Source organism: Leucopleurus acutus (assembly GCF_964270905.1).
Source record: "Leucopleurus acutus genome assembly, chromosome: 2".
Lineage (NCBI taxonomy): Eukaryota > Metazoa > Chordata > Mammalia > Artiodactyla > Delphinidae > Leucopleurus > Leucopleurus acutus.
The window spans coordinates 22,486,828-22,775,185 of NC_139143.1; the positions used below are offsets into that span (position 1 = coordinate 22,486,828).

The 288,358-nt window shown below is 44.6% G+C and overlaps 1 protein-coding gene and 1 pseudogene across 4 annotated transcripts; one reads left to right on the forward strand and one right to left on the reverse strand.

Annotated features, from left to right (window-relative positions):
* Positions 1-52,798: 52,798 nt before the first annotated feature.
* CNIH3 (cornichon family AMPA receptor auxiliary protein 3) lies at positions 52,799-172,406 on the forward strand (the record flags this gene model as incomplete). Of its 3 annotated transcripts, XM_082833783.1 has the most annotated exons (6): positions 52,799-52,879; positions 101,123-101,191; positions 106,920-106,967; positions 163,568-163,680; positions 167,832-167,975; positions 172,102-172,406. In XM_082833783.1, 6 exons carry the CDS (start codon positions 52,799-52,801, stop codon positions 172,127-172,129), a joined length of 483 nt encoding a protein of 160 aa, XP_082689909.1. The 3 variants fall into 3 exon arrangements, with proteins under 3 accessions (XP_082689909.1, XP_082689910.1, XP_082689911.1); XM_082833784.1 differs by lacking the exon at positions 106,920-106,967; XM_082833785.1 differs by lacking the exon at positions 167,832-167,975 and having other exon boundaries at positions 172,102-172,129.
* A 64,377-nt stretch (positions 172,407-236,783) lies between these two features.
* LOC309973607 (enhancer of rudimentary homolog) lies at positions 236,784-237,160 on the reverse strand (annotated as a pseudogene). Its single transcript has one exon. The product of its transcript is annotated as an enhancer of rudimentary homolog (transcript).
* Between the last annotated feature and the right edge of the window lie 51,198 nt (positions 237,161-288,358).

Here is a 288,358-nt window from a genome sequence, read left to right on the forward strand (position 1 = left end):
CCACCCTAGGCTCCATGTCCTGTCTTGTCTCTTACAGGACAATATAGCAGCTGCAATGATCTTTCTAAAATTTAACTCAGATTATGACACTCTCCTGCTGTTGTATAATGAAGCATTTCTTTGTTCTTTGTCCCAGGTTCCTGGCATGGAGCTTCTAAAAACCCTTAAAATTTCCCAAGTGATAGAAATGCTGTTGTTATTCATGGTGGGTCTTGATCATTTATCCTAATGAGTTGGCTTCAGGTTGGGAGTCATTTGGACCGTGAAGCTCTGGACACCAAGGCTTAGACGAGCATCTCTGGTTGGTAAACACATCCAAGTGCTGGGAGGGTGACACATCCTGATTCCCTGGGGACACTCCCAGACCACACTCTGTGTGTCTCTTCATTTGGCTGGTCCTGATTTGTGTCTTTTATAATAAAACTTCAGGTGTAAGTCTAGTGCTTTCCTGATATCTGTCCGTTGTTCTAGTGAATTATTGAACCTGAGGGAGTCATAGAAGCCCCTGAATTTTTAGCCGGCTATTCAGAAGTGTGGGTGGCCTCGGGACCCTTGAACTTGCGGCTGGCATCTGAAGTAATGCCAGTCTTCTTGGGGGCTATGGTGTCTCTGCTGACCCTGGGGGTTGGTGTCAGAATTGTATTGCTGTATTCTACCTGCTTAGCACTTCCACATGACTTTTACTGAAGCAGAATGAAATAAATCTTCACTGTGGCCTTGCCAGCCTTGACCCCTGCTGCCTCTCCAGCCCCGTCTCCTGCTACTTTCCTCCACATTCACTGCACTTCAGCCACAATGGCCTTTTTTCTGTCCCTCATACACCCCAAGCCGGCTCCATTTCAGGGCCTTGCACTTGCTGTTCCCTCTGCCTAGAATGCCTTTCCTCCAGATCTTTGCCTGGACTTCTCTGAGGGTGAAAGTGCTGTTGGTCTTGTTCACCTCTGCACCCAAGACCTAGAACAGTGACTTGATTGGTTGATTGACTGTAGACTCATAAATCACATAAGAGACCCGGTGAATCTGTTCATTGTGATTTTGCTACCTACGGGATCAAATCTGAGGTCTAATGTTTTAGCTAGATTGGCTCTGTGGCTATAAGACAAGAGGTTCTCTTTTGCTGTTATAGAAACTTTATGGTTCTCTAACCTTGACATTAGCTGAGATAGTAAAGCCCTGAGCTTGTCATTTTTTTTTTTTTTTCTTCTGCAAACTCACCAGTGTGTTCAGAAGCAGCCAGCCCGTCCAGAGCCTTTACGTTCATCATTCCCACCCAAATGGTCAATTATAGCCATGGGTCTCCTCAAGCCTAGCCTCCTATAAGCACTTCATCCCAAGCAGCCAGTGGTGATAATTTAAGTAACCGTTTGCCACTGTATACCATGGAGACCAGTAGTCCATTTCCCACTGGCGTTGAGGTAATCACTGCATTCAAGCCAACTCAGCTCAGATAACCAATCCAGGTTCCTATCTTTGAGTCAGTTTCCTGGGGCTATTTTAGGCGCTGAGCATGAGTTTAGCTGGGGAGGCAAAAACGACTCTTTGTTTTTTCAGTGGAGGGAATTTCACCCAGGGAAATTGGTAACAAAGGCCTTGGAGCAGTGACAGAGCGCAAAGCGGGAGGCTGAGTTGCTCATTTGAGGAGGGCACGCCACCTCTAGGGCTGGGTGCACAAAGAGAACACGCTGTTACCCAAGCCCACGCCTGCGTGCTGCTGCGGCTGCCAGAGCAGGAGCCCAAGAGCCCTCCCTCGCTCCTGCCGCTGCGGCTGCCGCTACCACTGTTGCTTTTGTCACTGCTGTCACTGTTTCTGTTGCTCTTGCTGCCGCTGCCACCAGACCTTTCATCTACTTTCCGGTCTCCTCCCAGGGATTCCCACTGGCAGAACCAGCTGCCCAGGGAGTCTGGAAAATGTAGCCTCAGGCTTCTGGGCCTGGAGGTGGAGAGGAAGTGGAACAGGGTGAGTGTTCGCTGAGAGGCCACAGCTTCTACGTGGCACAGGCTCAAGGCTCACTCCCAGGAGAGCCTTCCTTGCCCACCCAGACCGGAGCAGACCAAGCTGTGCTCACTTTCAAAACTTTCTGGACGTAACCCTCACAGAATTTCCTATAGTTTGTTATTGTATATTATATTGCCTATGTACATAGACGTGTATGTATATTTCATATTTGTATGAATTTATATCAGTTTCTGTTTTCCCTGATAGATGATTCTGGAAGGCAGGCCCTATGTAAGTTTTGCTCTCCAGTGTCTGCCACGCCTACATATAATAGACACTCATAAACGTTTATGGAATAAATGAAGAGCTCCAAACACCCACACTTTACTGCTCATACTTCATCATTCTCTCTCCTCTAGTCTTAATTCAGTTCCATCTATCATAATATTTCAAACCCCACAGTGAACTGTGAGACGATTAGTAAGAAAGTTTGCTGTTTAGAAGGGTTCTTATCACCTTTTTTTTTAAAAAAAATGCACATTTCACAACAATGTGACACTCCAGAGCATTTCGGTCCCTCCAGACTCCCTGCCACTCAGAGTCAACTTTCAAGTCTGTGTGTCCTTCCTCTTAGTCCAGCATCAGGCCTTGAAGATCTCAGGTGGCATTAAGTTTAGGGGCCAGGTTGGGAAACTAGGTGCTATCAGGGAGGGCATAACAGCAATAGATGTAAGAACAGACATCAGAAAGTCCCAGGCTGGGGGGAGAGGGGAACAGAGGAGGGTAAGGGCCCTGTGGCATTGGATGAAGGTGTGAAGCAGGGAGCACCTTCCCCTGAACCAGCTTGAACGATGGGCCTCTGTAAGGCTAATATTTGGCTTCTACAACGTGCATTAGTCTGCTAAGGCTGCCATAACCAAGTACCGTAGACTGAGTGGCTTAAACAATAGAAACTTATTTTCCTACAATTCTGGAGGCTGAAGTCCAAGACCAGGGTGCCAGCAGGGTTGGTTTCTTCTGAGGCCTCTCTTCTTGGCTTGCAGGTGGCCCCCTTCTCACTGTGTCCCCACATGGTCACCCCTTGGTCCATGTGTGCATATATCTGTGTCCAGATTTCCTCTTCTTATAAGGATACCAGCCATATTGAGTTAGGGCTCACCCATACGACCTGTTTTTAACTTAATTACCTCTTTAAAGTCCTCACTCTAGATACAGTCACATTCTGAGGTACTAGAGGTTAGGATTTCAACACATGAATTTTGGGGGAACACAATTCAGCCTATGACATCACACCACCAAGCTTTCCTTCCTTCTTGCATATTTGCGTATCTCTTTTATGGAAGTTTTCTCAAACTGAAATCTCAATATATTCTCGTATTTGGTATTCATTGAGTTTCTTGGATCTGTGGGGTTTATGAAGTTTTCAACAAATTTGGAAAACATTTTAAAAATACTTTTTCTGTCCCTCCCTCTCCTCTATTTTTGGATTCTAGTTATTTGGCTGCTTGAAGTTGTAATACAGGTACTTCATGTTCATGAATCTTTTCTTCTGCAATTTCTAATTTACTGTAAATCCCATCCAGGGTATTTTTCTTCTTCCAGTTTTATTAAGATATAATTGACATACAGTGCTTAAGTATAAGGTGTCAACATAATGATATGATTTACACACATCATGAAGTGATTACCACAATAAGTTTAGTGAACATCCATCAACTCAAATAGAAACAAAATTAAAGCAATAGAAAAAAATATTTTTCTTGTGATGAGGACTCCTAGGATTTACACTCTTAACAACTTTCATATATAATATACCACAGTGTTAATTATATTTATCATGTTGTATGTTAACTCCCTAGTACTTATTTATCTTATAACTGTAAGTGTGTCCCTTTTGACTGCATTCACCTAATTCTTTCTCCCCCCAACCCCTACCTCCGGTAACCATAAATCTGATCACTTTTTCTGTGAGTTTGTTTGTTTGTTTTTTAAAGTATAATTGACCTACAACACTATGTTAGTTCCTGTTACACAACATAGTGATTTGATATTTCTATATATTTCAAACTGATCACCACAATAAGTCTGGTTATAATATGTCGCCATACAAAGATATTACATAGGGGCTTCCCTAGTGGCGCAGTGGTTAAGAATCCGCCTGCCAATGCAGGGGACAAGGGATCGATCCCTGGTCCGGGAAGATCCCACATGCCGCGGAGCAACCAAGCCTGTGCACCACAACTACTGAGCCCATGAGCCACAACTACTGAGCCTGCCTGCCACAACTACTGAAGCCCGCATGCCTAGAGCCTGCGCTCCGCAACAAGAGAAGCCACTGCAATGAGAAGTCCACGTGCCGCGACGAAGAGTAGCCCCTGCTCGCCGCAACTAGAGAAAGCCCACGCACAGCAGTGAAGACCTAACCCAGCCATAAAAAAAAAAAGAACCTGCTTATGCTTTAAAATATATATATATACATTACATAGCTATTGACTGTATTCCCCACAGTGTATATTTCATACTCATGACTCATTTATTTTGTCATCTAGGGTATTTTTAATCTTAGACATTGTAATTTTCATTTATAGACATTCACTTATGATCTTTCATGTCTTCCGTGTCTATATTTAACAAGCTTAAAATTCCCTTTAATTTTTTGATCATATAAAATACACTTATAGCAAGTGTTTTGATATCCATGTTCACTAATTCTATCATCTTTGTCATTTCTGCATCAGTTTCAGTTGATTTTTCTCCTTGTTATGGATTGTATTTTCCTGCTCCTTTGCATGCCTGGTAATTTTTGATTGGATACCAGACACTGAATTTTGCCTTGTTGGGTCCTGGATACTTTCGTGTTTCCGTTAAATATTATTGAACTTTGTTTTGAGATGTGCTTTTAATATTTGTTAGGTGGGACCAGAGCAGCATTTAATCTAGGGATAATTTCCCCCTAGTACTGACACAAAACCCTTCTGTGTACTGAGGCACTCTGAATCATGAGGGTTTTCACTCTGGCTGGTAAGAGCAGGAACTCTTCCTGTCACTGTCTAGGGTTTGTTCTTTCTAAGCCTTTTCTGTGATTCTTTTCCCAGTCTTAGTTTTTTCTCACACATGAGCTTATCATCAGTGCTCAGCTGAAGGTTGGAAGAGGACCCTCTGCAGGTCTCTTAAGCTCTCTTTTCTGTGCAGCTCTTTCATCTTTGGGACTTTGTCCTGTGGACACTAGCTACCTTGGCCTTCCTGTACGGCCATATTTGTGTCCTCAACTCAAGGAGACCATGGGGCTCTGCCTGGTTTTCCCTTTCTCCTTTCTGAGCCACAGCCTGGATACTCTCTTAAGACAATAAGGTGGGCCAGTGTAGGACTCACGTTTGTTTTCTGTCTCTCAGGGATCACTGTCCTTAGTTGCCGGATGTCCAGTTTCTTGAAAACCATTTTATAAAATATATTTTGTGTGCTTTTTCTGGTTGGTTCAAGCAGAAAAAAAAAAATAAATCTGGTCTCTTTTACTCCATCTTAGCTGGAACTGGAAGTCAAATTATCTACAGTTACCTTTTTATCTTTAAGTAATATATTTAAACTTACATGTCCTAGTCTATCAACTCCAAAAGTGAATCAGCATCTTAACTCTCCCAATGAAATGTGAAAACATTTGCACTCGCATAGCACCTCCCCCTTGTATCTCCTGTTTTTGGCACATTTGGAAATTTTTTCCCCTAATATATTATCATCAAATGATTATTATTTTAAAATTGTGTAGCTCTTCTTCCAAGATTTATAACGATTTCATCATGTTTTGTAACTGTATTTACCAGTTAAGATTCATTTCTATGTTTAACTGAATTCAGGTCATCACTATTTTTTTTAATACTTTGGCTTCTCCCTGCATAAGTTCATTATTTTGACTGCGAAGTCCATGTCGAAGGCAGAGTACTTGTGCCATTTACCTTGGTGAATTTGCACTTGCTTATATTTTTAGCTTTTAGGCTAAGCACACCTAGAATGGATCAGTCTCTCCAAGTGGACTCATATTGACCAATTTCATGAGAGATTCATAAGAAATCTAGTATGCTATTTTGTTCATTTATAGTGAAAATTTTAACTCCTTTCAAGACCAAGATACTTACATTCTCTGGTCAGCGTATTGTGTCTCAACAGGGAAGTTTACCCAGCAGGTCAAATTTTTTCCAAAGCTTCTAAGTTCTTGTGTAATCACAGCAAGATAGTTGTGGGTGTGAGTTGCGCTTTTAAAATATTTAGAGACATCGGGTTCAGAGCACCTATCTCCGCTGTAAATTTGTCCTCGTGGTGTGTACACAGGATCTGTGGCCCAAGGCATCTCCTTTCCTGGATATCTTGGGTGAGTGCCCACAGTTACCTCTGACTTTTGTTTAGTCTGTTTCATTGCTAATTTGATGCCTTCCGTATTTATACCATTTTATCTGCTTCAACTTTGGATCTGTAACAATACCACAAGAATTTGCTTGTTTATACAGTGTTTGGTCCTAGCAATGCTTTATCTTTAAGATATTTTTTGGGTACATGTCAAACCTCATCCATTAAGTGCTGAGTGTTAGTTTTACTCTTTCAGTTTTGGAGGAACTTAGCAGTTGAGTCTCTGACAACGATCTTGTCTTTCTCGGAATGCCTGCCTGTTATTTGTTACTTGTTCCTGCCTTGTTCTGCTTGTTTCCTTTTGTAATAATGGTCTTATTGTTCCCAACTGTCCCTATCTTGAGAGATGTCCTATATGTATTTGAATTCTACTCGGTATTTAGCACAACATCTTATACAGAGAAGGTGTTCAATCGATACTTATCAATTGGAATAAAAAGATAGGTTCCCTGATCTCCTTCTGTTCTTTGTCATCTGAATGCCCAGATCTAGACTGATGCCCCATGTGTTCTTAAAAAAAGGGGATTTGGAAACCTATTTGAGTCCACTTAATATTACAAGGCATGGGCAACCCAAGCCACAGGGGAAGATAGACGTGAGCGAGTGGGAAGGAAAGGGAGCTAGTGGTTCAAGAAGGAAAATACACATGAAAATGCCAAGACATGTAAATTGAGCATAAACATCCAAGTTTTGTGAGTAGATTAATTATGATGCCTGTTCAGAGTATATCTGAGCAGCATTACTTAGTTATTGCCCATCCTAAATGCAGCCTAGAACCCAATTATTTCAGCTATAGTTTCTTGGTGGAGTGGAGTAACAGGCTTCTATAAGGGACTAATCAGTTCTGTCCACGTTCCTATATGAAACAGTGTTCAGATGAAACTCAAAGGGTTCCGATGCCAAAGAACAGTGAGATAATGCCCACTGTGTATGGCAAAGAGACTGTAATCTCACCGGCCGTCGGTGAGGTCTGGCCTCAGGGATGCTGGCAGAGGGGGATGTGGGAGCATGGACATGCATCCTCATTCATCCATATCAGCTCTGGCCCTTCCCCTTGTTCACCCCTTTTCAAGGCTCTGTGCAGGGGTGATCACCTTCTGACTTACCTCTTCCACTCCAGGTGTGCTGGGTCAGGTGTGCTTGTCACGCATTCCGACACTACCCTGTGCTTCCTGATATTGTAGCCCTAAAACCACTGAACCATAATTGCCCCTTTTAGTGCTTTGTCCCTCTCAAGGGTGGGACTGTGTCTTATTCATCTCTGAATATAGTGCTGTTGGGCTGCGCCCCACAGACCTGCAAGCCTTGTAATTGCCCAGCTGCAAGACCAAAGGAAGAGCCTAGAGACAGCAACAGAGACATCAGTGTTTTATTGCATAGGGAATCTTTCGATGTCTGAAGCAAGGTCCTGGAGCAACCGTGTATGGCAGACAGCAGGCAGGACCTGGTAGCAGTCTTGGCTACTTGGGGGTGGGGGTGTGTGGTGGAGAAGGAGGCTACCAGTTATAGTGGGAACTGATGTCAGGTTGGCTCATCAGTTACCAGGGAAACCAGCAGAGGGGCACATCCCTCACTGCCCCTCGGGTTGATGACCTGGGCAGATGTTTTCCCTTTGATAAACTATTGTAGTGGAGCTGTTCTGATCTAAAGGTTAGAACAATCACTAGCTGGGCTGGGGGGTGGGCAGGCATGTGGGCAGTTACAGATTAAGCTTTAGGATTAGGAGGGAAGGTCAGTCATGTGAGTAGCGTGTAGGTGAAGCAGGGACTGGTCGGGCAGGGGATGTACAGAGAACAAGAGAACAGTCTCGAGTGGCCTGACCGTACAAATGCTTAGCACATAGTGATGTTGAATGAGTTGTTCAAGGTGTACCTGTAGGAAGACCATTAGGGTTAGAGGATGAGCGGGTGACTCTGAGACACTAGCTCACCCAGCTGTTACAGGACAGACACATCCTTGATGACAGATGCTGAGGCTTTTCCAGCCCACAAATATGACATGTCTGGAATGCACCGGTAAGTGGAGTACAGACTGTCCTGGGATTTGGACCATCTTAGATACTCAGTTGGAGAGAGATGTGAAAGGTGTGCTTGCTTTCTGGGGACTCTCGTGAGCTTATTTGGCCCTTCTAGCCAGGTGGGCCTCTAGCCAGTTGGCTTGTTTCCAGCCACCTTTGCCTGGTGATGCTTCTTAGCCTGTACCGTGCAGATTGGGTTTCTTCTCCCCTGGCAAGAATTCCTTGCTGTTCACTCCCACAGCCAAATAGGGTTGGGAGACCTCCAGTGCAGGATGGCCACATTGTGAGTTAGTTAGAGGTTTGGGGGACCCACCGCATTCGCCAGGGTTTGCTCTCTTTAGATGGCGGGCATCTCTCCAGGCTGTTAGTACCCTCTGCTCCCATTGTCCTCCCACCAAAACCCTGCCAAAACTCTGCTCCCCTCTCAGAGGTAGCATTGCCAATGATTGGATGTGCGTTCTTTCAGTCCTTTTTCTATGCATTTACACATGTAACATGCAAAAATGGGGTTTGGATTTCTTTTCTTTCTTTTTACAAATGAGTTCATACTACAAATCCTTTGGTTCTAGGTTTTTTTTCCTTCCTTCCTTCCTCTCTTCATCCCCCCCTCCCTTTCTTCTTTCCTTCCTTCCATCTTTTTCTTCTTTTCTTCTTCCACTTCTTTCCCTCCTTCCCTCCCCCCCCTCCTTCCTTGCTTCCTCTCTCTCTCTCTTCCTTTCCCTCCTAATAAAATGGATGTTTATAAAGAATTATCTTGATCTTCTAAGGTCTATAAAATACTTAATTTGCATTCAAATAATTGAAACCTCTGTAGGAAGCATCCATTTGCCACAGGTCAACTACGCAGTTTGTTGAGGATTAATTAATCATGTAGTTTTGCAAAATTTCTCTTTTTTCTCTCGTAAGCATGAATAATCCGCAAGGGGGCCAGAAAACCATTTCAGAGACAACAGGGCAAGAGACTCCATTGTGAAAGTCCTGTTTGTGACCTGGATTTCTAGCTCTCTGCTCAATTCCTATGTGTCCCCTGGCCCTGAACACCCACTAGTGTTCTGCTTGGAAACATGCCCTGACCTTGTCTGGGAGAAACGTGGTTGAAGAAGTGTCTCTGCCTGCTTTTGTGCACATTCACCTTGGAACAACATGAACATGGTTAAACACTGGGATGGGGTTCTCATGGCAGATCCACATTTCTGTGAATAAATAACATTTAGTCAGCATTTACTATATGCCAGGCACAGTTATAAGTGCTCTACACGTATTAACACAGTTAATTCTCCTAATCTTTTAAAGTGGGTTCTATCATGCTCCTTGTTTTACAGATGAGGAAAATGAGGCTCAGAGAGGTTGAGCCACTTCCCTCAGGACACGCAGTGAAGTATGAAGCAAAGATTTGAACCGGAGCAGTCTGACTCCAGATCCTGTGCTCATAATCATGGAAAGTGTTGCCTCCAAATGTAATTATGGTTTAATGAAGACTGACAACATTTCAGTCATTGTGTGAAGAACTTGGATTCGGTGATGCCTTTAATGGTCCTTTGCAGATTCAGGACAACACTGGCCAGGGCTGTTTAAAGATCCTAGGAACTCTTTCCTTTGGAGGCTCTATCCTATATCATTTAAAAAAATAAAATGCTACATGAAATGTAATTTTTTTTGGCTGTAAATACTTGGAAGACCTTTAAGAAATAATTTTGCCTTTGAAGTAATCAGGCTATGAACAATTTACTTAATTCACAATTGGCTATGATTTCTCATTCATACTTGGAATTCTCGTGAAGAAAGAAAGCCTAACCTATAGATCATTTTTTTTTTTGCGGTACACGGGCCTCTCACTGTTGTGGCCTCTCCCATTGCGGAGCACAGCCTCCGGACGCGCAGGCTCTGAGGCCATGGCTCACGGGCCCAGCTGCTCTGCGGCATGTGGGGTCTTCCCGGACCAGGGCACGAACCCGTGTCCCCTGCATCGGCAGGCGGACTCTCAACCACTGCGCCACCAGGGAAGCCCTTAAGTGTAATGAAATTTTTATGAATATTAATTTAATAAATGAGGTTGACATATTACATTTTTTAGGCATTTAATTAAATATTTATTGATTGTGGTCTTCCAGTGTTCTTTTCATAGTTTTGAGTGAGATATGTGTGTGTGTGTGTGTATATATATATATATATATATATGTTTTTTTTGGTTTTTTTTTTTACAGTCCTAAACCTTTCCCTTGCCCTTGAATGGACTTGTAGACCCAGCACTGTGGCTATGGGGCCTAATGAACATTTTCATTCATTCGTGCTCCTGGCCATACTCCACGTCTGCTTGTTCCCTACAGCTGACCATAAGTAGGCAGAATAACTGACCCCCAACTCCAGGTGGCTGGCTCTAAGGCCCCTCCTGCCCCAGATGTGTTACTCACTGGCCACTGGTGGTGTTTTACAGGGACTCAGCTGAGATTGATGAGGAAGAGTGGATGTACCTTACAGCAGGCACAGTATGTTGATGTTGTCACAAAGTGCTCCTTCATTCAGTTCTTCCAGTTCGTTGCCTGCAGTCATGGGGCATTCACTTTCTTTTCTGGAATCATGAAGGGAGAAACTGCCATACCTATAGCTAGGTTTTTCTGTCTTTTTGTATCACTTGCTCTTAGCTTTGTAATGGTGCCTCTCTGCTTTACTATGTATTCTATCTGATAATCTGGAATAGCACAGTAGCTACGAACTGGCTTTGGGAATCAGACATCCTAATCATTATGGCCCACTTTGTAAATGGTCACAAGGGTGAGATGTCGGGGGGAGACTGTGAAAGGAGCTGAGGAAGGCCCAAGAACAACTTTTCTTACTTCACATTTTCGTTTCAACCCAATGCTGCAATTTCTGAAAAATGGAAGTATCATTTTCAGCTTTTAAAGTCAGTTAATTACACTGCTGTGAACTGGTAAAGTAATTAATAAATGTTAACATTTGCATGTCATTTTAATTAAGAAATAAATGTGTTTGAATGAAAAAGTGCCTGCTAGCTTATCCATTAATTATCAGAGTACTGAAAGTACCCTTTGCAAGGTGGTTCCAAAAGTACCTGGGGAAAATGAGCCATCAATCACTTTTTTGCTTGTACGAGTCATGGCGTTGTCCTTCCTTGCAGTTCAAACTGCCAGCCAGGTGAAGAGAGGGATCCCTTACCTGATAGGAGAGGCAGAGTCACCTCGACTCTCTCTATGTAGTTGGGGTGCTAGGCAGACAGTTGGTGTTCTACGCAGTTTTGCTTCCAAGGATGTTTCTGTTAATAACACCTTCTGTTTTCTACTTCTTTTATTAAAAAAGGGCAGGGGGAACAATGCTTTGTCATCTCATGAAATTAACTTTGTAAGGTCGGATCTTAACAAACGGCACCGCGAAACCGAGGAAAGCTTCAAGTGAGCTTTATTAGGGAGCGCTCCCGGGCGAGGTTCACTGGTCCGAGAGAAAGGGGCCAGAGAAGTCGCGCCCAGTCCTGGGCATGGGAGATTTTTATCGGGGTGTAAGGGAAGGGTGGTTTGCAGGGGCGGGGGGGTTGGTATACAGGGTAATTCCTTATTTGGTGAGAATACAGCAGGGCCAGGTGTTGGTTGGTCTGTTGTGGGGCGTAAGCCCACTTTCCCTTCCCGTCAGCCCCATTGTTTTCCGGGTAGGAAGTTAGAGTCTCTTGTTGATTCCCAGAACAGGTGAGGTCGTTATGTCCCAATGCCTCTCCTACCTCATACTGGTCGATGTTTTCCCTTACCCTCCGGGCCTCCTTTCACCCGGGCCAACGGACCTTACAAACTCCTTTGTGATTGGTCTTCTATTTCTTATGCTTCGTTAGGGTTTTCACACAGTCCCTGCCAGATCATTGGGTGTACGCCTTCAGGGCCAGGAGCTAGGCCTATCTATATTACTCCTCTTTTGTAAAGTTTTCTTATTTTTTATTGTAAAAGAAACATGTTTTAAAGTTATGAAGTATAACACAATTAAGAAAAATGCATGAAAGATAATAAGGTTTGAAAAATTATCATACAGCCAATACTCAGGTCAAAAGTAGAGCATTGCTAGCATCTCAAAACCTCATGCGTACCTCTTCCTATTACCCCCACCCCCAACCTCCCTGAAGGTAACCACCGTCTTGACTTTGATGGTTATCGTGTCTTTGCTTTTTTTTTTTTCAGTAGTTTCACCACATAAGTATGAATCCCTAAACGCCAAATTTTAGTTTTGCTTGTTTTTGAATTTGTATAATCCTAGAGTAGGTTTCACTCTGCCTTGTATTTGTCAACTTCATCCATATTGTCAGGTGTAGCTTTGATCTATTAATTTTCACTATGTTATGCCGTGGAATGAATAGACAATTTATTTATGCATTTTACTCATGGTGGACATTTGCCTCATGATAATGACGCTGCCATGAACATTCTTGTACATTGTCTTTTGGTGTGCATTTTATGCATATGTAATGCCGCTTCTAGGTACTTCCAGACCTACAAGTGGAATTTTTGGGTCACAGGGTGAGCTTAGTAGTCTATATTGCAAACAGTTTTCCAAAGTGACTGAACCATTTTATACACCCTTCAGTAACATCTGGGAACTTCTGTTGTTCCACATTCTCTCCAGCACTTGGCGTTATTAGTCTTTTTAGTTTTAAGCATTCAGGTGAGTGTTTAGTGATATCTCATTGTGGTTTTAAGGTATATTCCCCTCGTGATTAATGATATTAGGAACCTTTTCATAAGTTTATTGGCTACTGGGATATCCTCTTTTGTGTAAGACCTGTTCAACTCTTTGGCCATTTTTTTCTACTGGGTTCTCTGTTGCTTTTTAAAAATTTTAATTGACTTTAGTAGTTTTATTTATAGTCTGGTTATGAGCCCCTTATCAGTTACACGTGTTAAAGCTACCTTCTCCTGCTTTGGTTTGTCTTTTCATTCTCTTCTGCCTTCCAAAACAGAAGTTCTTAATTTTGATAAATAAAGGTTCTTAATTTTAATGTATTCAAATTAATCCTTCTTTTCCTATATAGTTTGTAGGTTTCCTTTCTTGGTCATAAATGCATTCTCTTGTAGTATTTTTTAAAAGCTTAAATTTTTTTTGTCTTTCACATTTTTGGTCTTTTTTTTCATTCATATTTAGCTCTAAAATCCACCCAGAACTAATTTTTGTGAATGGTGTCAGAGGAACTTTCAATTTTTTTCCTTATGTATATCCAACTGACCCAGTACCTTTATTGAGAAGACTCTCTTTCCCCCTCTGCTGTTTATACCAAGGTCATGCTTCTCTTGAGCTGACTTCTGTCAGTGACTGAGCACAGAGAGGGTACTAAAGCCTCATTTCTGTCCCATGTGGGGTTCCGCTAATGGGGACCTTTGCTTGGAGGCTACCCATTGGTCAACTGAGATTTTTTCAGGGCTGCACTGTGGTCAGAGGTTCTGGCTACCCCGTCTTCCTTCCACCTCTCACAGGTGTCAGACCTGCACGGTGGTCCAAAGGCTCTCCCTCCTCCGCCGCTCCCTCCCTCTTTATCCTTCACATGCAACTCCCCACTGGTCCTCTCTCCAGTCTATATCTTGCCTGTCTAATCTGTTTCTTGGAGGACCTGAAATGACACAGAGTGGGCAGATCCTAGGGTAAAAGGGAGTCATACTGTTGTGTCAAGATGACAAAAAGCTGGACTGAGTTCAGGGCAACAGAGAGCAGATGAAGAGACTGGGTTGAAGGATTTTCTGAAAAAAGAGTGAATGGAAACTGTGCCGACAATGTGGAGGGCAAGGGAGGGGGTGGAGCTGAAGATGACTAAGACTGAGACTAAAGAAAGCATTGTGTCGTGGAGGTGGAGCTTATTTGAGGGAACCATCCATGACATTAGCTCCATGCTAATGAAGGGATTTTTTTTGTGATGAAAAAATTAATAGCAATGTTAAATTACATTTGTATTGAGTTTAACTGTGTTTACTGAGTGCATTTGCACTTTATCTCATTTACTTACCCTTTAACAATAGGGGAGAAGAGGGAAACAAGTAAGGGAGGTCCTATTTGTCTCCTGTTTCCTGTGGTCTTTACTGTCAGTCCTCCCGATCCAGACTCTTTCTTCACTTCTTTTTCCAAGGGCTGAAGATTCAACTGAAGAAATTGATCAGGTTAGGCCATTTCTAGTCCAGGTGAAAGGTCAAGGTAGTGTTAGCTCATGGCTAACATGTATGGTGGGAGAGATCTTAAGGCCATGTGGTGGTGGGAGATGGGGGTGGAGGGTCTGAGATATACATTGATTTGGCCGGGAGACCCCATATTTCATAATACTCAGGGATGGTGACTTCACACAGGAAGGTGAAATGTTGGCTTTTAGGGGTCATTGTCAAGAGGGAGTGAGAGACATGATGGAAAGTGGAAAGTGTCAGTGAGAAGGAAAGACCATTATGAGTGGACTGGCAGAAGGACAATAATGTATTAAAACATTTAGATAGGGTTGCACAGAGTGTGTGTGTGTGTGTGTGTGTTCTAGCCTCAGGTAGGATAATGAAAAAAAGGATTAGGTGGAGAGAAGAGAAGCATGAAAGACGTGTGGAATCAGAAAGATTCCAAAGAACTTTAAGATCCTTAAGACTGGCAGTCACAGATGTAGGCTCAGTCAGCTACTCCATCTTAAGGAGCTCCTGGGGCTGCTAGGCACTACTGGTAGTACAGAGGCCGTCTCTGGGAAGAAAGCTAGACTTTGGGTTTCCTTTCCATGCTAGGATTGGACAGACAGGTATTTATTTAAAAGTGCCAGATGGTTCAAGGGAGTTTCTAACTTTATACTGTTGGGTACCAGGTTTCAATCTAAATTTGAGCTCTGGTTCTCTGCTTTCCTGTTGGCCCTGGATTGAGAATAGCCTCTCATTTACCAGCCATCTGGTCCCTCCAAGTCTCTCCTGCTGAGTGGTGTCTCCAAATATCTTCCCAGAGAGAGGACAGAATCTCCAACAAAATCTATGAGGTAAATACATGTTTTTTCCACAAGGGGATCCTGGGGAGGAATAGGTCCCCACGTTGAAAGGGTCCTTGTGACGTGAATCATGTTGCTGTTTGATTCGATAGGGTGGGCTCCTTTGAGCAGTCACGTGTTGAGGTGTGCCCTGTGTGGGTTCGTCCATTTCTGTGCTTCTAGATCTTCGGTTTCCTGAAAGTTCCTTTTCCAAACCAGCAGGCTCTGGTGCTAATTATCCATCATATAGCCTCAATAAACATTTTTTATAAATGCCTGCTACATGCAAGGCACTGGTGGCAAAAAGGGGTAGAAGAAACAGTCACACGGGTGTTTGGAACATATCATTTGTTTCCTAAGATGACAAAAATAGAGAGCAATTTAGCTTTAACCATAACAATAATTATTTTTAGGAAAATAATCCATTATTATCTCCATCAGGACCATGCCTGGATAGAAGAGGTAAGGCTGTCACCAGGGCATGTAGAGACCTTGAGACAAATTACACAATTAATTTTCTCTGCTTTCCACTCTCAACCCCTGGCCCTAACACCCCAGCATTTTTATCCTGGTGAGATCAGGTCAAAATGAATGTCAAGGGCTAATTGGAAGAGGATGAGAAGTCAAAAAATGGACCCATGGGACTGGAGGGGCCGAATAGAATTGAATGGAGGCGTTAGCACTTGGTTTGCTCTGGGAAGTCTGGACTTTAGAGGCTGTGGGTGGAGGTGTGAGCCTCAGGCCCTTTCTTCTATGCACCAGATGGCAGAGCCACCTCACTGCACTCTGCCTGCTGCCTGGTCCATGCACCTGGGTGGCGCTGGCCTGCTCTGTCTCACACCTCTGTCTGCCAGGAGGAGTAATTATAGTTGAAACAAATGTATTGCAATACCTGGATGGATACGGCTCAATTGACTCCTGACAGGTCTCTGGCTAAGAGAGCCTGCAGCAGCTGCGGTACTAGAAGAGCTGGTGGGGAGCGGGGTTGGGGGGTGGGAAAGTTTAGGACTAAACATGTGATGGGCAGACATCGCCCCACTTTCTAGTCCTCTTCAGTCTCACCTTACAAATGCCCCTAAGGCTGTGTGTGAGCAGATTTCGAAATGAAAAAAGTCCAGTTTCTTCAATTCAGCAGAAGTTTTCTCAATACTAACAGGCAGGCTGTCAAACTCTTACCCATTTCCCAACATAGACTTTGAGTGCTGGGAGGCTTCTTTTGAAATACAGCAGGGGAGTTTCCAGGAGTCGTAGACCTGAGGGTGTGGATGGGAAGGTCCACACTGCAAATGTTTTTCTCTTGCAAAAATTTTAAACCAGTCTTGTAATTGTGGTTTCAGTGTGTATCGTCCAACTGCAACCTGAGGGTGTGGATGAGAAGGTCCACACTGCAAATGTTTTTCTCTTGCAAAAATTTTAAACCAGTCTTGTAATTGTGGTTTCAGTGTGTATCGTCCAACTGCACTCCCTGAGTCACTGTCATGTCCCAGCCAGACCTCCCGACCTGCATCTTCTCTGCAGCCAAGTGTGTCATTGTTGCCAGAGTGCCGTAGAACTGAGGTGTATAGATCATGCCATCTGCTCTTAAGGGCTAAGGCTGTACATTTCCTGGGCTTGTCCAGTGGGCCTTACCCCAGGGAGAGCGTGACCCTAGCTCTGCCCTTCTTGTGTTCTTTGCTCCAGGCCCTCTCATCTATTCAGGGAGCCTTCTGCGTACTCTGCTTGCTTCCGAAGTCTCCACACCCGCAGCCCCCCAGCTTGGGGCTTTCTCCCCTTTCTTCTCACCTGGCCCCCACCCCACTGTGTCAGGCTAACTCGTGCCCCTGTTTAGAGCCCAAGGTTAATGTTGATCCCCCTGGGAAGGCCGAGCCTGCAAGCCTGGGACCGTGTGCTCCCATGGCAGCCCCCGCTTCTCCTCTTACGCCGTGTATCACTCGCTTCGTCTCTCTTCCTCCTGCTAAGCTGTGTTCTCCACGAGGCAGGGGCTGTGCTGATGTTCCCGAGCACAAAGCCTGGCGTGCGCTAGGCCCTCAGGGATGAAGCGAAGGGACGAACCGTCTTGGTTGTCATCTGCTCCCCTCACCCAGCTGACGTCTGGCCAGCTCCGCTTCCTTTCTTCCTCTCGCTGGTTCACTCACCCCCTCTTCCAGACCACCAGTGAAAACACAGTCCTGGCCTGGCTTGGTTTTTTGTGTTCCTCCTGATTCTCATTAACTTAGAAATCCTCTTGCTTGTCTCTGTGTCATACCCGGATGCCCTTTGTCTGAAGTCTGTTTGGATGAAATAATGAAACCTTGTTTCTGTTGTTTGTTTGTTTTTCCAAGCGGCTTCAAGGTTACAGAGGAGAAAAGCAAAACTGTGGGGAGAAGACCAATGTCAGAGGCTTTATTACTAAAATGTTGCTGTTACCTGCAGCCCTCTTTGGTTTGGGGCTCTTTTGCGTGACAGATATTTTCAAAATGATTTAGGGATTTAAAACATGTGAGCCGCAGTATAATCCAAGAGCAGGCATGGGGCAAGCCTTTAGCTTTTCTCCTTTCCTGCCTGTTATACACCGTGTAGCGATGGGGATGACCAGGTGAGACAGTCTCACTGATGTGAGACGGTGTGCTGGCTTGCAGGCATCCACTGTGCCTCGATTTTCATTTATTCCACCATTGGGCTGTGGCTTCTCTCATCATGATTTCACAAAAGGACTATTTTCTAGTCAGAAAGAGATCTAAAGAGATGGGAGAAAGGATGAAACACTTTTAGATGCTTATTTTTAGTAACATTGGAATAAATAACTAGATTGTAAGATGGGGAACCGGGAGTGGGAGGACTTGTTTGTTCCTGTCTTTGAATAGATCTGGAATCCGAGCTTGTAGTCTTCTTCAATCTACCAACAAGTACTGGAGTTGCGAGAAAGCCGCTATTTAGTTTTGTTCAAATTTGTTCTCAAATATTTACAGTGAAACAAGAATTAGAAGAATGGGCACCTAGCATGTGCCAGCCACTGTGCTGTGTATGTTACCGAGTCATCATCTCATTTAATTGTTCTGCTTAAATACTGAGTAGCTTCAAAGAGTATTCATAAAATCCATGTTATGTGTAAAGAACTATAGTAGAGCGAACACCTGTGTTCAGCTTGACCTCTGAAATCCCCTGTGTGCTTCCTCCTCCCTCCTCAGATGTAGCCATTCTCCTTTGAACTTTTGCCAGTCTGGCAGGTGTGAAATGGTATCTCGTGGTTTTAATTTTATTTTTCCCTGATTACGAATGAGGTTGAGCACATTTTCATTTGACTGTGGCTATTTATATTTCTTCTTCTGCAAAGAGCTAGTTCAGATCTTTTGCCAACCCTTTTCTATTGGGATCTGTATCTTTTTATTATAGATTTGTAGGAATTCTTTGCATATTTTAGGTACTACCTGCTATAGACTGAATGTTTGCGTCCCTTCAAAATTCAGTTGTTGAAACCTAATCACCAGTATGATGATGATCGGAGGTGGGGCCTTTGGGAGGTGATTAGGTCATGAGGCTGGAACCCTCATGAACGGGATTAAAAAGAGGTCAGAGAGAGAGCCCCTGTCCTTTTCATAATGTGAGGGTACAGGGAGACAATGGCTGGCTAGGACTAGGAAGTGGACTCCTAACAGACACTGAGTCTACAGGGACCTGAGTCTCGCACTTTTCAGCCTCAAGAACTGTGAGAAATAAATTTCTTTTTTTTGTTGTTGGGGCCTCTCCCGTTGCGGAGCACAGGCTCCAGACGTGCAGGCCTAGCGGCCATGGCTCACGAGCCCAGCCGCTCCGCGGCATGTGAGATCTTCCCAGACTGGGGCACGAACCTGCGTTCCTTGCCTCGGCAGGCGGACTCTCAACCACTGCGCCACCAGGGAAGCTCGCCCTTTGTACTTTTAATTTGCTGTCTCTACTCTCAGCTGTGCCTAGTGTCCTGCCTTTTTGACCCTCCTGGAGAGTAAGCCTCTCATCTTCAGCCAAGGCAGGGCTGAGGGGGTGGGGGTCTAACTGTATCTTAAATAGACTTTCAGTCAAACCCCTTGTGTTTAGCTTCTCCATTCCCAGAGGTACATGGAGATGATTTAGGATTCAGCTTTCTTAGGTCTTTAACATCAGTCACTGCTCATCCATCTGCTTTCCAGTTTCCAGTATTGTGCTACTATCATCTTTATCCCATTATCTTTGTTCCAGGATATTAACCTTCCTACAAGTCTCCTTTCCATTCTTTGTGGGGTTTTTGTTTTGTTTTGTTTTGTTTTTTGCGGTACGTGGGCCTCTCACTGTTGTGGCCTCTCCCGTTGCGGAGTACAGGCTCCGGACGCGCAGGCTCAGTGGCCATGGCTCACGGGCCTAGCCGCTCCGCGGCACGTGGGATCTACCCAGACCGGGGCACGAACCCGTGCCCCCTGCATCGGCAGGCGGACTCTCAACCACTGCGCCACCAGGGAAGCCCCATTTTGTGGGGTTTTTGATGGAGCAGAGCCTAATGAGTGTGTATAGTCTGCTGTCTTAACCAGAGTCCCAAAATTTCTTGAAATAAAAAAGGCATCATCATAGGGAAAAGATTGGAAATCATTGCTCCAGCTCTTACTCCTTTCTACCCCTCATTTAAAGACCTTTTACTTTTGTGTCCCACTGTCACAAGTCTCCACTATCTGCTAGTTAATTTGACAATACATTTTGACTAACTGGTGCAAATAATAATCAGACATGTAAATTACTCCTTGCTCTTGAGACTATAATATGAGGAACACAAAACATGTTGATTATCTCCTAATGGGAAGATGGAAGAGAAGTAAATTGTACTTCTCTTTTGAAACAGTCTACTGTATATGGTTTGCATCATGGGAAAAATAATTATCATTCTTATGAGCCCATTATGTTGTTATTGAATGGCTGGCTTTTTAAAGGTGACATGCATCATTTTTCTTTTCTTAAAAGATTAGTTAAGGTCACATTTAGCTCATCTACTTTGCCAAGGCTCTTTAGGGATAAAATTTGAGTCATGCTAAGCCTGGAATTTGAGAGACGGACTGTTCATATCCAAATTACAATGAGATAAGGAGAACTCTGGGAAGCCTGGTGAGGAGGTAGCTGAAGCTGCATGTCCTGGATGCCTTTTCACATTCCTGGATTCAGATGGGATATGCCAAGATGTAACATTAAACATTTGACCATACAGAGGATTGGTTCAAGATGGCGGAGTAGAAGGCTTTGCATTCACTCCTTGCGAGAGCACTGAAATCACAACTAACTGCTGAACAGTCATTGACAGGAAGACACTGGAATTCACCAAAACAGTACCCCACATCCAAAGACAAAGGAGAAGATGCAATGAGATGGTAGGAGGGGCACAATCACAATATAATCAAATCCCATAACTGCTGGGTGGGTGACTCACAAACTGGAGAACAATTATACCACAGAAGTCCATCCACTGGAGTGAAGTTTCTGAGTCCCACATCAGGCTTCCCAACCTGGGGGTCCAGCAGTGGGAGGAGGAATTCCCAGAGAATCAGACTTTGAAGGCTAGCGGGATTTGATTGCAGGACTTCAACAGGACTTGGGGAAACAGAGACTCCACTCTTGGAGGGCACACACAAAGTAGTGTGTGTATCAGGACCCAGGGGGAAGGAGCAGTGACCCCATAGGAGACTGAACCAGACCTACCTGCTAGTGTTGGAGGGTCTCCTTCAGAGGCGGGGGGTGGCTGTAGCTCACCATGGGGACAAGGACACTGGTAGCAGAAGTTTTGGGAAGTACTCCTTGGCATGAGCCCTGCTGGAGTCCGCCATTAGCCACACCAAAGAGCTGTAGCCTCCAGTGCTGGGTTGCCTCAGGCCAAACAACCAACAGGGAGGGAACTCAGCCCCACCCATCAGCAGACAAGAGGATTAAAGTTTTATTGAGCCTTGCCCACCAGAGCAACACTCAGCTCTACCCACCACCAGTCCCTCCCATCAGGAAGCTTGTACAAGCCTTTTCGATAGCCTCATCCACCAAAGGACAGACAGCAGAGGCAAGAAGAACTACAGTCCTGAAGCCTGTGAAATGAAAACCACATTCACAGAATGATACACAAAATGAAAAGGCAGAGGACTGTGTACCAGGTGAAGGAACAGGATAAAACCCCAGAAAAAAAACTAAATGAAGTGGAGATAGGCAACCTTCCAGAAAAAGAATTCAGAATAATGATAGTGAAGATGATCCAGGACCTCAGAAAAAGAATGGAGGCAAAGATCGAGAAGATGCAAGAAATGTTTACCAAAGACCTAGAAGAATTAAAGAACCAGTAAATAGAGGTGAACAATGCAATAACTGAAATGAAAAATACACTAGAAGGAATCAATAGCAGAAGAAGGGATAAGTGACCTGGAAGACAGAATAGTGGAAGTCACTGCTGCAGAACAGAATAAAGAAAAGAGAATGATAAGAAATGAAGACAACCTAAGAGACCTCTGGAACAACATTAAACGCAACAACATTCGAATTATAGGGGTCCCAGAAAGAGAAGAAAGAGAAAAAGGACCCAAGAAACTATTTGAAGAGATTATAGTTGAAAACTTCCCTAACATGGGAAAGGAAATAGCCACCGAAGTCTAGGGAATGCAGAGTCCCAGGCAGGATACACCCGAGGAGAAACACACCAAGACACATAGTAATCAAATTGACAAGAATTAAAGACAAAGAAAAATTATTAAAAGCAACAAGTGAAAAATGACAAATAACATACAAGGGAACTACCATAAGGTTAACACCTGATTTCTCAGCAGAAATTCTACAAGCCAGAAGGGAGTGGCACAATATATTTAAAGTGATGAAAGGGAAGAACCTACAACCAAGATTACTCTAACCAGCAAGGATCTCATTCAGATTTGATGGAGAAATCAAAAGCTTTACAGACAAGCAAAAGCTAAAAGAATTCAGCACCACCAAACCAGCTCTACAACAAATGCTAAAGGAACTTCTCTAAGTGGGAAACACAAGAAAAGAAAAAGAACTACAAAAACAAACCCAAAACAATTAAGAATATGGTAATAGGAATATACATATTGATAATTACCTTAAATGTAAATGGATTAAATGCTCCAACCAAAAAACACAGGCTCGCTGAATAGATACAAAAACAAGACCCATATATATGCTGTCTACAAGAGACCCACTTCAGGCCTAGGGACACACACAGACTGAAAGTGAGGGGATGGAAAAAGATATTCCATGCAAATGGAAATCAAAAGAAAGCTGGAGTAACGATACTCATAACAGATAAAATAGACTTTAAAATAAAGAATGTTACAAGAGACAAGGAAGGATACTACATAATGATCAAGGGATCAATCCAAGAAGAAGATATAATAATTTTAAATATATATGCACCCAACATAGGAGCACCTTAATACATAAGAGAAATGCTAACAGCTATAAAAGAGGAAATTGACAGTAACACAGTAATAGTGGGGGAGGTTAACACCTCACTCACACCTATAGACAGATGATCCAGACAGAAAATTAATATGCAAACACAAGCTTTAAATGACACAATAGATCAAATAGATTTGATATTTATCGGACATTCCATCTGAAAACAGCAGATTACACTTTCTTCTCAAGTGCACACAGAACATTCTACAGGATAGATCACATCTTGGGTCACAAATCAAGGCTCGGTAAATTTAAGAAAATTGAAATCATATCAAGAATCTTTTCTGACCACAACACTATGAGATTAGAAATAAATTACAGGAAAAAAAAAGTAAAAAACACAAACACATGGAGCCTAAACAATACGTTACTAAGTAACCAAGAGATCACTGAAGAAATCAAAGAGGAAATCCGAAAATACCTAGAGACAAATGACAATGAAAACATGGTAATCCAAAACCTATGGGATGCAGCAAAAGCAGTTCTAAGAGGGAAGTTTATAGCAATACAAGGCTACCTCAAGAAACAAGAAAAATCTCAAATAAACAATCTAACGTTACACCTAAAGGAACTAGAGAAAGAACAAACAAAATTCAATGTTAGTAGAAGGAAAGAAATCATAAAGATCAGAGCAGAAAGAAATGAAATAGAAACAAAGAAAACAATAGCAAAGATCAGTAAAACTAAAAGCTGTTTCTTTGAGAAGATAAACAAAATTGATAAACCTTTAGCCAGACTCATCAAGAAAAAGAGGGAGAGGACTCAAATCAATAAAATTAGAAAGGGAAAAGGAGAAGTTACAACAGACACCGCAGAAATACAAAGCATCCTAAGAGATTATTCAAGCAACTCTATGCCAATAAAATGGACAACCTGGAGGAAATGGACAAATTATTAGAAAAGTATAACCTTCCAAGACTGAACCAGGAAGAAATAGAAAATATGAACAGACCAATCACAAGTAATGAAATTGAAACTGTGATTAAAAATCTTCCAGCAAACAGAAGTCCAGGACGAGATGGCTCATAGGTGAATTCTGTCAAACATTTAGAGAAGAGCTAACACCCATGCTTTTCAAATTCTTCCAAAAAATTGCAGAAGGAAGACTCCCAAACTCATTCTACAAGGCTACCATCACCTTGATACCAAAACCAGACAAAGATACTACAAAAAAAGAAAATTGGAGAACAATATCACTGATGAATATAGATGCAAAAATCCTCAACGAAATACTAGCAAACAGAATCCAACAGCACATTAAAAGGATCATACACCATGATCAAGTGGGATTTATTCCAGGGATGCAAGGATTTTTCAGTATACACAAACCAATCAATGTGCTACACCATATTAACAAACTGAAGAATTAAAACCATATGATCACCTCAATAGATGCAGAAAAAGCTTTTTTTTTTTTTTTTTTTTTTTTGTGGTACGCAGGCCTCACTGTTGTGGCCTCTCCCATTGCGGAGCACAGGCTCCGGACGCACAGGCTCAGCGGCCATGGCTCATGGGCCCAGCCGCTCCGCGGCATATGGGATCCTCCTGGACCGGCACCGAACCCATGTCCCCTGCATCGGCAGGCGGACTCTCAACCACTGCGCCGCCAGGGAAGCCCCAGAAAAAGCTTTTGACAAAATTCAACACCCATTTATGATAAAACTCTCCAGAACGTGGTCATAGAGGGGACCTACCTCAACATAATAAAGGCCATATGTGACAAACCCATGGCAAACATCATTCTCAATGGTGAAAAACTGAAAGCATTTCCTCTAAGATCCGGAAGAAGACAAGGATGTCCACTCTCGCCACTACCGTTCAACATAGTTTTCAAAGTCCTACCCACAGCAATCAGAGAAGAAATAGAAATAAAAGAAATACAAATTGGCAAAGAAGAAGTAAAGCTGTCACTTTTTGCAGATGACATGATACTATACATAGATAATCCTAAAGATGCCACCAGGAAACTACTAGAGCTAATCAATGAATTTGGTAAAGTTGCAGGGTACAAAATTAATGCACAGAAATCTCTTGCATTCCTGTACACTAACAGCGAAAGATCAGAAAGAGAAATTAAGGAAACAATCCCATTCACCATTGCAACAACAACAAAAAAATAAATAGGAATAAACCTACCTAAGGAGGTAAAAGACCTGTACTCGGGAAAATATAAGACACTGATGAAAGAAATTAAAGATGACACAAACAGATGGAGAGATATACCATGTTCTTGAATTGGAAGAATCAGTATTGTGAAAATGACTATACTACCCAAAGCAATCTGCAGATTCAGTGCAATCCCTGTCAAATTACCAATGGCATTTTTTACAGAACTAGAACAAAAAAACTCTTAAAATTTGTACTGAGGCACAAAAGACCCCAAATAACCAAAGCATTCTTCAGGGAAAAAATCAGAGCTGGAAGAATCAGACTCCTTGACTTCAGACTATACTACAAAGCTACAGTAATCAAGACAACATGGTGCTGGCACAAAAACAGAAATATAGATCAATGGAACAGGATAGAAAGCCCACAGATAAACCCACGCACCTATGACCAACTAATCTATGACAAAGGTAGCAAGAATATACAATGGAAAAAAGACAGTCTCTTCAATAAGTGGTGCTGGGAAAACTGGACAGCTACATGTAAAAGAATGAAATTAGAACACTCCCTGACACCATACACAAAAATAAACTCAAAATGGATTAAGACCTAAATGTAAGATGGGACACTATAAAACTCTTAGAGGAAAACATAGGAAGAACACTGTTTGACATAAATCACAGCAAGATCTTTTTTGACCCACCTCCTAGAGTGATGGAAATAAAAACAAAAATAAACAAATGGGACCTAATGAAACTTAAAAGCTTTTGCACAGCAAAGGAAACTATAAACAAGATGAAAAGATAACCCTCAGAATGGGAGAAAATATTTGGAAACTAATCAACGGACAAAGGATTTATCTCCAAAATACATAAACAGCTCATGCAGCTCAGTATTAAAAAAACAACCCAATCCAAAAATGGGCTGAAGACCTAAATAGACATTTCTCCAAAGAAGACATACAGCGTGACCAAATGGCACATGAAAAGATGCTCAACATCACTAATCATTAGAGAAATGCAGATCAAAACTACAATGAGGTATCACCTCACACTGGTTAGAATGGGCAACATCAGAAAATCTACAAACAACAAATGCTGGAGAGGGTGTGGAGAAAAGAGAACCCTCTTGCACTGTTGGTGGGAATGTAAGTTGGTACAGCCACTGTGGAGAACAGTGTGGAGGTTCCCTAAAAAATTAAAGATAGAACTACCATATGACCCAGCAGTCCCACTACTGGGCATATACCCACAGAAAACCATATTTCAAAAAGACACATGCACCCCCATTTTCATTGCAGCACTATTTACAATAGCCAGGTCATGGAAGCAACCTAAATGCCCTTCAACAGATAAATGGATAAAGAAGATGTGGTACATATATACAATGGCATATTACTCCGCCATAAAAAGGAACGAAACTGGGTCATTTGCAGAGACGAGGACGAATGTAGAGACTGTCATACAGAGTTAAGTAAATCAGAAAGAGAAAAACAAATATCGTATATTAATGCACATATGTGGAATCTAGAAAAATGGTACAGATGAATAGGTTTGCAGGGCAGAAATAGAGACAGAGATGTAGAGAACAAATGCTTGGACACCAAGGGGGGAAAGCAGGAGAGGGGTGGGTGTGGTGGGATGAACTGGGAGATTGAGATTGACATATATACAGTAATATGTATAAAATAGATAACTAATAAGAACCTGCTGTATAAAAAAAAATAAAATAAAATTCAAAAAAATACAATAAAAAAACCCATTTATCCATACAGATGATGGGGTGGCGTGCACAAAAAATGGTTGAAGACTGTTGACAAAAATTGGGCAAAGCGGATGTGGGAGGATTGCCGGAGCTGGTTCTTGTCCAAATGATCTTTGCATTTTCATTTGTAAAGTTAACATACTATTTGGCTTTGATATGCTGAGGGCCTGGGGTTTTTTTGCCCTCTGTCTGTGCCTCCTCCAGCTGTGACTGAGTTTATTTCTTTTAACTGCTATTTATAGTTGATAGATAGCCATAGATAGCCAGGTCTAAAATGTGTTAGTGTATTAACATAAAGTTTTAGAGGCAAGTGTTTTCTTATTATGATAGTGACAGATGTAGCTGGGCTTTTCTTTCATAGGTTTGGCTGTGATAAGTATGTTACATAAAGATAGAAAAAAACAAAACATATATAGTTTTTCTCCCTAATGTAGCTACTGACTAGTTTTAATCTAAAATAGTGGTGGAGGATATTGAAATATCTGGGGTGGTGACGTATGTGCAACATACCTGGATGAATCACCACAGAATTTTCTTCTTACATATATATATAATGAAATGGAAGAAACTTTATTCACCCGAATTCCTCTTGGAGACAAGGAGTATGTGTTTAGAAGAAATATTTTGTGAAGCCTGTTGAGGTCAGGGTAGGGGACACCAAATGGCGTGCTCAGAAATCAGGAGGTATTCCGAATGCCTTCTAAGGGGGCTGAGTCTTGCTAACCAGAAACTTTGTTTTTTCTCATTACTGAGATGGTCAAGTCTGCAAGCTTAGACATTAGGAGCAGCTCTTAACAATAGAAGGGATAAGAATTGGACTTTGCTTTTCATTTATCTATTTATTATTTCAAACCTCTTTATTAAATCTTTCTCCCTTTGTCACTCAGCCATGTGACTTCAGCTGATGTATTGCTGGGGTACACGGCATGTGCCCAGGGTAACAGAAGCTTCAGAATAAACATAGCACATCTGCCTGAGGGATTAGTGGTCTCCATAAATTGTGGAGAATTCAAAACTCACATACATTTTAAATTTTTTAATATATTTATTTATCTATTTGGCTGTGCTGGGTCTTAGTTTCTGCTTGCGAGATCTTCTTTGTGGCATGTGGGATCTTTTTTTTTTTTTTTTTTTTAGTTGCGGCATGCAGGATCTTTAGTTGTGGCATGTGGGATCTAATTCCCTGACCAGGGATTGAACCCCGGGCCCCCTGCATTGGGAGCACAGAGTCTTAACCACTGGACCACCAGGGAAGTCCCAAAACTCACATACATTTTAAAAACATTAAATTTTAAAGAAATTGCTCTGGGTTCCTTGAGTCTGTGCACCTAGACACACCCCGCTCCATCACATCATGTACTTACCTTCCCCAGGCCCACACAAAGTGCTATAAGAATTCAGAGGACAGAGAGAACATTTCTGGCAGTGGACAGAGTCCTGAGTGAGCACAGAAGGCTTTATGGAATCTGGACATGAGGTGAGTCTCAAAGGACTGGGAATATTTGTTAGGGAGCAATTGATGGATGTGTGTTGGGGTGGGTGTCCTCACCGGGGGACATGCCAGATGAGGGGGTGGCAGGAGTCCCAGCTCAAGGGTTGAAATGCCAGACAGAGAGTAGACCTATTTGGCTAAACTGTGAGAGAGTGAGAGGTAAGATCAGAAATGCATATGGGATCAGTGAGTGGGAGCCAAGTATCAACGGTCCTGTTCATTATTGGGAATTTCTGATGATTTTGGACATTATCAAAGAGATGCTCTAGGGCGGTTAACAGAGAGATGGTATGCAATGGTGGAGGCTGAGTTAAGAGGCCAGGTTGTTTGGTTAGTGATTCCTAATCAGAGATTCCTAATTCAGAATCTGCTGTGGGACATTTCTAACTATCTATGCGGGGTCACCCACCATTGGAGTTTCTGATTCAGGAGGTCTGGTGTGAAACCCAAGAAAGCTGTATTTGTAAAAAGCTTTCCAATGAATTTTGTTGCATTCCCCAGTTAAAAAACCCTGGAATGGGAGGTGATTATATCGGGGAGGAAGAAATTTTCCTCTACCCTCTAGGTTCTTCTGGCTACTCTAAGAATTAAATTGACATGACACATGTATTAACAGAAGAAAATCAAACAAAGTTTAATAACATGTATACATGGGAGAGACCCAGGAGAACTGGATAACTGCCAGAATGGCTGAAGCCCTCACCTTAAACACTGTCTTCAGCTAAAGACAAAAGAGGGTGTTGAGCGTGGGGAGAGTCAGTTATTGGAAAGTCAGTTACCAGGAAAAGCACAATAAACAAGGAGAGAATATTCTGCAGATTTAAGTCTTCTCTACTGATAAGTTTCTAGAAATTTGGTCATTCTCCTCTTCCTGGTACAGTGGTGGGTGATACCCTTACATATGGAGTTTTCCCTTGCAAATGGAAATGTTTCTTACAAAAGAGTCATTCCTACTTGGTTTTCAGAGTTTTTCCCAAGTCTGCTGTTTCTTAGAAAATAACCAGCTTAAAATAATATTCCAAAGAAACACATTTTGGGGTGGCAAATTCTGCTCCCCTACGATTGCCATGCCCTACTTTTAAAAAAAATTTTTATTGGAGTACAGTTGATTTACAAAGCTGTGTTAGTTTCAGGTGTACAGCAAAGTGAATCAGTTACACATATACATATAGCCACTCTTTTAGATTCTTTTCCCATATAGGCCATTACAGAGTATTGAGAAGAGTTCCCTGTGCTAGACAGTAGGTCCCTACTAGTTATCTATTTTATATATAGCAGCGAGTCTATGTCAATCCCAATCTCCCAGCAATACCCTACTTCTAATGTAATGGAACTTGGATATAGGGTGGTAGCAATGGCAATGGAAAAAGGTTCAATTTGAAAGACTTAGTAAAAGAATAAGGAGGACGTGAATTGGTATTAGACCACTCCCTGCTCCAATGTATGTGATGTCCTGAGCCATACCCCACTATGTAATAAAATTCATAGTTTATGGCAAGACAAAAAAATTTAAAGATAAAAATATTTTTTTTGCCCTTTGGCCTCCTCTCTCCCCTCCACTGTACATTGTGTATCTGCATTACGCATCAACCAAGCCTACCCATTGGCCCAAATACCTGCTCAACCATAAAGAGCAACATTCTCCTAGCACCAAGAAGACAACTCCTTAAAAGGTAACATTTCTTCTTGATCTTGTAATGAACCGTGGTGACCCATGACCCACTACTTGCTTTGTACATTTAGATCTGGATGGTGTAAACTGTCAATAATACGTACGTCATTGAATACACAGCCCTCTGTCTCAAAAAACTTATGTAACTGTGCTCTGACCTCTGACAGGCAGAAAAGTTCTCAGAGCTTTCTGAGAGGCTGTGCCCATGTTCTAATCCTCAATGTCTTGAATAAAATTTTCCATTTCTTTTTTGTTGTTGGTACTTAGCTCATTTATTTTGTTTTTTGTTTTTGTTTGAATAGGTAATCACAACAATTTAGTAATAAAAGTACTATAATAATTCTAAACACAGCCTAACATTTACCAGGGTTTTTTTTTTTTTAATTTTTATCGGAGTACAGTTGATTTACAATGTTGTGTTAGCTCCTGCTATACAGCAAAGTGAATCAGTTGTGCATATACACGTATCCACTCTTTCTTAGATTCTTTTCCCATATAGGTCATTACAGAGTATTGAGAAGAGTTCCCTGTGCTATACAGTAGGTCCTTATTAGTAATCTATTTTATATATAGTAGTGTATATATGTCTATCCCAATCTCCCAGTTTATTCCTGCCCCCACATTCCCCCCCTGGAAACTATAAGTTTGTTTTCAAATTTTCCATTTCTTTCTTAGATCAACTGATGAATTTTTTCATCGACATCACTATCTATGTATCTTTCAGATTAGAACACACTAGTTTTTCCAAATCACTTGTGGCTGCATTAGCCTCACTTACAACTCTTTCCTTGGAAATAATTCCACAGAATACATATTTCTTTGAGATCTTTGTGGGCAACTTTTAAAAAGGATATTTTTGCACACTGATATTGCTTACCTCATTCTTAATGTTTCAAAAGCATTTTCTTATAATTTCCAGCTTCTTTTTTGTCCCATTCTCTCCTTTATTTATTTCCTTGTTGGTTATCTATTTTATTTTATATTTTTAAAACTTTTTAATATGGGAATTTTCAAATACGTATACAAAAGTAGAGAGAATGATGAACCCACATACCCATCACCCAAATTTAACAGTTATCAACATTTTGCCATTCATCTTCATCTGTCCCTCACCTCAATTCTTTCCCTCTCCTGGAATTTTTGTTGTTGTTGTTGTTAGTTTCTGCTTTATAACAAATGAATCAGCTATGCATATACATGTATCCCCATATCTCCTCCCTCCTGCGTCTCCCTCCCACCCTCCCTATCCCACCCCTCTAGGTGGTCACAAAGCACCGAGCTGATCTCCCTGTGCTATGCGGCTGCTTCCCACTAGCTATCTATTTTACACTTGGTAGTGTATATATGTCCATGCCACTCTCTCACTTTCTCCCAGCCCTAGGAAATGAATACTGTGTGCAGCAGCGGGGTAGTGCCGGCATGTGGGCTTGTGCTCTGGCTGCCTGTGCCAAGGCGTGCGCCCTATGGGATTTGGCATTTACACGGGCCTGCGTGGGAATATAGACAGGCTGAAGGAGTCAGAAATAAAGAAGAGTCAGGGATTGGGACAAGGGAGGCTGTGGAGGAGGGCCAGAGACCCAGGACGCCAGCCCTCGCGGGGAGCGTAGCACCCCAGAACACTGCGAGCCCTCAGCCACGGCAGTGGACACTGGGGTAGGAAATCGGTGTCCAGAGGAGACCAGAAACACCTCAGTAGAGGACACGGGACAGCATGTGGGCTGGATGCCAACAGGATAGGAAGTTTCCCCCTGCACCCTGGGGCCATCTTGAGAAGGAAGTGGGTGCGCAGCCAGACTTCCTTTGGAAAGGGGAAGAGAGCTGATAGGGAATTTGAACTTGGAAAGTGAGTGAATCTTTACGTGAAAGAAATGTTTCTAATCTAGAAGAGCCTGAGTTATTTTTTATTGGAAAATTTAAGATTTGTGTATGTGTGTTGTCATTGGGGATTGAGCACAAGGTAAGACTATAAGAAATATTTAGAGAAAATGTTTCTGGTTTCTGCATATTTGAGTTTTATGTAAATGTCAACTTCAATCCCAATCCACCCCTAAACACATATTCTATTGTGTTTTTCTCCCAGTGTTTCTTTCCTCCACTGAACTGTAAACTCCTCCTAGGTAGAGATGATGTGATATATCTTTGGATATCTGTGTCTCCAAGACCTAATGGTACAATTATGACACAAAGTATGTCCTCATTACTATTTGTTGAATGAATGGAAAACTTCAAAGTGATTAAGTAAAATTTTCTTTTATTTTTCCTCAATATATTTTTGTCAAGTTTTAGTTTTTCATTATTTTTCCAGTTTTATGGAGATACAACTGATATATGACATTGTATTAGTTTTTTTAAAAATTTATTTACTTATTTTTGGCTGCATTGGGTCTTCATTGCTGCGCGCAGGCTTCTTCTAGTAGTGGTGAGCAGGGGCTACTCTTCATTGTGGCACGTGGGCTTCTCATTGTTGTGGCTTCTTGTTGCAGAGCACGGGCTCTAGGCGTGTGGGCTTCAGTAGTTGTGGCACACGGGCTCAGTAGTTGTGGCTCGCAGGCTCTAGAGTGCAGGCTCAGTAGTTGTGGCGCACGGGCTTAGTTGCTCTGCGGCATGTGGGATCTTCCCGGACCAGGGCTCAAACCCGTGTCCCCTGCATTGGCAGGTGGATTCTTAACCACTGCTCCACCAGGGAAGTCCCTGACATAATACAAAAAGTATTGGTTTTAGATGTGCACCATAATGATTTGCTATCTGTATATATTGTGAAATGATCACCACAATAAGTCTAGTTAACATCAATCAACCTCACATAGTTACAAATTTTTTTTATTGTGATGAGAACTTTTAAGATCTATTCTCTTAACAAATTTCATACATAAAATACAGTATTGTTAACTACATATAATCACCATGCTGTACATTACATCCCCAGAACTGATTTGTCTTATAACTGTAAGTTTTAACCTCTTGACCACCTTCACCCATTTTTTTCAGGTTTTAATGAATGTCCAGATTTTCTTAGAGCCCTTGCCTTGGAACTGCCCACTGCAAGAGTATGAAGTCTGGGGAGCAGGCTCAGGGTCCAGGCGGAGCCAGGAGGATGGCAGTGGCTCTAGATATGATGTGAGTGTGAATTCCCATTTAGGATTTCTCTAAGCACAAGAGTCATGGCTCTGTGGCAGGGTGTCCTACACCTGTGAATAAATCAGGGATGGAAAAGAGGAAGTTTTCCAAAACAGCCAAGTTTCTGGTAAGAGCTTTGCTGCTACTTAAGAAATATTTAAAACTTCCACAAGTGTAAATTAATGCAGATGTAAATAACCATTCAGACAACCAGGAATTTGACAAGCAGAGGTGTCTGCCAACATGTCCTGGGTAATTAACTAGATTTTTGCACTTTCTTTCTTTTGCTGGCAGCACTAGGCAACACTTACTTATTTCTTAGCTCTGACTGGATGCTGCCGATTCTAGGAGTTAAAAAAAGATCTTGGATTTTATTGTCCAACTTCTCAGACTATGGAACCTACTGTGAGAGTAAGGGCTGACCCTGGAAACTTCTGTTCTCGATTCTGAAGCCGGTTTAGCGTTAAGCCTTGGGCCAAGCCACTAGCTTCTCCCTGACCCTTTTTTTTTTTTTTTGGAGCCATTTCACACGGGATCATTCTATCTATCAGTTTTCCAGATCTCCGTGGGAACTGATTAAAGAGGGTGAGCTCTGGTGATGAAAGCGGCTGAGCGAGCACAATCATTGCTGTTCAGGAAACTTGAAAATGCCGCAACTTCCTTTTCTAAGTTTGGATCTGCCTTTGCCTCGCCTTTGCCTGGACATTAGAACATCTAAATAATTCTCAGGGGCAGCAGTTCAGTGCGTTGCTATTCACAGGCTCTGCCACAGAAGGTCACTGAATTCCCAGCATCTCTGTGCTCATTTCTTGTTCAAGGGCACTTTGAAGGTATAACTGGTCATTGTTTAGTCTCCTCAGATGATGGACTATCTGGGGTTAAAGGAAAAATAAGTTACATCCCTTCTGTGTGCGGGCAAAGCTGATTTTTGTCCTGTGAACTGCAGGCTGCAGCTTCTTTTTGAAGCTGACTCTTGGAGGGTTTGGCCAAGGGCTGTGTTTTTGGATTTTTTTTTTCCCAACAGTTGGGCACTTATCTCTGATGGCTGTTCTGTAGCTTAAAGTGATATTTCTGCCCCAAACTCAAGTTTCAGGGATGAGAAAAGATTTTTAACCCAGAATACACACACAGCTGGCCAGCTCCAGGGAAGGACTCCTTGGTCAGAGCGAGAGAGCTCCTTTGGGTGTTCTTTGAGTCTCTTCGGCCCTCACCTCCACACGTCAGTGTGGCACTGAGAGAGGAGAGTGAGGGCCCTGAGGGCGGGGCTGGGGCTTTCCAGCAACACCCAAATGGGGGCTTGGTGGGGACCAAGTGGGACCTTATTGTTTTGCTTGGAGTTTTGCGAATTACCAGTATATCAGCATATTTGCTTTTTTTTTTTTGGCGGTACGCGGGCCTCTCACGGCTGTGGCCTCTCCCGTTGCGGAGCACAGGCTCCGGACGCGCAGGCTCAGCGGCCATAGCTCACGGGCCCAGCCGCTCCGCGGCATGTGGGATCTTCCCGGACCGGGGCACGAACCCGTATCCCTTGCATCGGCAGGGGGACTCTCAACCACTGCACCACCAGGGAAGCCCAGCATATTTGCTTTTAAATGTGAACACAGTACTTGGCATGGGGTCGACCATGAATAAATGTTTGTTAAACAAATGGAAAAATAATTGATGCCCCAATTCCACCGCTGATCATATGAAAGATTTTTGGGTTATCGGTTCCTTGGGGTGGTTTTACCACTAACTTCCTCTCTTCTCGCGGTAACTGCTCTCCGTCTTAATCTTGAACCTGAGGCTGTACCTATGCCACAGAGTCTTCCTTTCCATGACTTTGGCTCTTTCCCACCGTCTCCCCTCCCAGGTGATGGGTCCTGGCTGAATTTGTGACAGCAGTGTCTGGAGGCTGGTGGGACTCCTAGGGCTATTACGCATTACATTTTGCTGTAAGCTTTATAGGGGTCTTGGCCGCAGAAACAGCTCCTTCCCTAGAGTTGCATGTACAGAAACACGATGTGGAAGTCAATTGGAAAGGCAGACTCTAACTGCTCTTCAACCTGTTTTTATTTAATCCAGGTCAGTGTTCAAGGCAGCAAACCTACTTTTCTAATTAAGCTTCCCTTCTCACTTTTATTAATAAACTCACAGCCAAGCTAATCTGTTCAGTGGGGTCCTGCACCCCATCACCTCCATATATCCCGCCCACCTGTTCCTCCAAGTGTCGCTAAAGGGTCAACTCCTCCATCAGGTTTCCCCTCTCTCCCAGCCACCACCCCCTCTGAACTGTGAAGTCATTTATGACCTGCATTACCCCGGTACAGTTAGTCCAGGCCCTTTGTGAAGTATGGGATTTGGGAAATCTGTGGTCAGATTGCCTGGCTTTGAATCCCGACCCGTCCATCTCCTAGCTGTGTGTTGTTGGCAAAGTTACCTAACTTCTCTGTACCTCTGGAACTTACAGATGGCATCTGGGGGGAGCTTGGTCTCACTGGGGGAAATGGGCTCCTTGGAGGCCTGGTCCTGAGGATCAGGAGAGAACACACACTAATCAGGTCCAACTGTTTTGGTACCTGCTTCCTGCCCTGCACACCAGGACATAAAGGTTGGCACAGTCCCAGCTGCAGATCTTCCATTTTTATAGACCCCTGGCACTATAAAATGTAAAGCAGGGGCTTCCCTGGTGGCACAGTGGTTGAGAGTCCACCTGCCGATGCGGGGGACATGGGTTAGTGCCCCGGTTGTGGAGGATCCCACATGCCGCGGAGCGGCTGGGCCCGCGCGCTGGGTCTGCGCGTCCGGAGCCTGTGCTCTGCAATGGGAGAGGCCACAACAGTGAGAGGCCCGCGTACCGCAAAAAAAAAAAAGAAAAAAATGTAAAGCAGCCCATTTTTACTCCCAGACGCGTAGCTGCCAGGTTTCCGCAGTCTCTCTCCAGGAAGCCAGCATCCCTCGGCTTCCACCTTTCACGAACAGTGAGGGGGCTTTAGAGTCAGAGCTGGACGTGGACCCTAGCAGGCTCTGCTACTTACTGTGTGACCTTAGGCAAGGGCCTTACCTCTCTGAGTCTCAGTTTTCTCATTGGTAAAATAGAGATGATAATACTCCACAGTGCAGAGTGTGGGAATGAGAGGAGAGAGTGAATGTCAAGTGCTTGCCCAGGATCTGGCCCCCAGTAAGCACCCAGCATTCGGATTCATTTTTTTCCTATTTATTTATTTATTTTTAATATCTTTATTGGAGTATAATTGCTTTACAGTGGTGTCATATTTTCTGCTGTATAACACAGTGAATCAGCTATACATATACATATATCCCCATTTCTCCTCCCTCTAGCGTCTCCCTCCACCCTCCCTATCCCACCCCTCTAGGTGGTCACAAAGCACCGAGCTGATCTCCCTGTGCTATGTGGCTGCTTCCCACTAGCTATCTATTTTACGTTTGGTAGTGTATATATGTCCATGCCACTCTCTCACTTCGTCCCAGCTTACCCTTCCCCCTCCCTGTGTCCTCAAGTCCATTCTCTATTTCTGCGTCTTTATTCCTGTCCTGCCCCTAGGTTCTTCAGAACCTTTTTTGTTTTTTTAGATTCCATATATATGTGTTTTAGCATACGGTATTTGTTTTTCTTTTGCTGACTTACTTCACTCTGTATGACAGTCTCTAAGTCCATCCACTTCATGACAAATAACTCAATTTCGTTTCTTTTTATGACTGAGTAATATTCCATTGTATATATGTGTCACATCTTCTTAATCCATTCATCTGTCGATGGACACTTAGGTTGCTTCCATGTCCTGGCTATAGTAAATAGTGCTGCAATGAACATTGTGGTACATGAGTCTTTTTGAATTATGGTTTTCTCAGGGTATATGCCCAGTAGTGGGATTGCTGGGTTGTATGGTAGTTCTATTTTTAGTTTTCTAAGGAACCTCCATACTGTTCTCCATAGTGGCTGTATCAACTTACATTCCCACCAACAGTGCAAGAGGGTTCCCTTTTCTCCATACCCTTTTCAGCATTTATTGTCTATAGATTTTTTGATGATGGCCATTCTGACGGGTGTGAGGTGATACCTCATTGTAGTTTTGATTTGCATATCTCTATTGATTAGTGATGTTGAGCATCCTTTCATGTGTTTGTTGGCAATCTGTACATCTTCTCTGGAGAAATGTCTATTGAGGTCTTTTGCCCATTTTTGGATTGCGTTGTTTGCTTTTTAAAATTGAGCTGCATGAGCTGCTTGTAAATCTTGGAGATTAATCCTTTGTCAGTTGCTTCGTTTGCAAATATTTTATCCCATTCTGAGGGTTGTCTTTTTGTCTTCTTTATGGCTTCCTTTGCTGTGCAAAAGCTTTTAAGTTTCATTAGGTCCCATTTGTTTATTTTTGTTTTTATTTCCATTACTCTAGGAGGTGGGTCAAAATGGATCTTGCTGTGATTTATGTCATAGAGTGTTCTGCCTATGTTTTCCTCTAAGGGTTTGACAGTGTCTGGCCTTACATTTAGATCTCTAATCCATCTTGAGTTTATTTTTGTATATGGTGTTAGGGAGTGTTCTAATTTCATTCTTTTACATGTAGCTGTCCAGTTTTCCCAGCAGCACTTATTGAAGAGGTTGTCTTTTCTCCATTGTATATTCTTGCCTCCTGTATCAAAGATAAGGTGACCATATGTGCATGGGTTTATCTCTGGGTTTCTATCCTGTTCCAGTGATCCATAGTTCTGTTTTTGTGCCAGTACCATACTGTCTTGATTACTGTAGCTTTGTAGTATAGTCTGAAGTTTGGGAGCCTGATTCCTCCAGCTCCGTTTTTCTTGCTCAAGATTGCTTTGGCTATTTGGAGTCTTTTGTGTTTCCATACAAATTGTGAATTTTTTTGTTCTAGTTCTGTGAAAAATGTCATTGGTAGTTAGATAGGGGTTGCATTGAATCTGCAGATTGCTTTGGGTAGTACAGTCATTTTCACAATGCTGATTCTTCCAGTCCAAGAACATGGTATATCTCTCCATCTGTTTGTATCATCTTTAATTTCTTTCATCAGGGTCTTATAGTTTTCTGCATGCAGGTCTTTTGTCTCCTTAGGTAGGTTGATTCCTAGGTATTTTATTCTTTTTGTTGCAAAGGTATATGTGAATGTTTCCTTAATTTCTTTGTCAGATTTTTTCATCATTGGTGTATAGGAATGCAAGCGGTTTCTGTGCATTAATTTTGTATTCTGCTACTTTACCAAATTCATTGATTAACTCTAGTAGTTTTCTGGTAGTATCTTTAGGATTCTCTATGTATAGTATCATGTCATCTGCAAACAGTGACAGCTTTACTTCTTCTTTTCCGATTTGGACTCCTTTTATTTCTTTTTCTTCTCTGCTTGCTGCGGCTAAAACTTCCAAAGCTATGTTGAATAAGAGTGGTGAGAGTGGGCAACCTTGTCTTTTTCCTGATCTTAGTGGAAGTGGTTTGAGTTATTCACATTTAAGAACGATGTTGGCTGTGGGTTTGTCATGTATGGCATTTATTATGTTGAGGTAAGTTCCCTCTATGTCCACTTTCTGGAAGGTTTTTATCATAAATAGTTATTGAATTTTGTCGAAAGCTTTTCTGCATCTATGGAGATGATCATATGGTTTTTATCCTTCAGTTTGTTAATATGGCATATCACATTGATTGGTTTGCATATATTGAAGAATCCTTGCATTCCTGATATAAACCCCGCTTGATCATGGTGTATGATCCTTTTAATGTGCTGTTGGATTCTGTTTGCTAGTATTTTGTTGAGGATTTTTGCATCTATGTTCATCGGTGATATTGGCCTGTAGTTTTATTTTTTTGTGGCATCTTTTTCTGGTTTTGGTATCAGGGTGATGGTGGCCTCGTAGAATGAGTTGGGGAGTGTTCCTCCCTCTGCTATATTTTGGAAGTGTTTGAGAAGGATGGATGTTAGCTCTTCTCTAAATGTTTGCTAGAATTCACCTGTGAAGCCATCTGGTCCTGGGCTTTTGTTTGTTGGAAGACTTTTTAATCACAGTTTCAATTTCAGTGCTTGTGATTGGTCTGTTTATATTTTCTATTTCTTCCTGGTTCAGTCTCGGAAGGTTTGCTTCTCTAAGAATTTGTCCATTTCTTCCAGGTTGTCCATTTTATTGGCATAGAGTTGCTTGTAGTAATCTCTCATGATCCTTTGTATTTCTGCAGTGTCAGTTGTTACTTCTCCTCTTTCATTTCTAATTCTATTGATTTGTGTCTTCTCCCTTTTTTTCTTGAAGAGTCTGGCTGATGTTTTATCAAGTTTGTTTATCTTCTCAAAGAACCAGCTTTTAGTTTTATTGATCTTTGCTATGGTTTCCTTCATTTCTTTTTCATTTATTTCTGATCTGATCTTTATGATTTCTTTCCGTTTGTGAACTTCGGGGTTTTTTGGTTCTTCTTTCTCTAATTGCTTTAGGTGTAAGGTTATGTTGTTTATTTGAGATGTTTGTTGTTTCTTGAGGTAGGATTGTATTGCTATAAACTTCCCTCTTAGAACTGCTTTTGCTTCATCCCATATATTTTGGGTCATCGTGTTTTCACTCTTTTGTTTCTATGTATTGTTTGATTTCCTCTTTGATTTCTTCAGTGGTCTCTTGGTTATTTAGTTTAGCCTCCATGTGTTTGTATTTTATTTGTTTAGCCTCCATGTGTTTGTATTTTTTACAGATTTTTTTCCTGTAATTGATATCTAGTCTCATAGCATTGTGGTCAGAAAAGATACTTGATATGATATCAATTTTCTTAAATTTACCAAGGCTTGATTTGTGACCCAAGGTATGATCTATCCTGGAGAATGTTCCATGAGAACTTGAGAAGAAAGTGTATTCTGTTGTTTTTGGACAGAATGTCCTATAAATATCAATTAAGTCCATCTTGTTTAATGTATCATTTAAAGCTTGTGTGTCCTTATTTAATTTCATTTTGGATGATTTGTCCATTGGTTAAAGGGTGTGTTAAAGTCCTCTACTATTATTGTGTTACTGTCGATTACCCCTTTTAGGGCTGTTAGCATTTGCCTTGTGTATTGAGGTGCTACTATGTTGGGTGCATAAATATTTACAATTGTTATATCTTCTTCTTGGATTGATCCCTCAATCATTATGTAGTGTCCTCCTTGGTCTCTTGTAATAGTCTTTATTTTAAAGTCTATTTTGTCTGATATGAGAATTACTCATCATAATTGCTACTCATCAAAATTTCTTTTGATTTCCATTTGCATGGAATATCTTTTTCCATCCCTTCACTTTCAGTCTGTATGTGTCCCTAGATCTGAAGTGGGTCTCTCATAGACAGCATATATACAGGTCTTGTTTTTGTATCCATTCACCAGTCTATGACTTTTGGTGGGAGCATTTAATCCATTTACATTTAAGGTTGTTATCGATATGTATGTTCCTATTACCATTTTCTTAATTGTTGTGGGTTTGTTATTGTAGGTCTTTTCCTTCTCTTGTGTTTCCTGCCTAGAGAATTTCCTTTAGCATTTGTTGTAAAGCTGGTTTGGTGGTGCTGAATTCTCTTAGCTTTTACTTGTTTGTAAAGGTTTTAATTTCTCCGTCGATTCTGAATGAGATCCTTGCTGGGTAGAGTAATCTTGGTTGTAGATTTTTCCCTTTCATCACTTTCAATATGTCCTGCCGCTCCCTTCCGGCTTGTAGAGTTTCCACTGAAAGATCAGCTGTTGACCTTATGGGGATTCCCTTGTATGTTATTTGTTGTTTTTCCCTTGCTGCTTTTAATATTTTTCCTTTGTAGTTAATTTTTTATAGTTTGATTAATATGTGTCTTGGCGTATTTCTCCTTGGATTTATCCTGTATGGGACTCTCTGTGCTTCCTGGACTTGATTGACTATTTCCTTTCCCATATTAGGGAAGTTTTCAATTATAATCTCTTCAAATATTTTCTCAGTCTCTTTTTTTTTTCTTTTGTTCTTCTGGGACCCCTATAATTCTAATGTTGGTGCATTTAATGTCCCCAGAGGTCTCTGAGAGTATCCTCAGTACTTTTCATTCTTTTTTCTTTATTCTGCTGTGCAGTAGTTACTTCCACTATTTTATCTTCCAGGTTACTTGTCTGTTCTTCTGCCTCAGTTATTCTGCTATTGATTCCTTCTAGAGAATTTTAAATTTCATTTATTGTGTTGTTCATCATTGTTTGTTTTCTGTTTAGTTCTTCTAGGTCCTTGTTGAATGTTTCTTGTTATCTATTTCCAAGATTTTGGATCATCTTTACTATCATTATTCTGAATTCTTTTTCAGGTAGAATGCCTATTTCCTCTTCATTTGTTCGGTCTGAGGGGTTTTTATCTTGCTCCGTCATCTGCTGTGTGTTTTTCTGTCTTCTCATTTTGCCTATCTTACTGTGTTTGGGGTCTCCTTTTTGCAGGCTGCAGGTTTCGTAGTTCCCATTGTTTTTGGTGTCTGTCCCCAGTGGCTAAGGTTGGTTCAGTGGGTTGTGTAGGCTTCCTGGTGGAGGGGACTAGTGCCTGTGTTCTGGTGGTTGAGGCTGGATCTTGTGTTTCTGGTGGGCAGGACCACGTCTGGTGGTGTGTTTTGTGGTGTCTGTGAACTTATTATGATTTTACGCAGCCTCTCTGCTAATGGGTGCAGTTGAGTTCCTGTCTTGCTTGTTGTTTGGCATAACGTGTCCAGCACTGTTGCTCGCTTGTCGTTGAATGAAGCTGGGTCTTAGCGTTGAGATGGAGACCTCTGGGAGAGCTTTTGCCATTTGATATTACATGGGGCTGGGAGGTCTCTGGTGGACCAATGTCCTGAACTCAGCTCTCCCACCTCAGAGACTCAGGCCTCACACCCAGCCAGAGCACCAAGACTTTGTCAGTCAGTCGTCTCAGAAGAAAAGGGAGAAAAAGCAAGAAAGACAGAAAAAAATAATAATAAAATTATTAAAATAAAAAATATTATTAAAAATAAAAATGTAATTTAAAGAAAACAAAGAGAAGAGCAACCAAACTAAAAAACAAATCCATCAATGATAATAAGTGCTAAAAACTGTACAAAAGAAAACAAAACAGGGCTTCCCTGGTGGCGCAGTGGTTGAGAGTCCGCCTGCCGATGCAGGGAACACGGGTTCGTGCCCCAGTCTGGGAAGATCCCACATGCCACGGAGTGGCTGGGCCCGTGAGCCATGGCCGCTGAGCCTGCGCGTCCAGAGCCTGTGCTCCGCAACGGGAGAGGCCACAACAGTGAGAGGCCCGCGTACCGCAGGAAAAAAAAAAAAAAAAAAAGAAAACAAAACAATAAAACGGACAGACAGAACCCTAGGACAAATGGTAAAAGCAATGGTATACAGACAAAGTCACACAAAGAAGCATGCACAGAGACACTCACAAAAAGAGAAAAAGGAAAAAATACATATATATTAAAAGAAAGGAAGAGAGCAAGCAAATCAATAAACAAATCTACCAATGATAATGAGCTCTAAATACTAAACTAAGATAAACATAGAACCAGAAACAAATTAGACACAGGAAGCAAACCCCAAGTCTATAGTTGCTCCCAAAGTCCATTGCCTCAATTATGGGATGATTCGTTGTCTATTCAGGTATTCCACAGATGCAGGTACATCAAGTTGACTGTGGAGATTTAATCCGCTGTTCCTGAGGCTGCTGGGAGAGGTTTCCCTTTCTCTTCTGTGTTCGCACAGCTCCTGGGGTTCAGCTTTGGATTTGGCCCCGCCTCTGCGTGTAGGTCGCCTGAGGGTGTCTGTTCTTTGCTCAGACAAGATGGGGTCATAGGAGCAGCTGATTAGGGGGCTCTGGCTCACTTAGGCAGGGGGGAAGGAGGAGTACGGATGCCGGGCGAGTCTGCGGCGGCAGAGGCCAGTGTGACATTTCAACAGCCTGAGGCGCACCATGTGTTCTCCCAGGGAAGTTGTTCCTGGATCATGGGACCCTGGCAGTGGTGGGCTGCACAGCCTCCCGGGAGGGGAGGTGTGGATAGTGACCTGTGCTCGCACACAGGCTTCTTTGTGGCTGCAGCAGCAGCCTTAGCGTCTCATGCTTGTGTCTCGTGTCTGCGCTGATAGCCGTGCTGCCGCAGCTTGCACCCATCTCTGGGGCTCATTTAGGTGGTGCTCTGAATCCCCTCTCCTCACGCACCCCAAAACAACAGTCTCTTGCCTCTTAGGCAGTTCCAGAGCTCTCCCCGAGCTCCTTCCTAGCTAGCTGTGGTGCACTAGCCCCCTTCAGGCTGTGTTCATGCAGCCAACCCCAGTCTTCTCCCTGGGATCTAACCCCCAAAGCCTGAGCCTCAGCTCCCAGGCCCCTGCCCACCACGGCAGGTGAGCAGACAAGCCTCTTGGGCTGGTGAGTGCTGGTCGGCACCGATCCGCTATGTGGGAATCTCTCCGCTTTGCCCTTCGCACCCCTGTTGCTGCGCTTTCCTCTGTGGCGCTGAAGCCCCCCCCCGCCCCCCCTCCACCCCGTCTCCACCAGTGAAGGAGCTTCCTAGTGTGTGGAAACTTTTCCTCCTTCACAACTCTCTCCCTGAGGTGCAGGTCCCATCCCTATTCTTTTGTCTCTGTTTTTCTTTTTTCTTTTGCTCTACCCAGATATGTGGGGAGTTTCTTACATTTTGGGAAGTCTGAGGTCTTCTGCTAGCATTCAGTAAGTGTTCTGTAGGAGTTGTTCCACATGTAGATGTATTTTTGATGTATTTGTGGGGAGGAAGGTGATCTCCACGTCTTACTCCTCCACCGTCTTGAAGGTCCCTTTCCAGGATTCTTAATAACCACTATTTATCCATACTTTTGCAGAACACATAAACGGTTGCTGTTGTTAAATGGTGGGGTCATCGTGACATCTGGTGCTCATGCAGATGACGCTTCAAGGACTTGTTTTGTCCAAATGTGACAGAACTTCCTTCATTCCAAATGCGTGTGTGTGTGTGTGTGTGTGTGTGCGCGCGCATGCGCGCGCATGTATGTATACAGACACTCTGATCTTTATAATGATTTCAGATAATCTTTATAAGAACTGAGAAAATGGAATAATTGACTCACAGCGTTTTTGTTCCCAATGAAATTATTTTATTTATTTGTGTGTGTGTGTGTTTTATTTTAGTTTTTTAAACTTTTTATTTAATATTGGAGTATAGCTGATTTACAATGTTGTGATAGTTTCAGATGCACAGCAAAGCGACTCAGCCATACATATACGTGTATCCATTCTCCCCCAAAATTCCCTCCCATCCAGGCTGCCACATAACATTGAGCAGAGTTTCCTGTGCTATACAGTAGGTCCTTGTTGGTTATCAATTTTATTTTATTTTTATTAAAAAAAATTTTTGGCTTCATTGGGTCTTCGTTGCTGCACGTGGGGTTTCTCTAGCTGCAGTGAGTGGGGGCTACTCTTTGTTGCGGTGTGCGCTCTTCTCACTGTGGTGGCTTCTCTTGTTGCAGAGCACGGGCTCTAGGCATGCGGGCTTCAGTAGTTGCAGCACGTGGGCTCAGTAGTTGTGGCTCGTGGGCTCTATGGCACGTGGGCTTCCATAGTTTTGGCACATGGGCTTAGCTGCTCCACAGCATGTGGGATCTTCCCAGACCAGGGATCTAACCTGTGTCCCCTGCGTTGGCAGGCAGACTCGTAACCACTGGCACCACCAGGGAAGTCCCTATCCATTTTAAATATAGCAGTGCGTACATGTCAATCCCAAACTCCCTAACTATCCCTTCCCCCCACCCTTTCCCCCTGCTAACCATAAGTTTGTTCTCTAAGTCTGTGGTGACTCACAGCTTTTAAAAACAGAAATGCTGGTAGAGCACAGAGGTGTGGAAAAGCTCAAGGAGAAGAGATGGGACTCTCAGAGCACGTTAAAGAAAGGAAAGGAAATCATGGCAGTAATATTTAGACTCCATAAAATTAGATTCAACATTAATCTTGTGAGTTACAGACTCATAAGCTGTGGGGCTAAACTTAGTAGCCTCAGATTTTCTGCAGGACTCCTGAAATTGTTATTAAGGGTGGCATGCCTGCTCACAGCACGTGGGAAGCATGGGAATATATTTCACAACTGACAGAAATGCTCAGACCCTCCAGTCTCCTCTCTGAATTAGCAAACAGAAAAAAAGTAACGGCAGCACAGACTTATCATGTTAATAATAACGCCTGCCCTGTATGTGAAGGCATCCACTTCTGTGCTTTAAGAGGATAAAGGGCCAGACTCCAGCATGTACCACGAACCTCTTCCTGAAAGCTCTACAGTTTCTATGTAAGACAATTTCCCCTGACACAACAGCTGCCTCTTAAGTGGTATTGTTAAAATAGACGTTATATATCCAGGTGTGGAAGGAGCCAGGGCCCAGAACTAAATGGGGTGTTTCTAACAAAGGCTCATTGTTTGCCATCTGTTTACAGTGCCTGTTTAACATTGCTAATAACAGCAAAATCACAATTTCCACAGAAGGCAGCGTTGGCAGGAAGATGACACTTAGACGAGTTCAGAACATAAGCAGGGAGCTGCCTCCCATTCCTCTGCTTCCCTAACCCCCGGACCCTCTGAAATGGTCAGTTTTGGGGTTCAAGTCCCTCCCTGGTCCCCCTCTGTCCCTCTCCCCACCATTCTTTTGTGAAAATGTGGCTTCTGTGAAAGGCTGGGTCCTGTCTGCACAGGCCAAGCTGGCTTACACCTGGTGTTCATGTCAGAACTGAAACACATCTGCAGGGCGTGGAGAGATGAAGTAAGTAATTTGACTAAAGTCACACAGCTTGCAAGTGGAAATTTAAGCTCGAAGCTTCCCGACTAGTTTGTCATCTGATTCAATTCAGTGAAAAATACTCCTTTTGAACACATTCTATGTCCAAAGCCTTGTCCTAGGAGCCTCTACAAGTATTTGCACTCCTCTGTTGAGGTTCTTACCATAGATGGCTCTGTGCATCTGTTAGATTCTGAGTTCCTTACAGGCACGGATTGTGCCATGTTTATTGGGCCTGCAGAGTAGTAAGTGCTCTTAGGTAAATAAGTAAGGGGTAGATATGGTCCATCTGCAGGTTGCTCATCATCAGTGGGGCAGACTTGTTTAAGTCAACTACCATACCACTCAGACCGATAACTGCATCCATCCATCCATCCATCTGTACACATCCATTTCTTGAACACTTACTGGATTAAGTGATACAAACTTCCAGTTATAAAATAACAAGTCAGGGGCTTCCCTGGTGGCGCAGTGGTTGGGAGTCCGCCTGCCGATGCGGGGTCGCGGGTTCGTGCCCCGGTCCGGGAGGATCCCACATGCCGCGGAGCGGCTGGGCCTGTGAGCCATGGCCGTTGGGCCTTCGCATCTGGAGCCTGTGCTCCGCAACGGGAGAGGCCGCAGCGGTGAGAGGCCCGCATACCACAAAAAAAAAAAAAAAAAAGATATAAAATAACAAGTCAGGGTGATATATATATAGCACAGGGAATGTAGTCAATAATATCAAAATAACTTTGGTGACAGACGGTTACTAGACATCACGGTGATCAATTCACAGTGTATATAATTGTTGAATCAGCGTGTTGTACACCTGAAAATAATATCATATTGTATGTCAACTATACTTCAATAAAAATTTTTTCTAAATTCTTTTTGCATTACAGCATTACAAACTGTTCATTGATATCAAAAATTCTTTCAGTTTTAGCCTCAGTTCCCAGATCATCAGAGATATTATTTAATTCTCTTTGTTTATTTGATGTATGGTATTGTTGTGGACTGAACTGTGTCCCCCACTAATTCATATGTTGAAGCCGTAACCCCCAATGCTTGGAGATCGGGACTATAAGGAGGTAATGAAAATTAAGTGAGGTCATAATGGTGGGTCCTTAATCCGAAAGGAGTGATGTCCTTATAAGAAGAGGAAGAGACACAGATTCCTTTCCCTCTTTCTCTCCCTCCCCATCCGTGTGTGCACAGAAGAAAGGTCATGTAAAGACATGGTGAGAGGGCGATCACCTGCAAGCCAGAGAGAGAGCTCTCACCAGAAACTAAACTTTCTGGTACTTTGATCTTGAACCTCTAGCTTCCAGAACTGTGAGAAAACAAATTTCTGTTGTTTAAGCCACCCAGTCTGTGATATTTTGTTATGGCAGCTGGAGTAGACTAATACAATAATAAATACAAAGCTTCAAGAAAAAAAATTTACAGTGAATTATTGACTTTACGTCTTTCATTGCATCATCCAGGGGTAATTGAATACAGTGACTTAGTGCCAAATTAAAAACATTTAAAAACATTTCTAAAATTTTGGCTGAAATACCAGACTTTCTCCCTAACATACAGGCACTAGCACCATCTGAACAAAAAGTTTCCATGAAAATATATCTCATTGACACCATTTTTCTTAAACATTGACAATAAAGTTTGGTCATTATTTCAAGTATTATTCCTTCCAACTCCACAAGATCAACAAAATTTAAAATTTCTCATTTTAAAATAAATTTTTAATACGCTTTTATATGAAACAGTTGAAGGTTCATAGAAAGTGAATATTTTACTCTTTTGATTTATAACTTTTAAAATAAGTTGTTTTCTCATTTCAGTAGATATATGTTTTCCAACAAGTGGGAACATAAATCTAGAATGTAATGTATTCTTATATAGGTACTATCCTTTTTAAAATGGCTGTTGAATATTTCATGTTTGGAAATGCCTGATTGTGTTTAAGCACATGCTGGCTAGTGTTAGTTAACCTTTTAAAAGGTACTTTCTTAATATGTTTAATCATTTAATCAACATTTTGTTAAACTTAGAAGATTTTGTTCTTTCAAATACATTATTGTGTGAAACTGATCTTTTGATTGTTTTTCTCAGTGATAATTACAATTTTCTTTTGTTGAACCATGAGCTTTGGCAAAATGTGATTGCCACTCTGATGAATATCTAAATCTTTTAACAGTCAACTCAGAGCACCATTTGCATCCCATACTTATATCCCTAGCACTGATGAGACACTTATATTTTTGTTAAAATAATCTAATTATTTTACATTAAAGAAATAAAAAGTATTGTGTGCATTTGCACTGATTCTTGCACAGTGTAAAAATGTTCAGGTCGTTTGGATTTCCACACAGTAAGTATTCTAGGCTATACTTCAATATTAATATTGCTTGTTCTTTTCAGGCTCAGAAGATTGAGTTGTATGATATTTAAATGGAACACTAATAAATGTATCCATGTTGGTTTTCTCTTTATTCTGTGGGTTTGTTTTTAATATTTTATTTATAAATTCTTAAGTTTATAAGTATTAAAACACTACATTTACCCCTTACACAAGCATTACAGTGCACAAATACAAGTAAAGTAACAACTATTTAGAATCAGTGGCAACCACGTGATTTCAATATAGTGATAAACCAGGATGTCAATAGCATGGTGTGCTCTGTGATAAATAAGCATCCGAGCGGCCCGTTTATCAATGATCCTTGTGACATCCTGTGACAACTGGCCCAAATGAATGAGTTTAATTTAGAATTTTTAATTATTTATTAATTTTCCTGTTTGCTGCAGCAACTGTAATACTTACCAACTGGAACAGAAATCTTTCAAGAGAATCACAATCAATGCAGTTATACCAGTGAGGGAATAGGAAGTTCAGGGCTGGTGGGGTGGCCCAGTTATGATGTCAATGGTATTTCCTCCCTCTGTCTTTTTGGCTTCTCCATTCTTAATGTGTTGATTTCCTTCTCATGATCACAAGATGGCTGGTGTGCCTCCAGGCATCAGGTTTGCATTCCAGGTAAAAAGAAATATACATCTCACAGGTTCAAGCTGTGTCACATGGCCACTCCTACCTGCACAGTGGCTAGGAAAAAAATCAAGGAATTGGCTTTTCAATGTCTACAGTAGCTGAAACAATGTAGGTTGGCAGGATATTATGATTTATAAGAAATATATCAATATATTTGGTCATTCAAATGTCCACCAGCTTAGCTCACTACTCCCAAAACCCCGGAAATGTCCTGAGTGATAAGAGCAGTGGGAGCATCTTTTGTGATAATATTTGGTCTCTTGTCCTCAGTTCCTGAAATCACTTCAGAGCCAGAAAGGTGAAATGGTGTCTCGTTATTCATAACAAGCCCCTTTTTCCACCACAACTGGGTTTATGTTAATGGTGTGACTCCTGGAAAGCACATAAGGATGGGGGCTAGTTGTGCAGGGAATCAACCATGAATAGAGGGTTGGAACTTTTAGTCCCACTCCCTGATTTCTGGGAAGGGGAGAGGGGATGGAGGTTGACTCTGTTACCAATGATTTAATCCATCACGCTTGTGTAACGAAGCCTCCACAACAGTCTAAGAGGACAAGATTTGGAGAGCTTCCATGTTGCTGAACCAGAATCCATCGCTGTAGGTGGTGCATCCCAAACTCCATGGGGACAGACGTTCCTGTGTTCAGGACGCTTTCAGATTTTGTCCTGTGTATCTCTTGATCTGGCTGTTCATTCGTATCCTTTAATATCCTTTGTAATAAACTGGTAATCTACTATGTAAACTAGATTGCTAAGTACTGTGAACCATTCTAGCAAATTAATCAACCCCAAGGAAGGAGTCCTTGGAACCTCCAAATCAACAGCCAGCCAGCAGAAGCACAGGTAACAACCTGGTCTTGTGATTGGCATCTGAATTGGAGGACTGGCTTATGAGACTGAGCCCTTAACTTGTAGAATCTGATACTATCTCCAGGTAGACAGTGTCAGAATGGAGTTGAATTGTACGTCACCAGCTGGTTTCTGAGGGTTGCGTGGTGATGTGGGAAAATCCTCCACATTGGAATTGGGTGCAGAACACTTTAGCTGGTCACTCAACATCTATTTCTAATCACTTTATTCCTTGTCTTCCTACACTGTGTCATAGCCACTTTTTTTTTTTTTTTAAGACACTGCCTTGTGAAAGAGTTATTAATTACCTCAGCAGTTAGACTGGGACCCTTGTGGATCCCTAACGATGCCCACAACATATGGGTACTAAACAACAGTTGTTGAATAAATAGTAACCGCCTGGGGTTCTTATTTTCTGAAATTGTACCACTGCAGTCACCTTTACTGAGATACCATTCTATAACCAATAAAACTAAATAAAGCATGGCTGAGGAAAGGGCAAGATAAATAGAGGCTGTGATATGGATGGAGACTTGAAAGTCAGAGTGGTAGGATAATGAAAATTTCTTCTGACGTAGAGACTTCTGCTGCTGGTAATGCTGGGCTAGATCATTCAGACCAATCCTCCGACTGAACACAATTTTAAAAGCTGGATGAAATATAAAAACATCTTCTTAAAAGCACCAAAGACTCAACAAGGGAGTAAGAAATTACTGGGGTCAAGTTCTGAGAGTGGTTGGGAATCTAGAAACATCAGCCTAGCACTTGGGGTCACTTTTGCCCTAGAGGCATTTGCTAATCTAGAACAGGTGGCTGAGAGGCTGCTTTTAGTGCTTTGCAGGGTTGGAGCAAAAGCCAGAGTCCAAGGACCACCAAGACTTGGGACTTGAAAACCCACTCGCTTTGGCTTGGGATCCAAAAGGACTGTTGCAATGTGAATAAGGGTGAACCATAAAAAAACCGGCCCTTACACAGACCACAGTCAATGGGTAGCCCACGAATCTCAATCCCTGAAATTGGACTGAGGTAATTCTAGAGTGTTCATTTCCCCTAGACACTTGGTAAATGAAGCAGAAAATTTTCTTTGGAGGAAGATAACATCATCTCAGACCTCAAATTTCCACAAGAACTTTTAAAAACAATGTTTGACATACAATAAAAAATTACTAGACAGATGAGGTGCTAGGACTCCGGAAGCAAGAACCAGCAGAAACAAAGGACAACAGATCAGCCTTAAAGGGACTCCAAATATTGAATGGTCAAATTTCCCTTTGAGATTATCGTATCGTTTTGGTGTTACAAAAATTTATGCAGTATAATTACAACAATTAAAAGAAATAATTGATATCAAGTAAAAAGCAAAAATAGAGCTAGAAAGAAATATACCAACCACTTTTGTGTTAGTGGTGTCTGAGGGTGGTAAATTATAGCGTTTGCTTCATCTTTTCCCATCTGTGTATTTGCAAATTTTCCTTAATGAAACTTTATACTTGGAGACATACTTTGGTGAAAGATAAAGTGGCAACAAATATAACACAGAGCAGGGCTGAAATCACAGGTATGCAACCTCTACAGTTGCGGGGCGTGGGCCGGGGGAAGTCCTGTACTCAGAAGGGCCTCACCCCTGGTTTAAAACTCTGCCGGTTGCTATCTTGAAATTCTTAATATATATATCAATACATTTAAACAAGAAGCCCCACACTTTCATTTTGCGCTTGGCGGTGCAATGTAGACCCAGAGGCAATTACATGTTGACCCTTACGCAGATAAGGAAACCGAGATTTAAAGAGGTTTAGAAAGTTGCTCTTAGAACGGAGTCTGACTGCAAAAGCACATGCTCTTGACACTTTAGACCAACACCAATACACACAGAGTCACTGCTGCTGCCTTTCCGGCCCACAATAGTCCTCAAAGTCTAGTTTCCTCATTCCCAAGGTCAGACGGCGGGGGAGGGTGGAGGCGGCGAGTGAAAGACGCTCATGCAGAATTTTTCAGGGATGCGCTGCAAACGCAGCCCGGAGTATTAAATCCACAGCTCGGGAAAACCCACCCGAACAACCCTGGGTTCCAAGAGCTTGTCCTGTGTGCCCAACCAACACGCTTCCAACTCCCTCGGCGCCACATTTCCCACTCCCGAGCAAGTGGCGAGATACGGAAAGGCTCCTGCAGCCTTTAGGCACGAGGTACACACATACCCTTCCGCAGCTTCCCGCCTCCTCCAGACGCACGTGTTTAAAGAGTCCCTGCTCCTCCCCACCCAGCCCCACCTCGGCGCGGCCGTCCTGCCCCGCCTACGCCGCTGGCTTCAAGTTTCCTCGGAGAGGCTGGCTGGCGCAACCGCAGCGGCGGTGGCGACCGGGATCCTGCCTGCGCTTGGCCGCCCACCTTTCCCCAGCCCCGGCCGCCTCAGTCTCCGCCCGCCAAGGCGGGCGTGCTCGGCGGAGCCGGAGCCGAGAGGGAGGGGATCCCCGGCTGCGCGTCTTCACTTCTTGCAGTGGCACAGGCGGCGGCAGCAGCAGGTGGAGCGAGCTTCCGCGGCGAGCAGCTCTTGGTCTGAGATCCACTCCAGCTGCCCGGGCGGGAGCAGGCCCGCTGGGCTGGAGCCCGTGCCCGGCCCGGTCCAACCCCTCGTTTCCGGGGAACTTGTATTACCGAGGCCGGTGGGCCGGGGCCGCAGCAGGGGCCGGGGCCGGGCGCGCCCAAGAGCGCAGGGCAGCCGTGGAATCCGCGTCCGGGACGCAGGACCAAGGGGACCTGGCTCTTCCCGGCTACCTGAAGACCTGTTCTCCAGGGACTTGGGAGCAGCTCGGGGTCTGCCCGGGCACCTCGCTGGACGCTCTCGGTTGGCTCCTGGCTGGCGCGGGAGAGTCCCGAGCGGCGCTGTCGGCTCTCCTGTGTGGCTTAGGCGCGGAAGGCAGGGAGCTCTTCCCTGGGATTCCGGGGCCACGGGAGCTGTTCACGCGGTCCTCCGTGGAGTCCTCGCAGCCCTCGCCGTGTTGTCTCGAGAAGCTCGCCGGTTGACGCTAATCTGCAGGAGTTCTCTACTGATTTGGTTTCTTCCTCGATTTGGGGACAGTTCCCGCCAACGACGCCCGACGCACTTATTTTCGCAAACAAGCAGGAGTCCCAGGTCGCCAGAGCCTGCGGGAATCCTGGCCCCGTTCGCGGACCCTCAAGGCGCTTTCCGCTTGGCGTACCTTTTTTGCCCCCCTTTTGAGGGAGTGCGGTGCTTGAGGGGGACAACGGCTTCCTAGGCGCTGCTTTGTGTGTGGTGGGGTTGGAGTGCGGGCGGCCCCCGGCCGGCCATGGCCTTCACTTTCGCTGCTTTCTGCTACATGCTGTCGCTGGTGCTGTGCGCTGCGCTCATCTTTTTCGCCATCTGGCACGTGAGTAACCGGCAGCGGCTTCTAACTCTTTCCTTTCGCCCCCAAACGCGCCCCTGGCCACCTCCTTCCTCAGGTTCCCGAAGATGCCACCTCACTTTATCCACATTGCGAGTGTGGACGGATGGGAGGCCGGCTGCGGCGCACCCGAGGTTAGACTCTCTGCCGCTCCGTTGTCCCAGGGCGGGAGACGGTTCGCGGCAATCCTGAGGCCGGGCGCGCCTTCGGTGCCCTGGCTACTGGCTGTAGGCGGAGGGACCGCCGGTTTCCGGGGCAGAGCACCCTTGCCAGGGCCTGGCCTTGTGTCCCAGACCCCGGGGACTAGCGTCTACAGCCCCGTCTACCCCGTTAACCTCCCCGGCCGCCTCCTCTGCTGCCCGCGGGAGGCGAAGGAGAAGCGCCACCGTCGGCCCGGCAATTAGTCAAGTAACTATAACAACTAAACATTTAAAATGTCAGCATCTGTGGTGGGTTGCATTTAGACATAATTGGAGACAAAGTGGAAACACGACGGGAGCGCCTTGTAAGAGGAAGTAGGGAGAGGCCGGGCCCGGGGAGCGGAGTGGACGGGAACCAGGTGATGGAGTTCGGCAAGGAAGGCAGCGGGCGGTGAGGACGAGAGAAAAGCGAGGAGAAGGCAAGGGAGACTGGGGAAAGACGGGCGTGAATGAGGCTGTGCAGGGTGGTCACGTAGAGAGAGGTGGAGGAGGGCGAGTTTCCTCCTTTGCCTTACTGGGGTCCGAGACAACCAAGTCCCGAAAGACTTTGCAGGTAGCACGTCTCCGCTTGGCCAGGTGCGCAGCATCTCCGGCGGGCACAAACTTGCGTGCTGCCCTTCCTGGGGCTACACCAGGTTGAGGGCAGTCGTGGTGAGTCCTGGTTCTGCAGGGGTGGTGTGGGAATAGTGGACAGAGTGCTTCTGAAGAGAGGGAGAGAGGAGTGAGGAATGCTGATTCTCTCATAAAGACAGCACAACATTGGCCAAGTCAGTTGAACTCCCAGAACTTGATCCTCTGAGGTTGTTTAAGCTCCCTGGCTTCACCCTCAGAAATTTGGTGGGAAGAATGGTTAAGGTCACACATTTTAGAAGGAGAAGCACCTCAGTGCATCTTCCTGCCCAGCAAGTCAGGCGGCAGGGAAGGATCCCAAGATGAATTCCTGGACAAGGCTCTCTGGCAGGGAGGAGGGGAACCCCGCGAGGAGGAAGACTTCTAATTATGTCACCTTAGGGAAGACGCTTAGGGAAGACATCTCAAAAGTGAGAAAGTTGACCTGGATGATCTCCAAGCCTCCCCTGATGTCTAAGATGGTGTAAGTCTGTGAATCAGTTGCCTTAGGAATCTGGGGGTGAGAGAGAAGGAATTCAGACATGGGAATTTCGGGACTGACCAAAAATGCTGCGAGTGAGAAGTGATGGGATTTTGCACCATCTCTTCCTCTGCACAGGAAGGCTGGGTCTAATCTGCAGTGGAGAACTGAGCCTTGAAGTTGTTGACAGTTGTTAAGGGAAAACAAACCTTTTACCTAACTTAGAATGAACAAGGGGTGCAGAACAGATCGTGCCCAAACAGTGCAGTGGACCTCTACTAATGTGTTTGAAAGGAGCTTTCTGTGCTTCTTTGGATTTGGCGAGGCGTTTGCAATGTAGAAGGCTAACTACCTCTCTTCTTCAGAAATACTTTATTTGCTGTTTCTTTATGTTTTTGCCTTGGCCAGAGAGTGGCAGGTACCAGAGACCTCCATCAAACTGTCAGGCTTGGAGTTCTCTGAATTAGCCCTTGAAGCCAAGCAGGTAACCAGAAAGAATAACTTTCTCTCAGTCGGGAAGATAATAAATAATTCAAGAGCAGGTTAATTAAATGGGTGGTTTGTGCACCTGGTTGACTAACAGACATTTGACTCAAAATCAGGCATTGCTGTGATCCCATGTTGGCCTCTACTCTTCAGGTTTCCAACACTCACCCCCTTGTCTAGGGGTAGCTGAATGCAGTCAGAGGTCCTGACCTCATCCCTGACCTGGCAAGATTCCAGTTTCTAATGATGAAAAGAATTTGTGCTCTTTGAATTCAAATTGCAGTAACAACTCAGTCTCAGCCCCTTTTCCTTTCCTAGTCTTTTCCTTCTCCCTCTGTCCAAATCAAACATCCCAAAGCCCTACTGCGTTGCTTTCGTCGCTGAACATTGAAAGGGGAAATCTGAGACACATTGACGCAATCTGTGTACGCATTGTGTGTGTGGGTGTTGGTTATAGGCGGGTAATTATTTCAACCAAAATTTATGTTGGTCTGTGTTAGACTCTGTGTTTGCTTTCTTTTCAGCTTATATTCCTTGTATATTTCTCGATCTGACGAACCATATTGATTGCTTACTCTATATTGACATCCCAAATAGTGAATTGGGCACTTAACAGTATATAGCAGTTAAAAGACCCACCCCACTGCCATGTCTGGGTTGTAAGATAAGAGGTTAGCACTTTTTCTTATTTAATGGTACACACCTACTTAGAGATAGTAAGAGTAGTTACTATTTATTGAGTGTCTGTAGTAGGCCAGCCTTAGGCATTTACAGAGGACCCCTCAGATGTACCTCCAGCTGTTTACCTGCCTCTTCTTCCCACTGGAGGTCTGGACACAAGGATGGATGTGGCTGGCTGTAGCACAACATTTCTTTCCAGTCTTGGTTTTTACTTTGAAAATTTATCTGCATTTGTTTTCAAATGAGAAGATTTCAAATTACTAATTTATTTTATATGAGCCACTGTCTTTGAGTACATTTGTCACATTTGGAAGACGCAGAATAAAACCGAGGGTTTTGGTATTTTGTTGTGTGTGTGTGTGTGTGGCTTTTCATACCATCAGGCACATGGCCCCTTACTGCCCAGGCAGCCTTTTCATCCTCACAACTGACATTTTACAGATGAAGAAACTGTATCAGAGAGGTTATGAAACTTGCCCAAGGTTGCACAGCTGGGATGTATTAGATCTGAGATTTTAGCTGAGTCTGAGACTCTTAGGCCCGTGTCCTTTTTTTAACCCTAGTCACTGCCTTTGGGTTGTTTAACTTTGATAACAGTGAATAATGTTTCTATCCAAAGGATTACCTTTCTCTGTATAAATGAAATATTTGGAGTTGGAATTTCTGATTGGCGTTGAAACAAGAAGATGACACCAAACATACTATGTATCCTTTTTAAAAAGAGGAAATTCTATTTTGTTTTTTAAAAAATTATTTTTCTGCTTATAAAATTCTACAGGTTCATTGCCCCAAATTTTGAAAGTACAGGGACATAATAAAGGAACAAAATCACTACTAATCTTATCATCCAGAAGAGATTTGGGTGTCTCTTTTTCCAAATATGGTGTATACGTGTATCTTAAAACATTGCATACGGGATGTTTAGAAGAAAAAGTGTTCTAAAGGGTTTCAGATGTGAAGTGATGTCTGCTTCCAGCCAATATAAAATGAACAGTGTTTATTAGTAAGAGCCCTCTCAGCTCCAGCTTGGTTGAGCCTGTTTGCAGACTGTCTCTTTTATATAAAGACAGATGAAACCATTCTTTGGAAAGATCAAAGATTCATACCAGTTATTTCAGGTTAAAAATTTTTTTTTTTATATCTAGAGTCACTTTTTAAAACTCTGAGTTTTGACAACATACAAATAAAATTAATTCCCAATAATATTTCATTGGGTTCCCGGCAGCATTTGCTACTGGAGAGTTTTAACGGGGCCCTGACAGATGATAACAAGTAGTACGTACTGAGGGACAGTTTTGCTAGGTGAAATGTCTTTATGGTTGATCCTTTCAGCCAGTTCTAGCCTGTCAGAGATTCAGTCATAGGGAACTGAGTAAACCTCTCAGTTTCTCAGATTATCCATCTGGAAACAAAAAAGGGTTTACATAAATGATAGGATGCCTGGGGTTGACGATAGCCTGTCCCTTGAGGACCCTCCTTTGGCCTATTCATATGATGCTGAGCTCTTAGCCATGTCTTATCTGGTCTCCACTTTGTGTTCTGTCTGAGGCATCCCCATACCCCCCACCCGCGCCGGTATCTCACTTTGACGTGTGATGTTTGCACCTCCTGCCTCCCCGATTCCCCTCCTCTCTGGTGCCTCCACCTCATTCTCCACTGCCTCATAGCACAGGGGGATGCTCCATGAGAGCAGGGACCCTTTCTGCTCACCATGGTTTCTCCGGAGGCTGGAACTGTGCCTGCCATGTAGAAGGGGCTCGGTAAATCCTCATACAACTTAATGATGAGGCTGGCGATATTCTTAATTTGGCATAGAAAGAGAGGCAAACAGGAGACATTCTTACATATGCTAAAATACAGCCAAAATATAAAACACTAAAAGAGATAGCTAAACCAAGCTTAAGCTTTTGGACTCTCATAGAGCCACCAACATTTCTGTGCGAAGCGTCGGAGGCATTAAACGACTTGGTTGGGACAATCCCTGCTACAGGGCACAGGGACTGCAGACTAAGGGTGGGATCTCAGGATATCTTATGGGACAATGTCCACATCAGTTTGGTGTTGGGGGGGCCTGTCACGGAGCGGTGTCTACCTACCCCTGCCGCCAGTCTCCCACTCTTGCCGTCTCACAGCCCCAACTCCATAGGTAGATTCTATTGCCTCCTGGAAATGTGCATTTTATTCCTCTTTGCAAAAGGAAAGACTTCTACCCTCTTGGATCTAAATTCTGCAGTTTTTTCACTGTCTCGCTCACATCTTACCATCGTCAACTCTGCTCACTCCAGCCTCCCACAGACTCCCGAGACAGCTCACATGGCTCTCTTGCTGTTGTGCACATATGACCTTGCATGAGGACACACTTTCACATGTGTGTGCCTGGGCTGTCTACGTGCAGGAGAAGCAGATGGAGGGCAGGGCCCTTACCTGTCCACGTTATGCATTTGCAGAGCTTAGGAGGACACAGTGACCACGTGGGGAGCGCGTGGCTGGTGGTTCTCAGACTGGCCGTGAAAGGAGGAGTGAACGTCCCATCTTTGGTAGCCTCGTTTGGCTTGGGAACTCAGAACTCACCCTTCAAAGAAACGAGGGAGCCTGTGGCTCTGGGCTGTGGTGGCTGGCTGTGGGGGCAGTGCCTGGGAACTGGCCCGGCTGGGTGGCTGTCCGGCTGGGTGCTGTGGGTGCTGGGTGCACTGGCAGCTGCTCCTACCATCTGCTCCGACACTCGACTCGGAAGGGAGAGTCAGCGCAGTACAGCTTCCGGGATGCAGCGGCCAGGGTCAGGGCCGGGTGCCACTGTCAGAGACAATGGCTTCGCCCTCCGGGGCTGGCCACCACCACAGGCCTCGGCACTCCTGTCTGTGACGGGGTGCTGAGAACAGAACCTTCATCACCACCTGACTCCGAGGCCATTGTCCTAAATGAACAAGTCCAGTGCTCTAGCTAAAGGGTTTGTAAGGGCCTCAGTTACATACAGGCCTGGAGAGACAGAGGTTGTGCAGACGCTAATTCAGCGTGTGTTGAATTGGACTGGGTGTTCCTGTCCAGTCTCCGTCAGTTAATTACTCTAGCCCAGGTTGAGACTCAGCCTGCCTGGTCAAGCAGTCTGTTTTCTCTAGTTCTAACCTGTTGCTACCTTTTGCTCAACCTTCTCTGTGTTGCCCTGGTTACCTGAGAGAGAAAGTGATTTCACCTAGCCCCGCAGTTTCTACTTTGGGCTGTCTCTGGCTCCTCTAGTTTTTCAAATTGATTAAAAAAAAATTTTTTTTTAATTGGGTAAAGTAGACATAACATAAATTTGACCATTTTAACTCAGTTTTAAGCGTACGGGTCAGTGGCTTTAAGTACATTCACATGGTCGTGCAGCCATCCCTCTCTAGAACTTTCTCATCATCCCAAACTAAAACTCCATATCCATTAAACAATAACTCCTCATTCCCCCTTCCCCTCAGCCCCTGGCAACCACCTTTCTACCTTCCATCTTTAGGAATCTGACTACTCTATGTACCTTATATAAGTGGATTTATACAGTATTTGTCCTTTATGTCTGGCTTATTTTACTTAGCATAACGTCCTGATTGTTCATGTTGTAGCATGTGACAGCAATTCATACTTTTTAAGGTTGAAAATATTCTGTTGTGTGTATGTACCACATTTTGTTTATCCATTCATCTGTTGGTTCCACCTTTTGGCTGTTTTTGTGAATAGTGCCGCTGTGAACATGGGTGTGCAAATATCTCTGTGATACCCTGTTTTTCATTTTTTTGGTGTATAGACCCACAAGTAGAAATGCAGGATCAAATAGTAATTCTGTGTTTAATTTTCAGTGGCTCCTCTGATTTTACAAGCAGGAACTCTCTTGGTCCCTGGTCTTTGCTGCACCAACTCTGCCCTTTGTTGACCCTCTGGCCCCTGTGCATTGCTTCTCTCTGTGTTCCTCTAGGATGGACCAACAGTAGGGTCCCAAACATCCCATGTTTATTTGCTTGCTTAAATATCTGGTCTGTTTGGCTACATCACTCTGGAATCCTCAGGTCTTTTAGGTGAATAAAATAGTTACGGAATCTTTCTTCAAGTCTTAGCATTGGGTCCTAGCTGTCAGAAGTTATAAATCCTCCTTAAACAGATTTTACCGGAGACAAATCTTGCGGTTTGCCATCATCCCTTGACCACAGTCATTTCTTCCAAGGGATTTCATCAGGAAGAGCTAGCAGTGTTTTCCAAGATTTGAGGCCTGAGAATGTTTTGGGTATGTGAGAACTGAGAAAGGCACCTGACATTGAGAACGAAGGGATCTTGTGCAAAAATTCGTTGTTGTTGTTCGTTTAAACCATTGCATTTCAGCTCTTGAATCAATGGGAGGCCCAAAGGCCTAGCACTTCATTCGGTGGCTGCCAGGGAGGCGGACCAGGCAACCTTACCTGGGCCGCAGAGGAGTCAAAGACTCAAGTTCGGGCTTCCCTGGTGGCGCAGTGGTTGGGAGTCCGCCTGCCGATGCAGGGGACACGGGTTCGTGCCCCGGTCCGGGAAGATCCCACATGCCGCGGAGCGGCTGGGCCCGTGAGCCATGGCCGCTGGGCCTGCGCGTCCGGAGCCTGTGCTCCCCAACGGGAGAGGCCACAACAGTGAGAGGCCCGCGTACTGAAAAAAAAAGAAAAAAAAAAAAAGACTCAAGTTCATTTCTGCTCCTAAGCTGGGGACTGCTGGGGCTTGGAAGTGAAGCAGGTTTCAGCTCACAGGGAGACAGTTTGGAGGATGGCTTCATTTCCTAGTCTCTTTAATCTGCCTTGGGTCACAAAAGTGGTTTTAAAAGACAAGCCAGATTTGTAAAAATGTCATTCACACACACGTGCACACAATTAACACCACAACGAAAAATACTCCCCAGCCATGCAAATCCCACACTTTCCTGGCCATAAATTTTGGGAGGATGGAATTAGCTTTTCTCTGTCTCTCTGGGGTCAGGGTGGGTGTAGGACGTGGGGCATCCCTGTGTGTCCATTTGCAGTCCACACGGTTGGGGTTGAATGCCTTAGTGGGAGCAATTAACTATGCACTCTTACCCAACCCAGTGTCTGCTTCTCACCACGCAGAGGCTCGGGGCCAAGGGCCCCCACCTGTGTCTGCATAGTCTGCCCTTGAGGACAACCAACACCTGGGACTACTGGTGAGCTGAGGTCGTATTTCTGTGATGCCGTCTGGCCAGATGGAGCCATGGCCCCTTGTCCTCTGCAGTGTCTGTAAAAGCTGTAGGTCTGTACTCAGGACATGTTTCCAGCTGAATGACACACTGATTACTTTTCTCTGGATGCCTTTCCTTTCTAGCGAGGAAGAAACTGCAGGCCAGGCCACTGTGAATCCAAGGTTCATCCCCCTCTCTCCGTTCCTTAGCTTTCCCATTCACGTTCTTCTCCGGTTTTGGCTTCCCATTTGTATTGTTTCCTTCCCTGGCCAGCGGCCTGCGCCCAGAGCTCCGCTCCCGGGCTGCCCAGCAGGTGCTCCGGGCTGGCTGGCATCTGTGGTTGTTGGTGAGTCCCTGGCATTAGGGATCCCAGGCCTTGACGGCTCTCTTTCCTTCCTTCCTTTTCCCCTTTTTCTACTGCTTCCTTTTCTTCCTTTTCCTCTGCATGTATCTTAGCTCTGCCGGAGGCCACACAATATTACTTAGCCCAGCTGGAGGGCCTGAGCGCTGGGAAGTTAGCTGACACCACCTCCCTCCCCCAAGGCATCTAGAACTGTGGGCTGATATTCCCAGAACATTAGTTTTAGGTATCTTTTCTGTTTTTGTGTTCACATGGTCCATTTTGATGATGGCATAAAGCTCTCCTGCTGAGGAAAAGTGCAGGGGAGGAGAGCAGAGTCTTGGAGCTGACTTTCCTTTTTTTTTTTTTTCCTTATTGGCAACTGATTCATGAACCCTAAAAAAAGAGTTGATAGCAACATAGCCAGCTAGCGATAGCAGTCCAGATGGTCCCCTATATAATAGAGACATTTGTATCTTGGATAAAAAAATATTTAAATGTGTTCTGTGAACCTTATTGAGAAAGGAATTAGCAACAACTGCATTCAAGGGCTGTGGGTATGGAAATAGCCAAAAGATTCTAGTCCCCCTGAATGCAAAAATGAAGAAATGGAAATTGGGAGGTGTCAGGCTGAGATATGGGGGACTCCAGTGCGGGGAAGATGGGTTTGGAACACATGGCACTGCTCTTGTCTGTCAGCCTGAGGTAACCCACCCTCGGGTGTGTCAGGGGAGAGGGGTCCAGTCTGGTCGTGTGTGTGTGGAGGTGGAGCTACATGTCCGGTCTGTGTCCACCCAGGCATACTGCCAGCTGTGGAGGCTTCACAGCAGCTGTAGGCAGACCAGGGCCAAAGAGAACAAATTTGCGCCAACGGTCTCTAAATTTTACGTTGAACAGATATACAGATGCTGCTTCCCATCTTCCTTTCTCCGTTCACTGGGAGATGGTACAGGCCCAGTGAATCCACGGGCCGGCCTGAAATCTTCGTAGAACGTTTATTCTCATTGTCCTGTATCCTAAGCGGGCCATCGCGGGGGGCTTGGAGATTTCTTGAGAGGTGTTCTGAATTGCGGTGGCATCAAGCTTACGTTGGCCACTTTGGAGGATGGAGGGGGAGGTGATTAGTAACAGTCACTGAACTGGAGTGTGTGAGGGGCCGTGCGTGGGGAAAGCCGGCCTCTTAGAGCGCGTGGAGTCACTGTCTGGGGTTAGGGGCAGGGACCAGATGCTGAGAGCGTAAAGCCACTTCGTCATTACCGGACTGTGACTTATCCCGCGATAATTCTGCTTGGAGGTTCTGGAGAGTGATGAGGAAATTGAGCTGAGACCAACCAAGCATATGTGCTGACTGGAGAAAAATGACTGGAGAAAAATGTGTTTGGGCTTGACATCCTTTTCTCTCATTGGTTGGCAGTTTTAGAACCAAAAGGCCTGCCCTAGAAAGGGGCTGACAGCTAATGAGGCCGATGAGCTGCTGCTGCAGCAGCTCTCAGCAAGCTGCCCTGGGCTTTAGACAAGTCCCTGCATCTCTCCGGGCCTTTTGTTTTCGTGTGTGTAAAATGAAGATGCTGAGCCAAGTGCTCCTGTCCAGCTCCAGAATTCTGTGGTCCTTGCATTGCCTGCTATATGCGTCTCATCCAGTGCTTGCTACGTGCATCTTGTATTTCTCTTCCTTTTCTCTTGTCATAGCTTTTCTTTTCCAATGGCCTCCCTGGGCATTCGGTGTCAGATTTCTGTGTAGGGAATGTACTGATTAAGGTTCTTAGAAATCAGTGCAGGCCACCTTAATCGAAGAAGGAATTATGGAAATAGAATTGGAGTGCTCCTAGAAGGATGGAAAGCCTGGGAAACAAGACTTGCAGCAACGGGATAACCTTGATTTTGATTGCTGCCCACTCTGTCTTCTGTCCCTGATTCTCCTTCTAAGGATGGAGAGTCTTACGGGCTGAGCCTGGGTCAATGCCCCCTGTGGGTTGTACCGAGTGGTGGGTAGAAGTAAGACAGGGATCTCCAGGCCTCCCCGGTGGAAAGACAGGCCCCTGGGTTTACCCTCCCACCAGGACTGTGCTCAAAGGGAGAGAGGTAATTCTCCAGAAAAAATCAGACCGGTGTAGGAAGGGGGCATGGTTGTTGACTGACCAAAAAAATGACAGATGTTCACTACTTGAGCTCTTCAGTTTAACTGTCACCTCCCCTGTAATCGGAGAAAGCAGAATTTTCTCGAAAGCAAAGCTTAACTTGTTACCACAGGCCCTGTGATGTGTTTTCCCAAGGGAGTTGCCGGAAAAGCTCTTATTTATCTTCATTCTCAGCTTGATGAGGAACAGCTGTGCTCTGGCCAGGAGGATGGACTTACTGGACTCCCGGTCCTGAGTGTGTTTCCCCCACTTGAGTGACGACTGCCCACTGCCCTTTGTAAAGTCTCCATCTTCTCATCCTTAAAACATTCCACGGAGGCAAGGTGAGGGAGCCTGCAGCTTTTACAGAGGCCACTGGATGACAGCTTTGCAGGAATTTAGCAAAGTGCATGCTACCCTAGAAGGTGGAACAGCAGTTGTGTGAATCAAGAATAAGAAAAAATGGTGTCTTGCCAGTTTGGTGTCCTCCAGGCTATTTAGCCCCAAATTCTAGAGCGCACGTGGTAAAGTGAAACCCAACTCTTCCTTTTCCTCTTGGAAAAGCAAACCCGTACCCTCAAATTCCCTCCTCTTTCTGAGAAAGTCCCCCACTGCCCCTCATCTAGACTGTGCTGAGCAGATCTGCTCAATTTCCATTCCCTGCTTCATACAGAGCCCGGGGCAGGGGACTCCCTCCCAAGCCCTGTCTGAACCACTTAATATGACCCCTCTGCATTCCTACCAGGAGTCACTCTCTTATAATTAGCAAAGTTGGCAACTTCCACCAGTGTACAGAGTAAGTTATTTTGCTTACTTTGACAACTGAGGCAGCATCAGTTGTCTCCCGAGGGGAGAGGTGATGTTATGGCTCAGAGCTATGCCGTGTGCCGGCACCTCTGTTAAAATTAGCTCCTCCGTCATTCCAGGGTTGTCATGAAGGAACCAAAATGAAGTTTGGTGTGGCAGGATTATTAAAGCCAAGGGAGAAATGACTCTAGGACCAGCATGGTGTTTTCAAGAGGTCAGTCCCACTGAGCCACAGGGAGGCAATCGAAGTGCTGGGCCTGAGACATTGACCTTGGAGAGAGAACGCCGGCAGCACCACACCGAGAATTGGCTGCTGGAGCTGCTTCTTAGTCCACGTAGTCCCTCAGTTTTTCAGTTTTTACTTCCTTATATCAAAACACCAAGTGGAGGGCTTCCCTGGTGGCGCAGTGGTTGAGAGTCCGCCTGCCGATGCTAGGGGACACGGGTTCGTGCCCCGGTCCGGGAAGATCCCACATGCCGCGGAGCGGCTGGGCCCGTGAACCATGGCCGCTGAGCCTGCGCGTCCGGAGCCTGTGCTCCGCAACGGGAGAGGCCACAACAGTGAGAGGCCCGCGTACCAAAAAAAAAAAAAAAAAACCACCAAGTGGAATATCTTTTTCAAGAAAAAAAAATCGATAAAACAAATGAAAACCCAAGCTAGTAAAGCGTCTGGGGTCCAGGCTCAGTCAGCTGTTAGGGAGCGTGGGTTGCTGTGCATTGGCCCACAGCACCCTGCACTCTACTTCTTCTGGAAATGAGGCCGAGTTGGATGGGTTAGCTTTACGGTTTGCTGATTTGTTTTCTTTTTATTGACTTACGTTGCTGACAGAGGACAGAGTCGTATAATCGTATAGTCCTGGAATCCCGACACGTAAGGCGACCTAAGATCATCTGGTCTGTCTTCACGTCTGGAATGAGGTACTTGAACCCAGAGAGGCGAGGTCATGGCTGAGCCCAGAGCAAACCTCTAGGTTTCCAAATTCCCCTGCCAGTTGCTTCCTCCAGTCCAGAGGGGTTTCATCAGGCAACTTGTCGTGTTTTACAGCTACTGAAATAAAGAATAAAAATATATCTTCTTGACCGTCACAGCTGTGCAGACTAAATCTTCATACTTCCCCAACAACTCACTATCGGATTTTGTGACATTTGGTTGTTTTCTAGATGGAGCTAAAGAGAACAATGTTGGTTGAATTAAGAAAAGAGGGACATGTAATATTCCGGCAATCTCCATATTTAATGTATTGCATAGCTCTGAGGAAGATGTGTGTTGAGGGTTGTTTCAAAATTTTCGTTTATTTACAGTGCTTTATCTTTGAGAGGTGCCTTCTCCCCTCGTGGACAGAGGTTTCCATTTGCGAGGCCCGGACGTGTGGGTAGTCCAGATTCAGGGTCCTGATTCAGGACGTGTGCAGCACCCGGTGCCCGTCCCCAAACCACGTGACATGTCAGTTCACCTCTCTTTGGGTTGCAGTGTCTTTAATCTTCAAACAAGTGGGTCTTTTGTTCTCCCTGGTGTCCTGACTTGGGGGTCACCTTCTTTCCTGCAGCTTTCGTGCAAGATGATTTGGTCACACATCTTCAGGGTCAGGTCTCGCACTGGCCCCCCGCCCCAGCCCCTTGCCTTGAGAAGGTCTTTGTAACTGTCAGTGGAGCCACACCGTTCCTCCCTTTTGTCATGGCGTCTGTCCTCTGACTCAGCCTTAAAGGACACAAGGTCATAAGCTAGGCGACGGCTGGCTTGTTGCCCACACTGTGGCTGTGTAACCACTGCCCTCTCAGGTGGGTGTGGACAGCGCTACGGTGGTGTGTCCTCCACCACTAGATTTTCAGTTGATCCCTTTGGCCAGTGAACACCTGCCCTCTGCACCCCGACTCCCAGTCCCTCCCAGGTGCTCTCCTCCCTGCCAGCAGCACGTGCGACCCTTGCCTTGCAGAGGACAGTCAGATGCGCTTGTGATTTCGATGCTTTGCCAATGGATGAATAAGAAAGACATACAAAGCAAGTGGCATTTCCGGTTTAGTATAGTGACTCCAAGATAGAAACCCCGCTTTGGAGTGAGATGGGAAGAATGCTTCGCAGCCATGTCTGGGGAGAAGGTGCCAACCTGCTGGTGGACGAGGCAGGGCTAACCTGCGCCTTGGACCCGGGACCCGCGAGCGTTGGCCCCGCTCCATGAGCTTTACGGTCACTCTGGGTGATGCTGAACCACCTGGGAGACGGCGGGCGGTGTCTGCAGAGGATGCAGGTGAAGAGTTGAAAGCCACAGGGAGATGCTGGAGGGACACAGGATGGTGATGGGGCTTCAGCCCAGCCCCTGCCTCCAGGCTGGACAGGGTCCGCCTTTTGTGGAACCTCTGCGAGGCTCCACGGCCCGCCTCTGCACTCTGCCCGCCAGGCTGCTCGTCCCAACGGTCAGGTGGATTCTCTTCGCCTGTTGTGGACCCTTCTTCCCTGTGTCACGTCAGGCCTGACGTTCTGAATCTGGGCTCTAGAACTCTCCTCCCGTTTGCCTTTCCTGACTTCACCAGCCACATTCCACTGCTCTGGGCCTCACCCTCCTGCTCTGTGAAATGAGGTGGCCGGGCTAGTGTCACCCCGAGATGTTATTTCTCAGAAGGGTAGGGGCCGGGACTCTGTATTTTTAGAAAGCTCCCAGGTGATTGGGACATGCAGGCAGCGTTAGGAAGCGGAGGGGGCACTGGACCGGGGATCTCCCCGACGGTCCATGGCTCTTTTGAATCTTATTTGCGAATGATTCCTTTCCAGGACAACACGTTAAATAAAGTGAATCACCTTGTCATTCCTTTACTCTCAGTTTGGTTCCACATGTGTACCTCTAGCGTGTGATCCTTTTATTTGCAGTTCTATTTTCTATTTATCCGTACAGTATTTCCATTTTTTCCTTCTCCAGGAAGTTTCCTATGATTTGCTCCCTACTCTCTGGTTTCTCTTTTGATTCAGGGCTCCCGTACGCCCTCAAGGAGGTGTATCTATCTCACAGCAGAGAGCAGTCCTTACTGTTTTGATGAGGAAGTGTGTTCTCTTGGTTGTTTGGTCTGTGAATTTTCATTCCCCCCTAACTAGGTGGACTCGTGACTGTTCTCCCCTCCCAGCAAGGAGCCTGGTTGTCAGTAATCAGAGGCCCAGTAAACACGATTGATCTTTGACCTCTGTCTTCTACGGCAGCGGTCCCTAACCATTTTGGCACCAGGGACCGATTTCGTGGAAGACAGTTTTTCCGTGCACGGGAGGGGGGCGGGTGGGAGAAGGGGATGGTTCAGGCAGTAATGCGAGCGCTGGGGAGCAATGGGGAGCGGCAGATGAAGCTTCCCTCACCTGCCCACCGCTCCCCTCCTGCTGTGCGGCCCGGTTGCTAACAGGCCGCAGAATGGTACCACTCCGTGGCCCGGGGCTTGGGGACCCCTGTTCTATAGGACATTGACGGCGCTGTTCACTCCCTCCTTGAAGTGGACTTTCAAATACAAGAAGCCCCTTTATCTGATGCTTCTGTGCTTCAGACCTCGGTCGGGTCCACTTGTCCCCTCCTCCCCCAACACCGCCCCAGCTTCAGGCCCAGCTGGCTCGAGTAGGAGGGGGACAGGGCAGAAGAGGAGTGACATCGGCTGCCCGCCTTGTGGCCTGCAGTTTCCTTTGGCTCTCCGTCGTGTGGGAGTGCAGGCCGGAACACCTCTGGTTGGTGACAACGGTCTTCCTACATCACGGCCTCAGCCCACCTCTCTGGGCCGTGGTTTTCCCATCTGTAAAGTGAGGGCGTGGGCATAGTGACAGCTGAAGCCCCTTTCTGTTCTTAAGAGAGGCCCCACTCACGGCCCGGTGCCCTTAACAACAGGTACCTGCAGAAGCGGTTGATGAGAGCTGCTCAGAAAAGTCCTTTCTTTGCAAAGGATGTTGGTGTCAAGTCTGTCTGGGGAAGCCACGTGTGCGCTCTGGTGGTTCAGACTCTCGGGGCCCTTTGTGTCATTTGGTTCCTGTGATGATCTGAATAATTTATTTCCCCTCAGCATCCCCACTGCCTTTTCCAGCTCCTCTCTGCTCGTTAGCGTCTGTGCCCTGAGTGGGCAAGGCCCAGAGGGGCAAGGGAAGTGAGGATGAATTGGTGGAGCGGGGGCGGCACTGGGCCCAGGGACAAGAGGTTTGGGTGATGAGGGAGGACCTCTGCCACCATCTGCTGAGATGCCCTGTGTGCCGTCACCCGAGGGATGGTGAGTGGTCGTTTAGGGGCAGGGCTGTTAGGGGTGGGCCGAAGACCACTGCTTGTCGATTCCTGAGCGGCGGGTCCAAAGGTGAAGGAAGAAGGAACACTCGATTGTGAAGAGGAGTTGGAGGTGACACGTTTCCCTTGAAATAGTTGACGTTCCACCACGATGACACTGAATTATTGTACTTTGCATTTGCTATATTTGCTTCCTTGAGCAGGCAAGTGCAATCCCCCAGGGCCTCCGAGGCTTATCTTCAGTGCAATTGGGATACGAAGATGCTGCAATTAGAGTCTTCGAGGCGCGGTGTGGTGGTGACAGAGCTGCTGAGGGGAGCGGCCCGGGCTCAGCCTCCCCTGCAGACCCAGGCATCACCCCGGGCTGACTTGAAGGGCGGCACCTGCTGCGTGGAAGGCGGTTTAGCCCCACCTGCAGGGCAGGCCTGCAGTGCCTTCGGGAGGAAAACAGAAGGTTCCCTTGCCAGGGAATGCGCCTCCCTGCTCACCAGTCATTTCCCGGGGATGTGCCCAACATGACCATGTATGACCCAGCCGGGAATCCCCCCTCCATCCATCCCGAGCTGGCCTCTCTGAAGTCCTGCTTTTATTCAGCGATGCTGTCCTTTCCCAGGTACGCTGGAGACCCTGAGAGAGCTCTTCCTTGCCTCTCCATCCCCCAACTCCGTGTGCGGAGAAGCAGGGCCTTGCGGTACCTTCCAGTCTTTGCTTCCCCTTGCAGCCACCAGCCCAGCCCAGGACCCCAATTTCTCAGGCCCCGAAGGAAGCCAGGAACCACCAGCTCTGTGACTAATCAACGTCATGACGTCCGAGTGGAACATTGCCGAGAGCACGGTTTCCACAGGCGTGGCCTCTGCTCCTGCAGACTGAACTGGATTCCAGGGTCTACCTCAGCAGTGGTGCGTTTCTCAAACGCAGGACAGCCAGCTCTCAGAGGCTGTGGGCCTCTCGCAACAAACGCACTTCCTTTTTCCTCTGTCACGTTCTCTTTGTCGTGTTCTAGCATCTCTCTCATAGGATAGGGATATTGGCCTCTCCCCACCTCCAACAATTCCTGAAGCTGCCAGGCCCCCACTTTCCTTCCGCATCAATTGTTAATGGAAACTAAATGGGCTGTCATTTGTGAGACTCCTGGGGCAGTGGTTTTTGATTTGTCAAGAAAGTTGAAGGAGCGGTCCCATCTAAATCACTTGCACGTCACCTGAGATTAGGACCGTGAACCGTCCCGTCTTGTGTGCTCTCTTCCCCCTGTTCTGTCTCCTCCTCTGATGATGGTTAATTGATGAGAATGGAACACTGAATTGTCTTTGTAAAACCGGTGAAAGCTATAGGTTCCGTTCCTCCTGCATCTTGCTGTAGTTTCATTTAGGGTATCCGCTACAGGTATGCTCAAACTTGCGTATGCATGTGAATCACCGGGAAACTTGCACAAAGTTCAGATTAATTCCTGCCCTTGGGGATTCTGGCTTGGGTGGGTGGGCTGGTCATACTCAGTTTGGGCATAGAGATTGGTTAGAGAATAATCTTTTACATGGATTGCTATTCTGTAAATGGATGGGGAGGCTATTAGCTACGATGACAGCTAATATTGATTGAATACTTAGTCCACCAGGCACTGTCTTAACTGTAGTGACTCATTTGATCCTTACAGTGTCCTCTTATGCAGATCCTGTTGTTAGCTCTAGTTTGCAGAGGAGTAGACGGAAGGACAGAAAAAGTGCCCGTGGTCACACAGGTAGTACATGGCCGAGCCAGGAGTGATTCCAGGCGGTCCGATCCCAGAGTGTGGCTCCTTTCCACGTGTTACCCCACCTCTTTGCTCTGCCGTAGCTTTTGAGTAACAGTTTCAAGCTCTCTGTGCTCTGTAGGTAGAGATTTTTGGGTTTTTTTTTTTAAAGAGAATGATTGGTATTTCTGATTTCTCATAGTCCTAGAACTGCACGTACATGTGAGTAGCTCTGATGAAAGAAAACCCAAAGATGGTTGGGTCCTCCATCTCGAAATAGAAAGCCTGACCCCTACTCAATACTCTGTAATGACCTATACGGGAAAAGAAAAAAGAGTAGATTTATGTATATGTATAACAGAGTCACTTTGCTGTACACCTGAAACTAACACAACATTGTAAACCAACTGTACTCCAATAAAAACGAAAATAAAAAGAAGGGAGCCTGACCCTATGAGGTTGGAGATAGGGGGTTAGGCGGAAGAAGAAGTTGGGACATTGTTGACCGATGCTGCTGTGAGTCATAAACTCTCCTAAGAGACTTCTTGGCGATGCATCTGGACGTAAAAGTCAAGATGCAGCCCTTCTCCAAGACCCCCAAAGGGTCCCTATTTCTGCCTGTGTCAGCCAGCTACGACCTGGCAGCTTGGATACATCTGCAGGCCTTCTGTGGTCCTGGTGGCTCTAGGCAGGCGTTTGGAGAGTGTGCGTTTTGGTTTTAGCTCTTATATTCCTGTCCTCAAATGCATATAGTCATTCCACAGTTATCAAATACCTACCAAGGATCCTGGGCCTCAGGAATAAGGGAGGAACAAAATATGGCCGGCCCTGAAGGAGATAGCAGTCTACAGGAGAAAATGCACACGGTATGAGCAATTGCACTCTGGTGTGCGGGTTGCTGTCTCCACAGAGCATCTTATGTGCGGTACCTTTTGGATATTGGTTCCAGCCGCATCTACGTGGAGACTCATTCACACTTAAGGAAACCGGAGAAGATGTAATAGATGTTAAATAGAACCACACTGGTCCTGCTTTGACCCCTGCAGGCCCGTCACCTTGATGGGAGTGACTGAGGCAGGACAGTGGGGCCAGGAGGCAGGACCAGGTGAGGCAGGAGGCCAGGCAGCCTCCTTGCTGTGGCCCCGATGTTCGGGGCACCTGGGGTGAGAATCCAGCCCAGGCGAGGCAGCTCCAGTGTCTCCAAAGCTGGGAGGTGGCTACAGGTGCAACCCTGCTGAATCTGGTGGGGCGTTTGAACTGGGGTAGAGGCTGAGTGACCCTGGGGGCCTCTTAGACTGGACATTCTCCAGGAAGGCGGTGCTGGGTCTGCCCTGCTTTAACCATCACCCCAGCGCCTGCATGTACCAGGCACTCAACATGTGCTTGGTGACTGAATGTGTAGAAGAGACTGTAAGTATCTCTACTGGATAATTTCACATCCAAGGTGGTCGGTAGCTATGGAGCTAGATTACGGCATATCGGAGAGAGTGGGTTTGGACTAGATGGTGTCTGAGGGACCTTTCAGCTCTAACATGCTGCCCGGCATACAGCAGCATGCATTTGTTGAAACAAATTCTACAGTTCTCTGGAGGAAAAAAGCATCCACATAACCCTTCCCCGTTTATCTTTGTTCTCATCCGTCCTTCGTTAAGTTTCTCCTGGCTGCTGCAACGGGACGACTGTCCTTCATCCCGCAGACACCTGACCGTTCCAAACAGCCCAGTCTTCAATTTGAGACCCAGTTTTTTCTCTAATTCGCTGTAATGCTCATCCCCTGCCGCTAGGGGGCTGAGGTCTTCCGGATCAGCCTCCAGTTCAAAGGTCTGGGAAATTGGACAGTAGGCAAAGGCCAGTCCTGAAGACTCAGCAATAGATGCATAAGCGGCCAGGCGCCTGCACATCTGAGCTGGGGGCGCAGGGGGATGGCGATGGCTCCTGTGCCAGCAGCCCCTGTGCAGTGGTGGCCGAGGTCTCTGTGTGGCTAAGGGAGGTGGGACTGTATTAGACCCTGTGTGGGCTGTGCCCACGGGGGTGACAGCGGCTGCCTCGCCACTTTGAGCCTTGAGCTGTATGAAACTGCTCTCTTTCTCTGGGAGGGCGGGGCTTCTTTTCTTTTAAAGGGGCAGAAATACTCAGAAGGAATATTTCTCTTCTTTACGGAGGCAAAGGGTATGCTTGCTCTCTGTGCCTCCCTACCGTGTTTGAAGCTTCTTGCCGTCTCGTCTCTCCCCCGTCCCCCCCTGCTCCGCCTCTCCTTTGCTGCCTTGGCTCACCCCTCTCCTCCTCTCTCCCGCATTACTCTCTTGGGTTTTGCCTTCTTTGGTGTCTGGCCATTGCTGGGTGCTGCTCTGGGTACTCAAGCCCAGCTCTAGAAGGGAAATCCAAAAAGGAGTGACCAAGAGACTGGGCGTGGCCTCCCATCCCGGGCTCCCTGCCTGTTACGGAACTTGCCACGGGAGGATGCAAAGCCAGCAGTGCCGAGCGTTTTCAACCTGCTCTGCAGTCAGGGCTGCGCAGCTCACCCAGGAACATGTGTGTGACACGGCCTCCGTGCCCCTGATGTGTCCGTTTCCGGAGCACGGAGGGTCGTGAGGTTTAGGCCCTGGTCCAGTTTGGGCCGTTGACACATGGAAGTGGTCCTAGTCTGGAAGCCTCTGTTATGGCAGCACGTACAGCAACCATTATGGCCACCGAATGTTTACATCTATCTTAGCTTGAAAATCTAAGGAAAAGCAGGTCCAAAAGCCAATCGTTTCCACCACACCACCCCCCGCGCCCACCCCCAAATGAAGGAGTTTATGTTGTAGCGTATATATTCTCTTTCCCCAGCCATCCCTTCCCTGAAAGAGTTAATAAGGGCTGAAATGACCAACCGGCAGGAAGCAGCGGGGAAGATGCGAGGAAAGGACGGACCATGTTTAATTCATGGATCAGATAATCTCTTGCCCTTGGCACTGTGCAGGATATTTTCAGCCCTGAGCTGGGCAGCCCTTTAGGGAAACGAGTTGTATTTAATTCTATTCATATTTATTAAGCACTCGGTTGTCAGTCACTTGTGTTTGGACTTACAAGAGACATAAAGTGTAAGATAAAGGCCCAGTCCTCAGAGATCTTGGAGTCTAAGATAATAAGTATAAGATAGGGCTGCTGAGGTCTATGATGGAGGTTCAAAGTGAGGTCACCTCTGATTGGGGGCATCACGGAGAGGTGACATTTATATGGGCCTGAGCGCTTTGGCAGATGGAGAGGAGGAGAAAGATGGAGGGATTAGTCCAAATGGTTGGGACGCATTTGGGGAGCTCTTATGTAGTCTGGCCTGGCGTGTCCATGGAGTATGAACTTCAAGGAGGGAATGTTGAGGTGAAACAGGAGTGCCTGGGCCCGGGGACCAGGAGTGGGCAGAAGCTGGCTAAGCATTTGCTGGCAGAGACTTGGTTCTGTGTGGCCAAGGCTGTGACAGGAAGTTCTCACCCAGGACTGAGGTGATGACAAGAACCAAAGCAGTGAGCTGGGTCAGAAACCCTAGGAGAAACTGAAGCTCAAAAACTTGGGAGACCCTAAAAGAAATGCACCGTCAAGCCATGAAAAGGCTTGAAGGAAACCTGACTGCATATTACTGTGTGGAAGAAGCTAATCTGAAAAGGCCATGTACTGTGTGATTCCAACTCTATGACATTCTGGAAAAAGCAAAACTGTGGAGACATAAAAACATCAGTGGTTGCTAGGGGTTGAGGGAGGGATGAATAGGCAGAGCACAGAGGATTTTTAGGGCAGAGAAACTCTCTGTGTGATACTGTAATGTGGCTATACGCCATTGTACATTTGTCCAGACCCGTAGAATGTACAACACCAAGCGTGACCCTTAATGTAACTGTGGGCTTTGGGTGATGATGATGTGTCGGTGTAGGTTATCAACTGCGACAAATGTACCACTTTGGTGGAGGATGTTGTTAATGGGGGAAGCTGTGCGTATGTAGGGGTAGGGGGTAGAGGGGGAAACCTCTGCGTCTTCCACTCAGTTTTGCCGTGAACCTAGAGCTGCTCTAACAGATCAAGTCTTAAACGACTTGGGAGAATATGCGTTAACCTCAATTCTGGAGAGGACAAAGGCTGGCATAGGGCTGAGACTCCGTGAGCCAAGAGGTTGTGGCTTGGTGGCAGAGTGGTCAACAAGAAAACAGGTTGGATGCAAGTAGGGTGGTGGAGAGAAGAGGAGACATCCTAGGAGCCGGTGAACCCAGATCAGGGTAATGAGCAGGTAGAGGGTCTGGGTGGGTTAGGCTGGCTTAAGTGACCAGTGGCAGGTGGATGAGAAAAGAGTTAAAAATAGATGGAGTCTCTGAGCCCCTCTTAGGGGTGCCGCTTACAGAAATGGGAGGAGCTTTTGGAGAGGTGTGTTGATGAGTTCTTTTCTGGGCACGTTGTGTTTGAGGTTTTGGAGGACGCTGGTGAGGAAACTTCAGGTCTGGAGCTGGGGAGAGAGTGAAGCTGTCCAGCTAGGAGTTATCAGTCTAGCCATGGTAGTGGAACTTGTGGGAAGGGATGAGTTCACCAAAGGAAAGAGCATGGGGAGAGAATGTTTTCCATTTTTTTTCCTCATTCATCTAATGTTTGTGTAGCACCAGGAACTGTAATAAGCAATCGTCATTATTCAGAGTCATCTAGGAGCCGAGAGCACTGTTTGGGCTTGGGGAGAAGTTTGCTTATTAAGGTGATCTTGGAGCTAGTGACGCAGGAATATCTGAATTTTTTGTCACTTCTACCCTGGGATGTTGCTGAATGAGATGTGGATATAAGGAACGATAAAGCACTCTGGGAAACGAGGATTCACTTCACCACGGCCCAGGCCAGTGCTCAGGACTCTCCCCAGTGCAGAGAGCTCCAGCAAAGCTGCACGGGGGCTCACGGCTCGTATTTAATGCCAAACTGGGAATCTCTACCTCCTCTTAGCTCAAATCCAAATTTGATCACCAGCTAGCGTCCGCACCCACAGGGCACGATGGAGAGCTAAGACGGCAGGGCGTTTGGCTTAGGAGAGAGGAACGTCTTGTAAGGGCTTTGTGAGCTTTTCGTGCACGGGGACCTTGCCCACCAGTGAGCAGGGCACTCAGGTTCTGCAGTCAGGCTGGTAATTGTTCCTTCCTCAGTGGGAGGAGCAAGGAGGTTCTCCCCTTCTACACGCATGGGCTCCAACCACCACTACAAAATGCTCTACAGAATGTTAGAGCAGGAAGTAGCAGGCCCAGAACTGCGATTTGTCCTGAGTTGTGAATAACCCACTGTCCCTTGTTCCTTGAGTTTCTTCCTTTGGGAATCCCTGCCCTCCGCAGCCAGCCCGTAAGTGGTGGGGCTTCCCTTAATTATTGTGCGCACAGATTGTGGTAGAAAGATGCCCCAAAGATGTCCATGCCCCATCCTTGGAAACTGTGACTGTGTTACCTCACGTAGCAAGAGGGACTTTGCAGATGTGATTAAGTTAAGGACGCCGAGGTGGGGGAATATCTGGGTGGGCCCAGTGTAATCACAAAGGTCCTTTTAAGAGGGAGACGGGAGGGTCAGAGTCAGAGAAGGAGATGTGATGATAGAAGCAGAGGTCAGAGGGTTGCCATCGCTGGCTGAGGCCCACAGCCAGGGAATGCGGGTGGCTCTAGACGCTGGGAGAGAGAAGGAAACAGATTTTTCCCCTAGAGCCTGCAGGGCTGTTGGCGCTTGATTTTAGCCTTGTGGCCCATTTTAGAATTCTGACCTGCAGGACTGTAAAATAATAAATATTTGTTGTTTTAAACCACTATGCTTCTGGTCATTTGATACAGCAGCTATAGGAAACCAATACACCAGTATCTACCTGATTTCCAATATATACCTACATATAGGTGCTCAATTAAATTTATTAGATGAATAATTTAACTCTAAGGCCCAAGGTAGTGCCCTTGACAGTATTTTCCCGAATCTATTTGGCTTCATTTGGGTAGGTAGAAACTTGGGGGGAACTGCCCAAGCCAGGAAATCCCCAGGGCCTGCTCCTTTGTTAATTGCAAAATGATCAGTTCTCTAGTCCAGGCTGCCCAACAGAGCGGCGCGTCTGCTGGGCGGCCCTGCGAGGGCTGACTTGATCGCCTCTGCTCTGTCTCACGCTTCACTGCTTCCACACTCTCTCCATCGCAAATCCAAATCCAGGAGATTCCCAGTGAGTTCAGAGAGCCAGGTGGAGTGATAGCTGCACGTGGACGTTGTCCTTGACGAAATCTTAGAGGTCTTGGAATTGGCAGGAATTTAGAGTGAGCAAGGTGTGACAGAGAGTGGAGCCAGATGGGCGTTTGTCTCAGGAGAGAGGAACAGTGTGTAAGGGCTTGTTGAACGCGTGTGCTTCCTACTGTCAAGGTGCTCATACAGGCCAGTGGCTGTTGTCTGTAATGATCTACGGAAGAGCTCTGTGTCGGGGCGACAGCTGAAGCTCTGCTTTGCACACAACCTAAGTATCCTGAAAGAGGTGAATTCCCCAACGCTGGGCCTGGGGCCCTGCTGGCCACACCCTCAACCAGCTTCTGAGGCCAAGGAGCCATTCTGGGCTGGGCTGGGGGGCTGGGGCTGGGGAGGGAGGATGGAGAGCTGGGAAGTGGGGGGAGCCTCCCCCGGAGGACTTTCTGGAGTGTGGAACAGGCACTCCTTGCTTAAGTAGCACTTTTCAATGCGATGGCTGTGTCTCAGGACCCAGACCAAGCAGGGAGGCTAGTTGGACACATACTTCCAAGAAGTTGCAGAAACTAAGCAATTTGATTTAAAAAAACTTGGAATTAGGCCTCTTGAGACCCACGTGTAAATTTGCACAAATAAGCTCCAGAGCCATGTGGCCTGGCCCGGCTCCCTGGCTCCGGACGGCGCCCCTGACCCTGTTGCCCTGTGTATAGCTCTGTTTTTGGCTCTCGGACTCTGGGCTGTCGTGTTGGCGAAATGTGGGCAGGAGTGGGCGGTAGAGGGAAGGACTGTGCCAACAGCCACAGCAAGGAAAATTCATTCAGTGCATTGGTGTGCTGTCCTAAACAGCTTTCTATTCACAAGGTTTGAGAGGCCTTATAAACTCTCTGCTTGGAAGTAAGAAGTTAGGAGAAGATTTGTCAGAACCCAACTCCTGAGATGGCGATTGAAGAGAAGGCTCCTTGGCTGTCTGGTGGAGCCGCCATTGCTGCTGCCGGAACTCAGGCAGGGCTCCCCCGAGCTTGGTTTAAGATCTGGGCTCCCTCCTCCCACAAAGGTGAGGAGGTAGGTATGACCTGCCTGCCTGTGTTCAGTATAGACACTGGCCTGATGGGGTCTTCTGGCCCAAGTCAGAGAGAGAGAGAGAGGAGGGTGGCATATCACACACATAAACACACACACGTCAACACTGAGTCCAGTGCAGTGGGCAGCTGCCTCTATGATGCGGTTTATTTGGTTGGAAGGAAGGACTTGGGAATGACAATACAGTTAGAAAAGCAGGGGAATAAAAACAATTAACAGTAAAATAGCTTTGAAGAGTATTTTTCTGATTATATGAATAATTCATATTTATTATAAAAATGCAAATAATACAGGAATGGTATAAGGCAACCACCTAGCGATAACCTCTATTAATGTTGTGGTGACTATACTTTCATCTCTCTTTTTATGGATAAGGATAGCATAATTTTACATAGATGAAATTACATGGAATTATGTCATAAATTCTATTTTTTTACCACCACTTTACATATTTTTAATATTTATTTTTATTTATTTATTTTTGGCTGTGTCGGGTCTTCATTGTGGCACACGGGCTTCTTTCTAGTTGTGGCACGCAGGCTTCTCTCTAGTCGTGGCACGCAGGCTTCTCTCTAGTCGTGGCACGCAGGCTTCTCTCTAGTCGTGGCACGCAGGCTTCTCTCTAGTCATGGTGCCCGGGCTCCAGTAGTTGTGGCGCGCGGGCTTAGTTGCTCCACGGCATGTGGGATCTTAGTTCCCCAACCAGGGATTGAACCCACATCCCCTGCATTAGAAGGTGGATACTGGACCACTGGACCACCAGGGAAGTCCCTTTACCACCACTTTAAAAAGTTCTGTTTTTTGTTGCTGTTCTTGTTCGACTGTTCCCTCCACCTGTGGGCACGTGTCTTCCCCTCCCATATTCAAGGTCACCAGCGTTGGCAGCCTGGTGTACATCCTTCATATATTTCTTCACGGTCATGTAATCATATACAAACACAAATGCTCTTTAATAGTGTGTCTTGGTCTTGGTTTTAAATTTTTCTGCACCTTGCCTGTCTCACTGAATAACAACTCAATGAAGTCCCTCTCAGCACACCAGTATAGATCCAGCTCAGGGCTGCATCAGAAGCCATGGACAGGATGCATCACTGCTTAGGCAGTAATCCTCTTATTGATGAGCATTTACTGTGTCTCCAGTTTTTTTTTTTTGCCATGTCGAGCAGTGCTTGGACATCTAGTCTTACTTAGTGGTGCCTTTATTTCAATAAGTCAGAACCCCAGAAGCAGGACTGCTGGGTGAAAGGTGTGTATATTTTCCTTCACAAGAGGTGTTATCACATTGCCTTCCAAAGGCTGTGTCCCTTCACATTCTCACCAGTAGTGGGTGGGGCTTCGTTTTTCTCTGCTTCCCCGATATCAATTGACTTATCACAATTAAATGTCTTTTCCATCTGATAGGTATCAAGTAATATCTCGTTGTTACCTTCATTTGCATTCCTTCGCCTATCAGTGAGGTTGAGAAACTTCCATAACGTTATTGACCTGTTGGCTATTCCTGCAAAGAAGTACTGCATGGAAGTTTGACCTGTAATTTCTGGGTTTTGGGCGGATGGAAGGCAATTGGCCTGTGACCTCACCCAGACTTTTCTTCCCTGTGTTGTGCTAAAGCTAAAGGCTTGGTGGAAAGGGAGCAGGCAGATGGTGTCTGTGTTGAAGCAGATCAACAACGGGGAATGGGGGAACTTTAATGCCTGGATTGGGACTCCACATAGGGTAGCGGGAAATAATGCGGCCCCAGTCCCCGAGGGGATGCTGGGTGGTCTGTGCACAAGAGCCAACAGGTTTGATGAGTTTAGCAGCGGCAGGGAGGCTGCTGAAAGTCAGGTTGGCACAAGTATCCATTCCAGGTAATCAGTCCTTTTGCAGTCAGCTGGACTCTAGCCAGTTGCTTGGTATAGGAGGAAAGGGGGTAGGGTAAGGGGAACAGACTCAAGGCCCCTAGGAGAGGGGTATACAAGGGCTAAGCAGTGCTGGGGCCCTGACAAGTACATTCCTTATTCAGCAAGCAAGTGCTATACTGGGCGGGGTGGCTGAGGAAGGATCCTGGTTGTACAAACCACATCCACATAGAAAGAGCATGAAAGACAGCAGAGATGCCCCACAGGGTTACCTCTGGACTTCCTTTAGAAACCAAACCCAGGGAAGCAAAACTAAGTCTAGTCTGCAGCAACTGGTGGGCCTGGGGCTGCTAATGTGCTTCCTGTTCCTGGTGAGGATGGCCCAGGTCATGGGCTTCTCTGTTCTGCACCCAGACCTATCCAGGCAGGTCTCAGCAGCTCTGGCTGTGCAGGAGTAGAGAGGGCAGAGATAGTGGAAATGAGGCAGAAGCAGGAGTCATCAGAAATTTCCTTCACCAATGGTGAGGGCCGACACAAGGAAAGGAAAACATTTTGTACCAACCCAGTTGAGTGGCCACGTTTTAACAGCTAAAATAAATTGTTGATTAGGTTACATATTACTTCTAAATCATTTTTTGGCTAATCATATTTCAAACTGGGAAGACCTCATCCTTAGAAGCCACCGTATCTTATTACACATTGCATCTGCAGTTGTTTTTCTTCCTTAAGTTGTGGGTCTGCATTTCTCAGACCAGTATTTTACACGAGGAGCAGTTGGGTTTCAAGTATTTCTACCTTTCTATTGATCACTTGAACACACTTCTCTCAGGAAGGAATCTGTTAAAGAAAATATAAGACTGTCTTAGGCTTTCACTCTGTGGATGGTGAAGCTGTATGAACGCAACAGAAACTCTGTTACTGTTGCTTTTTAACATTGTTACAAGTCAGTGTAGACTCCAGAGGCCTCCTACTAGGTCAGCTATCCGTTTTGAACAAAGTAAGGCAGCTGTGTTCCAGCCCCTCTTCCTTCTTTAACCTAAGCTTAAAGATTAGACGTTGCTTTCAGATAATTTAGGTGCATGTCTCCTTGCTATGGAGCTTGTCTTTTTTTGAAATAGGATTTTCTATATGCTGATCATACAGTGTTTTTCTTTTTTAACTTTGGTCATAAGCTAAGAACGACTGCAATAGACACTTATTTTAGCCATTGTGTGAAGCCTAGTTCTAAAACCAGCATCAGCAGATGTCCTGCAAAATTTAATTGGTTGCATCCAATAACTCCATATAGCAGGTTACTTCCTTTAGTTACTTTGGGACACACTTTGCATGTAACTCATCCTGAAGAATTCATTAGGAAGCTGTGTTGTTCAAAGCCAGCTATTTCCAAGAAAGCTGCCAGCCCATTCCCTTATGTGTCTAGCCAACCGTGAAAAAGCACCTCTAAATTACCCCCTGCTCACTTGACTGAGGAAGTAGCGTTTGTTTTTATTTTCTAGGACACTCAATCAGTCTTATGTGATGGAAATAAAGATAAATACCACCCCCCCCCAAAAAAAGTCAGCTGTTTCACAGGAGTGTTACTGAGATCAAACAAACAAACAAACAAACACACCCCTCTCTGTGCTGAGCAACTGGTAACCAGTAGCACTTGCTTTGAAATTTCTCCAGGCCAAAATGGTTCCATTCTGTGCACTATATGGAATGTTGAGGACTTGTTCAGTCATCTATTCACATACTGGAATGTATCCAGAGTATTTATTTATTTGTTTGTTTTGGTACCAAATTACTTTATTTGAAGGAATGGTACTAAGGAAAGAACTTAAGTAGATGTTTTGTTATTAGAGTATTTATTTGTTTAATTTTTCGTTAGACCTGGCCTAACCTTCATGCCTCTGGTTGGCTCTGTATTGGTCAGGGTCCCAGTAGAAGACATATGACACATTCAGAGGAGGGTTTAATGAAAGGACTATTTACAGAGGAGGGGCTGGGATAAGAAACCAACAGGGATGGTGAAGCACCAGGGTCTAGCAGAAGGGGGAGCTGGTACTCCCCTAGGTCTGGAGAGGCAAGAGGGTGGCAGTTACCAGAACTTCATGAGAGTTATGGGGTTGGGGGTGCCTCCTGATGGGCCTGTGGCCTCAGGTGGAGGAACAGAGACACTGCCAAGCCAAGGTCCAGCAGGAAGGGACCTGGGGCATAAGTACCCTGCTGGTGGCTCCTAGTGGCCTGACATAATGAGAAGCCAGAGGGCAAGGAAGGCCAGGTGGTACATTTCTCAAGAGACTGAGCATAGGGTGGAGGAGGGTGGAACGGGATCTGGAGGGGCAAATGGAGACTTTTCAGCATAGCTTGCCTTCAGGTGGAAGGAAAATGGACATCCAGGCAGGAGAGAGGAGCCTGGTTAGACGCCTCATTTTCGCAAATCATTGTCAGGGTCACTGGCGGCCACTGGAGCTCCATGTGGTAGGAGCAGCACAGATCACCTGCAGTTGAGGTCTCTGCTGAAACCCAACCTCTTTCTGCGTGTTCTCCAACTGTTCAGACGCCTTGTTGGGAGATACATTAGCAGAAGACTATTTGCAGCACATTCAAAATCTGGGTGCTGTTGTCCTGCCTCCATAAAATGTTTTTCCTGAGTCACATTTTGTGTTGACTTCTCAGCCATCATTGAGGGTGGCGCCAAGGAAAAGTCTAACACCTATTGCTGTGTTGCTGTGTTACTTGTGTGTGTCCTCTACTGTGGTTAAAATAGTGCGGTAAATAATTTTCAGATGTGACTGTTGGGGATCGTTTGTTTCCTCCGAGGAACCTTTTTCTTTCTGGACATTGAGAACTACGTGTCTGATTTCTCTTCCTACTTTAGCTTCTGGGAAGCTTAGATCCAAATTTTCAAACCAACTTATTTGGCTTCCTTTGGGGGGTGTGTGTGTGTGTGTGCGTGTGTGTGAGAGAGAGAGAGAGAGAGAGAGAGAGAGAGAGAGGGAGAGAGAGAGAGAGAGAGAGAGAGATTCCTTCTCTCAACTATGGGTAAATTCAGTTAATCACTTAGGGGGTCTGGAGGAGAACGATCTGGATGGAGGTTTTGAATCCTGGGACCTGCCTCATGATGGATGGACATGTGACTGCCCTCAGGGAACTACCCTCCTGAATGCTTGAGTCCCCCAGGGCTCCATCTTTGGTGCGGAGATAATTTGTCCTTAAGCACAAACAAATCCACCTAGGAAGACTAGCGTGGGGTAGGAGAAAGACGGCCCCCACTTTGTCTGCAAGAAGCATTGGGTGGGTGGTGTGATCAACTAATGAAATATTTATACAGATATTTTGAGAAGTTTAAAATGTTCCATGCTTGTTCATGCACTCATTTAATGTTTATTGCAAACACTGGGCCAAGGATACAAAGATGGGCAAACTCGTTCATTCATCTTTTTTTTTTGCGGTACGTGGGCCTCTCATTGTTGTGGCCTCTCCCGTTGCGAAGCACAGGCTCCGGACGCGCAGGCTCAGCGGCCATGGCTCACGGGCCCAGCCGCTCCGCGGCATGTGGGATCTTCCCAGACCGGGGCACGAACCAGTATGCCCTGCATCGGCAGGCGGACTCTCAACCACTGCGCCACCAGGGAAGCCCCATTCATCTTTTTAATAGATATTTATTGAGTAACTACTGTCTGCCTGGTCCTGATCCAAGAGCTGAGGATGCAGCCATATAAGGAAAAACTGAGGGTTTTCCCTTTCTGTTGTGTTTCCTTTACTGCTTCACTTCTGGTCACCAAGTGTGTGGAGGTTTTTTCCCCACACCGAGAAATCAGCTGGGTGTCCTACAATTGAACTCAATTCTAACACCGTCTGCATGGAGATAGTGTCAGATCCCACAGTTGAAGGGCTCAGTCCCACAAGACGGCTGCCCATTTCAGATATCAACTGTAAGTGGTAGGTCCCCACTTTCCATGCAACTTCTGGCTACAAAATGGAGGTTCCCACGATCCCCTCCTCAGTTTCGATTAATTTGCCTCAGCGGCTCACAGAACTCAGGGAAACACTTCTTACGTTTACCAGGTTATTAAAGGATATGATAAAGGATACAGATGAACAGCGAGATGAAGAGATACATAAGGCGAGGTCTGGGAGGGTCCTGAGCACAGGCACTTCTGTCCTCATGGAGTTGGGGTGCATCATCCTCCCAGTGTGGATGTCTTCACGAACCTGTGAGCTCTCCAAACCCTATACTCTTGGGATCTTATGGAAGCTTCCTCTTATGGGCATCATCAATCATTTACTCATTTCCAGCCCCTCACCCCTCTCTGGAGGATGGGGAGCTGAAAGTTCCAAACTTTCAGTCTAATCATGACTTGGTCTTTCTGGTCACCAGCCGCCATCCAGGAGACCACCCAGAGTTGCCTCAATAGGATGAAAGATGTTCCTACTCCCTTAGGAATTTGTAACAGTTTTAGGAACACTGTGCCAAGAACAGGGGCAGAGAACAATATATCTATTTTCTATTGTCTCACAGGAGTGATGAACAAAACGGTGTCTCCTCTCACAGAGCATTGCATCCTGAAATCCCACTCATAACCCAATGGGATCCTTTGCATGTATTCTTTGCATATGTGGTATGTGCCAGGACTCACTTTTGAGATCAAAGCTATGTTTCCAATTAGGGTTACTATGTTAAAGATGTTTGTATTTGCAAAGAGATTTATAGCTTTTTTCCCATTCTCCCTACACCATGGAATGGTATCTACAGGTAAGAGTTAAAGACTTAGTGATAAACCTGAGGACTGTCTGTAGTTCCTGAGAAGGCTAATGTGCTGGGCTTTTATGGTCTGAAGGGTGCTGCAGGTGATGTGACGCGATAACATTCTCCAAGTCTCACACAGCACATTAGAGCTGGAGCGATGGTCAGGAAGTTCTCAACTGGCCCTGGCAATGCTCTCCTCCAGTTTTGATTTAACAGATCCAGGGCAGGGCCCATGCCCCCTTGTGTTTGGACAACTTCCCTAAGAAAGCTGAAATGCTTACCATTCCTGTCCCACGTTCAGAAATGCTGATCTGCTCCCATGTGCTGACTTGGCACACAAGGAAACTGAGGCACAAGAGGGCAAAGAGATTGCCCCACATCACACAGTCAAGAGCAGAGCCAGGACCCAAACTCAAGTTCCTGACTCCCGTGCAGGAAAGTGCCCTTTCCGTGAGCCCAGGCTGTTTACCTTATATAAGCATGCAGGTAGTGAGGGTAGGGAGGTGGGGTGTTGACACACCCTTGCTGTGAAGTTATCCATCCCGCTTTCTCCCCTGCTTTGGAAGGAGTGCCATCAGGAGCATGGCCTGGGCATTTTGGTTTCGTTCTCACTTGATACTGTAGTTGCTGTTCTTCCATTGAAGTATTTCAATTATTAAATTTATAGCGCCTGGCTCTTAAGACTTCTCAAAGCAGATGGTGCTCCTTTAAAAACCTTAATAAACAAAATGTCTAGGTATTCCCCTGGTGGTGGGAGAGTCTCTCTGCAGGAGATCATTCCAGCGGGCATTTGCTACCAGAAGTGTCATAGCAGCCCGTGTAGGTTTCCACAGAGAATTATGGCTCAGCCTTCCTTCACCAAACTCATTCGTGGGCGTGTGTGGGTTTGGAGGAAATGACTCCCAGAAAATGGCTTTACAAGGAAGGAGTCTGCCCATTAGGTGCACCATGGAGGCTGAGTTGAGTGCATTGGATCCATTTTTTCTTAGTGATTGATTCCGCATTTGGTTTTGAGGACTTGAATGTTAAAGCCTTACATTCTAGTCCTGGTACAAATCCTTCTAGATTGGGAAGAGAATTCTGTTTTTTTTTTTTTTAATTGAAGTATAGTTGATTTAGAATGTTGTGTTAGTTTCAGGTGTACAGCAAAGTGATTCAGTTATATATCAATATATACATATATATATATGTATATATTCTTTTTCAAATTCTTTTCCCTTATAGGTATTACAAAATATTGAGTATAGTTCCCCGTGCTATACAGTAGATCCTTGTTCGTTATCTATTTTATATATAGTGGTGTGTATATGTTAATCCCAAATTCCCAATTTATCCCTCCCACCTCCTTTCCCCTTTGGTAACCATAAGTTTGTTTTCTGTGTCTGTGGGTCTGTTTCTGTTTTGTATATAAGTTCACTTGTATCATTTTTTTTTTTAAGATTCCACATATAAGCAATATCATATGGTATTTGTCTTTGGCTTACTTCACTTAGTATGATAATCTCTAGGTCCATCCATATTGCTGCAAATGGCAATATTTCATTCCTTTTTTATGGCTGAGTCATATTCCATTGTATATATATACAGCACATCTTCTTTATCCATTCATCTGTCAGTGGACATTTAGGTTGCTTCCATGTCTTAACTGTTGTAAATAGTGCTGCAATGAACATTGGGGTGCATATATCTTTTCAAATTATGGTTTTCTCCGGATATGTGCCCAGGAGTGGGATTGCAGGATCATATGGTGGCTCTATTTTTAGTTGTTATTTTTTTTCTTGACAAAGTTTTTTTTTTTTAATTTATTTATTTGTTTTTTTTTAAATTTTTGCTTGTGTTGGGTCTTTGTTGTTGTGTGCGGGCTTCCTCTAGTTGCGGCGAGCGGGGGCTACTCTTCGTTGTGGTACGCGAGCTTCTCATTGCGGTGGCTTCTCTTGTTGCGGAGCACGGGCTCTAGGCACGTGGGCTTTAGTAGTTGTGGCACACCGGCTCAGTAGTTCTGGCTCACAGGCTCTAGAGCGCAGGCTTAGTAGTTGTGGTGCACTGACTTAGTTGCTTCGTGGCATGTGGGATCTTCCCGGACCAGGACCAGGGCTCGAACCCGTGTCCCCTGCGTTGACAGGCAGATTCTTAACCACTGCACCACCAGGGAAGCCCTATTTTTAGTTTTTTAAGGAATCTCCATACTGTTCTCCATAGTGGCTGTACCAATTTACATTAGACTGGGAAAGGAATTCTAAAGCCCCAAGGATGTTCCTCTCTGGGCTGTTCTTGGGATATACAAATATTTGCATAGTCATTTTCATCTGCCCTGCATATGATTTACATATGCCTACTGAGACAAGTCTCTTCCAGGCAGTTTGCAAGTGGAAATTTCATTCCTTCAACTTAGGGTTGCCCTTTCCTGCCTTCTCTCATCTCCTATCACGTCACGTGTTCTTACTCCACTCCTGTCATTGAGTCCAAGGACCATGTCCTATCTTCTACCTGCAGCTCCAAGCACAATGCCTCTCATAGTAGGTGCTCATTAAATATTCAGTGACTGAAGTAATTCTGATCCCTTGAGTTGACTCACTATAGCCAAGTCACTGGTGTTGGAGGACAGGAAAGGACTAACTAGAGTTCTATAATCTCATAAAGAAAATGGAAAATAACATAAGCGTCTATCTTTCTGTCTTAGGGGCAAGGAAGGACTTCTTAAAAAAAAACTTTAAGAAATGGATTTCCACTCAATGAAGGATACCACAGTTAATTAATAGGTGACAGATGAGAAAAAGTATTCAAAATGTCTAAAACTGAAAGAGGATTCACATCTACAACATACCAGCAACAAGTGCAACTCAAAAAGAAATATGGCAGCCACCACATAGAAAAATGGGCCAAGCAGCTAAGGCGGCAATTTACAGAAAAAGAAATCTAAAAGGCTCTCCATTATATGGAGAGAGGCTCTTTCTGGAGAAATGCAAGTTAAAACAACAGAAAGATCAAACCTTAAAACCTATTAGACGTCAAAAGCTGGAAAGCTGGATGCTGCCAAGTGTTGGCTGGGATGTGGGATGCAGAGCCCTCAGCACTGCTGGGGGAGTACAGCCACTTAGGAGGGTAGTGGGGGAGTACTTAGTTCAATTTAGGAAAAAACATAAACCACATGGCCCAGCAGTTCCACTCCTAGGTATAAATCTCGGTAAAATTGCCAGACCAATCCTTAAGGGAACATGCATGGGGATTTTGGAGCATTACTTGATGTGCAAAGGTCAAATCGGTGTCTCTCGCTGGGAGCATTGGTAGGCAAACCGTAGTGGCTCCGCCTATGGAGACCTGTAGCTACGCTGCTGAGTGCAAAAGGTAAGAAAGAGAATGAAATACAGTTAGGTAAATTATTGATAAAATATATGCACACATTGGACTTCCCTGGTGGCGCAGTGGTTAAGAATCTGCCTGCCAATTCAGGGGACATGGGTTCGAGCCCTGGTCCGGGAAGATCCCACATGCTGAAGAGCAAGCCCATGTGCCACAACTACTGAGCCTGCGCTCCAGAGCCCACAAGCCACAACTACTGAGCCCACAAGCCACAACTACTGAGCCCGTGTGCCTAGAGCCCGTGCTCCACAACAAGAGAAGCCACCGCAGTGAGAAGCTCGTGCACCACAACAAAGAGTAGCCCTCACTCACCGCAACTAGAGAAAGCCTGTGTGCAGCAATGAAGACCCAACGCAGCCAAATAAATAAATAAATAAATTTATTTAAAAAATATATGCACACAAACACGCACATTTTGGAAGAACACAACAAAGAGAAAGATACACATTAAACATAAACCAATAATCACCTATGATGGAGGGAAAGGGCTAATGGGAGAAAAGGAAATGAATAGATGAGTAAATAAAGTAAGAGAGGGACTTTCTCAGACCCATGGTGATGATGTGTCATGAACCAAGGAGTACGGTTAGTTCACCCTCTGCTCCTGCGGATCTCAAACCAAAAGAAGCAACTCACCGCCAACACCTTGAAACAACTTAAGTTCTGGCCCAGAGCTTGGAGTTCTGCCTCCCTTTATACACATTCCACCTTCAATTTGATTAAAGAGTTCACACTTACATTTGCAAAAATCAATGTCTTGCTTAATAGGCTACTGCTCCCAGAGGATGTTGCTTTTTCAGAGTTAACACAAGAGAATAAATCGAAGTTGGTGTTAAAAAAAAAAAATGGTCTGGCACTTGTTAAAGTGGTAAGGAAGACTTTATTCAGGGCTATTGCAATAGGGGAGAGAGATTGGGCTTAATTCTGAATACAAGCACAACAGGGATTTGTAGTCAAGGAGCAGGGTGAAGGGGTTGGCGATGGAAAATCACTAAGAGGTGATATCAAGGGTGGGGGGACTTTTACTACACTGACTTAATAGGATTCTTGCTGAAGACAGCCCAGGGTGATCAGATATCGAGAGTGGGGATTCTCTCCAAACCAGCTTAGCAGGATTCTTGCTAAAACTAGACTCTGCAAGGATGGACATGGAGCCCAGGGCTGAAGCCTAGCTGGGAAGAGGGCTCAGAAGAGCCTGGGCAAGGAGAGAGCCTTGGTCACTGGTAGAGCCCAGTGCCTGTCTGCCTTTCTTTTTGTAGTATCTCCAGTTCTTACCACAGTGCCTGGCAAATGGTAGATCCTAGTAATTATTTTTTAAGAATGACTAATGATGGCTCTTCCTGGGAGATTCTTTGGGGTGTGGGGACCTCACTGATGCATGTTCACACTCACCCTTGGGTGTGCACTCCCCCCAGAGCTTGGGCCCGCTGGCTGTGGAGTGCTCCAGGCCTGGGGGCTGGAGGAGGCATTTGCTTGTCCCAAGGAGCAGAGGATGCTGGAACCATCAAGAGGAGCAATTCCAAGAGCCATGTGGGAGGCTGATGGGCAAGACCCCAAAGGGTGTCTGGAGGGTCCCCGAACCCTTCAGGCCAGAAACTCCTCCTGAAATCTCACGTCTGAGAACCAAGGATGGCAGAGCAAACACAAACTTGGTAGGAGGAAGGGGGAACTGGGGCTGGCACTAGTTGCTTAGAACACTCTGTGGTTTGCGACTTGCTTCACGTGGTGGGCTGTGGCACTGCGGGTGCTGGCTGAGCTGGGGGCTGGGAGAAGCAGACGGCTGGGGCCTGATCGAGTGGGACCGGGAAGACCCCAGAAGGCTGCCTGCTGCTGCCCTCCTCCTGTTAGCGAGTCCAAGCTCGTCCAAGCTCGTACTGCTCACCACAAGACAGGTCAATAAATCGAGAGGCCAATTGTCGGGACAAGGAATAGTGACTTTATGTGGAAAGCCAGCCGACTGAGAAGATGGTGGACTAGTGTCCCAAAGAACCATCTTACCCAAGTTAGAATTCAGGCTTCTTACATACTAAAAGTTGTTGGTTGTTGCAGAATTCTTGGTGTCAGAATCCTTTGTTCTTGCAGCTGTCCCTATAGGTGTCTATAGGTCGTGATGGTCCTGTAAACCTCCAACAAGACAAATGTTATTCTCTGTTCCGCAACTTTTTATCTCTGTGTGAGTGGAAAAGTGTTATACCTTTAAAGTTCAGAGCCTTGAGAATGGGCTATCCTGTATATTTCAGGCTATAGGCAATATTCTTGCAGAAAAAGCAATAGAATACAAAGGTTAAAGTAAAAGAAACAGATCCAATATGGAGTTAGATTTGTTCTTCCCTATTACACTCCCACCCCTGCCTCACAGCATGTGTTCTTCAGAGGGGGCTGCCTTGCCCACCACAAGTCAGCAGACGGTGGGGGGGGGGGCCTTCTCATCCCCTCCTCCCCTCTGGATTTCACCCTGACCGGGATGGCTGCTGGCTGGAGCTGGGGACTGCCCTGCTGAGTGTCAGCAGGAGAAAGTCGGCTGGGCCTGCCTGGTCTCCTGCTCTCTTGCCTCCCATCCCAGATGTGCCTGGCTCTGGGGGGTTCTTTGTTTTCTGTTAACTAGACGGGGACCAGGGAAGCAATGTCAGAACCACCTGTGTCTTCAAATTCTGGCAGAGGCAATGGCTGATAGGCTGTGTCCTGTGTTCCCCAATCTGTACTCATCATTCAGGTCTAGGGGCTGGTCTGGGGGCAGCTGATGCCTCCTTTCCCAGCTCACCTGCTGATCCCAGCCTCCTTCCCAGTGTTCAGTCTCCCACCCGTGACAGGATGGGCCCTAGCGCTTTCTCACCCACGCGTGTCGTCAGAGCAGCTCTGCCCTTCGCTCCTACCTACATCCTCCTTCCCTAAAGTGCCTGGGTTCTCCTGGATCCAGACTGTGTGATGCTAATGACTGTGCTCAAAATCAGGGAGGTGGGGCCCAAACATCTGTACGGTGGTAACAACTACAGCGATAAAAGTAGTAATTAATATTTATTGTTGCTATGCACTAGGCATCGCGCCCAGTGCTTTATGGACATTATTTCGTTTGATCCTCACAGCCACAGTAGGAGGTAGGAACCCTTACTGTCTCCTCTTTCTATTTGAGGACACTGAGGTTGGAGAGGTTAAACACTTCGCCTGCAGTCACTCAGATAGATGAGGTGGAGTTTGGATTTGAACTGAGGGTTTCTGACTCACAGGCACATGCTAACCATTCTGCCGTGTGGAGCCTTTTATATAATGGCAGTTCATTCTTCATCCAACACCATCTTTATTTCTCCTGCTCTGACACTGTGGTCTCTGGCACCTCATTTCACGTGGCAACCAGTTGACGTAGGGAGAGTTCTTAATCCCATTTTGTGGATAAGGAAACCACAGCCTGGAAAAGTGATGACAAGCCCAAGGTTACACAGCTAGTTCCTGCAGGGTAAAGACCCCACCGAGCCCTCCTCCGGGTGCAGGGCTCTTCCTTCTAAAGAGGCAGCACCTGTCGTGACGCAGGTAGGCATGGAGCCAATGGTGGCTCACTCTGTGATGGCGAGGGAAGGGGACATGGGGCCTACCTGCGTGGTACCCATGAGTGTGGAGTCCATCTTCTTGGGGGTTCAGGTGTGGCTTAGCAAACAGTTGCCTGTAGCAGTTTAGAATCAGTGAACAGAACCTTTAGGACTCTTCAGCTGCTCCAGCGTCAGACATAAAAGCGACACTAACCCTAAGCTCCATGTGGTACAGCCAATGAAGCTGTTCCCGTGCCCCGTCTCTCTCCCATCCGGTGGAGCTCCTGACTCTCAAAAACGGCCCCAAGGCTTGGGCAGTGGTTTGAAGGAATTGCTCTTGTTGGCACAAGACATGGAGAGGAAGTAAAAAACTGACTTCTTTCTAAATTAAAAGTATATTCTTAGTGTGGCTTTAGGGAACTTACAGGAAGGCTTGTAGTGAGTATGAAAGCCTGCTTCCCCGGGGAGGTATTTATTTTGGGTTGGAAATGCTCCTGTCTGTTTCTTTCACTAACTAACATTCACGGGTGGCACCAAAAGCCATTTTTTCCTGATAACGTCTTAGGTCACAGCAGCAACGGTTTCAGCTATTTTGTAAGTGGACTCTATATGTTTCCCTTAACTAATTACCACAAACTAGGTGACTTAATTGGAATGTATTCTCTCATAGTTCTGGAAGCTGGAAGTGTGAAGTCAGGGCGGGGCCCTACTCCCTCTGACGGCTCTAGGGAAGATCCTTCCCTGTGTCTTCCGGCTCCTGGTGGCCCCTGACAACCCTCGGTGCTCCCTGGTTTGTAGCTGCACCACTCCCCATTTCTGTGTGTCCTCTTCTGTGTCTTATAAGGATGCTGGATTTGGGGCCTCTAGTCTAGTATGATCTCATTCTAACTGATTATATCCGTAGAGACCCTATTTCCAAATAAGGCCACATTCTGAGGCTTGAGGTGACTTTGGGGGGGACACTATTCAACTTATAACATGGAGAAATCAGGAAGTTCTGCCCAGGTGGCCCTACTGCAGATAGGAGTCTGAATGCACGCCTGGGTGAAAGAGCTGTCCCTGTTGATGGATGGATCGGTAGGCGGAAATTCTGGGGGGCTCAGGCCCCACGTGTCCTCTCATTAGAAGACTTTGGACAGCTTTTCCCAGTGTCCGATTGCTCTCTGGGGTGGGTTAGCCCCAAATCATTCTCTGGCTTCCTGGGTCTGACTAGCCAGGATTCCTGGTCTTTTCTCATACTGCCTCTGACCACTGACTTTTTTTCTGGGTGAATTAGCGGCCTTGCAGAAAGGACCCAAAGATCGTCGTCCCACCACCTACTCCTCAGTGTGCATACCTGACACTGCATTCACACACACTGACCTGTCTCATCAACGGCCCCCTCGGTCACACCCCTTTGTTGGATTGTGAGACCACAAGCAGCAGAGGCACTCAGTTCTGTGAGTAACGTAGAGGCCGTATCACCAACGGAGTAGTTGGGCTGAGCAGGGTCTCAGCTCACAGGTCTGCTTCGCGGAGCCGGTTAGATGAGTCCCACACCAGGTGGGATTCTTGGCCAGTCCCGCTCTTGGCCTCATCCCCTCCCAGTGTCTCTTTCTGTCACTGGGCTTCAGCTGCCGTGGCCTTTTGGCACCTCATCCCCGCCGACCTTGTTTCCCACTAGGGCCTCTGCAGGCCCTAGTAACTTCCTTCTGGAAATTTCCATGTCTGGCTCCTGGTCATTCAGCCTCTCACCTGAAACGGCACCTCCTCCAAGAGGCCTTCCTTGACCGCCCTCCAATTCTAGGTCTTGATATCACCCTGTTGTATTATACTTTCTTCAGGCAGCCTATCATTTTAAGGTATGTTTCTTGTTTGTTTATGTATTGATTCTGTCCCCTGCCCCTGTCTGTGAGCACAGGGACCTTATCTTCTGGCTCACCACTGTATTCCAGAGCCAAGGGCAGTGCCAGGGACATGGTGGGTGCCTAGGAAAGAGTCTTGGGCATCTTTAATAACTCAACACTTTCTTTGAACGATTTCAAGTCACAGAGAGACAACGCACTGTGCTACACGGAGCATCAGCTGACCAGGATTCAGAAACCCGGTTCCTGGTGTGGGCTGTTACTCGCCCACTGTGCCATGGCCAGTACTTCATTCAAACGCTCCGCCTGGGGCTTGGTTTCCCGAACTGTACACTAGGGGGATATCCAGTGCACGGAGTCCTTGTGCAGATGGAATGTTTCAGTGAGATAATGTGATACAAATCCAAGATTGTGAGGCTTCAACCAGTGTAGATCTTTCAGAAACCAGAGGACACTGTGGAACGAACACAGGGGAGAGAATGTTCCAGACAAAAGAGGCTTTTCCGAATGCTAAACTCTGTGATGGGGCAGCCCTGGGGACTTATTAGCTAATGGAGGTTGAATTTTCTCTCATTCTTACTCTTCCAGGAAGGTTTTTTCATAGTAGAGCATAGTTATTTTTAGCAGAATAACTGTTTCAGACAAGCAAGGTGACTTTTGATCTCCTAATTATAAACGCTGCGGGCCTAAAGAAAGAAGCCTTCTTGAGATGCTTTGTAGAGGATTTCTGTAATTCCCTGCCTCTTGAAGTGGGTCCAGGCTGCTTCCCACCTCGGGATGAGGCCCGATGGGATGGAGGCTGTCTAGAGTTAGGGCTGACCCACACCTGGCTGACATTGCACAGGAGGGGCTCTAATCCCTGGTGAGGCCCCTCACAGGGCCTTCATTTAACCAGTGAATTTTTATTGAAGTATAGTTGGTTTACAATGTTGTGTTAGTTTCTGGTATACAACAAGGTGATTCAGTTTTACATATATACTTTTTTAGATTCTCTTCCATTATAGATTATTACAAGATATTGAATATAGTTCCCTGTGCTAAACAGTAGGACCTTGTTGTTTATCTGTTTTATATATAGTAGTGCGTATCTGTTAATCCCAAGCTCCTAATTTATCCCTCCCCCCCTTCCCCTTTAGTAACCATAAATTTGTTTCTATGTCTGTGAGTCTATTTCAGTTTTGTAAGAAAGCCCATTTGTATCATTCTTTTACTTTTTTTTTTTTTTTTTTTTTTGGTATGCGGGCCTCTCACTGTTGTGGCCTCTCCCGTTGCGGAGCACAGGCTCCAGACACACAGGCTCAGCGACCATGGCTCACGGGCCCAGCCGCCCCGTGGCACGCGGGATCTTCCCGGACCGGGGCACGAACCTGCGACCCCTGCATCGGCAGGCGGACTCTCAACCACTGCGCCACCAGGGAAGCCCTGTATCGTTCATTTAGATTCCACATATAAGTGATGTCATATGATACTTGACTTTCTCTGTCTGACTTACTTCACTTAGTATGATAATCTCTAGTTCCATCTATGTTGCTGCAAATGACATTATTTCATTCTTTTTTATGGCTGAGTAATATTCCATGGTGTGTGTGTGTGTGTGTGTGTGTGTGTGTATATATATATATATATATATATATATACACAACATTTTCTTTATTCATCTGTCAGTGGGCATTTAGGTTGCTTCCATGTCTTGGCTACTGTAAATAGTGGTGCCATGAACATTGGGGCCCCTGCATCTTTTCAAATTTGAGTTTTCATCTTTTCCAAATATATGCATATGAGTGGGATTGCTGGATTGTATGGTAGCTCTATTTTTTTTTTTTTTAAGGAAACTCCATACTGTTTTCCACAGTGGCTGCACCAGTTTACATTCCCACCAGCAGTGTAGGAGGGTCATCTTTTCTCCACACCCTCTCCAGCATTTATTATTCATAGACTTTCTAATGATGGCCATTCTGACTGGTGTGAGGTAATGCCTCATTGTAGTTTTGATTTGCATTTCTCTAGTATTAGTGGTGTTGAGCATCTTTTCATGTGCCTATTTGCCATCTGTATGTCTTCTTTGCAGGAATGTCTATTTAGGTCTCCTGCCCAGTTTTTGATTTTTTTTTTTTGATATTGAGCTATATCGGCTCTTTGTATAATTTGGAAATTAATTCCTTGTCAGTCGTATCACTTGCAGATATTTTCTCCCATTCTGTAGGTTGTCTTTTCGTTTGGTTTATGGTTTCCTTTGCTGTGCAAAAGCTTATAAGTTTGATTTGATTAGGTCTTTCTCTCTCTCTCTCTCTCTCTTTTTTTTTTTTTTTTTGTTTTTTTGCTTTTATTTCTTTTGCCTTAGGAGACTGACCTAAGAAAACATTGCTATGGTTTACATCAGAGAATGTTTTGCCTGTGTTCTCTTCTAGGAATTTTATGGTGTCATGTCTTATATTTAAGTCTTTAAGCCATTTTGAGTTTATTTTTGTGTGTGGTGTGAGACAGTGTTCTAACTTCATTGATTTACATGCAGCTGTCCCGCTTCCCCAGCACCACTTGCTGAAGAGACTGTCTTTTCTCCATTGTATATCCTTGCCTCCTTTGTCGAAGATTAATTGACTGTAGGTGTGAGGATTTATTTCTGGGCTCTCTATTCTGTTCCATTGATACATATGTCTGTTTTTGTGCCAATACCATGCTGTTTTGATGACTGTAGCTTTGTAGTATTGTCTGAAGTTGGGAGGGTTATGCCTCCTGCTTCGTTCTTTTTCCTCAGGATTGCTTTGGCAATTCTGGGTCTTTTGTGCTTCCATATAAATTTTAGGATTATTTGTTCTAGTTCTGTGAAAAATGTCATGGGTACTTTGATAGGGATCACATAAAATCTGTAGATTGCTTTGGGTAGTAAGGCCATTTTAACAATATTAATTCTTCCAAAGGCCAGTGAATTGTTGATTCATGATCCTGGGGCCAGGGGTGCTGGGGAGCAGCTGGAGGGTTTGGGTCAGGACTTCTGGGGGATGAGTTAGCCCAGGACTAGTGGTGGCAGGGTCAGGGCTCAAGGTTCACAGAAACAGCTTCTCATCGAGTGTGTTTCTCTTCTTGGAGCTCCCTTCCTTTCTGGACTTCTCTGTGGACTCCCCGGCCCCTGGCTCTGCCTCTCTTGGAGCCTCCAGCTCTGTACACACTAGGTCCTGGCATCTGACCTTCTCTCCCTCTTGAGCATCATCTCCTGCACAGCCCAGCCCCAGGCAAGGTCATAGACAATCTGATTAGCTAGAACCTCTGTTATGCAGCTTGTGGAAGAACTGTTTCTCTTGCTGTTTCCACTGTTCAGCTGCTGCCTTTTCTAGCCTTTTCTGTGCTCACTCAAGCCTCCATCTCAAAAGTTTAGCAAGAAAACCAAGAGGGGAGATACCCTATGAGGGAAAATGAAACAAGCAGTGAGGGTGGCTCGGAATATAAATTTGACCTATAAATTTGACAACTTTGGTGAAATCAGCCAGTTCCTTAAGGTCACAAACGCTCCAAGCTCATGTAATAAGAAATAAATAAACGGATAGTCCTAAATCTATTAAAGAAATTGAATTTTTAGTTTAAACCATAAAGAAAACCCTAGGTTTTAGAAGAAAAACCTAGGAGAAAATCTCTGTGGCCTTACGAGTTCTTAGATCCAACACCAAAAGTATGATCAATATGAGAAAAACTGATAAATTGGATAAACTGATAAATGTTAAAATGAAAAACTTTTGCTCTGAGAAACATCCTATTACGAATGAAAAGACAAGATACAGAATAGAAGAAAATATTTGCATACGATACAAATGAACTTATTTACAAAACAGAAATAGACTCACAGACATAGAAAACAAACTTGTGGTTACCAAAGGGGAAAGTGGGGTGGGGGGGATAAATTAGGAGTTTGGGATTAGCAGATACACACTACTATATGTAAAAGATAAACAACAAAGTCCTACTGTATAGCACAATATCTTGTACTATACTCAAAATCTTGTAACAAACCATAATGGAAAAGAATATGAAAAATAATATATCTACATACATACAGCTGAATCACTTTGCTATACGCCAGAAACTAACACAATATTATAAATCAACTATTCTTCAATTTAAAAAATTTTTAAAATTTGCAATTTGCATAACTGACAAAGGACTTGTATCCAGAATGTATAAAGAATTCTCAAAAATCATCAATAAGAAAACAGCTAAATTTAAAAAAATAAAATAGGCAAATGATTTAAACACACACTTCACCAAAGAAGACACACAGATGGCCATTATGCCCATGAAAAGTTGCTCAACGTAATTAGTCATTGGAGAAATGCAAATTAAAATTATAATGAGATACCTCTACACACCCATTGAAATGGCTAAAATGAAAGAAACCCAAACTGACAATACTAAGTTTTGGTGAGGAAGTGGAGTGACTGGAACTCTCATATGTTGCTGGTGGGCATACAGAATGGTACAGCCACTTTGGGAAAGAGTTTCTCCATTTCTTTTATAAACATACACTTACCACATGAACCAGCGATCCATTTCCTCTTTGCCCAAGAAAATTGAAAACTTACATTTAGATGAAAACTGCTATGCAGATGTCTCTAGCAGCTTTATTCATAACTGTAAAAAACTGGAAACAACCCCCATGTTCTTTAACAGGTGAATGAATAAACTGTGGTTCATCTCTGTAATGGAATACTACTCAGCAACAGAAAGGAACAAACTGATGATACAGGCAACAACGTGGCTGAATCTTACATGCGTTACCTTAAGTGAATGAAACCAGACTCAAAAGCCAAGATACGGCGTGGTGGCACTTACATGACTTTCTGGAAAAGACAAAACTATAGGGATGGAGAAGAGGTTCATGGTTGCCGGGTCCGGGTCCGGGGTGGGGGTGAGGTTAGGGTTAGGGATGGGGGAAGGGTTGGCTCCAAAGGAGCAACAGGAGAGAATTTTGGGGGGTGATGGAGCCGTTCTGTGTTTTGACTGTGGAGGTGCTGGGATATAATGAGCATGCCCTAAATGTTAGCTATTATTATAGTCGTCTTGTTTATATAGCGCGTATCACATTGTAGCAGAATGATTTGTCTACATGCTTCTCTTCCTTTCTAGCCCAGGAACTTGGTGAGGACAGGAACAGTATCTTTCTGATTTTTGTACCTGCAGGGGCTAGCGCCGTCAGTGCCTGTGAGTGAAAGATGCTCACTGAATGTTTGTCAAGTGAATGGAAGGATCATTTAGTGAGTAGTTACCGGGGGTAGGGATGCTGAAAGCCTTTATCCTCACTGTGCACATCGCCATCACCATCATCAGAAAACAGCCACAAAGTACCCGTTATCTCATGGAGCTCAAAGGCATAAGCTGCACTCTGGCCTGCCTCTCTTCACACCCTCCTCCAAGTCGGGACCCAAGTTGGGCAATGGTTGCCCGCTCTCAGATGCACTTAGCAACTCGGAATCCCCATGGCTCCTCTCCTGCTGCTTTAAGCACCGGCAGCCTTTGCTCCCTTCAGCCCAGACCCACGTCCCGGCACTTAGACAGGGACATGGGCCCAGGTCAGGGCTGGAGGTGGGAATTACACAAGTGGGTCTTCAGTCATGGCCACGACGTAGGGCTTGACTCCTTCCGTCCATGAGCTCCCGGCCTCTTTGGGGAGCTTATATATGCTGCACCAACAGTTATGGGGTTCTGATGCTATCCAGAGATTTACTTTCAGTTGAATGGATCAAAATATGATGAATTGTCTTTATAATTAGGTAAATAATGAGCCGAAAGGTTGCTTATGTCAGCCTCCTGGGAGCTAGGAGTGGCGAGCTTTGGGTTCTGCCCTTGGTCCTGCTCTGTTTGTATTTAGATCACGGCGAATGTGGATAATGAACACATTATGTTCATTAGGATTTGTAGTTGGGAGATAGATCATATCTCAACAGATTAGACCCATAGGGAGGAATTAAAAGGGATAAATGTCAGTTTCTGCTCTTAGGTGCCCAAATCCAATAATGGACATGTTGGAATGAGGTGGGCTTAGTTAAACTGAAGCACATGAAGAAGACCTGGGCTTTTAGGCAATGCAAGCTCAGTATGAAACCAGGAGTGTGATGTGGCTACCAGTAGGCTAATGCCATCAGGTTACATTAACAGAGGCATAGTTTACAGAACAGAGGAGGGGAGTGAGATGTTTACTCTCTGAGACATCTGACCTCACCTTGAGTATGGTGTTCAGTTCCGACAGTCATGTTTTAGTAAAGACATTTACAACCTGTAATGTCAGTGAAGGGCAATCAGAATGATGAGGTAACTTAGTGCCAGTTAATCTAAGTAAAGGTTGGAGAGATTTCGCCTGAAGAAGGAAGTTTGGCTGCATTCACCATAGCTGGCAATACTTAAAGGGGTTTCTTGTGGAAGAGTGATTCAACGATTCTCTGTGCCTCTAAAGCAGTGCTGTACACAATAGAACTTTCTGTGATGATGGGAATGTTTTACATCTGTGCTGTTTAATAGCTACTAGACAGATGTGATTTTGAGCAATTAAAGTGTAGTAACTGAATTTTACATTTAATTTTAACTAATTAAAATAGCCAAATGTGGCTACCATATTGGACACTGCCACTCTAGAGGAGAAATAAAAGAATAGAATAGGGGTTGGCAAATTTTTTTTTTGTAAAGAGGGAGATACTAACTATTTTGGGCTTTGCTGGCCATATGGTATCTGTGCAGCTACTCAGCTCTGCCATCATAGTGTAAGAATATAGACCACAGATAAAAGAATCATTGTGTCTACGTTCCAATGAAACTTTATTGATGGAAACTGAAATTTGAATATGATATAGTTTTTACATGCCACAAACTAGTATTCTTCTTTTGATTTTTTTCTACTATATTAAAGGTGTAAAAACCATTGTTAGCTCACAGGTTGTACAGAAATGGGTGGCAGGCTAGATTTGGCCTGCAGGCTGTAGTTTGCTGACCCTGGCTTAGCGTGTGGGTGGAAACCTTAGGGAGTTATATGTAAGTTCAGTAAAGGAAGATGTTGATTAAGTAGAGGTAGCCAGGGACGGAAGGAGCATCTTCAGTAAGTGGTGAGTTTCTTGTTACTACAGCGTTCAGGTATAGGCTGGATAATGAACTATCTGGCGAGGGATGATATAGAAATGTGTCTATTTAATACAACGTGTACTAGAATTTCCCCCTAATTCCGCAGGAGTATTGAAATCAGAATGCCATGTGATTGCTCTAAAAGCATACTTGCTTTTTCGAGGGAAGCGTGTTGTTTTCCCTCACTTGGTACTTACTTTCACCTCCATGCTGCAGGAACAGGGACTGTTGAGGGTGGGGTGGCAGCTTCATTGCTTCAGCAATTCTGCCAAGTGTTCAGGGACCCCTGGGATGTGCCTTCCTGGGGGAGTTGGTTTGTCCATTTGTGTGCAGCCCAGGAGAGGACCTAAGACATCCACACCCTAAGAGAGGACACTCTCCTGTCTGAATACCACCTTGTTCTGTCCCTGAGTCTCCCTGGGGACACCTGGGGGACAAGATGGCCGGGGTTAGGAAGCTTCACCTCTAGTTAGTTCTTTCTGGGCCTGGGTCACGCCTCGTTCTGTGACCAGAGAAGGTCACTTCCAACATTCTCCCCTCCAGACAAAGGGGGAAACCATTGCTCTCTGGGGACCTCTGAGTCTCTGTCCAGAATGACCTTGAGAACCCAAGTGCGATGGACCGAGGTGTGGCGCCTTGACTGTCCAGGAGCTGATCGTCCGGCTGTGGGCGGCTAGAGATCGGGTTGTTTCTATTCCTGTCAACTCTGCTTTCTTGATTTTTCTCTTCTCCTATTTGCCTGACTTCTGTCCATTTAACTTCTAATCAGCATCTCTGCCAGAATAAACAAGAATAAAAAGTAAACAGCTTTTTCCTGAAGGAGAAAATGGGAAGTGCTGGTTTGAAGTTTTAAATATTTGTATGCCTTTATCCAAACTCCAAACTACTCTCATCGAAACAGAGTTACTCTACATTTTTGTGAAGCACAGGAAACTTAAAAAACTTTATTTGGGGGATTTAAAAAATTGAGATATATTTGACATACAGTATTGAGTACATTTAAGGTGTACAGCATAGAGATTTGCTACATTGATGTTGCAGTACGGTTGCCACTGTAACGTTAGCTAACACCTCTATCCCATCACATAGTTATCATTTCTTCAAGTACTGGGAACAATTAAGATCTAGTCTCTTAGCAAGTTTAATGTTTATAATACAATTTTGTTGTCCATAATCACTGTACTGTGTTAGGTCTCCAGGACTTATTTATCTGTTAGTTTTAAGTATCTACCCTCAAACAACATCCCTCCCGTTCCCTCTTTTGGGGATTTTTTTTTTTTTTTTTTTTACACGGGCCTCTCACTGTTGTGGCCTCTCCCGTTACGGAGCACAGGCTCCGGACGCGCAGGCTCTGAGGCCATGGCTCACGGGCCCAGCCGCTCCGCGGCATGTGGGATCTTCCCGGACCAGGGCACGAACCTGTGTCCCCTGCATCGGCAGGCGGACTCTCAACCATTGCGCCACCAGGGAAGCCCTCTTTTGGGGATTTTTTAAGCATACACAGACATAGACAGGAGAGTACAATCAACCCCAGGTGCCCATTACCAGCTTTGACAGTGATTGACCCCTGGCCAGTCTTGTGTCATTGATACACTTCACCCGCCTCCTGAGTTATTTTGGACCAAATCAGAGGAAGCTTTTGATGTGGTGCATTGACACTAACATCTTGATTCTGTGTTTTCTGTTTCAGATAATTGCCTTTGATGAGTTAAGGACGGATTTTAAGAACCCCATCGACCAGTGCAACCCTGTTCATGCGGTATGTGGTGGGTGCTGGTGGCCGGAAGGGTGGTGTCACCCCAGGCCACCCGGGGCCTGTGAAGGAGGGCGAGGTCTCCATGAGTAGGATGAGTGAAGCGCAGGCTCGGCCCGGGCTGCACCTCCATGCCTGGCTCGGGGCAGCTGAGGTCTCCATTTATCATGCAAAGTCGAGTATAGCAGTCCCACCACCCGGGTGGGACAGGTCTGTGTGCTGTGGCTGCGGAGTCCTCAAGGCCCCATGTTAGTGGGTTTTGGCTACGCCCCCTTGAACAAGGAGAGAGGCTCAGGCTGGCCACCATGTTGGCAGGTGTAGGAGCATCACCATGGCTGTCCCTGCTCTGCACTTGGCCAGGTTTCTCTGAGGGAGGCTTGCAGGGGGGTTGTTGTATGCAGCTACTCACCCCATATCCTTCACCCGGGAAGCATTCATCTCGGGAGGCTCTGCAGGCCTGAGGTCAGCTTGCCTCCCCCTGGGGAACCCGATGCCGTCTGGTTGTCCGGTCCGGGTTCAGCATGTGAGAGACCTCCTGCCCCAGCACCTGCTCTTCCCAGAGTTCTGCTGCGCCATCTGGCTTGTCGGGCCGTGCCTGCTGCCCTCCCACGTGCCCTAGAATGGATGCAGAGAGAGGCCTCGACGCGGGGAGAGGAGGGAGACCTCACGTCTGTTGAATGGGGGTGGGTGTTGGCTGTCCGCCCCTCTGCTCAGTGCAGCCCACATCCCAGAGCCAGGCACCAGCCCGCCTGTGGACAGAGCCTTTTCCAGACACTTTCCAGACCAGGACCACTGGGCCCAAAGGATGGAGCTCACGGTTCACGCGAGTCCGTCTCTCAGCCTAAGCTCGCTGGGCCTGCATTGAGTTGAACTTCCTTCCAGGCCCTGGTTTCCAGCGCCAAGGCACGCTTTTGTTTGAATAGTTGTTGATAGTTTGATAGTTTCAGTCAAAAGTTTTAGAGAGAACACCGGAATTTTCTAGTGTGAATATATATATATATATATATATATATATGAAAAATATATATTAGTATGAATATTAACCTGGAAGGCTCATGACATCATTCTTTAGTGACAGGGACGAGAGGTCTGTTCTCCTTAACTGCAGGCCCCCTGAAGAGGGCTGTGCTCTTAGGGAGGTACCAGAAGACCAGGGGAGCAGGCTTTGGTGTCACCCTCTCTAAAGTACAGGGTTATTATTGGAGTTGCTTTTTTGCGTTTTTACTACATGCTAGGACCTATATATATGTAACCTATAATCCTCACAGCTCTGCTAGACAGGCATTATTTACCCAGTTTATAGACTCTTATCCAGGGACTCAAAGCTCATGAGCAGTGAAGTCAGGATTGGAGCCCAAGTCTGCCTGTGTTCTTACCACCTACTCTACATTGTGCCTTTAAGAGCCTGATTTTATAATCCCTTTGGCATCAAATTCTTTGATTCTATGAAAGAGAGCCTAACCCTCTCCAAGTCAACTGTGTGAAGCGGAATTTTGTGACAAGTTGGAAGAATCCCTAAGATCCACCTGAAAACTTACTATATCTTATGAAACTTGTCATTATTCAAATCCATTTTGTTTCCAACTGCCAGCCTCACCACCACCAGTGATAACTTGGCTCCTGTAGGCCTGAACGCGTTGCACCTTGGGTCTCCTTTCTTTCTGGATGCTTTTGTGTTTGGCCCCAGCGTCCCACACTTGGCTCGTCAGCATCGACTGGGTGCACAGAGCTGCCCTAGTCCAAGAGGGTGCTTCTGTTTGGAATGCCAGGGAGTCAGGAGCCTGCTTCCCTTCCTCCTGGTGGCTTGGGCTCAAGTTAGAAAGCGGCTCACTTAGAACACCCAGAGTTTCTTGTGTGATCTCAGGGTAAATACTAGTGAAGAAATAGTGCCCTGCCCCTCAATTCCATCATGCGAATTCAACACTGGGGTGCAGGAGGTTGGCCAAACCATGAGACGGGTTTGTGGAGCCCGTTTCCATCTCACCTTGGCAGGTTCCTTAGTTCGGGCAGAGCAAAGGAAATTAGGACCCGTGTATGTCCCACTGGGAGCTTCTGTGCAAGGTCAGTGCAAGGACAGAAACTGCACACGGTAGGCGCTCAAATAACTATTTGTTGATGAAAGAATGAATGACTGAAGGGTGAGGTTGCATAGCAGAGAAGCTGGATCTCAACTCTTTATTCCTATTATTAAAGCCACACTTCTTCACAGATGTAGGAAACAAACTTATGGTTATCAGGGGAAGTGGGGGATGAATTGGGAGATTGGGATTGACATATACACACCACTATATATAAAATAGGTAACTAATAAGGACCTCCTGTATAGTATAGGGAACTCTACTCAGTACTCTGTAATGACCTATATGGGAAAAGAATCTTACAAAGAGTGTATATCTGTATATGTATAACTGATTCACTTTACTGTACACCCAAAACTAACACAACTTTGTAAATCAACTATACTCCAATAAAAATTAAAAAAAATAAAGCCACACTTTTAATTAGTTAATGAATTAATTAAGGAGTCTGGGTCCCAAAGGCCAGACATCTCATGGATAGACTCAAGCCCTTAAGTAAAGGACTCTTGTCTGAGATTTCTTTTTTTTTTTTTTTTTTTTTTTTTTTTTTTTTTTTGCGGTACGTGGGCCTCTCACTGCCGTGGCCTCTCCCGTTGCGGAGCACAGCCTCCGGACGTGCAGGCCCAGCGGCCATGGCTCACGGGCCCAGCCGCTCTGCGGCATGTGGGATCTTCCCGGACCGGGGCATGAACCTGTGTCCCCTGCATCGGCAGGCGGACTCTCAACCACTGCGCCACCAGGGAAGCCCCTTGTCTGAGATTTTTTAAAAAATCCATAGAAACCCTAAATGGAAGTGTATTAGACACATTTCCCCCAGTTTTTATGATGTTCCTCCCTGGCAGGAACTTAAACGCTTTGGAAGCCCCATTTAACTCATCTTTAAGCTCTTTGGGCCCCTGTAGATCCTCTGAAGCAGCATCTCAGGCTCAGGTGGCTTGACAAAGCTGCTTCACTGCTCGGTAACTCCAGCCCTGGGTGGACTTGTGTTATAAACAATTGCTGATTGGTGTGATGCTTTTTTTTTTTTAAAGAAGATGTTGGGGGTAGGAGTTTATTAATTAATTTATTTATTTTTGCTGTGTTGGGTCTTCATTTCTGTGCGAGGGCTTTCTCTAGTTGTGGCAAGCAGGGGCCACTCTTCATCGCGGTGCACGGGCCTCTCACTATCGCGGCCTCTCTTGTTGCGGAGCACAGGCTCCAGACGCGCACAGGCTCAGTAGTTGTGGCTCACGGGCCCAGCTGCTCCGCGGCATGTGGGATCCTCCCAGACCGGGGCTCGAACCCGTGTCCCCTGCATTAGCAGGCAGTTTCTCAACCACTGCACCACCGGGGAAGCCCGGTGTGACGCATTTCTAAATCAATGTGCATGAGGCCCACTGGTTCTTTGGATTTAAGCTCCAAATATTGTCAGACCCTCTGGGTAGACCCCTCTTCCATGTGGTAGGAAGAGGAGGAATGTTTGTTTTAACTCCTAGTTTCTCATGTTAACCCTTTCCCCTTCCTTTTGCCAGCTGGGCATTTAATATCATTGTAAAGTAATGAGAAATGTCCTTTAGAGGATCTGACTTGCTGGGGAAGGAGCTAGCGTGTGTCCTGAACCTCCCTCTTACATGCCTGTTATCTCACACCTTTTCCCACTATTCTCCATTTAGGCAGCCTCAGTGCCCAGCTCTGTTTGTGCTTGTGTGTGCACGCATGCACACACACGTGTGTGAGGAGGATGTGGTCTGTCTTCCTAGCCATGTGGATGCTAATTTGTCCTGATGTGGGCTCTTTCCTCTGGGCTTAAAGGGTGCACAGGAATCACTATATTTATGATTTAATTAGGGAAATTGAAGTATCCCAGCCACCTGTCTTCTCCTGATCCACAAGGAATCTCATTATGATCACATCGACCGCAACCAAATTGCCTCAGTAATGACGCACTGGGAGATGCCACAGCTGTGTTCAGAGTGGCTTCAGAAATCGCAGAAGTCTCTGCGGGAAAGGGGAGGCGGCGCTTAGTGTGTTAGGCGAGCATCATCACCTGTGCAGCCCCGGAGCGTCTTCCTTTGGCAGCGAGCCAGACTCTGGAGATAGACTTGGGCATCTTGAAAAGTCTTAGCCCGGGGGCACTGCTGGTGTCTAATTGAGTGGGAAGATTGCTTCCTCTAAATACAGCCACTTTAGAAAAATAAAACCAATGGGCAGAGAACTTCCCCACCTCACACACTAATCAGGCACACGTGCTCTTCGCGGCTTGAATGGGAAGCCCTCCCCGGGGACCCGACCGCAGCCTTTGGATTCATGAGCATGTGGTGCCCGTTCTGTGGTTTGACTGTCTTATAGGGACACAGAGGGTGCAGGAAAAAGTACAGAAACCTGTGCTGGGCTGAGAGGGAAGCTGAGCCCATGCTGTGTGCTGGGAAAGTTCAGTTAAGAGCAAATAACTATGACAAGGTAGATGGAGAAAAACTCAAAGCTCTTTTTTTCCTTTCAATTTTATTGAAATATAACTGACATATAGCAGTGTATTTAGTTTAAGCTGTATAGCATAATGACTTGACTTACATATATTGCTTAATTGCTTAATTGGTTAACATCCATCATTTCATACAGATACAAAAGAAAAAAGAAAAAAAGTGATGAAAATTTTGGGATTTATTCACTTAGCAGCCTTCAAATATGCCACACAGCAGTGTTAGCTATAGTCATCACGTTGTACATTACATCCCCAGGAATTACATCTTATGACTGGAAGATTGTACCTTTTGATCGCCTTTATCCAATTCCCTCTCCAGCTCTGATTACCACAGATATGAGTTGGTTTTGTTGTTCTTGTTTTGTTTTGTTTTTAGATTCCACATGTAAGTGAGATCATACAGTATTTGTCTTTCTCTGACTTATTTCACTTAACACAGTGCCCTTGAGGTCCATCCATGTTGTTGCAAAAGGCAAGATTTACTTCTTTCTTATGGCTGAATAATATTCCATTATATATGTGTATACCACAACTGCTTTATCCATTCATTTGTCAGTGGACACTTAGGTTGTTTCCATGCCTTGGCTATTGTAAAAACTGCTGTTATGAACATGTGGGTGTAGATATCTCTTCAACATAGTGATTTTGTTTCCTTTGGCTATATCCGGAAGTGGAATGATGGATCATGTGGTACTTCTATTTTTAACTTTTTGAGGAACCTCCATACTGTTTTCCACAGTGGCTGTGTCAATTCACATTCCCACCAACAGTGCACCAGGGTTCCCTTTTTTCCCACAGCCTCATCAGCACTTGTTACCTCTTTGCTTTTTGAGGCTAGTCATTCTGACAGGTGTGAGGTGATATCTCACTGTGGGTTTAATTTGCATTTCCCTGGGGATTAGTGATATCGAGCACCTTTTCAGGTACCTGGGGGCCATCTGTATGTCTTCTTTGGAAGAATGTCTATTTTCCTCTGCCCATTTTTAATTGGATCATTTGGTGTTTTGCTGTTGAGTTGTATGAGCAGAAACTCTTGTTAGGGAAAGCCACTTGAGTGAGAGCATGGAGGTCATGACTGGGAGGGATCTGTGGTGGGTTCTGCCTCCTCTACTAGGGGCTGAATGTGGGGCTTCTCATGTTCTTTCAGCAGAAAATCTAACCTCCCCTCTCTTTTCTTTCCCATGCATCCTGATAGAGGGAACGGCTGAGGAACATCGAGCGCATCTGCTTCCTTCTACGAAAGGTCAGTGCAAGCACCCGGTGACAGAATTTGGATGGTCACGTGGTCACGGTGGTCACACAGTGGGAGGGGCTGGTGAGGCTCAGTGCCTGCTTCGGTCCTGTCTCCCCACAGAGGCAAATGATGGCGGGGGAGGAGGAGGTGGGAGCACGTGATCACTTCTTTGGACACCTCCAGAGACAGGAGGAGCTAATTAAAAGGGAAGGCCATCAATCAGTGTCAGGACAGCACTGGATATTTGCAAGTGCCCTCTGGTTGGATTTAGAGGTTCTTTACCTTTGCATGATGATGGGTGGCATTTACAGCTGATGTTGCCTCACAGCCTTTGTTCCTGTCTGATGCGGGGCTCAGAAACGCTCCCACCTTGGCTCAGCCAAGTTTTTAACTGGTTGTTGGGTTTCCTTTGAGGTTTCAACCTGCCACTCAGCTTTGCAGTTTGACTGACAGCATCATGAGGAGTGTCGGAGGGGTGGGAAGGGAGATGTTATTAAAGCGGGAACCAAGCATTTAGAGTTGCTCTGAATGGCTGGGCAGTAGGTCACAGCTGCCCTCAATGCATTCAGGAAGCACACGTGTGCATGCATATTCACGTGTGCATGTGCAGCTCAAGTTGAGTATTTAGCAGGACTCTGTGACGTAGCTGGGGTACCTCTGTGGCAGAGAGACCAGTGTGCCACGCTCCGGTAAGGAAAGGGAGTACTTTATTTGCAGCAAAGTGTGGAGAACAGCAACTTGCATGTAAAACTAACAGTATCCATTGCCTTGAACCAAAGGACATCCCCGATCTCTGTTCAGAGCAGATGCGCTACAGGCCATAGGAAAGCCACCTGTCAACCAAAAAGAAGTTTTTGAGCCTATGTGAATAGGAGAGAGACCAAATGCCATGCCAGAAATTGATGGAAGGGAAACAATTTTGCAAGCATTTGAAATCTTTTCTACATTTCAATTAATGATACCTTTCCTTGGGAGAGAGCTTCATCAAGAAGTCAATGATTTTTCTAGCTAATTACTTGTCCTTTAATGTTTTCCAAGAGACTCAGTATGTCATAGTTCCACATCTTTGTCACAGTGGGGAAGTAAGCTCAGATAATGAAAGTACCAGTGATCCGAGGAATAAAACAAGATTAAGAAGATAGCACATGACATTTGGTATTAAGGGAACTTCATCAATTTGTAAATTATTTTCCCAGATAATGTCTCGGACACCAATAACCTGCTCCAGCTGTCACTTCCCTAGACTCTAGTTTGTTCTTTAAGACTGACGCCCAAGTGTCTTTCACACTGCAAATTGCCCTTTTTTCCCCATTTTGAATGTACCATCCTGAATTCTCTGGCAGGGCAATAACCTACATCCATCACATTTGAGCTTTGCTCGTTTTTCTGTGTTGCTTGACCACTGACTCTAGCCAGACAGCAGGCAATGGCCTGTGGCTGCCTCTGCCGAGGTCCCACTTTACTGTCCTGTGCTACACGGTAAATCCTGTTACTTAACCTATTTTGTGTAAAGGAGTTTGTATCTGCTAATCCCATGGTCCTCATTTGTCCTTCCCCTCCTCCCTCTCCCCTTTGGAAACCAGACATCTATTTTCTGTGTCTGTGAGTCTGTTTCTTCTGTTTTGTATATAGATTCATTTGTCTTATTTTTTAGACTCCACATAGAAGTGATTTCATTTAGTGTTTCTTTCTCTGTCTGACTTACTCAACTAAGCATAATATTCTCCAGGTCCATCCATGTTGCTGCAAATGGCAGTATTTCATTCCTGTTTTATGGCTGAGTCATATTCCATTGTATATATGCACCACATCTTCTTTATCCGTTCATCTGTTGATGGATATTTGGGTTGCTTTCGTGTCTTGGCTACTGTAAATAGTGCTGCAACTAACATTGGGGTGCATGTATCTTGTGGAATTATAGTTTTGTCCGGGTATATGCCCAGGACTGGGATTGCTGGATCATATGGTAGCTCTATTTTTAGTGTTTTAAGGAACCTCCATACTGTTCTGCATAGTGGCTGCACCAATTTACATTCCCACCAATAGTGCAGGAGGGTTCCCTTTTCTCCACACCCTCTCCAGCATTTATTTTTTGTAGACTTTTTGATGATGGCCATTCTGACAGGTGTGAGGTAATAATACCTCGTTGTAGTTTTGATTTGCGTTTCTCCAGTGACACTGAGCGTGTTTTCATGTGCCTATTGGCCATTTGTATGTCTTCTTTGGAGAAATGTCTATTTAGGTCTTCTGCCCATTTTTTGATTGTTTTTTTTGTTGTTGTAGTTATTGAGTTGTATGAGCTGTTTGTATATTTTGGAGATTAACTCCCTGTTAGTTGCATCCTTTGCACGTATTTCCTCACATTCCATAGGTTGTCTTTTTGTTTTGTTGATGGTTTCCTTTGCTGTGCAAAAGCTTTTAAGTTTGATTAGGTCCCATAATAGTCTTTTCATTTCTTCATTTCAACAGTGTCCATGACATGGCACAAAACTTATATTTACCACATGTAGTCCTTACATCATATTTGTATTTTTAAATCAAATTTAACTCTTTATTGTACTCCTTACGACACAGAAGGTCTCTAGCCTACAGTTTCCATCCCATTCCTTTCCTCTGTGTTTATGCCCCCTCCCCTCTTTGTAGTCTGTATTTTAACCTCACAAATAAGTTCTCAAGCCAGTTCTGGTTCCTTGCACTGGAAGAGTGGTGGAGGGTGGTGGTGATGTATACAGGCTTCTGCTGCCTCCTGCCTGTGCCCTGATTATCTGTGTAACCCTCAGTGTGACTCTGAAGTGGGGGTGATAAGTACAGCACCCTCCTCGTGGAGTTGTGAGAATTAAATGAGATAATACATGTGCGTCTGGCTCATCAATGCTCGGCACGTACTAAATGTTATTGTTATTATTATATGACACTTAGCTGATACCTAAAACTTCCCGTAACATCCCCGAGCACACCCGTGGTGCTGAAGGAAGCTGAGGTAATCCTCGGCTGGCGGCAGCCCCCTTAGCACCTCCTCCCATTTTCCTGGGGAACTGTCATTTGACGTTTGAGCAGAGTCACGGGGCAGGAAGGCCTGGGCCTCCTCTCTCCTGGCTCATTTCGAATGGGCTTCTGAGTTCAGATGCCCAAGCTGTGAGCACGTGCTGGGGGCGGTGGAGAGGGCTGATGGACTTCGTTAGCATCCCCACCTTCTGGGAACTGTACCTTCCAAGAAATTTCTTGGAGCTCGGCTCCTAAACACCCCAGAATGTGATGCATCTCAGCAGCTGATTGTTGTTAAACCGCCTCCTCAGCTTTCCCGGGAGAAAGGAAGGGATTTTCAAAGGGGATCCATCTTTAGCTCTGTAATTATCAGAAAATGTGCTCTCTGGGAATGTGTTCTCTGGGTGATTGTCTGAACTGCAGGATTCTTGCGTCCACACAAGGATTCTTGCGTCCACGCAAGATTCGTTCTTCCGTGGCGACAGCCGCTTGCCCCTTGCGCTCCCCACTGGGCATGCTGCCACTCTGAGGGTCGCTGTCAGGTGCGGGTTTGGGAGCGTGGAGAGCGTGGAGAGCAGACGTTGGTTAGATGGCTGCTCTCGGGCACGCGAAAGGTCCTTGTCCGGAGGACACTGTCTAGGGGCCTCCTGTTGCGTCTCCAAGTTCAGGCAGTGGTTAGAGGAAGTGAACTTCAGTGAGAGCCGCAGATTGGCATGAGACTAAAGAGAAACTTTCTTCATAAGCAGCTGTCCTCTGACCTTGAGGTTGGTCGTCCTGGGGGCTAAGAAATGTTCCCCTCCCTTAGGCGGAGTTAGACAGCCTGATGTCTGCGATGGTTTTGAGTTAGACGGAGCCCGCCTGAGAGGGGCGACTTAGTTGCATAGTTTGGGATGTCCCTTTGGTTTGACAAATCTGTGATTCTCCACTTCGCCCCCTGATTTCCCCGAGAGTGTGTCCAGTCTCACTGCAGGTTTTCTGACAGTGGTGGATATAAAAAGCTCTAGTGTGTGGGTAATTTTCACTCTCTTCATTGAGCAGTCGCAGTGGGACAAGAAAGAGGACGATGAGTGGGTTGGGGGTGAGGGTGAGGGTGACGGTGTTGAGTCCCTCTGGGGGCGGGGGGGCCAGGTGCTCCAAGTTTAATTCTGGAGAGAACAAGGCAGCGGTAAGGCCACGAGTGTAATCACTGATGGCCACCAATGCCCCTCCCCGTTTCACGCTTATCAGAACCACACATCTGTCTTAGGGGAGGCATCATGCTGTGAGGTGAAGCTGAATGGTGTGAACCTGGTTGCACTGCAGAAATTCCGCGATGTGCTTCTGAAAGCAGGGCCTGGGGCATCTGGGGAATGGATATGACACTTCTATAGTGTAAAGTCAGTTTGCTAAGTAGGAAGATTGCATTATTGTTCCCAATTCTTCACCCTCCCCCGTATCCAGGACTGGCTATGTAATTTGCAGGGCCCAGTTAAAAATGAAAATGTGGGGCTCCATGATGAAAAGTTATTAGGGATTTTACGAAGCAGAGGATTCAGCCAAAGGTGGGACCCTTCTGAGCGTGGGACCCAGGTGCATCTGCACGGGTGACATGTCCCTGAAGCCGGCCCTGCCTGTATCCATGAACTTTGCATATGATTTTGCAGTTCCTCCTGAGAGAAGCAGAGTACATTTCCCCTCCCTGCTGATGGAGGACTCTGCCATGTGACGGGATGTGTCCACTGGAATGTGGCTGGGCTTGTGTGTACTGAGGCCTTAAGAGTTACTGGGTGCTTCTGCTCCTTTTCTTGCACTTCTGACATCATCAAGGCCAGCCCTCTGGTGCAAGGAACATGAGAGGCAGGGGATACAGACCTGAGGCCACCTGTAGCTCAGAGCCAAGCACACTAGGTCAGGTGACCCCTAGTCAACCTCTAGATGCATGAGCAAGTATAAATGATTATTGTTTTAGGGAACCGAATTTTGGAGTGATTTGTTATGCAGCATTATTATGGCAATAGCTAACTGATACTATAAGCATCTGCCACTTTTATAAGGGGGAAAATCTTCTTTTTTTTTTTAAAGAGATTTTATTCTGTGCCAGAGATCAGCCATTTGCTGACTCTACAAATTTATAAAATAGACAGTTTCAAAGTCTGTTCCAATTTCTTTGACCTAGGAGGAAGCTACTAAATACATTTATGTACCAGAACCTAGAGAAAGACTCATGTCACTTTGGAGCACACAATTTGTTGTGCATTAACTGCTTGGGAGAATGGTGACGACGGTGCCTTTTCTCTAATTATTGGCACTCCCTGCCACAAGGGATTGGCTTGATTTCCGGTCTTTTTAGCCGTTAACGCAGTTCTTCCTGCAGGGCTCTGGAGGGAATGGTCTATTTTCATGGAGAGACATAATACAGGGAAAAGGGACACAAAAAGTCAGAGGCAGTTGTGTGGAATGCCTTTGAGAGGCCATCCTTGACTCAGAAGTTTTCCAGATCAGAATTCTCTGTGGCTTGGGGAATTGCTAAGGCGTGACAATGCTGCTTACTTTTCCTGAGTGACTACTGTATGCCTTTGAAAGGATTAACTCTTTTAATCCTCACAACATTTCTATGAAGTAGTCATGATTAATAGCCCCACTTAAAAGATGTGTCATATTTCATAAGCTGGTAGAGCTGGGATTTGAAGGCAAGTCTGTTTGAACAGAGTCCACATTTTCAATCACCACATGAAAGGGGAAATTGTTGGTTCGCTTTCAAACATGCTCCTTAAGGACCACTACTACAGCAATATTGCTCAGCTATTTTAGAGGGAAGATACAAATACCAAAGCTACAGAGGGCTTCTGGGACCCTATAATATGCTTGGCTCACCATCATGGGGCCAAGTGGATTCCTTTAAGGCTCTTTTCTAATTCTATTTAATTTCTTGGTGGGATGGTTCACCCCTAGAGGGAATGTTTGAAGAAAAGTAAAAATCTCCTGGAATAAAACTTGCATAGTTCAGAAACCATGTCTCACGTATAATTTATCTACAGATGCTTTCTGTGGCAAACTCCTTGTTAGTCAGAGGGAAAGATGGGACATTTTACTCGCTGTGTAAATAGTGATGCTGTCACGGGGTTGCTGAACCAGAAGCCAGAGGAGGAGCCCTGTCCTCGCTTCACTCCACTCCCGAGGCTGCAGCAGGAGAAGCCGAGGACTTCACAACAGCTGCCTTACGTATGGGCTCTGGCCTCTCACTCGAATCTGGGGAGCTGGTTGGCCCTATCCTCATTAGTTCTCCATTGCCATGATATTAGCGACTCAGGACAACTACGATTTATCTTTCTCATGAGTCCATGGGTCATCTGGTGGTTCCACTGATCTTGCCTGGACTTATAGGGAGAAGGGGGTGTTCTTCTGGTCTTAGCTGGGGCTCATTCAGGTGTCTGGCAGGCAGCAGACCGTAAGCTAATCTAGGATGGCCTCAGCTGGGATGGGCCATCTCATTCTCCAAAGACTAATCTAGACTTGTTCTCATGGTGTCATAGAGAAGCAAGAGAGGAAGTGGAAATACACAAGCACTTTTTCAAGCTTTGGTTTGCATCAGCTCTATTAGTGTCCTATTATTGGCCGAAGTGAGTCACATGGCCAAGCCCAGGGTCACGGTGGGAGGGACTACAGAGTTACAGGGCAAAGGGTGTGGATACAGGGAGACCATTAATGGGTACCATGAATGCCATCAATCTACCACATATTTGTAGGAGAGGGATGAGTTATCACCTTACTCCTGTTAGAATGGGGATGAGATAGCAGATGCTAGTGAGGATGTGGAGAAAAGGGATTCCTTGTGAACTGTTGGTGGGATTGTAAATTGGTACAGCCCCCTGTGAAAAACAGTATGGAGGTTCTTCAAAAAGTTAAAAATAGAACTTCCATGTGATTCAGAAATTCCACTGCTGGGTATATATCCAAAGGAAATAAAAACACTATGTTGAAGTGATGACCTGCACCCCCATGTTCGTAGCAGCTTGTTTTTTTACAATAGCAAAGACAGGGAAACAACCTAAGTGTCCACTGACAGATGAATGGCTAAAGCGCTTGTGATATATATATTTCAGACATAAAAAAGAAGGAAATCCTGCCATTTGTGACAACATGGCATTGTGCTAAGTGAAATAAGTCAGGCAAAGACAAATGCTGTATGATCTCACTCATGTGTGGAATCTAAAAATAAAATAATAAGAATAACAAAACAGACTCATAAAAAAGAGATCAGATTTTTGGTTATCAGAGGGGGCGAGGGAATTTGAAGAAGGTGATCAGAAGGTACACACTTCCAGTTTATAAGATGATTAAGCACTAGGGATGTAAGGTACAGCATGATGACTGCAGTTAACTGGTATATGCTATATTTGAAAGTTAGGAAAGTAAATCCTAAGAGTTCTCATCACAGATGAGAAAAACACATTTTTCTTCTTCTTTTGTATCTATATGAAATGATGGATGTTAACTAAACTTATTGTGGTAGTCATTTCACAGTATATGTAAGTCAAATCATTATGCTATATGCCTTACATTTACACAGTGCTGTATGTCAATTATATCTCAATGAAACCGGGGGAAAAAGGCTCAGAGGTTGGAAATTTTGCAGATTTTCTCTAGGATGGTGACATAGACTCTTAGATGTGTGGGTCTACACCTCTATGGTGGTACTTGCAACACTGCATCATTGTCTCTTTGGATGCCTGCCTCCCCCATTAGTTTGTGAGTTCCACGAAGGAGGAACCCAATGTCTTATTCATCTTTGAATTCCCAGCACATAGTGGGACATAAGGTTGATGTTCACTATATGATTGGGAGATGAACCGCTAGAACTGGAACAGACCTTGAAGGTCATCTAGCCAGATCCCTCTTTTTCAGAGGGGAAATTGAGACCAGAGGGCTAATGGTGAGGTGACACCAGAACCAGGGTGTCCTGGGCTGCTTGTGCAGCTCGGCCACAGTGTCCTTCTCAGAGACTGGGGTCACTGCAGCTGAACAGAACTCGACTCAACAGCAAGCTCTCTGGAGACAGGGACCATCCCTTCCTTGTTCACTAGTGTGTCTATAGGACCAAGCGCGGTATCTTTCAATGAGTAACATTTCCCCCATCCCTACCCCCTATCAGTGGCCATTTCACAGTGAGTAGCATTTACTATGCATGAATTCTGTCTTTCCCCCCTGGGTACTGATCTCAGAGGGACAGCAGTAAGCGGTCTTGAAGAGATATCTTAGTTCCCTGCCCAGGAATTGAACCTGGGTAGCCTGGGTGAAAACCAGGAATCCTAGCTGCTAGTCAACCAGGGGCTAGAGGCTAGAAGCAAAGTTCCCTGGCTCTTGCCCCATTTGAAAGCAAAAATGTTTCATGGAGGCAAAAACTGCAAAAACAGGTACAAAATTTATTATTAGAGACACAGCACAATAAGTGGGAGAGCACACAGAGGAGGTTTGTTTATTTAATACAGAAGCAAGGCAGAAATACACACCTGGAGAGAAGGACTTTGGGCGCCCTCTCTAATGAGAGGTGATTTAAATCACTTATGTAGGACAGTCCTTCCAGGTCTTTGTTTACCTTTGGCCAATTATCTCATTTCTTTTCCCACATCTGACCTGTTCTAAGACCCTCCCCAACATGCGTGTGCAACTTTTTGCTAAGGTGGATTCCACCGCAGAGGCCTGTAGGGATATGTCCACACTTACTATGGGGTGGTGCCTCTTCCCTTTTTCCCTTCCCCAAGGAACCTTCCTGCGCATGTGCAGACAGGGAAGTTCTCCTTGACCTCAAGAGTGGTCATCTCACCTCTTTACTCCAGCAGAGCTCAGCTTCTGCCACCAGCTTTGTCTTTGGAGTGTCTGGGGAAAAGAAAGCTTCAATTTTACTCCGCTGAACAAACACCAGCAGTCCAGCCCAGGGGTCCATCTACCTCCTACCTCAGTACAACCCCACAGCAAGCTGGCATAGGATAGGCCTGGGAATAAGGCTGCACATCTTTATATTGTGGAGTTCCAGGCAAATATTGTGGAAAAGATCGACAGAGAAAGACCAAGGCATCGTATGATATCCCTTTCATAGAGAATCTTTAAAAAATGATACAAATGAACTTATTTATAAAACAGAAACAGACTCACAGACATAAAGAGTGAACTTATGGTTACCAGGGGGGAAGCGGGGAATAGGTGGGGAGTTTGGAATTGACATGTACACACTGCTATATTTAAAATAGTTAACCAGGACTTCCCTGGTGGCACAGTGATTAAGAATCCGCCTGCCAATGCAGGGGACACAGGTTCGATCCCTGGTCCGGGAAGATCCCACATCTTCCCAGACCAGGAAGGCAACTAAACCCGTGCGCCACAACTACTGAGCCATGAGCCACAGCTACTGAGCCCGCATGCCCCAACTACTCAAGCCTGTGCGCCTAGAGCCCGTGTTCCACAACAAGAGAAGCCCGCACACTGCAACGCAGAGAAGCCCCCGCTCACCGCAACTAGAGAAAGCCCATGTGCAGCAACAAAAACCCAACACAGCCAAAAGTAAATAAATATATAAATAATTTTTTAAAAAGGTGCTTTAAAAAATAACTAAATAAAAAAAACAAAATAGATAACAAACAAGGACCAACTGTATAGCACAGGGAACTCTGCTCAATATTCTGTAATAACCTAAATGGGAAAAGAATTTGAAAAAGAATAGGTACATGTAGATGTATCACTGAACCATTTTGCTGTACACCTGAAACTAACACAACATTGTTACATAACTGTACTCCAATATAAAAGAAAAATTAAAAAAGAAACAAAATAAGTAGTTCTCTAGTGCAAAGTGGTCTCTTTTAGGTGGATTCATGGGGGGCAGGCCCTGCTTGGGCAATATTATCATCTGCAGCAGAATTCCAAGTGTGAGGAGAGTTCCCTAAACCTTCCTCCAGTGAATACTCTACATGTCCTCCTGTCATGACAACTATACAGAAATCTTAGTTCCTTCACATCATAAGAGGTGGTCTCCTTAGTACTGTAAGTATTCAAGGACTTTATTTTCATAATTCTGACTGTCTGTGAGCAGCTCTGAAGGTCAGCCACATGTAGTAATCTGCAATAAATCGGCATCATGAATTTGAACCCTGCATGCTTTGAGGCTAGTGGCATGAATGAGCCCAGTCAGCTGCCTAGCACCCTCATCTTAACACGCTTCGTTGTTCTCCACTCATTATTGTACATCCAGGAGTTCTCATCAATAGCTCAGAGAGAGCACTTAGAATTTACTGTGAAACTTTGCTGCCTTTATTGTGAAAAATCATATGCTAGGATAGTGTCAGGAAGTGGCGAACGGTAGAGTTCACTGTTCTGTTGTGTTTGTCATCAGTGGCACTGGTGGTTTCTAATCGTTACGCATCTCAAAATCCCCCATGGAGATTTTCCAGCATACATCTGCTTAAGAAACACTTCCAGAAATTCTGCTCTAGTAGGGAGGGTCCAGTATTTAGAAAATGCCCATATGTGCTTCTCATGGGTGGCCAAGGTGGGGGAACACTGTGGGAAATATCTGGTGAGCTGGGTAGTTGGTGAATGTGCTGGTGATTCATAAGCAGCTCCCCAAAAGACTCCCCAGGATCTGGAGAATTGAGTCTGCTGAGGGAGAGGGGAAAGGGAGAAGAGCTTCAACCCATAGAGGCTGGCAGTGGGCGGGCAAATACGGCCAGCTGCCGACTCCTTTGTGGATTGCCCAGGAGTGCTGAGCCCTGGGCTTGAGGAACATCTCCCCAGTCTGCTCCGTCCTGGCTGTGTGTGGAGGGAGCATCTTCCTGACTCATGGCATGATGGAAGCTTGTGCCGGTCAGCTTCACAAAGGAAATCCAGAGGCCCTTGTAGTGGTGGAGGAAGAAATCCTGAAACCATGATTGACCTTAGGGTGCATCATTGAGAGTGGTCCCCAACTTTGACTCTGCCTCACATCACATCTGGACAGGTTATTAAAAATACAGATTCATGAGACTTCCCTAGTGGCGCAGTGGTTAAGAATCTGCCTGCCAATGCAGGGGACACGGGTTTGAGCCCTGGTCCGGGAAGATCCCACATGCCACAGAGCAACTATGACCATGCGCCACAACTACTGAGCCCACTGGCCACAACTGCTGAAGCCCGTGTGCCTAGAGCCTGAGCTCTGCAACAAGAGAAGCCACCACAATGAGAAGCCTGTGCACCACAACGAAGAGTAGCCCCCGCTCGCTGCAACTAGAGAAAGCCCATGCGCAGCAACAAAGACCCAATGCAGACAAAAATAAATAAATAAATAAGTTAAAAAACAAACAAACAAAAAAACCAACTTAAAAAAAAAATACAGATTCATGAATGCCCACCCCCTGTGATGCTTAATTTTATATGTCAAATTGGCTGGGCCATGGTGCCCAGGTATGTGGTTGGACATTATTCTAGATGTTTCTTTGAGGGTATTTTTTGGATGCGATTAATGTTTAAATTGGTGGACTTTGAATAAAGCAGATTACCCTCCATAAGGTGGGTGGGCCTCATCCAATCAGTTGATGGTCTCGATGGAACAAAGACTGACCTCCCCAAATAAGAGGGAATTCTGCAGGAAATGGCCTTCAGACTTCAACTGCAAGGCTGGCTCTTCCTGGATCTCCAGCCTGTTAGCCCCCCTGCAAAATTTGGCCTTCCAAACCACTACAATTGCCTGAGCTGATTCCTTAAAATCTCTTTCTCTCTCTATCTCTCTCTCTCTATATATGTCTATATCTCTGTGTATCTATAAACACACACATACATGCATCCTGTTCATTCTGTTTCTCTGGAGAATCCTAACATATCCCCATCAATCCTGGGAAGTTCAAGTTCAGTAGGTCTGTGGAGGGGCCCTGGGCCTGCTGTGTAACTGAATCTCCTGTGAGTTGGATAAAATGATCTGCCTTCACCAAATGGTAAATATTTGCTCCAGGTCACTCAGCTCATGGGTCTGGTTCCAGAGCCCATGCTTACTCCCCTTCTCTCTTGCTGCTTCCGTCCATAGGAGCTGGTAACTTTGCACACCTTTTGTAGAGCTTCTGTTGACCCTAGCGGTCAGTCTCTACAGGCGGCTAACCAAGAGACTGACGACACTCAGTTTCCCCTGTAGTCTTCACAGACTGTGTGGGCCAGAAGAAGGAGGCTGGTTAACTTAACCGCATTCATCGGCAAAGCAGATTCTCACAGCAGGACCTAAGCAGATTTATGGACTCTCAGTAGTTTTGCTATGAGAAATCGCCAAGTCATTGACCTTTCTGACAGAAATCGTTTGCTTTTCTGTCACACCTTTTTCCTCTCCTTAATATACAAAGGAACTCCAGGTATTGTAGGACGTGATGGAGGCAGGAAAGCGTATTGGGATATGGGTTCCACTGTGAGTAAAAGATACAAGGGAGCCTGCGCTGTCTGGGGGGGAGCCCGTCCAGGCTGAGGGTGGGATGGGAGGGGGACCCTGCCTGCCAGGGTTGTCTGGGGACCCAGGCTCCTCCTGCCCTCAGAGCTCTGCCATTGCTAGGGCATTTTCTTGTCCATGTGGTCCATGAGGGCGTCACACCATGATGTCCTTTCAAGCAGCAGGATGGAGGGGGAAGAGGAAAAGGGCCGTTTCCGTGAAGGATGTGACCCAGAAGCTGCACACATCACTTCCGCTTAACTCATCAGCCAGATCGTAGGCAAATGGCCACATCTGGTCTTTTGTGGGGGTCTCTATGCTCAGCTCCAAATTGAGGATTTTATTCCATAGAGAAGGGGGGGTGGACGCTGGATGACAGCTGCAGGCCTTGGTCTCAGGGAGGAATTCAGTCAGCAGAGTGGCCAGGGCAGGGCACCCAGCCACCGACGTGCACCCCAGAACTCCAAGGGCAGTGTGAGGTGGCCAGTGGGGATGGCGGGCAGAGAGACTAGGCACTAGAGGTTGAGGTGATGTCTGATGGTACCTGGAGGAGCCTGGGCATGGTCGAGGGTGGAGAAAGGAGCTGGGGAGTCCTGGGTGTTGGTCTTGGCTTCCGATGGGAGCCATTCTGAATTTCTTCATTCATTCAACTGGAGTTCCTTTCGGCCTGCTATGTACATAGTCCTGTATTATGTGCTGATGTGTGTGTGTGTGTGTGTGTGTGTGTGTGTGAGTGATGTGTCAGTTGTGAAGACCTCCATTCAGCTAAAGGGGGTCTCGTTTTTCTCTCTGATTTCCTTCCCAAGAATTTCAAAGCTCTGATCACACAATATCTTGTATTACAGTCACTTGTACACATTATCTTACACAGCTGTATTCTTGAAGGTGGGGATCACGTCCTCCTAATCTTTGTATCTGCTGCGTTGCCTAACGTGGTATCTGATTCATGTTAATTAGCTAAATGTATCGGTGAACGTGAGCCTGGCAACCACACAATGACTCGGATTATGAGTTTCATAATGTGTGTGGCAGAATTATCACTGCTGAGCATGGGATTGAGGCAAGTGAAGGAAACCAAAGAAAGGGCCATGGCAGGTGTGATGTGCTTTGTCTTAGCAGAGCACCTTCACTGCCCAGAGGGTGAGCATGGGAATGGATGTAGTTAGAGGGCTGGTCTTCAAGCTTGGCTGTACCTTGGAATCACCCGGGGAGCTTAAAAAGTACTGTTCCTGGATCCCACCCCCAGAGTTTCTGTTTCATTGGTCTGGAATGCAGCCTGGGCATTGGTGGGGGTGGAGAGGAGGTTTGAAAAACTCCCTAGATGATTCTAACGTGTAGCGAGGCTGCAAATCACTGAGTTGGAGGGTAGGGCAGGCTTCGGCAATGCAGGTGGGGAGGCATTTTCCTTTTCTCGGTCCGCCAGAGTATGATTTAGAGAGCCGTAATTTTCTAAATGGTACCAGAGTAAAAGCAGTAATTTACCAACGGGTGCCCAGGTGAACTGAAGGAATGAGCGCCTGACTTCCTGCTTCCCAGGGTATGGTCAACCCAGCAGGTGACTCATTGCAAGTAATCGGCAGACAACTTGTTTTTTCGGTGGGAGGTTTGCTTCTAGATGCTCCCTCTTCCAAAATGTGATGAGAAGTAAAAATTCTGTTTTTCGACCCCCCAAATGCCCACCCTTTCAGATACTCAATTCTTGCCCTTTCTAAATTGCTGAATGAAAAAGCAAGAAGCATTTCTGGGTCACGTTTCTAGTCCACAAAATGTGCCAGTATTACCAAATCCTGATGGCCTCTTGTTCCCTGTAGCACTGGCCAGTCTCTGTCTCTCCCAACAATTGGAACCGGGTACCAGCCTCTACCCAGGCAGGGAGCCTGAGAGCCCTGCAACTCAGATGAGAACTCCTACGGGCTCCCGGCTTGTGCTGAATTAATTCCGATGCTCCAGACGTATCTTCTCCCCACGGCATAGCTGTATTGCGGCATTACCATGCTGGTTCCATTCGCAACTTGTATGTGGTTTGTTATTCTTTAAGCAGTTTGGGGCATCGGGCCTCCCCCAGCACAGAGTTTCACTGGCTCTGATTCCTAAGCTGTCTCTATGGCACAGACAATTATGAAACACATGGGGTTTTGTTTCATTAGGATAAAACCCGGCCGTAGACAAGAAAATGCACTGAATATGTTAAATGTGCTATACAAATGCAAAATGCCATTATTATAAAGGGACAGAAAAAGCCATACTGTTCCCTTTCTGTGTCTGCTAAATGGTCAAAGCAGTGATGAAATTCTGGAAGACAGTGATCACCGATTATAGCACAGGGAGGTGGGTGGGCAACGCACAGCAAGAGCAGCTCTGCTACTGTGGCCTCTTTACTGGTGATATCACTGCTGTTACCACTCAGTGCATCAGCATAAAGTGGCACCAGTGCCACTGGTGTCCTGGTAGAAACTAAATAACGGAGCCACTTAGGCAAAGTTCCTGCCTTCGGGAATGTGTACGCTGTTCAGATGACGTCAGCAGGATGGACTGATAAAACGACCGACAGTGCATTTTCTGCGAGGGTCTGTATGATGCTCTTTGTATAAACTAGACTTTAATACACACACGACTGTGGTACTTCAAATGCTTTCTGATAGCGGTGATGCCAACTGTTAATAGAGACCAAAAGCGATGGACGTTGGGTTGTTTTCAAACACCTGACATTTGTGTTATTCAAGTTATTGATAAAGTACTTCAAGCCCAAATATTCTGGACTTTAAAAGGAAGGAAGTGTGGGAGGGGAAAGTCAGAGGTATGATTCTTTGTAAAATGTTTGTTTTCCTTAGTCGACTATAAAGTCGGTGAGGGCAGGGTCTGGGTATCTTGTTCACCGCTTCTCATTTTACCTAGAAAATAGCACCTATTCAGTAACTCTTTGCTGGCAGAGTGGCTGAATGTGCTCTGCACTTTACCCGCAGTCTCTGATTTATTCTTACACCAACTCTGTGAGGTGAAGATGGGGAACTGAGACCCCGAGGGCTTGCATCACTTGCCCAGGTCACTCAGGGTAGTGAGTGCTGGGTCTGGATTCAAATCACTCTGACTCCCAAACTCCTGCCCTTTCTAGCAGTCCTTATGTCTCCAGGCACTAGGGGTTAGAAGCATGTTTCTTTGCATTTCCCAGGACAGTTCCATACTCTGAGTTTTGCAGAGCACACTTGGACACCACCCTCTGACACACTGGCATCAGACGATCCACTGTCAGCCACGTGCATGTGCGTGTCTTGCACTTGTCCAGTCTGACTATCAGAAGGAGGTGAAGAGGTTTTGACTAAAGGCCTCTTCTCAATTTTAAGAGACTGTTGGGAAACGGAGGCTTGGGAGAAAGAACCTACAGAAGACACTGTACCCTCTAGTGCTGGTACCCTTGGGGTCTGTGTTAGTCTGCTAGGGCTGCTGTAACATAGTAGCCACGGGTTGGGTGGTTTAGACAACAGAAATTTATTTCCCCACAGTCTGGAGGCTGGAAGTCCAAGATTAAGGTGTCAGCAGGGTGGGCTTCTTCTGAGGCCTCTCTCCTTGGCTGGCAGATGGCCACCTACTTTTTGTGTCCTCACATGGTCACCCCTCTGTATATCTATGCCATAATGTCCTCCTCTTATAAGGACACCAGTCATATTGGATCAGGGCCCCTTCTAATGACCTGATTTAACCTTAATTACTGCTTTAAAGACCCTCTCTCCAAATACAGTCACATTCTGATTTACTGGGGGTTAGGGCTTCAACGTATGAATTTTGGGAGGCGGGGGCAGGGGGGGACACAATTCAACCCATCACAGGATCCACACACCAGGGAAGAGTTTTTATGGAAATGACATCCCCTTGGTTAGGAGCAGGGATTGGCCTTACCTTGGATTCTACTCCTTGGCGAATAGCAAACAAGAGTGAAGAGTGAGCCCCTGGGTTTAGATTTCAGGAACGTTTTCTTATCATCCACGGGTGGAATCTGGTGAAAGAGAAGGCAAGACTCTGATTCTTTGTGTTGGATTTTATTGCATGTTTATCAGAATAAAGAGCGAACATATTCTGAGCAAAGCCTGTGAAGAATTGCTCCCATCATTCTCCAGGAGAGATGGTCTGAGCAAACGGGACAGAGCCTGGCCTCTTCATGCTGTCACACCCCTTGCAGGGAGCAGCGTGTGAGGCCAGTCACCCAGGCATAGACAGTTGACTCAGCGCACGTGGGACGAGCCTGGGTCATTCATCATTCTAATTAGCCCTGGCTCCTCTCTCCCCAGCAGGCCCAGGGTCAGGACCAAATCGAGGTATGTGTTGTGAGCTTGTGCAGAAGGGCCAATTGCTAAGGTGGACTGAAGTTATATAATTATCGTAACTATTTTTGTTTATAGGACATCCTTTCCCAGGAGAGAAGCACTTCCCTTCCCAGGCATTTCCCTGCCCAGAAGTTGTCACTTCGTAGCAGGACGGCATGATCCATTCTGGGGCTGGAGGAAGTAATAAAGAACACCGCCCACCCATAGGGCCGTGCAGGCTGCACAAAAAGTCATTATATGCATGGCTCCAGGGAAGGTCGACACGAGGCTCCTTCTGCAATGCAGACAGTGACAAGGGGCCTTGGGTTCTTTTTCTTTGCTGGGAGAGGTGAGCTTACCTAGACGTAGAAGGTTGGTCCTTAGTGGCCTAGGAAAAGCTTTTACCATGACAACAGTGTTTATTAAGTTACTGCGTGTGGCGTAGAATATGCCAGATGTTGTGCCAAGAGCTTGAATGGGTCATCTCACTTAATGCTCGTCTCTGACGTGGATGCCGTTATGATGTGGGCATCACTGTGGTCCCCTTTCACCGATGAGCATGTTGAGGGCAGAGGGGTTAAGGAGCTGAGGCTAGTACGTGCAAAGCCAGGATTTGAATCTAGGTCGTCTTACCACAGAGCTTGCTCTTTGGGTTTTCTTCATTAATTTTTTTTTTGTTTTTTGCGGTACGCGGGCCTCTCACTGCTGTGGCCTCTCCCGTTGCAGAGCACAGGCTCCGGACGCGCAGGCTCAGCGGCCATGGCTCACGGGCCCAGCCGCTCCGCGGCATGTGGGATCTTCCCGGACCGGGGCACAAACCCGTGTCCCCTGCATCGGCAGGCGGACTCTCAACCACTGCGCCACCAGGGAAGCCCTTCATTAATTATTTTAATTGTAGAAGTAGGATGTCCTTGTCTTAACTAGAAAGTGATGCTCAGTTAAAATGAAGAAAATACTAATAAGCCCCCAACCCCTCTCTATTCCTGACTCTCTGACATAACTCATGTTAAAAGCTTGGGTCTCTGCCCTGCTCCTATCTCCATGCACAAACACAGACAAATGTACACACACGTGTGTATGTGCATACACTCAGAGTTGGCCTTTTGTTTTTTTCCCAATAATTGCAAAAAATTTTCCTATAACTTTTCCCTCCACATACCATTTCATTATGGACACCCCTCTAGATCAATATAGTACTAGAGATCTAACTCTTTTAAAAATAACCGCACAAACTCTCATAATATTCCATAGTACACACAATTGAGTCAGTCATGTCCATATTTATGGACATTCTTTCTGTTTTCAGTTTTATTTGGCCCCTATCAGTAACCCTGCTATAAACACCTTTGTGTGTTTATATCCTAGGAGTGTGGGGTTATCGGGTTAAACAGTATATGAATTTGTACTTCTTAAAAATTTGCCGGATTACTTTCCCAAAAAGGTTGCAGCAATCTGTGTTCCCACCGATGGTGTAAGAAGGTGTCTGTTTCTGACATCGTCGTCACCATGGTGGGGCGTTATTGGGGAGCCCTCCCCCCCTCACTGTCTGCAGGTACAGCCCCGGGAAAAATGCAGACCTCAGCGGTCGGGGAGTTGTTCTCATAGACCCGAGTTTCTCTGTCTTGGAAGCACACTTGAATCTCCTGGGGAGATTTTAAAAATCTCGGTGCAGGGGCCCCATCCACAGAGAGCCTCTCTTAATTGGTCAAGGGGGCACAGGCAGCGGTGTTTGCAAAGCTGCCCAGGGGATTCTAATGGTCCGCCAGGGTGGAGAGCTTTTGAGAGCGATCCTGCAGACACCAGGGTCCTTCCTCACTTCCCTTTCTCTTTCCCTCACTCCCTCACCACTCACCCCTAACCCTAACCCTAGCCCTAACCCCCTGATTGCCCTTTCTCTTCCCCTCATCCCTTCTTCCCTCCTCGGGGCCCTCTCCTCGCAGGTCAGTGGAGTCTTTACTGGAAGCTGCAGGTACTATATCCCTCTGCCAGCAGCCTCTCACTCACTGTCCTGGTCCCACAGAAGCGCACTGGTTGGAAGGGCTGACTTTAGCCCTTGCAGCACGTGCCCTGCTGGAGAGCCTTCAGGACCTTGGACGGCTGATGCTCTTGCGAGAGCCTCCTGGCTCATGCGGGTTTGGAGCACTGTCTCCGGGAGAGAAGGGGCCACATCATTCCTCTTTCAGGACCAGAGAAGCGTGGAAATGCTGCCCTCCTGCTGCGTTGGTGACGTCATTTTCATCCCACGGTCTACAGACCTTCCGTTCTTCCACCTGGCACCCCCCGCCCGGTGTGTGCACTGGTGTGACCCACACAACTGCCTCCAGAGTAGCAGCCCAAAAGCCCTCACTCTACTGTAGGTATACAGACCACCTGCAAAGTCTAATGCCCCGGAACTTCAGCCTCTTTCATGGCCTGATGGGTACACAGCTCTTCACTGCCATCCAATGCTTATCCTGAGACAGAACATTTAGAGTGCCCCACAGGCTGCTGTGGGGAGCCTGCAGACCAGCAGCGACCCAGGTGTTTTATACACAGGGTGCGTGTGTGTGTTTGTTTGGTGGCGGGGGTGTGTCCGTGCCGGCGCTTACCTTGTTCTGCCTAAATGCCCGCTGGGTGTTGACCCAGCCCATGGCTGGATGGGACAGGCAGAGTCCTGCAGAGCTGGGAGATAGGTCACATGTATGAAAATACTAGGAATAGTTTTGCTTCATGAAACAGGATGAGCTTCTGGACTTCCCTGGTGGCGCAGTGGTTAAGAATCGGCCTGCCAATGCAGGGGACATGGGTTCCATCCCTGGTCTGGAAAGATCCCACATGCCGTGGAGCAACTAAGCCCATGCACCACAACTACTGAGCCTGCACTCTAGAGCCCATGAGCCACAACTACTGAGCCCACGTGCTGCAGCTACTGAAATCCGTGCGCCTAGAGCCCGTGCTCCGCAACAAGAGAAGCCACCGCAATGAAAAGCCCGCACACCGCAACGAAGGGTAGCCCCTAATCACTGCAACTAGAGAAAGCCTGTGCGCAGTGATGAAGACCCAACACAGCCAAAAATAAATTTTAAAAGTGAGATATCTTAAAAAAAAAAGAGGACAAGCTTCTTTCAGGAAACAAATTCCTTCAGAAACTCTATTCTTAGCTCCAGAACTGGTTAGGATACTTGAAAGAGGCAAGCAGGCAGGTAAAGACACCTGTGATAATGGAAAATCTGTAGCTGGCCATCACCGTTGTCAGGCCCACATAATTATTAACCACGGTATCTACCATTTGCAAAACGCTCTTTAAGGCACTGTTTTTAAACTTAGCTGCACATTGGAACCACTTGGGGAGTTTTAAGAAATTTTGATGCCTGAGTCCCATCTCCAGAGATTCTGACTTAATTCGTTTGGAATAAATCCTGGGCGTCAGGATTTTTAAAACTACCCCTGGGTGATTGTAATACGCAGCCAAGTCTGAGACCCTTAGCCAAGCAGGTTTCAGCATTCAGGTTCATTACTGCATGTAAGTGCCCTGTGTGGCCTGACTGCTGAGGTCAGCGGGGCAGGGGATTGAATCCCACCTTGGCCCTGCCCCTCCCCTCCCTAGTCAGGGCGGGGCACAGACACCTGGTCATTAGCACCCCCCATATCTCCTGGCACCCCCAGCTGTTGGAAAAGCCTTTGAGCAGCTGGGAAGTGTAGGCTTTTAGAGATCAGAGGTATTTCCAGCTCCAACAAGAAACAGGGCAGTGGTTTTCATTCTTGCCTGAACCAAGCGCCTTCTTGGCAGTGTTCATAAAATGCTGGGGCGCAGTCCCCACCCTCTGAGGTTTGCACATGGGAACTTAAAAAAATTTTTTGGGGGAGAGGGAGAAATGTCAAATGTAAGGGGATGTTTTAAGAGTAGTATAATGAATACCTAAATAGCTTTCACCAAGATTCATCCCTCGCCACATTTGCTGTGTCTGTTCTCCCCTCCCCTCCCAGGTATGGAGCACACACTCTTTCTTTGGCTGGACCATTTAGTTGCACATATTGTGATTCTCCACCCCTAAGTACACTTCCCAACATCACCACACTACCACGATCACACTCAAGGACGTTATCATAATAATGTTATCTGAATGTCGTTCGTAGTCGCATTTCCCCTATTTCCCCTATTTCCCCAATCATGTTCTTTATGGTTTTTAAAAAGCATCCAGGACCCAATCAAGTATCATACACTGCATTTAGGTGCCATGTTTCCCACTTTCTCCTTTAATCTAGAACAGTCTCTCCACTTTTCTTTTTCATGACACTGGCGTTTTGAAAGTGTCTCTGAACGTGGGTAGTTTTCTAAAGTTCCCCAGGTATTTCCCATGGGCAGCAGCAGGGTTGAGAAACCCTGCATCAGAGGACTGTGATGGTGTTTTTCCCACAGGAATATTTCTGTGGGGGAACCCTGGGGGCTGCCCCTTCCTGCTTCTCAGTCCTCAGAGCGGGCTGCCCTGTTTGCTCTTTGGACAGCCTTCTACGCGCAGCACAGCCCTGACCCTGCCGTGATTACTTTTAATTGATCTAGAGTCACAGGCCCCTCTGATCATTACCTTCTCTGGTTGCCCATCACCTTCACCTCCTCCTCTCCTCTCCCCGCCAGCACCTCCTGTGCCCATTCTGTTTTTTGTGCTGGATCTTCAGGGTTTTGAGCCCTCCATACTAATTGCTTGAGGCAGCCTCACAGAGGTGGACAGGGCAGGGGTGGCATCTGCTCTCTCAGCAGCAGCTGAGGTGGGTGGTGCAGAAGGCTCTGTGGAGGGGGTGATCCTTCCGAGGCTGCCCGCCTTCCCCTGCTCTAGCCATACCCAGTTAAGCTCCATTCACTCTCCCGCTTCCTGCTCATCCCTCCTTGACTTTTTTTGGGGGGGGGGCGCTGAACCTACCCATTCTTTAAAACTCAGCTCATGTAACCACTTCTGGGAAGCCTTTTGCCTCCTTCCTCGGTTGGGGTCTGGGCCCTCCTGTGGGCTCCCCTAGCCCCTGGGCTGACGTCCATCCTAGCACGTACCAGGCAGCATTGCATTTTCTTCTCCCCAATGAGACCATGAGCTGCTGAAGGACAGGGACTGAGTCTGGTGTAAGTCGAATTCCCCAGACTTTAGCGTGGGGCCTGCACCCTGTGGGTGCTGAGTCAGTGTTCCGTGAGTGAATGGAAGGAAGTGGGAGGGGAGTTGGGGCCAATTCTGAGAATCCTATAGTCACAGTCTTCAGGGTTAGAATCCTAGAATATTAGAGCTGGGAAGGGCCTTCATGAATTCTGGTGCAGCTCCTTCACTGAAGATAAATGAAAGTGCAGAAAGACAGAGATTCAATGCCCCCAAATGGCAGAGTGAAATCTAACTGGGTCTCCTCTTCACTCTGAGTCCTTTCCCTCCGACTCACCTTTACTGCATTGGGCTATTTACTTATTTCATATTTCTAAATCCTGTTGACTTTCCATCATTCACAGATGGATAATCCTTCATATTGTCTACTGCAACATGCAGCCTCTGGTTGGCTATCTCTCCTTTCTGACCATGGGAAAGAGAAGTCCACTTTAATGAGAGTGTAAGCAAGATGTAATCAGGAGAGCAGATTTGTTGGATGAAAACTAACAATCACAAAACCACTCCTCGACCTTGAATAAAGGCTTCTGTACTGCTTTGGAACATCACAGGGACCCCCTCTATTGGTATGGGCAACTGAGAGTTTACCATCAAGTTCACGGAAGCAGTTTTTCTATTCTCCCTCCTCTATGTGGAATTGGCCAACTAGCAATGGGAGTCCAGCAGCAGTGGCATCACCTGGGAGCTTGTGATAAATGCAGACGCTCAGGCCCCTCCCAGACCTATGGGATCCTAGTCTGCATTTTAACAAGATCTCCAGGAGATCCGTATGCACGTTATTTTGAGCAGCATGGCTGAGGCCCCTCACTGTCAAATACAGAGCTGACTGGCTACACTGTTCTTCAGTATTTACCTATCTCCTTTTTGACTCCTCTTCTCTCACATCCCAAATGCAGGTGTTCATTGATGTTCTGCCCTTGGCCTTGTTATCTTCTTGTTCTATACTAGGAGTTGCAATCAGCAGCCTGTGGGTCATATATGGCCTGCAAATTTGTTTTGTTTGTCCCATTCAATATTTTAAGAATCTGAAAATTTCGTACAAAAATCTGGATTTTCAGCTTCTTCGGGGGAAAAATTGCAAGGGATCTGGCAATATTGGAACCATATCCCTCAAGGCAGCCATCAGCTGGAGTTAGGTACTGGATGACCCCTTTAGATGGGAACTGTGTTCTTCAGATCGCCTCCACTCTGACCACTCCCCCACCTGTCTAGTACTATATGCATTTGAGTGTAAGATTCTGCTTTCTCTGAGCTCGTCCCCTCCAATGCTGGAGCTTCTATCATCATCCATCTTAGAGTGGGCCCCAAACGTATACCTTCTCTCCTACTTTCTCTTCCTTTTGAATTCCAGGCAAGCATTTGAAGCCTTCTGTTGACTATCTTTCCCTGGTCTGCTCCTTGTACCTCAAACTCAGTATTGGGGGTAGGAGTGCTGTGGAATCACACTTCTCTACCTCTTTGGATTGCACCAATTGAGAACAGACCTGAGTCTAGATGAGGCTTGAAATGCAGTGTCATATCCATCCAGCTCTGTGGATGGTCCTGGTAGGACCGCAGCACCTTGGAGAGTGAGTGCCAAAGAGGGGTGGGCTCCAGGCTTGTCTTGCCACGGAGGCAGGCTTTGGACCCTGACCACATAAACCTACCACATGCTTGCAGAAGTGGAAGAAGAGAGTGCGTGCAGTTTAGGGACAGGCAGTCCCCAAAGCAAGATAAGTGAGGCCGCAAGCTTCCTCCCTAATACTTCCCCAAGATGTGGAAACTGTTGCTTGGAATTCTGATTTTATGGAAGGGGGTAGGGTAGGAATGCAGAGAAAGGAACTGAAGGGCTGAGTTCTCCCTTCATTCACCTGTCATAAACTTATAGATTTACAGCCTGCTCTTTTAGTTAACCCATCTTGGTTAACTGAGACACTGTCTTTCATGCCACTCAGGTTTAACACCACATCTGTTGTTGGTGTGTGGATTCTGTTTCCAAAGTGCTTCATGAATTGCAACTCTCCTCCCCCAAGCCACTTCCTCGAGAGCTCAGACTCTCATTTCTTTTCCCTGGACCATTGCAGTAGCTTCCTACGTGTTTTTTTTCCCTCTGGCTTTTGGTCTGCTCCCTGGTCTTCCTCCTCGATTGACCCTGCACATCATTGTTGGAGTGATCTAAGCAAACCTTTATCGTATAGAGCTTCCTTATCGGGAAGCCTTCTCGGGATCCCAATTTTGGAGAGTAAATGACCAATACTTAGCATTGCTTCTAAGGTCCTCTTTGATTTCCTAACCTCTCTTTTAACCTTACTGAAATCTACTTCCTTTCAAACACTCATTTGCTCTCCCAACATTTAGCGAGTACCTACTATGTTCCAGGAATTGTGCCAAGTCCTGTGGATAGAGACATAAGACTGTGATTTTCTTTCTGTGTGCCTTTTCTTACACTATTGCATCACTTGGAATGTTCTTCTCTGTGGGCTAAAATGTTATCTTTTAGTTTCAGCTCAAATGTAACCTCTTCCATGAAATCTTTTTTAATCCACTGAACAAGAAATAGTATCTCTACTATTGGCTATTCTCTGCCTCATTGGCTTTTTAAGTGGTCTTCCTACATAGTCATATCTTATTTACATATTTGATTCCTTACCTGGCTGCAGTCTTCCCGAGGGCCAATGCTATGTCTTCTTCAACCTTGCATTCTCTGTGGTGCCTGTGCTGTCCTAGCACGTAAGAGGCACTCTATTGATGAGTTTATAAAATTGCATTTTCTCCAAAGCTGGAAATAGAACAAACCCAGAGAAAAGTGTTTAGGCACACAAATAGATTAAGCATGATCCTAGGTATTACTAAATATAGCTGTACAGAGACAAATATGTCATGACTAATTAACAACACGTTTGTGAGCCACCTACAATCCGTTTTGAAATAAAGCAGTATGTTAAGACGTTAAATAATGTTTCTTTACCTCTTCCTTTTCATTCCTACTGTAACCAACTTCAGTTTTTACTTCTTTACTCAAGAGCCAGAGGCTTCCTTATAAACTTCTTTAAAACCAGATGCCAACTTTTGCCGGTCCATCCACTGTAACTCTGCCAAATTATTTCTGCTAAAACTGCTGTACACACAGTCCCTCGTGTGATTAGAGGCCTTTCATCGTTTCTCATTGTCTGTTGTATCGGGTCCCAATTTCCCTTGACCTTCCTGGCCCTCCCAGCGGCCTTTCCCAGGCTGTCGTCCTGCTTCTCCCCAGCTTGAACTCAGGCCAGACAGGGAACACCCCCTCCACTTGGGCACCATTATCTTCCCTAGACTCTAAAGGCTCGCCTAAAGCCCATCCACTTCCATGAAACCTTTATCATTTCAGCTGAGGGTAAGTTCTTCTTCCTTTCACTGTTAGCAGCTGTTTCCAAACCTGGTTGCTCATCAGAGTCAGATGCACAGCATTTCAAATCCAGATCCAGATTCTGCAGTAAGGTTTGGAATTCTGCATTTCTGTAAAGCTCTACCAAAGGATTCTGATGTGCAACAGTTTTGGGAACCAGTGACGTTCAGGACCCTACAATTTCATGATAGGATCTCACATTGCCTTGTGTGGCATTTATGGATCTATTTAATCTCTCCTCCCTGAAGGACTCTTCCTAAAGTCGGGACCATGTCATTGAGTTATCTTGCCTTTGGCAGGATATCTGGCTCACGGTAATATGACAAATTACTCAACAAGTGTTTGTTGAATGAACGAATGATTGCATGCACGTATGAGAGGCTTTTTCGAAGAGATGAGATGACGGGTAGAAGGAACTTTTAATGCAGCCTGAAATTGAGAGGAAATTCAAGTGGAGAGAGGAGCTTTAAATTCCCATATTTTGTGCCAAAGGCAGGTGATAAAACTTTGGGGAGTCACTTTGAAATCTGTTTGCTTCCGAGGTCAAAATATTGCTCATAGATGAATTATTTCCAGTTTTGAGAAAATGCTTATCTATATAAGAATTTCCAGTGTGTATCCAATTATTTGGTTGATTCCTTTCTGGCTTTCTGATGATCAACTGGGTGTTTTTAAAATAGAATGTTTCAGCTCCTCCAGGATCTGGTCCCTGAGGTTGCTCTGGCAACCACCTTGAAAACTCCGGAAAGCTTTATCTGAAGTTTCCAAACTTCTCAGATTTTCCAGCTGCCACATTCGTGTTTTAGCAGTTGCCTTGACTGAAAGATTAACATTAAATCTTAATGAAGTTAACTAAATTTCCTAAAACTCCTTCAACCAACCACCCCTGCCCCCCCCCGGCCCCGCCCAGCATTCTAAGCAGCATTGTTGTATATGCCCCTCGTGACTGTACTGGTATTAAACCCTGGATCTTCAGGGAAGTATGATCTTCAGCAGCGTGTTAACCAGGCAGCAGACACACACTGCCCGGGAGACCTCCCTCTGCAGCCTGATAGTTTATTTAAAACATAATCACTGCACCTCTGGCTTCCAGGCATGTCTCTGGTTTTACTGAAAAGCCAAATAGAGGAAAGAAACAGGTCACTGCTGAGAAGCACGTGTGGTTCTTGATCGTCATGGTGAAGTCTTTGCACAGTTCCAAGCAGTATGGTGGACATCACAGCTCTCGCCTTGTTTCGCTTGTTCAGTGTGTGTTGGTTCATACACTGTCCCCTGTATGTGGAGGGCAGGGAGAGACCGAAGAGAAAGGCAGACCACTCCAGACTGGTAGGTGGCAGGTTTACTAAGCAAGGGCGCTTACCTACAAGGTTGTTTTGGGTGCCAGCAAGATGAGCAAATCTCCACACCCGCCCCCCAGAATCTTTTTTTTTTTTTATCATCTTTATTGGAGTATAATTGCTTTACAATGGTGTGTTAGTTTCTGCTTTATAACAAAGTGAATCAGCTATACATATACATATGTTCCCATATCTCTTCCCTCTTGCGTCTCCCTCCCTGCCACCCTCCCTATCCCACCCCTCCAGGCGGTCACAAAGCACCGAGCTGATCTCCCTGTGCTATGCAGCTGCTTCCCACTAGCTATCTACCTTACGTTTGTTAGTGTATATATGTCCATGCCACTCTCGTGCTTTGTCGCAGCTCACCCTTCCCCCTCCCCATATCCTCAAGTACATTCTCTAGTAGGTCTGTGTCTTTATTCCTGTTTTACCCCTAGGTTCTTCATGACATTTTTTTCCCCCTTAAATTCCATATATATGTGTTAGCATACGGTATTTGTCTCTCTCTTTCTGACTTACTTCACTCTGTATGACAGACTCTAGGTCTATCCACCTCATTCCAAATAGCTCAATTTCGTTTCTTTTTATGGCTGAGTAATATTCCATTGTATATATGTGCCACATCTTCTTTATCCATTCATCCGATGATGGACACTTAGGTTGTTTCCATCTCCAGCTTATTGTAAATAGAGCTGCAGTGAACATTTTGGTACATGACTCTTTTTGAATTATGGTTTTCTCAGGGTATATGCCCAGTAGTGGGATTGCTGGGTCATATGGTAGTTCTATTTGTAGTTTTTTAAGGAACCTCCATACTGTTCTCCACAGTGGCTGTATCAATTTACATTCCCACCAACAGTGCAAGAACCCCCCAGAATCTTAAAAGTTTTTATAGAGACCTTAACTGGGTTAGTCATGTATTCAGGCCACAGGGTCTCAATAACACCTCACTCTCAAGGATATGTCCTTGGAACAGGTCCCACCGTAAGAACAGTAGACAGAGTGTATATTCCAAGGACAGGGGAGGGGGTGAGGAGCCTTTGATTCCCTGGGCCCCCCTTCAAGGATTAGCCAACAATCACGTCCTCTGGGTGACCTCCTCCAACACTTCATCCTTCATGACCGGCCATTATAATCTTATATGTCCCCCTTCCGTAATGTGCCCTGAGTGGTCAGCAAGGGCTTTCCTCAGTACGGAAGTGCTCGTTTGGAGGCTGTCTGGCTGCATTGAAAACGGATGCCACAGTCTCTAGACACATGCAAGAGAAAACACAGATTAAGGTAATGATTCCTAAAGTAAGTAACAATTATTTTTTCATCAAGAGCCCTGTTGGAGCTCAGGGCAGGCCACCCCAAACTATGCCTCAATGGCATATTGATAATTTTGAATTAAAGTTACGTAAGAAATGGTTGATGCAAAAGGGACAATTTCACCCTTCTCTCTGTTTCCCTGAAAAGCAGTAAATAGTCTCTCATGGGAAAGGTGTACTCCCTGCATCTGGATGTAGAAGGTCACCCTTATCACCAGAGAGAGGGAATTTGGGGCTGAGAAGCCAGGTAAACATACCTTGTTACTGCTTTCATTTACTACCCCAAGAACAGACTGTTTAGATGCTTCACTAATTAAGCACCCAGAGCTTAATTTCTTTGTCCTGTCAATTCCTCACAAATCTATTGTTTCTTTGTCTAAAAAGTATAAAAACTGCCTGCCCCTGGCCACATCTTAGGTCCCATTTCTGTAAGACCTCCATGCAGATGAATTAAAAATTGTTTCTTTTTCTCCTGTTAATCTGTTTTGTGTCAATTTTATTATTAGTCCAGCCACAAGAACTCAAGAAGGGTAGAGGGGGAAATTTTCCCCCTCCCTGACGGCCCTATGATCTGAATCATTGATTTATGAAGTCCCCTAGGCTGGGGGTCGGGTCCCTCGGGGCATTCATCTGTGCCTTTATGGGATTTAATAAAGATGACACACTGGCAGACTCATCAGGTATGAACATACTACATTCTGTTTGGAAAATGGCACGGGTGCCTCCTTAACACATAATGACCAAGGCCATACTCTTCTGGAGGACAGCTTTTCTCATTAGAGACGTTTCAGTGTTCAATAAGGGCAGGCTTTGTTGGCTTAAATCATTAGAAGCTTGCTGGGTGAATTCTGTGAGGGCTTCTGTGTGTGTGAAAATGTCCTCCAAGCCAACGGAGAGGACAAAGATGGTGGCCAAATGATTGTACCAGTGGAGAGCAGAATGTGTCCATTCTGGGCTGGCAGTTTTAGGACTTGAGCTGGTCGAGCGTACCATCCATGTCAGCTGGAGGAGGGAGGCAGCACTGCCAGGCCCGAGAGATGGATTGGGGGCCAGGGTATACCAGGCTAGGACCCCCCCACCTTCTCCCTCTTCCAATGGTACATGTTCCACTCCAGCTACGGTGTGTTTTAACAGACACAGCTTGCAGCAGGACAATGGGATCCCACCAGAGACTGAGTGGTTATCCCTTACCCCGGGGCGGCGGGCAGTTAACTCACCCATCCTGGTGGTATATCCCACTGCAAATTCCAGTAGGTACCTTCTTTCCCAGGCGCGATGGGGCTTGGGGTTCTGATCAGCAGGGCAGGTTGATACAGGGTGAGAGTCGGGGCAATGGCTGTTTCTTATCATTTCCACACTTTTATAGTGTTGGGTGCATCAGGAGGTGCCCCCAGTCTGGTGTGTGTGGTAACAGGCTCTACTGGTTGATCATTCAAATCCATTAAATCCGGGAACAGTACTTGAGTCTATCCGGCCAAGATCATTTTACTTGTTAGGAATTTTATCTGCTGCTTTACTATTTCATATTATCTTTCTATTAATCCTGCTGCTTGTGGATGATAGGGGAGATGGAACCTCCATTTAATGTCATGGTCTTCTGTCCAGTCTTGCATATCATGACCTTTGAAGTGTGACCCCTGATCACTGTCTGATAGATGAGGGAGGGTATCCATACATGGTACTCAGTTTCTTTAATCCCTTAATGGGGGGGGGGGGGTAGCCTGGTTGGCATGGCAACAGGGAAAAGCTTGGGTTAAGCCAGACGCAATGTCTACACAAACCAAGGCATGCTTAAAATGTTTGCTCAGAGGGAGGTGGCCAATATAATCAGTGTGCCAGTCCCTCACTGGTTGGGAACTTTGTGGATGGTCCCAGACTCCTTTGGCACTCGCCTTGGGTATAGTTTTGAATACACAGGGCATGGTGTTACTGCATTAACCAAGTCACTGTATTTCAAGGGCAGCCTAGCATTCTTGGTAAGGTGTCATCCCACCCAGGTGCTGCGGTAGCTGCTCTTTCTATGTATCCTATCTTCTGTATATACTGGAGAGTCAGTTGCTAGGGCCCGTACCTGAGCTAGGGCATCAGCTTCCTGGCTACCGGGGGTATCAGCGCCTTCTGAGCTGGGGCATGGATGAGTGAAGACTGCCTCAGGCTCTAGCAGATGAACCCAAATGTCTTTCCGTGTACCCTGCCCCCACAAGGGTTTATTTATGATCACCCATCCCCTGACTTCCCATTGTCTAAGCCACAGGATTAATTCCTTTAGAACAGCCCAACGGTCAGTGTAAAGGGTTAACAGCCTGGGCTCATGAGTAACCACCAGCCAAACTGCTCTGAGTTCAGCCCATTGGCTGGTGTGGTTTGTTCCTGTTTCCAGGCATCTATATACCAAGCCTCAGCGGGAAGTCCCCCATTCCCTTTCTGTAGGCCATAGGGACTGCTGTGGGAATAGAAGTAGGGTCATTTGGAGGATATACATACTTCACAGGGCCTAGTAACACCTGCATTTTTAGAGACAGTGGGCTGGTGGACAGGTGCTTCTCTGCAGCAAATGAGCATGCCATTGAGTCAAAGTGGGAGCCAGGGCAGAGGCGGGTCAATGGAACATATTCCTTGACAGGAAGGGATGTTCTTACCATGATACGCTGCTCCTTTGTGAGACCTTCTACCTGGAGGAGTACTGTGTACATTGCTAGGCGCTGTTGCTCTATGGGGGTGTGTCAAGTTTGTGCCCCCTTTTAGAGCTGGGACCAAAATCCTCAGGGTACTCTCACCTTCTCTTGTCTCTGCTGTAGTGACTAACTTCCAGAGTCATAGATTCATATAACTCAAATGGTAGACCTGCTGGGGAGATGCCCAGAGCTTTAATCTGCTTCACTAGGATTTTTGCCTCCTCAAAGGCGGCTTGGTGCTGTGATCTCCACTCCCACGTGTACCTTCTGTTTCCCAGGCAGAGAGGGGAAGGAGGCACCCTGCCAGGTGGGGAAAAAAGTGGCTGTGCCGCTTGGCAGCGGCGCCCTGGCTGCGGCGGCTGCAGCACTTGTCCCTTTTTCTGGCTCAGGGACGTGTCTTCTTGCCCACGACGTTACTTCTGTGGGGAGACGGTCTTAATCTTCTGATGCTTCCACCTTTCTGTTCAGGCCATGTGCTCAGAAACCTGGCCTGATCTTTGTGTGATAGTGAGCCTGGGCCACTGAAGAGTAACGTGGCTCCATTGGACACAGGAGGATGGAATCAAAAGGCAGGGACCGTTTTTTAGCCTTTAGAGAAGGAAATGGAATGATTTCATCTTTGGACTTTTAAATACTATTGGAATGACTTTTTTTCTTCTTTCTAAACAGGGAAAATAATGTTATAAAAGGATCTTTTTTGTTATTTGTTTGCATCCCTCCCCCACACTCTGGTGTTTTAAAAATGCAAAAAGTATATACATATACATTTTTTTGTACAAAAACACTTAAAAGATTAAAAAAAAACCCAAAAAACCCAAATCCCTGCAAAGGCTTGCATCATTTTCATGTTTTTAGGGGTTTGGATAGGCTTGTATCTTATCAATCACAGCTTCTTGGACAACATGCGTCTTACCTGACCAAATGATTCTCCAAAACTTTGTGGTGACGCCTGGACCTTCAGTTTTCTGCATTTTTACCACTTATCTCTCCCTCACAGATATTCCAGCAAAGCCTGCAGAGTGTCCTGCAGCAGAGGCAAGTCTTCATATGTTACCATTGTATCATCACTAATAGGCCCATTTTACTGATGTGGGGAAGAAAAACAGGGACAGATCTCAGGTTACCATCCCATGATGTATTAGGATGCTGTGCAGGTAGCCTTGCAGGAGTACTTGAAAGGTCCACTGTTGTCCCTCACATATGAAGACAAATTGATCTTATCAGAAACCTGTACTTGTCAGAGTCCTTTCCACGAATCTCCTTGAAGATGAAGTACTTTTTCAGGAACATTTATATTAATGACATATACTTACATAAAATAACCTAAAGAAAGTTTAGCATCATTTCTTATTTGATAATGTTTCCCATGTAACTTAACCTATCGAATAAGCCTAATTAGTTTAATATCTCTCTTTTATAAGGAGAGAAAACACATCTTTTGAGATGTTCCAGGGGCCCTCTGGAAAACCCCAAAGTTAGTTGAAAGTCAACAAGACTTCATTTAGAATTTGATTTTGGGGATTTTTAAAATTTTGTCCAAAATTTATAGCTGATTCACTTTGTTATAAAAAGCAGAAACTAATACACCATTGTAAAGCAATTATACTCCAATAAAGATGTTAAAAAAAAAAAGAAAAAAATAATCAAAAGTTTAAAACGCTTGATTAATTAGGGTTATAGGTCACTGTGAGACAATACTTAGTTATCCATTTAACCAAAGTGACAACTAAAGACCTCAAAGGCAAATGCAGAGTTTTATAGTTATAAAAGAAAAACTTAGCTCTTTTAATAGAGAAGATTCAGTTTTCTCAAGACCTGATAAAGATGATATTAAGCACAGGAAATTATTTTTATAAAACACAGAATCTTTGTTTTCTAGGCAGATTACTTAAAAGGTAAAGAAAAATCTTTCATAATCTTATCAAGAACAGACCAATAGTCCAAAAACCCTTTTTCCTTTTAGCAGATGAAAGAAAACTGAGTTTCAGTTTTATATAAGTACATTATTGATACTAAAGCTCATTTTTTTTCTTTAAGCCAATTAAATAGGGTTCTTTTATAAAGTAACTTTGGTGATACTTTCCACAGGTAGAAACACTTCACATATACATAACATATATACACATACATACCTAAACAGACAGACCCAAACAGAGACCCCATAGCTTTCATTCCAAAACTTTAGCCATGAATTAGGTTCTCATTCACATGGCTAAAGCTTTTTACCAATATTTGTGAGGAAGACTTTTAAGATTTACATTTGCCCTTGACGAATACTGTCAAGGAGGCTGTGGACTAGATTTGGGGCAAGGGAGCTTCTATAACAGCTTGTATTTTAAAAAGCTCCTTTCTCCCCCTTTTTTTCTTCAGTCTTTGTGGGCAGTGACTTAGTTATCTCTTGGGGTGTTTACATGTCAAAGACCTGACAAGATTTACAATTTCAAGGGACAGAGGAAGAATGGAAGTTTGCTCCTAGGAGTTTTGGGTGTATATTCATCTACTCTCAGAAGTCTAGGGTAATTGCTATTTAAAATTTTCCTTTGTATTAGGGGTTGGATGACATGGGGCACTCTGTTTCATTGTCAATTACCCTAATATCCTCCCCTTCATTATCCTCACTTTCCCAGGGATTCTACCTCTAGTGTCCTAACCAGGCTTTGTCACAAGTGCTCAGATCTCAATCTGCAGCAGCTTGTGCCCTCCTAGCTTTGCAAAATGGCATACTAAGGTCTCCAATTTTCTATTCTGTTCTCCCACCTGATCTGCCAGCCCCAAAGCTAGCAAAGTAGTGGACAACTGCAAGTTGTTTTTTTTTTTCTTCTAATTTCTGCTCTTCTTCCAACTCTCCAACCTGAGCTTTAGCCTGCAGTCGGGCATTGGTGGCCACTGACCTGCCCACGGTAAAGGCCATTTACTGGGCAGCCATTCATTTCTCTTCTTTGCCACAGTGTGCTATGCATAGTTTTCCAAACAAACGCATTAAAGCAGTGGCATTCTGGGGGCTGCCCATACTCGTGCAGTGGTCCACAATCATCTCACATCTAGGCCACCTCTCCCCACATAGAAGTTTCTGGCCAACGTGGGATTTCCCTCGCAGATGCCTCTTTCCTAAAGCCCATTTCTTTAGCGTCCTGGCTGGCTCACCAATTGTTGGTTTGTAAATTAGTCTTTGTATACAGAGGGCAAGGAGAGACCAAAGGAAGAGGCATACCGCTCCAGATTGGTAGGTGGCAGGTTTAATAAGCAAAAGAACTTATTTTTAAGGCTTGTCTTAGGTGGCCGTAAAATGAGTAGATCTCTGCACCCACCCACCAGAATCTTAAAGTTTATATAGAGGCCTTAATGGAGTTGTCTCATATTCAGTCCAGATGGTCTCAACACCACCTTACTCTCTCAAGGGTGCATCCTTGGAACAGCTGCCACTGTGGGAACAGTAGGCCTAGTATATCTTCCAAGGACAGGGGGAGGGGTAAGGAGCCTCCAGTTGCTCCAGTCCAGCTTGAGGGTCAACTGGTGGCGATGTCCTCTTGATGACCTCCTCCAATACCTTGTCCACATGTATGTGATGTGTGTGTGTGTCCAGGGGTTTACTTCTGTGAGTCTTACACTCAGTAGTCCTGGTTGAGTCAGGGCCAGATGACCTTGGGCAAGTTACTATGACTTCTCTGAGCTTCATTTTCCTGCTCTGTAAAATGAGCATCATGAAAGCACCTACTTTAAAGCTTGTTGCAAGGAATACATGAGATAAGGCGGTCAATACTTAACATGGTGGTTAGGGCTGAATAAACATTAGCTGTTATTATTATTATCAACCAACATATATGCATACAGTCGGCTTTATTGGGAGAAAGGAGAAAAGCATGTGCTATTTATTACCCAGTCTTAAATCTGTCTGTTTTAGTACTTTGATCTGACTTTTGATCCTCCTGTTTCAGTGTAATTTTTAATTGTTCGGAAACACATGGCATTAATGTATATTCTAAGCAGCCTCTACAAGGCCTCGGCTCCCTGAAATTAAAACAGCCTTCAGAAACCAGCTTGGGAGTCACAGACAGGATGACACCAGTAGCCCTTATATTTTAGTCAAACATTTCCGGAGTTCTCTGTCTAAACAGCTTCACAGAAATATACACATTCATAAGACCCCCTCACTCCTTAAACTCACTGAGAATCATCTTATTGAGACAGATTTCTTACATGGCACCAGGGAAAATGTGAAAGATACTGAGGGGTCAAGAGGAGATGTGTACTGGCCCATTTCCTTTGCTCTTTGCACGGACGTAAACACACACTGTGGACCCTCACTTTGCAAGGAGTGTGAAGAGCTGCAGGCTTTGCACTTCCCCGGTGGCAAGAAGACGTGTTTTGAAGGACTTGCTGTATCTCCCGCATCTTTACTCTGTGAGGTGGTATGAGGCTGCCTAGCCCAGGCCCTGGTGCGTGCTAGGCCCTGAATGATATCTGTTGAATGAGTGGATGGAATGAATGAGCGGACCACGGTTAAAATTCCAGGGAGAAGTGATTAATGGGACCTACGGGTCATTCCATTCATGCACTCATTGATGAGTTATCATTGAACACCTGCTCTAGGACACCTGCCAACACTGTCCCCGAGAGCTGCGGGGGCACAGGAGAAGCACGGGCTGTCCCCAGCTTATAAATGGATTGTTTGCCTTCCAGAAATTCACCTGAAAGCTGATTGTTTGATTTAAAAACCCCTTTTCCACCTGCTGTTCAGTCTTTAGGCTATCCAGAGATTCATGTCACCTATGTGGTGAGGGATAGGATCACTATTACTGTAGAACTTTATCACCACATAAAGTTGTGTTTATCTCATGTACCTTCCCAAAGACAAACAAACAAACAAAAAAAGCCCTTATTCCCATATGCCTGTCCGGCTACTGCCCTTCACCAGCCTCCTTTTCACAGCCACACTTCTCCCAAAAGTGAACGAAGTGGCAATCACTTCCCTGTCCCCGAATCCGATGGGCGTCTTTCCCTCCTGTGATGTTCGTCTCCCCCAGCAGTGTTTGGCTGTCCATTTCTCTTTCCATCTTTTTTTTTTTTTGCGTTACGCGGGCCTCTCACCGCTGTGGCCTCTCCCGTTGTGGAGCACAGGCTCTGGATGCGCAGGCTCAGTGGCCATGGCTCACGGGCCCAGCCGCTCCACGGCACGTGGGATCTTCCCGGACCGGGGCACGAACCCGTGTTCCCTAGCATCGGCAGGCGGACTCTCAACCACTGCGCCACCAGGGAAGCCCTCTCTTTCCATCTTTAACCACCAAGATCCCCTGGCTCTCCTGACCCTGTGTCCTCTTGTCCTACCTGTCTGGTTGCCCTTTCTTAGCCTTCTCGGTCTGCTCTTCTTTCTGTGCTCATCCCTTGAATATTGGTGAACCCAAGGACTTAATCCTGGACTTTGTTCTTGATCTCATCTCACTCTGCTTTCTCCTACCAGGAAATCTGAATTTCATTTACCATCAATGTTTCTATAACCTCTAAATCCCTCTTCTGAGGACCAGTTCTCTACACCCAGCTCTCCTACAGACACCTCAAATCCTGGCCAATCCTGAGCCCTTATCTTCCACCCCCCCCCCCCCCCACAAAACATTTCCTCTTTCAGTGCTACTCATCTCCATGAATCCGTGATCTAGCTGTTGAAGATTTCTGAGCGTGATCCTTGATTCCGCCTCTCCCTCACACTCACCTCTCATCTAATCAATTACTAAGTTCTACAGATAGCGCCTCCTAAGTATTTTTCAAACCTATCAATGTGAGTCCATCCCCTCTTCACCCATCCCAACCTAACCACCCCTCTGTCTTGCCTGGACCACTGCAAAGAAAGGATGAGGCCAGAGGATGACTCTTCCTCTTCAGGGCAGCCTTCCCAGAATTCCAGACCCCCAGACCTTCAACCATCTGTTTTGCCACCCATTTTTCATAACAGTACGTGTTTTCCACACTAGGACATAAGCTCCATACAGACAGAGGTGATGTCTTATCCCCTTTTTCTATAACCCTCACAGCATATAGGACCTGGTGTATAATGATGAATGTTGGGTGAATGAGTGAGTGAATAAATACAATGAATACGTGTCTGAGTGTTTGCTTGGGAATCACAGAAGCCAACTCTCCCTACTGTAGCCTTGGCTTCTCAAAGGACAGGTTAGCTCCGGGAGTGGGGTGTTGGGGGCAGATGCATAGAGTACAAGATTCTTGGGATTAGAAGCAGGGATGGAGATTTGGGGAAAGAATGGAGTAAAGTATGAAGACTTGTGGGTTTATAAAGTAGACAGAGAACTTTGGAAGGAGGTTTCAAGGAGCCTAGAAGGGAACTGAGAGGCACTCCATGGAGCAGAAGGAGCTGTGGGGCAAGGAGTGAGGTCCTCAAGTAGGATCTGTCTTTCCATCCTCTCCTGCCCTTCTCTGCTATTTCTTGGCTGCCCAGAGGTGGGAATGATGAGAAATGGAGATGAGAAAGGTGGGGAAATGTTGTGTTCTTGCAACAATCTAGTGCAGCTTCTTGTTGGGCCCCATTGGAGCTCCTACATCTATCGAAAGGACTGATGGAAGCCCCTGCTGGGAGCCTGGAGTGGGGACCTCAGGAACAGCAGAGGGTTCTGGACAATAGCTGGGGGCAGGTGACAGGTGGCCTTTTGTCACTTTCTCATAACACTGGCCGGCCCATTCTACTGCTTCACACCTGTGCCCTGACAGTGGGGAGAAGTAGGAGGTGGCTACCCTGAGGCAGTCACTGTGCATGTGTGTGCATCTTAATATGCTCGGGCTGCTATAACAAAACTTCCATAGACTGGGTGGCTGAAGCAAGAGAGATTTATTGCTAACTGGGAAGTCTGAGGTGAAGGTGGCAGTGTTGTAGTGGTCTAGTGAGGGCTTTCTTCTTGGTTTGCAGATGGCCATCTTCTTGCTGTATCCTCACATGGCAGAGAGAGAGAGAGAGATCATTTCTCTCATGTCTCTTCTTAGAAAGGCACTAATTCCGTTCATGAGAGCTCCACCCTCATGATCTAATTACTTCCCATAGGCCCACCTCCAAATATCACATTGGAGACTAGGCTTCAACATCTGAATTTTGGGGGGCACGTTCATTCCATTGCACTGCTTATCCTAGCAAGGGCAGGTGTTAGCAAATCTGTTTCCTTCCTCCTTTGAACCTACTTTGCTTATACTTCCATTTTGCTTGTCCCCACCTTCTGCTTTGGATTTTATAGTCACTTAGGTGTTCAGCGTATCTCCCCTTGTCTATTGTAAGCTCTCTGGGTCTTACTCATTGCTGGGCCTCCTGCCACATTTAACCCAGCACCTTGGGTGCTTAGAGCTCAGAGAGTTGAGCCGAGTTTGAATTTGCACTGATTCTCCTTTGCTCAAGCCCTTCGTGACCAGTTGTACACATCTGTAAGGGACCAGCCAGGGCTGGGGCTGCAGCCTGTGGATATGCGACAAACAGATACTAAACTTGACGCCAGACGCACTGAACCTGAGGCTTGCTAAATTAGTGTTGAACTGGCACTATTTTTTAGTCTACTGAGATGGCTCTTAGGGTTTTTCATACTCAGAAATTAACTTGATGTTGGCGATACCTTTGTTTGTGTGGGGAAAAGAGTAGTTTATTTATAAACTCAACAAAAAATTGCCCTGTGTGCCAGCCGTTGTTCTAGGCATTGTGAATAAAGTTGTGAACAAGACAGGCTGCCCTCATGGAACAGTCTAGTGTGGAAAACAGACAACAAACAAGTAAACAAGTGCATAATTGATGTATTTTCAGGAAATGTTGGTAAGGGCCACGAAGAAACTAAAGAAAATAAGGAGAGAACCATGTCGGATGGAGAGGGGAGGCTCCTGTGAGGAGGTGACCTTGAGTATATTCCTGAATGATGAGGCGGACACAGATGTGAGAATGTCTGGGGAGGGCCTCTCCAGTCAGAGGCAACAGCACACGCTAAGGCCCTGAGGTGGGAACAGACAGGCAGGGGATCAGGAACAACAAAGGGACAGATGCCCCTGGAGTAGAGTGAGCAAGGGAGCCATGGTGGGGTGTGGGGTCAGAAGGGCACAGAGGCCAGATCATGTAGGCCCTTAGAGGTCATTGTAAGGAGTTTGGGTTTTATTCTAGGAGCAATGGGAGGGTTGAGCGAAGAACTGACATGATCTAATTTACATCTCAAAAAGACCTTTTTGGCTACTAGGTGAAAATAGATTGGGAGCAGGGGTGGGGTGGAAGAGGGGAGACAGGTCAGGAAGAGACTGCCGTTGTTCCTGTGAGAGCTGGTAGAGGCTGGGACTGGCCCAAGGTGTTTCCGTGTTTCTGCAGCAGGTTCTCTTTCCCCATGGCTGCCGGCTAGGCTGTGTGCCTGCCTCTGGTCTTCCACTGCCTCTGGTTCAGGCTGTTTCTTTCGACTCGTTTGCTTCCCATTGTCTAAGTGCAGCCTGCAGCACATTCTGTTGTTCGGCTGTTGGTCTCTCGCACCAGCCTGGGGATGCCTGAAGCATAGTCACAGTGCTCATCTAATGCGTCCTGGTGCCTCCAGTGCCTGCCACAGTGTTTGACACCTCATGGTAGGCTTTCACTGCACGTTTGTTGAATGAATAAATGGTGAGTTTGCTGAGCACTTACTGTGTAATGTACTGATAGAACAATTGTATGGAGAGAGACCCACAAAGACACATACAGACAAACACAGATATCCACATGCACAATAGTGACTCAGGAAGGATGAGGAAATCATTCTTCAGGAGCATGGGGAAGTATATTACTTAGGAGTCATTATTATTGACACACAAAAGGATCAGATTCCACAGAACACATGTTTCTAGGCATAGGAATTAGTGGAGAAAGAGGATTTAAAAAATTTGCAAACACCTAGAAATAGATTGGAGAGGGAAAAGGAAGATACATTGGTTAAATTTTCAAGGAAGTTTAATTGCTGCTTTTTACAGATTATATGGAATATTTGAGCTGAAAACAACTGTAGGGGTTGTGCAGTTCAAACACCCCTTCTTACAAATCATAGTTATTATTTATGGAGTGTTACTATGTGCCAGACGCTATTTTAAGAGCTTCACACATATTAACTCACTTAATACTCATAACAGTCCTATGAAGTCGATATGATTATTATTTCCATTTTATAGATGAGGAAACTGAGCCCATTGAGATTAAATAGTTCACCCAAAGTTCTACAGCTTAATAGGCATGTCTAGAGCCCAAGTCTCTTGTTCCTTAATCTAATACTATTTTCACTAAGAAACTGTCACTCGAGCCCTTACTGGAAGCAAAAGTAATGATATTATTTTGTAATGTTTTCACAATATTAATTTGCTAAATCAAACTTCTGGTAAACCTTGGCACAATCCAGCTAATATTAATCTTAGACAGACTTTGGACAAACCCATCTGTGTGTACTTGCATTCAGACCACCCCCTTACCTGGGCAGTCTGGAGGGCTATATTGGAATATGGTTGACTTAAAATATCATGTTAATTTCAGGTGTACACGTAGTGATTTAACATTTAAATACATTATGAAAATGATCACCATGATAAGCCTAGTAACCATTTGTCCCCATACAAAGTTATTACAATATTATTGACGTATTCTTTATGGTGTATATTATATCCCTGTGACTTACTTATTTTACACTGGTAGTTTGTACCTCTTAATACCCTTCACCTATTTCACCCAACCCCCTCCCCCTTCCCCTCTGGCAACCACCCAGTTTTTCTCTGCTTCAGTGACTCTGTTGTCATTTTGTTTTGTTTGTTTTGTTTTTTTAGATTCCACATATGAGATCATACAATGTTTGTCTTCCTCTGTCTGACTTATTTCATTTAGCATAATACCCTCTAGATCCATCCAAGTTGTTGCACATGGCAAGATTTCATTTTTTATGGCAGAGTAATATTCCATTGTAGATATATACCACATCTTCTTTATCCATTCATCTATCCATGGACACTTAGGTTGCTTCCATATCTTGGTTATTGTAAAAAATGCTGCAGTCAACATAGGGGTGCATATATCTTTTCAATTTAGTGTTTTTGTTTTGTTCTGTTAAATACTCAGAAGTGAAATTGCTAGATAGTATGGTAGTTTTATTTTTAATTTTTTGAGGAACCTCCATACTGTTTTCCATAGTGGCTTCACCAATTTACAATCCCACCAATAGTGCACAAGGGTTTCCTTTCTCCACATCCTCACCAACCCTTGTTATTTGTTTTCTTTTTTTTTTTTTTTTTTTTTTGCATTACGCGGGCCTCTCACTGTTGTGGCCCCTCCCACTGCGGAGCACAGGCTCCAGACGCACAGGCCCAACGGCCATGGCTCACGGGCCCAGCCGCTCCGTGGCATGTGGGATCCTCCCCGGCTGGGGCACGAACCCGCGTCCCCTGCATCGGCAGGCGGACTCCCAACCACTGCGCCACCAGGGAAGCCCTGTTTTCTTTTTGATGAGAGCCATTCTGACAAGTGTGAGGTCATATCTCATTGTGGTTTTGATTTGCATTTCCCTGATGATTAGTGATGTTGAGAATCTTTTCATGTGTCTGTTGATCATCTGTATGTCTTCTTTGGAAACTGTCTATTCAGATCCTCTGCCCATTTTAATTAGATTGCTTTTTCTTGATATTGAGTTGTCTGAGTGCTTTATATATTTTGCATATTAATAACCCCTTATCAGATATATCATTTGCAAATATCTTCTTCCCATTCAGTAGGCTGCCTTTTCGTTTTGCTGATGATTTGCTTCACTGTGCAAAAGCTTTTAGTTCAACGTAGTCCTATTTGTTTATTTTTGCCTTTGTTGCCCATGACTGAGGAGACAGATTCAAAAAAATATTGCTAAGACTGATTTCAGGGAGCATACTGTCTTTGTTTTCTTCTAGGAGTTTGATGGTTTCAGGTCTTACATTTATGTCTTTAATCCATTTTGAATTTATTTTTTACATGGTGTGAGGATGTAGTCCACAACCACATGATTCTTTTGCATGTAGTTGTCCAGTTTTCCCAACACCATTTATTAAAGAGGCTGTCTTTTCCCCATTGTGTATTCTTGGCTCCTTTGTCATGAATTAATTGACCATATGAGCATTGGTTTATGTCTAGGCTCTTTATTCTGTTCCATTGATCTATGTGTTTGTTTTTACCAGTACCATACTGTGTTTTGATTACTGTAGCTTTGTAGTATAGTTTGAAATCAAGGAGCATTATACCCCCAGCTTTGTTCTTCTTTCACAAGACCATTCTGGCTGATTGGAGTCTTTTGTGGTTCCATACAAATTTTAGGATTATTTGTTCTAGTTCTGTGAAAAATGCCATTGGTATTTTGATAGGGATTGCATTGACTCTGTAGATTGCCTTTGGTAGTATGGACATTTTTATAATATTAATTCTTCCAATCCATGACCATGGTGTATTTTTCCAGTTGTTTGTGTCATATTCAATATCTTTCATCAGTGTCCTAATTTTCAGAGTACAGGTCTTTTACCTCCTTGGTTAGATTTATCCCTAGGTATTTTATTCTTTTTGGTGCAATTGTAAATGGAATTGTTTTCTTATTTCTCTTTCTGGTAGTTCATTATTAGTGTACAGAAACACAACAGATTTCTGTCTGTTAATTTTGTATCCTATAAATTTATTGAGTTTATTTATTAGTTCTACTAGTTTTTTTGCAGCATCTTTAGGGTTTTCTCCATATAATGTCATGTCTTCTGCAAACAGAGATAGTGTTATTTCCTTTCCAATTTGGATTTCTTTTATTTCTTTTTCTCATCTGATTGCTGTGGCTAGGATTTTCAATGTTATGTTGAATAAAAGTGGTGAGAGTGGGCATACCTGTCTTTTTCCTCATCTTAGAGGAAATGTTTTCAACCTTTCACCATTCAGTATGATGTTGGCTGTAGGTTTGTCATATCGACCTTTATTATGTAGCGGTATGTTCCCTTTATACCTACTTTATTGAGGGTGTTGATCATAAATAGATTTAAGTTTTGTCAAAAGCTTTTTGTGCATTTATTGAGATGATTGTATGATTTTTATTCTTTAATTTGTTAATGTGGTATGTCACATGGATTGATTTGTAGAGACTGAACCATCCTTGCATCCCTGGGATAAATCCCACTTGATCATGGTGTGTGATCCTTTTAGTATATTGTTGAATTTGATTTGCTAATATTTTATTTTGTTGAGGATTTTCCTTCTATGTTCATCAGTGATATTGGCCTGTAATTTTCTTTTTTGTATTGTCTTTGTCTGGTTTTGGTATCAAGGTGACACTGGTCTAATAGAATGAGTTCAGAAGCATTGCTTCCTCTGAAACTTTTTGGAATACTTTGAGAAGGATAGGTGTTAACTCTTCTCTAAATGTTTGGTAGAATTTATCTGTGAATCCATCTTGTCCTGGACTTTTGTTTGTTGGGAGTTTTTGATTACTGATTCAATTTCATTACTGTTAATTGGTCTGTTCATGTTTCTTATTTCTTCCTGATTCAGTCTTGGAAGACTGTATGTTTCTAGGAATTTATTCTAGGTTGTCCAATTTGTTGATGTATAGTTGTTTGTAGTAGTCTCTTACAATCTTTTGTTTCTGTGGTATTGGTTGTAACTTCTGTTTCATTTCTGATTTTATTGATCTGGGCCCTCTCTCTTTTTTATTGATGAGTCTGGCTAAAGGTTTATCAATTTGGTTTATCTTTTCAAAGAACCAGCTCTTAGTTTCACTCATCTTTTCTACTGTTTTTTTTTTTTAGTGTCTATTTCATTTATTTCCACTCTGATCTTATTATTTCTTTCTTCTACTAACTTTGAGTTTGTTTGTTCTTCTTTTTCTAGTTCCCTTAAATGTAAGGTTAGGTTGTTTATTTGATATTTTTCTTGTTTCCTGAGGTAGGCCTATATTGATGTAAACTTCCCTCTTAGAACTGCTTTTGCTACATTCCATAGATTTTGGAACATTTTATTTCCATTTTTATTGTCTCAAGGTATTTTTTATTTCCTCTTTGATTTCTTCAGTGATCCATAGGTTGTTTAGCATCATGTTTAAACTCCACAAGTTTGTGTTTTTTCTCATTTTTTTCTCATACTTGATTTCTATCCTCATACCTTTTTGTTTGGAAAAGATGCTTGATATGATTTCAATCTTCTTAAATTTATTGAGACATTTTTGTGGCCTATCATGTGATCTCTCTTGGAGGATGTTACATGTGCACTTGAAAATAATGTGTATTCTGCAGTTTTCGGATGGAATGTTTGTATATATTTATTAAGTCCATCTAACCTAATGTATCACTTCAGGCCTATGTAACCTTATTGATTTTCTTTCTGCATGATCTGTCCATTGAGGTAAGTGAGGTGTTAACATCCCCTGCTATTGTATAACTGTTAATTTCTACTTTTATGTTTGTTAATATTCGATTTATGTATTTAGGTGCTCCTATGCTGGGTGCATAAATATTTACAGGTATAATATCTTGTTGGATTGATCCCTTTATCATCATGTAAAATGCCTTTTTTTTCTTGTTACAGTCTTTGTTTTAAAGTCTATTTTGTCTGATATAAGTATTGCTATTCCAGCTCTTTTTTTGTTTTCATTTGCATGGAATATCTTGCCCACCACCTCACTTTCACTGTGTATGTGTGTGTGTATCTTTAGATCTGAAGTGAGTCTCTTGTAGGTATCAGATATATGGGTCTTGATTTTTTAATCCATTCAGCTGCCCTTTGTCTTTTGATTGGAACATTTAGTCCATTTACATATAAAGTAGTTATTGATAGGTATGTACTTATTGCTATTTTGTTAATTGCTTTCTTTTCTTTTCTTTTTTGGTAATTCTTCTCTGTTCCTTTTTTTCTCTTTTTCTTTCTTCCCTTATAATTTTATGACTCTTCTCAGTGTTATGTTTAGATTCCTTTCCCTTTATTTTTTGTGTGTCTATTTTAGGTTTTTGGTTTTTCATTACTGTGAGGTTCATATATATAACAATTCAATGGTCGTTTAAGTTGGAGTGAATTCTAACTACCCTGCATTTTACTCCTACATCCCATGTTTAATATTTTGACATCATATTTTACATCCCATTGTTTTGTATATCCCTTAACTACTTATTGTAGATATAGATGATTTTACTACTTTTGTCTTTTAACCTTCCCACTAGCTTTATAAGTGGTGATTCACTACCTTTATTTTTTTAACATTTTTATTGGAGTATAATTGCTTTATAATGATGTGTTAGTTTCTGCTTTATAACAATGTGAATCAGTTATACATATACATATGTTCCCATATCTCTTTCCTCTTGCATCTCCCTCCCTCCCACCCTCCCTATCCCACCCCTCTAGGTGGTCACAAAGCACCGAGCTGATCTCCTAGCAGCTATGCGGCTGCTTCCCACTAGCTATCTATTTTACGTTTGGTAGTGTATATGTGTCCATGCCACTCTCTCACTTTGTCACAGCTTACCCTTCCCCCTCCCCATCTCCTCAAGTCCATTCTCTAGTAGGTCTGTGTCTTTTTCCCTGTCTTACCCCTAGGTTCTTCATGATCTCTTTTTTTTTTTTTTTATTTTTTTAAGATTCCATACATATGTCCCTGCCTTTATTTTGTGTTTGCTTTTACCAGTGAGATTATTTTTTCATAATTTTCTTATTTCTGGTTGTGCCTCCTTTTTTTTTTCCACTTAGAGAAGTCCCTTTAACATTTCTTGTAAGGCTGATTTGGTGTGATGAATGCTTTTAGCTTTGCTTATCTATAAAACTCCTTATCTCTTTTAAATCCAAATGAATGCCTTGCCTGGTAGAGTATTCTTAGTTGTAGGTTTTTCCCTTACATCACTTTGAACATATTGTGCCACTCCCTTCTGGCTTGCCAAGTTTCTGCTGAAAAGTCAGCTGATAGACTTATGGGAGTTTCCTTGTATGTAGCTAGTTGCATTTCTCTTGTTGCCTTTAAGATTCTATCTTTATCTTTAATTTTTGCCATTTTGATTACAATGTTTCTTGGTGTAGACCTTTTGGGGTTCATCTTGTTTGGGACTCTCTGTACTTCCTGTACCTGGATGTCTGTTTCCTTTCCCAGGTTTGGAAGTTTTCTGCTATTATTTCTTTAAGTAGGTTTTCTGTCCCTCCCTCTCTCGCTCTTCTTCTTCTTCTGGGACCCCTATAATGTGAATGTTAGTAAGCTTGATGTTGTCCCAGAGGTCTCTTAAGCTATCCTCATTTTTTTTAATTCTCTTTTCTTTTTTTCTGTTCAGCTTGTGGGATTTCAACTAATCTGTCTTCCTGATCAATGATCTGTTCCTTTGTGTTTTCTAATCTACTTTTGGTTCCTTCTAATGTATTTTTCATTTCATTTATTGTATTCTTCAGATCTGAAGGAGACTCTCTAAGATCAGCAAGTGGGTCTGACCCAGGTGTCTTTCAAATTACTGCCTCTATTCTGGAACTTGGAGCATGTCAGGTTTTGCACATGCCCTTTAAGAGTGGAGTTTCTGTTTCCTATAGCCCTCTGGCTTTTCTGAACGCACTCCTGGGTTACTTTCAGAGCCAGATGTTCTAGGGACTTGTCTTTCCAGTGCGGGATTCCTGGGCTGGGAAGCCTGATGTGGGGCTTGGACCTCTCTCGCTCCTTGGGGACAAGCTTTTTGGTTGTGATATTCGTCTTGGTTGTGGGCTTCCAACCTGAGGGTGTGGGTCCTGGGTCCTGCCTATATCATGTCTCTGCTCCTCCTACCCATCTTGTTATGGCTCCTTCTTTATATCTTTGGTTGTGGAAAATCTTTTCTGCTAGTCCTCAGGTTGTTCTCACAGAGAGTCGCTCTTTAAGGAGTTGCAATTCTGGCATGCCCATAGGAGGAGGTGAGCTCAGGGTCTTTCTCCTCCGCCATCTTGATGCCCCTCCCTCAGTTAATATTAATTGATGGTGATGTTGGCAGTTTGCGGCTCCTTCCCCAGATGCCAATACTTGTTCTCTCATTCAATCTACCCTTTTTTGCTTGTTTCAAGTAAATTTCCTCTAACTTGCTGAAAGTAACAGGTAATTAACACCACTTGATGGCTGTTAAGTGGGATAATCATCTGTTTTTATCCTGGTATGGTGGTGCTCAAGACCACCCAGGCTGCTGCTCAGTTTGCTCTAATAAGGGAAGATCTGTGGGGCAATGAGAGAAACTCCCTTTGCTGAAAACAGCAGGTGCCTGTTACATAAATGATGTGACAACAGAAGCCTTACATGGAAAACACCACTCTAGGAGGGCAGGGAGTTAGGAAGGCCCTGGGGGTTTGGGACCCTTTGCTCCCTACAAGAGTTGAGCTCCTTCCCTTCAAGTTGGGCTGGGAGGGTGGTGTGGGTGGGATGGGCTGGAGAGGGGAGGGCAGGGCTAGCAGCTGTGCCTAAGTTCACTGGTGAGCTCTATGAATGTGAGTCCAAGGTCGAGACTAATTATCATCCACTGTGCATAGAGCTTTCCACTTGGGCAGGAGATGACTTGTTTCTGGCCTTGGCCTCCTTTCTGTCGCTGTGGTCAGGTAAAATCGTCATGACTGTTCTCTGGAAATCTTACAGGCTGGTAGAAGGGGTTTTTGATCTCAAGGTCATTTCTGTGGAAGATTTGGAAGCGGTGTTTTTCTAGGACACACGAGGAAAACAGTGACTATCTCAAGCACCTCCATGAAGGTTGATGCCGAGTGGCGTTGGGGAGGCCCCCAGCTTGGGTATTCTGCTTTCCCCCATACAGCTTATCCTCTAAATCTCAACTCAGAGGTCATGCTCCTCCAAGGAACTCGCCTTCATTTCCTCATTCAGAGTGGATGGTTTCTTCTTTCCTTTCTCCCTGCCTCGTGTTGCTTGAAGCTACCTCTGTACGTCGGCTCCCATTTTGTTGTGCTGTAGAAGCCGTGGTTTCCGTGGTCATTTACGTGGCAGTCTGCCCCAGCTAGGCTGCTTTGCACTCACTGCCTAGTAAGAGCTTATAATAAATATTTGCTGACTGAGTGCATAAGCGGGGCTCTTCGGCACTGGAAAGCTTGTTAATCAGTTATCCTTCTGCCCTTCTCATCCTAGAACTTTCCCTTCTGTTAGTCTTTCTCCTCTCAAACCATCTGAACTTTTGCCTAATCATTTCCTGTATTCTGAACATGACAATTCCTACTTCCCTCATCCCTGGCTTAGAGAAAGGAAGAAAGGAGTGGGTAGCTACAAGTGTTAACTTAAGATGTCTTTGAATTTCCCACTAGTTGTAGGAGAATTTTGTCCCTTTAAAAATATGGCATTGCTTGAGAGAGTGCTTTTATTCTCACCTCCTCCCTGAGTGGGCTCTTAGTTCAGTAATTTTACAAGTATGTGAGGAAACTGGCAGAGAGGCTTTTGAAATTCAAGCGTATCTTGAAGCTGCATGAAAATGGTGATAAAGGCAGACTGGGAGGTATGGGCAGGGCAGGGCAGGGCTGGAATCCCAAAGATTTGGTCCTAAAATGAACCAGTCACCTTCCAGGTTTAGAAAGTCCACTGAGACACAGGGAAGGCCGGAGACAGGCAGAAGGAGCTTGTGACAGTGAAGGGCAGAGGTGACCTGCCGAGGACAGGCAGAAGATGGCGGAAACTAGAGGCTGCGAGGTTCTGGAGGTGGAAGGATGCTGGAGGGATGACCTCCATCCCTGGAAGATGCCAAGGCCAGCCCTTCAAGATCAGAGACCATGGCCATGGGTTCTAAGGGAGCTTCATGGGTGTTCTTCCACATGCTGGTGGCTTGGAGAGCCAGGAGCCAGACACTACTGCCCTTATCTGCCTGTGCTACCTACCCAGACTCAAGTCCGTGAGCAGTAGTTGGTGAGCATTGCTCTGTGAGTGCAGGACTGTCACAGCCCTGCTGGGGCACTGGGACCCTGGGTCTTCAGAATGGAAGCCTCTGCCTTGTGTGTTTGGTCTGTGAATCTCAGCTCAAATATTTAACAAAATCACCTGGGATGCTTCTGAAGAATGCATATTTCTGGCCACAGTTTATCTTAGCAGATGGGTATAGCACCCAGAAATCTGCATTTTAAACCAAGTGTCCCAGGCAGTTCTGCTACAGGTGGCTGGAGGATCCTATTTTGGGATTCAGTGCTGACCAGTCATTTCTTAAACTTTAAGGTGCATGTAAATCACCTGGGGATTTTGTTAAAACCTACCAGGTTCTGATTCAGCGGTCTGGGATGGAGCCTAAATTCTGTATTTCCGACAAGCTCCTGGGTGATGCTGGCGATGCCGGTCCTGGGACCACACCTGGAGGCACAAAGTTCTCAGTGCTTCACCTGGGAACTGGTTAGAAAGGCAGATTTTTAGGCCCCACCCAGACCTACTGAATCTGAAACTGGGTGTAGGGCCCAGCCACCTGTGTTTTAGCAAGACTCTCAGGTGATTCGGAAGTACCATAACGTTTGGGAATCACTGCTGGATGATGGTGAAGCTTAAAGACATGGGCTGGAGGAGGGGGGCCAGTGGGAGTGCCAGGGTGGTAGAGCAGCGAGCAAAACCCGTTCTGTTACTTCTTGTCCCAGTTTCCTTCTCCTCCAGAAGCGAAACTGAGACCCTTGTGAACTCGACTGGAGGGAGCCCCTTCCTCATGCTGTTGTGCACGCACGCTTTTCCTTCCGTGTCCCCGGCACACAGCACAGCTGGCGGTGAGGGCCCACGGGAAATGGCAGGGGGACTAGGGGTGCTGGAGCCCATGCGAGTCAGTCAGAGTGGAAGCTGGTCCCCGAGGAGCAGTGAGGACAGGAAGCCTCCCAGGCAGTTCCTGGGAGTCTGGGCAGGGAGCCAGAGTGGTCCACGGTGGCTGGGCCGGGGTCTGCAGCACGTCAGTGCACAGCCAAGTCCCAACGGGGGCCTCTGGGCCGAGCTGTGAACTGGGCCCTCCTCACTCTAGGTGGCCAGGAGCAGTGGGCAGCGGGGATATGGGCTTACCCCGCACCGCACCTCCTCTCCCTGGGCCTTTTCCTCTCTCTGTTGCCTTCTCCGCATGCAGAGTGAGCCCCTGTGGGTGTCAGGAAAGCTGCAGAAGCTTCCTCAGCGTGGATTCAACGTGCTCAGGGAGGATGGGTGGAGAGAGGGGAAGAAGCCAGAGGGCCCCATGGGGCTGGACAGTGGGAGGCCTGCAGAGGAAGCCCCCTGGGGCTGGAAGCAGCGCTCCGTGGTTCCCTGCCCCACCTCTGTGCCCTCACTGAACTCCTGGCCTCTGCAGGCCGGAAGGAAGATGCTCCTGTTCCTACGTCCTGGGTCACTCAGGCAGGATCTCCTTCCCTTGCTGTCGCCCCCTCTTGCCCCTGTGTTTCTGGGTAACAGGCCCGTGGGGAACATGTTCGGTGACTGATTTCCCCTGAGGCCTGGCTCAGTCTCCTGGGATCAGCCGTGAGGCTCTGATCCTGACCGAGACAAGGTCGAAGCGATACTTGGCCCAGGCATTTAGGAGAAGTGCTGGCAGCGAAGGGCACAGAACCAGGTCCACAGTTCCTGGTGTGTGTACAGTCAGCATACCTCAGAATAATTTATGGTGACTTTTGTTTTCTTTTTTTTTCTTACAGTGTTGTGTTAATTTCAGGTGTACAGCAAAGCGATTCATATTTTTTTTTCCAGATTTTTTTCCATTATAGATTATTACAAGATATTGAATAGAGTTCCCTGTGCTATACAGTAGGTCCTTGTTGTTTATTTTATATATAGTAGTGTGTATCTGTTAATCTCAAACTCCTAATTTATCCTTCCCTCCCCTCCCCCAATTTTATGATGACTTTTTAAATTACAGTTCTAGACTAGGTGATTCTCTGTTGAGTATGTCCCAGAGTCATCCGCTGTCCCCTTGAAAATATTGAATAAACACTGTGCAAAATCCAGGAGGTCAAACAGTTTAACGTACCAGCATCATCAAATAGACAACACTCTAGTCGGCCCAACCCGTGTTCCCGCTTAGTCATGCCATCTGAGGTCGGGGTGCCAGCTCTTAGCCGGAGGGACCAGAGGCTGCAGGGAGCCTTGCCCCTGGGAGAGCTGGCCCGCCCTCCCAACCCCCAGGCTGGTGCAGGCTTTTGCCTGACTGCTGTGAGGCAGCGCCCTCTCTAGGAGAGCTTTACCCAGAGCAATTAAAGAAGGCCTCAGACAGAATAAGGTTTCCTGATAGTGCTTGAATGCTTTTCTCAGTCTTCCATTTAGCAAAATCCCAGGTGCCTAAGCTGCCATCCTGTCCTTCCTTCCCGCTGTCTCCTCCCGACGTGAGTCACGTGCACAGTTGTTCATTTGGGGACAAATAGAGAACGGCTCTCCGTGCTGGACATTTCTGAGAAGATTGCCTCCTCCCTGCTCATCCCAGAAGGGCTCCTCTGTTTTAGGGCCAGTTTGGTGTGGGCTGGGAAATCAGATGAAAGAGACATTATCTTTTTCTTCTTTTTCATATTCACCGGCTCCTGGGCAGATAAACCTTAGGACAGATACAACAATACAGGACAATGCAACGAAGGGAACTGGGTTATTTTTGTTTGAAAACAGGTGGGGATTGGGGTTTTTGTGGTTTGAGAGGCAGGCTGTTAAACAACCCTTGGGTTTTCTTTCCACTTGGCAAAGCTGGAAGCCTGGTTTAATCAGAGCGGGGGTCAGAGGAGACCGGATGGAGAATCGGGAAACCAGATTTGGTTCTGGGCCATTTCACTGACTTTCAGGGTAAGAGTGACAAGTCCCGAGAATGGTAAATAGCTCATATGTGATTGTTAACAGTAGCAATGATCACGTTCATCGCGATAACGGCATTTTCCTTTCTTTGATGCTTCTTCCCCTTTGAGAGCACTGTCAGAGGACACCCTGTGTCCCTTCTACCACCCTTGCTGGTAGGTTGTAAATGTTGGCATCTACAGATGAGATAAACAAGGCTCAACATGCTTAGCTGCTTTTCTCAATATCACACAGTTGATCGTTATGTAACTGGTAAGAATTTATGTAACACTTTGAGATAGTGGGCTAATATTTTTAGCCCAATGTGATCACAGCAGAAAAGCTTGTTGTCTGAGTCAACAGTGTTCACTGAGAGATGGGTGGAATCTCTGGGTCTCACAGCTGCCACTCCCTTCAAGCTACCCTCAGCCCTGGAACCTACCCCTAGGCTTCTGTGGCTTGACTTTTAGGGTGTTTGGTCCCAGCCATGCTTATACCGGCCCCTCAGAAATCCTGCCCCCCTTGGGATGCATGGTGGGAGCCAGGAGCACATCTCCGGCACTAGGGTGCTGGCCACGCCTTCTCTTCCTTCACCGCCCCCTCCTCCCCAGTCTTAGGGAATCCCTGCTCTCCCTCTGGGGGTTAGAAGAGCTTCTCCTCTTGCCTCCTGATACCCCTCTCCTCCACAGCAATGAAATAAGGCATTGATACATTATTATGGTATTCTCCCATCATAGGTGAAGGTTACCAGTCAGCTGCAAATCGCTTGGGGGCTAAAGCCGGAGAATGAATGGATACCTGAATGAATGAGATGATGCATAAGTAGAAATAAAATAGTTTTAATACAAATAAATAAAATTTCCAGGAAAACCAGGTTGTGGATGAAAGCTTAGAGCGGAGCTGAATGTGGCACTTACAGAGGAGAAGAGATAGCTGCTCTGTTGGACAGAGGGAGCAGGGTCCAGGGACAGAAACCTGCTAGAATGTTCCTGCACCGCCTTGGGAGTACGTGCAGGGGCCCAGACCAGTAAGGGGCAGTAGAAATAAAAAAGGAAAAACAAACCCAGGTGGCTGTGAAGAAGAAATGACAAGATTTGGAAACAGACAGGTGAGGAAATGGATGAGACAGAGAAATCAGAGGTAGCTATTATTAGCAGAAATCGGAAATTTAGGAGATAAAGGTTACAGGTGTTGGGAGGAGAGTGAGTTTTCAGCACACGGTGGCTGTGGGCTATTGGGATGGAAATGACTGCCAGGAAATGAAAATTGAGGACGAGAATCTGGGCAGGAAGTCAGGACAGGCGATCCTTCCCAGATGCCACATGCATCCTCTTAGAAGTGATGGAAGAAGCGGGGGAGTGGGTGAAATCTTTGAAGTCTGCACTGGCAAGTGTCTGAGCTTTGCTGGCGTGCGCTGAGAGCTTCAGCTGACATTGGACCTCTGCGTACATCAGGGCAGGGATAGCGGGAGGAGGCTGTGTTGTCATCATACTCTCATGGCAGGCCCCCACCCCTCAGTTTACGATGGTGACGCACAAAGCCTCCAGCACCAGGGGATGAGAAGGCTGAGTCCCAGCAGGAGGGGAATGAAATGAACATTTACCCAGAACTTGACCCACATCAGGCCGGGCGTTAATCCATTAAATGATGAGTGAGTGGCCGTTTTCGATGGGCTTGTGCAGAACCCGCCCAGGTGGTGACTGTCACCTCTCTGCTTTTGTTCTCACGGTTCCTCTTCCTGGAATGCTGACCTCTGGCTTCCTCGCATGATGAGGTTTTACTCATCCTTTCAAGTTCCCTTGATTCCGCCTTGATCGCAAAACCTTCTGTGAGCCCCCCCTGGTTGGAGTGAATTGCAGTCTTTTCAGCAACCCCACAATACCTGTATTGAGACCCCTTATTTAGTATTTATAACTCTGTAAAGCAGGGCATAATAAGACACGGGAATTCAATAGACTGTGGCCTGCGTGAAACAGTCCCTCTGTTGTGTGAAAGAATGAGAGTGGCACCATTCCAACAGCTTGTCATAAGACAAGGAAACAGTGTTCTGCAGTGTGAGGGTATGACTCAGGATGGAGGGAGGGCGGGCGGGCGGTCCTCCCCTCAGTGTTTCTGTGGTTGGCCGGGGAGATTCAGGGGCGGTCTTTGTATAACCGAGATAAGCAAGGTTGGGAGGGGACAGCTAGTCCAACGGCCCACACGAATGAATAAGCATTATGCCCGCCTGGTGGTCATCCAGCCCCTGCCTCAGCGTGCCCAGTGCTTGTGAAAGGAAAGGCGGGCTGGCTGATCCGGGGAAGGATAAAGAGGGATGATTACCGCTTTGCTTTTCTCACTGATTACTCATTTTGTACCAGACAAGATGGGTTAAATCACGCTGTGGTTAAGAAACAATTCCCAAATCTCAGTAGCTTAGAACACGGTCCAGTGGTCAGGACTCTGCGCTTCCTTGGCAGGGGGCACGGGTTCGATCCCTGGTCGGGGAACTGAGATCCCGCATGCCCCACAGGGCAGCCAAAAAAAAACCCCAGAACACCCCACAAGTTTCTTGTTCATGTTTAGTGTCCATCACCGGCCACCCCAGCGCGCCTCTTCCTCACTTATGGCTTCCGGATGCTGGAGGACCCTCCAGCCTAAGTGCGTTTTGCGGTGTCAGAGGGCAGAGAGAGAGAGCCTGGAGCGCTTTGCATCGGCTGGTAAATGCTCCAGCCGCTTCTGCTCACAGCCCTTTGGCCCCACCTTCCCGACGACGGATACGGGAAGTGTGTGGAGGGAAGCAGTAATGCCCGCGGGTCAAGGCTGGTGCTCATGGCCCGGCCAAGGTTCACTGGGTCCATAAGTCTCCCCTGCCATTGAGACAGGGACTGCCTGGGGAAGCGGGAGAGAAACAATGTGTGGACGTAAAGGGCACCCTCGCCCTCCCACCTGCAAGGATGCGCTGCTCAGTGATAGGGAGAGGCAGCTGGGGAGAAGCCACCCCGAAGAGCAGCCTGGATTCTGCAGGTGGGGCACCTCTGGACCCAGCTGGCCTCCCTTAATCAGTTTTCCTCAGTGTGGTGACAGTGACAAATCCTCCCTGCTCAGCAGGTTGCAGCTTCTGCTATAAATCAAGCCTCGAAGAGAGAAGAAACAGTGGTGCTGAATAGAGGGACCTGAGATCCAAACTGTAATCAGTCAGAGGTTTGTGAGCCGGGGATGATCCAGGCCTGGGGTGGCTGTCTCTTAACATGTTAATTACCTCGGCCTAAGGGGCTGAAATCAATGATTAAAAAATGTAGAGAGGTGCATAGGAGAGGTCACAGCCGCTACCCCCTGGGGCTGGCAGGCTGAGAACAGGGGCTTTCTCTTCCAACAGGAGGAGGTAAGGTGGTGTCTTGGCTGGCCGCAGATGGGCTTGGAAAGGATGGCTGCAAGGTCCTGTGAGGAGAAATGTTGAGACGTACCCCCTCCCACCAGGTCGTTGAGGCTCACGGGCTAGCTGTGCCGGTTCACCCACTGAGGCCACTGCCTCTGGACCACTGGCTCTTGTACGTTGATTCCAGGGTTATTGCCCGAGAATTCTAAGAGGCAGGCCAATGCAATTCATTCTTCACTGGACTTGAGAATGAAGAAGATGCCACTTAGTTACAAAATGCATTTCTTAACACCTGTGTCTCTGCATGTATTTATTTCAAATGTGTGTCCCCCACTGTATTTCCCATCTGGGGCGGTTAGCTCATCTGACTAAAGTGAGAGATGAATGAGACCAAAGTCATGTTCTTTCCCCAGATAGAAGAGTTCAAGGCAGTTTGTTTTCCCCCCAGAGAAATCTTGGTTTGTGACCACAGGCTGCATCCCTAATGCCAGCCAACCATGCTCCAAACGTATGCACTTGGTCAGTTCAATTCATTTTATCAAATACTTGTTCAGTCTCTGCTAAGTACAAAAAAGCACTTTGCAAATGGAGATGAGAAAAGAATAGAGTTTGGCCAAGGTGGCTCATAGACTAGGGGTAGATCCGTGTGTGTCGAGAGGTAGGAAAGAAGGTAATGACTCCATCGTGGACAGGTTATGGAAAGTCCCCCTGAGTGAGGGTCGGAAAGCATGCTGTGGGGCTGCAGGGTGGGGTGAGGTGAGGTGGGGTAGTATGGGCTGAGCTTCCATTAGAAAGTGCTGTTTGAGATGGGCCTTGAAGGATGGTTAGAATTTGCTAGACGGAGCGAAGCATTCAGCGTGGTCTAACCCAGTACTGGTCCACGGCCTGTTAGGAACCGGGCCACACAGCAGGAGGTGAGCGGTGGGCGAGTGAGCGGAAGCTTCATCTGCCGCTCCCCAGCGCTCGCGTTAGCGCCTGAACCATCCCCCCATGGAAAATTGTCTTCCATGAAACTGGTCCCTGGTGCCAAAAAGGTTGGGGACCGCTGGTCTAAATGACACACAGAGGCTATCCCCCCATATATATATGAATATGTATATACACATAATGAATATATATATTAACTTAATTCATTAAATATTAACTATTAATGAAATAACTAATTCATTAACTATTCATCCATTAAATATTTATTCCTATATGATTGGGAAAGATGGTACATTAATATCTCTATTTTAGGGTTTCCTTGTTACTGGCCCGGGGACCAAATTTCTCCTTTACAGTCATTTTGATTTTTGTTACAACTTTGATTTCTGTTAAGATGTAAACACCCTTGGGGGGTGGGTTCACAATCACGTTGAGCTCTTTTTACACCAGTGCAGGTAGATTGGGCTCACGGAGCTTAGTCTTCCTGTTGGTTGCCTTCCACTATCTGACCCTTCTTGGTCTGGGCTGGTTTCTTTCCCCTTCCTCCAGAGGCTAAACTTTCCCTCTTTTGTCATATACTTCATCTTACTCTTGGGTTCCTCTTCATCCACGCAGCATCAAGAAAAATGCTGTTTCTCACTTTTTTCCCAACGCTCCTGTGTTTGAACAGTATATACGTATTTGCTTTAGGTTTGTGAGTTTCTATGGGAGGATACACAGGGCCTAGGAGAACACGAGCAGGGCAGTTATAGAATCACTAGAAAGTCTATCAGTATTTCTTCCAGTGGGTCCTGCCTTGGGCCAGACGTCACAGGGGCTGGATGGCCTCTTCCGCTCTTCCCACCTGTGGTCATCCACAGGTGACCCCCTGAAGCAAGTGCCCTATTCTGGTAAGTAGGGTGCTGAGGGCCTGTGTCCTTTTTGGGTATAAAGCATGGCTCCAGTACCTTAAAGAGGAGAACTTACCAGAGACGGGTCACAGTCCAGGGGCAGTGACTCTGTGATGCTGCGGGAAGGACCTCTGTGTCACCAGCATGTCAGAGGAAGTGTCCAGGCAGGCGGACGTCAGCCGCTATAGATGCAGGAGTGACTTTTCCTCCCTCTAACGCAGGCCTGTGTCTCTGCTCCCTCTTCAGCTGGTGCTGCCGGAATACTCCATCCACAGCCTCTTCTGCATCATGTTCCTGTGCGCTCAGGAGTGGCTCACCCTGGGGCTGAACGTCCCTCTACTTTTCTATCACTTCTGGAGGTAAGTCTGCTTGGGACTGCCCTATCCTTCCCCTTTTCTGCTTGGTCAGCCTGCCCTCCAGAGATGATGTCCCCCCAGATGGACCGGCCACTTAGTGCCTTCCTCTCGTCCCTTTCCTTGGTGACCCTTTCCTCAAAGCCTTCTTTGCAAGCTGCCCTCAGAAAATAATTCTGTAAGGGAAGGCCCTTCCTGTAGGTTCCACTAACCACAGCCTCAGCTCTCACAGATCAGCGTTAAAGGCAGCTAGAGCGTTATTCACAATAGCCGCAGAGAGGAAACCACCCAAATGTTCATCAGAAGATGAATGGATAAACACAATGTGGTATATCCTTTCGATGGAGTCTTATTGGGCAATAAAAAGCAATAAAGTATTGATACACACTACAACATGGGTGAAGCCTGAAAAAATTACAAGTGAAAGAAGCAAGTCACAGAAGGCCATTTATATGCAAAGTCCAGAATAGGCCAATCTATAGAGACAGAAAGTAGATTGGTGATTGCTAGGGGCTGGAAGGGAGAGGGCGTGAGGTGCGACTACACTGTTTTCTTTTGAAAGGGATGAAGATGTTCTGAAATTAGATACTGGTGGTGGTTCTACAACTCTTATGAATATACGAAAAACTGCTGAATTGTATACTTCTAAAAGGTGAATTTTTTTGACAGATGAATTATATCTTAATAAAAATAGCCCACCTACCATATGGGCTGGATTTTCTGGGACTGTTCTGATTTTAAATCTCTTCCCTGCTAAGACCGTGCATCAGATCGTGTGATTTAGGTAAAAGAGAGTCGCCATGTGGGTATATAGGAGGCAGGGAATACGAAAGTAGTCAAGAATGCAGATGTGCAAATAAGTTAACCACACTTTCCCTTCGTCCCCCAAATAGTTAATCATTGTGATTACAGCATACAATATAGCCTGTATTTAGTCACATCTAGAACATTCACCCCTTCATTCAGCAAACATATGGAACACGTACTACGTGCCAGACATTATGGGGGATTCCAAGATGAATGTAAAATAATATCGTTACCCCCAAGGAACATATACCCTAGTGGTAGAGGGAAATCGATTCTTACCAGATATATAAGGAACATAGGTAGGAGTGTAGAGAAGTGGAAGTGTGACACTGGGGAATCTGGAAAACCACATTCGCGGTTAAGGGACTGGCCTGCTCAGATGTAAGAAAGCACCTGGTGTGTCTGGGGAACAGTGATTGCTCTGTGTGCTTGGATGTGGGGTTCTCAGATAGACGGGAGCAGAGATGGGGTTGACAGCTGGGGATCAGGTGAGGAGGGTCTGAAATGATTTGATAGAAAGTTGGAGTTAATTTATTCTGTAGGAGAGGGATACCGCTCAGAAGTTTTGAGGAGGAAAGTGGCAGTGCCTGATCCGAGTTTTAGGAAGGTGACCCTCACAGCCGTGGGAAGGCTGGGTTGGAGGGTGAAACTTTGAGGACGAAATCCAGTTAGGAAGTTCTGGTGAAATTCCAGGTGGAGAGACTGGAGGCTTGAAGTTGGAATGGAGAGAGAAGGAGAGGGTTTGGAGAGGTAAACTGGACATGCCTTGGCCAGTAATTGGATGCAGGAGGTGAGGGAGAGGGAGTGTCTAGGCTGGGTGGCTGGGAGGTGACCAAGAGCGGGACGCAGGTTGAGGGAGGAAATAAGACGATTCAGTCACATAACAAAGTCCTTCTCTGTAAAGGTAACCTAAAATCTGAATTTAGAGAGAAGTCAAATAGAAACATAATGCTGTTGAAATGTATCGCCTACCCACTCAGAGACTTTCCACGCCTACCTCCTCTGGTATCCACCACAAACGGGTGCTTTGGGGTTGCCTCTCCCTGTTTCACACACAGGTTACAGAGACTCACAAAGGTTACATCATGGCCCAGAATCACTCAGCTGGGATATCGCAGGGCCACCTCTCTATGGATTGCAGGCCATGTCCTTGTCACCTAGGGGCTGACTCTTCTCCTTCTAAAATGAATTTATCCCGAGGCCCTTCAAATAGTGTGTTGTCAATCCAAGGTATCAGCAATGTGGTTAATTTACAAAACTTTGATTGGTACACTGCTTCTTAGGGCTATCACTCCTCCAAAAGGGAGGGCAGGAGAGCCAGCCGTGTCCTTAAACTTGGAACGTTTCCGTGCAAAAGAAGGGAGTGACGGCAGTCTCCTTGCCAGTGGGGAGCTCGTCTTACTTTTTTGAATCCCTGACAGGGTCTAGCCTAGTTCTGGTAATTTGTTAAGTACTCAGAAAATGAAAGAAAAAGGAGTGAGGAGGGCAAATGTCCTTTAAAAAATAAGAGTCCTGATTTCCCTGGTGGTCCAGTGGTTAAGACTCAGCGCTTCTACTGCAGGGGGCACGGGTTCAATCCCTGGTCTGAATGCTGCGCGGTGAGGCCACCAAAAAAAAAAAAAAGAAGAAGAAGAAAAGAAAAAATAAAAATCAGAGTCCTTGAAACCCCTCTATTTCATTTCCGCTTTCCCCTCCTTTCCAAAGGTCCAGCCGAGCGATGTTTCTAGCGCAGATAAAGCCCCCTCTGCCCTAGCTCCCAGTTTGTTTAAGTACAAGTAGAACCGCAGAACTTTTGTTCAGTACCTGTTCTTGGAGATTTTTTGGACCCATCACCTCACACAATTGTCCCAACAGCCCTTTGGAGTAGGCAGTTTCAGTCCCATATTGCAGATGAGAAAGTTGAGGCTCAGAGAGGTTAACAGTTGACGTGAGGAATCTCAGTCTGGTGACGGGTGGGCCTCAGGGCCCTGGCTCTGTCCACTGGGCCACTCAGCCACCCTGCCACCCCTTCCTCCACTTAATGAGGCCTCCTGGGAACAAGGCCACAGCAAAAGCAAATAGGTTGTGAAATCTGCTCCTGGGCAGAGGAGAGGTGAGTGGCCTGGAGGGCTGAGACCTGGCAGATGTCATTGAATCTGGCTTGCGGTTTCCTCTCTGCATAGCGTGGATGACAGATAATGTCAGTGCAATCCTTTGAAGCAGATGAAGAGGGATCTGAAATACCAGCTCTGTGAGTTGCTACATTTCAGGGATGCTCTTCAAAGCCGATGTGATTAAGCCCGTCAGACCACGCGTCCGGTCCTCGCTCTCACTCGAGGATCACGGCCTGTCCCAGAGCCTCACAGGAGCCATTAATTTGCACCTGGCCTCCTGATTCCATTACCAGACTGACGAAAAGAACAGCCCGCTGTGTGATTTCAGCTGCACTTTGCTCTCTGGCTTTGAATGAGGCTCTGGCTGAGGCCCTGGGGGCAGCCATCTGGTGAGGGCCAGAGGGACGGCCTCAGGGACAGGACTTGCCTCCTACCTGACCACTTCCCAAGGTCTCACACAGCGCAGTGGGAGAGTTTCTCTCCTTCCCGAAGCAAGGCCGGTTCACGTTGAGCTGAGGTGATGCTTTGACGAAGGCGAAGTCTGCATTCACCTCTCTCCTCCCACTGCTCTTAGGTTTACCCAGTTTCCCTCGGGGGCTGCTCTCTCCCCGCGATGGCCAATATTCTGTTCGCTGTGCTGGGTCCTTACGTAAAGAAGAAAATGACCTGTAAACTACTCCACACTCAAGTGGGAATATGATGTCCCTCCCAGAGCATTCAGGATTCTAAAAGGGGGTCTGGGAGGAGGATAACCCAAAAGTAATTAATGTTTAATCCAAATAATTAATGTTCATGGTGGAGTTGTGGTACAGCGACACCAGGCAGCGGATATGCAACTGACATCAACCCGCGCCTGTGCCCCTACTTGCAACGCAGATCCATACACGTTGTGGGCCTCCCTCCGCTACCCCCTCACCCCCCCAACCCACATCCCTGGAGAAAGGCGGCTCTTCCTGGTATCTCCCAGGTACCACCATGGGACACGTTTTCCTTCTGTCAGAGCAGCTGTGTGTGAGGTGTACCCGATACTGGTGGATCTGAGTATTTGGGCGTTACTACCTGCTAGAAGACAGTGGCTGAGCGACTTTTTAGCAGTGCCTGGGCTGTAATTTGGGCAGTGATTCTGGCAGAAGGCAGACAGCTGCTTAGCAGAGATTCCTCGGATTGGAAGTCTGGCATCAGGGGGACTCAGCCCAGACGACTTCAGATGTCCTGTCCAAGCCTCAGAGCCGATGATGCCGTGCGCTTTCTCTGCAGGTACTTCCACTGTCCGGCAGATAGCTCCGAATTAGCCTACGACCCGCCGGTGGTCATGAACGCAGACACCTTGAGTTACTGTCAGAAGGAGGCCTGGTGTAAGCTGGCCTTCTATCTCCTCTCCTTCTTCTACTACCTTTACTGGTGAGTTTCTGCCCCTTCTTGTGGGTTTGACTCCTGCAGCAAATGGAGAAAATTTCCGGCTTTTGCAGGTAGGAGTCCCAGCCTGTCAAGGATGCTGCCAGCCACCTAACTGGTTCAGGAGAGAGAGCTTCTGTGTAAAGAAGTGGGAGGGGTGGAAGGTCCTGCTGGAGGCCTTGCTGGCTGATAGGAACATCCTTTGGGCTACATGGTGAACGCACATTCTGCCAACCCCTCTTAGGAGATGATTGGTGAGGTGCACTTGGTGACTCCTTCCCCATGCATGGGGCACCCTGCCCCCAGCAACTCCACAGCTCAGACACTCAGGTCACCTGTGGCCCCGGATACATAGCCTCGTTGCCCCCTAGTCTGTGTGAAAGCAGTCTTGGGGACCACAACAGAGACCCCCCCTGCCCGTGGCAGTCAATGCTTCACAAATGGGCATGTTGGGCCATTAAGTGCTTATACTTACAATTCTCCTAATATTATGTAACGCCATTCTAATTAAATAAAACATGCTGGCTTTGTAATTCTGTTTCAGGAATCTCCCCTCTTTTCACCTCTTTATTCAGAACATCCTAACTAAGCAGATAGCTATAAACAGACTGTCTCGTGGTTTGATACCCCAGACAGTGTCTTTTCTGAAAATGTCTCTCCTCCTTCCTGTTCCTCTTTGGGCTCATCTCTGAGGTGTCTCACCTGTCACCTTGCTCTCCTGTCGCTACCTGCACCAGACCATGCTATCTCCAGGTACCCCAGCACTGTCTCCAAAGTGGCCGGGTGGCCAGTAGCCGGGTGAGGAAGCGGAGGCTGGGGATGTTAGACTCCAAGGCTGCCTCGGGGGTTCAGGTTAGGCTGGGGCAGCATGGGAAGCAGCTGCATTCATCCAGCATTTAAAAACGAGCCATTCTTCGAGCAAAGAGCGCGATACGTATTGCTCAGTGTAAGAGCTAAAGGCTATCATTATCTGCACGTTACCAATGAGGAAACCTCGTCCGAGACGTTAGATAATTTTCCCACGGTCACAGCTCAGAGTGACACAGTGAGAAGTCCCTCTCAGGTCCTATCCCAAAGATTGAGCTCTTAACTGCTGGCTGTCTTAGGAAACCTCTAGAAAAGTCTTTATCGAAGTGTGGTCTTTGGACCTCCTGCATCAGAATCAGGGGTTGAGGAGGGTGTGCTTCTTAACAGTGCAGATTCCTGGGCTTAGATCTGCTGATTCCGAATTTTGGGGCCAAGCGTCACTCTGGAGTTGCTGCCTGGGTCCACCTCGTCTCCCCTCTGCATCCCCAGCGTCCAGAAGACTCAGACGCCCCGAGTCTTCTCCTATAACCCTCAGGGCTGTAACCTCCTCTGGAATAATGCGGCCCTGGAGGGGATTCGGAATATTCTACCACATTCTCGTTGGAGTCAAGGGTTGGTTCAGGCTCAGGGTGACCCCTTCCCTCCTCTTCCTGGATGGAGTGTCCTGGGACAATGCCTGCTTCAATTTGCAAGGAGCCTGAGGGCCTCCGAAGCCTCTCCGGAGCTTTCCGAGGTGCCCAGCAGGTTGGCCCAAGTCTCCCTGATCTAAGTCTGAACTTTCTAGCAACTAAAGCTTTCTCAGGCTGCTTCCTGCCATGGGCAACCCTCATGGGCTTAGCGATTTGGCACCTCGCGCTAACAAGGAGGTTCACTTTCTTCCCCGGAGTGTGCCCAGCCTCTTTGCGGGGCTGCACACAGCTCCTCTGCTGAGTCATAGGCTGAGGGGCCTGTCCCCGGAGACAGCATTGCCCCTCCTCAAAGCCAGCAGAATAAGGGCAGCGCTTTCCCTGGCTCCTGCCCCGTTAGCCTGGGATCCCCTTTAGTCTGGGTGGAGACTGAGGCAGATCAAGCTTCCTCATTTCAGTTTTGTTGCAGCATCTGCTGGAGCCTAAGGCGCCGGAGGGAACAGGGCCTAGGGGTCATAGGAATTTACAGATAGAGAGCGCCTCTGCTCTCTGTCTGCTGGGCTGTGGCGGCCATATTGGGGCTCCTGCCCGTTAGATGACTGTGATCTTCCTGTAACTGATTATGTTCCAGGCATTCTGTTCAGTTTGGCGCTGCCTTTAGGTTACATGTGTTAATTACTTTGTTTCCAAAACAAAATGGGTATCAATTGCTCCTCCCGCCTCAGCTGGGACCCTGGGTGGCAACCAGGGTTCTGCCTTCTTTGTTGAACCTGACGTCTTGGAGCTCTTCAGGGCTCCTCAAAGATCCTGTTTCTCCCACCTCAGGGGCTCCCAGCCCCTTAGATCCAGGCTTGTGGAGAGCCAGGACTCTCAGCCCAGGCCACTCTTATAGGGACGGAAGGGGACCCACGTGCATGGAGAGCTGCCTCTGAGCTGAGCACAATGATAGAGACTCAAGTGACAGCAGCTGGGAACCCTATAAAGGTGGGGTTGGTGTTTTACAGTTTGAGGTTCCTGAAGGGTTCCTAAGGACCTCATGGAGATTAAGAAATGTGTCCGAGGTCCTAGCGGATAGTTAGCAAAGTATCTGGCCCCGGATTCTGGGCTCTCTTCCCACTGTGCTGTGCGAAGCATCCCAGCGTCCAGCGCCACCCGCTTCTCAGGTTGCCTTGTGGACCAGGAGACGTTTGCAGGTTACATGGGATGGGGATTACTTAATACGAATACTGATGCTAATATTAAAACTAAAAATAATAGAAGCTGGTTAGTCTAGTGTGGATTCTGCCTGCTCAATATAAAGATCTTTTCAAATCAAGGGTGTAAACCAGGATGATATTATCTGCCTACGTGGTGCCACCCTCCTATCCATTTACTCTGGATCATGCCTGCGTCCCCTCCTGTTCATTTCTCTCACTCAGATTCGGTTATTTATGGTTAACTTGATGGCAGAGGCCTCAACTGTTTCATTCCCCTCTGTATCTGCAGTGCCCTGGCCAGCGCCCGGCACACAGTAGGTGCTCACTAAACCCTTGTTTGCACTACAGCTTAGCCGTACACTCCCTCGAGGCAGGGGCTGCACACTCGCCATTGTTTCCCGGCACCAAGAATGGCGCCTGGCCCGCAGGAGGCGCTCAATAAATATTGAATGAATGAGGGAAATGAAAGTGAGTGGACAAATACAGGGAAGCTGCGTGTTACAATGGAAAGAGCACTGGCTCTGGTGTTGGGACGTGGCTCCTAGCCTTGCTGTGTGACCTTGAGCAATCCACTTTTCAGCTGACCCCCGTACTTCCCCATGTGGAATAAGACCCCTCTAGCGCCAGGCCTGGCCAGTGAGGCTCTGTGTCCATGAGGTGCATCAAGTTCTCAAAGGCAGAACTTCAGCTACTCAGAGGGGCTTGTCCGGGCTTCGCAACTGGAGAGGGTTAGAAGTAAAACACTTTAGTTTCTCGCCTTTGGTTTTGTTTCTTAGGTTATCCTTTCTTATCTCTATATTGTGAAAAGGTGGTTGTTTTTCTTTCTGCCAAATGGATAGAGTGTATATTTTGGTGTGGAACATTCTTCATTGTTGCAGAATTAGCCTGCAGCCCTTTCTAAGAGCACAGGGATGCGTGACCCCCTCCTTGGTAGTGCTGGGGCTCCACCTTAGGACACAGGCTCGTAATGCATGTTTAATGCCTGGGCTCTGTTAGAAGAAGTAGGGCCAGGGAGTTACCCAATTAAGAATTCATCCAGTTCGTGTGCCCAGAGGGCCTGTGTTCACACAAAAGACCTTACAATAGTCATGCTCATCATTTCCCTAGCACTGCCGTGTCATCCACCATAATCTGGGAGCCCCTGGACACAGCCATGTGGCAGCTGGTGGCATAAAGAATCCACTGCACCCCTCCCACCCCTGGGGACCTGCCCTGCAATTGCAGGAAAGAGGAATAATGGCCACGATAATCATCCTGATGAGAATAATGATAGCAATCACATCTCTCATCCAAGGAACACAGTATGGTCTCGTAACAACGTTTAGTCCAACATTGTGGGAAGTAGTAGGGGGAAGAGTCCGGGCAGTAGATAAGATGCTCTCGTGACAGGAATGAGAAGGAAGCAAGGGGTCTGGCTTTTGGAAGGTGCCTCTTTTGAGGGTCGTCTGAGGTCTTCTGTGGGCTCCCACTAATGCCTTCTTTTCCTCTTCTTTCTGCATCCAGCATGATCTACACTTTAGTGAGCTCTTAACTCAAAGACCACGCACATCCTCAGAGACTGGGATGGGAGAGGCCCGAGGCTGCGCAGTCCACTTCTGCTGGTGATGGGAGAAGGGACCAGTGTGGGGATGTGACAGACAGAGACGGGCAGACACTCTGAATCGGGAGCCGGAAGCATGCAGCAGCCAGCGGCCGAGTGCGCACGTGTTGTCACCCTGTGTGTCAGTCTTTGGCGTCCACACCCCACACTCGGGCTGTAGATCCCTTCTGAGCAGCGGGGGCACGAGGGGTGACGAAACGCGAAACCTCTTCTGAGCGGGAATTGCGGCTTCCTGAATCCACTTTACTGAATGGCTCCCTGAAGTTCACACTGCGTTCCTGGGCCGTGGGCGTGGAGGCTGGATGGCTGGCAGGTGCCTGCTAAGGAACAGCGTGACCCAGGGTCAAGGCTGTATCTGTGGGACTGATTGAAGTCCTCAAGGACGTCACCGGCTACCTGAGACTCTCGTGTTTCTTCCAAGCCCTGGCCACGCCCTTCACTTCAGTGGGAGGGGCCTGGAAGGTGTGCAGACTTGCCTTGGGCTATAACCAGCCCTGAGCCTGCAGGGGTGTCTATTTTCCTGCTGTGCTTTGGAAGAGCCCAGCTTAGGATGTTAGTGACATCACAAGCTGAATTTGGGACAGTACGTTGGTAAAGAGTTATGGCCAAAGTCAGGGCTTGGGGGTGGTGAGATGGGAAGCGGGGAATCGTAGGAAAAAATGATTTTTTAAAACACTGATGACATGTTCAAGGTGTTATTTCTTCACCACCACAAACTGTATTCTTCTGTTGTCATCCCAAACTATCACAGAGTCGCTGAATGCAAATCAATTGGTCAACACTAGTCAAAGCTACTGACTTTTAAGGCTCCCAAAACAATTCTGAGGCCAGAAAAAGCTGGAGTGGCAGCTCTGTACTGTGGGCATCCGGCAGCCGAGAAGTGAGACAACATAATTACAGCTTCATTTATGATGCTGCATCATTCGTGCTGTTCGGTTCAACACAAGGACATTAGCTCACTTAGAATTTTCCATTCGACATTCTCTCCTTTTCGGGTAGGAGTTGTACTCGGGGGTTGTAAATAATGACAAGGCTGAGATTTTTATTTTGTTTAAATTGGGCACCATGATTCTGACCTTATTCCCCAAACTTCCCTTCTTTTCTTCTGTCTGACATACACAGGCTATTTATACATATACCAGCTTCCACCTGAAGTCCGTGACACAGGTTTATGAATGGTGTTTGTGTAACACATGCGCTGTGTTTAAAACGCAGCGACCGCTTGAGTGTCTCGCCTACCTGGCTGTCTCATTTAAACGCATTACAGGCTGGCTTCATCTCCATATGGATGGTAAACTGGTAGGTAGACAAAGAGAAGTTTCCAAAAAGCATTTTCCTTCTAAAACTTCTACCGAAAACAAAATGTAGACCTCTGCTCTGAGGTTGAAGGTATGGAACCGGAGGATTCAAGGCAATATTTTGGGGAGCAGGCTTCCCCTTGGCCAATACCCACCGTCCTGGCCGAGTAACTGTGGTTGTGGTGGAGAGTTTCCTTTAGGGCTGGTTGGCTCCGTCTTTGACTCCATTCCTGAGACAACCAGCCACCTTCCTCCAGAGAAGCCAGCTCTGGGTTCCAGGCTGCAGGCAGCAAATCTAACCCCACCGCCATCTTGAAAATGCAACTGAAGTCGGAGGGTAAACGGTCCATGTTACTTCTCACCACGGAGCTGTTGTTTGTTTTTATACTTTGCCTCCTTCCAAAAAGATTTGAAGTGGCTTATAATAGCAGGCACAAGTATGCAAAGACTGTTAAAATGGAAATAGGAAATCCAAACTTAAAAAGGAGGACACAGAGATACTGACTTCCTGAGGTACTCCATTTACTGGGAATTGAGCATTAAATTTGATATCATTTCTCTTAACAGTAAATAATAGCAATTCACATTTACACAGCGCTTTTCAGATTGCTTTTGTATCTCATTTGACTTTCCTCACCATCCTGTGAAGTTGATACTATTCTTTTTCTCATTTTCTAAGTGAGGAAGCTGAGGTTCAGAGAGGGTAAGTGACTTACCTATAGTCACACAGCAGTCCCAGACCTGCCTTTGAACCCAGATTGTCTGACCTTAAAAACCCCATGTTCTTCCGTTTTAAACAGAGCATACGTGTTACACAAACACCATTCATAGACCTGAGTCACAGACTTCATATGGAAGCTGGTACACTGAAGAGCTGACAGAGTAGCTTAGGGTTCTGTTAAGGTTTGATTAGCATTAACTTTTTGAGAGAAAGAGAGTATTTTAAAAAGAGAGTTATAGAGAAAGTATATCTTCCTTCAGGTGCTAGCCTCAGTCTTGCTTTATTGTGGGAGGTTCTTCTCTAAGGCGGTCCTCTAAAAGCTTTAAAGGTGTCAAGTGTCTCTTGGGCAGTTCTTATGTTTATGACAGAGAAACATCCAAATATTTCCCTCCCACGAGTTGTGACTGGGAGATAATTCCAGTGGTTGTTGGGAGTTTGAGCCAATTTTCAATTGCTGGGAGAAGCTAATTATGATGATAAGAATCAGAGTAATACGCACAGTTGGTGGAGCCGTGTTACGTACCAGGATTTATGCCAGGACCTCTTCCAACTCTCACACTGATCCTACAAGGCAGGTTGCATATTCTCACCCCCAATTTACAGGTCGCAAAAACAGGGAGGCTCAGGACGGATGAGTCTTCCCTGGGTGAATCAGCCAGACCAGAGCTCGAGGCTACAAATAAATGGCCAAATAATAACAATAGCTAAAATTGAGGTGTTGCGCATTATTCTATATGTTTTGTGTGCTTTTGTCTGATCCTCATAACAATACCATGACGTCGATATTATCTCCGCTTTATAGATGAAGAAAGTCCCGGAATATGAGTTACTTGCAGAGACCCAGAGCTAGTAAGGGGTGCGTATATAGCTACAGCTGGAATTTAACCCCAGGTCTGCCTCTTCACACATAAATTTCTCCTTCTTGGATATCTTGGTTGCTCACTGTTTGTCCCACAGAAATGACCGAAGGGAGGAAGGGGAGTGAAGCAGGAGATATAGCACCCTGGATAAATCACAAAGTGAATATTACCCTTGGGTGATGGAGAGCTCATCCTACCAAGCATGTATGTGGGCATCAAGGAAGGGGGGGCACACACATTATGTGAGGGTGGCACTGGTGGCCTGGTTCCCATTGCCTTAGGGAGGCAGAGTGGATAGGCTTGGCATGACTGTGCCCAAAGGGTCAGAGCAGAATCGGAGGGGGGGGGAGCTAAATTTACTTTTCACTTCATTAATGAAGTGAACGATGGTACCCACTGCTCTGACTTGCTGTAAAGATTAAATGAGTTCACATTTGCAGAGAACTTAGAAGAGCGCCCTCACATGGTAAGCACTGACTCTTTGTAGTAGGTGAACCTTCCTCGCTATCCTTATTCTGCCCGGTGCCCACCCAGGGCAGGGTCCTCTGTTGGGAGGGAAGTCACCTGGCCATGTGGGAAGGGAGTGAAGACCCTGGACCCTGCCACCCTCCTCATGTTTTCATCTTTAGTGTCCTGAGTGGAGGTCATGCTGGGACATGACACCTCTTTTCAATGCCATGTTCTCTGGCCAATCATGATAACAACTGCTGTTGAGTACTCGCCCTATGCCAGGTGCTGTACAAAGCACTTGACGTGCAAGGTCTCATTTAATCCCCACAGCGATGCTATGAGGTAGGCGCTCTTCCTGTCTCCAATGTATAGTTGAAAAACTAAAGCTTATAGAGGTTAAACAAATGAGCAAATGTCACAATTCCTAGGAAGTCATGGAGCCTAGACTCCAGCCGAAGTCTAGCCTTGACTATTTGTTCATTCCTGTAAGGGAGGGCAATGGGATGTGAGAAAGAGGAGAAAAGGGGACAGAGAAGGGAGAACAGGAGAGGCACTGCCGGGAAGTGTGGGTTTGCTCACCTCACAGGTTTCACAGCCAGCAAGTCCCCGTAAATGACTTGGTAATCAGAAGCATTTGTGCTATGGGATCTTGTACAAGTTTCTTAAACTTTCTGAGACTCAGCTTTCCCAGCTGTAAAATGGGAGGTAATAATACCTCCATTTGAGTGAGGTTGTGATAAAGTGATTATGGACATAGAGTTTGTACAGAGAGCCTGTCTCGTACTGGATGATCAGTAGATCTTGGTCCTTAGAGCTCTGTCTACTCCCCCTCCCTTCACAGAGTTGAAGGGATGATTATGTCGCATAAAATGGTAAAACGCTTCTCATAGTAGCACATGGCAAGATTCAATGAATCTTAGCTTCCTTCCTCCCCTCCCTCCATCCTGGGGGCGGACATGGGTAACAGAGCTCAGCCCTCTCAAGCAAATCTCCCCTCTGCTTCCTATTTTTAGGCTTGGTAATTGCACCAATGTTGAATAAAATGGTCACGGTTATGACAGTTTTGTTCTCCTACGTAAGAGAGAATGCAGCCAACAAAATGCTTTGACAACAATTAATTGCACTCAGGCTGTGTCATTGCACAGATCCATTTCATAACCTTCTCTTTTCCTGGACTTGGGCTGCTCTATTCCAAACCGTGCTCTGGTAAATGAAGTTTAGATCTCAAGGCTGCCTCTGCTGCCGAGGCTTAGGCAGAAGGCTGTCATCACTGTAGGTGTTCGAGGAGGCATCTTGGAACGTGCCCCGTGACTTGCCTCATCCAGGCAGAGGGAAGCGTGAGCCGAGCAGAGAAGTGATTCTTCAGGACACAGCCAGGCGTTTCTAGGGAAAGATGGTTAAGGTTTTTGCTTCATTCGGCCCGCATTTTCTTCCTCCTCAGCTAGTAGTGTGCTCAAGCTGGCTCATACAGGCTTATGAGAGCCAATCATTAAATTTTGCTAAATGGAATTTTTGCACAATGGTTGTTAAACACAGCTATTATTAAAACCGGTTATGTAAGCTTACAATTATATTAATTAAATTAAAACAAAGATAACGTATAGTCGAAAGTCATCACCTCCTAATTATTTTATTACGTTTTGCTGTGATCTGTGCTCTTGAGGCTATGTCTATTGTATCTATGGTAGAAACTCTGTATAACAGAGCTCTACTGTGCACCTCCTCCCATCTTTATGTTCAGTGGTGTCCCATTAATAGCTTGAAATCGGCCACGCTGGGAGTATTTACACCACAGAAAATGGCAAATGCTACAGATGAGACCCCTCCCTCTCCTTTACCCTCCCCTTCTGGTGCTAGTTGTTAAACATTCACTAGTACACCTTGTTCACATTTACCAGTAAACACTGTTCCCAGCTCTGGCACACTGTCGGGCTACACTGGGAGCCAGTGACCAGAGTGGCACCTGGGACCAGTACCCCTGAAGGCTTGGGCACCAGAACCCACTGTTCACCACCCTGAAGGAGCCACTGCCATCGTGGCCAGAACTGCCACCCACCCACAGCAGTGATGCCGGCAGTACTGCCACTTAAGCTCTTTTTGTCCCCTAGAGGTGATAGAAAAGGAGACTTTCAGTTTTGTGCACTGTAGGCCATGAGGGCTAGGGCTTGGGCTTGGAGATGATATAAGTGCAGCACACTCTGCTGAGCGTGAACCTACTGTTATACTTTGACCCTAGACTCACTACCCTTGAATTAACTTGGGGACCATCATTCTTGCTGTAGGATGGGTCTCTTCCCAGGAGGCTTCCAGGGTCCCCATGCAGCCAGGCCCATGCCTCTAGTCTGGATGCTGGGGGAATACAGACTGCACTCTGCTATGTTCCCACCTCCTAATGTGGTTTAAGGATGAGTAAGATAAGCCTGTAAGGTGCCGGTGCTGTGCTTTTGCACACAATATAAACTCAGGAACCCTTGCTCTGCTCGGCTCTACAGGCTGTTCACAGTATGGGGGGCCCCTCCCAGCCAGCCTACAGGGACCATTCTTCTGCATGCGCTCTCTCCTCTAAAAGCCAGTCTCCTGGCTGGGCCCCTGGTACCTCAGGGGACAGACACACAGCTTTTGGTTTAGAGACCCAACAGTCGGAGGTTGTTTTGTTTCCTGGAATGACTACCTCATGGCCAGGGAGAGAGACTAAAATGCCATGGCAGTGTTTCTGTTCAAATGTCGTAACAGGGGTCTGAGTAGTAAACCCCATCTGTCCTTTTCAGAAATGCTTAGCACATGAGAAAAGCAACATCATCTTTCTGGTAGGAATAACTTCTGACATTTTAGAGCAGGAGAAGTAGGGAAAAGGAGAAACCAGTTAAATACCAGTCCCCACATTAAATTATAAAGGAGCACATCCATCAGGCCCCCATGCCTGGGATAGTCTGTCTTGAATGCATCAATGAAAGCAGCAGGGTAGCACTAGAGGCTTCCGGGGAAATGTTGTTGGTTAGTGGCATCAGAGGACGGGTCTTGTGATGCTGTTCTTATTTTCCCAAATTGAGAGTGAGTTTGATGTTGAGGAAACTTTCTAGACTCTACGAGGTACAGAGATCCCTCTCAGTGGGGTGCAGACCACAGCATAATTTAATGCCTGGCAGATGGGCCAGATCCCCAAGGGACCGCTCGGAACCCTGCACCCTGGGCAACCAGTCTTTAAAATTAGCGATTCTTTGTATTAATCAATATTTCATGATTAGATTCAAATAACTATTCCACAAGATCTAGCCCTTACCTAACATGGTTACAAGTGCAGTGGAAAACTTAGCAGGAAAGACCCAAAAGCAGCTCTAGCTAAAATAAGAAAAATGAGGCCTGATCGCATTCTTCACTTAAGACACAAGCCATCTGGGTCTGGGTTACTGGGGACCCCCACTGCACATTTCAGCCTTAACAGTTTGGGGGAGCCCAGCCCCAGCCAGACACACGTGTTCAGTGCCAGTTGGATTATAATACTTTCTAGGGAGCTAAACAGAGGGAACCCAAGAGTGCTGGTTCATGGATTAGCAGCAGGTTGCCAAGTGGAAGGTTGTCCTGAAAGGGGTACTGTGGGGCTTTTCACTTGACCCTGTCCCGTTTGACATTTATTTTCAGTAACCTTCACGTGAAGGCAACAGATCAACTCTGGGATGAGTGGGTCCAGAGCAGGGCATCTAGAATCCATTTCACAGGACTAGGCAGAGAAGCTTCAAGAAGACTGCGCAGGGTGCTTCTGCACATGGTCCTGAGCTCAGGGGTCAGCAGCGTGGCTCTGCACCAGGAGCTCTGGTCTGAAGGGCTGGTGTGAGGCCTCTGCCCATGACTCCCTGTGAGCAAGTGAAACTAGATGAAGCACAAAGGGAAAGAAAAAAGGGGCTCTGAGAATCATGGGGACCTTGGGAAGCTAGAAATAAGAGAAGTCAGAAGAGCTGCTATACATGAAAGAAGAGGTGAAGCAAATGCTTACCTGACTCAAGGGTTTACCCTGTATGGGACTCGCTGTGCTTCATGGACTTGGGTGACTATTTCCTTTCCCATGTTTAGCCGTGTGGATGACAGGGTCTTGGTGCTCCGGCTGGGTGTCAGGCCTGTGCCTCTGAGGTGGGAGAGCCGGGTTCAGGACATTGGTCGACCAGAGACCACCCGGCTCCACATAATATCAAATGGCGAAAGCTCTCTCAGAGACCTCCATCTCAACGCTAAGACCCAGCTCCACTCAACGACCAGCAAGCTACAGTGCTGGACAACCTATGCCAAACAACTAGCAAGACAGGAACACGACCCCACCCATTAGCAGAGAGGCTGCCTAAAATCATAATAAGGTCACAGACACCCCAAAACACAACACCAGACGTGGTCCTGCCACCAGAAGGAAAAGATCCAGCCTCAACCACCAGAACACATGCACTAGTCCCCTCCACCAGGAAGCCTAGACAACCCACTGAACCAACCTTAGCCACTGGGGACAGACACCAAAAACAACGGGAACTACGAACCTGCAGCCTGTGAGAAGGAGACCCCAAACACAGTAAGTTAAGCAAAATGAGAAGACAGATAAACACACAGCAGATGAAGGAGCAAGATAAAAACCCACCAGACCTAACAAATGAGGAGGAAATAGGCAGTCTACCTGAAAAAGAATTCAGAATAATGATAGTAAAGACGACCCAAAATCTTGGAAATAGAATGGAGAAAATACAAGAAATGTTTAACAAGGACCTAGAAGAATTAAAGCGCTAACAAACAATGATGAACAACACAAGAAATGAAATTAAAAATTCTCTAGAAGAACCAATAGCAGAATAACTGCAGCAGAAGAACAGATAAGTGACCTGGAAGATAAAATAGTGGAAGTATCTACCACAGAGCAGAATAAAGAAAAAAGAATGAAAAGAATTGAGGACAATCTCAGAGGCCTCTGGGACAACATTAAACACACCAACATTCAAATTACAGTGGTCCCAGAAGGAGAAGAGAATAAAAAAAGGCACTGAGAAAATATTTGAAGAGATTATAGTTGAAAACTTCCCTAATATGGGTAAGGAAATAGTCAATCAGGTCCAGGAAGCGCAGAGAGTCCCATACAAGATAAATCCAAGGAGAAACACGCCAAGACACATATTAATCAAACTATCAAAAATTAAATGCAAAGGAAAAATATTAAAAACAGCAAGAGAAAAGCAACAAATAACATACAATGGAATCCCCATAAGGTCAACAGCTGATCTTTCAACAGAAACTCTGCAAGCCAGAAGAGACTGGCAGGACATATTTAAAGTGATGAAAGGGAAAAACCTACAACGAAGATTGCTCTACTCAGCAAGGATCTCATTCAGATTTGACGGAGGAATTAAAACTTTTACAGACAAGCAAAAGCTAAGAGAATTCAGCACCACCAAACCAGCTTTACAACAAATGCTAAAGGAACTTCTCTAGGCAGGAAACACAAGAGAAGGAAAGGACTTACAATAACACACCCAAAACAATTAAGAAAATGGGAATAGGAACATACATATCGATAACTACCTTAAATGTAAATGGTTTAATGCTCCGGTCAAAAGACATAGACTGGCTGAATGGATACAAAAACAAGACCCGTACATATGCTGTCTATGAGAGACCCACTTCAGGCCAGGGACACATACAGACTGAAAGTGAGGGGACGGAAAAAGGTATTGCATGCAAATGGAAATCAAAAGAAAGCTGGAGTAGCAATTCTCATATCAGACAAAATAGACTTTAAAATAAAGAATATTACAAGAGACAAAGAAGGACACTACCTAACGATCAAGGGATCAATCTAAGAAGAAGATATAACAATTGTAAATATTTATGCACTCAACATGGGAGCACCTCAATACATAAGGCAAATGCTAACAGCCATAAAAGGGGAAATCAACAGTAACACAAACATAGTAGGGGACTTTAACACCCAACTTTCACCAATGGACAGATCATCCAAAATGAAAATAGATGAGGAAACACAAGCTTTAAATGACACATTAAACAAGATGGACTTAACTGATATTTATTGGACATTCCATCCAAAAAAAACAGAATACACTTTCTCTCAAGTGCTCATGGAACATTCTCCAGGATAGATCATACCCTGGGTCACAAGTCAAGCCTTGGTAAATTGAAGAAAATGGAAATCGTATCAAATATCTTTTCAGACCACCACGCTATGAGACTAGATATCAATTACAGGAAAAAAAACCTGTAAAAAATACAAACACATGGAGGCTACACAATACACTACTAACTAACCGAGAGATCACTGAAGAAATCAAAGAGGAAATCAAAAAATACCTAGAAACAAATGACAATGAAAACACGACGACCCAAAAACTATGGGATGCAGCAAAAACAGTTCTAAGAGGGAAGTTTATAGCAATACAATCCTACCTCAAGAAACAAGAAACATCTCAAATAAACAACTTAACCTTATACCTAAAGCAATTAGAGAAAGAAGAACAAAAAACCCCAAAGTTAGCAGAAGGAAAGCAATCATAAGGATCAGATCAGAAATAAGTGAAAAGAAATGAAGGAAATGATAGCCAGGATCAATAAAACTAAAATCTGGTTCTTTGAGAAGATAAACAAAATTGATAAACCATTAGCCAGACTCATCAAGAAAAAAAGGGAGAAGACTCAAATCAATAGAATTAGAAATGAAAAAGGAGAAGTAACAACTGACACTGCAGAAATACAAAGGATCATGAGAGATTGCTACAAGAAACTCTATGCCAATAAAATGGACAACTTGGAAGAAATGGACAAATTCTTAGAAAAGCACAACCTTCCAAGACTGAATCAGGAAGAAATAGAAAACATAAATAGACCAGTCACAAGCACTGAAATTGAGACTGTGATTAAAAATCTTCCAACAAACAAAAGCCCAGGACCAGATGGCTTCACAGGCAAATTCTATCAAACATTTAGAGAAGAGCTAACACCTATCCTTCTCAAACTCTTCCAAACTATAGCAGAGAGGGCAACACTCCCCAGCTCATTCTATGGGGCCACCATCACCCTGATACCAAAACCAGACAAAGATGCACAAAAAAAGAAAACTACAGGCCAATATCTCTGATGAACATAGATGCAAAAATCCTCAACAAAATACTAGCAGATAGAATCCAAAAGGATCTATTAAAAGGATCATACACCATGATCAAGTGGGGTTTATCCCAGGGATGCAAGGATTCTTCAGTATACGCAAAACAATCAATGTGATAAACCATATTAACAAATTGAAGGAGAAAAACCATATGATCATCTCAATACATGCAAAAAAAAGCTTTTGACAAAATTCGACACCCATTTATGATAAAAACCCTCCAGAAAGTAGGCATAGAGGGAACTTACCATAACATAATAAAGGCCATATATGACAAACCCACAGCCAACATTGTTCTCAATGGTGAGAAACTGAAACCATTTCCTCTAACATCAGGAACAAGACAAGGTCATCCACTCTCACCACTATTATTCAACATAGTTTTGGAAGTTTTAGCCACAGCAAACAGAGAAGAAAAAGAAATAAAAGCAATCCAAATCAGAAAAGAAGTAAAGCTGTCACTGTTTGCAGATGACGTGTTACTATATACAGAGAATCCTAAAGATGCTACCAGAAAACTACTAGAGCTAATCAATGAATTTGGTAAAGTAGCAGGATACAAAATTAATGCACAGAAATCTCTGGCATTCCTATTCACTAATGATGAAAAATCTAAAAGAGAAATTAAGGAAACACTCCCATTTACCACTGCAACAAAAAGAATAAAATACCTAGGAACCAACCTACCTAAGGAGACAAAAGACCTGTATGCAGAGAACTATAAGACACTGATGAAAGAAATTAAAGATGGTGCAAACAGATGGAGAGATATATCATGTTCTCAGCTTGGAAGAATTAATATTGTGAAAATGACTATACTACCCAAAGCAATCTACAGATTCAATGCAATCCCTATCAAACTACCAGTCGGATTTTTCACAGAACTATAAAAAGAAATTTCACAATGTGTATGGAAAAACAAAAGACCCCAAGTAGCCAAAGCAATCTTGAGAAAGAAAAACAGAGCTAGAGGAATCAGGCTCCTGGACTTCAGAGTATACTACAAAGCTACAGTAATCAAGACAGTATGGTACTGGAACAAAAACAGAAATATAGATCAGTGGAACAGGATAGAAAGCCCAGAGATAAACCCACACACGTATTGTCACATTATTTTTGGTAAAGAAGGCAAGCATATACAATGGAGAAAAGACAGCCTCTCAATAGGTGGTGCTGGGAAAACTGGACAGCTACATGTAAAGGAATGAAATTAGAACACTCCCTAACACCATACACAGAAATAAACTCAAAATGGATTAAAGACCTAAATGTAAGGCCAGAACTATCAAACTCTTAGAGGAAAACATAGGCAGAACACTCTATGACATATACCACAGCAAGATCCTTTTTGACCCACCTCCTAGAGAAATGGAAATAAAAACAAAAATAAACAAATGGGACCTAATGGAACTTAAAAGCTTTTGCACAGCAAAGGAAACCATAAACAAGATGAAAAGACAACCCTCAGAATGGGAGAAAATGTTTGCAAATGAAGCAACTGACAAAGGATTAATCTCCAAGATTTACAAGCCACTAATGCTGCTCAGTATCATAAAACAAACAACCCAATCCAAAAATGGACAGAAGACCTAACTAGACACTTCTCCAAGGAAGATATACAGATTGCCAGCAAACACATGAAAGGACGCTCAACATCACTAATCATCAGAGAAATGCAAATCAAAACTACAATGAGGTATTACCTCACACTGGTCAGAATGGCCATCATCAAAAAATCTACAAACAATAAATGCTGGAGAGGATGTGGAGAAAAGGGAACACTCTTGCACTGTTGGTGGGAATGTAAATTGATGCAGCCACTATGGAGAACAGCATGGAGGTTCCTTAAAAAACTAAAAATAGAACTACCATATGACCCAGCAGCCCCACTACTGGGCATATACCCTGAGAAAACCATAATTCAAAAAGAGTCATGTACCACAATGTTCATTGCAGCACTATTTACTATAGCCAGGACATGGAAGCAACCTAAATGTCCATTGACAGATGAATGGATAAAGAAGATGTGTCACATATATACGATGGAATATTACTCAGCCATAAAAAGAAACTAAATTGAGTTATTTGTCGTGAGGTGCATGGACCTAGAGTCTCTCATACAGAGTGGAGTAAGTCAGAGAAAAACAAATACTGTATGCTAACACATATATATGGAATCTAAAAAAAAAACAATGGTCTGAAAAACCTAGGGGCAGGACAGGAATAAAGACGCAGACGTAGAGAATGGACTTGAGGACATGGGGAGTGGGAAGGGTAAGCAGGGACGAAGTGAGGGAGTGGTATTTACATATATACACTACCAAATGTAAAATAGCTAGTGGGAAGCAGCCGCATAGCACAAGGAGATCAGCTCGGTGCTTTGTGACCACCTAGAGGGGTGGGATAGGGAGGGTGGGAGGGAGACACAAGAAGGAGGAGATATGGGGCTATATGTATATGTATAGCTGATTCACTTTGTTATAAAGCAGAAACTAACACACCATTGTAAAGCAATATACTCCAATAAAGATGTTAAAAAAAAAAAAAAAAAAAGACTTTTCAAAGAACCAAAGGCTCAAGAGAGACTTCCCTGCTTGTCCAGTGGTTAAGACTCCACATTTCCACTCCACAGGGCACGGGGTGGATCCCTGGTTGGGGAACTACGATCCTGCATGCTGTGTGGCATGGCCAAAAACAAAACAAAACAACCCCCCCCCCAAAAAAAAACCCCAAAGGCTCCAAGTGGGCAGAGGGCAGGATTTGGGTGGAAGCAACCTTCCCCCACCCTTTCCTCTTCGTATGGAGTTGCAGCAGTTGTTCCCTGGGAGGGTTCTGGAGAGGTGTCAGGTAGAAGGTGTGTTCTGTGGTCAAGTACCTGTGGGAACTGGGCTGAGCGCATCAGCAGACTTTCCCAAACCCTGCAGTCATGAGCATCACGAGGGATGACGGTCTCCGTGAAATGTAGCAGGAGAGACTCAGAGAGAGGCATGGGACAGATGGGCTCATGGTGACTGAGAGATGAGTATGTACTATGGGATGGAATAGGGTCCACCTATGGAACTAAGCATTGCAAGTAATGTGAAAAAGTCGGGCTTGCTCTACATTGGGTAATACCACTAGTGATCATGAATCCACATAACGTAAATGTAGGTTGAGTTCAGCATTTGATAGATTATAAGCTCTTTGAGGATAGGTATTTATTTCAATAGCTCTGGAGCTGGGCTTAGTTCTTAATAGACCACAGTAAATATATGTTGAAGTAAATTGAATTTTGGATTGCTTTTGGAACCAGCAGGAGGCAGAGATAAGTGCTACGGTCAGTAGGAATCAGTGTCCTATGAGGAATGTAGGAGGGAAGAGTGTTAAGACAATGGGGAGGACTGCATCCTGGAGACATCTTTCTGGGTTCAGTAGCAGGAAAACAGGCAAAGGCTTAGACAGAGCGCCTGCAGGTTGGTTCCTGCTGCAAACATCCCTGGGCTCGTTCTCCTCCGAATCACTGAAACATAGACTCAAAGGAGCAAAGACAGCTGGGTCTCCAGAGTCACATAGTGACTAACACTGAACTCCATCAGCTTCTGCACCCGTAACAGTCGAGAAAACCTTGAGGGAAAAAAGCCAGGTCTTTCTTTGACTGTTGTTTATTGTCTTGAGAGAGTCTGGCTCATGGAAGCAGCTGTGGGGAGGAACATACAGGAAGTCACGTGCCATGCCCTGGGTATTGCTCAGGTGTCTGAAGCCCATCGTCAGCTTAGCCCTTGTGTGGTTCTTCTGGCAGAAACAGGGCCTTCGTGGCTCCTGCTCTGCCCTCAACCCCTGGGAAGTTCTCCCATCTGGGGCTGTGGGGGGAAGGGAGCAGGTGGGAGCAGAGTAAGTGCTCAGGGAGAGTGACTTTAATGCCAATCACTTCTACAAGGTTTTCCTTTGTTCATGTCCAGCTTTTGAGTGGTTGGTCAGTCTGGTCCCAAGAGAAGCAAGGGAGAGGTCAGGACTGTGCTGGGTAATGGATGGTAATGTGTTCGGTTTTGGTGTTGTATAGATCAAGGTGATTCCAGCTATGGTGTGATAGAGACTGGCTCCATTTTTGATGTTTGACTGCTGACAGCTTTCAAGCCTCATCAGGCTCCCTTCCCCTTCCTCCCACATCTGGGCAAGCCGATAAGAAAGTCTTCATGCTCCCTCACTGGACACCAGAGGAGAGTTCCAGCCACACAAAACCCGGCTTGTTTGAGAGCCCTCCTTAGTCCCATCCACTAACCACGATAAAAGCCCAAGCCAGTCACCCCTCTTCCCTCTCTCAAGCCATCTTTTTTTTTTTTTTTTTTTTTTTTTGCGTTATGCGGGCCTCTCACTGTTGTGGCCTCTCCCGTTGTGGAGCACAGGCTCCGGACGCGCAGGCTTAGCGGCCATGGCTCACGGGCCCAGCCGCTCCGCGACATGTGGGATCTTCCCGGACCGGGGCACGAACCCGTGTCCCTTGCATCAGCAGGCAGACTCTCAACCACTGCACCACCAGGGAAGCCCTCTCAAGCCATCTTTAGACCTGATTGAGAGCCGGCCCTGCTTTCCCCTGAAGGACTCATTCTGTGAGTGATAGATCTCTTCATGCCCTCTTGTGCATGTGTGGCATCATCAGTCTCCAAACCAAATTTTGGGTTGGGGGTTGGTCTGGCCCTCACGCCAGGGCAACCAAAACATATGGTAGCAGATGAACCCTGAATACAATAGAAGTCTATTTCGGGTTCATGTCCTAGTCCATTGCAGGAGTTCCTGGTCAGACAGGCTTCCATGAGCTCATTCAGAGACCCAGGCTCCTTCTATCTTGTGGCTCCTCCCGTCTTGTGGCTCCTCCACTTATTCCAGGTCTTTAGAATTCTCTCCATTCAGTCAACAGATGGGAGAAGAACAGGGAGAGTCACATGATAGGTTTTGGAAGGGGTCAGACTTGGAACTGGTACACATCACTTCCCAACTTTCCTTTGCTTAGAACTCAGTCATAAAGCCATACCCACCCACATGGAACATTGGGAAATGTAGTCTAGGTGGGTTTTGGTGAATGTGTAGCAGTCCCCACCACAGACATGTTGGCTTTGAATATCAGTTGGTCATTGAGGTGAAATATTTAAAAGGAAGTAAGATAGAGAGGTCGGAGGAGAAAGTTCTGGGCTAGAGCTGTGCATTTATAAGTCTAATTTCTAGGCAATGAAAGGGAAAAGGGAAAGAAAAGGAAAAAGAGGATAATTCTATTCATAATTTCCTTCTTGTTTAATTTTCATCTTTGAGGATTGCCTCCTAAAACCTCACTAGCAGTGAGGGGTGTTGACAGGGGGAGAAAAAAAGCAGGAAGATGTGAAATTCCACCCCTTGAAATTAGAACCAGCAGCTTGTCTACACACACATGCGCGCGCGCACACACACACACACACACACACACATACACACACATCACGCACACTCTTTTTCTTTTTTTTTTTTTTTTAATGATCTAACCTCTCCAGTCTCCTGCCCTTCTAAGCCTCCAATGAGAAGAAAAAGGAAGTAGCAGGCTAATTGGAGAAAAGGGTGAAGGAATGGCAGACTTAGTAAAGGAGAGAGGAAATCAGTCTGCGATTTTAAGGCTTAGAATGTCTTTCCATAAGTCATTATGGTCTCCTTGCCAGTTAATTTCATTTCAAATGAAGTTGAAAGGTAATCTGATAGGTTTCATTATCTCCACAAATAATTCATCAATTCAGATGAACTCAGAACCATGACATAGCATGTAGGAGGATTTCAAGGTCTGACAAGGTGATAATTACCAGGACTTTGCTGGAACTGACAGCTGTTATCGGAATGATCTACTTTTTATTGAAATTCTTTGTGTGGTTAGAAAAAAAGATGCCTAAATCAAATTAATCTGCAGCAGTTGGCAGACCCATATTGCTCCAGTGCAGACCAGCAGAGCTGTGTGTGGATGTGTGTAGAGAGGGCAGAGTCTGCGCCTGATTTAGAACTTCACAGGCAGAAGACTCTCACATCTAGCTAATGACAAGAGCTGTTCAGATATGCAGAGCCGAATGGTATGTTCAGTTCCAGAATCCTGGAGAAACCTGAGAAGGGGAATCAGACACATTTATCAGCCCAAGCCAGTTCCTTTGTAGCAGCTCCTACCTTACTCAGGCTGGCGATGTATTGCTGCATTAGCAGGTTACATCCATTCTACAATCTCCTCTCCCACTCCCCTGCCCCCAGATGGATGGCAGAAGGTGAAGATGGAACATAATTGTTTGTCTGGTGGACCAGAAGGAAAGATTATATCTTCTGTGAGCACTAAATCATTGCTTTAATGTAAGTATACTTAAGCTGATGGAATATCTTCTTCAACCTTGACATACATGTAAGCTTATGAAATAAACTCATAAGGTTCAGGATAATTGTAACAGTGAATGGATAGATAGAGTGCATATATTAGAAGATCAGTACTTGCAAGTTAATGATCTATTTATTCATTTGTGTATCACTCATTCATTTATTCTATAAGGGTTTATAAAATGTCTGCCATGTACAGCCCTGAATATATCAAGATGAATAAAATGTAGCTGATGCTCTCAGCCTTCAAGGAGCTCACACCTGTTTATTTCTCTACCTCTGTCTCCATCCATGCAGCCACCCATCCGTGCAGCCATGCAACCATCCATCCATCCATCCATCCATCCATCCATCCATCCATCCATCCTTCCATCCATCCTTCCATCCATCCATCCATCCATCCATCCATCCATCCATCCTTCCATCCATCCATCCATCCATCCATCCATCCATCCATCCTTCCATCCATCCATCCATCCATCCATCCATCCATCCATCCATCCATCCATCCATCCATCCTTCCATCCATCCATCCATCCATCCATCCATCCATCCATCCATCCATCCTTCCATCCATCCATCCTTCCATCCATCCTTCCATCCATCCTTCCATCCATCCTTCCATCCATCCTTCCATCCATCCATCCATCCATCCATCCATCCATCCATCCTTCCATGCATCCGTCCATCCATCCGTCCTTCCATCCATCCTTCCATCCATCCTTCCATCCATCCATCCATCCATCCATCCATCCTTCCATCCATCCATCCATCCATCCTTCCATCCATCCATCCATCCATCCATCCATCCATCCATCCATCCATCCTTCCATCCATCCTTCCATCCATCCATCCATCCATCCATCCATCCTTCCATCCATCCATCCATCCATCCATCCATCCTTCCATCCATCCTTCCATCCATCCATCCATCCATCCATCCATCCATCCATCCATCCATCCATCCATCCTTCCATCCATCCATCCATCCATCCATCCATCCATCCATCCTTCCATCCATCCATCCATCCATCCATCCATCCATCCTTCCATCCATCCATCCATCCATCCATCCATCCATCCATCCATCCTTCCATCCATCCATCCATCCATCCATCCATCCATCCTTCCATCCATCCATCTGAGATGCCCACTGAGTCCTTAGTGGCTCTCAGAGATTCACCTGTGCCTCAGCCCCCCAGTACTGTAGCTCTCTGAAACTCTAAAAGCCCTTCCCAGAGTTGATTTGTGTACTGGATGTTTACTCCTCCTTCTCTCTGTTTCTGTGCTTTTGGGCTGCCTGGACAGTCCTTATTCCAATACTTTAGTGTGAACACAAAGCCTTGCCCCATCACTGGTTTCTATCTCTCCAATTCATATGTCTTAATTATTTTGTGAGTTTAGTGATTTTATATAAGATGGGGGAAAAGCAAAGGAAAGAGTCATATCCTGGAGCCTTTGACCTTTACCCATTTCCTCTCCCTTTCTCTCACCCTTCTTGTGTTTCTTCTAAAGATGTAAAAATATATAAGGCTTCCAACCCTCCCTGCCCCAACACACACACACACACACACACACACACACACACACACCCTACAGTCTCCCACTGAATAAATCATTCCCTGGGGGCTCAACTTTTACCCCAAGTAAGTTGGTCAAACACAGTTTTCCAAAGAAAACTTCCCAAAAGGAGTTCTAGAAAGGAAATGGATTCTTTCCCCCTCTACTATGTATTATTTATCTATGTATATTTTATCTTAAAACCCCAGTCTTAAGACAGGGCATGGATAGCTGAATAAGTGATGGGAAATGATTGATAGGCAGATAGATAGGCAGGTATGTAGTTTACCTTAAAACTAGAATCATCTTTCATGTACCTCAGAAAAAGCAAATGAAAAACTTCAACAATTACAGTTCGGTTTGCACCTCTATTTCTTAAGCTAAAGTTTTTAACGTAGGTGTCTTGGCCTGAGATCTTGTACTGCAAGGTACGAAAAAGCATTTAATCAAGTTTAAGCAATAAGGCATGTACTAAGTTATCTACTGTTGTGTAACAAGTTACCCCAAAACTTAGTTTCATGAAACAACAAACATTCGTTATCTCACCGTTTCTGAGGGCCAGGAGTCTGGGAGCAGCTTAGCTGAGTCGTTCTGGCTTAGGGTGTCTCTTGAGGCTGTAGTCCGGATGTTGGCCAGAGTTGTGGTTATGGGAAGACTTGACTGGGATGGAAGATCTGCTTTGGAAATGCTCCTCACATGGCTATTAGCAGGAAGCCTCAGTTCCTCATAACGTGGGTCCCTTCTCACAACGTGGTGCATGGCTTTGGAGTAATCTAGAGGACAAGGGGAAATCACAATGTATTTTATGACCAAGACTCAGAGGTGGAGGGGAGTACGTGTGGGTGTGGCTAGTAGGGGTGAGGATCGTCAATGGCCATCTTGGAGGTGGCTTCCATAGCGCATGTACTTAAGGGCACCAGATTCAATTCCATGAACATCTGAGAGCAAGAAACTAGTGGAAGCAGAACTAGGAAGGTAGGAAGCTGTGGTCTCTTTCAACCCTGCTTCTTTCTAGTTCCTTTCCGTCTACAAGTGTTTGTGGCCTAATATGGTCACTTCAGGCTCCAACCCCACATACTTTTCAGTACAACATGAACAACGACAATAATAACAACAATGTATGCTTTCTTAATATATTTTATAGTTATCACTATTGCAATGGCTAACATTTCTTGAGCAGTTACAGTCTATGTTCAAGGTTAAGTGCATTGCATAAGATTACATTCAATTGCAAAGTCATATGCCTATTTTATAGATGAAGAGACTGAGAACAGGGATGTTGAAGGTTACCTGGCTAGAATTTCTGTGTCATTCATTTCACTTCTTTTGAAGGCAAAATCGCTCTGGTCACTGCCAGTTAGGTGACAGTACAGTTAGGTTACAGAACAGAGACTGTTCCTTTTGAGGCTGTGGGAACCACGCACCAAACTAGATGGAAAAATTAAGCATGGCAGGAAAATGGATTCACATATCTGCTGGAATAAGCAATCGTTTTGTTAAACTTAAGACTTTGCGTTAATTGCCACCATTGGTAAATAGAAATCTACTTGTGCAATGTTCAGACAGCAGCTAAAAGCATGAAAACTGCTATAAAAGATTTTTTTCTCAGAATACCAGCAGTTTAAATGTATGCTATTATTTTTTCATATTAAATTTTGCAATCTCGTGGCTTGCCTTACAACTACTGAAGAAGCAGGAGGTTTTTGAAAGGCTACACAAGTAAAAATCCCAGAGGAAGGAGTGGATGTGTATTTCAAATATACATTCAGCTCCCTTTGCCAATAAATGAGAGGTTAAGGAGCCAGAATTTCCCCCATAAAAAGTAGAGAAATCATTTAACTACCAAGTGCTACATCCCACTGTATTATATTTTTGTCTCGTTCCATCTTTTTATATTTGTATTGTTTCTGGTGAATTCTTATTCACCAAGCCAGTGAATAGAGGAATGTGGATAAGTAGGATACATTTCCAAGGCGGGAGCGTTCACTCATTCATTCAGCAAAACACCTGTTGAGCTTTGGCACGTGAGGTGTCGTGCTGGGCGATGGTGTATTCAGGATTCATTCATCATCCTCTGATTGTATTTACTGAGAGCTTTTTAGCTTCCTGAGACCTTGAGAGATGCTGTGAAGATTAAAGAAAAAGAAGAAGAAAAGGGAGTAAGATAAATGAGATAAGCTTCTTGTTCCTAAAAGGCTTTGAAATCGCATTGAGAAAACAAAATTAACATGAAACAATCAAGAAACAAAACAAGAAATTCTTTTTTTCCCCCTGAATAATGGGACTTTATTTCTGTGCATTCTCTGTGCTCTACATGTTCAGAGAAACTCCTCTGGTAACAAACTATAGAAATGATCCCTGAGAGTATAGTCTTAAGACAGTTATTGTGTGAATTTTTGTGGTACAATCTCTGAGAACACCAGGAGGTTATAGAAGGGGTTGAAGGGCCGAAGGGAGGGGCTGGGGAGGCTTCTCAGGGGAGGTGTCATGGGGGCAGGTGCCCTCACAGGGGGCTGCTAAGAGCCCTGGAGAGTGGGGTTGGGGGAGGGATGGTAAGGAAGAGAAGAAAGGGGTGCTCTGGAGAAAGTCCCCCCACTCTGACTTGGTTTCACCCCGGGTCAGACATTTTTCTGCCTTACATCTCACCCTCCCACACCCCTAAGAACGTCCAGAGCTAAACTGGTTGCTGTGATGAACACTCAGGTTTGGACGAGGCGGGTTTAGAATCTCATGGGCCCTGAAACTGCAGCCCATGCCACCCCCTGGATTCTAAAGATGAGAGTTTGACCCAGAGGAGGCACCCAACTCCCGGAGCCTTTGGTCCTTCTCTGGTTCCAAACAGAAAGGCTGGGGGCCATCGTGGAAAGAGCTCAGAGGAGAGTGACAAGGGGATTATGACGTGAGTGCACAGCCTCAAGGGACAGGTATTATTCAATCTGGAGAAAACGGAAGGATGAAATAAATATGATCCTTAAGTACATCAGAGGTCTTACATAGCAGAGGCTGGGGACTAACCCTGATTTCTCTGAAGGGCTATGACAACTCCATCAGAAAGTTTGGGGTCAGTGCTGTTGGGCTACTGCCTACCCTGACATGACCAATGCCTCTGGACAGGCACCACCTATGAGGGGAACTCCAGGATTGTCCTCGGGTGGCCAGCTGCCCCAGTTTGCCCAGGACTTTCAGTCCTAAAACTGGGACTTTCCTGGGCAAACTGGGGCCAAGAGTACCTCCTTTTGGTACTTGCGTTTTGACTCAGCAGCTCACCTGGTCCAGGCTCAGGTGTGCTCCCCTCCAGTACTGCCCACGGGGGGGTCAGAACCCCCAAGATGATGACCCCCATGACCATCAGTTCCAGGGGCGAGTTGAGCTGAGATGGCGTTTACCCAAGACCACATGGTCTGGTTGCTCAGAGAATCCCAGGCACGGCAGGAACCTCGGTGCCACTTACCAGGCTTGGGGGTCACCGTGAAGAACAAAAGCAGGAGAGTGAGTGAGTGAAAATAATAAATGGATCGATTCTTCCGTCCAGTTGTCCAGTTTTCCCAGTTGGGAAAACAAATGGGTGACAAAATGGGTGGGGCCACAACTTCCCCCGTCTGAGGCTCACACAGTGAATTTATTTACAGTCTCTCGGCTTCTAAAAGACATGTCAGGCACAATTTCTGACAGTTTACAAGACTAACTCTCTGCTGGGAGCATTTTTAAAAGGGCCGGCTCCCTCTGGAATAATTTTAATTGTATCTCAGACAGCGACGATTTTTCAAAAAGGGAATGGTTTTAATTACACTTAAGCATTTCGACATGCTTGGCAACGTGCTAAGTACCTCACTGGGATTATTTTGCTAAACCCTCATCATAATCCTACAGGCAAGGTCCCATCACACTCCCCATATTAGCAGGTGAGGAAACTGAGGTCAGGAAAGTGAGGTCACACGGTGGTAAGCTGGGCATCCGGCTGATGAGTTTGGCCCCAGAACCCGTGTTCTGCCCTGTGTCAGGTGCCTGGGCTAACCTGGCAGCCGAAATGAGCTTTAGAGGCTGAATTTTATCTTGGTGTCCAGGAGACACCTGCCACTCCTAGTTGGCACAAGTCATCAAATGAATAACCAACACCTTTTATATTTAGCTGATTTCATCAGAAACTATGGAAATACCTAAAAATAGCCTCTTGTTGGCGACACTGGTTCTCATTTTTGAAGGTAAGGACATGGTGGCAGAGAAGCAAATCTACCATTCTATTTAAAGGATCATTATTCTGGTTTTGAATAATGTAAGACTATGCTGGGATGAGGGTTTACTAGTTTAAATGCTATTTTTCATGCATGAAATTGAAAGGAACTAAGCTCGAGCTGTCAGGGGAGATGAGAGAGAGACTCAGGCCTGAGCTGCTTTGCTTCAGAAAACTCACGGCTACATGCTCCTCGCTGGGGCTTCACGTTCCCAGACAGGATGAGGGAGAATAAATTTGACCTAATCAAGACCTTTATCTTGAAAAATTTAAGTGGTTTGACCCAAACCAGGCACCTCGGAGCACATCCTGTCTTAGTCTGTTTGGGCTGTTATGACAAAGTACCATAGACTGAGTGTCTTATAAACAACAGACACTTATTTCTTACCGTTCTGGAGGCTGGAAGTCTGAAATCAGGGTACCAGCAAGGCAGAGTCCCGGGGAGGGCCTTTTTCTGGGCCCTCCAGAGTCTCTTGTGACTCTTAAAAGGACACTAATCCCATTCATGAGGGCCCCATCTTCATGACCTCATCTAACCCTAATTACCTCCCAAAGGCCCCACTGTCTAATACCATCACATTGAGGGACAGGGTTTCAACATATAAAATTGAGGGGACACAAACATTCAGTCCACAGCATCCCCATCAATGACATTTAACAACTGGATTTCCTAAACCAAACTAGATTGGAAGCCTCTGAGCTGTATGATGTGGATTCCAGCTGTCAAACTGTTAATTCCCAGTTCACAGTGGCTGAGTTATCTCATGGGGCCCTTTGTGAGCACTAAAAACAAAGCCATCCCCTCTGGGTGGATGCAGCTCCAGGCAGGCTGAGTTTTGGTCCCATTTCATCCCACTTGCCTCCTCAACCCTGCACCCCTCAAGGGCCTACACGGTGGCTCCAGTCTCTGGGCAAACCTCAAAGCCTTTAGGTTCAGCACCTCTATGGGCCAGGTTCTACACAGGGTCCAAAGATATAAGAACAAGTAAGATATAGCCCTCGCTCTCAATGGCCATACAAGATCCTCACTCTGCTGAGGGAAGCAGACACAACAGCACATGAAGCAGGGCAGCTGTGGGCAAGACGTGGCCTGGGAGTAGGGGAGCTGGAGGGCGGGAGGGGTGGAACTAAGGAGGGTTCTCTGGGGGAAGGGGCACTGGACCTGAAGTGCATGCCTGGCTCCTCGTATTCAGAAGCATCTGGAGCTCCACACAGTTAAGTGTGGTTAAGAGCTTAGGGTCTGCAGTCGACGGGAACTGAGGGTGAATCTTGGCTCTGCCACTTACTAACTACACAACTTGGGCAAGTTATTTGTCCTTTACAAATCTTGGTTTCCTTATCTGTAAAATGGAAAAACAATAATCCTACTTTTATAGGGGTGTTGTGAGGATTAAATAAAATAATGGATGAGAAACCCTTTGCGTCGTGATGCTCAATTGGTGGCATTATTAGTATTATTGCCATAGGGAGTTTTGCCCAAGGACCCCATCTGATGCTTACACTGATGTAATCAGGAGGGAAAGGGCTGCGAGGGCAGCAGAGGGGTCAGTCCCACGTGTGGACGGCCAGGGCTGTGATTGCAGGAGGCTCAGAGTCACCAGAGCCCTCTGGAGCACCTGAGCCCCTCCCCATTCCCAGGGCATGGGAATACCTTCAACACAGGACAAAACCTTCCGTTGTGCAATCAGATGAGCATTAACCAGTAGACCATCCCAGAGGAGGAGATTTCAGAGAAGAAAATGCACTTCAGACTTCTTTTCTCAGAGCAGTTTCTTGGTAGAAGGTGGAGAGATGGTGAAAGGGTGATGAGAAAGCAAGTTGGGGACAGAGAATCAAAATTCAGGGGGATTTTGGATTTGTTCAGGTGAAAGCTTGGTGTGCAGCGTGCTCGAGAGAAAACCAGACCAGAGCAGATGGCAAGGCCACTCTCTGGGTGGTTGGATGGGTCTGTCCTTCCAGAGGCCAGTTGGGTCTGGTCTGAAGGCCCCACAAACTCACCAAGGAGCCAGCTCAGGTGGGGCTGGGGGTCCAGGAGCCCTAGCAGGTTCCCTTGCTTTTCTTGCTTCCTCTCTTGGTCAGGCTCATTTTCTTATTTTTCCCAATCTGGAGCCAGAGGATGTGGGGACACACTGGGTCTGCCAATGGGCTATCCAGTCAAGGATTCTGTTGCCAACAGAAGCCTGAAGGATATGGTACCAAAGAGCTGGGCAGAGGAGTGAGTGTTCCCTGGTGGCAGCCTTGAACTTCAATTTATCTAATCCCTTTGCTATTTTCTTCCAGCATATCCTCCTCTTGAGGTAAAGCATTTCCCTGAACTACTGGCATTGCTTTCTTTTAATGGACTCTGGGAAAATGACTCAAGAATTGCAGCTGAACCAAGGAGACTTCATTTCTAGGGTGGCACTGTCCCGGCAAAGATGCTAGTCCTGGCCATGTCACCATCTTGCCCATTCCATCCCTGGCCTTCCGGTCTCCTGTTCTCACGTGTCCTTAAGTTGTGCTTGAACACCTCGTTTTGTTTGGAGCTGATTGCTTTCTGTCCTTTGAGAGCAAGTGGCATTATATAACTCACCCTTTGCAGGTGAGCAGGAAATATCATTTTACCGGAAGGGCCAACCTGTATCAAAATAGTGACGTCCAAAATGTAGAAGTGATGGTTAAAAATAAGCCATGCTCATTACATGTCTCCCTGCCCTACATAGCTGTCCAAAAACTCACATCTTGTTCTGCCCAAGTGTAAATAGTCTCCCTATTTAGAAATGGCACAGTGGGAGGTAAATGAATTGGCTAAGAGAGACCAGTCATAACTCATCACACTGAAATGCTTAAAAACTCTTTATGGAAAAATTCTAAGGCCTGTCAGTTGTTGAAAGCCAGGCTCTGTGCTAGGAGCTTTACATACATTATCTTATTTAATCCTCGCACCAACTCTGCAAGGTTCTTCTTATTTTATTTAATAGATGAGGAAGGGAGGCTCAGCAAAGTTAAGTAGCTTATTTAGGGTCATGCAGATCACGATAGGGAAACCGGGAGTCAGACAGCGGTCATTCTTGTCCTAAGCCCATGTTATTTTCACTAGACCCCATTGCTAATGACTGGTCAGAGGATGAGGTTATCAGGTGCATTTGAAGACCTTGTCATTCATTATTATTTTTAATCAATTTATTTTTGGCTGCGTTGAGTCTTCGTTGCTGTTTGCAGGGGCTTCTCTTCGTTGCGGTGTGTGGGCTTCAGTAGTTGTGGCTCGTGGTCTCTAGAGCCCAGGCTCAGTAGTTGTGGCGCACAGGTTTAGTTGCTCCAGGACATGGGGGATCTTACCGGACCAGGGCTCAAACCTGTCTCCCCGGCATCGGCAGGCGGATTCTTCACCACTGCACCACCAGGGAAGTCCCTGTCCTTCATTATTTATTTATTTTTTTTACATCTTTATTGGAGTATAATTGCTTTACAATGGTGTGTTAGTTTCTGCTTTATAACAAACTGAATCCAGTTATACATATACATATGTTCTCATATCTCTTCCCTCTTGTGTCTCCCTCCCTCCCACCCTCCCTATCCCACCCCTCTAGGTGGTCACAAAGCACCGAGCTGATCTCCCTGTGCTATGCGGCTGCTTCCCACTAGCTATCTATTTTACATTTGGTAGTGTATATATGTCCATGCCACTCTCTCGCTTTGTCACAGCTTACCCTTCCCCCTCCCCATCTCCTCAAGTCCATTCTCTAGTAGGTCTGTGTCTTTATTTCTGTCTTACCCCTAGGTTCTTTATGACTTTTTTATTTCTTAAATTCCATATATATGTGTTAGCATACGGGATTTGTCTCTCTCCTTCTGACGTACTTCACTCTGTATGACAGACTCTAGGTCCATCCACCTCATTACAAATAGCTCAATTTCGTTTCTTTTTATGGCTGAGTAATATTCCATTATATATATAAGCCACATCTTCTTTATCCATTCATCTGTTGATAGACACTTAGGTTGTTTCCATCTCCTGGCTATTGTAGATAGAGCTGCAATGAACATTTTGGTACATGACTCTTTTTGAATTATGGTTTTCTCAGGGTATATGCCCAGTACTCGGATTGCTGGGTCATATGGTAGTTCTATTTGTAGTTTTTTAAGGAACCTCCATACTGTTCTCCATAGTGGCTGTATCAATTCACATTCCCACCAGCAGTGCAAGAGTGTTCCCCTTTCTCCACACCCTCTCCAGCATTTATTGTTTCTAGATTTTTTGATGATGGCCATTCTGATTGGTGTGAGATGATATCTCATTGTAGTTTTGATTTGCATTAATGATGTTAAGCATTCTTTCATGTGTTTGTTGGCAGTCTGCATATCTTCTTTGGAGAAATGTCTACTTAGGTCTTCTGCCCATTTTTGGATTGGGTTGTTCGTTTTTTTGTTATTGAGCTGCATGAGCTGCTTATAAATTTTAGAGATTAATCCTTTGTTATTGCTTCATTTGCAAATATTTTCTCCCATTCTGACGGTTGTCTTTTGGTCTTGTTTATGTTTTCCTTTGCTATGCAAAAGCTTTGAAGTTTCATTAGGTCCCATTTGTTTATTTTTGTTTTTATTTCCATTTCTCTAGGAAGTAGGTCAAAAAGGATCTTGCTGTGATTTACGTCATAGAGTGTTCTGCCTATGTTTTCCACTAAGAGTTTGATAGTTTCTGGCCTTACATTTAGGTCTTTAATCCATTTTGAGCTTATTTTTGTGTATGGTGTTAGGGAGTGTTTTAATCTCATACTTTTACATGTACCTGTCCAGTTTTCCCAGCACCACTTATTGAAGAGGCTGTCCTTTCTCCACTGTACATTCCTGCCTCCTTTATCAAAGATAAGGTGACCATATGTGCGTGGGTTTATCTCTGGGCTTTCTATCCTGTTCCATTGATCTATATTTCTGTTTTTGTGCCAGTACCATACTGTCTTGCTTAGTGTAGCTTTGTAGTATAGTCTGAAGTCAGGGAGCCTGATTCCTCCAGTTCCTTCTTTCGTTCTCAAGATTGCTTTGGCTATTCAGGGTCTTTTGTGTTTCCATACAAATTGTGAAATTTTCTGTTCTAGTTCTGTGAAAAATGCCAGTGGTAGTTTGATAGGGATTGTATTGAATCTGTAGATTGCTTTGGGTAGTACAGTCATTTTCACAGTGTTGATTCTTCCAATCCAAGAACATGGTATATCTCTCCATCTATTTGTATCATCTTTAATTTCTTTCATCAGTGTCTTATAATTTTCTGCATACAGGTCTTTTGTCTCCTTAGGTAGGTTTATTCCTAGGTATTTTATTCTTTTTGTTGCAGTGGTAAATGGGAGTGTTTTCTTGATTTCACTTTCAGATTTTTCATCATTAGTGTATAGGAATGCCAGAGATTTCTGTGCATTAATTTTGTATCCTGCTACTTTACCAAATTCATTGATTAGCTCTAGTAGCTTTCTGGTAGCATCTTTAGGATTCTCTATGTATAGTATTATGTCATCTGCACACAGTGACAGCTTTACTTCTTCTTTTCCGATTTGGATTCGTTTTATTTCCATTTCTTCTCTGATTGCTGTGGCTAAAACTTCCAAAACTATGTTGACTAATAGTGGTGAGAGTGGGCAACCTTGTCTTGTTCCTGATCTTACTGGAAATGCTTTCAGTTTTTCACCATTGAGGACGATGTTGGCTGTGGGTTTTGTCATATATGGCCTTTATTATGTTGAGAAAAGTTCCCTCTATGCCTACTTTCTGCAGGGTTTTTATCATAAATGGGTGTTGAATTTTGCCAAAAGCTTTCTCTGCATCTATTGAGATGATCATATGGTTTTTCTCCTTCAATTTGTTAATATGATAATCACGTTGATTGATTTGCGTATATTGAAGAATCCTTGCATTCTTGGAATAAACCCCACTTGATCATGGTGTATGATCCTTTTAATGTGCTGTTGGATTCTGTTTGCTAGTATTTTGTTGAGGATTTTTGCATCTATGTTCATCAGTAATACTGGCCTGTTGTTTTCTTTCTTTGTGACATCCTTGTCTGGTTTTGGTATCTGGGTGATGGTGGCCTCGTAGAATGAGTTGGGGAGTGTTCCTCCCACTGCTATATTTTGGAAGAATGTGAGAAGGATAGGTGTTATCTCTTCTCTAAATGTTTGATAGAATTCGCCTGTGAAGCCATCTGGTCCTGGGCTTTTGTTTGTTGGAAGATTTTTAATCACAGTTTCAATTTCAGTGCTTGTGATTGGTCTGTTTTTATTTTCTATTTCTTCCTGATTCTGTCTTGGCAGGTTGTGCATTTCTAAGAATTTGTCCATTTCTTCCAGATTGTCCATTTTATTGGCATAGAGTTGCTTGTAGTAATCTCTCATGATCCTTTGTATTTCTGCAGTGTCAGTTGTTACTTCTCTTTTTTCATTTCTAATTCTATTGATTTGAGTCTTCTCCCTTTTTTTCTTGATGAGTCTGGCTAACAGTTTATCAATTTTGTTTATCTTCTCAAAGAACCAGATTTTAGTTTTATTGATCTTTGCTATCGTTTCCTTCATTTCTTTTTCATTTATTTCTGATCTGATCTTTATGATTTCTTTCCTTCTGCTGACTTTGGGGGTTTTTTGTTCTTCTTTCTCGAATTGCTTTAGGTGCAAGGTTAGTTGTTTATTAGGCATGTTTTCTGTTTCTTAAGGTAGGATTGTATTGCTAAAAACTTCCCTCTTAGAACTGCTTTTGCTGCATCCCATATGTTTTGGGTCATCGTGTCTCCATTGTCATTTGTTTCTAGGTATTTTTTTATTTCCTCCTTGATTTCTTCAGTGATCACTTCGTTATTAAGTAGTGTATTGTTTAGCCTCCATGTGTTTGTATTTTTTACAGATCTTTTCCTGTAATTGACACCTAGTCTCATAGCGTTGTGGTCAGAAAAGATACTTGATATGATTTCAATTTTCTTAAATTACCAAGGCTTGACTTGTGACCCAAGATATGATCTATCCTGGAGAATGTTCCATGAGCACTTGAGAAGAAACTGTATTCTGTTATTTTTGGATGGAATGTCCCATAAATATCAGTTAAGTCCGTCTTGTTTAATGTGTCATTTAAAGCTTGTGTTTCCTTATTTATTTTCATTTTGGATGATCTGTCCATGGGTGAAAGTGGGGTGTTAAAGTCCCCTACTATGAATGTGTTACTGTCAATTTCCCCTTTTATGGCTGTTAGTATTTGCCTTATGTATTGTGGTGCTCCTGTGTTGGGTGCATAAATATTAACAGTTGTTATATCTTCTTCTTGGATCAATCCCTTGATCATTATGTAGTGTCCTTCTTTGTCTCTTCTAACAGTCTTTATTTTAAAGTCTATTTTGTCTGATATGAGAATTGCTACTCCAGCTTTCTTTTGATTTCCATTTGCATGAAATATCATTTTCCATCCCCTTACTTTCAGTCTGTATGTGTCCCTAGGTCTGAAGTGGGTGTCTTGTAGAGAGCATATATACGGGTCTTGTTTTTGTATCCATTCAACCAGTCTGTGTCTTTTGGTGGGAGCATTTGATCCATTTACATTTAAGGTAATTATCGATATGTATGTTCCTATTCCCATTTTCTTAATCGTTTTGGGTTTGTTATTGTAGGTCTTTTCCTTCTCTTGTGTTTCCTGCCTAGAGAAGTTCCTTTAGCATTTGTTTAAAGCTGGTTTGGTGGTGCTGAACTCTCTCAGCTCTTGCTTGTCTGTAAAGGTTTTAATTTCTCCATCAAATCTGAATGAGATCCTTGCTGGGTAGTGTAATCTTTGTTGTAGGTTTTTCTCCTTCATCACTTTATATATGTCCTGCCAGTCCCTTCTGGCTTGCGGAGTTTCTGCTGAAAGATCAGCTGTTAACCTTATGGGGATTCCCTTGTGTGTTATTTGTTGTTTTTCCCTTGCTGTTTTTAATATGTTTTCTTTGTATTTAATTTTTGAAAGTTTGATTAATATGTGTTTTGGCGTGTTTCTCCTTGGATTTATCCTGTATTGGACTCTCTGTGCTTCCTGGACTTGATTAACTATTTCCTTTCCCATATTAGGGAAGTTTTCAACTATAATCTCTTCAAATATTTTCTCAGTCCCTTTCTTTTTTTTTTTTTTTTTTGTGGTACACGGGCCTGTCACTGTTGTGGCCTCTCCCGTTGCGGAGCACAGGCTCCGGACGCGCAGGCTCAGCGGCCATGGCTCACAGGCCCAGCCGCTCCGCGGCATGTGGGATCTTCCCGGACCGGGGCACAAACCCATGTCCCCTGCATTGGCAGGCGGACTCTCAACCACTGCGCCACCAGGGAAGCCCTCAGTCCCTTTCTTTTTCTCTTCTTCTTCTGGAATCCCTATAATTCGAATGTTGGTGCGTTTAATGTTGCCCCAGAAGTCTCTGAGACTGTCCTCAGTTCTTTTCATTATTTTACTTTATTCTACTCTGCAGTAGTTATTTCCACTATTTTATCTTCTAGGTCACTTATCCGTTCTTCTGCTTCAGTTATTCTGCTATTGATCCCATCTAGAGTATTTTTAATTTATTTTATTGTGTTGTTCATCGTTGCTTGTTTCATCTTTAGTTCTTCTAGGTCCTTGTGAAATGTTTCTTGCATTTTCTCTCTTCTATTTCCAAAATTTTGGATCATCTTTACTATCATTATTCTGAATTCTTTTTCAGGTAGACTGCCTATTTCCTCTTCATTTGTTAGGTCTGGTGGGTTTTCATCTTGCTCCTTCATCTGCTGTGTATTTTTCTGTCTTCTCATTTTGCTTATCTTACTGTGTTTGGGGTCTCCTTTTTGCAGGCTGCAGGTCCGTAGTTCCCATTGGTTTTGGTGTCTGTCCCCAGTGGCTAAAGTTGGTTCAGTGTGTTGTGTAGGCTTCCTGGTGGAGGGGACTAGTGCCTGTGTTCTGGTGGATGAGGCTGGATCTTGTCTTTCTGGTGGGCAGGTCCACGTCTGGTGGTGTGTTTTGGGGTGTCTGTGGCCTTATTATGATTTTTGGCAGCCTCTCTGCTAATGGCTGGGGTTGTGTTCCTGTTTTGCTAGTTGTTTGGCATAGGTTGTCCAGCACTGTGGCTTGCTGGTCGTTGAGTGAAGCTGGGTGCTGGTGTTAAGATGGAGGTCTCTGGGAGATTTTCGCCGTTTGATATTATGTGGAGCTGGGAGGTCTCTTGTTGACCAGTGTCCTGAAGTTGGCTCTCCCACCTCTCAGGCACAGCACTGACTCCTGGCTGCAGCACCAAGAGCCTTTCATCCACACGGCGCAGAATAAAAGGGAGAAAAAGTAGAAAGAAAAGAAAAGAAAAGAAAGAAAGAAAGAAAGAAAGAAAGAAAGAAAGAAAGAAAGAAAGAAAGAAAAGAAAGAAGATAAAATAAAGTAAGATAAATAAAATAAAGTTATTAAAATAAAAAATAATTATTAAGAAAAAAAATTTTTTAAAGAAGAAAAAAAAAGAACGGATAGAAACCTAGGACAAATGGTGAAAGCAAAGCTATACAGACAAAAATCTCACACAGAATCATACACATACACAGTCACAAAAAGAGGAAAAGGGGAAAAAATAATCTATCTTGCTCTCAAAGTCCGCCTCGTCTATTTGGGATGATTCAGGTATTCCACAGATGCAGGTACATCAAATTGATTGTGGAGATTTAATCCGCTGCTCCTGAGGCTGCTGGGAGAGATTTCCCTTTCTCTTCTTTGTTCTCACAGGTCCCGGGGCTCAGCTTTGGATTTGGCCCCACCTCTGCGTGTAGGTCGCCGGAGAGCGTGTGTTCTTCGCTCAGACAGGACGGGGTTAAAGGAGCCGCTGATTCGGGGGCTCTGGCTCACTCAGGCCGGGGGGAGGGAGGGGCACGGAGTGCGGGGCGAGCCTGCGGCGGCAGAGGCCAGCGTGACGTTGCACCAGCCTGGGGTGCACCGTGCGTTCTCCCAGGGAAGTTGTCCCTGGATCCTGGGACCCTGGCAGTGGCGGGCTGCACAGGCTCCCCGGAAGGGATGTGTGGATAGTGACCTGTGCTCGCACACAGGCCCCTTGGTGGTGGCAGCAGCGGCCTTAGCATCTCATGCCCGTCGCTGGGGTCCGCACTTTTAGCCGCAGCTCACGCCCGTCTCTGGAGCTCCTTTATGCAGCGCTCTTAATCCCCTCTCCTCGACCACCAGGAAACAAAGAGGCAAAAAAAGGTCTCTTGCCTCTTCTGCAGGTTCAGACTTTTCCTAGACTCCCTCCCGGCTAGCCGTGGCGCACTAACCCCCTGCAGGCTGTGTTCACGCCGCCAACCCCAGTCCTCTCCCTGCCTCCGACCGAAGCCCGAGCCTCAGCTCGCAGCCCCGCCCGTGCCGGCGGTGAGCAGACAAGCTTCTCAGGCTGGTGAGTGCTGGTTGGCACTGATCCTCTGTGCGGGAATCTCGCCGCTTGGTCCTCCTCACCCCTGTGGCTGTGCTCTCCTCCGCGGCTCTGAAGCTTCCCCCTCTGCCACCCGCAGTCACTACCTGCGAAGGGGCTTCTAATGTGTGGAAACCTTTCCTCCTTCACAGCTCCCTCCCACTGGTACAGGTCCCGTCCCTATCCTTTTGTTTCTGTTTTTTCTTTTTTCTTTTGCCCTACCCAGGTACAAGGGAGTTTCTTGCCTTTTGGGAGGTCTGAGGTCTTCTGCCAGCATTCAGTAGGTGTTCTGTAGGAGTTGTTCCACGTGTAGATGTATTTCTGGTGCATCTGTGGGGAGGAAGGTGATCTCCGCGTCTTACTCTTCTGCCGTCTTCCCGATTCTCCCCTGTCCTTTATTATTGTCAGGAAATTCTTGGCCTGATACTTGGCTGAAAGGTCCTACAGTGAGGCTGCTTATGAGGATAAAGCCAGAAATTAAATTCCCTCTCACTGTGGTCGAGTCCATTCCTGGCTTCCCTGAACCCCAGGCCCTTGGCCTGGTTCTTGTTCTGTAAATGATGGTCCACATGACAGTGACAAGGTTGGTGTCCTGCTTGCCTCTGTGCACTGGCCTTTCGTGGATTTTCTGATAATAATGGCTGTTAAGATTTTAAAGCAGTCCAATAAATAGTGCCTCCAATCCTGTCCATATTCTGAATCAGAAATAAGGCAAGGAGGACTTCCCTGGTGGCACAGTGGTTAAGAATCTGACTGCCAATGCAGGGCACACGGGTTCGATCCCTGGTCTGGGAAGATCCCACATGCCATCGAGCAACTAAGCCCGTGCACCACAACTACTGAGCCTGCGCTCTAGAGCCCATGTGCCACAACTACTGAGTCTGCGCCCTGGAGCCCACAAGCCACAACTACTGAGCCTGTATGCCACAACTACTGAAGCGCGTGTGCCTAGAACTGGTGCTCCGCAACAAGAGAAGCCACCACAATGAGAAGTCCATGCACTGCAAGGAAGAGTGGACCCACTCACTGCAACTAGAGAAGCCCCGTGTGCAGCAACGAAGACCCAACGCAGCCAAAAATAAAAATAATAAAAAGAAATAAGGTAAAGAGTAAGGTAGATGTAGGCCAGATATCATCTTAGTTGTGGATAAAGGCTAGATTGGAGAACATGGTTTAGTGAGAGCAAAATGGGTGTCTGTTGCAGGATGGTGGGAAGCAACATCTGAGCTGGAGATTAGGTTGCAGGAGGTCCTTTAGGGAGTTCTCTCAGGATCTACAACCATAGGCGGAAGCGGAAAGAAAGCAGGGTGGGCAGAGAAAAGCAGCAATGATGCGGTCTTATCAGAGGCCTCAGCCATCTCCTTGGAGCATGCTGGGTCTTTATACTTTTATATAGGCCAGTCACAGGGTTCAGGCTGCCTCTGGCAAAGGGCATGACTTTGGAAGACAGCGATATTGTCAAGGACAATTCCCAGAGCAGGCTATTGGTTGAGGGCTGTCAGCCAGCAGCACCCACGCAGAGAGGGGAACAGTCGTTTGGTCCTCACAGTAAGCCCTGGCAGCTCATGAGAGTGTCCACTGCATGAATCTACTTCTTCATTCAGTTTCTGGAAGCAGCTTCTCCAGGATGCTGGCAGACCTCTTTTCCTGGCACAGACATATAAGAAAAGTGTCAGTGGGACAAACTATAGCTCCCATCACAGGAGCTGGTCTTGAGGCCACAACTGATGTTCAGTCTCCCACATCCTCAGAAAGCACCTCTGCTGGTCTAAGTGGGTGGCCAGGTGGTGTGACTAAGACTCTCATCCCTGATGACGTTTGTCCCTGGGCGCCATACCTTCCTCAGGCTATGGTTGCTGAAGTTGTCAATTTAACATTAAAATTGGTTAAGGGGATGCCAAGAGATGCAAAACAGATGACCTGGGGCACCAGATTCCTCTGTACCCCCACGTGTACAGCAACCCTGCCTCCTCCTACTGGTCAGGGTCAGTTTCTCCTGCCAAGATGGTAACTCTACTTCTTGTCAAGTTTCCTGGCACAGCAAAACCCAAGTGTCCTGGCAGTAGCCATTACTTATAGTTCAGCAGTTCTTTTGCTATATTCTCTTGTGGGAATGGACCCCCCCCCACCGACACACCCCAAACTTGGACTTCTAAACCTGAAAAGCCCAGAGTGGAGGAGATGGGAAACACAAAGTCTCCAGTGGGTCACTGGCAGTGACAGTAACCGGAGACATGTCACTATGGCTTCCTACTACTGAACTCCGGATTTAGCAGAGCTGGGGCTGGGAAGAGCAAATCAAGGTGGATCAGGGTTGCATAGGCTTCTTCCTCTACCCCCACCTTCCTCTACCCCCACCTCCTTCCTTGAGACCCCACTCCCATTGTCCTACAAGGACAGTCTGTCTCTGGAGGAACAAGAGAGAGTTTGTACTCTTTGGGGCTAGTTCATTCCTAAGAGGAAAAAGAAGCAATTGGGACAGGCATGGTCGTTCTGCTCTTGCCACATTGATCACTGTGGTATCACTCCTCTCCACCCTGACTGATGGGGTAGAGATGTGCCAGGAATGTTATGTGAATGGAGCTCCCTCCACATGGAAGGAAACATCGAGGATTGTAAAGAAACATTTCCTTCATCAAAAGTGCTTGTTTACGAAATTGAGTTATTTGTAGTGAGGTGGGTGGACCTAGAGACTGTCACACAGAGTGAAGTAAGTCAGAAAGAGAAAAACAAATACCGTATGCTAACACGTATATATGGAATCTAAGGGAAAAAAAAAGGTCATGAAGAACCTAGGGGTAAGACAGGAATAAAGACACAGACCTACTAGAGAATGGACTTGAGGATATGGGGAGGGGGAAGGGTAAGCTGGGACAAAGTGAGAGAGAGGCATGGACATATATACACTCCCAAACGTAAAATAGATAGCTAGTGGGAAGCAGCCGCATGGCACAGGGAGATCAGCTCGGTGCTTTGTGACCGCCTGGAGGGGTGGGATAGGGAGGGTGGGAGGGAGGGAGACGCAAGAGGGAGGGGATATGGGAACACATGTATATGTATAACTGATTCACTTTGTTATAAAGCAGAAACTAACACACCATTGTAAAGCAATTATACCCCAATAAAGATGTTTAAAAAAAAAAGTGCTTGTTTATTGAGCACTTACTCTGTGCCAAACCCCATGCTAAGTACTTTTCTTCAGTCATCTTCACAACAGTCCTTTGAGGTGGGGACTATTTTTGCCTCCAGTTTATGCATGATATAGTGAAGCACAGAGAAAAAAATAGGCCAAGAATCAACCCCAGTTCCAAGTCAGTCAGTTCTGAGTCCCAGGCTTGAACCACTATTCCTTTAGCTCTCAAACTGGTAAACATAAGAATCACCTGGGGTAGTTTGTTAAAACTCAGATCCTGGACTCACCCTCAAAGATCCTGATGGGCGGGACTTTCTTGGTGGGCCAGTGGTTAAGACTCCATGCTCCCAATGCAGGGGGCCTAGGTTAGATCCCTGGTCAGGGAACTAGATCCCACATGCTGCAAGTAAAAGATCCTGCGTGTCACAACTAAAGATCCTGTGTGCCACAGTGCTGCAACTGAGACCAAGCACAGCCCAAAAAAAAAAAAAAAAAAAAAGCCTGCTGGGCTTGAGGCAAGAGCCAGGAATAAGAATGTTTAACAAGGTCCCATCTACTCCCTGTGGAGGAGAATATGACTTAGGTGATTTGAGACCCACCTTTGAGAAATATTTCATGATCGTATATACTTCCTTCTCATTTGTAGGCCCAATGCATGAAAATAAATGTGTTACTATTAATTGAGCACATTTTCTGTCCCCCCTGCTGGAGGGAGGGTTAGAGGATAAGGAAGTTCATCTTGCTTTTGTGGAACATAAGTAACCAAAGATAATAGAGCTCACCACTGACTAAAGGGCTAAACCATGGGGCTCAGACTGTAAAAGCAATAAGAGTTTAAAAATGGAGCCTCCACTGTCAGTGCAGCCTGAGTGGTTAGCAAAGGATTCAGATAAACTGGGGTGGTGGAGAGGAGTCAGTCTGGGAGTAAGAGAGTGAGGAGCAGCCTGGAGAAAGCATCTAAAGGAAAGAGTTTAGACATTGGGAGCTGTAGGAAAAGATGCTACATGGGAAGGAGTAGAAGCAATGGAAGCATCAGATTGTGGTGGCAGTAAGCAGGTGAACAGCAGCACAGAGAATGTCAGTTGCCTCCTAGTGAAGGACTCAAGCCCCCAGACCCTGAATGCATGCACACAACACAAATGCTCCACAGAAAGCCTGAGGAACTGTGAAGATGAGACAAGGTTTATGGATCAACAACATCAAATGGATGTTTCAACAGCATTTATTGCCTTTTGGCATCATGTCAGTGCTTCAGATGCAGAGAGAGATAAAACCCAGTCCCTACCCTCCATAAGACATGACCAAAGTGTCCAGTGTACGGGAAGAGAGCTTAAATTTATTCATTTCTTTTGTAGGGGAGGAAAAATAATTTTATTCTAGTCTTCAAAGTTCCAGCTGGGACCCCTATAACAAAAAACAGATTAACAAGAGAAAAACAAACTGAAATTTATTAATATTGTTTAAAAAACAAGAAAGGAAAAAAAGAAACAACGGCCTTAAAATGGAGTCACTTGTGCTAAGTCCCAGGTCAGCAAACCAAGACTTAATATCTAACCTAATTGCAGTTTCAGCCTCTCCCAGGAAGGTGAATTTTAACCAGTCAATCTTGAATTACCTGGTTAGCACTAATGAGGTAATCCCCCTGATAGCCCCTTGCCATCTCCCATAGGAAGGTAACCTTGACTAAAACAATGCACTCTTTGATAGAAGCTTCCTTTTTCTGTCCGCTTCTATAAAAACCTTCCAACTTGTACAGCTCCTTGGAGCTGCATTCTATTTGCTAGTTAGGATGCTGTCCAACTGATAAATCACTGAATAAATCCAATTAGGTCTTTAAATTTACTCTGTTGAATTTTGTTTCTTAATAGATTTGGTGGCAGCAGTGGGATTGAAGGAGATTTCTGATGGCTTTGGGGACAATGAGAAATGCAGGTGTGGTACGCGGTGAACTCTTTGAGTTTTCTGTCTTTCTTGCTGTTTCTGAGGACCATGGGTAAGTTCCTCTTGGTTCTGAGCTAGGCTCTTTTTGAGTCAAGTTCCTGATCTCACTGGCTTTCCAATGTTCCCCATTTGACTGGAAAACAAAGCTCTTGGTTCTGTCCCCAGATTCCATGCTGGGAGCTGCTGGCAGTTTAGTCTGCAGCTCCCCATTTGTTTGGAATTCTTCCCCAGATTCCACAGTGGGAACTACTGGTGGCAATCACAACTCCCCATTGGTTGGGATTCTCTATATTTCATGGTGGATTCTCTGCAGTCTCTATTCTTTGGGGTCTGCTGGTTTCCCAAATCCCCAGATTTCACATTGGGAACTGTTGGTGGTTACTGGCCAGAGCTGAACTGAGTCTGACTTAAAAAATGGACCGGGTCCAGAGTCATAGTGGGTCTGACTTAAAAATTCAACTGAGTTCAGCTGTACTGGGTCCAGTGGGTTTTGGGTAGGTAAAGGCTATTTCCAGTGGGAATCTTGGAAGCCAAAAAGCTACAAAAATTGGTGAGCCTGGGTCGAGCCTTGAAAAGCTGTTAGAGTGCTTGCCACCTCCCAAAGACTCTGACGTTAGGATAAGTTGGTCATGGAAAATGAGTTAGATTGACACTAGGTCACTCACAAACATTAAGAAAATTTCCATGCAATGAGATGCACCATGAAACATCACACTATTACCAACTCCCTAAGCTACAGTAATCAAGACAATATGATACTGGCACAAAAACAGAAATATAGATCAATGGAACAGGACAGAAAGCCCAGAGATAAACCCACACACCTATGGTCAACTAATCTATGACAAAGTAGGCAAGGATATACAGTGGAGAAAAGACAGTCTCTTCAATAAGTGGTGCTGGGATAACTGGACAGCCACATGTAAAAGAATGAAATTAGAATACTCCCTAACACTATATACAAAAATAAACTCAAAATGGATTAAAGACCTAATTGTAAGACCGGACACTATAAAACTCTTAGAAGAAAACACAGGAAGAACACTGTTTGACATAAATCACAGCAAGATCTTTTTTGACCAACCTCCTAGAGTAATGGAAATAAAAATAAACATATGGGACCTAATGAAACTTAAAAGCTTTTGCACAACAAAGGAACCTACAAACAAGATGGAAAGACAACCCTCAGAATGGGAAAACTATTTGCAAATGAATCAATGGACAAAAGATTAATCTCCAAAATATATAAACAGCTCATGCAGGTCAATGTTAAAAAAACAAACAACCCAATTAAAAAACGGGCAGAAGACCTAAATAGACATTTCTCCAAAGAAGACATACAGATTGCCAAAAGGCACATGAAAAGGTGCTCAACATCCCTAATTATTAGAGAAATGCAAATCAAAACTACAACGAGGTATCACCTCAATACTGGTTAGAATGGCCATCATCAAAAAATCTACAAACAATAAATGCTGGAGAGGCTGTGGAGAAAAGGGAACCCTTTGGCACTGTTGATGGGAATGTAAATAGATACGGCAACTATGGAGACCAGTATGGAGGTTCCTTAAAAAACGAAAAATAGAATTACCATATGACCCAGCAATCCCACTACTGGGCATATACCCACAGAAAACCATAATTCAAAAAGACACATGCACCCCAGTGTTCATTGCAGCACTATTTACAATAGCCAGGACATGGAAGCAACCTAAATACCCATCGACAGACAATGGATAAAGAAGATATATATACAATGGAATATTAGCCATAAAAAGGAAAAAAATTGGGTCATTTGTAGAGACATGGATGGATCTAGAGACTGTCATACAGAGTGAAGTAATTCAAAAAGAGAAAAACAAGTATTGTATATTAATGCATATATGTGGAATCTAGAAAAATGGTACAGATGATCCAGTTTGCAAGGCAGAAATAGAGACACAGATGTAGAGAACAAATGTATGGGCACCAAGGAGGGAAAGCGGCAGGGGGTTGGTGGTGGAATGAATTGGGGGATTGAGATTGGCATATATACACTAATATGTATAAAATAGGTAACTAATAAGAACCTGCTGCATAAAAAAGTTAAATTAAAGAAAAATAAAAGTAATTTCTGGGCTTCCCTGGTGGCACAGTGGTTAAGAATCTGCCTGACAATGCATGGGACACGGGTTCAAGCCCTGGTCGGGGAAGATCCCACATGCCTTGGAGCAACTAAGCCTGTGCGCCACAACTAATGAGCCTGCGTACCACAACTACTGAGCCTGTGCACCACAACTATCGAAGCCTGTGAGCCTAGAGCCCATGATCTGCAGTAAGAGGAGCCACCGCAATGAGAAGTCCGTGCACCGCAACGAAGAGCAGCTCCCGCTCGCTGCAACTAGAGAAAGCCTGTGCCCAGCAGCGAAGACCCAACACAGCCAAAAATAAATAAATAAAAGTAATTTCTAAAATCTTATAATTTGAAATCTTAGAGTTCTGCTGAGTTAGGTTAAATAAGGGGAACTCATTAAGTATCTAGATCATTTTAAAATAAGATAAAATACTGAAACATTAAGTACTGAACACAGGTTTATCCACTTTTGTCTTCCTTTTTCAGAGGAACTAAAGATATTTGTGTCCTTTAGTAAACGTGTTTTGTGACATACTAAAAAATTTACTATGAGAAAGCATATGTTTCTAGAAATTATAAAAGGTATTTATAAATTTGCCAAGTCACAGAATGCTAGTATTAAAGGCGGTTTACAATTGCTTACTTCTTAATTTTTAATAGAAATTAGATTTTTAAGGGTTTAACATTCTAATATACGTAATTAAATCCACTAGAGGTAATTAGGGAAACATCTTCATGTGCAAGGAAAATAGAATGCGTGTTTGTGGTAAAAGAAGGTATCAAGGCAGGAGATAGATGGGTCCCAGGCTGAGCAGCTGGAGTTTGTCCCCTGTCGGAGCTGAGCCCTGCCCAGATAAAAGGTAAAGAGACCACATATTTCTCATTCTCAAGGTCAAGGAGACCTTCCCAACTACACATGCATAGAAAGGCTCCTCAGCATCCAAAAAGGGAGGGGGGACCACCTCACAGTAGGTGATGTCAACCTACCCATAGACCTCTTCGCTGGAATCCATCTTGGCTAAGAGATGTGCATGCACACATGGGAGGACCCTGAGATAAACCAAATACGAACTCAGAGCCAGGCAAAGCAAGATGACTGACCATTGGAAACCTGGAAGAAATGCCCCATATAAGTGATTCAAACTACTGCAAGGGCACAGCTCTTTCTCTGAGCATGCCATTGTGAGTCTACTCACACATACTCTTTTTCCTCCAAATAAACAGTTGACTTGTTTCACTGCTTTCCGTCTTTTTTGTGGAAATTCATTTCTACAAAGCCAACGGGCCAGGGCCTTGTCACTGGCTACTGGCCCTCGTGGTCTGGTGGCTGGGATTCAGCACACTCACTGCCACGGCCTAACTTCAATCTCTGGCCAGGGAACCAAAATCCTGCTTGAAGCCGCTGCAGGTGGAGGCCATCAGAGATCAGTATGAAGAATGGAGATGCATTTTGTTGTTGTTGAGGAAAAAGAAAGTGATTCTGTCCTCAAGTGAGGCTGCTTCTTTCAGGATGGGAAAGAGGAAGAACAGGACAAAATCTGAATGTAAAAAAGAAAGTTGTAAAAGGTTTGTGGAAAAGGAAACTTTGGAAAGAAATTTTAATGTGCGGTCATGTTGGCTACGATTAGAATGAATTTAATTAATTTAAATACTTTTTAATATCAAAAGTAAGCTGGTGCAAAATTAGAATTTGAGTTTTTCTCTCAAGGATGACTAAGTATTGTTTCACAGTGACTTGAGATCCTATCTGACCAAGTGTGTTAAAATCTTTTGGTATTTTTGACAAACTTCCCCAAATCAAATTCTAAATGAAGTGTTGGTTTTTTGTTTTTTCTTTTTAACCTTGATATAACTTTGGGATTTTTCAGAAGGCCCCTGGAACATCTCAAGAGATTTGTTTTCTCTCCTTATAAAAAGAGAGATGTTAAACTAATTAGGCTTATTTGATATGTTAAGTTGCATGGAAATCATTGCCAAATAAGTTTTAGTAAGTCTTCTTTGTGTTGTATTTGTATGGGCATCTTCAAGGAGATTCACAGAAAAGATGTTGACAAGCACAGGTTTCTGATAACTTTAAGATCATAAAACCAAACTGGGTTAGAATTTCCAGAACTAATGGAAAAACTGGATTCAAGCGGAACAAGAATTAATAACATGGGACTGTATAAACTGTGGAGGATGCTTATAATTTTTATGACTTCTTGTTTGAAACATTGCTGGTTCTTTAATGCTTTGTTTTTCTAGATTTAAGGAAACTTTTTCTCTTAAGCTACCTATGACCTATAGCTATTTGGTAAAGTATACCTTCATAAACGAAGATGAAACATTTACTTTTACTCCTTACCTGATCACTCCAGAATTCAGAAACTCTTGTCTATTCTTTTCACAGCAACATAGATAGTTACTTGTGTAATTTCAATAAGGATCTGTTCTCCTTGTAATAAGACACAATTGGAAACATTGGCTATACTACTAAGGCTTTGGCTGGAATGTCATCTTTGAGAGAGATGTGTATAGAGTCAGATATAATCAGACAGTTTTAAGGAACTAAGATTGGCTTTACAGAGACAATAAAGCCCCTTGGAGAAATCGACCTGGTACTTTGCTTACAAGGCCCCAGCAAAGCAGTCTTAAAAGGATCTTAGGGCTTCCCTGGTGGAGCAGTGGTTGAGAGTCCGCCTGCTGATGCAGGGGACACGGGTTCGTGCCCCGGTCCGGGAGGATCCCACATGCCGCGGAGCGGCTGGGCCCGTGAGCCATGGCCGCTGAGCCTGCGCGTCCGGAGCCTGTGCTCCGCAACGGGAGAGGCAACAGTGAGAGGCCCGCGTACCGCAAAAAAAAAAAAAAAAAAAAAAAGGATATTACGCGGTTGATCACTGTTCTTGCTGTACTTGTGTAGATAATCAGGCCAAATTTAGTGCAAACAAATTAGTTTTACTGTGATTATCTTTTGTAAAAAAAAATAATAATAAGGTAATTGTAGAGAGAAAAAATTGTTTGCACCTTTGTCTATGTTGGATTCTGGTCATGTTGATTGCCTTTGAAGTTTTGCCATATACCTATGGCTGGACTGGGCCCTAAATTCTTCTAGTTTCCTCAGATATCTGGCTATAGCTCTCCAAACTAACATTTCCAATTTTTTCCCACCCCTCTTGGGAATCGCTGAAAACAAAGACTACCCTTGACTTTTCTTGGAAGGGACTATGCCAGGTCTTCCTCACTATCTAGATGGCAGCTAAACTTCAGGGACTTGAACCTTGGCTACACATATCACAGATATAGGAAGCTCCACCTGACATCTGATCTTATACCGAGGTTGGAGGTTTGAATCAATTGATGAGGAAGAGAAGTAACTGACATTGACGTAGAATGCTTCTACCCAAGATGTTGGATCAAGACTTCCCACTTTAATTAAACATAAAACCCTTTCTTCTTTTCTTTCTTTCCTTTACTCTGGCATTAGCCTGTAAAAATAATGCCATCTCCCTGGACATTGCTAGTGGGGGTAATCTTTCAGACTGCTGGATTTGTCATAGAAAACTCTGATATGTCCAAGATGCTGGAGACCCTGTGGTCCTCACTATGACCAATTTTTCTTCTATTCCCAATGTCACCATAATCTTGTAGTTCTGCCCATTACAAATTTCTCCCTGATTTCCAACGCCTCAGTTTATCTGGAATAAATACAGCCCCCTCTCTATTTTGTCAGACTTCCTGACCCTGGGGTCCATTTCTCTGTCTCTTGTTAACAACCCCAAACCTGGGGAACTTGTTTCCAGGCTCTGTACAAAGAAAGGGACACAAAGCAAGGATAACAAGAATAAAATCACCTGTGCAGTCTACATGTCCTTTACTTTTACTGGCCTACATGGCTGTCACCTTTCCAGTCTTAAGCCACAGACTCAAAATGGGAATTACCAAGAGGCATTCATGATTCAAAATTAGCTTTCCCGGGCAGATCCCTAGTGCCCTGGCTAGGAGAAAGTGCAAATGAGTCTATGATCGGGAACTTTCCTTAACTCTTGAAGATATTGCAGAATCCGCTGCTAAAGCAATAGTTGCCCAACAAAAATCCTTAGACTCTCTGGCCAAAGTTGTTCCTTATATTAGGATATTATCCTTGATTATCTTTTAGCTGAGCAAGGGGGTGTCTGTGCTGTGGCCAACATCACCTGTTGCTCCTGGTTTAACACTTCTGGGGAAATGAAACTCGGTTACACAAGATCACTGAGCAAGCCACTGGCTTAAAAAGGTGACTCCTTCAGAATGGGGTCTTTCTTGGACTTATTTGATTTTGATTGGTTTGGTTTGGAGACTACGGCTCTGAAGTGCGCTCCAAACATTGGGCATTATCCTGCTTATAATGATCATAGGTGTCTCCCCCAGTGTGTTGTTATTCTCTCGAAATCTTTAAATGCATGTTTGCAGCTGCTAACCACCAAGCAAGTGATCTCCCTAAGGCTGAAATGTCAAAAAGGGAACAAAGAGCATAACCAGCTTACAAAATGTGAATCTGAAGTCCTGACCTGTGAAGACCACAGAGATTCAGCAAAAAATGTCAAGACCTGTGACTAACACACAGCGGATCAATAAAAGAAACAGGAACTGTAGACCAGTAGTTGGGAGTGATGCTAATGCATTAAATTTTCATCTCTCGTGTAAGCTGAGAGTCTGATCAAAAGGGAGGAATTATTAAAAAAAAAAAAAAAAAAAGAAAAGAAAGAAACAACAGGCCCACAATGGAGTCACCTGTGCTAAGTCCCAGGTCAGCCAACAAAGACATAACACCTAATCTAACTGCACTGTCAGCCTCTCCTAGGAATGTGAACTTTAACCAGTCAATCTGGAATTTCCTGGTCAGCTCTAGTGAGGTAATCCACCTGATAGACTCCTTCCACCCCCCATAGGAAGGTGACCTTGACTGAAACAATCCACTCTTTATTAGAAACTTCCTTTTCCTGCTGCCTTCTACCTATAGAATCCTTCCACTTTGTACACCTCCTCGGAGCTCCATTCTGTTTGCTAGATGGGATGCTGCTTGATTCATGAATTATTGAATAAAGCCAGTTAGACCTTTAAATTTACTTAGCTGAATGTTGTTTTGAAGAACATGTATAACTCATGTATACATGAGAGATACCCAAGGGAAAATGAGTAACTCTCACAGGTGGCTTAAAACTCCATCTTATATAGCATCTTCTACTAAAGACAAAGGAAAGAAAGGTGCGTGTGTTGAGGGGGCAGATATGAGGAGGTGACCAGGAAAAGTATAGGTAACAAGAGACTGTAATACAGATTTAGGTCCATGCCTTCTCCATTGATAAAGGTTTAAATTTGTTCAGGGTGAGGGGTGATTAAACTTTTTCTTTCCTGGTAGAGAGGGTAGGGAGCCATGTTTGTAAATTTATGTCCTGCTTTTAGGTAAATGTGACGGGGAGGCAAAGAGTTTTTCTTGTATCTGCTTCTTCTCAACTGCCTTCAATATAAAATAATTCTTATACCAAAGTGACATATTTTGGGGTGGAATATTCTGCCAGCCTTTGCTTTCATCTGTTTGTCGACTGAAAAAAAATTTACAACCTAAAAGTTGAGAACTGTGTTTTATTTGGTGGAAACTTGCTGAGGACTTAAGCCTGGGAGGCAGCCTCTGAGGGACTGCTCTGAAGAGGTAAGGGAGGAGCAGGATATAGAGGGGGTATTGCAACAAAAACCAGGTCGTTGCAACATCAAAAGATTACTGTTAGGGCTTCCCTGGTGGCGCAGTGGTTGAGAGTCCGCCTGCCGATGCAGGGGACGCGGGTTCGTGCCCCGGCCCGGGAAGATCCCACATGCCGCGGAGCGGCTGGGCCCGTGAGCCATGGCCGCTGAGCCTGCGCGTCCGGAGCCAGTGCTCCGCAACGGGAGAGGCCACGACAGTGAGAGGCCCACGTACCGCCAAAAAAAAAAAAAAAAAAAAAGATTACTGTTAATTAAAGAAAACCAGACATCTCAAGTTAATGAATTTAGTGCTTTCCTATGTATGGGAAAATGCAAGAGTCTGGGCTCACTGAAATCATTCCTTTGACATGTAACTTAACTCTCTAGGGCCAGTATCCTGTTTTTCTTCATCTTGAATCCCCTCAGGGTGCACAGTTGGGGGCGGCTGCAGTGGCTAAGGGCTTATGGACATTTTTTTGTCCACGTATTTAATCAAGGTTTTTTTTTTAGAGCACTCAAGGCTGACTTTGTTATTTTTTTTTAGTTGAAGTACAGTTGATTTACAATGATTCAGGTGTACAACAAAGTGACTCAGATATCTTATGTATATATTGTTTTTCAGATTCTTTTCCATTATAGGTTATTACAAGATATCACGTATAGTTCCTTGTGCTATACAGTAGGTCCCTGTTGCCTATCTATTTTATGTATATAATAGTGTGTATCTGTTAATCCCAAAGTCCCAATTTATCCCTCCCCCATTTTCCCCTTTGGTAAGTGTAAGAATGTTTTCTGTGTCTGTGCGTCTGTTTCTGTTTTGTAAATGATTTAATCTGTATCATTTTTTTAAGATTCCATATATAAGTGATATCATATGGTATTTGTCTGACTTACTTCACTTAGTATGATAATCTCTAGGTCCATCCATATTGCTGCAAATGGCATTATTTCATTCTTTTTTATGGCTAATATTCCATTGTATATATATATACCACATCTTCTCTATCCATTCATCTGTTGATGGACATTTAGGTTGCTTCCATGTCTTGGCTATTGTAAATAGTGCTGCTATGAACATAGGGGTGTGTGTATCATTTTGAATTAGACTTTTCTTCTTCTCCAGATATATGGCCAGGAGGGGGATTGCTGGATCATATGGTAGCTCTATTTTCAGTATTTTAGGGAACCTCCATACTATTCTCCATAGAAGGCAGACTTTATTAGCTTTGGAAATCTATGCTGGGTAGGGACTGGGTAAGAAAACATGAAAAGAGAAATAGTCTTTTCCCCCCGGAGTTTATGCTTGAATGGGGAGAGTAAGACATGACGCTACACAGAAACTGATTGCAGAGGAAGTGAAGGGGGCACAAGAAGAGTGTCAGCCTGTTTAAGATCCTGATTTTTTCTGAAGGAGCCTAACCACAATGAATGTCTTGTGACTTCATACCTTGCCTCATCCCGTAACAGTCCAGGTTTCTGCTGCGTTAGCACAAATCATGGGAAAAGTGTCCGTCTTGGACAAAGGGTGGAGGTGCAGAATCTGAGTGCAGGACAGATCTAGGGCTCCTTATTGATTGTCCTGCCTGTCCCTCTTTGAGATGGGCTGTGTCCCTGGCCTTTTAGACCTGAGCAGGGAAGACATTTTAAGTCAGGTAGCACGTGTTGGTTCTAGGAGATGGGGCTGCCCTGAAGCTCAATTATGAGGTGTGGAGTTGATACCTCCTCTTTCTCTGGTCTCTGTCCATTTTCATGTCCCCCACCCCACATCCCAGAGTGTTCTCAGTGCTCCGGTTCTGGGGGCCGGCCTGCTTCACCCCACCTTTCCTTTCCTGTCCTCAGCAAAACTGCCCTCTTCTTTCCTAGACCCTCAGTCTCCACGCAGTAAAGGGCAGTCCCAGTATAAAGTCTAATCAAGGTATTATTAGCCTTCCATGGAAACTTAAGGTGCTATCCTTCCAAGGGCAGTACATTTTAACTCAGACCCCATGTCCCAACCAAATAGGGCATCTCTAATTTGGAACTTTCAACGTGGAGGCTGGTGGGTGGGCGGGCCAGCACCAGCTCTCAGGAGAAGGTATTTCCAGAAGATTTTAAGGTGCCCCAGTGAGGCAGTGTAGTTCCCCCAAGGAACTGCAGTCAGGAAGCGTCAGAGTCTGAGTTTTGCCTGGGGCAAGTCACTACAACTCCCGGAGCCTCATTTCTGCTATTTGTAAAATGGAGGATACCTCCTAAGTCAAATCACTGAATTGTTCCCAGTGCAAATGAGATGTGCAGGTGTTTGTGAACCAAAACGTGAACTTTTCTTACAATATGAGGAGGCTGGCGATGGCTGTGAAGTGCAAGGCCCTGGTGGGTGGGGAGTGGAAGTGGGTGCAGATTAATCCACAGCACTAAAACAGGCAGCTTCCCAGAAATCCTCACACCACTCGCCTAATTGCATACAGCTCCGGATTTAATGCAGCCGGCGCAGTCCCCTACCACCAGCCCTCCTTCAGTCACCCCTGCAGCTCAGTGAGAAGCTGAGGTAGACATGAAAAATCTGGCTTTGTTGGAGTGAGAGGTTATTTCTGCTTCCATGTCCCTCATCATTCAAAAAAGAGGCAAATAAATGTTCAGAAACATTATTGTGAAGAGAGGGGGTTTGGTTCACCTGCTGGCAAGGAGGGAGCCAGAGGCAGATGACAGGGGAGGCATCTCCACATACAGGGATCTGGGTGGGTCGTGCTGTGCCTGGGACCCTGCGTGACTGCCTCAGATGGGCTGAGCTTAGCAAAGAAGGGACCAGCTTGGTAATTATTCAGAGACTATTAAGCACATATTGCTTGTGGATTAATTAGTTTCGAAGAAGGAAGGAATTAAGTGGCCCCTTAACATGATGGGAAGCTTTAGGATATGAATGGCAATTAATCTAGCCCCTCTGGTAAATTTGTAAGTGCACTTAGCAAATAATTACATCTAATTATAATGGCAATTATGGCTGGAGGTCACTGCAGATGGTCTTAACACAAGCAAGCCACAGTCCCAAGGATGTGTAATTCACATGAAATCTACATGGTGTTTGTCAGATCCTGTGAAAAGGAGGAGGGGAAGAGCCCGGAGGAACTGGGAGAAGAAAAGAGGAAAAAACAGAGAGGGCCTAATAACATTCCTGATTAAAATTCCGTAGAGAAGCCTAAAAACCTGAAAAAAAGATTGAAATGCTGAGCAGACAGTAAAGCTTTAAGCCCCAAATGAAATTAGTAAGCAGATCTTCCATTACAATGAACACAATGAACCTGTATCGACTTCAGAGTTAATTTTCATTTCAGTTGAAAAAGCACTTGGTCTTTACCGGCTCATTTGTGAGATGACACACGCATTTTGGTTCTGTTGATCCCAGGTTTCTGGAAAGCTTGCCCTTACTGACTTTAAAGGATTATAGTTTCTACTCTGACGCTCGAGGAGTAATCTGTTGGGCAGGAGGGAAGAAAGCCTCCCTAACTACAACCAGTTAATGTTAAAGGTCCTTCCAACGAGCCATCTCATTTAAGGCTGCATGAAACCCAGAGAAGAGGGCCGATAAAATTGGAACGTGCGGTCTCTCCACTGTTTCCAGCCCAGGTAACAATGACGATATATTAATACCCTTCGTTTATAAAGGGATTTCTCTTAGGAAGGTTTTTGAAGCTAGTGGTTTTCCAGCACCGGAATTGCCCGGGGCATTTTAAAAAAACAGCCAAATGCCCCATGGCTCTGTCCCGCAAAGATTTTGATGTAATTGATGTAGGCTGGGTTGCTCAGGTGATTTTAGGGTACAGCTAAAGGCAGAGAAATGCTGATTTTAAAAGTGTGTCTTACTGCAGTTCCTCATTGCAGATGCTGGGGTCCACCCTTAAGGTTTCATATTCAGCAGGTCTGGGGTGGGGGCTGAGCATTGCATTTCTAGCAAGTTCCTAGGTGATGCTGCCGCTTCTCGACCTCAGGCCCCCATGCTGGGAACCAGTGACCTACATAGTATTGTTTACAGTAGAGTTTACTAGCTTTCTGATGGTTAGACATGGCCGTGGCCAGCAGCCCATCAGGGTGCACTGTGGCTATTCCAGCATCCTTTCGAACAACCTCCCAGGATCCTCCTTGATTTGCTTCAAACGGGCTTCTTTTTTGCTCTGGTTCTACTAGGCTCCTGACTTGCAGCTTCGTCTCCTGCTCACCAGCAGCATTTGGATTTGGGTTTTGGCTCTGGCTCCCCTGGCCCTGACTCTTGGCATTTCTTCAGGTCTTGGCTTGGTCCCCACTTCTGCCTCTTAATACTCTGGACAGCTCAGAGCGTATAACTGTCCCTGGAGACCATACAGCACTGGTTCATTGTCAGTCCTCCTGGCCCCCTTACAAGGTGAAAATGGAAGCAGTGAGGATACAGTGTTTCCCAACATTGTTCTCATGCTTCTAACAATAGCCTCATCTTAACAATAACAACTGTAATGATACCAACAGCTGATGCTCTCTGAATCCACATTATGTGCCAGGTGTATGATATGTTAAATACTTATATGGATAATCTCCTGTTGTGTTTTTACTTGTATGGATAATCTCCTGTGGTGTTTTTACTTGTATGGATAACCTCCTGTTGTGTTTTTCTTGTTTCCCTAACTCTACTGTACGTTGCCTGGGGCTGGGGATCAGGTCTTACACAGGCTGTCACTGTAACCAAATGAAGCTAATGGTCTTGTGTGGCTTTTGGTTATCCCCATCCCTTTATGATATGTAGTAACTTCTCTAATTGATTTAAGATGTCAAAAGAGAGAGGAAAAATGTTGAGCTACGTAACAGGGCAGTCCTATGCCACTGGTCATTGCTATGAATGTCCGTGCCACTCTGACCATCTGGGAGCACTGTGTTGAGTGTCTTTCCTCTTGTGTGGTTGATACACCTCTGAGGCTGCGGTGCTGAATGCAGGGTCAGGGCAGGGGGCGGGGACTGGAATGCTTCCCTTCGCACTGTGGTAGGGATAGCCCACCCTCTGTAGCCAACACTGGAGAATGCATGGAAACGGTACGTATAGCTAATTCTCTCCTAGTCTTGGGACATCTGAAACACAAGCAAGCCTGGTACTCACAGCCATGATGTGGTTTAGCGAATCAGCAAAGACCCTCGGCTTATTTGGCAGTCAAGCCTTCCAGAACTGTTCCCGTCAACTCTTCAGGGCAGCAAAGGCTTACTCTGAGATATAGAGTGAACTTGCAGTCTCAATTCTAAAATCATGTTTACATATTTAACACGGGACTCCCTCTTGTAATGGGTTCAGGCCCTTCCTGAGAGCGGTTTCTGAAGGGCTTTCTTGTAGAGATGGATTGTAAAAACTGGCTGAAACAATGTTCAGAAGAATAACAGGATGCAAACTCATCAGTGGCTTTTAATTAAAATAAAAGAGGCTTGTGGGGGAGAGGGGGATGACAATATTTGATTCTTTTATTAGACCGAAGTGGAAAATGACCTCCTTCTGCCTAGAGATAGCTGTCTGCTCTAGACTGAATTATGTCCCCCCAGATTCATATGCTCAAGCTCTAACCCACAATGATGGTATTAGGACTTGGGGCCTTTGACAAATAAATGGGTTTCAATGAGGACTCGAGGAATTAGTGTTCTTATAAGAAGAGACCAGATAGCTCCTTCCTCTCTCTGCCACTGAGCACACAGCAGGAAGGCAGCCCCTGACAAGCAAGGAAGATCGCTCTCAACCAGAAATCAACCTTGCAGTCCCTTGATTTGGGACTTCCTGACCTCTAAACTGAGATGAAGAAATGTCTGTTGTTGGGCTTCCCTGGTGGCGCAGTGGTTGAGAGTCCGCCTGCCGATGCAGGGGACGCGGGTTCGTGCCCCGGTCCGGGAAGGTCCCACATGCCGCGGAGCGGCTGGGCCCGTGAGCCATGGCCGCTGAGCCTGCGCGTCCGGAGCCCGTGCTCCGCAACGGGAGAGGCCACAACAGTGAGAGGCCCGCGTACCGAAAAAAAAAAAAAAGAAATGTCTGTTGTTAAGCCACCAACCTATGGTATCTTATCGTAGCGGCCTGAACTGTCTTAACGTGTGTCGGGAGAATTAGAGCCAATTCCATTTTCATTCTGGCCTGTCAGAGGGTGCATGTAGGGGACTCCTGGTGGCGGAAAGGACCGGTGCAGTGTTTCCCAGCCACTCCAGAGTCCTAGGAAGTGACTCCAGGCCTTCTCTTCAATTAACTCCCTCAGTCTAACCAGGGAGAACAGGCCGGCTGTGAAATGGGTCAGCTAACTGGTCAACAAGTGCGGGGCATTTGGACACCGAGCCAGCTTAAAACTCTGGCAGTGTGAGGACCTCAGGATTTAGATTCTAAGATAGGGCTGGACATGGGTTAGAAAGGAGCACCGTAATCAAAGTTTTTCTGTTCTATTTGGGTTAGAATAAGTGGATAAACAGAATGGGAAGGAGAAAGGCAATAAACTAACTGTATTTTTGAAAAGCTTGCTCTATGAGACTTTGTCACCTTACTGCTTAATGTTTGTTATACTTAATCATTTTAGGCTCCATTAAATTAAAAAAATTAAAAGGCACGGAATGTTTTCAAATTTTTAAGGAACATATGATTTCTGTGCTATTTCAATTTCTCCGAGCTACAGAAGATGCCTAGCCCTCCATCTAGTCTCCAAAGCAAAACCAAAGGAAGAGAACACAGAAAGCGAAAGACCAACCTGAACACAGGCAAAGACATTCTAAATGAAACATGAGCACACAGAATGCAGTAGGGTCAATGCCAGAAATGATAGGAACATTCAATATGAGCAAATATATTAATAGAGCTGATAAGAACCTTGGTGGTGTTGAGGGGTGTTGGGATTATGAAGTGGGAGCAGAGCAAAGTGATGGGATAAATAGCTTAATGGGATCACTCTGGCTGCTGTGTGGAGAACAGATTGAAGTGAGACAAAAGTGGAAGCTGTGAGATGAGTTAGAGATGTGGTAAGCAGAATAAGATCCTCCCAAATATGTCCACATTCTAATTCTGGAAGCTGTGGATATCTTATTTTACATGGCAAGGAGAATTAGGTTGCAGATAGAATTACGATTGCTAATCAGTGGATCTTGAGATGGGGAGATCATCCTGGATCATCCAGGTTGAACCACTGTAATCACAAGTGTCCTTCTAAGTGAAAAAGGGAGTCAGGAGAGTGAGAGAATGATGCAGTGTGAGAAAGACTTGACCATGAGGCAAACGACGCAGGTGGCCTGTAGGAGCTAGAAAAGGCAAGGATGTGGCTTCTCCCCTAGAGCCTCCAGAGGGAAAGCAGCCTTACTGACATCTTGCTTTTAGACCACTGAGATCCATTTTGGACTTCTGACCTCCAGAACTGGAAGATAATAAATTTGTGTTGTTTTCAGTCACTGAGTTTGTGGTAATCTTTTACAGTGGCAATGGGAAATGAATACAGGTTTGCTCCTGCAGTAATCAAGTGGGAGTTGGTCCTGGCTTAGACTAGAGTGGTGGCAGCAAAGGTGTTAAGAAGTGGTTAGATTCTGGGCTTTTTCTGAAGTCAAGTCGACAAGATTTACTGATGAACTGAGTGCAGGAGAAGTCAAGGTGATTCTTAGCTGAAAGGGCTCAGAATTTCCATGGAGATGTGTAATGTGAAAAAGTCCCCCTGGAAACTGACAGCTTTCCTCTCCCCTCTCCCAGCACCTTCACCCATCACACACAAGGGTCCCAGGTCTGGACTAAAAGCATGACAGTTGGGTTCTGTGGGCCATTTTTTCTAGACCTACACCCTTTCTTGACCTACACCCTGAAGATACTACTACATTGGTGATAAGAGTCACAAAGAAAAAAACTAAATTGTGGGATTTACAGTATCTTTCCCATCCCCCTGACTGTGAAAGAAAGAGAATCATTGAATCTTCCCCCCTCTCTCCCTCTAAGGGGAAGTTTGAAGTTGGCAGCTCAGTGCCTGGGCTGGAGCATCTACTGGCAGAGGCCTGAGCTTTTCCATCAGAGAGGAAGCAAATATCTAGTGAGAGAGAGAAAAAACAGATCCAGGAGCTGGGGGGAGGAGGGGAACCAAAGGACTCAAGAGTCACTTGGATGGGTTATCGGGGAGGGTCGGCAGCGAGCGGGAAATGAAATGGAGAGAGAGGCTTTAATCAACAAGGTGTAGGGGCAAGACTGAGAGGGAAGAAAAAGAGCGAGGATTTTAAGACACGTTGCGATGGTTTAGAACTATATCCTCTGGGATATTCTTTAAGAACATCAGTAAAAATTGGAATTGCTTTTAAGTGCATAGCTGAAAAACTTCTCATGCCCTGTAATATATTTGTTAATATTCCTAGGCTACCCTCTCCTTTCCATACTGTAAGTACTCAGATTCTCAATCTATTGTTTTTTCCTATGTGCTAAAAAGTGGAATTATGTTGCTTAGTCTTGGAACTGTGCCCCTTTTCAACTGCTGATGAAAACAATCTCACAAGATAAAAAGTTCTCTGTTTTATTAATACTATTCTGCATCATAAAACAGTTCTTGCAAACGGCAAAGAAGACTTGTAAGGAAAAAAACCCTGCAATTTTTTTTAGGTTAATCATTTATTTAACCAATAAATGATTAACCATTATTTATTTAACCAATTCCCCACTCTGGTTTTTTTTGTTTTTTTTTTTTTGCGGTACGCGGGCCTCTCACTGTTGTGGCCTCTCCCGTTGAGGAGCACAGGCTCCGGACGCGCAGGCTCAGCGGCCATGGCTCACGGGCCCAGCCGCTCCACGGCATGTGGGATCTTCCCGGACCGGGGCACGAACCCGTGTCCCCTGCATCGGCAGGCGGGCTCTCAACCACTGTGCCACCAGGGAAGCCCCCCCCCCCATTCTGTTTTTTAAATTTATTTTTTATTGAATTATAGTTGATTTACCATGTTGGGTTAGTTTCCGTTGTAGAGCAAAGTGATTCAGTTATACATGTATATTTATATATATGTATATACATATATATACACATATACATTCTTTTTCATATTCTTTTCCATTGTGGTGTATTACAGGATATTGAATATAGTTCCCTGTGCTATACAGTAGGACCTTGTTGTTTATCTCTTTTATATATAGTGGTGTGTATCTGTTAATCCCAAACTCCTAATTTATCCCTCCCCCCACCCCTCGTGGCAACCACAAGTCTGTTCTCCATGTCCATGAGTCTGTTTCCTGTTTTGTGATAAGTTCAGTTGTGTCATGTTTTAGATTCCACATATAAGTGATATCATCATATGATATTTGTCTTTCTCTGTCTGACTTACTTCACTTAGTATGATAATTTCTAGGTCCATCTATGTTGTTACAAATGGCATAATTTCATTCTTTTTTATGGCTGAGTAATATTCCATTGTGTGTATGTATAGATATAGATATAGATATAGATATTCCATTATATATATACACACACACACACACACACACATACATGCCACATCTTCTTTATCCACTCATCTGTCAGTGGACATTTAGGTTGCTTCCATGTCTTGGCTATAGTAAATAGTGCTGTTATGAGCATTGGGGTGCACGTGTCTTTTTGAATTATGGTTTTCTCTGGGTACATGCCCAGGAGTGGGATTGCTGGATCATATGGCAACTCTACTTTTACTTTTTTGAGGAAACTTCATACTGTTTTCCATAGTGGCTGCACCAATTTACATTCTAACCAACAGTATAGGAGAGTTCCCTTTTCTCCACACCCTCCCCAGCATTTGTTATTTGCAGATTTTTTACTGCTGGCCATTCTGACCAGTGTGAGGTGGTACCTCATTGTAGTTTTGATTTGCATTCCTCTAATAATTAGTGATGTTGAGCATCTTTTCATGTGCCTGCTGGCCATCTGTATGTCTTCTTTGGAGAAATGTCTGTTTAGGTCTTCTGCCCATATTTCGATTGGGGCTTTTGTTGTTGTTGTTGTTATTGAGTTGTATGAGCTGTTTGTATATCCCATGCTCTTGGATTGGAAGAATTAATATTGGTAAAATGGTCATACTACCCAAAGCAATCTACAGATTTAATGCAATCCCTATAAAAGTACCCATGACATTTTTGCACAGAACTAGAATGAATAATCCTAAAAGTTATATGGAACCATAAAAGACCCAGAATTGTCAAAGCAATCCTGAGGAAAAAGAACAAAGTAGGAGGCATAACCCTCCCAACTTCAGACAATACTACAAAGCTATAGTAATCAAAACAGCATGGTATTGGCACAAAAACAGATATACGGATCAATGGAACAAAATAGAGAGCCCACAAATAAACCCACATACCTATGGTCAATTAATCTTTGACAAAGTAGGCAAGAATATACAATGGAGGAAAAAACAGTCTCTTCAGCAAGTGGTGTTGAGAAAGCTGGACAGCTGAATGTAAATTGATGAAGTTAGAACACACTCCCACACCATACACAAAAATAAACTCAAAATGGCTTCAAGACTTAAATATAAGACATAACATCATAAAACTCCTAGAAGAGAACATAGGCAAATCATTCTCTGACATGAATCATACCAATGTTTCTTAGGTCAGTCTCTCAAGGCAGTAGAAATAAAAGCAAACATAAATAGGACCTAATCAAACTTACAGGCTTTTGCACAGCAAAGGAAACCATAAACAAAATGAAAAGACAATCTGTGGACTAGGAGAAAATATTTGCAAACAACACAACCGACAAGGGCTTAATTTCCAAAATATACAAACAATCCTGCAATCCTTAATGGTTGTTACTGAATAATTAGTTACCCTGGTAATGGGAGAATGTTTCCTTTGATATTTCTGTTTTCTGAAAGATGTAAATGCTTGTGAATTTTCTTTGATTAACCAAAAGATCACTGACACTCTCTTCTTCCACATGAATGGATGTAAAAATGAATAAAACTTAAGACTTGGTTAGATTTCTTATTTTAAACCCCTAAATTGGGCATCTGGGCCCCATTCTTCACTAACAAACACTTTAGTTTACTGAACTGTGTTTTCTGGAATTTTGTGCTGAACTCTCCTGGTCTATGCGATCAAATGATATAGCAAGAACAATTTTCTGTCAGCCCTAAAAGAGAATGGACCTAAACTGACTTCTTCAGACTCCAGAAATCATCCTGAGTAATAGGTTCACACCCCATCACCCACCCCACCCTGAGTCACAAAGGAGACAAGAGATGGAGGGTCCCCAAAACCATCTGAAGAAGGGACAGTCGTTAGGAGAGTGCCTGTCCCGTCCAGGCCTGTAGACGTGTCTCAACAGGAGTTCCTCCTCCAGCATGTGACAGAATGTGACTGTGAAGATATTGCTGCATTGATGAGAAGAGTCATAAAGAAAAAATTAAACTATGAGATTTACAGCATCTTTTTCATTCCCCTGTCTGTGAAAGAAGAAGTTTCCAGCTCAATCCCTGGATCCCTCTTTACTTTTGGCCCATTTCAGGGAAGAGTGAAATCAGAGGACTGAAAGATTTTCACTCCCCCCAGAGGTTAGCCATATGTTAGCCATATGACGTTTTTTCTGTTAACTCAAGGACTCAACAGCCTTGCCTGTTGCTGTCCCTACTAAGGGATATTAATGAACTATCAGGAAGGGTTTCCCAGTATCTCCATGAAATTCTTTCTCTGACCCTTCTCATGGCTTACCATATCTCTCTTTCTCATTGTAACTTCTGTGCATTAATCATGTCTTTTTATTTTCTGTATTTTCTTGTGTTTTTCTATTTTGGGAACTTGCTGATCCTGGAGAGACTGCCTCTCCCTGGGCTAACTAATTCCTAGAGATAATAAAAAATTCACCTGCATGTTTCTAATGCCAACCAACCAATCTAAGCTCATATACCACAACCATTTGGGCTCTTACTGAACAATTAAACCCTGGATCATACCCCTCTGCCCTAATCACCCAGGGCCAGGTACCAGACAACTAGAGATAGGCCCTACACCCCAGAGCCCACTGAAATGATTCAAATTAGCCCACCCTAAGCCTACTTACCATGCCTTACCTGTTCCTTCCCACAAAAACCACAATAAAGTCTCTCGCCCATGTTTGCTTCCCTCTCCCTCTGCCTGCTAACTGACCTTGGTTCTTCCTCTGTGGCCCTTTGTGGCATGGCTGGTTCCCTCTTCTTGGGAACTGTGAAGTAACAGACTATCTTTTCAATGGCAGTCATCTCCTGATCTGTTGGCCTCACCATACCTGAGTAATAATAAAACCTATATTTTAAGACACTCTAGCTCAGGGCAGGACACATAAGGGTACTCAATAAATATTCATGAATGAGTGGCCAATGAAATGGGCAACTCAGCAAGTCAAGGCTTTTGCAGGTAACTGCTAGACCCCAGGGTTATAGCCAAGAGTAATTTCACTTTTCAAATTATATTTGGCTCTATCCTTCAATCAAACTTATCAGACCAAACGATACAAAAGTCCAGGAACGGGACTTCCCTCGTGGGTAAGACTCCACACTCCCAATGCAGGGGACCCGGGTTTGATCCCTGGTTGGGGAACTAGATCCCGCATGCATGCCACAACTAAGAAGTCCTCATGCTGCAACTAAAGATCCCGCATGCCACAACTAAGACCTGGCGTTTAGTGAATCTGCTATCTTCTACGACTGTATCCCCAAGACCTAGTACAGTGTCTGGCACACAGCAAAATGAAAGGAGAAAGCAAAGAAACACAGTCTTTTTTTTTTTTTTTTTTTTTTTGCTGCCTTGGGTCTTCATTGCTGCGCACGGGCTTTTCTCTAGTTGTGACGAGTGGGGGCTACACTTCGTTGCAGTGCGTGGGCTTCTCATTAATGGTGGCTTCTCTTGTTGTGGAGCACAGGCTCTAGGCACACGGGCTTCAGTAGTTGCAGTAGGTGGGCTCAGTAGTTGTGGCATGTGGGCCCTAGAGTATGCAGGCTTCAGTAGTTGTGGTGTGTGGGCTCAGTAGCTGTGGCTTGCGGGCTCTAGAGCGCAGGCTCAGTAGTTGTGGTGCATGGGCTTAGTTGCTCCACAGTATGTGGGATCTTCCTGGACCAGAGCCTGAACCCTTGTTCCCTGCACTGGCAGGCAGATTCTTAACCACCGTGTCACCAGGGAAGTTCCAAGAAACACATTCTATTACATACAAGAATCTAATCTCTTTTAACAGGAAAGAGAATATTTGCAATAAATGGAATTAGTTTAAGTGGTTAGGAATTTGAGAGAAAATTCTTCTCATACCACATCCTAAACTGAACTTTTGATGGAATAAGGCATTAAATATAAGAAATTTAAACTATAGAAGAAATAGAAAAGATACTTACCAACTTGCCAAGCTTAGAATAGAGGGACAGACTAACACAGTATAAACTTCTAAAACCATTCTAGGTCCAACAATCATGCAAACAAACATAAAGAGATCCATGAAAATTAAAAATTTCCATGTTGGAGAAAAGATGGCAGAAGTAGTAGGACATGGTGTGTGTCAAGATCCTTAAACATATTTACACTCTTTGCTATAATAAAGTACCAGTATGTTTGGATGGAAGGAAAGGGATTTTGAAACAAAAGGATCTAGGTTTAGGTTTACATCTTAGAATAAATTAATGTCTGAGATGGGGATATTACTATTTACCTGAAAAAGCCATTGAGAATAGGAGTAATGCAAGTAAAATTTCTGGAGATAGTTAGTGCTCAATAAGTAATCATTTTTATTAGCCATTATGACTATTTTGTATCTAAAATATCTCAGAGCAAAGTTAACTATGAAATTAGCTTTATACACAAAAGTGTCTACGTGGATTATTTATAGTCAGAAATATCCTAAATGTCTTCCCACAGGAAATGGCTACATGAATTATGGTTCATGTTCTCACTGGAATATCTTGCATCCATTAAAATGAATGTTTATGTCGGTTATGTAATATCATGGCAAAATGCTCATGGCGGGCTTCCCTGGTGGCGCAGTGGTTGAGAATCTGCAGGGGAAACGGGTTCAAGCCCTGGTCTGGGAGGATCCCACATGCCGCGGAGCAACTAGGCCCGTGAGCCACAACTACTGAGCCTGCGCGTCTGGAGCCTGTGCTCCGCAGCAAGAGAGGCCGTGAGAGTGAGAGGCCCGCACACCGCGATGAAGAGTGGCCCCCGCTTGCCACAACTAGAGAAAGCCCTCGCACAGAAACGAAGACCCAACACAGCAAAAATAAATAAATAAACGAATAAACTCCTACCCCCAACATCTTCTTTAAAAAATAAAAAATGCTCATGGCAGTGTTTAGTGGAAAAAAGCTGAGTACGATTACAATTTTATAAAACGAAAAAATATGAATAACAGCCTGGCAGAAAAAATACTGAAATGTTAACAATGACTGTGCTTATGAAGACTATGGATTATCTATTTTCTAGTATTATTTTCTTCATTTTCCAATTTTTTTAAAGTGAGTACGGAATATTTTTGAAATTAAAATCTACACATTTAGGGAAGGAAAAACAAAGACGCTCTGAAAACTTAATTTTGTCATCTGAATACTATTTAAAGAGTTAGTCTTGGGCAACATGACGGAGGCTGTGACACCTCTTTGCCATGAAAATTTCTGAAAAGGGAGAGGAACCCTCTGAAGTTCTAAGACTGAAGACTTGACTTGTCAATGACCTCATCTATTATGAGAATCCTTGAGGACTCTGATGGGGACCACAGGGCAAGAATCCAGAAGCGCTGGTCAACCAGAGTCTATTCTTCGAACCATATTTGGGGAAATGGATCAGCGCCTTCACCTAGCGCACTTGGGGAGGGACAAGCTTCCAGACGTACAAACATCTGACTGCTGTCTGCCTCAGAATCTGTCTTTTCCTGCATCCTTTTCCCTTTCCTCCTCCTCACACTTCTATCATCCGCCTCCCCTCAAAAGCTGAGAGTTTGACAAAACAATCCAGTGTAGAATGTATAATAGCACGGTGTTTCCGGAGGGCAGTTCAGCAATAATGGGCGCACCCTTTAATTTAATCACCTTACTATTGGCAATCAATCCCAATGAAATAAACAGAGAGATGTGGGGAAAATGTATTTAAAAAGCTGCTGATCAGGACTTCCCTGGTGGTCCAGCGGTTAAGAATCCGCCTGCTAATGCAGGTGACGCAGCTTCGATCCCGGGTTGGGGAACTGAGATCCCACATGCCGCAGGGCAACTAAGCCCGGGTGCCACAACTGCTGAGCCCATGCACCTCAACTAGAGAGCCCATGTGCTGCAACTACTGAGCCCGGGTGCTCTGGAGCCTGCGCACCACAACTAGAGAGAAGGCCGCGCACCGCAATGACAGATCCCACGTGCCGCAACTAAGACCCAACACAGCCAAATTAAAAAGAAAAAAAATTTAAAAAGCTGCTGATCATCAAGGTAAGGTACAACCGTGGGGGCGCTGGTTGAATAAAGTAATGCTTATCTATATGATGAACTAATGTGAAGCTATTCAAATTGTTTTGGAAGAATATTATTGTAAGTGTTAAGTGAAAAAAAGGAGTAAACTAAACTCTAGGACTCCAATTCAGGAAAAGAAAGACAAACAAAATCCCCGCAGATGTGTGGGTATGTGAATTTGAGTCGACCAGAAAAATACTACTCCAGTAAGTTGAAATAGTTTTATTTAGGTTGCATCATGTTGCATGACTACTCATTCCTTTACACTTTTTGCATGTTTTTAGTGCTTTTTTTTAACAATAAGCATACATTAATTTCAATACAACAAAAAATGGAATATTATCTAACAAACAAACGAACGAGTAATTATTATGGAAATTGAAGAATTTTTATGTCTAAGATTATCTATATTTCAAGGAGAAAATGATTGCTCATCTTGTCTTTTCAGTCCTTTGTACCTGGATCTCCTCACCATCAACGATGACACCATCTACTCACTCATAAAACTTAGTGAATGTGTGTTAGAACCTCAGTATGCCCTGACATTCAGTTCCCTGCCTTGGTGATGAGTCTATATGTAGGTTCATTTAGCAGTTATGAAAAGATTTTGTGAATTGTTGGACTGCCCAGGCCTACTTTCAGAGACAACTGGATTTTCTGGGTCAGCCCATGTGGGCATCAGCTGACAAAGATTGCTGTGGAAACAGATCTAGGGCCAAAATCAACATGTTGGCCCCAAGAAGGTAAGGACTGTATTTGTCTTACTTTTGGTTTTATGCTCAGCAACCAGCATGCCTACCTGTACATATAAGAATCACTTAGTTATATGTGAATCAATTTTGAATGAGTGAATCAATGAGTTGATATTTGTTTCATAAATGAAGGAAAAACCCAAACAAAAAACAGTGGTGCGTTGACATCCTATTACTTTTTGGGGGGATGGGAGACAATTCTTTACAAACCTCTCACAGTCTTCACATCTAGGCATTAACAGCCAATTTACTCAGATTTATTTACATTCCAGGATAGTAAAGAGAGAGAGAATGCTTCCCTCCATGGAGAGGGTCCAAGACAGTAAAGATAAAGATCTGTGTCTTCCCTTCTCAGGGAAGATGTGTTTACATTGCAGGGTAACAAAGATCCTGTCTTGAGCGGGTGGGGGGGATGAGGCAGCTCAGGGTTCCTCAGGGTCAGACGCCCACTCTGTGCATGGTATTCACGTGTGCCCACCTCTGCATCGCCCCCATGGGACTTGGGGAGTAAGGAACCCATGCAAATAGGAAACTTACACTGCTGTGCTGTGAGTAATAAAGCATCTAAGTCTATCTGGGCTCATTGTCTCCTTGTTGGCGAAATCTATGGGGCTGTGAGAAGACAACCTATCAGCTGTCACTGAGCTCTTAGTGAATGCTTGGCCATTGGACACACCTATTACTGTTTTTGCTTGGTGTCGATGGTCTAAGTGAGCAAAAGTGGGTTGGTGGAAGTACCCTGAGTATGTGTGATAGTACTTTGTCAAATTAGCATTTGGTAAGTGGGGTGTGTGGTGCTGGAGAGTGAGCTGAGTTCGGTTGAAAACAGACCACAGGAGAAATTGAGATAGAGGTTTAGTCCGCACGGGTTGAAGGAGGTACCAGCCACATTTCAAGGGACTACATGGGGAGGTCAAGGCAGAGGTAGAGAGAAAGCCAGGACCTGGAGCACCTGCCTCTATTAGGATCTGTGTGTACAGGGCTTTGGAGTTCCTGGGCTAGGGCCAGATTGGTCAATTCGGACCAAAAGAGCAGGGTTTTGGTAAGCTCCACTGGGGTGAGGGTGGAGTTATCCAAGGGCACATAAAGGGGCAGGAGCTGGGAGGCAGGGGAGACTGTTGGTCACAAGGGCTGTTGGGAAGTCACATCAGGAACTTACATTTGCTTGGGACCCTGCGGGCTGCGCTCTAGGGCACAGGCCTGCATGAGCGGCCTAGTGTTCCCTTAAGGCCCTGATGAAGAAAATGGAGGCAGAGGCAGCAACACCATGGAGTAACTCAGCTAAACTCTTGACGATGCGCGTCATATTCAGACGAACTTCTCTTTTGTGACTTTGGCTAAATTACTTAATGCCTCAGGTTCCTATATCTATGAGACGACTTTCTTATAGGGTTGTTATGAAGCTTAAATACAAAGCATCCAGCAGAGTGGCGGACACACAGTAGTGTGCTGTGCTTGCAACAGTTAATCTACCCTCTTCCCTGTAAGCCCAGAAATCGTATTACAATGTACTAAATTAGCAACTATTGACTACTCTTTTTATAACTTTTAATCTAAAATTTCCACTTAGAAGAAAAGCTCTTCTTTAAATAAATAATTTCATTTAAAATTCTTATTAAAAGTAATTATGGATGCTTTTTCACAGCAATATTTAAAAGATACTTTAATAAACCAGTTGTCAATATGTAAAGTCACACAAGAAATATACAAACTAGCTTACTGCACAAATGGAAATCTTATTTATCTCAATTCCCCAGAGGGAAGAGGGAAGGGGAATACTTATTAAGCGACAGTCTCCAAGCCACTTTACATGCGTTATCTTATTTAAAGTGTTCAGCAATTTTCTGTTTCATTATTTTGCAAATGAAGAAACTTAGGCTCAGAGAGATTGTAACTTGTACATGTTCAGAGTGTGGTGGAACCAGAATTTGAACCTTGATTCTGTTTGACTTCAGAGCATGAAGTCTTTCCTTTACAAGTTTGAGGAACTGATCTGTAGAGAGTGTCTACTCTAAGCCTCAAGGCCTCGGCCCCTCATTCTCTGCGCCTTCCTTGTCTTTCCTTGGGCTTCCATCCCTGTCCTTCTTGATGAATTATGACCTCCTCAATGATTACGTCCATTATCCTCAGCATGGCGGGGTTTTCTGGCATAACTAAAGCTGGAACTTCGAGTCCTCTGGTGTGTGGGATTCTACCTCCCAAATATTGGACCTTCTAACTTTATTTATTTTTTTTAACTAAAGGACATTTATTTGTTTCTCAGTAAGACTTTGTCTTGAGGACATAACTAAACCGCGTCACCACCCCCACCCTGGTTTGAAGAAGGGTTAGTACAGTGAATGTTATAAAGCAGATACGAACAGTCTGAAGGACTGGAAACATTAACTGACAAAAACCAACTTCCACCTAAATCATCATAAAAATGTTTAAGTAAAAAAAAAAAAAAGGAGTGGAGAGAAGGGGGCAAAGGGAGTTTCAGATTGAACAAGATCCTATTTCATCTAATACACTCAATCCTGGCTAGAGTGTACCAAAATGAAAACAGGATTACTATAATACAAAACTTCTACTACAGCACACTGTACACACCTGTGTTCCAAGCCCACCCCCATCCCCCTAACGCTTCCAAACTCAACTGTTTCCCAGCCTGTTGGGCCTGTCGACGAAGGAGCACGTAGATCTTCTCTTTACTCCAGTCTTTGTTATAAGGCTGGTATGTCTGGGTATCAGCTCGGTAAACAAGGCAGCTGAGGTCGGCCAGGTCATCCACGACGTCAAGTAACTGACTGATATCACACGTGATAGAGGGGCTGTTGGGATTCATTCTCTTCAGGTGTTCATACATTTTACAAACACCTTCCATGCATTCATTCACAGATTCATAGTCAGCATAAGTTCTGCTTCTGGCCTCTTGGTAGGCTGTACCAGCAAAATGGTGTGAGACATCGCGCCAAACTCTCGCTGCCGCCGTCGCTGACTCCGCTCTGGACCTTCTAACTTCTGAGTCCTCTCTGTGTATTTAAGACTTTCACAGTGTGAGGGGAGAGGTCCAGACAATTGTCCTGGCCTCTTTGTAGCCTGAATGCGGCACATGACTGAGCCCTAGGCGATGAGACAAACCTTGCAAAGGCTCTGAATTGGGAGCTAGTGAGCTAGAGGAGGTCTGGGCCAGAAGCTGAGAGATTAGTGTCACCGAAAGACGTTGTCAGTGTCTGGGAGCCATCAGCATCTCTTGGGGGCCAAGGAACAGTACAACCCACTGTCGGATAAGAGGCTGTCCTTCCACGCTGCTTCTGGTTGCCACTCGGCCACAGCCCTGGGCATGGCTGGTACGCTGAGGACTTCGGGTTCATCAGGGAAAGAGACCTGAGTTCTATAGGGGTGTCTTTGTATCCTCCTGAGGGGCACCCTTAGTAGAGGGGCCAGGACGCTCAATGAGGAGCTGGGGCAGAGAACACGAGCAACTTTTTTCTGAGCACTCGTTAGATGTTCTCCCAGGGAGGGAGGGAGACTGGGAGGATTCAAAGGGGTGGTTTCTGTGTGAGCAGGTGGCAAAGGGCCATGATACTCTGGAACAGATGAGGTCTGAGATATTCAGGTGACTTATACATTCGAGAGATCTCTCATCAAAAACCCTGCCAAAGAGTGTGGGCTTGAAGCCGCAAAGATCGATTTCATATCCCACCTCTGACACAAATAAGGTGTGTCAGTGACATGTCAGAGAAATGGAGTCACAACATTCACATCTGTGAAATGGCATAGTAATGCACCTTTATCTACAATTTGTAGGGCAATCATGAATAAATGAGAGTCTGTTAGTTAAAGAGCAAGACGCTTTTGGGGGGAGCCAGGGCTTAGGTACCAGCCACACCTATACCTTAGAAAACACTTACTGCCTTAGCCAGTGCTAGGAAAGTGAGAGGCAGCTAATGGGAAAAAGCTAACGTTTTGACCTCCTCACATTTGCCTGTAACACATATTTAGAGCATTCTGACTAGTAGTTCTGTTCTTTGGGCTGAGAAGTCTTTGGAAACACAGTGGAGTGGACATCTGTTTGTTTGATTTTGAGAGGGGCACAGCATCCCTTCTTTGGGATTTTCCTCCCCACACCTGAGTGGTTCTGATGGGGCTCCTCATCTCAGTACTCAGGCTCCTGATCACAAGAATTGCATGTGGCCCAGACAACTAGAGCACAGAATTCTTTCTGGAATCCAATCTGGAACAGAGACACGTGCGGTCAAAGCCCTCTGGTGCCACATTCAATGGCAGTACATTAGAGAAATGGAGACCACAGGCTCCTGCCCACTGAGGCCCATGCTGCTATCTTGTCTGTCTTTCTGAAACCATTTCTTCAGCTTTTCCTTGACTTACGTCCAGTAACTCCCCTCTCCTATTTATGTTAGAGTTTACTTCTGTTGCTCAAAGTAAAAAATGTCTTTACAGAGTGATTTTTAATTTGTGTAAAGGATGGAAAAGCTCACTTAAAACTGAAACAGTAAAGTAGCTTTTGATTTTAAGGGGGAGGGTGGTTTCAGGATGATGGTGATCTATTTCCAGGTCATCTCCTTCCTCTTGCAGAGGCTGGTGAGAGGGTGAGGAAGAGAAGATCGTGCATCTCCCAGCAGAGCCATGCCTAGTGGGACACAGAAAAGGGTTGAGATAGGGCTGAATTGCTCTGCCTCACAAAGCAGGAGAAGTTTCTGGAAGACGGTAAGCAAAAAGATGGCAGGAGGCTAGAAATTAAGGGCAAAGTAGCCAGAGGAATTTTGAGAATAAGAAGAACACATTTGATGTGAAATAGTTTGAATTGTTTCACTGTAAATTCAATATCCATTTCCCCATGGAAAAAGTCAACTATGCACAAATTTCTGTATGACTGAATGTGTGTGTGTGTGTGTGTGTGTGTGTGTGTGTTTATTAAGGAAAGGGCCTAGGATCTATGTCTAGTATGATATGGTGTAGAATAGGGGTGGTAAAAATATGGGAAGGCAAGACGATCCATGCACTAAACCACTTCAGCAAAATAGGGTGCGTTCATTCCTCCTGGAGAGATTGGGTGGCACACAGGCTTGCCTCTGTAAGTGGTTTCATTTTAATCTCAGAGAGCAGAGTGCATCAGCTAACATCTGGTTTATAGGACTGTATTCACAACCCACACATGGATTTTGATGGGACAGGGGAGAGCTTGGAAGACAAGTAGGAAAGAACCTTGTTCCTCTAGAGCAGGATTTGGCAAACCACAGCTGTTGGTGTAAATACTTCTACTGCTACACAGAGGGCTCATTCGTGTACATCATTTCTATGGCTGCTCTCACCTGTACGGGCAGAGGCGATTTGCCACAGAAACCACGTGGCTCGCAAGGCCTAAAATCGTTACTCTCTGGCCCTGTAAAAGAAAGTTTGCCTTCTTCTGCTCTAGAGGCCAAAAAAAAAAAAGCCTTATAGGAATAGGCAGCCTTTGGCTTAAGTTTTAAAGAGGTCCTACATATTTGGCCCGTAACCCTGAGGTGATGTGACATGGTTTATTTCAAGAGAAACCAGGTAAAATCTAAACCAAGTACCGGAATGTCTTTTTTAAAAATTTTGTCAGTGAATCTCTTAATTTTCCTCTTCTCTTGTCTACTGTTAGAAGCAATCTGGTAGAGGGTAGAGGGCATGGGTTTGGGATTAAATGGTTATAGACCTGCATCCTGGCTCTTCAACATACTGGTTGTGTGATCTGGAGCAATTTGCTTCACTGAGAAATCTGTTTTCTTATTGGTAGATGGGTGGAATAAAGCCCATTACATGCGGCTGTTGTGAAAACCAAATGATGTAACACTCAGTGTGCCTAGAGTTTTGAAAACTCTCAATAGCTATCACCCATACCCTTCTCTCCCTACCCTCAACTCTTTGCTGTACTTTGTGCATATGAAGGAGAGCTTCATGATTAGCCAAGTGTCCCCAAGGTCATCTTTTTGCTACTAAACAGTAGTAACTATCATTTGCTTGGCTGCATGCCAGCCAGGAGATTAGGACAGGCTGACGGAGTCATAATGTTTAGATCCCCCTGGAGTCTTCACATTATTCCAAAGAAAGACAAGAAATCAGATCTTCCGGGTTCCCTAGGAGTTCCCCAACCTTCTGAGCCCAAATTCTTGGGTCTGGACTTCAGTGCATGTATGGAGCAGAGGAGGCCAAGGCCAAGAAGGGTTTTAGGCCTGGCCTGTAGAGGTACCAGTGGCCCAGCAGCAGAAAAGCTCAGACAGAATATTTAAGATAATTTAGGACAAACATCTTCTCTTTGGATTTGTGGACCGGGTTTAAGATCCCAGAGACTTGACATGGGAACTGGTTTCTGGGAATAGAGGATTCCTGCTTGAACAAGGCAATACACCAACTTATACCCCAGAGAGAAATTACCTGCCTACCTGCCTTCTGGGCAAATACCTTACATACTAAAGTGCCTGAAAAGTCTGGCCTCTTGGACTTGAGTGTATCTTGGAACTCCCCTGGCTGCTGTGTTGTTTCTGTGTGAGAGGAGGAAAAGCCTCTCTCCTACCTGGCTGCCAAGCCAGCTCCCAGTGGCGCTGAAGTTAGAAGAGCTCTAGTCTCCTGGGTGAAGGTTTAAGTCCTCTTCAGGTTCATAAAATTCATTGTCACCATAAGAATGCTGGTAGCCACCATCATCTGAGCTCTTGCTAAGCGTCAGCTGTTTCACATGGATCTGATTTCTAACCTTCACCACAAGCCGGGTAGGCTGGACTTGTTACCCCCATTTTAGAGATGAGGAAATTGAGGGTTAAGAAGTTAAATCACTTGCCCGAGACAAAGGTGGTGAAGTCTAACTCTAAAACCACACTCCAAAGCTCCCTTGCCATATCTATGTTGCTTTTGCTCACAAAGATCTAGATCAGTGTTTCCCTACCTGCCCAAGCTCTCCCCCGGAGATTCTGATTTGGTGAGTCTGAGGTGGGTTGGGAGAATTTAGGATTTGATAGGTGATTCTTGTCATCCGGGAAATTGGGAAACACAGGTAGTCATCAAACTCCTCCCTCCTTAGCTTCAAACTGTGACTCTTACAGGGAGACTGAAGTCAGGCATGTGTACGAGACACCAGTCGCTATAAAATCCAAGCATAAGGAGATGAAAAAGCTCAGGTTCGATAACAGCTCCGTTTCTTAAGAGCCTGACATGATTTCTTGGGGATCCGAGATATATGACATGGACTAGTAACCATGACTGGGATAATTGTGCTGAATTAGGTTAATTAGCTGTTGTAGACTGGCTTTAGCAGATGCCAGCTGTGAAATTGGTCAAAATAAACTAGACAGGCCTCAGAATGACTGAGAGTAGATTTCTTGGGCTGTGAGACCACTGTGGGCTCAGTGACAGGGGAGGTGGAAGATGGTTGCAGTGACAAAGCTGCAGGGAAATGCTGAGTCACAATTGCAGAACAGTCATGGCTGGGCCCGAGCAGGTGTGAGGGTCTTTTCTACAGGGTGTCCTTCTTTGCAGGCTGCTAGAAGCATGCTACAGGATGCTAGTACATCAACGGAAAGGACAGGGAGAAAAGATTTAGAAAAGCCTTTAATTTAAATTCAAACTTATGACAAATCTTTCATGTGGTGGCAACTTGAGGATAAAAACAAAATCATAGGGGCTTCCCTGGTGGTGCAGTGGTTGAGAATCTGCCTGCCAATGCAGGGGACATGGGTTCGAGCCCTGGTCTGGGAAGATCCCACATGCCGCGGAGCAACTGGGCCCGTGAGCCACAATTACTGAGCCTGCGCATCTGGAGCCTGCGCTCCGCAACAAGAGAGGCTGCGATAGTGAGAGGCCCGCGCACCGCGATGAAGAATGGCCCCCGCTCGCCGCAACTAGAGAAAGCCCTCGCGCAGAAACGAAGACCCAACACAGCTAAAAATAAATTAATTAATTTAAAAAAATCATAAAACATTTATCTCCAGGCAAAAAACTGGCCTTTCAGAAATAAAGTAGAAAATAAAGGAATGTGAAGCCAAGGGAAATTTTGTTTAATGTTCTGAATGGGCATGCAAAAAATCTCCCTCCCCCGCAAAAAAAACAAGAAGAAAGGAAGATGAGAAAAGAGGGAAAATAAATTACAAAAACAATAACAAGGAAACAATAACAAAGTAATTTTAAAACAGAAAAAAATTTTTTTGATTGTCTAGAATGAAACCCTTTTGGTCCTACTACCATTCAAAGAGTCTTCCCTATTGGTGTGTGATGCTATAATTCTGAGTAAGAAGATGTATCTGGTAGGATTAGGTCCAAACGTGTACAACAAAAATAAATATGTAAGTAAAAGTGGCTTCAGCAAGATACTTTAGTTCTTGCCATCATGAAAGAAGTCCAGACGGAGATAGTCCAGAACTAATGCGGCCATTTATAGTCTCAAAGACTCAGGCTCCCAGGCTCCTTCTAGCCATCTGTTCTTCCATATGCATTTGGCTTCTTCCCCCAAAAAGTCTGCTTAAGCTCCAGCCTTCATATCCACATTTTAGTCCTCAAGAATAAGAAAGAAAGAGAAAGTGGCAAAGGGCATGCATTAGCTGTCTTTCAAGGAAGTTTCCTGTAAGTTGCTCCCTAGCACTTCTGATACCATCTGACTGGACAGCACTTAGGCACAGGGCCATATTTAACTGCAAGGGAAGATGGAAACTGGTCTTCAGTCACACATGTGCACGGCATGTGCACGGCTGAAGATTAGGGATTTATTCACAAAGGCAGAAGGGGTGAATGGATAGGAGAGTGGGCAAATGGTTTTTGCCACGAAGTGTAATGTTCTAGCCACAAAGAAACAGCTGTGGAAACTCTGGGCTAGGTAACTGACAGGATCTGAGAATAAGCCTTTCCTTCCTGGCCCTGTCCCCTCACCCAGAGAGGGGAGGCTTAAGGATAAAATGCTCTTCCCTGATACCCTGCCCACCCCAACAATGTCTCCAATCAGGTGCCCCAGAAAAGACACTTGCCATGAGCTCCGGGAGGCTGTGAAGGCTACTAAGCTTCGCCTACATTATGGGAGCAAGTCACTGACTCAGAAAGAAAGGGCCCACCTGTGCACTGCCAGGTGTGTTCCAGAAGGCGGGTGCTGCCCTGGGGCACTGCCCTTTGGTGATTCCACTGCTGAAACTTCTTGCCATACCAGCTGGCCTGAGACCTGGAACTAGCACTGCTGCGGTAGCAGATGTCCCACCTTGTCTTCTGTGGCCCACAGTGCAAGGACTGATCAGTCAGCTGCTCTCGGTGGGGCTGAGGAGGCAGTATTGATGGGATGGTTGTCTGGGGGAGGGCTGCAGAGCTCAAAGGGTTAGGTGTGCAGGTTAATAAGAACATTCAATGAGCCTTTACTCTATGCCAGGCACCATTCAGCTTTTTAATATTCAGGCCTCACAATAAACTTGGGGAGAAGATGGGCTCATTATACCTATTTTGCAGATGAGAAAACAGAGGCTTCAAGGGGCTACTTGCCCAAAGTGAACTCAGCTAATAAGTGATACAGTCAGGTTTTAAGCCCCAGGCCCTTCTGACCCCAGGGAGTGCCCTTTAACCCCTACACTATGCCCTTTAGCCTTTGAAAGGTGCAGCTCAGAGATACTCAGCCCTTCCTGATGCTTTCACACTGAGATGTAGCCAGAGCAGCAGTACATGGCTACGACTGGGGTAGGGGTGGCAGGCTACATTTTGTGTTGTCATATAGGAAACCAGGGGGTGAGGAGAATATTTGAACAAAACTGTTGCTAATTACTCTAAATAAGAATCTGCCCAGTGTAAGCTTGAAAGTGGCAACTTTTTTTTCTCCCTACTTCATTCCCACCTCTCTTGCTCTACTGCTTTTGAGCAGTTGTCAGTGACGCTAACAAGCTGGCAGGGGATGTCAGGAAAGAGATAATTTATTCCTCTTCTCCAGCAGCTGAGGATGTCACCTCCCCAGTGACAGATACTCTCTTCCTACAGAGAGAAACCAGCAAAACCTGGCATCTAATGAGTGGCCAGCTGGGGTTTCATGCCTAATGCTCACGTGGTGAAAAGGGAAGGGGAAGCTTTTATTCCCAGGTACATTTTTGTGCTGTCTGAAAGATGTTGGCTTATGAGGCCCAAAGGCTGGCCCCTGGGACCACCCTGTGAGCACAGACCCAACTGTCCAGCCAGCTGGTGCTGAAGAAGGCTCTGGTCCAGACAGCCCTGGTACTTCTTTGAGGCCATCAAAAAGGAATTGACTTAGAAAATCAGAGAGCTTGCTTTTTTTGTTTGTTTGTTTATTTAGTTTTTGTTCTTTTTTATAATAAAGTTTGTCTCTTTGGTTTATGTCGCCATTTTCCTCATTACCAAATTTGTGGGTGGGTCTGTCAGCTTTAGACCAATGAGTAGACGTCATCAGAATGACAACTTTTTGATAACAGATCTCTAGTCCAGATCAATTTTTTCTACAGGGTTCCTAGTGTCCAGAAGTAAAAACAATAAATTCATTTTGCTCAGGAGTTCTTTCTGGAACTGAGACCTTAAAGAAATCTCTTCTGTGGTTCTTTATAAAGTAGCCTCTGATATAATGAACAAGATATCTAGTATTAGGATATTCTCATGATTAGGGTTGCCAGGTCGAGCAAATAAAAATATAGAACACCAGTTAAATTTGAATTTCAAATACGCAGTGAGTAATTTTTTAGTGTATGTCCCATGAAATATTTGCGACATAACTTCTAGTAAAAAATTATTGGGTACTACACGATCTCACTTATTTGTGGAATCTAAAAACGTTGAACTCATAGAAGCAGAGAGTGAAATGGTGGTTGGCAGGGGCTGGGGAGTAGGGAAAATGGGGAGATGTTGGTCAAAGGGTACAAAGTCTCTTTTATGCAGGATGAACAAGTTCTGGAGATTTAATATGTGGTTTGATGGCTGTAGTTAATAATACTATATTGTATAACTGAAATTTGCTAAGCAAGTAGATTTTAAGTGTTCCGACCACACACACACACACACACACACACACACACACACAGTAACCGCATGAGGTTCTGGATATTTTAATTATTTTGACTGTGGTAATCATTTCACAATGTATACATACGTCAAAAATCACATTGTATACCTTAAATATATACAACTTTTATTGCCAAAAATAAATTAGATTTAAAAGTTTTTGATGTTTATTTGAAATTCAAATTCAATTGGGATTTCCATATTTTATTTAGCAACCTGACTTGATAGATACAACATAGAGACTCAAAGAGCTGCTTTTATCTTGTTTGTTTAACATTTTATTTATATCCACGTTATATACCCACCAAGTTCAGGGAGTCAAACAGTTCAACGTGGCTTGCTATAAATACATGGTTCTTCCACTATTCCCTCTCTTCGTTTCCCACAGTCCAGAAACAACAATTTTCAGCTCTTCTAGCTGATTTTTTCTGGTGAGGGAGGTGTAGCTCTATTTCTCTAACCACCATGCTTGTATTATTACATCTTGATTTCTCCATCTTAGACATCCTCTATTGACTTCCTTCTATGCAAGATGAGAATTTAAGCTTCCACCACCCTCCCCAAGCCAACTGCCCTTCTTCACAGTCTCCCAGTGTAGTTATATGGTCATTTTGATCCAATCAGGAGTCAAGATTTACATTATTATGACCATGTAAATACTAATCACAGCTGAGCCATATACATTTCTTTTGTGGCATAACTTTTGGAATCTGTTTTGGTGGGGGGGGGTTATAGTAGTGGTCTTTGCTGAGTTTTTAAGGTACTTATCACTGACTTGTCCTAAAATTCTCTCCCAGTTATGTAAATACCTCAATATATTCAAAACACATTAGGTATCCTCTCAACTTCATCTTCTCAGAAAAAGTCCTCCCCCTTCTTACCTCTGACTTGAATTGATTGATCTCTTGGCCAGCTGCACAGCTTCATCCTGGGATCCCCCTTTATCACCATTCGTGGCACTCCCTTTGCCTCTTGTACTAGTTCACCTATTCCCTGGAGGCAGTGTCTCCTATTTCTCGGGTTACTCCCTCATCTGATGTGGTATAACTTCTGGTAGGCCCTCAGTAACTACTTGTTGAAGAAAGAGTGGATGAATCCATGAAAACCACTGTATGGGATGAAGACTGTGGCCTCTTGGAGGGTTGCCATAAGGACCTTCACCTTGATTAGCTGTGGTACCTAAGACAACACTCTGGATCCTGCCTTCCTACTCCCATCTCCAGCACCCTCAGCTGGCCTTCTGGTCTCCCCAGAAGTCAGGATGTCTTCCTTTTCCATAGGAAATGTCAGGGCCAACAGCACTAATGAGTTAACTGGTGAGCAGCCCGTGGGTGGCAGGCAGGATGCCTGAATGTCTTGCTGGGTTGGGCACTGCGGAGGGATATCCAGCCTCTTACTTCCTCCTGAGCCTGGGTGGACTCTCACCTCATTACTGAAATCTTGACTCTCTCCCACGGTTCCAAACAAAACTGTCTGAGTGAACAGCCATTAAAATGTCATTAGAAGCAGCAGGTACTGGGTGCTGAAATTTATGAAACTGTAGTGAGAGTGATGAGTAATGAAGGTAATAGGACACTTGCTCTATTTATTTGGGTTTTTTTTCTTCTTCACTAGTGATTAATTAAATAAAGTGCTTAGCGATTTAATGGGTTGCCTCTCTCCTAACTGGATGTAGATGGTTATAAAAGGGATAGATTCATTTTTTATTTCCAAACCGTAGCCTGACAGAGAATGCTTCTGTTTTCTGATCCACACTCTCATTTTTCTCTTTCCTCCACTTTTCCTCATCTGATAGAGTAAACATCATACAGAATGAAATCTTAAGCACTTTCCTCTTTCGACATACCAGAGATGTGACCCTGATGTCACCTGGTCTGACTAAACGTTCATTTATTCTAGATTCTCATAGCGAGAGCAAGGGCTGGACGAGGCAATTTTCTCCAGTGGGTAGAGAGACTGAGACAGAGAATTCACATCTAGGTAAGAGAAACGCAGAGAAATTCCTCTGGAACAACATGGTTGGAATGAAAACTGGAGACGTGCTCATGGCTGAGACCGTGCAATTAGAAACCATGTTCCATGAGCAGTTGTGATGAACACTCGGTTTCCACCTATTCAGGGGAAAATAACTATTTGCTTATTTGGGATATTGTTCTGCCCTGCTTGCAGGGAAGTATCTGCATGCAATTAATTTCTTTTACTAAAAAAACACAATCAGGACAGTTTTAGCTGCCACTGGCTGTTAATAATAGTCCCAGACTTAAAGGTAGTAATTGTTGGGGAAAGTACCTTTTAGTTCTGCAGCCAGTTTGAAAAGTTGGGTCTTTCCCTTAAAGCAGGTTAGACAAAATGGTTATAGATACTTTCTGAGGAAAGAGGAAGGAAAAGTTTACAAAACAGAATGAAGGATTTAAAGAGGGAAAGGTGGATGACAGCAAATATTAGATTATGCTGAGAGGAAAACATTTCCCTTTTTCCCTTCTAGGTTCTGTGGCTGGTCTAATAATTGGATTGACGTAAGGCAGATTAGCAGGAGAGAAACAAATTTAATTTCATATATATAGGAGTCCTACAAGCATATGAGACTCAAATAAGGAAGCTTTTATACCTTTTAAACAATAAATTTGTAAAGACTTGACAAGGCAGAGGGATTTGGGCCAGGGGTAGTAAATGATGAAGTAACAAGGCTTGTTTATACAGCCTTTTCGGCCCTGAATCAACCTGTCTCTGGTGATAAGGATACCTTGCTTCCTCCTTGTACAGGCAGGGTACCTTTCACATGGGAGATTTATCTCCTGCTTTTATGAGAGAAGGGCAGGATGGTGGGGGGAGGTCAGAGCAACCTTCCTGCTTCTGCCGTTTTCCCTGACTCCTTCAGCTTAAGATATTCAATATGCGAGGGTACCATATTTTGGGGTAGCATGTCCTGAACCCCATCAGTGACAAAGAATATTTGGCCATGGTATTATTTAAAATAGTGGCAAACCCAATAAAGACCAGGAAGCTGAGAATGATGGGTGTACCCAGGTATAGATAAGCCAGAAAACTGCCAGGAGGTCTTGGACAAATCTCTACCTGGCGTGAGCTTGGCCACTTTCTGTCTTTGCTCAAACTGCGTCTTGGGGCAGAAACATTCTCCTTCCCCTACTTCAGCTGGCAGGATGGCACTCACACTCGGATGCTTCTTTCAAATGCCCTCTCTTTCGGGGTTATCCTCCCAAGGTGACTTGGGTACGCTTGTTCCTGTGCACCTACAACATCTGTACCCACCTCACATCCCACTGTACTGGCATTACTTCTTCACATGTTTGCTCCCTGCTAGAGAGTGTGCTACCTCTGAGACTGTCTTATTCATTTTCTTCTTTCTTTTTTTTTTTTTGAATTTTATTTTATTTATTTTTACAACAGGTTCTTATTAGTTACCCATTTTATACATATTAGTGTATATATGTCAATCCCAGTATATGTCTTATTCCTTTTCATAGCCCCAGAAAATGCCATGATGCTTGAAAACAGTAAATATTTAGAAAATAAATGTTGAATGATTTAATAAATGACTGTTTAATTGCTATTTAATAATATTAAGAAGAACTTGCTTTTGAATTGTACTCTATAATCTTCAAAGTATATCCACACACATTATCTCATTTGCTCCTTGGAGCCTACTGTGAAGTAGGCAGGGTAATTGTTACTATATATATTTTTTTAACAAATTTATTTATTTATTTATCTATTTTCGGCTGCGTTGGGTCTTCATTGCTGTGCGAGGGCTTTCTCTAGTTGCGGCAAGCGGGGACTACTCCTCGTTGCAGTGTGCATGCTTCTCATTGCGGTGGCTTCTCTTGTTGTGGAACACCGGCTCTAGGCGCCTGGGCTTCCGTAGTTATGGCACGTGGGCTCAGTAGTTGTGGCTCACGGGCTCTAGAGCGCAGACTCAGTAGTTGTGGTGCACAGGCTTAGTTGCTCCGCGGCATGTGGGATCTTCCCGGACCAGGGATCGAACCCACGTCCCCTGCATTGGCAGGCGGATTCTTAACCACTGTGCCACCAGGGAGGTCCCAAGTATTATATTAAATAGGGCTTAGAAAGCAACTTCAATCACTTCTTAGGCTTTAGAGAAGAGATGATATAGCCCAAGTTACATTGGTTATTGCACAATGAGAAAAACACTGGGAAACATCGTATGCTTGATCAGAACCCCTTTTTTGAGATTCTAGAAAAAATTCTGCGTCATCCCTATATTCCTTCTAATTATCTTTAGTTATAAGCAGATGGTCTTGTTTCCTGAGTTATGAATCCTGGGCACATATATAGAATTACTCTTGAGGTTATAAATCTAGCAGTAATGACTTAAGACTGAAAAAGAAATCTAGGTTCTTGCTTAGGGTGTGAGCTATGGAGAGTATGAGGTTATACTCCCATTCCATCATTCATCTCTCTGGGTGTCCAGGAGTTGGGGGGGTCCACCATCTTGAGTCAAACTTGATATTAGAGAAAGACTGTATCGGAGTAGAAAGATCCTCAAAGTGGGTGCTGAACTTTAATGTAGCTCTCTTTGTTCTGGGGTGTAAAAAGATGCTATAAAACTAAGATTCCAAGAAGAGAATGGAAGAAAAAGGATACGGCAATTTAATACCATAATGGGTCCTTATGCTTCTTCCGTACCTACTATTTATCCTTTCTTCTCTGATAATAGCTCTGATTTTCCCTTAAAGAATCACTTCGCTCCATAAGGTTTTGGTGAGGTCAACCCACTGGTAGTTGGTTCCAGGGATAACCATGCAAACTTGGCCTGGTCAGTTGGTGTCTGCCATCTCCCTAGCCACAGTGATCGGCTCAGGAACGTGCACATGATTCAGGTTTCCGCAAGGAGACTCCATTTTGAGGCTCTGTTGAAACTATTGGAATGGAGAGGCTGTCCTTCTCCTGGAATGCTAGCTAAAAGGAGAATATAAATCAGGAGCTGGCAGGGGTTCACAGTGGATAGGTCCTGTCTGAGGTGAAGCCAACAAAGAAGAAAGCAGAACTAAGAGATGAGAAAAGAGCTATATGGGCTTGGTCTGGGTGACCTTCTTTAGTCCCTGGATACAGTTGCACCTAATGTCAGTTCTACTTACTTTGGATTTTTCAGTTACATGACCTAATACTTATGTAATAAGCTAATAATTTCTCTCTCTCTCAAATCAGTTGTAGTTATATTTCTGGTATTTTTTTGTTTGTTTTTGCAAATCCTGATCAAATCAAATCCTGATAGAAGCATACAACTTGGGGTAATACGGTGGGAAGGGCACATGAAACCGATGAGAAAGCTTGGCTGGGAAGTTTTTCCTATGAGACAAGGTTCGGTATCTTACAGTACCCAGGTGGAAAAAAGGAAAGGAAAGGAGTTTAGAATTCACACACACCTTCAGGGGACGGTGTGGGTGTGTGTAAGTGTTGGGGCAGCAGCAAGTGATACGGCCAAACGGTCACATGGAAATGTCACTTGCTGGTGTTCCAGGTGGCTGCTGTGCTAAGGGGCATGTATGGGAATGGTTTGTAAAGACATGTGGTTGTCATAGTCAATTAGAAATTAGAAGTAAAATATAATTGCTACTGCTGTGTTTGTATCCAAGCCGCATTTGTTATCACCAGGTTATAAGAATTGCCTCTGGAATATGGGCGTTTACCTTACGCAGATTATATTAATGACTCACTTCGTTCACGTATGAAAGAGGTAAAGAGAAAGTGAGTTTTGTTAAAAAAAACTCTGCTGACCAGGGATTCTTCACCTGGGGTTCATGGCTCGTGGTTATGCCTCAGAGCATCTGTGAATCCCTTGAAATTATGTGTAAAAATTGCACGCAGGTGCACTTTTCTGAGGAGAGGCTCCAATTCTCCAAAAGGCAGATGAACGAAAGAGTTGATCGCACCCAGAGTAGACGCTTGACCCACGTTGGCCAATCAGCAACCACTTCCTCCTGTGAATTAAGACTTGAGAATGAGCAACTTCCAGTCAGTCTCTGAGAGAGGCTGGCACTGAGGAGAGTACACTCAGGAACTGAGGGGCTGACCTAAGGAGGGAAAGCAAACACTGTCTAGCTGCAGGGGGAGAAAGGTGGGACCAATGTCACAGATTATGAAAGCGTGAAGACATGTGGCCCCAGAGACAGACCGTGAGAGCTGTGCTCTGAGTCATGACAGCTTGCTGGTTCTTGCCTCAGGTGTCACGTGATGCCTTGAAGCCTGGCTCTGCCTCTGCTTTGCCATCTGTGAGATGCTCCTGTGTCTTTCTAGGACATTTGCTGCTGCTTCTTTTTTTTCTTTTTTTTTTGGCTTGGTTAAGCCGGTTCCAGTTGGTTTTAGTTATTTGCAAATAAAAGGCTCTCAAATAAAACAAGGAGTTACAATAAAATGATGTGAGAAGGTCCTTGCTGGAGAGGAAGTGGAACAAGTGGGGGCTCATACATACATTGTCTCATTTAATCTGAACTGAATTCCAGCCATTTTCCAGCTGAGGAAATGGAGTCTCAGAAAGCTTAAAAGCCCTTCCCAAGTCACAGCTAAGAAAATTTTAATTATGTTATGATAAAATTTAATGAATACAATTTTATTTATGGCAATATCAATAACTCTCTAGTGATTCGGATATTCATGTTGCCTTCTTTCTGGGCAATACGAATGAAAATTGACAAATGAAAACTTCATGGATCTTCCATTCCTGGAGCCCCTGGCTCTTCCAAAGAATTTTTCAGCTCTCTTTTCAATCAGGAATCATTTCTTCTCTTTATTTAAAAAAAGAGTGCTGTCTTTTTTGCTATATTTAATAAATGTTTATTTTGTCATTATAAAATATATTTATATGTTCATTATACAAAAGTTAAATCCAGGAATATACAAATTGGAAGAAAAGCTACCATCCCAATCGTTGCTAACATTTAGATGTATTTCCTTCTAATATATTTTATTATACATAGTTTAGTTATTTTGGGTTTGTTTTGTCTCTTGTAGTTAAGACCATACTGTATTAAAATTATTTTTTACCAAGTTTCTGATGTTCCTAGAACTTTGAACTCGGAGGAAGCTTGGCTACTAGTTGTGCTTCTAGTTTTTCTACTATCACTACTACTATTTTTACTAATGCTACTGCTATTATCTAAATGTGGAATCTTGCCTTATATTTACAAAATGCTTTCACTCGTATGGTCTTTATTTAAAATTAAATCTTTATTTTAAAATTAAAATGAGATATAACTTCTCAACGAAGTTTTGAGTGTACCTCTGGTGTCGTTGGCTATGTGTATATTGTACAGCAGATCTCTAGAACTTACTCATCTTGCTTGCCTGAAATTTTATGCTCATTGATCTATAGTTCTCCACTCCCCCCTCTACCAGCCCCTGGCAACCATAATTCCACTCTTTGATTCTATGAATTTGACTATATTAGATACCTCACATAAGTGAAATCATGCAGTATTTATCTTTCTATGACTGGCTTATTTCACTTAGCCTAATGTCCTGAAGTTTCATCCACTTTGTCAAATATTGCAGAATATCCTTCTTTTTAAAGGCTGAATATTATTCCATTATATGTATATACCACATTTTCTTTATCCATTCATCTGTTGATGGGTATTTAGATTGTTTCCACATCTTGACTATTACAAATAATGTGCTGTGATAAACATAAGGGTGCTAATAATATCTGTCCAAGATTCTGATTTCAATTCTTTTGGATAAATACCTGGAAGTGGGATTGCTCACTTCTGTGTAGTTCATATGGTAGTTCTATTTTTAATTTTTTGAGGAACCTCCATATTGTTTTTCCTAGCAGCTGCACCATTTTACATTCCCCCCAACAATGTACAAGAGTGCAATTTCTCCACATTCCTCACCGACACTTGTTGTCTTTTGTTTTTGGATAATAGTCACCCTGTCATGTGCAGGGTGATATCCCATTGTGGTTTTGATTTGTATTTCCCTGATGATTAGTGATGTTGAACATTTTTCATATGCCTGTTGGCCATTTGTATGTCTTATTTGGAGAAATGTCTACTCAAGTCCTTAGCCCATTTTAAAAATCGTGTTATTTGTATTTTTTACTAATGAGTTGTATGAGTTCTTTAGATAGTCTATTGATTAACCTCTTGTCAGATCATTGTTTGCAAATATTTTCTCCCAATATGTAGGTTGCCTTTTTACTCTGTTGATTGTTTACTTTGCTGTGCAACAGCTTTTTAGTCTGGTATAATCCCACTTGTCTATTTTTGCTTTTATTGCCTGTGCTTTTGGTGTCATATCCATGAAATCTTTGCCAAGGCCATTGTCATGAAGCTTTCTCCCTATCTTTTCTTCTGGGAGATTTATAGTTTCAGGTGTTACATTTAAGTTTTTAAACCATTTTGAGGTAATTTTTGTATCAGGTGAAAGATAAGGGTCCAATTTCATTCTTTTGTTTGTGGATATCTAGTTTTCCCAACACCATTTATTTAAGGGATGGTCCTTTCTTCACTGTGTATTCTTGGTACCCTTATTTCTGGTCTCTTTGTTTTGTTTCATTGGTTTATGTGTCAGTCTTTATGCCAGTACCATACTATTTTGATTACTGTAGCTTTGTAATGTATTTTGAAATCAGGAGGTGTGATGCCTCCAGCTTTGCTCTTCTTCCCTAAGATTGATTTGGGTATTAGGGGTCTTTTGTGGTTCCATATGACTTCTAGAATTGTTTTTTTCTTTTTTTGTAAAAAATGCCATTGGAATTTTGATAGGAATTGCACTGAATCTGTAGATCACTTGGGTAGTATGGACATTCTACCAATATTAGTTTTTCCAATCTATAAACATGGGATGTCTTTCCATTTGTTTATATCTTTAATTTATTGCATCAATGTTTTGTTATTTTTAGTATGTAAGTATACAAGGGTGTTGAATTTTGTTAAATGCATACTCTGCATCTACTGAGACAATCATGCGATTTTAATCCTTTATTCTGTTAAAGTCGTGTATCACATCAATTGATTTTTGTATGTTGAACCATTCTTGCATTGTAGAGACAAATCCTACTTGGTCATGGTGTATGAGCCTTTTAGTGTGCTGTTGGGTACAGTTTGCTAGCATTTTGTTGAAGATTTTTGCATCTATATTCATCAGGGAATTGACTTGCCATTTTCTTTGCTTCTGGTGTCTTCAACTGGCTTTAATATCAGGGTAAGACTGGCCTTGTAAAATGAGTTTGAAGTGTTCTCTCCTCGTCAATTTTTTGCGAAGAATTTGAGAAGGGTTGGCGTTAATTCTTCTTTAAATTTTTGAAGAATTCACCAGTGAAGTCCACTGGTCCTGGGCTTTTCTTTATTGAGAGATTATTGATTGATGATTTAATCTCCATTCTAGTTATAGGTCAGTTTAGAATTTCTATTTCTTCATGATTCAGTCTTTGTAGTTTGCATGTTTCTAGGAATTTATCCATTTCTTATCAGTTTCTTAGTTTGTTGGCATATAGTTGTTCACAGTAGTCTCTTATGATCTTTTTTACTTCTGTGGCTTCAGTTGTAATGTCTCCTTTTTTCATTTGCAGGTTTATTGTTTGAGTCTTTCATTTTTTTCTTAGTCTAGTTAGGGGTTAATTTTGTTTATAAAAAAAAACAGTTCTTAATCTCATCAATCTTTTCCATCATTTGTTATTCCTTATTTTGTTTATTTCTGCTCTAATCTTTGTTATTTCCTTTCTTTTGCTAACTTTGGGCTTGGTTTGTTCTTTATCTAGCTGTTTGAGAACTTCTTTCTTTTTAAATATGGGTATTTATCTCAATAAAATTTCCTCTTAGTACTGCTTTTTGCTGCATCCCATACATTTTGATATGTTGTGTTTTTGTTTTCTTTTGTGTCAAAGTATTTTCTAATTTCATTTTTGATTTCTTCTTTGACTTGATGGTTGTTCAAGAGTGTGTTGTTTAATTTCTACTTATTTGTGATTTTTTTTCATGTTTCCTTCTGCTATTTATTTCTAGTTTCATTCCACTTTGGTCAGAAAAGAAACTTGGTATGATTTCAGTCTTCTTTTTTTTTTGTTGTTGGTGCGTGGCCCTCTCACTGTTGTGGCCTCTCTCATTGCAGAGCACAGGCTCCGGACATGCAGGCTCAGTGGCCATGGCTCACGGGCCTAACCGCTCCGCGGCATGTGGGATCTTCCCGGACCAGGGCACGAACCCATGTCCCCTGCATCGGCAGGCGGACTCTCAACCACTGCGCCACCAGGGAAGCCTGATTTCAGTCTTCTTAAATGTTAAAATTTATTTTGTAATTTAACATGTGATCTATCCTGGAAAAAGAGGAGAGTGTATTCTGCTGCTGTTGGGTGAAATGTTTTATAGGTACCTGCTAACAGGTTAGTGGAGTCTGACAGGACTCCACTTGTTCTATAGTATTATTTGAGTCCTCTGTTTCCTTATTGATCTGTCGGGTTGTTCCATCCATTATTGAAAGAGGGGTATCAAAGTTCCTACTATTATTGTATTTCTATATATTTTTCCTTCTGTCAATGTTTGCGTTCTATATTTAGATGCTCTGATGTTGGGTACATATATATTTATAACTGTTAAGTCGTCCTAGTGGATTGACCAATTATCATTATATAATGTCCTTCTTTGTCTCTTGTCACAGTTTTTGATTTAAAGTCTATTTTATCTGATGTAAGTGTAACCACTCCTCTTCTCTTTTGGTTACCATTTTCATGAAATATCTTTTTCTATCTCTTAACTTTCAGCCTATGCAAGTCCTCAAATCTAAAGTGAGTTTATAGTTATAGTTGGGTTACATGATCTTAACTAATCTTCATAATTCCAAAAATAATGCAAATCCTTTTAAATTTCCATTTTGAAAGGAATAAATTGGTGCTTACAGACTAAATGACTTGCTGAAGTCCATGTTTAGTGAGAGAAAGAGCTGGGACTAGACCCAGTCTTCTCCTCATTGGTGGTGTAATACTGTTTCCATAGAACCACCCACTGCGTCTCTCCGTCCCATCCTCTCCTACAGTCACAAGAGGAGCTGCCAAATGCCTAAAGCTCCTCAAAGGTGCAAAATTAGGAGTCTGGTTTCAGGTGTAAAGTTCCTTGGAAACCTCAGACATCATTCTGTATCCCCAGTCTCGAGTCTTGGTGGCTACGTGCTCAGACACTTGAGGGCTCTATGGTTAATATGTTATTGTGGTTCTGGCACTCAAGAGTATTAGGTAGTATCATCTGTCCTTTTCCTTGTATCATTTTTCACCCCTTTATTATTAAGTGATATAAAAAAATTAGATGATCTCCATCATATCTTGGCGGTTGCCATGGAGCTTAATTGTGCATCTCTTAGGCTGATAAACCAATTGAGGCAATAGTTGGATGAGGAGGAGCTGCCTGTGAATGTTAAGGTGGGACAGAGCTCTTCAGCAGGCAGACCGAATGATGCCTTCCAGTGGGAGGGAGGATGGGTGCATAACCGCACTGCCTAAGTGTGGCAGCGTATTCCATATTCCAAAGTATAATCAGGGCCAAAATGTTCAAGGAAGTTTCCAAAGACTCTTATAATATGCTGGGTAGTTTCTTTCTCTGAAGAGGTAGTATAGAAATGAGGAGGACAGGTTGGGATTTGAAGAAACCAGTGGCTTTCATATGTTATTTGACATGACCCACAGTAAGAAATACACTGTGACTCTTGTGTGTGTATAAATGAAACAGAAGTTTCAGGAAATAATGCTTTTACTACATGCTATGTACTCCTATGTTCTATGATAATTCCATTCCAATCCAATCAATTTAAATAAATGTGACTTATGACCCACTAAGTACATTTTACTATGCACTAATCCAACAATAGGTCGTAACTCTCAATTTGAAACACTCTGAGATAAATCTTAATTGAAGCTCTGCTCCTCTACAACTTCTCCATCAGTAAAAGGAGATGATGACGTCTTTCCTATAGGTGGTTATGTTAATGAAATGCCATATGTGGTCACTAGGCAAGCTCTGTGCTTTGTTTTTTCACTGCTGTACCCCCAGCACCAAGTGCAGGGCGTGGTACATAGTTGGCCCTCTATATGTGTAGTTATTTTCACTATTCCCCCACCCCCATCCTGCCCAGGTGCTGTTGGAAGCATGCAGACTGCATTAGGGCACTCCCAGTGGTGATTCAGTACAGGAGAATTGAGACTAACCTCCCTTGTGAGCCTTTATGAGGAGAAATATTGCAGAGGCTGTTGCGATCAACCCATCAGTTAAACTTGAATCTATGGAAGGCGTATGAAGTGTAAGACCCTGGAATAGGACCAAGCAAGACTCAAAAAGAAAAAGAAAACCTCTATTTCTAGTGTATTTCCACCTACTAAGAGTTTACCTGATTGAGGAAACAATATAAAAACACCAAGAGGTAAGTAGGGGCACAGGACGAATCAGTACTAAATGCTGTGATTTTGTGGTAAAGACTGTAGGGCGGAGAGATCCAACATTTTTTAGTCGATGTGATTTTAGTATGCAATTGATTGGGAGCATAATGAAATAGCTCCAAGGAATTTATTAATGATTTTTCAGTGAATCTGTATGCTATTAGTCTTCTATAACATGTATGTATTTCTTCCTTAGTCCACGGACAATGTATTTGAGGATTCCTAACAATGTCAGGGATACGCTGAAGCCTTATTGCTAAGAGAAAAGGGCCTTGGGGTCAGAGGACTGTAGGTTTGTCCCAGCTCTGACACTCACCAGCTCTGTGGCCTTTAGCAAGTGACTTAACTTTGTGGTTTTGCTTCTTGCAAAAGGGAGCTAGCGATTGCCTGCCTCACAGTGTCTTTGGGAAAGTTAAATGGATTAAGGTTTGTGAAAGTCTTAGCAGAGCTTCTGGCAAAGAGCGAATGCATGAGAAAGTTTGCTGATACTCTCGTGGTTTTGCTCCCCTTTGGGGTCCAAGGCTCTCGGCAGCAGAAAATCAAAGAAAGATGTCACCCCAGTGGGCGGGTGGCCTCTGGATGGCCGGCCTCCAAAGCATATGGTAGTGTGGGTCCTTCTGAGACAGGCTGGGATCTGGGACCTGGGACCTTTGCTGCAGTGCTTGCACCTGGACAAACGTCTCCTCAAGCAACAAAATACAAGGAAACTACGAGCGACTAAAAATAACTACATGCATGTGCAGTTGGAGCAAATTATGGACAAGATACAAAAAGACCAAAAAAACCCAACTGCCACTTCTGAAGAGCCAGGAGCACGTCTGGAGAAAAAGCAGGGCACTGTGCACACCCCCTGCACACACCACCACCAAAGGAGTGGGCGAAACACCTAAGCCGCCCCCCCTGCCTGCCCCTTGGACACATCCCCACCCTCACCCTACGCAGGGATCCAGCCCAGCCCCCCTTGGGGAGCGAGCAAGGGAACCTGTCACTGGTTCTCGCTGCCCCCTGCTCAGCAGGGGCCCCAATAAAGGCTTGCTTGAATTTCTTATCTGACCTTTTATCAATTTCTGTTGATTAAGGAGGCCAAGAAACCTGGTTGGTAACACTTCCAGAAGCCCCGCGGCTCCTTACAGGCATTACTCAGTCATCCTGTGGTAGAGAAGCCAGGAGGCGGCAGGAATTGTTTTCTTGGTGGAAGAGCCCTGGCACGAAGAGGTGGAGGTTTCCCAAGCCTTCAAGAAGGCAAAACAAATGAATCACACCAAAAGAGCAAACCAGCAAAGGGACCTGGGTTCAAGCTCCAATTCTTCCACTTTGTGAATTCTGTGATTCTTGGCAAGTGCCTGAGACCTATTTGAGGCCCAGTTACCTCATCCTGTCTCTCTGGGGGTGACAGAGATGAGGGGAGATATGAGGGTAGTACCATGAGCAACCTTATTTTTTGGTAGCTCAGAGCAGGTACAATCGGTCTGTCCTTTTTTCCAGAATAACACTCTGTGTGGGCCCGTGCACACCTGCTCTTGGCTTTCCTGTGTCCTCCTGCCTTGCACTGCTCTGCCCCTCTCTTCTTCTCCTTTTATACCAACCCCCCACCTTGTAAGTACCTGCCCCACCCTTGGGACATGCTCCTTCCTGCCCCAGGTGCTTGCCAGGCACTAGAGAATCAGTATCATCATAGCCCCTCTTGAATCCCACCCAGCCCCGCTCATGCTGGAACTCTCCATATTGAAAACTCTTTTCCAAGTAATGAACTACTGCAATACCAAAAGGGGTTGTACTCCATTCGTTCTGTGAGATGATGAATGTGATGGGGCGGGACCCTCAGAGGACGGCCAGGTAAAGGGCCGCCATCTTGTATAGGTGAGGCAGGGCTGAGGATCGTGGCCTCAGATGACCACCTTAAGGGGTCTGTCTGGAGGCAGTAATGGGATTCTTCAGATCCAGCCGCTCTCTCAGGCAGGTGCTTTTTGGATCAGTGACCTGCCCTGGGGAGATGGTTGCTGCCCACGATCAGGAGATGCAGTGGGTTCTCTGACTAACATGGGAATCAAACCTATGACTTCTACTTCATCAGCACCACTAGTCACAACCCACAAAGCGAATTAGGCATTGTGGCCAAGCAACACGGCCATGCATTCTTTGCAGCAACTCCCATCACAAGGTGGAGTCTATTGTTTTCCCCTTTGAATCCAGACTGACCTGGTGCCTGGTCTTGACCAGTAGGGTGCGTAGAATGTGGCACCGTGTGACTTCCAAGTCTGGGCCTCCAGAGGCTTTGTGGTTTCTGCCGTTGATTTCTCGAAACATTGCTCTGAAACTGTCAAACTGGAGACTGGGATCAAAGACCTCGTGGCCCAGTCACTCCAGCTGCTAAGCTCAGTGATCCTGTTGTCTGAACAGCCTGAGTGAGTCCAGGTACAACTGGCAGGAGAACTGCGCAGTCAGTCCACAGAATTGAGAGAAATGATCAACCACTTAAGCCCCTCATCTGGGGCTGGCTTGTTACACAGCCATAGATAACCAGTATAGGCACACACGTGCATCAGCAGAGACATTTGAGATTTGGGCCTAGCTGGGAACTAGCCCAGGAGGTTTAGAGGTGGGACAGCCTCAGAAATGTCCACTCTGATAACACGGCCACATTTTACTTGTAGGTCCTTCAGGTTTACAAAGCTCTTTCACAAACATTATCTCCATTAATTCTCACGGCATTCTTGTGAGGTTAGAGGGTGTTGTAAGACAGGCTCCCCAGGGATGAGGCACAAGTGATGCAAATGGTTCCCAGGGGAAACCTCTGAGGGGGTGTTGGAGAGGAGAGGGAAGCGGAAGGAGCCAACCAATGGTATGAGGTTTCAGGCCAAGTCCCACAGCAGGGGCTGATCCTTCAGGAGAATACTGGAGTCTAAGCTATGTTTCCTGGGACAAGAGACCCAGAGATTCAAACTTCTGCATCTCTTAGTCATTGACTAAGGGCTCCCTGGGTGGGGATGGGAGGGTGCAGAGAGAGAATCAATTCCCAGACATTTCTTGCTTCTTTGCTTTGGGGGACAGTCTTTTGAAAAAGAGCTGCAGGTACCGGCTGTTGGAAGCAACGTGTGTAGCAAAACCGGGGGCTGCTCCCTTGCACATTACCACATATGCCACAAAATGGAAGCTTGAGGGCTTCCCTGGTGGCGCAGTGGTTGAGAGCTCGCCTGCCCATGCAGTGGACACGGGTTCGTGCCCCGGTCCGGGAAGATCCCACATGCCGCGGAGCGGCTGGGCCCGTGAGCCATGGCCGCTGAGCCTGCGCGTCCGGAGCCTGTGCTCCGCGACGGGAGAGGCCACAACAGTGAGAGGCCCGCGTACCGCAAAAAAAAAAAAAAAAAAAAAAAAAAGGGGAGCTTGAACTGTGACTGATTCTAAGTCTTGCCAGAATACTCTGTGATCCTTCCAGAACGTGAGCGCGTGGGGGGCCCCTGAGGAGTGGCTGCAAGCCCGCAGCCCACTCACCCCCTGTCTGCCCTGGGAGGCTGGCAGGAGACAGTTCTCGTGGCTTCTCAGGTTCTGATGAGGCCGGAGGCCCTCTGCCTTGCCCCACCTGCGGTAGAGCTGCCGACTCTAACACAGCTTGGCTGCACGCGGCCTGGGCTTCTGTTCTTGTGTTCTTTTCTGAGGAGGTCTGTCAAATGCGGCCACAAGAGGAGACACAGGAGAGGCTCAGAAACAAAGTTTTTTATACTCACAGGTCCTAGAGATGGGAGGTACCGCTGGCCCTGCAGTGCCACGTGGGGAAGACGCCAGGGTGGTCAGGCGGCAGAAGACAGAAGTGAATCATCCCAGAGCCTTGACTGGGGTTTCTGCAGGAAGGCAAGGCTTAGAACCAGCTAATTAGAATAACATGGGCAGGCTTTGGGTCATAGGGGTGCCTCCCGGCTGCCTGGAACCTGGCTCTGGGATGATTAAGCAGAGGGATATTCCCTAGCCTCAACCCCGCCCGGGGCCACATGGAGGAGGGGGGGCCTCTGGATTGCTTAGTCTGCAGATCAAAAGCACGCTCCCTGCTGAGCCCTTGGCCATCTCTAAGAATTAGCAACCCAGGAAGAGGCAGAACATCATCATATACCGAAAATTGAAAATGCTTATAGTACAGTTTCTCAGCAGCAGTGTCCCACTCTGTGCTGTAGGCGGCTGACCCCTTTTGTTTGGTGTGCCCCTGTGCAACCGCAGGAGCTGGCCCCTTGGGCTATTCTCACTCCCCAGAGTTAGTGTGTGAATAATAAACTGCCCGAAAATAAGAAGATCTTTGTTTCTTTACAGGCTAAACTTTTCTTGCCCTGTTCTTGACAGGGAGATGCGCAAACACGGATGCAAAACATTCTGAGGGACTCTGAGTGGAACACCGACGTTGTCAGGTATAATGCGCAAATATCACCTCTTTTTTGAGCAGAGAAAACATAGTCTCAGACCAATTATTATATGGATTATATGGTCAATGGTGAAGCTTGGACTAGACCCCAAGTCATCCGACTTCAAGGTCATTGCTCTGCCGATAGAATATGCTAAGCAAGGTATACCCAGACTACCCTGAATATCTAGGTCCAAGCAGAAACCCAGGTGGTAGAATCTTTCCTGGGCCAGAAGCTATACTGGAGCTCTGGGTCTGTCACAGCTGTCAGTAATCAGTGCCTTCCTCCAAGGAGTCAGTGGTGGGAGCCGCCCAAGACAGGGCTTTCAGGGGAGAACTTTCTAGAAATGGCTATGTTTTTTGTTTTTTTTTGTTTGTTTGTTTGTTTTGTTTTGTTTTGTTTTTGCGGTACGCGGGCCTCTCACTGCTGTGGCCTCTCCTGTCGTGGAGCACAGGCTCCGGATGTGCAGGCTCAGCGGCCATGGCTCACGGACCCAGCCGCTCCGCGGCATGTGGGATCTTCCCGGACCGGGGCACGAACCCGTGTCCCCTGCATCGGCAGGCGGACTCTCAACCACTGCGCCACCAAGGGAGCCCAAAATGGCTATGTTTGACATCACTGTGGTAAAACGTAAATCACGCTGTAGCCTCAGGGCACACTTTTAGCAACTGAAGTCGTTCTCCATCCTCACTTGGGGGATCCAGCTGTCACTTAGTTTCTGGTCTTGGGTTCCAGCCTGTATTTCTTCTGTGTGAGCAGAGGTTAGCCTCTATGCGTCGGCCTCTTTAGTTGTTGAATTAGAATGATGGTGACCTTTCTGCTCTGTTATGACCTTGGAAAAGCACTTTGCTTCTCTGAGCCTCAGTTTCCTCATTGTTAAAATGAGAAGTTGACCTAATTGTTCTTCTGGGTCCTTTTCAGTATGATTGTTTGATTCTTGACAGGAACATTGTATGACTTATCATTAGCAAACTTGAAAAAATCAAAATGACAAGTGTTGCAGTGAAACTACATTACAACCTCAGCTTTAAAGCCTCCTTATGTGCCGTCATTTGAAAAGTTACATTCCAATTAATTTGAATTGTCATGCTTTCAAAATCTGCCTTTTGTTGTTCATATCAGCAACTCACATTCATGCTATATTTTTTAACTGTTTATTTTGAAATAATTTCAGGTTTAGGAAAAACATAATACAAAGAATTTCCATATACCCTTCACTCACATTCTCTAAATGTTAAAATTGTACCACACTTGCTTAATCATTTGTTCTCTATCTATCTTCACACAGACACACAATTATTTTTCTGAAATGTTTTAGAGTAAGTATTGACCTCTATGTATTTTAGTGTTTATTTCCTAAAAATGAGGACATTCTCTTATGTAACCACAGTGAAGTTATAAAAGTCATGAAATTAACATTGTTACAAATTTAGTGGAAGACTTTATTCAAAGTTTGCCAATTGTCCCACAAGTGTCCTTCCCTTGGTCCATGATCGCATGTTGCATTTATGTCTTTTTTTTTTTTTTTTTTCGGTACGCGGGCCTCTCACGGTTGTGGCCTCTCCCGTTGAGGAGCACAGGCTCCGGATGCACAGGCTCAGCGGCCATGGCTCACGGGCCCAGCCACTCTGCAGCATGTGGGATCCTCCCGGACCGGGGCACGAACCCACGTCCCCTGCATCGGCAGGCGGACTCTCAACCACTGCGCCACCAGGGAAGCCCCCCAACACGTGTTTTGAAATGTCTTTACATACACATTCAGTTACTTACTCTTACTTGCTGTGTAGACTTTGGAAGTTTTAAAATAGAGATAATAATTTGCCTTCACAGAACTGTTCAGAAGATTAGAGGAAGTAAAGTGGGTAAGGTCCCAGGCACTTTTCATATCCAGCAGGTGTAATTTAGCGCTTTTCCTCCCGCCTGTGTGCCTGCCACAGCCTGTACATGGGGTGTTCTCTCTCTCTCTCCTTTGGCTACTGCTTGAACCTGTCTGTGCTGACATTCTTATTGCTTTCTGTTATACTCAGGGCAAGTGGAATTGGAGAACACTCCACTGGATTCATTTTAGATTATAAATAGAGAAAGTGTTGCATTTACCGCAGCCGCTTGTTACTGAGGCAAGCAGTCCTGAACACAATAGGACATGACAACAGGAAATGCAGCCTGAAGAATAAGCAATTATTTGCTGCAAAGAACTAAAATAAGCACATCAGGTAGGTACCAAGAGGGGCTCTTGTCAGGTTTTCATCAGCCTTGTTGGGTGTGGAGAGTAAGTGGCAATTATAAATATGACTTCCGTGTGGCTCCGTGTCATTGCTCTCTGTGTCCTCTTGTTGAGTACTGGCTCGTTGAACTCAGTGCGTTTGTTTGACACAGCGAACCTGAAACAAACCTGGAGGGGGCCTGTCTACCTGCCCTCCTCCGTGACTAGGTAAGTCCTGGGCTTGGCAAGAGGGAGTGGTCGTCATCACACCTGCTCGTTGAAAGAAGTGTGGCATCTTGCTGGTCAGGACATACAAAACCCGGGTGCATGAGGTTGGGTTCTGCTGCCTGACTTAGCTCTTCTCATGGGGAAAGTCAGCTCCAGTGAAAGGAGGGCAAAAAGCGGGCTGGGGAGCCCAGGCTGGGGCGTTGGTCCTCTTGTGCCCAGTCAGCTAATCTTCCACCCTGGGTGCTGCATCCTAGGAGTGGGCTGGGGAGGCACTGGAGGAGGGTTTGGACAGCTTTGCTCTCAGTCCAAATTTAGCTTCTGAAGTATAGGATGACATGACTTTTCCACCTGTAAAATAGGGGTTTTCTCAGGTTCACTGAGAGGTAAAAAGTGACCCACAGGTCGGCGGCAGCATCTTGCATCCTCTCTGACTTTACTCCTGCAATTCTGTTTGAGGTCTGATTTGTCTCTTATCAAAAACAAATGCAAACTGGCTCCTTTAGTGGTGCCAAGAAGCCACTCACAACAAGTACTGGGTGAGCTCATTCACTCTCGTGAAGGTTCAAGGGCCCAGGAAGTGGTGTCAGAGTGCACACTGCCCTCCTCTGATCTCGGGTGGCCTCAGCCTACAGTGGCTTGAAGCAGGATTTCGGTTTCCCAGCCAGAGATTGAAGTCAGGCCGTGGCACTGAGAACGCTGAATCCTAGCCACCAGACCACCAGGAACAGTGGCCAGTGACAAGGCCCCTGGCCCATTGGCTTTGTAGAAATGAATTCCCGCAAAGAGATGGAAAGTAGTAAAACAAGAAAAAGTGTTTATTAGGAAGAAAAAGTGTAAGTGTGGATAGACACACGAGTGGGCTCAGAGAAAGCGTTGCGCACTTGTGGTAGTTTGAATCACGCATATGGGGCATTTCTTCCGTGTTTCCCCTGGCCAATCATCTTGCTTTGCCTGGCTCTGAGTCCGTATTCGATTTATCTCAGGGTCCTCCCATGTGTGTGCGCATCTCTTAACTGAGGTGGATTCTAGCGAAGAGGCCTGTGGGTAGGCTGACATCACCTACTGTGGAGTGGCGGCTGCTCCCTTTTGCCTTTCTGTGCATGTGTAGTCTGGAAGTTCTCCTTGACCTGGAGAATGAGAAATATGTGGTCTCTTTATCTCTTATCTGGGCAGCGCTCAGCTTCTCCTCCCTCCTGCTGTTGTCTTCATGTGGGAGTACCTGTCCACAGGCGGGCAAACTCCAGCTGCTCACCCTGGGGCCCATCTATCTCCTGCCTCACTTCCACCTGGTAGGTTTGCCCCCTGCCCTCTCCCCACTCTACTGCACCCCTGCAGGGTATTCTTCCTCCACATCAGAATCAAGCCTGTTGATTGGTGTTTCCCTCCTGAGCACAGATAGCAACTACTTTTGAGCTTCACTGTAGCTCCTCCGTTTGGCTTAGCCCCATGTGGGGGAACACTTGTTCTTTAAGGTCAAATCAAACGTCACATGGTAGAAACAGGCCCTAATTGGGAGAGTCAATCACAGTTCATTTCAAATCCAAATGCAGAGTTTGGATGCAGTCTTGCGTCAGGATGGCTATGATTTTATCATAAAGAGTTGCGAGGGCACTTAGAAATTATGTATTTCACTGTTTTGTTTTTCAGTTTGTGTTTTGCAAAAGCAGTTAGTGAGGCAAGGACAACAGTTTTAAAAAATGAGATGAAATTGATTAAAAACAGTACAAGATAGATTAGAGCACCGCAAACAAGATGAACTTTAGATATTATTTTATGAAACTTCTGTTTTGATTGTATGAATGTGAAAGCCTTGTATATGGGACCATAAAATCAGTTTCTTATTGAGATCAGTCTCAGAAAAATTTGAAAACTATGGATTCCACTTCATTGTTTCCCAAACTCTCTTCTCTGGATCATCTGCATCAGAATTACCGTAGGGAGGGCTTGTTAAAAATGCAGATTCCGACTTTCTCAGCTTGGTGAGCCTGTGAGGATCTGAGGTGCCAGGATAGCCTGGGCACCGGGAGCCAAAGCAGGTTTCAGGAGAGCACCAAGGTAGCCCTGGAGACACCTCACTGCTGGGCAAAAGACCACTGCCCTTGGCCCCAGCCCCTGCCCGGCCCATCCTATGTGGTGCGCTGGCCCACACTGAGGTGCGCTGCATAGTGACATACTCCTTCGGGTTGTGAAGACCAAGATAAAGCCGTGTGGCTGACAGGGTCTCGGTGCTCTGGCTGGGTGTCAGGCCTGAGCCTCTGAGGTGGGAGAACCAAGCTCAGGACATTAGCCCACCTCCCAGCCCCACATAATATCAAACGGTGAAAGCTCTCCCAGAGATCTCCATCTCAACGCTAAGACCCAGCTCCACTCAATGACCAGCAAGCTATAGTTCTGGACACCCTATGCCAAACAACTAGCAAAACAGTAACACAACCCCACCCATCAGAGAGGCTGCCTAAGATCATAATAAGTTCACAGACACCCCAAAACACACCACTGGACACAGTCCTGCCCACCAGAAAGACAAGATCCAGCCTCATGCACCAGAACACAGGCACCAGTCCCCTCCACCAGGAAGCCTACACAACCCACTGAACCAACCTTACCCACTGGGGGCAGACACCAAAAACAATGGGAACTACGAACCTGCAGCCTGCGAAACGGAGACCACAAACATAGAAAGTTAAGCAAAATGAGAAGACAGAGAAATACACAGCAGATGAAGGAGCAAGGTAAAAACCCACCAGACCAAACAGATGAAAAGGAAATAGGCAGTCTACCTGAAAAAGAATTCAGAGATATGTTAGTAAAGATGATCCAAAATCTTGGAAATAAAATGGAGAAAATACAAGAAATGTTTAATAAGGACCTAGAAGAACTAAAGAGCAAACAAACGATGATGAACAACACAAGAATTGAAATTAAAAATTCTCTAGAAGGAATCAATAGCGGAATAGCTGAGGCAGAAGAATGGATAAGTGACCTGGAAGATAAAACAGTGGAAATAACTACCACAGAGCAGAATAAAAAAAGAATTGAGAACAATCTCAGAGACCTCTAGGACAACATTAAACACACCAACATTTGAATTATAGGTGTCCCAGAAGAAGAAGAGAAAAAAAAGGGACTGAGAAAATATTTGAAGAGATTATAGTTGAAAACTTCCCTAATATGGGTAAGGAAATAGTCAATCAAGTCCAGGAAGCTCAGATTGTCCCACACAGGATAAATGCAAGGAGAAACATGCCAAGACAAATATTAATCAAACTATCAAAAATTAAATACAAAGGAAAAATATTAAAAGCAGCAAGAGAAAAGCAACAAATAACATACAAGGAAATCTCCATAAGTTCAACAGCTGATCTTCCAGCAGAAACTCTACAAGCCAGAAGGGAGTGGCAAGATATATTTAAAGTGATGAAAGGGAAAAACCTACAACCAAGATTACCCAGCAAGGATCACATTCAGATTTGACAGAGGAATTAAAACCTTTACAGACAAGCAAAAGCTAAGAGAATTCAGCACCACCAAACCAGCTTTACAAGAAATGGTAAAGAAACTTCTCTTGGCAGGAAACACAAGAGAAGGAAAAGACCTACAATAACAAACCCAAAATAATTAAGAAAATGGTAATAGGAACATACATATTGATAATTACCTTAAATGTAAATGAATTAAATGCTCCATCCAAAAGACATAGACTGGCTGAATGGATACAAAAACAAAACCTGTATATATGCTGTTTACAAGAGACCCACTTCATACCTAGGGACACATATAGACTGAAACTGAAGGGATGGAAAAAGATATTCCATGCAAATGGAAATCAAAAGAAAGCTGGAGTAGCAATTCTCACATCAGACAAAATAGACTTTAAAATTACGACTATTACAAGAGACAAAGAAGGACACTACATAATGATCAAGGATCAATCCAAGAAGAAGATATAACAATTGTAAATATTTATGCACCCAACACAGGAGCTCCTCAATACATAAGGCAAATGCTAACAGCCATAAAAGGGGAAATCAACAGTAACACAATCATATTAGGGGATTTTAACACCCCTCTTTCACCAATGGACAGATCATGCAAAATGAAAATAAATTAGGAAACACAAGCTTTAAATGATACATTAAACAAGATGGACTTAATTGATATTTATAGGACATTCCATCCAAAAACAACAGAATACACTTTCTTCTCAAGTGCTCATGGAACATTCTCCAGGATAGATCATATCTTGGGTCAGAAATCAAGCCTTGGTAAATTTAAGAAAATTGAAATCATATCAAGTATCTTTTCCAACTACAACGCTATGAGACTAGATATAAATTACAGGAAAAAATCTGTAAAAAATACAAACACATGGAGGCTAAACAATACACTACTATATAACCAAGAGATCACTGAAGAAATCAAGAAGGAAATCAAAAATTACATAGAAACAAATGACAATGAAAACACGATGACCCATAACCTATGGAATGCAGCACAAGCAGTTCTAAGAGGAAGTTTATAGCAAAACAAGCCTACCTCAAGAAACAAGAAGCATCTCAAATAAACAACCTAACCTTACACCTAAAGCAATTAGAGAAAGGAGAACAAAAACACCCCAAAGTTCACAAAAGGAAAGAAATCATAAAGATCAGATCAGAAATAAATGATAAAGAAATGAAGGAAATGGTAGCAAAGATCAATAAAACTAAAAGGTGGTTCTTTGATAAGATAAACAAAAGTGATAAACCTTTAGCCAGCCTCATCAGGAAAAAAAGAGAGAAGACTCAAATCAATAGAATTAGTAGTGAAAAAGGAGAAGTAACAACTGACACGGCATAAATACAAAGGATCACGAGAGATTACTACAAGCAACTCTATGCCAATAAAATGGACAACCTGGAAGAAATGGACAAATTCTTAGAAAGGCACAACCTTCTAAGACTGAACCAGGAAGAAGTAGAAAATACAAGCATACCAAACACAAGCATTGAAATTGAGACTGTGATTAAAAATCTTCCAACAAACAAAAGCCCGGGACCAGATGGCTTCACAGGCGAATTCTATCAAACATTTAGAGAAGAGATAACACCTATTCTTCTCAAACTCTTCCAAAACATTGCAGAGAGAGGAACACTCCCCAACTCATTCTACGAGTCCACCATCACCCTGATACCCAAACCAGACAAAGATGCCACAAAAAAAGAAAACTACAGGCCAATATCACTGATGAACATAGATGCAAAAATCCTCAACAAAATACTAGCAAACAGAATCCAACAGCACATTAAAAAGATCATACACCATGATCAAGTGGGTTTATCCCAGGAATTCAAGGATTCTTCACTATATGCAAATCAATCAATGTGATACACCATATTAACAAATTGAAGGAGAAAAACCATATCATCTCAACTGGATAGCTACATGTAAAAGAATGATATTAGAACACTCCCTAACACCATACACAAAAATAAACTCAAAATGGATTAAAGACCTAAATGTAAGGCCAGACACTGTAAAACTCTTAGAGGAAAACATAGGCAGAACACGCTATGACATAATTCACAGCAAGATCCTTTTTGACCCATCTCATAGAGAAATGGAAATAAAACCAAAAATAAACAAATGGGACCTAATGAAACTTAAAAGCTTTTGCATAGCAAAGGAAACCATAAGCAAGGCGAAAAGACAACCCTCAGAATGGGAGAAAATATTTGCAAATGAAGAAACTGACAAAGGATTAATCTCCAAAATTTACAAGCAGCTCATGCAGCTCAATATCAAAAAATCTTTTGAGAGAATAGAGTGCACTAGGGAGACAACTATGATTATTATAAGCAGGATAATTCCTGATGTTTGGAGTGCACTTTGGAGCCATGGTCCTCAAGACCCAAACCAATCAAAATGAAATAAGTCCAAGAGAGACTCCATTGAAGGAGTCACCTTTTAAGCCAAGTCTTTCTCAGTGACCTTATGTAACTGAGCTTCAACTTCCCCAGAAGTGTTATTTCAGGTGCAGCAGGAGGTGTTGGCCACAGCACAGACACCTCCTTGCTTGGCTGAAGGATAATCAAGGGCTATCCTGTTATCAAGAACTTTGTTCAGAGAGTCTAAGTATTCCTGTTGGGTATCTATTGCTTTAGCAGCAGATTCTGCAGTATCTTCAAGAGTTAAGGACAGGTTCCTGGTCATAGACTTATTTGCACCTACTCCTAGTCAGGATAACAGAGATCCGTGAAAGGAAGCTAATTTTGAACAATGAGTGCTTCTTGGTAATTCCCATTTGAGTCTGTGGTTCAGAGATGAAAGATGACAGCCATGGAGGCCAGTAGAATTCAAGGTTCTGGAGACCACAAAGGTGGTTTTACTTTGGTTACAATTGCCTATTTCCCTTTCTTTGTCTAGAGCCTGGACAAAGATTCCCCAGCTCTGAGGTTGTTAACAAGAGACAGGGAAGTGGACCTCCACGGTTAGAGAGTTTGACACAGTGGGGTGGGTCTGAGTTTGTTCTAGAAAAACTGAAGCATTAGAAATCAGGGAGAAGTTTGCCCTGACCAGAACCACATAATCACCAGGGTCATGGCAAACCCAACAGTCATTTGAGTGTTGGACTACCCCCCTTTACAGTGGTCTGAGATATGTGAACAAAGGTATTATCTTTTCAGACCATGGCAAGGCAAAAGGTGGACAAAAGAATCATAAAAACCTTTATGGAAAATGACGGTCGGAGAGGGAGGAGGAATGGAAAGAATGTTCTTGATCGGATGTCTCAGGACTAAGCAGTCTACCTAGACGTTGGCTACTTCTCTTCCTAGTCAATTTGATTCTGAGGTCTCCAGTGTTTGCACAGGTGTCAGGTGTAGCCTTTTTAGTTGCAAAATATTCACCCAAGTTTTGACACCTTGTAATTTGACAGCAGTATTGGTGACCAAGAGTTCTTGGTACAGTCCTTTCCATGAATCTCAATTTTGCAAAAGCATTAGAGTAAAACAACTGTCTGTAGATGACAAAAGACTTTAAAATGCCCATGATTAAAGATCTGATGAGCATTCATTATAATGGAATTGACAAGAAATTTGATCATTTCTGTGACACATAACATTTTGATGATAACTGGAATTAAGACTGATAGCATGCCATGACATATCAGACTTCAGGAAACTCATAAAATTTCTGAAACACTTATAACATATACCTATACAAATACCACATAAAGAAGACTTAGTATCACTTCTTATTTGACAATGCTTCTCATGTAATTTAACATATCATTTAAGCCTAATTAGTTTAACATCTCCCTTTTTATAAGGAGATGTTCCTTTTTTTCAGAACAAATATTTTGAGAGGTTCCAGGGGTTCTCTGGAAAATCCCAAATTTAATTGAAGGTCAAAAAAACTTCATCTAGAATTAGATTTGGGGAAGTTTGTCAAATATATCCATTTAGCCAAAGTGACAATAGAACATGCTAAAGGCAAATACAGAAGGTTACACAGTTGTGAGCAAAACTTAGCTTTTTTAATATTGAGAAGACTGGGTTTTCTTAAGTAATCAAAGACATGATAAAGACAATGTGAAACATGGTAAGTTATTTTGGTAGGACACAAAATTTGTGATGTCCAGGCATATCACTTAAAAGGCAAAGAAAAACCTTTGTTTACAATTTCTTATTATAAGCAGACCAAAATTCCAAAAAGTCTTTCTCCTTTTAGCAAGAGAAACCCAAATTCTAATTTTGTACCAGTAAACTTAATATTCAAATTTACATTTTTTTTGCTTAAATAAATTCATTCCAATCTTAGACAGCTTGATCACACATAACTTTCAAAAGATTCCTTTTCCACAAACCTTCCACACTTTTGTACTGTTTCCCTCCCCCTCCCCCCTTTTGCTCATTCTGGAATAATCAATCATTCTACTTTCCTTATCAGCTTTTCATACACAGTTATTTCTTTTCACTCTTATTATTTCTAAAGAGTTTTTAATAGATTTTTTTTTGGCTGCATTGGGTCTTAGTTGCAGCATGTGGGATCTTCATTGAGGTGTGCGGGATCTTTCATTGTGGCACGCAGGCTCGTCATTGCGCCACGCAGCCTTCTCTCTAGTTGTAGCATGTGGGTTTTCTCTTTTCTAGTTGTGGTGCGCAGGCTGCAGAGCACGTGGGCTCTGAAGTTTGTGGCACACAGGCTCTCTAGTTGAGGCACATGAGCTCAGTAGTTGTGGCGCACGGGCCCAGCTGCTCCGCGACATGTGGAAACCTAGTTCCCTGACCAGGGATTGAACCCACGTCCCCTGCATTGGAAGGAAGATTCTTTACCACTGGACCACCAGGGAAGTCCCTCTAAGGAGTTTTAATTATATATACTGATTAATTTCTAGACGTATGTTCTTCCCCATAGTAAAGTTTCCATGTGACACAAAACATGTTTATTAATAATCTCACATATCTTAAGTTTCTCTGTATCCAAAAGTAGATAAACTATGTTCAGTATTTAATACTCCAGTATTTTATTTTACTTGGAAGTGATCTAGATATTCAATGACTATCGTCATTTAATTTAACTTAGCAAAACTCTAAGGTTTCAGGATAGGATACCAAAAATATTTGTGTAAATGGTTTAAGTAAACATACCTAAAACATAATTATTGCTGAAAGTTCACCTAGAAATTTTTATCTCACTTACATCTATTTAATTCACTTGTTCGTAACAATTATTTTTAGATTACTCATGAAAATTTCATGAGTTATTTCATCATCTTAGGTTATTTTTCTTGCTGACAAATTCTGTAACAGAGATAACATGATCTTACTTGAGAATAGAAATATTATATTTAATGCTGATAACTCTAAGGACATGCTTATTTTAATTAAACCAATCAACTGAAACTGGTTTTAATTACCAGATTTTCCCAGATCATATGAACTTGAAAATCATCTGGGTTAGTTTCTATTACATTTCTGAGAGTTTTAGGAATACTTAACTCATGTAAGTGCTTAATTTTCTTTGAGCCAAATAGAGCTCTATTATAAACTAATTTTGGCAATACTATCTGGAGATAGAAAAATGTCTACAACACATGTATACAGACACACTTAAACATACAGATGCAAACAGACACCTTAGAATTTCTGTTCTAAAATTTTAGCCATGAATCAGGTGCAATAATATAAAACTCACTAGTTATAAAAGAAGTTAGATCTAAATTGTGTTTCTGGCAGATAGAATGAGTTAAGATTACCAGCTCAGATGGCTAAAGCATTTTATTAATATTTGTGAAGACACATGATTTTTCATTTGCCTAAATTCTGAAGTCTCCCTCATCCTTTCTCTCCTTCTGAAAAAACCAGCTCTCTGAAGTTTGCATTTCAAAGAGATGGCCCTCAGTTTCAAGAGAAGACCAGGTAGAACATTTACATATCAAAGGCACAGAGAAAGAATGAGAGTTTCTCCAAGAAAGACTTTTGTTTCCTAAGGCCAGAATTTTAACTATACTTACAAGCCTTTTGACATGAATAGGGAAGGTTTTGGGACTGGTTAAAAAGGATAGGCTGGCTTTGAACTGTTTCTAGAGCTGCATTCCTGGTTTTCCAAAGATTTGTAAGATAAGGACAGTTGCTTTTAATTCCTTAAGGAATTGGGTTGTAACTTAAATGATATCAAGGGGCTGATCCACCCATCCAGCTACATTATCTTTTTTTCTTCCTCTTTTTTTTTAGATTCCACATATAAGTGAATTCATACAGTATTTGTCTTTCTCTGTCTGACTTGTTTTATTTAGCTTAATACCCTCTAGGTCCATCCATGTTGTCACAAATGGCAAGATTTCATTCTTTTATATGGCTGAGTAATATTCCATTACACACACACACACACACACACACACACACACACACACACACACATACATATACATATAAATTTATCCATTTCACAAATCTTCTTTATCCATTCATCTATTGATGGGCACTTAGGTTGTTTCCACATCCTGGCTATTGTAAATAATGCTGCAATGAACATAGGGGTGCATATATCTTTTCAAATTAGTGTTTTCATTTTCTTTGATAAATACCAAGGAGAGAAATTGTTGGATTGTATGGTAGTTCTATTTTCAATTTTTTGAGGAATCTCTATATTGTTTTCCATAGTGGCTACACCAATTTACATTCCCACCAATAGTGCATGAGGGTTTCTTTTTCTCTACACTTGTTATTTGCCTTTATGATAGCAGATATATTGTTTGCAAATATCTTCTCCCATTCAGTAGGTGGCCCTATTGTTTTGTTGATAGTTTCCTTTGCTGAGCAAAAGCTTTTTAGTTTGATGTAATCCCATTTATTTATTTTTGCCTTTGTTGCCCTGGACTGAGGAGAGAGATCCAAAAAAATATTGCTAAGACGGATGTCAAAGAGTGTACTGTCTATGTTTTCTTCTAGAAGTTTTGTAGTTTCAGGTCTTACATTTAAGTCTTTAATCCATTTTGAGTTTATTTTTTATATATGGCATGAGAAAGTAGTCTTTTTTGATTCTTTTGTGTACAGCTGTCCAATTTCCTCATCACCATTTATTGAAAAGGCTGTTTTCTCCATTGTATATTCTTTTTTTTTGAAGTATAGTTGATATACAATGTTGTGTTAATTTCTGCTGTACAGCAAAGTGATTCAGTTACATATATATATGAAGTTCAACTCACTTTTCTGTCCAGCCACATCTAGCTGCAAATGGGGTGTAACCCACATTTATGTCGGTCCATATTTTAGGGTTCCCTACCTGACAGTTACCAAGTCAAGTTCTCGGACACACAACAAGACAAACTAAAAGGTAATGGCTGCCCCTGGGAGAGAAAGGATCAATAACCAATGGGTCTGGATTTGAAAAGGAAGGGACAACATGAAATTTTATTTTCCTCCTTCAAGTGGGCACTTACAGACAGAGATTCAGGACAGCTGATTCTGGTAAGAATTCACACTCTTAGCCAACTTTTGCCAGTTTCCCCAGGATCCCAGCTGGAGGTGCCAGTATCTACCAGTACTTGGTAAGGTTTTCCATTCATTTGAATTTTAGTTTCCCTTGGTTGTCTAAGGGAATAATGTAGCAGTTTACCAGAAAAACCCTCAGAGTCCCATCAACCCTGGGAGGGGTCCATACAGGGTTCTCCCTTGAAATAAATATGGCGTATCTGTAAGGCACTAACTTGGCAGGCTTTTGTTTATGGTCATGTAGTCTCTTCAGAGTGGAAAGACAGTTTAGACAGTATTAGTAGAATGACTACTCAAGTAAAAAAGAATAGAGAAGGACAGTAGGAGTTCCAAAAGTCTTATAGTCTTTTGTTTTTGGTACCTCTTGTGTCTTTAAGTTTTCATTACCCTTTTGAAACAAATCTTTTAATAAAGCTATTTTGGAATTTTGGACACTTTTTGGAGGCTTTTGTATGCAAACTAAGATCAGTATCCTCTTCTGTTTGTTTGATTTGGGAGCCCTTTCTTTCAAGTACATTTATTAATGATCTTGTCTGATTGAAATGTTCCTCATAATGGCCATTGTAATTCTGGGTTGTCTTAGTAAGATTTTGCCATTTTTGGATATCTGTATCTTTCAGGACCACGATTCTTAGACATAAAATCAGAAGGTGGCACAGTCAAGTCTTTGGAACTTAGTGATCCCATTTCTTTAGCTAAGCCTTGGGTCTCTTGGAGCCAAAGTTATACCTAAGAGGAACGTGCCTCTGGCCTGGGGATTATGTGGTATCTTATAATGTACCTCGTTGCACGGAAATTTTCTTGAGGTTGGTGGTGAGTTAGTGTCTATCTAAACTGTTCTCTAACCAACACTGTCATCTTAGAGTTAGGTGGCTGGTGAGTGCACTCTCACCTTTTAAGTGCTCGATCCATGCCCACAGATTTTGCAGTTTTGGCTTTCAAGATTTCCATTAGCAATAGCCTTTACCACATGTGCACAGCAGCAGTAACCAAAGAGATGTTACCATGGACTGGTCAGTAGGAGGCCTTGTGTGTATCACCAGCAATTCCCAACATGGTACTGGAAACTGGGGAGAGGACTGAACCAGTAGACCCTAATGAATGGGGACTGAGTACTGGGATTCCAATCAAATGGGGAACTGAAGACTGAACCAAGGGCTAGGGACTTGGGTTCTTGGTGGAACCATCTGCTGACTCAAGCTGACCTGTCCTGGACTGAAAAGACAATTAGATCCAGAGCTCAATGCAAAGAGAGAGGAGCTCAGAACCGGGAAGAACTTACCCACAGCCCTTGGAAACGGCAGGACAGAGGACTCAGAGTGTTCGTTGGTACCAATGCTTGTGATTCTTATTGTCCCTGAGGCTGTCAGAAGTCTCCTTCATATCTTGTCACTGCCAGAAGAGTTTTGTTGTAAAAAGAAACAAAATTCAACTTAGTACATTTTAAAGATCTTACTGGCTTTAATCAATGATTCATGAATCGGGCATCATCCCGTCTAGCAGATAGAAAGGAGCTCTGATGAGCTGCACAAAAGGAAGACTTTTATAGGCAGAGGGGAGCAGGACAAGGAAGTTATACCAGCAAAAAGTGGATTGGTTGTGGCAAGATCACTTTCCTTTGGGGACAGCAGGGGTCTATCAGGCAGACGACCTCACTAGTGCTGATCAGGTAATTTCTGATTGACTAGTTTATGATTTCATTCCTGGGAGAGAGGAGACTGGAATTAAATTAACTGTTAAGTCTTGGTTTGGTGGCATGAGGCTTGGCATAAGCAGCTACATTTTGGGCCTGTTGTCTTTAACACAAGTGAATGATGTATAGAAAGCAATTAGACCATAGTCTGCCTTCACAGAAAGAGCACAGCAAATGGGATCCATTATCATGCTAATTATTAGCAGGGTAGGAGCAGTAGTCATATTAGGGATAGTATGAGGACATAGCCCTCACAATGTTTCACATCAATCAAAGACCTTTAGAAAGAGTTGGTGTTCTGGTTATCTGCTTAACAAACTACCACAAAACAGTGGCTTAAAATAATAATCATCGTTTGTTTTGCTCCTGCATCTGGGGTTTCACTGGACTCAGCTCTGCAGATTTTGCTCAGGGGTTTCCTTATGGTCACAGTCAGGTAGTAGCATCTTCCTTCTGGTGCCTGGTCTGGGACTTAACCAGCTGGGATCTAGAACAATGGAGGCTCCTCAGTAATCCATCTCTCTCTCTTTCTCTGGTCTCTCACTGTGTCCTCCCCACCAGTTGGCCTTAGCCCAGCTGAACCTTCTTATATGTCCATTGGACTGAAGGTCCCCAAGAAAGATCAGCAGAAGCTGTGGGGCCTTTTCTGAACTTGTGTGGGAGGTGACAGTGTCACTCTGCCACATTCTGTTTGTCAAAGCAGTCAAAAATTTCCACCCAGACTCAAGAGGGGGGGCCCTAGACTCCATGTTCTGATGGCAAGCAGGCTGAAGGACTTGCAAACATGTCTTGCAGCCTCCACAGCTGTGGCAGAACACATAATAGCCAGATAGTGGGGCTCACAGGCTCCTGGCATCCCAATTAAGTCTCTGGATTAAACACCAAAACATGAATTTATGATTTAACAACTTTATATTGATACGTTTCTCATAAGAGTTGATCTTCCAAGTCAATATTCAGAGTCTTCATTAGACTCAAAACGAATGCTGGTCCTTTCCACTGCCAAGACTTGGGCCTTGGTGGGAACATTTCCTAAAACATAAGGAAGAAACACAACTTCCCTTCTAGCACTTTGCAGGTCTGGGAGAGGCTGCTCCATCATATAAAATGGGTTATTTTTTGTTGCCTTTTTCCTTGAGTAAAAAGTATCCCCAAAACATTCATAATCACCGCACAACTAAGTGCACTGGTAAATACAGGGCTGGAGAGAGCTTTGAAACATGAGTTAGAGGCATGCTTGTAATGGGATGAAGAGAGCTCAGGATGGAGACACCATTGCCAGGGTTTGATAGACAACCGGTGTGCTGAACAGAAAGCTGGCAGGCAGTGTGTGAAAGTAGGCACTGCCAGGAGGCAGTGGCACTCTTCTGCTGGGTGATTAGGCAACAAATCCAGTGAGACACTGAGCTTCCCTGGGTGTGTACTGAGTGCGGAAAGGTGTCAGGGGTCTGCGGCAATCCAGCTATGGTTGACATGATTAACCCTTTTGTGTGGTCATGATGTTGGAGACCACTTCCACTCCCTTCCGTCACATGCAGAGTCTTAGCCTGTGCTCTGGATGTAGTGAGGAGAGCCCTTGGCTTATGGAGACTGCTCTGAGGGAATGATCTGGATCAAGGGGTGTCTGGTTCATTAAAAAGATTATTAGCACCCTCCAAGTGGGTAGGGGGATCCAGTGGGAGTAGCATAGGCATGGCCCTGCCCTCTTGGAAATTTCTTTCAAGTTGGGGGAGACAGATCACAAAATACTAAATCTATCAATGGCATGTGGGAAAAGTCTGTCAACAGATGACTTCAAATAGTGATAAGTTGTGCTTATCACTATTTGTGATAAGTGATAAGTTGGGGGAGGGGGTGCAAGGTGTTGGGAACTACTTTAGAATTTTCTGGAAAAGCCTCTTGGAGGTAAAGACTTCTGAGCTGAAACTTGAAGAATAGGAGGCTGGCTTTTGAAGACCTGGGTAAGGACCTTCTGGCCAGAGAAAACAACAAACACAGAGGCCCTGGGATGGGAAAGAGGCCCAGCAAGGAAGCCTGGAGTGCTGGAGCATGTTGAACAGCAGGGAGAGGGTGGAGGTGAGGCTGGAGACTCAAGCTGGGCTTTGTAAGCAGTCTGGATTTGATTCTAGAGGCATGAGAAATATTGACAATTCAGACCTGTCAAGTTCACGGGTATGTTTAGTTTGGAGAAGAGGAGGCAGGGCGCGACAGAATATCCATTTTCAGAAAGGTACTTTGTGTCACACTGATCTCTTCTATACAGTTTTACCACTCCAGGTCGACAGACCTTGTGATGGTAACATTTAGACATCTCAGATGTGTGCCATATATCTTTGTATTCCCAACTCACATCAAGATCTTAGAACATAGTAAATGTTCAATGAACTTTAACTCAAAAGGACAGAACCACGTGGCTGTAGGTAGTTCATACGGACGCCACATAGGAATGATGGCATGATAAAGCTGTCCTGGAAAGGGACTGGCTACTTTGGAAGATAAAGAGCTCCCAGAGCTGAGAGTGTTGAAGCTGGGATGGGGGCATCCTTCATGAGGGATGCTGTAGCAGTGACTTGTGACCCCTATAGAGTAGTGTGAATAAAATTATGGTTCCACTATCTATTCTAAATGTCTTCTTCTAGGCTTGGACAACTCTGGAGCAAGCGGGCATGAGCTTGGTGGGCTTTGGGATTACTCGACAGCCTCAGGTGTGAAATCGGAGGTGGTGGTCCTCTGCTAGGTGTATTCTGGTGGGCTTGACTGCATGGCATTTGACTCAGTCTTCTTTAAGATTGTGTTACTCATCTGGCCTCTCGGAATCCAAGTCTGTACAAGCGACTCAGTGGTGTTCAAGGAGTGTGGAAATGGAGACCGTCTGCTCTCCCTCTGGAAATCCTGATTTCAAAAGGAATCCCTGTGTATTCCTTCAGGCCATAAGTCCTAAACGCTGCTTCATTCCACATTAATCCTTGGACATATCCTTTGGATTCCTAGAACACCAATGAACAAAATTAGACAGTATCTCCAGTCCTGAGGGTACCTAGGAGCAGAGCATTAGCTGGAAATCTGTAAAGAGCTCTGGTCAGTACGGAGAGCCCATGGGAGGTCTCCTATCTGAAACACTGAGAGCAATTCTGACACAGGTGAGCCGGGTATATGGTCCAATGTGGCAAGGTAGGTGAGTAGATTGCTCTGGTTTTGACCTTGATCCACAGTTGCTAACTAAAAAATAATGTTTATTAGTACTGCACTTTTTGGATAAAATTCTACATCATTGCTGCCCATCTGACATTTGTGAAATCTTGATTCCTCCTTCAGCACTTCAGGGCTTTCTTTTAGGGGGCAAATATCTTCTCAGGGAGGCTTTCCCTGTATGCCTTCATTTTATGTTCTCACCTAAGGCTTTTACTTGTCTCCCTGAATGGTTTTGGCATTGATTGCAGGACCTTCTTGGCTCCTAGGATATTAAGTCCGTAGTTTTTCTAAAGGAATATTTCCTGTTTCCATTGAGATTACGATGACTTATAGCACTTAAGAGAAACTGCTAAATTGAACATTTTACATTTCATTTTTCTTCTAGAACTCTCTCTAGGTAGGCTCCATAAATTCAGAAGGCGATATGAGTCCAAAAATGGTCATATGTATTCTGAGGTCCAGTAATGAGCTTAAAGAAACTCGTCATATCTTGGAAAAGAGGTTAGTATTCCTAGGAAAGCTCCTGAAAATTCTTTTGGGAATTCATAGAAGGAAGTGCTGATTAAATTCAATTAAACAAATTCTATCTACTGTTGAATCTACAGTATACTAAGCTAGGTCCTGTGGGAGCAACAAAATAATTAAATGGCCCTGTTTATTGAGTGCTTAGAGTTTCACTGGGGAGATCACCAAGGGGCTGTAAAACATTAAACGATCATCCAAGACACATGGAATGAATCATTGGCTTCATCTGTTGGAACAGGCACTGAGTTGTGCTCTAGGCAGCCATTAAGCAAGTGTGCACATCAAACCAACCACCAACGAAGGCTTCTGTTAACACACGTGCACCATCCTTGGAAAAGTTTTAAAACGTTTTATTTTGAATTAATTTTAGAGTTACAGAAAGATTGCAAAGATAGTAGACAGAGTTTCTGTATAGCCTTCACTCAGCTTTTCCAAATGAGTCTCCGTAGCACACTACTGAAACTAGGGAATTAACACTGACACAATACTATTAACCAATCTCCAAACCTTGTTTAAATTTTGAAAACTGACCCATGAATGTCTTTTCCTGGTCCAGGATCCTACATTGTATTTAGTTCTCATGTCTCCTTAGTTTCTTCCAATCTGCATCTCAAGAAATTCTTATTCAGTAGGTTTGAGGTGGGTCCCAGGAAAGTTTCTTTTTCGAAAGCTTCACGAATGCATGTCCCCCAGTAGGAAATCTCTGCTCTGGCATATAAAGATAAGTAATGCCAACCCTAATATTAATAATATTACCATTTCTAATAATAGTTAATATATATTCAGTGCTTTCTGTATTCCAGATACTGTTCATTTGTGTTGTATTTTCTGTTCCTTTAGTCCTCACAACAACCCTTTGAGTTAACTTCTGTTATTATCCAAATCTTTCAAAAGAGGAAACTGGGGCAGAGAGAGCTTAAGTTACTTGTCCAAGATCACATCGTTGTTAAGTGCTGGAGCTGGGATTTGAACCCAACTAATCTGGCTCCAGAAGCCATGAAGTATCTTCATCACTGCCTTGTAATTCCTCTGGTGGAAAATGGCCATTCTGTGATTGCAAACTCCAGAGATCTATGGTGTAGTAGATGATATATGAAACATAAATAATTATGGCAATGCTGTAATAGAATTATATTCACAGAGGAGGAAATCGTATCCCTGCTCTAGAGAAACTAACAAAAGCTTTCTCGAGCAGATGACAACTCAGCTCAGGAACAATTCACCAGCCTCAGATGAGATGTTTGCCAGAGGATAAGGACAGTAAGAAAAGGACATTCCAGGAGGACAGAACAGAACAAAAAGGCAGAGCGGAGGGAAAGCACCCGCGTTCCCCACAAGGATGGCCACAAGTGGGTCACACGGGTGTATGGGAGAGTTACAGGGGTGAGGCTAGGATGGCAGGCATGAGGGATGGATGTGAAGGGACCTTGAGTGGCCTATTTCTTGCAGGTGAGAGATCTGAACCAGGGGATTTTATAAAAATCAAAGTCAGAAGAATGGAAGATAGACCTCAGGATTGGGTCTGATGAATCCTATTTGCACGGGTTATACCTCAATGTGAGCTCTAGATCACAGTGTCAGAGGAGGCCAGGACATGAAAAACCACTCCGTTTAAGATGAAAATTTCTTCTGGTTGTCTGTGGGGAGGAGCAGGGAGAGGGAACTATCTTTATGTTAAATTGAAACTCTGATGGTGAATACGTTAGCTTTCTCATGAGGTAGGTGTTAACTCTGTCACATGGTGTTCTAGTTTGGGCTCCCTCAGAAGTAGACCCAGAGGTAAGGACTCTAAGGCAAGTGGTTTATTTGAGAGGGGCAGGAGGCACCAGAAGGGAAGGGTGAGTCATGAGACAGGGGAGGGAAGGCAGCCCATGGAGGGTGTGTTATCAAGCCGGCCTCCTCTGTGGGTGTCTGGAGCTTAATCCTTAGGGTAACTATGGGTAATAATGTGAAACATACTCCTAGATTTATCCCACCTGAGGGGTGAGGGATCTGGGGTGTTGATATACCAACTCCTGTCAGTCATTAGTTGAGGGCTGCTCCAGGGCTATATTAATTCCCCACTCCTGCCCCAGCCCCCTCAGTCTACAGAGAAAGTCCTCAGGCAAAGAGATGCATATACTTGCCCTTGGAAGTTGGTGAGTGTTCACCCAAGTGTTAGGGCCCCAAAGATATGGATGGGGCAGCAGCAGTGTCTGCTAAACACAGGTTGGCTAATCTAGGAAATGTGCCATGTTGAGTGAATAAGGCTTATGAGCAAAGACCCAATAAATATTTAAAAATGGAATATTGAAATGACATACTGTGACATTATCATAGTCTCAAAGGTTTAACTTGTCCGTCACAGATGGTGATAAAAGTTCACCAAGGGCTGGCTGGCAGGGTAGTCTCTGTGAGAAGGTTTATGATGACGATAAGGCCCGAGCCAAGGAGAAGGTAAGCCCTGAGGGCAGAATGAGGCAAAAATCACTAGAATGTGGCAAACTGGTGTATCCAGAGAGAGCTTCTGCCTGGGAGGATGTGAGAAGACCTCACAAAGGACACGGAATTCGGCTCCGGAGTAAAGATGGTTAGGATTTGAAGAGGCAAAGGTGGAATCCAGGCAGAAACAAAGTCCACATGTTAGAAGCGGGACCAAGCAGGGAGACTTCAGTTCAGTTAAAGAGAAGGATCCAATGTAGAAAGTGTGGGAGGTAAAGCTAGAAAGAAAAGTTAGGGTGAGACCAGGGAGGACTCTCAAATGCCAGATTAAGGCGTTCAGACCTGTCTGGAGGGCAATCAACGATTGTCTAGGGCTTCCCTGGTGGCGCAGTGGTGGAGAGTCTGCCTGCCGATGCAGGGGACACGGGTTCGTGCCCCGGTCCGGGAAGATCCCACATGCTGCAGAGCGGCTGGGCCCGTGAGCCATGGCCGCTGAGCCTGCGCGACCAGAGCCTGTGCTCCGCGATGGGAGAGGCCACAACAGTGAGAGGGCCGCGTACCGCAAAAAACAAATAAACAAACAAAAAACAATTGTCTAATGTTTCTGAGAAAAGGAGGTACTTGCATGGAGCAGTACTGTTTGAATATTAATATGGTGCTTTTTTATCAGAGGAATTTGAAGATAGAGGTGCTGAAGGCTAGAATGTCTTATGAAACTTATAAAAGCTCAGGTCATACAGTAGAGTAGGGAGGTAGCAATAAAGTGGAAATGCAGTGAAAAGACATATGCACAGGACTGCAAAAGAAAAATCAATAGGAAAGGGGGTTGGTATGGTGGGGGAGTTGGTGCTATGAATATGGAAGAAGAATGGCAGTGCTGAAGAATAGGAAAGTTGGGATAAGGGACAAATTTAGGGGGAGACATGAGTTTGGAGTGATTAAGTGCTGAGTTTGAGCCTCATGTGTCAGGGGCTGGGCTAGATGCTTCGGCGACTTTAAAGATGAATCAGACACGTATACTCTGTCCACAAGATACTCTGGTCTAGTAAGCAAATTAAGACATATTCTTAAACAATTATAACACAAGGTAGAGAAAGTAGGTGTGAGTAACTAGAGAGGTGCGAATGATGGAGTGCTCTGTGAATTCAGAAGAGGAAGAAATCCCTTCCAGCTGCAGGGATTTAGGGAAGGCTGCGCAAAAGCATTTTAGCTTGATTCTGAAAAATAGGTAGGATTTAACAGGTCAAGAGAAGAGCACTCCAGGCTGAGGAGTGCCAGGAGCAGAAGTGTAATGATAAACAAAAGTGTGAGTTTTGTCGGGAGATCCCAGTGGTCCATCTTGGAGGAGATGAAGTTGGAACACAGTCTGGAGCAGCTATAAAGGGCCTTTCAGTTTAGTTTAAAGAAATTAAATGTAAAGAAATGTAAATTTTAATTCATAATCACTGAAGACTTTTGAACTGGGGACAAAGCAGTGTCAGAGGATGGGCTGGCTAAGGGAACAGAAAGCCCAGTCAGGTGACTGAACAAGACGAGATAATAAGGCTTCTACCAGTATGGAGACAGTAGAAATTGGGAACAGGATCTATTTCAGGGAGATTAATGAGCAGGAGTGTTCAGCAAAGTGAGTTAGCAAGCCAGAGGGTGTCCACATGATGTAAAAAGCCTAATTCACTTTCACAGTGTACTTTTATTTTTGGAATTTTGAATTTTATTTTATTTATTTTATATACACAGGTTCTTATTAGTCATCAATTTTATACACATCAGTGAATACATGCCAATCCCAATCTCCCGATTCATCCCCCCACCACCCCCAACCGCCACTTTCCCCCCTGGGTGTCCATACGTTTGTTCTCTACATCTGTGTCTCTAGTTCTGCCCTGCAAACCGGTTCATCTGTACCATTTTTCTAGGTTCCACATATATGCGTTAATATACAATATTTCTTTTTCTCTTTCTGACTTACTTTACTCTGTATGACAGTATCTAGATCCATCCACGTCTCTACAAATGACCCAATTTCGTTACTTTTTATGGCTGAGTAATACTCCATTGTATATACGTACCACATCTTCTTTATCCATTCGTCTCTCAGTGGGCATTTAGGTTGCTTCCATGACCTGGCTATTGTAAATAGTGCTGCAATGAACATTGGGGTGCATGTGTCTTTTTAAATTATGGTTTTCTCAGGGTATATGCCCAGTAGTGGGATTGCTGGGTCATATGGTAGTTCTTTTTTTAGCTTTTTAAGGAACCTCCATACTGTTCTCCATAGTGGCTGTATCAATTTACATTCCCACCAACAGTGCAAGAGGGTTCCCTTTTCTCCACACCCTCTCCAGCGTTTGTTGTTTGTAGATTTTCTGATGATGCCCATTCTAACTGGTGTGAGGTGATACCTCATTGTTGTTTTGATTTGCATTTCTCTAATGATTAGTGATGTGGAGCAGCTTTTCATGTGCTTCATGGCCACCTGTATGTCTTCTTTGGAGAAATGTCTATTTAGGTCTTCTGCCCATGTTTTGATTGGGTTGTTTGGTTTTTTAATATTGAGCTGCTTGAGCTGTTTATATATTTTGGAGATTAATCCTTAGCCCATTGATTCATTTGCAAATATTTTCTCCCATTCTGAGGGTTGTCTTTTCCTCTTGTTTGTAGTTTCCTTTGCTTTGCAAAAGCTTTTAAGTTTCATTATGTTCCATTTGTTTATTTTTGTTTTTATTTCCATTACTCTAGGAGGTGGATCAAAAAAAATCTTGCTGTGATTTATGTCATAGAGTGTTCTTCCTATGTTTTCCTCTAAGAGTTTTATAGTGTCCGGTTTTACATTTAGGTCTCTAATCCATTTTGAGTTTATTTTTGTGTATGGTGTCAGGGAGTGTTCTAATTTCATTCTTTTACATGTAGCTGTCCAGCTTTCTCAGCACCACTTATTGAAGAGACTGTCTTTTCTCCATTGTAGATCCTTGCCTCCTTTGTCATAGATTAGTTGACCATAGGTGCGTGGGTTTGTCTCTGGGTTTTCTATACTGTTCCATTGATCTATATTTCTGTTTTTGTGCCAGTACCGTATTGTCTTGATTAGTGTAGCTTTGTAGTAAAGTCTGTAGTCAGGGAGTCTGATTCCTCCAGCTCCGTTTTTCTCCCTCAAGACTGCTTTGGCTATTTGGGGTCTTTTGTGTCTCCATACAAATTTTAAGATTTTTTGTTTTAGTTCTGTAAACAATGCCATTGGTAATCTGATAGGGATTACACTGAATCTGTAGATTGCTTTGGGTAGTATAGTGATTTTCACAGTATTGGTTCTTCCAATCCAAGAACATGGTATATCTCTCCATCTTGTGTCATCATGATTTCTTTCATCAGTGCCTTATAGTTTTCTGAGTACAGGTCTTTTACCTCCTTAGGTAGGTTTATTCCTAGGCATTTTATTCTTTTTGTTGCAATGGTGAATGGGATTGTTTCCTTAATTTCATGTTCTGATCTTTTGTTGTTAGTGTATAGGAATGCAAGAGATTTCTGTGCATTACTTTTGTATCCTGCCACTTTACCAAATTCATTGATTAGCTCTAGTCGTTTTCTGGTGGCATCTTTAGGATTCTCTATGCATAGTAACATGTCATCTGTAAATAGTGACAGTTTTACTTCTTCTTTTCCAATTTGTATTCCTTTTTTTTTCTTTTTCTTCTCTGATTGCCGTGGCTAGGACTTCCAAAACTATGTTGAATAGTGGTGAGAGTAGACATCCTTGTCTTGTTCCTGATCTTAGTGGAAATGCTTTCAGTTTTTCACCATTGAGAATGATGTTTGCTGTGGGTTTGTAGTATATGACCTTTATTATGCTGAGATAGGTTCCCTCTATGCCCACTTTTTGGAGAGTTTTTATGATAACTGGGTGTTGAATTTTGTTGAAAGCTTTTTCTGCATCTATTGAGATGATCATATGGTTTTTATTCTTCAGTTTGTTAATATAATGTATCACATTGATTGATTTGCGAATATTGAAGAATCCTTGCATCCCTGGGATAAATCCCACTTGATCATGGTGTATGATCCTTTTAATGTGTTGTTGCATTCTGTTTGCTAGTGTTTTGTAGAAGATTTTTGCATCTGTATTCATCAGTGATATTGGTCTGCAATTTTCTTTTTTTGTACTATATTTGTCTGGTTTTGCTATCAGGGTAATGGTGACCTCAGAGAATGAGTTTGGGAGTGTTCCTTCCTCTGCAGTGTTTTGGAAGAGTTTGAGAAGGATGGGTGTTAGCTCTTCTCTAAATGTTTGATAAAATTCACCTGTGAAGCCTTCTTGTCCTGGGCTTTTGTTTGTGGGAAGATTTTTTTTTTTTTTTTTTTTTTTTGTGGTACGTGGGCCTCTCACTGCTGTGGCCTCTCCTGCTGCGGAGCACAGGCTCCGGACGTGCAGGCTCAGTGGCCATGGCTCACGGGCCCAGCCACTCCGCGGCATGTGGGACCCTCCCGGACCGGGGCACGAACCTGCGTCCCCTGCATCGGCAGGCGGACTCTCAACCACTGCGCCACCAGGGAAGCCCCATGTGGGAAGATTTTTAATCACAGTTTCAATTTCATTACTTGTGATTGGTCTGCTCATATTTTCTATTTCTTCCTGGTTCAGTCTTGGAAGGTTATACCTTTCTAAGAATTTGTCCATATCTTCCAGGTTGTCCATTTTATTGGCATACATCTGGTTGTAGTAGTCTCTTAGGATGCTTGGTATTTCTGCAGTGTCTGTTGTAACTTCTCCTTTTTCATTTCTAATTTTATTGATTTGAGTCCTCTCCCTCTTTTTCTTGATGAGTCTGGCTAAAGGTTTATCAATTTTGTTTATTTTCTCAAAGAACCAGCTTTTAGTTTTATTGATCTTTGCTATTGCTTTCTTTGTTTCTATTTCATTTTTTTCTGCTCTGATCTTTATGATTTCTTTCCTTCTACTAACTTTGTGTTTTGTTTGTTCTTTCTCTAGTTCGTTTAGGTGTAAGGTTAGATTGTTTATCTAAGACTTTTCTTGTTTCTTGAGGTAGGATTGTATTGCTATAAACTTCCTTCTTAGAACTGCTTTTGCTGCATCCCACAGGTTTTGGATCATCATGTTTTTGTTGTCATTTGTC